This window comes from Schistocerca serialis, chromosome 9 (assembly GCF_023864345.2).
Source record: "Schistocerca serialis cubense isolate TAMUIC-IGC-003099 chromosome 9, iqSchSeri2.2, whole genome shotgun sequence".
NCBI classification, from domain to species: Eukaryota; Metazoa; Arthropoda; class Insecta; order Orthoptera; family Acrididae; genus Schistocerca; species Schistocerca serialis.
The window spans coordinates 98,101,475-98,368,391 of NC_064646.1; the positions used below are offsets into that span (position 1 = coordinate 98,101,475).

Sequence of the window (266,917 nt, forward strand, 5' to 3'; positions counted from 1 at the left end):
TACTCTTTGAAAATCGGCGAAATCATTTTTAAGGACAAAATATTGGCCTTACATGTTGGCAAAACAATCGAGCTACTTGTCAGCACTGTCAATATTTTTTCGTCAGTCAAACGAGTCTTTTTCTGATTACGTCTCGTACTGACACAGGTGCAACGTAGTTGCGGCTTTCCAGACGTGATCGGGAGGGCGAGAGGGAGGGGGAGGAGCAGTAACCACAGTTTTGAGCGAACGAGGACAGGAAGGTTAGCTATTGTTGCAGCTAAGCGTGGGCTAATAACTTTCAATGTTCACTGATAATATCGTCTAAGAGCTCAACAGTTTAGTGCGAACCTTCAACCGGACGCCGCTGCAGCTGCTTGATTGTCCCTGAGCCATTTGCAGCCGGTGTACCGAGTCCGTCACCCACCTAACTACTAACCGGGCCCCACGCTGCTTAGCCTCGGTGACCGGGCGAAAATCGGTTTATCCAAAGTGCCAAAGCCGTTGGCCTGATCGTTCATTCAGCTCATGCTTTTATGATGTCAAGTAGTGTTGCTTGCAAGATTTTTTTTCTTAAATGCCAAAAATTATACTTCAATTTACGGAAGAATACATTTTACAAGCGTAAATATAAATACTTACGTACATTAAGGAAATCAGTTTACCCCACTTACTGTTTTTCAGCTGCTTGTGCCTGTCAGTTCTCGAATAATTTTGCTCTTTCCATTTCTTACTTTAAAAGATAATTCTTATGAATGATAAACAGTTTCGATACACGGTCTGTGTTAACGATAAAGATGATGACGAAATGATACGGCAGTGTGGGAAAGTCGTATTTGCTGACCAACTATGTCAGCGGGTCGCTGATGCTCCGTTTTTCATATACGTTTTTACGAAACGCATTACAAAAGTACAGGACAATTCCGTTAAACATTGAAGGAGCAGTATGGGTCAGTTTATACCTCGGTTATTACGGAAACAACCAAAACATATCATGAAAACCCGTTAGTGGTGTGTAGACAAAACAAAATTGTGGAATATGTAACTTTGATTATTTCTGTGCTTATTAATTAATAAATATGACATTAGATGTATTTATATGATGCTTTTTACGCCAATCTATAAAGTCATCGTTTAGCATCGACATTAAAAACATAAACGTTTTGCAGTCAGTTACTATCGTCTATCAATGCTCCGACGTCGATGACATCCCAACATCGCGCATCTCTAAGTTGCTGTCTAAGCTGCAGATAATTAAGATAGCCCTTATCGTAGGAATATTGATACCAAGCTAGTCAGGAAAATTACTAATTGTGTGGCACACAGTATCCTCTTTTATGTTATTCTGTCAAAAAATTATTTTTGTCGAGGTTCGTTGTCTATGAAGTTTGCATGGCTAATATACACCGCCGGAAAGAAAATGCAACCCTCCAAGGTCTGTGCTGAATGGCATCTGGATATAATATGTACATAAGGAGGGCTTCTAGTGTTAGTGAGTGATTTGTCCCGATCATCGGCGATCAGATGACGCTCTTGACACCTGCCTGTGTACACTTTGTTTTGATTCTGCAGGCAGTAACTGTGATGAGTTTAGAGACGAACAGTGCAACATTAATTGTAGGGTACAACCGTGACCCACCGACGAGTCTGGACTCATGTTGAACGGTTTCAGATGTCTGAAGGGGCTCACATTATGGGCCTGAGGGAAGCTGGATGAACGTACCGACGGACTGCTGCTGCACATATCGGGCGCAAACTAGCGGTAGGGTGTCGCTACTTTCGCCAATGCTCTGTGGAGCATTGGCACACCCATAGAAAAAATATCTGGAGATTTCTGCTTGGTACAGCGATCACTTAAAACATCATCCATGATCACTGTATCAAGCAGAGATATACAGATATCAGTTGTAAGAGGTCCATCATTAAGGAATTTGTTGCTAGCTCACTCGAGGAGATGTAATTTCGATGGATTGATCACGCGCTGCCTGCAATATGTAAGCTATATTAGAATCTCAGACCAGAGAGCAGTGTTGCATGTAGTGTCGCTAGCAGTAGGAGTAAGTTGTAGCTAGCAGTCTGGTGTGTCGACTTGGCTAGGCCGGTCGTGCGGAGCGATGGCGGTGCCTGAGCGATGTAGTATAAGGTAAAAGCAGCCTCGCGCATATTTACAATTGTTATATCAAGTCCCATGTGAATCTTTTTAAAAAAAATATCTTAATAATAATCTTTCTTATAAAAAATTAACTTTTGACATTCATTTATAGCAATTTAAAGAATTTACTAATTTCTCAAATCCATGGTCATCCCGATTATTGTAAAGAAAAATCGGTTGTTTCTTTTTATGCATGACAGATCTATCGGCCAGCATTGCACTGGGCTGTGCCAGAAAAATTTGTTATAGGAGCAGATATATATGCGTTATCCGGCGACCTTATTGAGGTAAGAATTTCAATATATTCAGAATGTTCTTTCAGGGCCATGACGCAGCACTGCTGACGTCCAAATTTATCAGTTTAAATTCACAGTCAATTATTGAAAGGTTATAAGTGAGCCACAATTTTTTATTGAGAGATAAGTCACATTTTATTATCGATAGGTTACGGAACTTAACTGTTGGGAGGTTACGCTGAATGTGAATGATATACTTATATTTTTTACTGTTGGGAGGTTATTATACATATTATTTATCTGTGGGGAGGTTACACAGTCTTTGAAAGCTGGTCCCTATTTCGACCGGAACCGAGATTGGAATCTTCCTGCAGGTCGGTCAGGGGACCTGAAGATGGCGTAATACATCGCCGAAACTGGTAGCTCAATAGACATTAGACAGCTGAAAGATGCAGAATGAGATTCTCGTTCTGCAGCGGAGTGTGCGCTGATATGAAACTTCCTGGCAGATTAAAACTGTGTGCCGGACCGAGACTCGAACTCGGGACCTTTGCCTTTCGCGAGCAAGTGCTCTACCATCTGAGCTACCCAAGCACGACTCACGCCCCGTCCTAACAGCTTTACTTCTGCCAGCATCTGCAAAGTTTGGAAGGTAGGAGACGAGGTACTGGCAGAAGTAAAGCTGTGAGGACGGGGCGTGAGTCGTGCTTCAGTAGCTCAGATGGTAGTGCACTTGCCCGCGAAACGCAAACGTCTTGAGTTCGAGTCTCGGTCCGGCACACAGTTTTAATCTGCCAGGAAGTTTCACAGCTGAAAGATGATTTGACATTCCATTATGCAAGCAGCGGTGGCCGGTTGTACAGCATCCAGGGACGGAATCCGGACACGTTTTCCATCTGCTGTGTTACCAGGGGCCATCGGGTACCGACTGTTTCCAACAGGACTGTGATCACGTGTGGCTCTGGCCAGGCTGCCATTGACAACACGATGCCACCAAGCAAGGCTACTCTGATCTCAAGAAGAGTCGACCGGACAATGCAATGGTGCTCTATTTCCGTCAGTGATGAGAATAGGTTCTGTCTGTAAGCGAGTGATGGACGTTCAAGAGTATAGCGTAGTTACGGTAAGTGGCCGACTCAGGGGTGCATTCGCCCACGACACACAGGTCCCAGCCCACGTTTCATTGTGAGGAGGTTACAACTCGAGGTCACATTAGGTGTTTCCGCAATGTAAACCATCCAGTGTACCCTACACTGCGCAGGCTGTTAACCTGCTGCTATTTCTTCGACAGGAAGGTGATGCGCTTTTCCAGCACATACAAAGCACGTCCACGAACGGCTGCTGCAGCGCAACGTGCTTGCCTTGGTGTAAAAAAACTGCCCTCACCCGTAAGACTACCAGACGTCTTGCCAGCTGAACACTTGTGGGAGGTGACGAAGAGGGAAAGGGACTTATTTTTCCTCCACAACCCGCAACATCCGTTGTCGATCTGCAACAAAAGGCGTTAGAGGCTTGGGATAGTCCATGGAAGGATGCTGTTTACATTTGAACTGCGAACGACTACTTCCACCTCATTATGTTGCCATGTCAACTGCGGACCGAGCCGGCTTGTTGGCTTACCGACTAATTCGATAATTGCCCCACGACTCTCGCTGTCGTAACTGGTGAACTGTGAACAGTCATTTGATGCCATTATACACTACTGGCCATTAAAATTGCTACACCAAGAAGAAATGCAGATGATAAACGGGTATTCATTAGACAAATATATTACACTAGAACTGATATGTCATTACATTTTCAAGCAGTTTGGGTGTATAGATCCTGAGAAATCAGCACCCAGAACAACCACCTCTGACCGTAATAACGGCCTTGATACGGCTGGGCATTGAGTCAAACAGAGCTTGGATGGCGTGTACAGGTACAGCTACCCATGCAACTTCAACACGATACCACAATTCATCAACAGTAGTGACTGGCATATTGTGACGAGCCAGTTGCTCGGCCACCATTGACCAGACGTTTTCAATTGGTGAGAGATCTGGAGAATGTGCTGGCCAGGGCAGCAGTCGAACATTTTCTGTATCCAGAAAGGCCCGTACAGGACCTGCAACATGAGGTCCTACATTATCCTGCTGAAATGTAGGGTTTCGCAGGGATCGAATGAAGGGTAGAGCCACGGATCGTAACACATCTGAAATGTAGCGTCCACTGTTCAAAGTGCTGTCAATGCGAATAAGAGGTGACCGAGATGTGTAACCAATGGCACCCCATACCATCACGCCGGGCGGTACCCCAGTATGGCGATGACGATATACAATCTTCCAATGTGTGATCATCGCGATGTCGCCAAACACGGATGCGAACATCATGATGGTGTAAACAGAACCTGGATTAATCCGAAAAAAATGACGTTTTGCCATTCGTGCACCCAGGTTCGTCGTTGAGTACACCATCGCAGGCCCTCCTGTCTGTGATGCAGCGTCAAGGGTACCCCCTGCGATGGTCTGCGAGCTGATAGTCCATGCTGTTGGTCGTCGAACTGTTCGTGCAGATGGTTGTTGTCTTGCAAACGTCCCCATCTGTTGACTCAGGGGTCGACACGTGGCTGCACGATCCGTTACAGCCATGCGGATAAGATGCCCGTCATCTCGACTGCTAGTGATACGAGGCGCCCGCATCTCGTGGTCGTGCGGTAGCGTTCTCGCTTCCCACGCCCGGGTTCCCGGGTTCGATTCCCGGCGGGGTCAGGGATTTTCTCTGCCTCGTGATGGCTGGGTGTTGTGCGCTGTCTTTAGGTTAGTTAGGTTTAAGTAGTTCTAAGTTCTAGGGGACTGATGACCATAGATGTTAAGTCCCATAGTGCTCAGAGCCATTTGAACCATTTTGATACGAGGCAGTTGGTATCCAGCACGGCGTATTACCCTCCTGAACCCACCGATTCCATAATCTGCTAACAGTCATTGGATCTCGACCAACGCGAGCAGCAATGTCGCGATACGATAAACCGCAATAACGATAGGCTACAATCCGACCTTTATCGAAGTCGGAAACGTGATGGTACGCATTTCTCCTCCTTACACGAGGCATCACAACAACTTTTCACCGGGCAACGCCGGTCAACTGCTGTTTGTGTATGAGAAATCGGTTGGAACCTTTCCTCATGTCAGCACGTTGTAGGTGTCGCCAACCTTGAGTGAATTCTCTGAAAAGCCAATCATTTGCATATCAAAGCATCTTCTTCCTGTCGGTTAAATTTCGATTTGTAGCACGTCATCTTCGTGGTGTAGCAGTTTTAATGGCCAGTAGTGTACAAACACTTCGTTCTACTAGTCCACTCAGTTTTAGTCACTTTTATTGACTCACTACAACGCGGCCGTCAGAGGAACGTCAGTCGCTGGACACGGACGTAACACTCGTCATGAATCCGCGGTCAGCGCCACAACAGAACCACGATCCAAGTGTATAAGAGGCCGCAGACTGTGCTCTGAGAGACATTTATCGGGAGCACCGTTATCGTGCGCACAGCAGGTAAGCGAAATTACGAGTACTAACATTAACATTGATACCCACATCTAACTAATACTATCTGAATAACTTAAGACAAAGAAACTGGTTCACCTGCCTAATATCGTGTAGGGCACACTCGAGCACGCATAAGTGCCGCAACACGACATGTCATGGACTCGACTAATGTCTGATGTAGTGCTGGAGGGAGAAGACACAATGGAGGGCTCTCCATGAATCCGTAAGAGTACGAGGGGGTGGAGATCTCTCCTGAACAGCACGTTGCAAGGCATCCCAGACATTCTCAATAATGTTCATGTATGGGGAGTTTGGTGGCCGGCAGATGTGTTTAAACTCACAAGAGTGTTGCTGGGGCTACTCTGCAGCAATTATGGACGTGTGGGTTGTCGCATTGTCTTGCTAGAATTGCCCAAGTCCTTCGGAATGCACTATGGACATGAATGGATGCAGGTGATCAGAAAGGATGCTTACGTGTCACCCGTTGTATCTAGACGTATCAGTGGTCTCATATCACTCCAACTTCACACGCCCCACACCATTATAGAGCCTCCACCACTCTGAATAGTGTCCTGCTGACATGCAGGGTCCACGGATTCATGAGTTTGTCTCCAAACCCGTACACGTCCATCCGCTCGATACAATTTCAAACGAGACTCATGCGAACAGGCAACATGTTTCCAGTCATCAATCGTCCAATGTCGGTGTTGACGGTCCCAAGCGAGGTGTAAAGGTTTGTGTGGTGCAGTCATCGAGGGTAGAAGAGTGGATCTTCGCCTCCGAAAGCCCATATCGATGATGTTTCGGGAAAGTTTCCCTCGCTGACACTTGTTGGCGGCCCAGCACTGAAATTTGCGGGAGGGTTCCATTTCTGTCAGGTTGAACGATTCTCTGCAGCCGTCGTTGGTCCCGTTCTTGCAGTATCTTTTTCCAGCCGCAGCGATGTCAGAGATTTGACGTTTTACTGGATTCCACACATTCACCGTACACTCATGAAATGGTCGTACTGGAAAATCCCCACTTCAGCACTATCTCGAAGATGCTGTATCACATTGCTCAAGCGCCGACTATAATAGCACATCTAACCATACTTAAATCCTGATAACGTGCCATTGTAGCAGCAGTAACCGATCTAACAACTGCGTAAGACACTTTTTTTTATATAGGCGTCGCCGAATGCAACCTGTTTACATATGTAACATGTCTTTGAATACGCATGCCTATACCAGTTTCTTTGGCGCTTCAGTGTATTATAAAAGTAACTTTTAATAACTTATAAATAATCAGAACCCTAAAACAGTGAAATTTATAATCAGAGCCCTAAAGCAGTAAAATTTATAGACTATGTTTTCGACAGGATTATATACCCCGATGCCTTGTTTCCGCCAACTGTCTGGGCCGAAAACTCGCCCACATTCGACCGTAGCACTAACGGTTGTGAAGCTTTCCATTCTAAACTGAACGGTTGGTTCTATTCTGCCCATCCTTCTGTCTACTATCTGAAGGAGATTCTGCTTGAGGTGCAAAGCAGAGACATACGTGAAAATAAGGAGTGTGAACAGTGCCAAGCGACAAAGATAAAGGGTAACTGTAAAGAAGGAAGTATTTTTACGGGTGCGGATGGAAGACTTGGGGAAAGAATCATCGATCGGTTTAGTTTTGTTAAACGCGTTAGCTTCAAGTATCTGCGCCAAGAACTGAAGAGGCCGACTTATTTTTGACGATTTGATATTTGTCAATGATGTGTCTGAATGACTGATGATTTAGTTGTAATTTAGGGGGCGAGTATGGAAGACAGTGAGCCAACCTCCTCATGGTGTGTGCCGAGCACTGCCAACTGGCTGACTAATCCTCTGTTCGAAGCTCACATGTTCCCAGTTTATCCCTGCCCGCAGCACACGTGTTTAACAGAGGGCAGTCTGCAATTCACAAGTCGTGAGGCTGCCGACAGCACCTTTTGGTCATTTCCTTATGGGAATACACGCATGCCTTGCGCCCAGAGATGAGAAAACTATGTGCTGATGTGAGTTTCTGTGCACCCTTCACTGTGGAACGTCTTTCATTAGGTCTGCATTTGTTATCGTACAGTGACGAACAGCGTGACACATTACTCTTCCACAAAATAACCTTATCCTTGAAGGTGTTCCATTTTTTTCCGACAGTGTAAACTGGTATTCTTCATTGACGAAGAAATATTTAATTCACACCATACAAGTTTTTAAGCTTTAATCGACATGGGTAAGAACGTACACGAAATTCCTCAGTAGTAGTGATGTGGTCACAAAAAAGATTTCAGCTATTTGAAAGGGTATGTTGGAAAATATACACTGGCGTACAAAATCGGAAATTTTTCAAGCTTGCCTTTATTTTGCCGCGAAACAATACAAACAGGCGACAGTGAAGTAGAAACAATGTAAATAATAGATAACATAAGCAACTGCTACATAAAAACGGTAGACTAATAAGTTCTTCGTTTTTTCCAACTTAACGGATTTGCACACACATTCCGACAACTCGTTAACTAGCTCAGTATGGGGTGTGACTACCTCTGGAAGCAATACAAATGCTTCTAATGGCTCTGAGCACTATGGGACTTAACATCTGAGGTCATCAGTCCCCTAGAACTTAGAACTACTTAAACGTAACTAATCCAAGGACAACACACACATCCATGCCCGAGGCAGGATTCGAACCTGCGACCGTAGCGGTCGCGCGATTCCGGACTGAAGCGCCTAGAACCGCTCGGGCACAACGGGCGGCGGAAGCAATGCAGGTCTGACAACGATGGTGCATGCTGTGAATGATGTCATCAATCTCGTGCTGAGGCAGTAACACCCATTCTTCCTGCAGAGCTGCTCGCAAGTCTTGGAGAGTGGTTGGTGGATGCTGACGGGTTGCAACCTGTCACCATAACGCATCCCTGAAATCCTCTATGGCCGGCTGAGGAGGCCGAGTGGTTGTAGACGCTACATACTGGAACCGTGCGAGCGCTACGATCGCAGGTTCTAATCCTGCCTTGGCCATGGACGTGTGTGATGTTCTTAGGTTGGTTAGGTTTAAGTTGTTCTAAGTTCTAGGGGACTGATGACCTCAGAAGTTAAGTCCCATAGTGCTCAGAGCCATTTGAATCATTTGAAATCCTCTATGTTATTCAAATCGGAGGAGCGAGCAGGTCACGCTATCCGTACAGTCTCCAAGAAAACATCAATCACTTGTGCCCTATGAGGTCGAGCATCATCGCCTATCAAAACGAAGTCTGGGCCCTCGGCACCTCGCAACAACCGCACACGAGGTCCCAAGATCTCGTCACGATACCTGAAAACACTTAAACCTTGACCATTCACCCATACAGTTTCAATAAGATCTCTTCGAGTGCTCAACATAATCTCTCCTCACACCGTCAGCGATCGTCCACTATACTGGTTTCTCTCCACAATGTTTGGATCCCGAAATCGTGTTCCACGTTCCCACCAGATGTGAATCCGGCGAGAATCGACGAAATCGGAATTCATTTGCGAAAAGAACATTGGCCCGTTGTCCGACCGTCCAGATGGCATGTTGACGACTCCACTCTAGCGTTTCCTTCTGTGAAGGCGCGTCAGCAGGTCTCCGACAGTAAAGGCAACTCTGCCGAAGCGTCCAGTGGATGCCGCGACGCCAGATGCCAGCTGCCGTGCAGTAGTAAGGGGAGTACAACCAGATAGCGGGTATCTCTTTCTGATGCCACATGTGGTCGAATCTGCCCTGGTTTCCTGGAAACAGTCTCGGTCTCTACAAACTGTCCCCACTCCTGAGAAATAACAGGACGACTCACAACAAGCCAGCGAGCCGGATCGGTTTGTGACTGTTCTGCTTTCATTCTTCCCAGGCCCTCCACCGCAGAGAGTCTGGTAGGCGTCTTCGCTGTGCCACGCTACACCGTCTGGACTGCGTACGCAACGATTGCCGGTATGGGGCTAACCGGCAAGAACTACCCCGTTTGATAGGTGTCGTGACGTCGTAGCTGGCGTGGTTGTCCGTTGCCAGGAACGACCTCTTCCGTCCAGAACATGATCGTACGGACATCTGCTGACAGTTTATGTGATTATATGGTGATGCAGTAAATGAAGCAGGCAAAAAGGAATACAAATGTCTCAAAAATGTGATTGACAGGAAGTGTAAAATGGCTAAGCAGGGATGGCTGGAGGACAAATGTAAGGATCTAGAGGCTTATCTCACTAGGGGTAAGATAGATACTGCCTACAGGAAAATTAAAGACACCTTTGGAGAAAAGATAACCACTTGTATGAATATCAAGAGCTCAGACGGAAACCCAGTTCTAAGCAAAGAAGGGAAAGCAGAAAGGTGGAAGGGGTATATAGAGGTTCTATACAAGGACGATGTACTTGAGGACAATATTATGGAAATGGAAGAGGATGTAGAAAAAGATGAAATGGGAGATATGATACTGCGTGAAGAGTTTGACAGAGCACTGAAAGACCTGAGTCGAAACAAGGCCCCGGGAGTAGACAACACTCCATTAGAACTACTGACAGCCTTGGGAGAGCCAGTCCTGACAAAACTCTACCATGTGGTGAGCAAGATGTATGAGACAGGTAAAATACCCTCAGGCTTCAAGAAGAATATAATAATTCCAATCCCAAAGAAAGCAGGTGTTGACACATGTGAAAACTACCGAACTATCAGTTTAATAAGTCACAGCTGCAAAATACTAACGCGAATTCTTTACAGACGAATGGAAAAAAATGGTAGGAAGCCGACCTCGGGGAAGATGAGCTTGGATTCCGTAGAAATATTGGAACACGTGAGGCAATACTGACCCTACGACCTATCTTAGAAGAAAGATTAAGGAAAGGCAAACCTACGTTTCTAGCATTTGTAGACTTAGAGAAAGCTTTTGACAATGTTGACTGGAATCCTCTCTTTCAAATTCTAAACGTGGCAGGGGTAAAACACATGGAGCGAAAGGCTATTTACAATTTGCACAGAAACCAGATGCCAGTTATAAGAGTCGAGGGGCACGAAAGTGAAGCATTTGTTGGGAAGGGAGCAAGACAGAGTTGTATCCTTTCCCCGATGTTGTTCAATTTGTATGTTGAGCAAGCAGTAAAGGAAACAAAAGAAAAATTCGGAGTAGGTATTAAAATCCATGGAGGTTCGCCGATGACATTGTAATTCTGTCAGAGACAGCAAAGCACTTGGAAGAGCAGTTGAACTGAATGGATAGTGTCTTGAAAGGAGGATTCAAGATGAACATCAAGAAAAGCAAAACGAGAATAATGGAATGTAATCGAATTAAGTCGGGTGATGCTGAGGGAATTAGATTAGGAAATGAGACACTTAAAGTAGTAAAGGAGTTTAGCTATTTGGGGAGCAAAATAACTGATGATGGTCGAAGTAGAGAGGATATAAAATGTAGACTAGTAATGGCAAGGAAAGCGTTTCTGAAGAATAGAAATTTGTTAACATCGATTATAGATTTAAGTGCTAGGAAGTCGTTTCTGAAATTATTTGTATGGAATGTAGCCATGTATGGAAGTGGAACATGGACGATAAATAGTTTGGACATGAGGAGAATAGAAGCTTTCGAAATGTGGTGCTACAGAAGAATGCTGAAGATTAGATGGGTAGACCATATAACTAATGAGGAGGTATTGAATAGGATTGGGGAAAAGAGAACTTTGTGGCATAACTTGACTAGAAGAAGGGATTGGTTGGTAGGACATGTTCTGAGGCATCAAGGGATCACCAATTTAGTACTGGAGGCCAGCGTGGAGGGTAAAAATTGTAGAGGGAGACCAAGAGATGAATACACTAAGCAGATTCAGAATGATGTAGGCTGCAGTAGGTACTGGGAGATGAAGAAGCTTGCACAGGATAGAGTAGCATGGAGAGCTGCATCAAACTAGTCTCAGGACTGAAGACCACAACAACAACAACATGGTGAATGAGACACAGGATGGCGAAATAACAGTTTGTTGCTTTAATTTTGGATACCAGATACATCCAGGTACTTGAAATGACACTAATGGCCTACATAGCTACGCACTAGTGTTCTTCCTTTGTGGATTTCAATGCATGGCGCACATTTTTGAAACTTGTTGTCAGGCTGAACCCTTGCCGCACAGTTGATGAGAGCACTGCTTGCGAATGGCAAGGTTGTAGGTCGAGTCCACTTGTGGCACACGATTTTAATCTGCCACGAAGTTTTCCAATGACTATTTACCATGTCGCATCAGAGTGTCCACAGTGCAGTGCCTTGCGGGCGATATTCAGGTTGCGCGCTTGCTGTAGGACTTGCAGCTACAAAATGATATCACATTTTCAGCCTTCCTAACAAATAAAAGAGCAATGTGATAACGTGAAATGTCGCGACTACGTTATAACGAACGAGTGAACTTAGCCACCAGTTTCCCGACGCAGTGTGCATTCTCAGTCTTGTCGGTCACAACAGAGTGGCAGAAACTTCGCTACTGGGCACAGTGCGGCAGAGGAATGGAGCTTTTATGGCGGCTTTATATGGTCGGCTGCCCGGCAGAAGGGCAGAAGTCCGCAGCGTACGACGTCGCAGTAAACGCAGCTCTCCGGAAATGAAAATATAGGACGCAGTCGTGGAGACGACACGCATAAATATTCATCTTCGGCTATAAAACGACGTATATGTGCGCCTTAGATATCTCGACGGAGGGAACAGCAGAGATCCAGCGAGAGATACATTCGACGTGCTTGCTCAATGAACGGTTTGTTCCCTTGCAAAAGTGACACTTGATCTCCTTGCAAAGGACTGTTAACACTGGTGGCATTTCAGAACTACTAGCTTCGTATATCGGCCTAAAAATCGACACTCTGCAGTTACACTTGTCAGGCGGGGCAAGTTCAAATTTCCAAGCGGCCACCCCTTTTTACGTTTGGCGTTTGTTGTTCTGTTACAATTCGCACGAATTTCAGGATTAAGATCCCATATAGCGAGTAGGATGTGCCCTTATAATGGCATTAGATTTGTTGATCGAATTCATGTGTATATTTTTCGCCAAAGCTTCAGTCAGGCATCTGGCCGGAGAGAATTTCGGAACTGTAGTAGAAGTAATGGAATGAGAATCTGTATCACTACGTCTATTTCCTGCAGCCCTAGAGGAGGTTCTCAGATAACTAATCTGGAAAAATCAAAAGGGAATGCGAGTTAATGAAGCGCACGTAAACAACGACCGTTCTGGTGATCTACATTTCTAAAAGGCGCGAGTCGCAGGGCTTGTTTGTCTAACTCCTTCCAGAGACAACAAAACTTGATTTTCAGTGTTTCATATAATGACTGACGAAAATTACAAATTTAAATTTCTGTCGTAATATGATCATTAAAAGGTATAACCTTACGTTGAAGATTTAACACGATGAAACAAGTCGAAAGCTGGAGACCGTGTACACGTCTCGAGAAAGCGTCCGTCACGGCGCGCAATTCATCCAGACACTGTTCATCCAGTATTCGTGACTGAGAGCACTTACCCACTTCCAACGAAATTTACACATAATTTCAAAGCTTTTCGAACATTTTTCTCGCTTTACAATCCCCACAAAATAGTGAAAGGAAAAAGTTTATCGCTGACTACATTTTCACTGACCGTGCATCACGCAGGGCGCTTCACTTTATTACCTCTTTACTAACAACTATTCCCACGAAATTTTGCAGACTGTATCAACTTATAACACGAAATGTAACTACAAGATTAGATGATTGTTCGGCACGTAGTTCAGGAGATGTGGCATCGTAAACGATGAGATGCGTAGTTTTTCTTAAAAGTGAGCGCAAACTTCCGAGACAGTACTCTTCCGGTGTTTGATGACGATAGCACTTAGCGATATCCACCAAACTTTAAACATCGTTTCAGATCTTTCGTAAACTTCTTCTAGTTTACAAATTGGTAAAAATCGACATAATTAGGGTTTTGTATCTTCAACCGTAAAAGTTTTATCTTCGTACATCCATATTTAATGATGGTGGGACTTCAGTTGGTATAATTTTTATTAAAAATGAAACTCCTCCAGCTGTACTAAAGATTTCATATTTATTTGGCTGCTAGTTTCGACGTTGCTTCAACGCCATCTTCAGGCCCGTATTGGTCTCACCGCGGACTTCTACCGCACCTCGTGGTCGTGCGGTAGCGTTCTCGCTTCCCACGCCCGGGTTCCCGGGTTCGATTCCCGGCGGGGTCAGGGATTTTCTCTGCCTCGTGATGACTGGGTGTTGTGTGATGTCCTTAGGTTAGTTAGGTTTAAGTAGTTCTACGTTCTAGGCGACTGATGACCATAGATGTTAAGTCGCATAGTGCTTAGAGCCATTTGAACGGCGGACCCCTAGTACTCAGCCACACACAATTGATATCATCAAAGTGTACTGGCCTGAAGATGGCGTTGACGCAACGTCGAAACTAGTAGCCAAATAAATTTGAAATCTTAAGTACAGTTGAAGGAGTTTCATTTTTAATAAAAATAAGGATTTTACATGCTTAACGTGAAATATGTAACACATTAACTGACCTCTAAAGTAATGATACGTCTGAAGCTTATAAAATACACGTACCGAAAAAGAATAGAAAATAACAATGAAGATTGCTAATGCCATCCTCTCACAATCCATTAAGCCAACCAGACGAGGAAACATAGCACCAGGAGCCAAGAAGGACAGCAAATATCGAAATTTTACTTATTGCGTTTATATAGCGTAGTAGGGAGAATACATTAGTGAATTTGTAGGTACGCCCTAAGTAAAGTCGTGTGGTTGTTGGCTGAGAGACTCTAAGGGGTAGGCTGAACCGCCTGTCTGAAAGGGTTTTCTTCCGTCTCCCACAGTCGCACTTTCCTTGAGGATAGGTGAAAGCTGTGTGCTGCTTCATTGCCTGCAGCACATTCACTCCCTTCCACTTCTTCTCGTGGAATGAGAGCTGCGATTCCGAGCCGAGTTCGCAAAATGATGCTGAGGTGAATGTAAGGGATGTAATTAGAGTGTGATGCTACGTGTGTGTTTTATGATGATGGCAGATGGGACAGGGTGAAATCCTTTGGCGGCACGTAGCCTACTGTAATCTAACGGAACCAAAGTGGCCCATATCACCGGCGCCTAGAATCGGTGAATGGGCCCCTCTGTACAGGTACTTGTTCAATGGACCCAAGTAAGCTGTGCGGGTGGCAAATTCGGTGGTCTTAGAGGGGCTCTTTGCCACTTTATTGACCTAGCAGAGTTGTGGCCTGGAATTCGTACATACATGCATTAATGCATGTCCCATTAATCATGAATACTACATTTCGTAATGATATGGAACTTGTGACTTTAACATAAGTTTCCTTTACACAAAATAATTATTTTTTTATTTATTCTTTTTTTTTACAGTAACTACTTCATATCTAAACATTCATCTATTCAATAGGAGTTGTCATTCGGAAATTCTTTTCATTTGTTTCTAACTGTTGGTTGGCTATCTGTCAGACTCTGCTATTTGGCAAATGACAAAAAATTTTTGTGGCAGCGTAATTCACCTCTCTCTCTGCCAAAATCAGATTTAACCCAGAATAGTGAAGACCATCCTTTCTCCTAATGTTGTAGCTATGCACTTCGCTGTTATTTTTGATTTGGGGTGCGTTATTAATAACAAATTTCATAAGTGAATATATGTCCTGCGAAGGTACTGTGAATATTCCGAGTTCCTTAAATATCTGCAAGGTGATCTTGGTAGACTCCAGCTATTACTCTGATTACACACTTTTGTGAAATGAATACTTTTTCTCTTAATGGTGAATTACCCCAAAATATGATGCCATTTGAGAGCAGTGGATGGAAATAGGCATAGTAGGCTAATTTACTGATATGTTTATCACCAAATTTTGCAGTAACCCTAATAGCATAAGTAGCTGGACCTAACTATTTCATCAGATAATCGATGTGTTTCTTCCAGTTCAGTTTCTCATCAATGAAAATGGCTCTGAGCACTATGGGATTTAACATCTGAGGTCATGAGTCCCCTAGAACTTAGAACTACTTAAACCTAACTAACCTAAGGACATCACAAACATCCATGCCCGAAGCAGGATTTGAACCTGTGACCGTAGCGGTCGCGCGGTTCCGGACTGATGTGCCTAGACTCATCAATGCACACACCCAGAGTTTTTGAAAATTCTGCCTATATTTATCAATGGAGTTATGCCATTTACTGTACAGAATTGTATACACTACGTTTCCTCCAAATTTAGTGAGAGTCCATTTGCAGAGAACCACTTAATAATTTTCGGACAGGCATTATTTACAATTTCTTCAGCTGATTTTTGTCTGTTGGGTGTGATTGCTATACTCGTATCATCAGCAAAAAGAACTAGCTTTGCATCTTCATGAATACAAAGCGGCAAGTCATTAATATATATTAAGAACAAAAAGGGATCCAAGACAGAATCCTGTGGGCCACCATTCTTGATACCTCTCAAGTTAGAGGAATCTGCTGATTTTTGTAGACTGTCTGTACTGTTAATTTCATCCTTCTTCATTCTTCCAGTTAAATATGAATTAAACCATTTGTGCACTGTCCCACTCATACCACAATACTTAAGCTTATATAGAAGAATTTTATGATTAATACAGTCAAAAGCCTTTGAGAGATCACAAAATTTCCCAAAGGGTGATGTTCTTTTATTCAATGCATTTAATATTTCATCAGTGAAAGCATATATAGCATTTTCTTTTGGAATTTTTTTTCTCAAAACCAAACTGACATTTTGTTAGCACTTCATTTTTACAAATATGTGATGCTACTCTTGAATACATTACTTTTTCAAGAATTTTGGATAAAGCTGTCAGAAGAGAGATTGGCTGGTAGTTGTTAGCATCAGACCTATCCCTTTTTTATGCAATGGTTTAACAACAGCATATTTCAGTTTATCTGGAAAGATGCCCTATTTCAGTGAGATACTACATATATGGCTGAGAATCCTACTTATCTGTTGGTACTTTGTTGGAAATGCCATCAATTCCTATTGAGCTTTTACTTTTGAGTGAACTTATTATGTTCTTAATTTCAGGAGGAGATGTGGGTAGAATTTCAATTATGCTAGTGGTGTGTGAGGTGGAGTATACCCCACGTAGTTTTTTATATACTTTGGATATTTTAACACTGAAAGCAGTAATTCAATCAACAGTAAGTTATTACCACAAAAAAGATCAACATAATGTAGGAAAACATAAAAGCTCTAAATTATGTGACGTATATTTACTTAAATTAAACTTTCCCTGAGACATTTAAGTCTCTAATTTATCTAAGATAACTTTGGAAGCTGAAGAAGTGAATTAGAAGTTGTGCTGCGGCCAGGACTCGAACCCAGGTCTTTTTGGTTCCTAGGCAGATATGCTGACCTTTACACCACCACAGCAGTATGGTCAACATAGATAGATGCGTGAACTACCCAAGTCAAACACCCTCCCCAACACAAACTCCAATTCACATCTCCCCTTATATTGTCACATGTAGTACAGCACTTCCCCATTACGTCCAATGCTGGGGTGCTATTCCAATGTCGGAGAGCCCTTGTAATAGTGACAATATAAGGGGAGATTTGGAGTTTGTGTTGGGAAGGGTAATTGATTTGGGTAGTTTGTGCTGCTTTGCTGGTCATAATGCTGGGGTGGTGTAGGCCTAATGGGCAGCATATCTGTGTAGTAAGCAAGAAGACTTGGGCTCGAGTCCTAGCTCCAGCAGAAATTTTAATTCACTTCTTCAGCTTCCAGCGTTATCGTATATATTTACTTGTTATACATTATAAGGTTTTCGTCAACAAAATGTTTTAGGCGTAGACAGTACAACAACATACTCATCATGCAAAAAACGTTTTAATGACTCACCACCACACGTTACTACAAAATGCTCCATGCATAAATATCTGTCATATCTCTTGCAAGTATATATTGTTTTGCTATCTTTATTCCTTGGACATTTGACACAACGACTTTGTTATTTTCCGACATTTGTTAGGAGGTCCTTGAGGTTAAGGTTCTGTTGAGCGTCGTAGGACAGTTCAAACGAGTTCTGTATGGAGATTCACATTTTGTCTCTGATTCACTTTGCTCCTAGTGAGCTAAAGGGACAAATTCTTCAAGAACTTCCGACGTATATGTTTCCTTTTTGTATTAAAATCACAAATTATATGGTCAGTAATTCGTGCCACATTTATTACAGCAAAGAACTAGGTCAGTGGCCGCCGTCCACTGTTTCTTGATGTATCATATGAGATAGAAAGTTCATCTAGAACATCAACACCACACTTTGTAACATTGTAGAAAGTACTGATCTGCAGTTTAGCCGTATCGCCTGTGGAACCATCAATGGAGGCTTCAAGGTGCATTGTTGACATCAGTAATACCACTTCACTGTCGTTGGGTACATACGAAACCAAAGTTTTGTCCTCATGGAAGCCGAAAATGCTGGAATGAACTCTCCGACATGGGGCGTTTACAAATGATGGTTAAATCTCTCCCTTGTTTTCCCGCATTGCACCAACTATTGTAATTTTATGTTCCTTTAGAAGTTTGGAGGCAAGGCTGCAACTTGTGAACCAGTTATCTGTCGTAACATTCCTACCAGAACCCGAAATTGGTTGTATAAGTCGTTCCACTAAGTCTTCTGTTTTACTTCTCACTTTGACAGGCCCATCTGGCTGCTGACCTACGATACATAGACTTCTAAATTCACGGTGTAAGACACGCTGACATCAACTATGGCAAAGATTTTCAAACCATACTTTGCTTGCTCTTTGGATATGTCCATTCTGATGGAGCAGTTACTGCGAAGTACTTCTAATTGTTCGTTTAATGTGACATGTTCACTGACAAGGAAATGTTGCTAACAGTTACCCACGAACTGGGTAAGAACAGCCCTAATTGTAGCCGGTTTGTCTCCTCCTTTTCTGGCTGCTCGAGTATCTTGGTCACCAAAATGAAGACACCACAAGCTTCAAAATGGCTCTGAGCACTATGGGACTTAACTTCCCCTAGAACGTAGAACTACTTAAACCTAACTAACCTAAGGACATCACACACATTCATGCCCGAGGCAGGATTCGAACCTGCTACCGTAGCGGTCGCGCGGTTCCAGACTGAAGCGCCTAGAACCGATCGGCCACTCCGGCCGGCACACCACAAGCGTAATCGGAATCTTTGAAAGGATATAGTTGCCCTAAAATCTCTATCCCAGTTCCATCAGGTGCCCAAAGATCATCTAAATTCAACCTAACTGCGTTGTGTGTCTCTGCTAAATACAGAAGTCCTAGTACTGCCTTAATTTCGTGTTTCGTTGTAGGTTTTAGTAGGTGTTTTTGTGAATGCTTTTCTCTCTGACACTCTTTGCGCTTATTTGTACGCAAAAAAATTTTTTCAATAATGTCAAGACGTATGAAGAGATTGAAACATTCTGATGGTGTAACACATTGTTTGACATCATCAACGACGCCTTGAGGGTGGGTGATAATATTGCGCGACTTGCTTCTAACGTTAGGTCGTGGGAATTCTTCACACCATTCAGTCGTCAGTCTTTTCCAAGATAATAACCATCACTGACCTCATTTTCATCTCCTTGCTCCTCTGATGATGTGTCGTGATCACTTACAATAAGAGCATCTTCTTCATCGGAAGATGAAGATTACCAAGTACACCATCAATCAATGCTCGTAACTGGTCCGCTTCTGGCCCCTTAAGCATCCATCTGTAACAATATTTGCTGTTAATTATACAATTAAACGTTATATCTTAAGGAAAATACATCCAAAAATGCAATGAAATTGTTACCTTGACTTTTATTCTTGCAGGACAAGAGGGTGGTGTGTTGAGGTTTCCAAACCGCAGCGTGCTCCAATTTTTTTCAACAGCGCCTCACTAAGAACTGTTCAAAACTAAAGTTATGAAAACTCACGTGTACCACTCTACGGACATCTCATAGCAGCTACCGTGAGCTATAAAGCAGTGCGACGTGCCATCTAGCGATTATGCAAACACACACGAGGACTCGAGAAAAAGCTTTAACACCCCTTTCCACTTCGGATCACGTTGAATTACGTCGAATTGTTCTGGTCGGTCCCTAATGGTTGTGTCCTGTATACCAGAGCAAAAATTGCGGTCATACTACGTTGCAAAGGTCTCAGGTCAGTTTCCTTAGATAAGGGTGTACAGGCGACTGTCAACTGTGTCAAATGTGTGAAAATGAATGCCTCAGTATAGGAGTTGGTTTCATTCACACCTTTTATGACACCTCTAGGGACTTTCCCTGTTCATAATGAGCAGTGGTGTGTTCGAAATATTTTCTTCGGCCACCCTATGAACATCGCGTGATTCCGACGTCGGGCGTCCCGATTCTGACATCCCCCGCAGGGGCTTCAGGAGGCGGGGCTGCGACACTGGCACGAGCGCCAATAAAATGGCAAAAGACCACTGAGTTTGGCGACGCCTTCGGTGCCACGCGTACATCTTACTTCGGCGCTTTGGAAAAGTCCCTGTACGGGGACACCAGTACACCGCTTCTCAGGCGCCGATGTGATAGGCAACCCTTTGCGACACCCCGTCAGTTTTCACATGCGGCCAGCAAGTGATAGTGTGGTGCAGTGGCGTAGCTGGGTTTCAAACAAGAGACGCTTGGATTTTGTTGCGCAGATGCGTCAAGAGGATGTGTGTAAATGATGGTGAGAAGTCATGTGACGACGTTCCAGTGGTATGACACGTCCAGGATGGCACTGCGTAGAATAGTGGCGCATTTTTTTTCACATGTTGACACCTTGCTGTTTGAAGAGTCAACAAACCCTATGGTGACGTAGGAGGGTGACACTCTTTTACACCATTACGGAGGAAGTTTGCAGGCACGTACGTGAGCCGTGTTGGCCCCGGATTACGACTTGTTTTAAACTTTGACTGTTACTCCGCACTCGGTTTCCCGCGATTATTGCGGTTATGCCGTGGTTCTTCCTCTTTCTACGTGTGGCAGCAGCGGCGTGTATGGATATTCGAACCTTGTACTATCTTTGGTCTGGTGCTTATTCTTCCGGCTAGCCGGTATGCGGCAGTCGGTCGGTTGGTGTGGATCAGCCAGGAAATCTCCGTGCGGCACAGTGAGCCGGGCCCGCTGGCAGTCTCTACGCAGTGTCGGAGTGTGTGGGAGCTGTTCCGATTGCTACGAGGTTCGTGGCTCACCGACCCAGGACATCAAAGTTGAGTGGCGATTTAATTACTGAAGCCAAACCGTTCACATTGTGCCGTAGGATTTCATGGTTGGCTGTTGGAGGTATTCCAGTGAGCAATAGCGAGTGTTAGAGTTGGTGAAAGTTTGACCACCATCCTGTGGAGTTTAACTGTATTTTGGTTATTTGAAGTTCAAGTACACCAGCAGAAGTATCTGCCTTGTGACTGATAGCGTTCCGGTTACCTGCCCTGGCCGTTGACGTAAAATTTCCTCACCATGTTGTCACTGTCCAACACGTGTGTCTAGTTTTGACAGCTTATACATACTTGGTTGTGGGCGGCTACGCCTTTTACGTTTTGGCTTCGAGTTCCTTGTGCACTGGTCGGGTGGAAATCAAATCGTCTTGTCGGTGAGTCCGTTGACTGTCTCTTGGTTGGGTATGTAGTTGGGCTGACTATCTGTCTCCCCTAAGCGAATGTTAATATTTCAAGTGCAGACCGACCCCCAGAAACTTCTGAGCGCCGCTGGCTGTACTGCCTTTTCTTATTGGTGTTTTATTGTGTATTTTAATGGCTTATAGCCGATGGTTTGAATTTGTAAGCTTTTAGTTGGGTTTTAAATAAGGGGCTTTAAAATTGAAAGTTCCTTAACTGTCAAGTCTTGCATTGTTTGGGCCTTCAGCCTCATTTAAAATATTTTTTTGGATAGAGCTTTAGGCCTTCTGCCTTTTGAAAACTTATTGAAGTTGTGTTTCTTAATAATGCGCCTTCAGCCGCTTAAATATTTAAATTCCTTACTTGTTAAATCTTAGATGGTTTGGGCCTTCATTCTGTGTAAAATATTGTTTAAAGATCAAGCTTTGGGCCATCTGCCTACTAAAAATTATTATAGTTGTTTTAAGTAATCGGCCTTCAGCCGTTTTTAAATTAAAGTTCTTGTCTGTGTGGGGCCTTCAGCCTAATTGGAGATAAGGCCTTCTGCCTTGTGTTTTTTTTTAATTAATTTTGCCGGCAGTCTTATATCATGGGCCTTTAAATTAAACTGGTTTGCTTTTCAAGTGTTAGATTTGTTGGGCCTACAGCCAAGTTATAGAACTTACTTACGTGAGGCCTTCTGCCTTCTGAATATTCGGTTTGAATCTGAATTTTAAGTTAATGGCTTTCAGCCGTTTTTAAATTTAAGTGGTTGTGTCCTTAAGGTAGAAGACAGTGTGGTCTATTCAGCCGATAACTAAGTTCAAAAATTTTTGCTGTGTTGTTTGGACAACTAAATAAAGTTATATGTGTTTGAGTGTAACTGAAAGCCCCCTTTTCGCCCCTTTCCACAATTCCAACTACCTGTTCTGTCCTGCGGACTTAAGCAGGGCGTCTCAGTACGCGCCACACACGAACTTCTACTTCGCAATGGGAACAAATAACGCAATTTCTAAAATTCATGTCTGTTTTGTTGTAGACATATTGTTTCAGGGTTAAACTGGCCGCGCCGAGTTGTGACATGTGAAGCGGTTTGCGATTTATATTTATTATGAAAAAGAGTGATTAGTCTCAGGCTGCTTCATCGTGTGTGAGTCCTTCACCTCCTTCCACTGATGCTCGTGGAAAGGGAGCTGTGATTCGGAGCCGAACTCGCAAGATGATGCTAAATGTCGTAAACTTCTGCGGCACTAAAAAAAAAGCAGCGGAACAAAGTGCTACACAGGTTTGCTCAGTCTGGAAGGCGAGATGCTGTCTACACATGAAAAAGCGTGGATCAAATGAGGGTAGAGCCACGGGTCGTAACACATCTGAAATGTAACGTCCACTGTTCAAAGTGCCGTCAATGCGAACAAGAGGTGACCGAGACGTGTAACCAATGGCACCCCATACCATCTCGCTGGTTGATACGCCAATATGGCGATGACGAGTACACGCTTCCAATGTGCGTTCACCGCGATGTCGCCAAACACGGATGTGACCAACATGATGCCGTAAACAGAGCCTGGATTCATCCGAAAAAATTACGTTTTGCCATTCGTGCAATCAGGTTCGTCATTGAGTACACCATCGCAGGCGCTCCTGTCTGTGATGCAGTGTCAATGGTAACCGCAGCCATGGTCTCCGAGCTGATAGTCCATGCTGCTGCAAACGTCGTCGAACTGTTCGTGCAGATCGTTGTTGTCTTGCAAACGTCCCATCTGTTGACTCAGGGAGCGCGACGTGGCTGCACGATCCGTTACAGTCATGCGGATAAGATGCCTGTCATCTCGACTGCTAGTGATACGAGGTCGTTGGGGTCCAGCACGGCGTTCCGTATTGCCCTCCTGAACCCACCGATTCCATATTCTGCTAACAGTCATGGGATCTCGACCGACACGAGCAGCAATGTCGCGATACGATAAACTGCAATCGACCTTTATCAAAGTGGGAAACGTGATGGTACGCATTTCTCCTCCTTACACTAGGCATCACAACAACGTTTCACCAGGCAACGCCGGTCAACTGCTGTTTGCGTATGAGAAATCGGTTGGAAACTTTCCTCATGTCAGCACGTTGTAGGTGTGAATACTCTGGAAAGCTAATCATTTACATATCATATCATCTTCTTCCTGTCGGTTAAATGTCGTGTCTGTAGCACGTCATCTTCGTGGTGTAGCAATTTTAATGGCCAGAAGTGTAACTTCCATCTGGTCAAATTGTTTGTGTTCGAAATGGTGGGTGCTTCTGTAACCGGACAAAGTGTCGGAGATTTACTCCACATACAGGTAACGCGGAAAAACATCATCCCATAAGCTACAGCGTGGACTAAAATGTTTGCTGAGTGATTGTGGGAGATGATCACTGAAGAGGATTGTGACAAGAAATAAGAGGACAAGAGCTGCAAAAGTCACTGAAGAGCTGAATGTCGCACTCGCGAACTCTGTCAGCACTAAAACTACACGGAGGCGACTCCATGAGCAGGGAATTCCAAGGCGAACTGGAGTTCCAGAACCACTCATCAGTGATACAAATGGCCGCAACAGGAAAACGTGGCGCCGAGGCCATAAAATCTGGACTATGGAGCCATGGTAGAAAGACATTTGGTCGGATGAGTCTGGTTTCACACTGTTTCCAACTTCTGGCCCAATTTACTTTACAACAGTGAAACTTGGTGGGCATTCGGTGATGGTATAGGCAGCCACACCGCGGTATTACATGGGCGCCTTGATTACCCTGCAAGATCGCATTGCTGTCAAGCATTGTGCGACCATTTCGGCTGATCAGGTCCACCCTTAGTACGATGTCTGTCCCCGGGTGGTGATGCTGTGTACCAAGACGCAGGCACCCTGGTCACAAGGCTAGCTTTGTGAAAGCGAGGATGAATTATTACATCTTTCCTGGCCACCACGTTCACCAGATCTCAATATTTTTGAGCCTTTGTAATCCACTTTAGAATGGAAGTTGCGTGATCGCTAACCATCTTCATTACCGTTTAATGAAGTTGCCACTATTTTGAAGGAACAATGGTACAATATTCCCTTATAAACATTATAGGGCGTGTATTTATCCATTCCGAGACGACTGGAAGGTTTTGAATGCCAGGGGGTTTCTACACTCTATTAGGAGTGGTAGTGAGTTGTCTTTTTGGTGTTTCCGTGTTTTTCTCCACTCCCTGTGTATCAAAACAGAGATTCCCATCTGTGTCCAGTCCTTCGCCCTTTAGAATGTCAACAAGCTGCGGCGGCGCGGTTCTTTCCGTCCCTTCATGACGGACCTGCACCTACCTGTGAATATTGTCTCAGCAGATCATCAGTAGGGAAGCCGAGTGAAACCTACTGTACTTCAACGTGAACCAGGCTGCAATTAAAGTCACTAATCTATGTTTCGGGAGAAAGTTTTCATATGAAATGAAAAGCTTGGAAATTTTGTCCTCAATTAATATATTCTGAAACTTAGATGAACAAGTATCACTGCCTAGCCCGTGCTAGTCTTAACACAGTCACTCACAATCCCTTTCACTCACGTTAGCAAGTTTATGGTGTTGCATTTCCCGGAAACGTAATAGCTACAAAAATACTGATTGTTTTAGATCGATAATGCTCGTAAAATATTAAGTTTGTCGGTACCAAATGCAGTCACAGTTTTTAGCCACCGACCTGCTCAATACGCCACGCGGAATTTATGTCTTTTCTCGTCACAAAATTCATTTAAAAATTCCGAAATTTCTACACGCCCATCGGAATAATTATGCCGTCACTTCACCACACTTTTAATGTATGAAACACTGCTAGATCCGGCAACTTATCATTTCCATCGGAACTACTACTACACACATCCGAACTGTTTCATGGCTAGGCTTCCACACCTCCATAGAACGCTCTAAGTCTTCTCTACCAGCAGAGAAAGGCGCGCGAAGAATATTGCTTTACCATTGGTCAATTTACTCAACAGCCAATAGCAAAACAGCACTTTCCCGCGTCAGTCCGCGCTTTCCATCAATAACCAATCGCAAAATAGTAAACCTAACGACTGCACTTTTTACCGACGTAATTATCTAATATGCTGAAGTTTTGTTTATGCATAAATTTATTTACTATTGTTATTTATATCTGAATTAACTTTCCCTTTTTCCATAAACTTATTTTACAAATCTATTCAACAAAAATCCCCTTTGTCCATATCCATACTACTTCGAAATGTTCCCACACTAAATCCTACTACATAACTCGTTAAACACTTATCTTCATATTAACCTTAAACCACACTCGCGCATCATTCATGCTGCTAAAACACATTTACAACATTTTACATACATAAAAAGACATATAACACTTTATGAAAATAATAGAACAGTTCATCAAAAACATTCAATTACTTTGGTGCACTCAAGTGGGCACAATCCAAACTAAAATCACAGTCCCCCTATCCAATACTGTCCTCTATCGGCTGATACATAAACTACGTGCGCGTCCAGTCTCGCGTCACCATCTCCCACTTAACCGCCTCGAAGACAGGATTGTTATACGGCTCTACGCCTCAAAGCGGTAGTGTGAGGAGCATAGCTTTTAAATAGTGCGGAGCCATTTCAAGTAGAGGAATATAAAGACGCAGTACACAGATTTTTGCCACACGTATCAGTTTCACGCTTTCGCAACCTGCATTGTGTACACATTGAAAGATTACCGCCAAACCCCCTTGCCTAGGGACGCCAGGTGAAAGTTGATGTCGTCAAGCCCTGAATGAAAGTTGCGCAACGGATAACTGGGGAGGGGAGCTTGAGAGCGCTACCTAGAGAGTGTGCCCTTTCTGTACGATACTAGACAAGGAGCTGGAGGGCTCACACGCTGATGTGTGGGTCCCTGCATTCTATATCTTTTATTTTAAATGAATTCCTTTAACTTGACTCCTTTGTGATTTTTAGGATATGTTAAAGATTGATGACAATTGATTACCTATCTATTTTAAACATTATCACTCGACTTTACAGCGATTGCAGCAATTGTTCCCGTTTACAGATATTACAATTTTACAACTTATAGCTCGGGTATATTACATACTAGTCTGCACGCACATTTCTAGAGGCAAGACGGAATGGCGTTGGCCAAATGTATACCACCAAAGTCTCCCAATAATTTACATAGAACGTCCACTATGTAAGGAGGATAATGGGCAAACTGGGGACCAGATACATTAACACAGGGGGTCAAATTTCCGAAATTAAACGAGAACATTCATTTCTTTACACAATCCGAAGCTGGAATAAAAGAATTAGCGCAAATATTCAAATACCTCTCTTCCACGCGTGAACATGGAGACAGACGCACTGAGGGCATTTCTGCTCACTTACCCGTTCTCTGTAACACTCCGAGAATATCGCGGGCACCCAGAGGTCTTCCTGGGCCCCGGTGGAGGGGATGGTCGAACCACCTGGCCGTGACCAACCTCTCCACCCCAAATGTTGTGACAATGGAACGTCTTTGACTTTTACCTGCCTGTGCTGTCTCTCTGATCCTCCACCGAGGAGTAAGGTTGGCACTACTATACTACAGAACTACTTCCCAACTAAGATTTGGCCACGCTTTACGGGAAGGTGCTAGGAGGATTAGGAAAGTTCAAGTGCAGATTCACATTCACGTACAAGAGATCCATAATACACAACCCATATAAATACGTATAATGAAGCCTGACACATTTCTTTCCACCCGTCCACATGGGTTCTGTTGCACCCGCAGCCGGCCGCGTCGTGCAATAAAATTAGCGGCGAAGCCGCCTCTGTTCTATTTCCCGTTGCGAGCGAGCAGCGAAACCTGCTGCTTATGGAGCGGAAACGACTGTACCGTTTCAACGTGTTTTTAACTATCTTTATAAACGCTTTCACTCTCTTAACACAGCCCAAACCACTTTAACTTGCTAACGAAAATTATAAAAATTACCAGTTTCAGCCACTCACGTCACACCATCGAATTCAGTCCAGCTAAGCAACGGCCAAGGCTTTCCGACGTGTGCGTTGTCAGTATAGCCTATAGCATTTCTCGAGGCTAATTCTGTCTGAACCAGTCTCATACTTCTTCGCATAAAGTTGATGGCGACTCAAAGTCCATACCGCATTAGGGAGTTCTTGGCACACTTTGCATTCTGACATGACAGAAAACGCTACCATCTCTGCGTCCACGAACAGGATCTCTTGGACTCTTCAGCTATCGATTTATTACTCACTTTCTCGCTCTCGCAGATCACATCATAATACTCATTACATTTAGTAAAGTAACCACAAAGATTTACACGAAATTAATATATTGCATGATAAAAATAAATACGTAGCATAACAATAAATGCGATGCACAGTTATATGCACTAAAGAACGAAAGAAACTGGTACACCTTGCCTAATTACGTTTAGTGCCGTCGCGAGCACGCACAAGTGTAGCAAGGCGACGTGGCATGGATTCGACCAATGTCTGAAGTTGTGTCAGAGGTAATTGACACTGTGAATCCTGCACGGCTGTCCATAGATCTGTAAGAGTACGGCGGTGGGGGGGGGGGGGGGGGGGTGGAGATCACTTCTCAACGGCGTGTTGCAAGGCATCTCAGAAATGTTCAATAATGTTCATGTATGGGGAGTTTGGGGGCCATCGGAAGTGTTTAAACTCAGAAGAGGGTTTCCTGGAGCCACTCTCCAGCAATTCTGGACGTGTGGGGTGTCGCATTGTCCTGCTGGAATTGCCCAAGTCCGTCGGAATGCACAATGAACATGAATGGATGCAGATGATCAGAAGGGGTGCTTACATACCTGTCACCTGTCAGAGTCGTATCTAGATGTATCAGGGGTCCCATATCACTAGAACTGCACACGCCCCACACCATCAGAGAGCCTCCACCATCTTGAGCAGTTCCCTGCTGACATGCAGGGTCCATGGATTCATGAGGTTGTCTCCATACCCGTACACGTCCATCCGCTCGATACAATTTCAAACGAGACTCGTTCGACCAGGCAACATGTTTCCAGTCACCAACTGTCCAATGTCGATGTTAACGGGCCCAGGCGAGGCGTTAAGGCTTTGTGTCGTGCAGTCATCAAGGGTGCACGAGTGGGCCTTCGGCTCCGAAAGCTCGTATCAATGAAGTTTCGTTGAATGGTTCGCACTCTGACACTTGATGGCCCAGCACTGAAATCTGCAACAATTCGCGGAATGTTTGCACTTCTGCCACGTTGAGCGATTCTCTTCACTCGTCATTGGTCCCGTTCTTGCAAGATCTTTTTCCGGCTGCAGCGATGTCGCAGATTTGATGTTTTACCGAATTCCTGATATTCACGGCACACTCGTGGAATGGTCGTACGGGAATATCCCCACCTCATAGCTACCTCGGAGCTGCTGTGTCCCATCGCTCGTGCGCCGACTGTAACACCACGTTCAGACCCCCTTAAATCTTGATAACCTGCCATTGTAGCAACAGTAACCGATCTAACAATTGCGTCAGCCCCTTGTTGTCTTATATAGCCTTTGCCGACGCAGCGCCGTGTTCTGTCTGTTTACGTATCCCTGTATTTGAATACACATGCCTATACCAGTTTCTCTGGCGTTTCAGTGTATTTTACTGTAGTACAAACACGTGACGCTCTAAAGACGTATATAATGTTCTGGGGGACATAGTGCCGTTGCTTTCCTCCACCGGTGCTAGGTAGGCCCAGAGGTGCAAGCTGAGAGCAAGGTCGTCACGCATTAAAGGTGACATACTGTCTGTTCCAGCTTATCAGCATAATACGTATCCAAGTCTTGCCAGAGACCAGTAAGCGGAGGGAACTTTGCAAATTGAGTAACTTAGGGTGTCGGTGCTTCACTTGCTCATCACTGTAAATAATAAGCGTCAACTGTCCCCGCCGCGCGGAGTGGCCACGCGGTTTGAGGCGTCATGTCACGGACTGCGCGGCCCCTCTCGCCGGGGGTTCGAGTCCTCCCTCGGGCATGGGAGTGTGTGTTGTTTTTAGTATAAATTAGTTAAAGTAGTGTGTAAGTCTAGGGACCGATGACCTAAGCAGTTTGCCGGCCGGGGTGGCCGAGCGGTTCTAGGCGCTTTAGTCTGGAACCGCGAGACCGCTACGGTCGCAGGTTAGAATCCTGCCTCGGGCATGGATGTGTGTGATGTCCTTAGGTTAGTTAGGTTTAAGTAGTTCTTAGTTCTAGGGGACTGATGACCTCAGAAGTTAAGTCCCATAGTGCTCAGAGCCATTTGAACCATTTTTGAACCTAAGCAGTTTGGTCCCTTAGAAATTAACACACACACACACACACACACACACACACACACACACACACATACACACTCACAACTGTCCCCAATAGGGTCAATATACTGATGAGCCAAAACATTATTAACGAATTCTGTCCGAACAGGCCTTGAAGATGGAACGGTAGCGACCGACCGCTACCTCATCCTCAGCCCATAGGTGTCACTGGATGCGCAAATGGAGGGGTATGTGCTCAACATACCTCTCTCCCGACCGCTGTCTGTTTTCGTTACCGGAGCCGCTACTTTTGAAGCAAATAGCTCCTCAATTTGCCTCACAAGGTCAACTGGCCGCATATGCTCGAGAAGGCCCAGCCAGCTAAGTTACGATCTTAAAATCTTGAGAGCACGGAAGTTCAATTCGGCAGCGGCGGCGGCGATGGTCCAGCCACCAGACCGAGCGTCACCGCGGAACTCCTAACCCAGCGGATGAGTTCAAATGTAATGAGATAAGTCGGGCGCCATGACTTCCTCCGTGCTAGCCACCGTGGATTCCAAATACATCGATCACGTTGCGGCGTAAAAGAATTTCGCTTTGTGAAAGACTGTCTGTCTTTCACCAAGCTGCAGTCTTCTACTGAAGTCCTATGCGCCTAATATCCCTGATGTCTATTTGTTGTAGAATCTTTGAACGTATGCGCAGAAAATAGGATGTAGGTCGTAGGTCCGTTGTCTTGAGCTGTAATTAACTGTTAGCGAGGAACTAACACTGCCTAAATGGCTGATTCCGTCACTTTTCGGGATGTCATTCGTATTTATTCTACCAACACAAATGTAACATGGATGTCCGGCACATAGCTCGCGTGCGGTTGAAGCGGGATTGAATAGCATATTTCATGACAGGTGGATTCGTCGAAGCACCATACCATGGCAAATTTCCAACCTTTTTCTCAGGCCAATCTCGCCACTTTCATGAATGATGATGAAATGATGAGGACAACACAAACACCCAGTCATTTCGAGGCAGGTGAAAATCCCTGACCCCACCGGGAATCGAACCGGGGACCCCGTAGCCGCTGGAGGCTTCACTCCTTGCCATCCTGAGAGTCAAAACGTTTCATTCAGTATCTCCCTAACAATAGCCGTATACTTTGTTTTACACCTATGACGCAGTAGTTTCTGTTTCTTTAGAACTTTCTTTACAGAGACCGTATCCCAAGGAACGTCCCACCCATCACGAACTGTTCTACTGGGTACAGACACTGATGAACCAAGACTTTATGACCACCACCCATCGCGAATTTGAATGCGGCCTCGTGACTTTGTGGGCACGTTCAGCGGTAACAAAATTACGCGAGGTGATTATTACTAACGTTTAAAAACATCCGAAGCGACACAGATGATGCCGAGACAAGTAATTTAGTATAGTACATCATGAGGCCGCAGATGTCAGGAAATACACCAAAAGTGGATGGCAGATGTTGAACATGTGACGTCGTTACATGACGTACGAGGTGCATTCAAGTTCTAAGGCCTCCGATTTTTTTTCTCCGGACTGGAAAGAGATAGAAACATGCGCATTGTTTTAAAACGAGGCGGCGTTCATTGTCAATACGTCCCAGAGATGGCAGCACCGTACGGCGGATGGAATTTTACCGCCAGCGGCGAGAATGAGAACTGATTTAAATACTTAAAATGGCGACGTTTTCCTTACTTGAACAGCGTGCAATCATTCGTTTTCTGAATTTTCGTGGTGTGAAACCAATTGAAATTCATTGACTGTTGAAGGAGACATGTGGTGATTGAGTTATGGATATGTCGAAAGTGCGTTCGTGGGTGCGACAGTTTAATGAAGGCAGAACATAGTGTGACAACAAACCAAAACAACCTCGGGCTCGCACAAGCCGTTCTGACGACATGATCGAGAAAGTGGAGAGAATTGTTTTTGGGGATCGCCGAATGACTGTTGAGCAGATCGCCTCCAGAGTTGGCATTTCTGTGGGTTCTGTGCACACAATCCTGCATGACGACCTGAAAATGCGAAAAGTGTCATCCAGGTGAGTGCCACGAATGCTGACGGATGACCACATGGCTGCCCGTGTGGTATGTTGCCAAGCAATGTTGACGCACAACAACAGCATGAATGGGACTTTCTTTTCGTCGGTTGTGACAATGGATGAGACGTGGATGACATTTTTCAATCCAGAAACAAAGCGCCAGTCAGCTCAATGGAAGCACACAGATTCACCGCCACCAACAAAATTTCGGGTAACCGCCAGTGCTGAAAAAATGATGGTGTCCATGTTCTGGGACAGCGAGGGCGTAATCCTTACCCATTGCGTTCCAAAGGGCACTACGGTAACAGGTGCATCCTACGACAATGTTTTGAAGAACAAATTCCTACCTGCACTGCAACAAAAACGTCCGGGAAGGGCTGCACGTGTGCTGTTTCACCAAGACAACGCACCCGCACATCGAGCTAACGTTACGCAACAGTTTCTTCGTGATAGCAACTTTGAAGTGATTCCTCATGCTCCCTACTCACCTGACCTGGCTCCTACTTACTTTTGGCTTTTTCCAACAATGAAAGACACCTTCCGTGGCCGCACATTCACCAGCGGTGTTGCTATTGCCTCAGCGATTTTCCGCTGTCATGGAATCATGGCGTCAGAATTCTGAAAAGTGTGTACGTCTGCAGGGCGATTACGTCGAGAAGTAACGCCAGTTTCATCGATTTCGGGTGAGTAGTTAATTAGAAAAAAAATCGGAGGCCTTAGAACTTGAATGCACCTCGTACATCTACGCACGTGCAGCGGTGGAGTCTCGGTGTGTCACACCTCATATTCCCAACCCAAGTGAAGTATTCGCGACAGTGTGGCTCTGGGCTTACGTGCGCGACTTTAGTGTAAGGGGCTCAAGTGTTCGAATCATGCGTCTTGCATGCAGCAATTTTATTAACTGCGTGAGACAATTATATGTTTACACTGTGGTATTAATTTATTAATTTGTTTACAGGTGTCCCGGTCTACGCTGGTTTATTTCAAAATACAGTACAACAAAAATTTACGGTACTGCATGACCAGTAAGTGGGCATTTATTTAATCATCAGTCTTCTGACTGGTTTGATGTGGCTCGCCACGAATTCCTCTCCTGTGTTAACCTCTTCATCTCAGAGTACCACTTGCAATCAATGTCCTCAATTATTTGCTGGATGTATCCCAATCTCTGTCTTCCTCTACAGGTTTTGCCCTCTACAGCTCCCTCTAGTACCATGGAGGTCATTCCCTGATGTCTTAACAGATGTCCTGTCATCCTGTCCCTTCTCCTTGCCAATGTTGTCCACATATTCAAATGGTTCAAATGGCTCTGAGCACTATGGAACTTAACTGCTGAGGTCATCAGTCCCCTAGAACACTTAAACCTAACTAACCTAAGGACATCACACACATCCATGCGATCGTAGTGGTCGCGCGGTTCCAGACTGTAGCGCCTAGAACCGCTCGGCCACACCGGCCGGCTGTCCACATATTCCTTTCCTCTTCGATTCACCTTATGAGTCCACCAACAGATTACATTTACAAGAAGTATTCGAAATTTGCACCGTTTGTTTGAATGCTCAATTATACCTTCACGCACGGGCTTGAAAACACCCTCCAAATTTTGGATGTGCCATCACGTGCCCAACATTTGTTATCCACTTTTGGGGTACTTCGCGGCGTTTGCGACCCCATGTGTCGTACATTAAATTAAATGTCTCAGCGTCATTAATGTCGCTGCGGGGTTCTCTAAACGTTAATAAGAATTACCCCGTGTAAGCAATGCAGAGGCGACTGGGGAATCAGTCTGGCAGAATACGGTATGTAAATGAGGAAATCCACAGACACTTGCGACTCTGAAGGAAGACAGATTGTTGTGGTCCGGCGCCTGAGAACGGTCATCTCGCAAACGGCGATGTTAGTCAGCTGTCTTCGCGCTGCTATGGCGAGCATCTTTCGAAAGTTGTTGAGGGACGGTGAGACCGAAACCAGGAGTGGGCGACGAGGTTGTGGACGTACGCACCTCACCACAGAACGTGGAGGCCGGTGGCTCGCACGCACTTGTGAAGTAGGTCACGCGGCGGTCTGTGGAGGATCTGACGACCGAGGAATACCGCTCGTGCGAGCGTTCAAATATTTCGAAGCGTACCGCTCAGCTCACTATGTTAAAAATGGGGTCTGGAAACAGACGACCGAACATGTTCCATGTTGACCGAATGGTGTCTTCAGGTGAACCGCGGTTCTTCTTACCCCAGGTCGATGGTCTTGTCAGAATACGCTACATCCAGAAGAACGGCAGCATGAAATATGTACCGCGGTCCGGACACAAGTTGCAGGGTTCAGTATTACGCCGTTTTTTTTAACTCATCAGTCTTTTGACAGGTTTGATGACGTCCACCACGAATTACCCTCCCGCGTCTACATCTACATCTACAGCTACGTGATTACTCTGCTATTCACAATAAAGTTCCTGGCAAAGGGTTCAATGAACCACCTTCATGCTGTTTCTCTACCGTTCCACTCTCGAACGGCACGCAGGAAAAACGAGCACTTAAATTTTTCCGTGAGAGCCCTGATTTCTCTTATTTTATCGTGATGATCATTTCTCCCTATGTAGGTGGGTGCCAACAGAATGTGTTCGCAAACGGAGGAGAAAACTGGTGATTGAAATTTCACGAGAAGATCCCGCCACAGCGAAAAACGCCTTTGTTTTAATGATCGCCACTCCAATTCACGTATCATTTCTGTGACACTATCTCCCCTATTTCGCGGTAATACAAAACGAGCTGCCCTTCTTTGTACTTTATCGATGTCATCCGTCAGTCCCACTTGATGCGGATCCCACACCACACACCAAAACTCCAGAATAGGGCGCACAAGTGTAGTGTAAGCAGTCTCTTTGGTAGACCTGTTGCACCTTCTAAGTGTTCTGCCAATGAATCGCAGTCTTTGGTTTGTTCTACCCACAATATTACCTATGTGATCGTTCCAATATAGGTTATTTGTAATCGTAATCCCTAAGTATTTAGTTAATTTACAGCCCTCAGATTTGTGTGACTTATCACGTAATCGAAATTTAGCTGATTTGTTTTAGTACTCATGTGAGTAACTTCGCACTTTTCTTTATTCAGGGTCAATTACCACTTTTCGCAACATACAGATATCTTATCTAAATCATTTTGTAAGTCGTTTCGATCATCTGATGACTTTAGAAGACGGTAAGTGACAGCATCATCTGCAAACAATCTAAGACCACTACTCAGATTGTCTCCTATGTCGTTAATATAGATCAGGAACAATAGAGGGCCTATAAAACTTCCTTGAGGAACGCCAGATATTACTTCTGTTTCACTCGATGACTTTCCGTCTATTACTACGAACTGTGACCTTTCTGACAGGAAATCACGAATCCAGTCGCACAACTGAGGCTATACTCCGTAGGCACCCAGTTTGATTAGAAGACGCTTGTGAGGAACGGTGTCGAAAGCCTTATGGAAATCTAAAAATATGGAATCAATTTGACATCCCCTGTCGATAGCACTTATTACTTCATGAGTATAAAGAGCTAGCTGTGTTTCACAAGAACGATATTTTCTGAATCCGTGCTGTCAATAAATCGCTTCCTTCGAGGTACTTCATAATGTTCGAATACAGTATATGTTCTAAAACCCTACTGCAAATCGACGTTAGTGATATAGGCCTGTAATTCAGCGGATTACTCCTACTTCCCTTTTTGGGTATTGGTGTGACATGAGCAGTCTTCCAGTCTTTAGGTACGTATCCTTCTGTGAGCGAGTGGTTGTATATAATTGCTAAATATGGAGCTATTTCATCAGCATACCTGACTGATATACAACCTCATCATCTCAGAGTACCACTTACAGAATACGTCCTCAATTATTTGCTGGATGTATTCCAGTCTCTGTCTTCCTCTACAGTTTTTACCCTCTACAGCTGCCTATAGTACCGTGGAAGTTTTTCCTGATGCCTTATCAGATGTCCTATCATTATGTTCCTTCATTTCGTCAGTGTTTTCTATAAATTCCCTTCCTCGCCGATCCTGCGGTGAACCTTCTCACTCCTTGCTTTATCAGGTCACCCAGTTTTCAATATTCGTCTGTGGCACCAGATCTCAAATGTCATTTTTTCGCTACCATATAATGTTGTACTGCAAACGTACGTTCTCAGAAATGTCTTCGTCGGATTAAGGCCTATGTTTGATACTAGTAGGCTTCTCTTGGCCAGAACGCCCTTTTTGCCAGTGCTAGTCCGCTTTTTAGCCGCGAGGGGTGGCGCCTTGCCACGATCCACGCGGCTCGCCCCCCCCCCTCCCCCCCTCCCGCCCCCCTCGTCAGAGGTTCGACACCTTCCTCGGGCATGGGTGTGTGTGTTGTCCTTGCCTAAGTTAGTTTAGGTTAGATTAAGTAGTGTGTAAGCCTAGCGACCGATGACCTTAGCAGTTTCGTCCCATAGGAACTTACCACAAATTTCCAAATTTTCCGATTTTATGTCCCATTTGCTCCGTCCCGCATGGGTTATTTTGCTGGCTAAGCACAACAATTTCTTAACTTCATCTACTTCCTGATCCCCAATTCCAGTGTTAAGTTTCTCACTATTCTCATTTCTTTTACGTCTCATTACTTACATCTCTCTTCGATTTACTCTCAGTTCATATTCTGTTCATTCCATTCAACACATTCTGTAATTCTTCTTCACTGTCACTGACGATAGTAATGAAAGCAGTAAGTCTTATCATTGATATCCTTTCACCTCAGATTTTAATTCAAGTTTTGAACGTTTCTTGTATTTCCGTCATTGCTTCTTCGATGTATAGATTGAACAGCAGCGGCGAAAGACTGCATCCCTTTTTAATCAGAGGCTATTATACAGGGTGTTACAAAAAGGTACGGCCAAAATTTCAGGAAACATTCCTCACACACAAAGAAAGAAAATATGTTATGTGGACATGTGTCCGGAAACGCTTACTGTCCGTGTCATAGCTCATTTTATTACTTCTCTTCAAATCACATTAATCATAGAATGGAAACACACAGCAACATAACGTACCAGTGTGACTTCAAACACTTTGTTACAGGAAATGTTCAAAATGTTCTCCGTTAGCGAGGATACATGCATCCACCCTCCGTCGCATGGAATTTCTAATGCGCTGATGCAGCCCTGGAGAATGGCGTATTGCATCACAGCCGTCCACAATACGAGCACGAAGAGTCCCTACATTTGGTACCGGAGTTGCGTAGACAAGAGCTTTCAAATACCCTCATAAATGAAAGTCAAGAGGGTTGAGGTCAGGAGAGCGTGGAGGCCATGGAATTGGTCCGCCTCTACCAATCCATCGGTCACCGAATCTGTTGTTGAGAAGCGTACGAACACTTCGACTGAAACGTGCAGGAGCTCCATCGTACATGAACCACATGTTGTGTCGCACTTGTAAAGGCACCTATTCTAGCAGCACAGGTGAATCGAGGTGAATCGAGGAAGTACAGTACATATTGACGAAACTAAAATGAGCTCTAACGTGGAAATTAAGCGTTTCCGGACACATGTCCACATAACATATTTTCTTTCTTTGTGTGTGAGGAATGTTTCCTGAAAGTTTGGCCGTACCTTTTTGTAACACCCTGTATATTCTATAAACCATCGTGAGCAGTTCTTTTGTTGCTATTCGCCCTATGATTTTAGAAATTCTGATGGAATGTTACCACACCTTCCACTTTATTTGATCCCAAGTCTTCCAGAGCGCTTTTAAATTGTGACTCTAATCTACATCGTCTCCAGCTTTTTCTTCTATCACGTCATCAGAGGCTTTCTTCCCACTTACCCCCTATCTCCCATGCATTTAACGGTGTAATTCCCATTGCACTCTTATTGTGTTATGGGGGACATTAGACTGGGCTCCCTTTGTACCTGAGATTGTAAGCGAAGGCCCTATGACTGCATCCATTGATGTTTGTTGTCTTGCCCTCTGGTGATGGCATCTTCTAGAAGGATAACTGTGAGTGTCACAAGGGCAGAAGCATGCTGTAGTGGTTTGAGGAGCACGACAGTGAATTCACATTGATGTTTTCGCCACTGAATTCGCCTGTCGTGACCCCCGATGAAACATTTTTGGGATCCTGTCGCCTAATAGCGGAAAGCGAAAAGTGGAAACTGGAAAGACGGGAAAAATATATGTACAACAGATGTACTTCCACTGGAACTGATAACAGAAAAAAATGCATATAGGTGTACTTCCACTTAATTTAGAGATGTTTTAAATTTTCTCCTTCATTTCGTTTGTTTTGGGATTTCACTGTAACAGTTATTACCCTGTAATTATACATAGCAAAGAATATAATGAAATCTATTACATAAAATGGTGTGAGTTACATCTCTGCTTCGTTGACAGCTTGTATCAACTTCTTTGGTGTGTTCTGACAGTCAGAACACGATTTTCTGTCATAAAGTACTTATTACCTTTCTCTATATGCACAACTGTTGAGATGTTTTATACGAGTATATATCGTATAATAAGTGGTCAGTAATTGTTATGACATCTAAGTAGCATTAATCTTCTTCGTAAGTATCACTTTCTACCTTTTGCTTTGTTTTTGTTATCAAGCATTCCGAGAACGTGATGCGTTACCGAAGCCATTCATTTTATAAAGTAATGTCGAAGATTAATAACACTGGGATGCAAGTACTGAACAACACCACCAGCGATCCCAGAAGACACAGTTGGCCTGGAGCGAAACAGTAAACCGACAGTCTAGTTGCAGACAATCTGCTGGTCACTTCTGAGTGACAAAAATCTACTTTTCCACCACACGACTGTACTGAACAACATACGCTGTGCTGCGTTCATTATCACACGATTTCTGTTACTCTTAAACTGTGTGACAGAATAGCAAAGCACACAATTTAATGTTATTTCATTTCTGTAAATTTTTTATTGTACGCAATGCGCAAGAGGACCATATGCGCATTATTGAGCCCTGTGACACTCTTAGGCTTCGAGAAGACAGAGCCGCTTATTCTGTTATTCGCAAAATATCTGTAACATCAACTTTACAGCGTCGATCAGTGCCGTAATTATTGGTTCAAATGGCTCTGAGCACTATGGGACTTAACTTTTAAGGTCATAAGTCCCCTAGAACTTAGAACTACTTAAACCTAACTAACCTAAGGACATCACACACTTCCATGCCCGAGGCAGGATTCGAACCTGCGACCGTAGCGGTCGCGTGGTTCCAGACTGTAGCGCCTAGAACCGCTCGGCCGCCGGAATTATTGACTAAGAGCCAATTAATGCTAGTTGTGACGACTTTTCCTGTAGTGCCGGGCTGCCATTTCAAAATGTCTCTCCCTTTTCCATTTATTTTCATGTATCTCGAATTCCCGGTATTTCTCCTTACTTTTCTTCGTCCCAGAAACCTCGTTTACCGCTGCCCTCTCACCTCGAGTTCCCGCGGGAGCAGTGAAGGTTAGCAGCCATTGGTTGCCTCCCATATCCGCGCTGCCAATGAGGAGCCGAGCAGCACGCGACATCTGTGGGACATCCGCACAACTATCTCTACTGGTCACTCAATCGGTGGCCGTGAGAGTCCGCCACGCTACATGCACACACTTCCCTGTTGGCGTGAGACGCATTTCTGTAGGCGTCATTAACACAAGATATCTGCAACGCGTGGAACAGATTCTCGACATCGGACTGGAGGCATATTGTGTAACTTCACACTATACGTCCAACGGTAAACGACTCCCAGCAGTGATGTATCGATTTCATAAACGTGCTTTCCTTCAGATTCAGGGACACGTGATTGTAGGGTCCATTGATAATGGCTTCAATTCGACGAGTAAAATAGTACACAGGTTTTTTGTAGGTATGCCACATGAACCTAAGGCCACTCATTTATCATTTTATCCCTCAGAGGTGCCAAATTGCAGGGACTTTAATTGATACGTTTCATCCACTTCCACTGTTCCAAATAGTCCCAGACATTTTCTATGAGATTCAGACCGGGTGATTTAGCGAGTCAGTCGATAGGGTATCTTAGCGTTTGTCGAACCAAGAACGTATGTATGCAGTCCTGGGAATACGCTTGTTGTCATCTTGGGAGACGGTCTGGAGTGTCGAAAGTGTAATCGTGATGAAGAAGGGGCACACACATCCCCTGTAATGTTGAAATAAACATTCTGTTTCTTGTTGTGAGACACCCGAATCAAAATACCCAGTGCGTGTAGTTTCTTTCTCAACGTTCACTCTGAAAAACACTGAGACGGACCGGTATTCACGGACAGCAAACCAAGGCGACACTCGTCATCCGTGCCTATTGGTCACGATGTTTTTACAACCGTTATTTCCACGCTGTGTTACGTGGCTGTCAGCGGTACACCAGTCATTGTAGACACACTCGCGAACCTGGGAATGCTTCGTAATTGCTGGATAGGTTGGGGAATTGGATGTACAGGGTGTCCATAAATGTTTACCCTGATTTCAAGATAATTGTATTTATGACGGTAACGTATCTTTTTTGTTATAGGTATTTTACGGAACCCATGAAGTTTCCGTACATCTGTGTCTCATTCAATACTTTCGTCACAAGGAGCGCTGTGTGAGCCATACAGTAGTAACGGCTTTCCCCCAGTAGAAAGCTCAATGCGTTGTGTGACTAGCAGAAACCAAATCACCGATTACTGTGCAATGAAAGTTTGTGTCCCGTTATGGAGGTCAAGTTAATCAGAACATTGATGGACATTTTTTTAGCAATGGGGTGGGTTCAGTAATGAACAAGTAGCGACAGACCGTTTGTTTCAGAGAAGACTGTGCGGGCAGTTCAAACTGCATTCACGAGGTCGCCACGGAAATCGATCAGACAAGCGTCGTGGGAGCTTCATGTGCCAAAAAGTGCAGTGCATAAAGTGGTTCACAAACGTCCTAAACTGTTATGTCCAAATTGTTCAGGAATTACAATCATACGAGCGCTCGAAATGTGAACAATTTGCAGTGGACATGCTGAAACATTTGGATGAAGACAATGATTTCTTGAAGAGCGTGTGTTCTTCAGATTACGGTAAATTTTATGTTTGTGGCTCATTTAAACCCCATAATGATCACATCAGGGGATCAGAAAAACCTCATGTCATAGGAGAACACATCTGGGACACCAAAGGTTAATGTGTGGTGTGGGTCAATGTGTGGTCAAGTGATCGGTCCATTTTCTTCCCTGAAAACAATGTAAGTTAACATGTTTACCTAGACATATTGGTGAAATATGCTGTTACCCAGCTACAGGATATGCAAGACACCACCATCTTTCAGTAAGATGGCGCCCTGCTTCATTGGGCTCTAGAAGTTCGCTATTTTCTTAATGAAAGCTTTCCCAACAGATGGATACGCAGAGACAACCCAATCCATGGCCACCGTGATCACCTGACAGAAAGATATTGTGTACAAAAGAAGTGTCCTGATATTGCCACATTTCAACAATGCAACAGAGATCAATCGACACAATCACACCAGACATTTTGCAAAATATGTGGCAAGAGACTGAATACTGGCTTGATATTCTGCAAGTTACTAGGCTCACACATGACAAAGTGATTTAAATGTTGAAGTGTAATTACCTGTATTAAATTTTTATGTAAAGTTCAAAGTTTAATGAGTACAGGCATATGTGGTATATTGCATGTTTCATTTACTGTGTCCAATAAACAGTTACAGTATTTTGTTAACAGGGTAAACATTCATGGATACACTCTACACTATAAATAATCCCTCCCCCCCAATCTGTCTCTCTCTGCCCATCTCCTCCTACCCTCTTAGCTTTGTGCATCTCCTCCTCGCACCCCCCCCCCACCCCCTCCCTCCGTCCCCCTTTCTATGTGCCTCAGCTTCTCCTCTCTCTCTTCTCTCTCTCTCTCTCTCTCTCTCTCTCTCTCTCTCTCTGTCCACCTCCTCATCGCCTCTCTCCCTATAATCATTGCTTCCCCTCCCCCCCTAGTCTGCCCTCTTATGCCTCTCTCTGACCTTGGGCCTTGTTTCTTGTTATTGCAAACGACACCTTGATTGGGGATTGACATCGCTTACAATGAGTGGGCAGATGTGTTGGGGTCACTAGTACATTGGGTATAAGAGACACCTCTCCAGCTGCTGAATCTGTGAGGATAGTAGATTCAGTGACAACATTTCTCATAGCTTTATTCTGCGAGTGGGCAGTATCAGAAACCTCTGGATGTGTTTATTAGTATTATAAGCCGATAAGCCATAAATACAGCATTCCCGTTGAAGAAAATACGCTACAAAAATGTATACACACGTTAAGGAACGAAAACTATTATTTATGTGTTTATTTTACATTTAATATTTCAATACACATGTTGTACAACCTTCTGTTTAGCACATTGTTACTTTAAATGTTCAAAATGTTTACCATTGGCGGCTATACATATAACAGAACGACGAGCAGTCGCCGCAACTACGTCAGTCAATGTTACAATGGATATCGCTACCCACATCGCTCTTATCTCCTGGCGAAGTTCCTCCAGCGTGCGTGGCTTACGTCGATAGGCGTTATCTTTCACAATTCCCCACAAGTAAAAGTCCATAGGCGTTAGATCTGGCGACCGTGGAGGAAACTCAATGGGGACTCTTCGTCCGATCCACTGCCCTGGAAAATTGTCATCCAGGAAAGCTCATCCGCCTAGGTGGAAGTGTGGTGGCGCCCCGTCTTGTTGCTAGAAGACCTCTTCATCAGCTGCATAAAGCGCACGTATACCTGGCAAAACTGTTGTGCATGACATTTTCAAGTACACTTCTCCAGTGACAGTAGCGTCAAAGAAAAAGGGTCATACTAACACCCTAGATGATAGTCCACATCACACATGAACCCCTGTAGATTGGCCACTTTATCCACATAAACATGCGGATTTTCCGGTGCCCAGTACACACTGTTATGCCGATTCACGGTTCCAATAAGTTTAAATTGTGCCTCATCACTCCACACTACCTTCGTCACAAATTGTCATCAGTTACCTTTTGCTGATACCATTTGCAAAATCTCATTCGGTGATCAGGATCGACATCATTAATCACATGCAGTAATAGTGGAATGTAAACTTTCCACTTTGCAGCTTTCAGGATTTTTCGTACACTTGTACTACTAACCACCACTTCACGTGCACATTGCATAGCAGACTTCCGTGGAGAATTAACAAACGCTTCCAACACGAGAGCCGACGAAGCAGGACTTGTAGCTGTTCGCTGTCTTCCTGATAATCCTTTGTGCATATCGCAAATCGTTCCACGCAATTCAAACTTTTCAATGATGCGTTTAGTTGCTAGGCGGGTTGGCGGTTCTGTTTCAAACTCCCATCCCACTGATATTGCACTTCAGCGGCATTATCAAACTTGAAAAACCACTTCACAATACATTTTCGTTGCTCGAATGTCAATCGTGCTCCAGCTATCTTGTTTTCCCAATACCGAGATCAAAGTACTAGGCACTAGCATGTGTTGAGCCGAAGACCATACTACAACACACTCGTAACTCATATCGAACGGCAGTATCGATATCTCGATAGAGCCTGGAAAGAAATGTATAAATTTTTCTGGTGGACTCTGTACATTGTATGTCCATCTGAATGTTTATTAGTGTATTATGTAAAAATATGAAGTAAATCGTTCAAAAACTTTTCCAGATTTTTCGTAATACCGTTCCACCTTTATATCTTTGTGAGTCATCAGCCTTCTGATGTTTTATGCGGCTTGCCACGAATTCTTCTCCTGTGCCAACCTCTCCTCCTCAGAGTAGCACTTGCAACCCAAGTGCTCAATTATTTGCTGGATGTATTCCAGTTTTAGTCTTCCTCTACCGTTTTTACCCTCTACAGCTTCCTCTAGTACCATGGAAGTCATTCCCTGATGTCTTAACATATGTCCTATCATCCCGTCTCTTATCTTTGTCAGTGTTTTCCACATATTCCTTTTCTTTCCGATTCGGCGCAGAGCCTCCTCATATTTTATCTTATCAGTCCACCTAATTTTCAACATTCGTCTGTAGCACCACATCTCAAATGCTTCGATTCTCTTCTGTTCTGGTTTTCCCACAGTCCGTGTTTCACTAGTGTAAGATGCTGTGCTCCACACTCACATTCCCAAAAATTTCTTCCTCAAATTAAGGCTTATGTTTGATACTAACAGACTTCTCTTGGCCAGGTATGCTCTTTTTGCCAGTGCTAGTCTTGCTTTTGATGTCCTTCTTGCTCCATCCGTCATTGGTTATTTTGCTGCCTAGGTAGGAGGTTTCCTTAACTTCATCTACTTCGTTACCATCAATCCTGATATTAAGTTTCTCACTGTTCTCATTTCTGCCACTTCTCATTACTTTCGTCTTTTTTCGATTTACTCTCAGTATATATTCTGTTCTCATTAGACCGTTCGTTCCATTCAGCACATCACAAAATTCTTCTTCACTTTCACTCAGGATAGCAATGTCATCAGAACAAACCTGTCACTGAACTCTTTACAGTAGCCCTATCTTCCTATTCATAACGAATCCTACTCCCGTTATAGCATCTTTTGCTGCCGTTGATATTTTATATGCAACGAGTATAAAAGGCAATGGCTTGACTGACTGACCCAGACCTAACGTCTAAGGATAGAAATTTGAAATATGGAGAGGGTTTCGATCTTACATTGTAAGCGTAGCTTGATAAGGGGTTTTCAGAATTCCACCTTTATGGAGATGAACTAGGAGATGAAACATTTCTTCAACGTATGTTGCTATTAAGGCAATTTTGAAGATAGACTTATGAGAATTGGTATTTGGTTTCTTGAAAAGAAATAAAGAAATATGTGTCTCTGCAATTTTTAAAAATTAGCCGCTATAAGGGTGCAAAGTGCGTTTCAGAGTCTTTGGAAATTCAACCCCTAAGGAAATGGAATAGGGGATGAAATGTTTTATGAAAATGTTTCATTATGAAATGATTTTTAAAGTTAAATCTATGAAAATCTGAATTTGGCTTCTCGTTTGGAAATAAAGAAATACGTGTTTAACTGCTTTTGGTAATTGAGCTCCTAAGGGGCTGAAATACGAGATGAAAATTTTTAAGAAAATATTTCGTTATATTAAAAAAATTTATAGGTAAATCTGGGAAATCTGAAATTTCATTTCTCGGTTAAATATAAAGAAATATTTGTTAGGGGATGAAAGTTTCTATGGAAACACCACCATAGGAACGCAAAAGGCACAATTTAACGAAAACCTTGGATTCCAGCTATCAGAAGTACATTCGCAAAAGACCATGCTTCTACGGCGTGAAAATGTAGATGTTGTGGTTTCTGAACAACATAAAAGTTCGATTTAAGAAGAACAAAACACATAAACCTGTGCAGACCATACAGCCTACGTGAGCAAAGCAGTAGGCGCTAGCTAGTATTTCATATATATTTATATACCAGAATAGGGGTGCATTAAAACATATAGCCCACAGTATAGAGGATAGATTAGACGGTTCTCACTGTTATACCAACAAATCAGGCAACTTCATTCGCGGTGTGGGCAGGGGCACGCCCAAACACAATAGCTGTTTCCTGCCACCCGACCGTGTCTCCACTTCCATCCATTTTTACTGTGCTGACTCTATACAGTTTGGGACATACACGCCACATTACTGTTACGACTTATGTCAGCGACGGAGTGTCACATGATAAGTTAGTATCATTTCCACACCATCTACTCGTACTACGTTAAAAAGCTAACACTGTGCTCTTTTAAGGCGGTGACTAACATTTTACCTCGTGAGCTTAGAAGACTAGCAATGTAACAAACAAATGAGCTCTATGTTGTTGTTGTGGTCTTCAGTCCAGGGACTGGCTTGATGCAGCTCTCCATGCTACTCTATCCTGTGCAAGCTTCTTCATCTCCCAGTATCTACTGCAACCTACATCCTTCCGAATCTGCTTAGTATATTCATCTCTTGGTTTCCCTCTACGATTTTTACCCTCCACGCTTCCTTCCAATACTAAATTGGTGATCCTTTGATGTCTCAGAATATGCCCTACCAACCGATCCCTTCTTCTAGTCAAGTTGTGCCACAAACTCCTCTTCTCCCCAATTCTATTCAATACCTCCTCATTAGTTATATGATCTACCCATCTAATCTTCAGCATTCTTCTGTAACACCACATTTCGAAAGCTTCTATTCTCTTCTTGTCTAAACTATTTATCGTCCACGTTTCACTTCCATACAAGGCTACACTCCATACAAATACTTTCCGGAACGACTTCCTGACACTTAAATCTATTCTCGATGTTAACAAATTTCTCTTCTTCAGAAACGCTTTCCTTGGCATTGCCAGTCTACATTTTATATCCTCTCTACTTCGACCACCATCAGTTATTTTGCTCCCCAAATAGCAAACCTCCTTTACTACTTTAGGTGTCTCATTTCCTAATCTAATTCCCGCAGCATCACACGACTTATTTCGACTACATTCCATTATCCTCGTTTTGCTTTTGTTGATGTTCATCTCATATCCTCCTTTCAAGAAACTGTCCATTCCATTCAGCTGCTCTGACAGAATTACAATGTCATCGGCGAACCTCAAAGTTTTTATTTCTTCTCCATGGATTTTAATTCCTACTCCGAAATTTTCTTTTGTTTCCTTCACTGCTTGCTCATTATACAGATTGAATAACATCGTGGATAGGCTACAACCTTGTCTCACTCCCTTCCCAACCACTGCTTCCCTTTCATGCCCCTCGACTATTATAAATGCCATCTGGTTTCTGTACAAATTGTAAATCGCCTTTCGTCCCCTGTATTTTGCCCCTGCCACCTTCAGAATTTGAAGGAGAGTGTTCCAGTCAACGTTGTCAAAAGCTTTCTCTAAGTCTACAAATGCTAGAAACGTAGGTTTGCCTTTCCTTAATCTATTTTCTAAGATAAGTCGCAGGATCAGTATTGCCTCATGTGTTCCAACGTTTCTACGGAACCCAAATTGATCCTCCCCGAGGTCGGCTTCTACCAGTTTTTCCATTCGTCTGTAAATAATTCGTGTTAGTATTTTGCAGCCGTGCCTTATTAAACTGATAGTTCGGTAATTTTCACATCTGTCAACACCTGCTTTCTTTGGGATTGGAATTATTATTCTTGAAGTCTGATGGTATTTCGCCTGTCTCATACATCTTTCTCACTAGATGGTAGAGTTTTGTGAGGCCTGGCTCTCCCAAGGCTGTCAGTAGTTCCAATGGAATGTTGTCTACTCCCGGGCCTTGTTTCGACTCAGGTCTTTCAGTGCTCTGTCAAAATCTTCATGCAGTATCATATCTCCTATTTCATCTTCATCTACATTGTCTTCCATTTATATAATATTGTCCTCAAGTACATCGCCCTTGTATAGACCCTCTATATACTCCTTCCACCTTTCTGCTTTCCCTTCTTTGCTTAGAACTGGGTTTCCATCTGAGCACATGATATTCATGCAAGTGCTTCTCTTTTCTCCAAAGGCCTCTTTAATTTTCCTGTAGGCAGTATCTATCTTAAGTCTAGTGATATGCGCCTCTACATGCTTACATTTGTCAACTACCCGTCCCTGCTTAGCCTTTTTGCACTTCCTGTCGATCCCATTTTTGAGACGTTTGTATTCCTTTTTGCCGGCTTCATTTACTGCATATTTATATTTTCTCATTTCATCAATTAAATTCAATGTCTCTTCTGCTACCCAAGGATTTCTATTAGCCCTCGTCTTTTTACCTACTTGATCCTCTGCTACCTTCACTATTTCATCTACTTGGCCTTACCGCATGGTCAAAAAGGAAAGCCCCACGAAGCTCGATTCCTCTACCTAGTAGGCAATGGTGTGTTGAAGGAGGCATTGAAAATGTGTGCTCCGACCTTCGCTGGCCTCATGCAGTTAACTGGAACAATGACGCAGGTGGCAGTATCACCGCCACAAGTCGCTTGCTGTTGCGTCTGTAGTTTCTAGGGCTCTGTGATTATGACAGAATAACGACATATTTTACTGTTGCTGTTGTTACATTCGATGCTTGTGCAGTTGTTCGTCCATCATGCGCATCTGATATTGTCGGTCGAGCAACTTACGATTTCCGTCTCAAAAATTTTGAGAAATCTTGCTCACACCCAATGACGTTTGCCTTGTGCCCAAGTTCCTAGTTGCCATGCCAGTACAGTTGTCGACAGACCTTCGGTGCGTTAATTGTAAGTTGGCGGTTTGCCTGAAGGAGTTGTTTGGAGCAGAGGAAGCGAGCCTGGCTCCCAGATAAAACACCTCGCGGTGATGGGCTGTGGGGGAGGTAGGGGACAAGCCCCGCCTACCTCTTTCTGGCTTACTGCTTCCGTGGAAGCTAAAGTCACACACAAAGGTAAAAGTTGTTACAATATTGTTCTAAATCGTCTTGTGCAGTGACATGTTTAATAAACACCGTAGCTGCAACATTTATGTACACTTACAGCAAGACAAGGAAACAGTAGGAAATAGAATATTACAACACAGCAGACAACAATAGCTACTCCGCATAGTATTGTCAACTCTAGTCGAGAAGAAGTAAGAAAATTAGTGACAGCTGGCAGCGCTGTTACCAACTGTCAACTGCGAAGAGCAAACGGCTGCAGGAGAAGACAATAGCCGTCCACAGAGATGTGACAACACTCAGGCGTTTCCATAGAGACGTTTACAAAACCACGTTATGATATCGGTAGAGGAAGGAATGTGAAGCTGCCACTCCCAGCCCTATGCACCTGTCAGGGACCGACAAATGCTGAGTCAACTGCAGGTAACGCTGACAGCAGTGAAAAACAGATGACTACCGGCAGATGTGTTCCGTTTTCTGCGTATTAAGGACTATGAAGCTGATTGACCTACTGCAATAGTATTCGAGTCCAGTGCGCTAAAGGTCTTGAAAGGCAAAATACGGAACTGTTGGAACGGTAAGCCACATAGAAAGTAGTGAAAATGTAGAATCCCTCAGCCCCACAAGGCGTAAGGAAGTCCAAAAACAGTAAAGCCCAACCCATATGGAGTAAGATTCGCTGTGAGCTTGCTTACTGGCTCGCACAACAGCTTCCAAACAGATTCTGTTGACTGTTACACTACTTGTCTGGACGGACCTTTGAATGTTTTCTTGTGAAGGTTTGTGTGGTATTTCCCTTGTCGTGCTCGCTGAATGTTACCCGCACTGGCCGATCAGAAGTTGTGTTGGCGTCTTGACGTCACCCCCTCAAAGGTGGCGCCTCAGCGCAAGTGTGGCCGTGTTAGGTACCTGATAGACTGCAAAATAACGTCAAAAAACGGAGTAAAGGAACCATTATTGTTTTAATCGATGCACAGAGGGAATAGCCGTTCCGATGTTCTGAGAAAGCATCCCGTTATTCCATCATATGGAATGGCATGATACAACATGCAGCAAACTTTATACTGTGGGGCTGCTTTGCAAGATACGCAAGCCAGGCATTCACACTCCCACCTAGCCGACGATCAAGTACTCCTCCTAGCAAATTAATGCCGAAACTTACTATGTTTGAAATGGGCTTAATGGTACACAGTTCGACGAGTGATACATCTTTTTAAGACATCAGTCTTTCGACTGAATTTGATATTGTCCTCTGTCTTTTACCACCTTTTCATCTCTAGCCACTACACCTATTATGCACTCTAATTTGTTTCAAATATTCTAATCTTTTGCTTCTTGTACTCTTTCCACTCAAGTACTTTTAGTACCACGTTCACTATTCCCAAAGCCGACGGGTTCCTAATCTGTCACGTCCTCTGAGTAAGCTCTATAAATGTTTCTCGACATCCACTCCTCTTAGTACTTCCTCATTTCGTACATTGTCTATCCTTTCAGTTTCTAACATCCTTTGATAGCACCGTATTTGAAACACTTGTAGTATCATCTTCACATTCCAGACAACCCACATTTTATTTCCAAATAATATAGTGGGTAAACTGAATAACTAAGGAGGAGATATGCAGAAAAAAGATAAGCATGGCACAGCTTGACCAAAGGAAGGAATAAGTTACAGAGTACATTCTAAGGCAGGGGTTCCCAACAAAATTTTCTCGAGGACCCCTCATCGAGCATGATTGGTACCTTGTCATATCACAGTATCAAGTACCTAAAAAGCCAAATTAAGAGTCTTTTTATACGGTCTCTATTTTTGGTACTTAGAAAAAACATTGACATGTTCATTATTGAAAAAGTATTGAGTTTAAAACTCTATTGTTTTTGTGTGGGCGTCACTGTTGTTGTTGTTGTTGTGGTCTTCAGTCCTGAGACTGGTTTGATGCAGCTCTCCATGCTACTCTATCCTGTGCAAGCTTCTTCATCTCCCAGTACCTACTGCAACCTACATCCTTCTGAATCTGCTTAGTGTATTCATCTCTTGGTTTCCTTCTACGATTTTTACCCTCCACGCTGCCCTCCAATGCTAAATTTGTGACCCCATGATGCCTCAAAACATGTCCTACCAACCGATCCCTTCTTCTAGTCAAGTTGTGCCACAAACTTCTCTTCTCCCCAATCCTATTCAATACCTCCTCATTAGTTACGTGATCTACCCACCTTATCTTCAGCATTCTTCTGTAGCACCACATTTCGAAAGCTTCTATTCTCTTCTTGTCCAAACTGGTTATCGTCCATGTTTCACTTCCATACATGGCTACACTCCATACAAATACTTTCAGAAACGACTTTCTGACACTTAAATCTATACTCGATGTTAACAAATTTCTCTTCTTCAGAAACGATTTCCTTGCCATTGCCAGTCTACATTTTATATCCTCTCTACTTCGACCATCATCAGTTATTTTACTCCCTAAATAGCAAAACTCCTTTACTACTTTAAGTGTCTCATTTCCTAATCTAATCCCCTCAGCATCACCCGATTTAATATGACTAAATTCCATTATCCTCGTTTTGCTTTTGTTGATGTTCATCTTATATCCCTGTCATCAGGGTCAGGTTCAGGGAAATACTCTCTAAAAGTGGTGGCTATGCTGCATAGATACTCATCTACATTGATCTTGATCTGGTCAGGCAAACTCTCCTCTGATGACTCCAAGAATTGTTTTAAAGTAGAAAAGTTAGTTAGTGACTCGTTTTCTATCTTTGACGCCCAGATCTGACACTTTTTCACCATAGCACTAATCTTATCCTCAACTTTGAACATGTCTATATTTTTCCCTTGTAAACTGAAGTTTAACACATTCAAGTGTTCAAACAAATCAGCTAAGTACGCAACTGTGCAAAGCCAAAAATCTGCGTACTTTGTGTTAAGAAGGAAGACACGAACCTCGTTTCTAAGTTCAAAAAGTCTTGACAAGATCCTACCTCGAGAAAGCCATATTACTTCCGTATGAATAAGAAGTTGCTCATGCTCACTGCTGATCTCTTTACACAACAAAGAAAATAATCTGGTTTGCAGATGTCGTGTTTTAATGTAGTTCATGATTTGAACTACTTCGTTAAGTATCTTTTGCAAAGGTTCAGGCAATCTTTTGGCTACTAAGGCTTCACGATGGATACAACATTGAATCCATTTCACCTCAGGGGTTACTGCTTTGATACGAGCTAGAAGTCCTGTTTTTTTGCCAGCCATTGACTTTGCTCCATCCGTCGACAAACCTACACATTTTTTTCCAGGTGACATCGTCTTCATTGAGATATTTACTTAAAGCAGTAAAAATCTCGTCTGCTGTCGTATGCAGTAGTTCGCATGAAAAAAGAAAATCTTAGAACACTTGGTCCTCCCATAATAATCGTGCAAAAACCAACATTATAGCTTTATTTGATATGTCTGCGCTTTCATCCAATTGTAGAGCGTACATGTCACTCATGCAAAGTCTAGCCATCAATATTTCTTCGACGTCAACTGCCATACCAGTAATTCGTCTTCGAACAGAATTATTTGAGAATGGGACAGTTCCTATTAGCTTAGCGGCCGCATCACCTAACATTCTCTTGAAAAGTATTATTGCTGATGGCAGTATAAGTTCCTCAGCAATTGTGTGGTTTTTCCCACATTTAGCAAGCTGAGCCACCTCGTAAGACGCTAGGGCTGCATTTTCATTTACATTTGCACCACAGTGCTTTGTAATTGTTTTACGAGATGTTTTCAACTCTCCTAATTTATTTTTGAAAAAATCTAATGACTTACTTTTGTACTCTGGGTGCTTTGTTTCAAGATGGCGCCGGAGTTTTGTTGGTTTCATAGATTCATTCGAAAGGCTTTCATAGCAAATTACACATTGAGGCATAGGCTGTTGCTCAGGTCTAGTGAACGTAAAACCGATTTCCAAGTAATCAGAGTCATATTTTCTAATTTTTCCAGTAAGCTTAACACTGATCTTGGAAAGGGTTAGGTTCAAGGGACGCCGACGATTTAGGTTCAATGGACACTGACAACTTCGGTCCGAGAGTCACTGGCTTACTTGCTTGAACATCAAATGCATTATCTTCCTCTTCATCTGCAGGCCCTTCTCGTTTTAGCGAACCACTTTTTAACCAACGGTCCATTTTTAACTACACGAATGTAGCATCCGCGAAAAACAACACTTTTCAAACACTACTGTCTTAATACAGAATATTGAGTACGTAAACAACACGGTCTGTGAAAGGATTGGCAATAAATTAACAATGGCCGATTGTCGTCTGAAATGTGAGTTTCTGTGTAAAGTGACTGTCAGTTGTCAGCTGCAAAGAGACAGCGAGTGCAGCCTAACGGCATACTGCAGAACTACTTGCCTCTAATTCTAGTTTTGCGCTAGAGTGTGCTAGTGTCAGTTGGCTCTAGGAAGACGCTGGACTCAGAAGTTAGCGTTCGCTAAGCTCTGCTCATGCAGGAAGCGGCCAAAACAAAAAAATCTGTTATCATACGAAATATATTTAATATATTTTTTATTCTAATAGCATCTTGCTGACGCCTCTGGCATAGCTCGCGGAGCCCTGGGGTTCGCGGACCATTTTGTGGGAACCACTGTTCTAACAAGGGAACCTCCCCATATCCACTGTACCAACTTATAACTAAATCTGAGGGGGGTGCGATGGGGAGGTTCCCTTGTAAGGTATGTCTGATTGGTAACTGAGGGAAGTGTAGGAGAGGGAGCAAAAATTGTAGATTAAGACTTAAATACGCCTCTTCAATGCTGCATTTCCAACCACTTGTCTCCAAAGCAGACCTTAGTCATTATTTTGAAACGAGTTGCAGCGAAGGACACATTCACATGTGGATAGAGGAAATTTTACTTAGCTGATTATCTTGACAATGGCTTCGTTGTCTTCTTTGGAGGTATGATGCTGTCCACTAGTCCTCTTCTAGTATGTAGAATATTAACTGATTGAAGGGATTGTGAAAAATCGGATAATTCTCGAAATACTAAATGAAGTAAAGTAGCTGTACATTTATACGTTTGGTATTCCGAAACTTTAGATTCAGTATGGTGGCATAGTTCGAACAAACAATACATGTAATTATTCTGCCTTCTGCAGGAACACAAAATGACTTGATTTCCATATACAGCGACTTCCCTCCATGTCTGTACACAACTAATAAGAAGAGAGATAATGTACAAAGCAAAGAGTTTGCATCTCTGTCAAAGACAGTTACTGGCACAAATTTAACAAAACTAATACAAATGAATTTTTAAAAAAGGTTGAAATGGCTCTGAGCATTATGGGACTTAACTTCTGAGATCATCAGAACTTAGAACTACTTAAACCTGACTAACCTAAGGACATCACACACATCCATGCCCGAGGCAGGATTCGAACTTGCGACCGTAGCGCTCGCCGGTTCCAGACAGTAGCGCCAAGAAGCGCTCGGCCATCCAGGCCGGCTAAATGAATTTATAAAATTTTATGTGAATACTTCAGCATTGCTTTAAATATATGGAGTATAAATATTTTAGCGCGAAATAATTAATTTTTATGAACACGGATTTACACGAATTTACTTTTATGTAAACGAAGATACCAACATCCACTGGTATCGTAGGATTCCTAATGTACCATTGGTTTAATTACATTACAAGACCTAGGCACGAATGAATTAAGAAAGTTCAGATTGTGAGACTACAGTGAAGATCGCTAGCTCTTTAAATGTCTGCAGGATGATTTTGGATGAGCTCCAGCAATTATACTGATTACACGCTTTTGTGCAATGAACACTCTTTGATGAGTTACCCCAGAATATGATGCCACACGTAAGCAGAGAATGAAAATAGGCGTGGTAAGCTAATTTACTGAGATGCATATCGCCAAAATTTGCAGTGACCCTAATAGCATAAATAGCTGAACTCAAACGTTTCAGCAGATCCTCAGTGTATGTTTTTTTTTTTCTGTTTTTTTTTTTCAGTTCAACCCATCATCAATGCATACACCCAGAAATTTCGAATATTCTACTTTAGCTACCGATTTCTGATCGAAGTCTATATTTATTAATGGTGTCATATTTATTAATACTGTGCATATAGTCACCAAAACTGGTCACAGAAGTCGAAATGTTACTGGGAAAGTGCTTATAAAGGTAAGATGTTAGGAAGATACGTTGAAGAGACTGTGTTGATTATTGATTCTTTAACTGTGGATTGAGCAAGAAAAGATGTAGGATTGATTTTGGAGGAAGACTTTTAAGCATTTGCGTTAAGAATGAAGAATTGGAGGTTAATTTCGTTTGTTTCGTGTGAGAGAAAGAAGAAGAGTCTGCAGGATTAGTAGTTAGGTTTGTCAAGAAGGAGATAGACCATGGAATCGAAGCATCAGTATATCAGTAAATGAAGCATAATGTATCCACATTAAAAGAGCGAGAAATTCGTAAAAGTCTAGTAAAAAATTCAGGAAAAAATTGATGATTTGGGTAGTATCCTCACGTCGTACAGGGAAAAACTGTGAGAACTTATACTTATGCACGTCGAAGTATTTTCAAGTAAACCTAGGCTGATTAGGGGATGTCAGTGTCAAACTAAGGTGCGACCACACGAACCATTCAGAATGAAATTGTATTCGGTACCGTTAGCTTGAAGAGGAGCTGTAAAGAAAGAGATCAAATGTATGGTAGAAAATTAACTGAGAGATCACATAGTGAATACTGCAATCTGCTACATTCAGCAATTAAAAAGTATGACTCAATCAGGCTTGTTTTGGACACTTTTAAAGGTGGCTACACTGAGTCACAGCGCCAGAGACTGCGCCAAAGATTATTATTCCGCCACCTCCACTGGTGCAGTAGTAGTAGTTGAGAGGATGTCGACGGCAGTTGTTGCTATGTTGGGCGAGAGAGTAGATGCTGTTCGGCTGGTGTAACGTATAGATGGAAGAAGTTGCAATTGTCACAGTGTATTTGAGAAAGGAGATGGGCTTTTGATTTATGATGCTGGTGCAATGGAAAATTTTCGTCAATATGTAATGAGGTAAAAAGGTATTACAGTTTTCATAAATGACAATGCCTCTTACTCACAGGTGCAGTCAACAAAGCATCTGGCTCGTGTTCATTTATTAGACTTGTAATTCTGGTTTCTATGTGCAATTATAGTATTTCTGGTTTTTCGATTAGTTCATTGTAAATGGTGTTTAAAATATTTTGTCGTATTGAGAAAGATCCGAGCCAGATACATGTACGTTGAGTCACACTACCACACACAGAACAATGACAATTGTGCTTTGTTGCTTCGTAGCTTTTATAGTTGCAGGGGACTTAATTAATCAATTGTGTTAAAGTAAATTCCTTGTCATTCTTTATTTTTATTTTATGCAGTCAGATTGCGTGCTAATACTAGTCAGGGCCAACCGCTTACGAGAGCCAGAAAATACAGAAGAAATTCTGCAAAAGTTCGTTGGAAACTGTTACAACAATATATAAATATGACAATTAGTTATAGGCAGCTTAAGCTGGAGAAGGGAAGCCACAAGTTCAGCACATTGTTACATAACAGATGTTATTACCACGTTAAATGGATGCCGTTCAGTTTAAATATTTCCTCAGCAGCATTTGTTCAAGCTTTGAATGATATTACTGGGGACGGAAGTTTGCAGAACGTAACAATGTGCGTCGATGACGTCGTGTGCAGAGAGCAAAGACAAACTAGATAAGGTTTTAATACATTTAAATCGGCCGGAGACACACTCAGTGTGAAAAAATCGTAATTCGTGAGGAAGAAGATAACTAGTACCACCTCGCCAACAGGAATTGAGCCAGATATGAAGAAATTAGATACAGTCAAAAATTTTTACAACTCGGGTTTCGTGAATACTACCAGCGTTCTATTAAAGGAAATTGCCTGTCGTCACTTGGTTTGCTGTAATTAAATAAATTAAGAAGAACTCAATTTTAGGATGTGGGACCGATCAACAGGAACCATTTGATGCGATCAAGAAGAAACTCTTAGAAGCTCCAATACTGCACACATAAGTTCTTAATAAACCATTTCATCTTGGAACTGAAACCAGTGAATCCGAGTTTGCAGCTCATTTATATCTAACAGATAGAAGCAGAAGCTGAAGAAAGACAGCAAATGACCTTCTCGAAGATGGGAAATATGGCACTAGCGATAAAATTGAAACATGACCATTTAGTGAAATCTTTTGTGTGTAAAGTTGAAAATTATGTACTTATGCGATCACATTTCAAATCTTCAGCAGCAAAGGGTGAAATCAAGAAATTTCTGCATTTTTGCTTGGCACCATTTAGAATTCGAAAAATAGTGCAACCATATTCTGTCGAGTTGGAGAAACTTAAAGAGGAAAATATTTTAGACTTCATAATGTACAGAACGTCAAATTCTACCATCGACGTGTGGGAGAGAATGTAAATGAATAGTGTCGCAGAAACAATATGTTAATACTGTGCCTGTATCAAGATGTGACAGATTGGTTCAGTGTGTTTCCCAGTGATGTAGTATAAGAAATTGGTTGAACATGCCCTCTGTCCTTAATTTAAAAAATTATCAGCAATTGTGAACTAGTGTATAAACAAATATAGTGTGTACAAAGAAAGTTTCTTTACAATGGCAATATGCAGGGTGATGGTGTATTTCAAGCCACACCTTGATAGTGGATTAAAAATAAGTTCTGTAGGACTTTTGTTTACGTGTTTTATGATCCAGTTTTGTTTTGGCGTGATACTGTCGGCTGTTCTCTCTCTGTGTCTGCAAGGTGCTGGTGAGTGACTCTACATCGCCGTGATGTCTTGAGTGGGAGCAGTACTACACCAGTCCATACAAGACCACCAGTTGGTATACATTCCACTGAGCAGCTCTCCAATCTGTGTTGCGTGAAGCAGGCGGCGCACTTGCCTAACCTGCGTGGATTGGCTGCACGTTCGTCTCCTCACGGTAGGCAGCACGGGAGCTGTCTGTTTATCAATAAGGCCAAATGGAGTTTAGTGATGATACGAGTCTTCAGTTTTGTGTGACTTATTTACAGTGTCGATTAGATTCTTTACAAAGCAGAGTTCGCCCGAATGCAGCGAATGATTAAGATGAAATAGTGCAACGTAAAATATGGTACAGCTGTTTTGTAAAGAATCTAATCGATGTTTCAAATTCATGGATGTTTCAAATTCTAAGGTATTTGTGAAATTAAATCTGCAAATTGTATGCCTCAAACATAACTCTGCCCCTTCTATATTTTCTTCCATCTCTGAATCTATTAATATTTAGCAGATGTCTATACTTGGAACGTTTATATGTTTTTTGTATACATTTTTCTGATGTGTGAATACTTTTGTTCTGTTACATTGCAAGAAGTTGAATTTGTCTATCATAATAACACAAATGAGAAAAATTTATTCTCCTAGATATTCATTTTGCTAATCACAATGAAGCTCTCATGATGAGTGAGGATAATACAGATTAAGATTGCAGTATGTACTGATTTAATTCTTTCTGTAAAAATAAATAAAATTAAAAAAATATTTAATTGTGGTTATTGAATAGTTAATGTTCACATTTTATTATTATGCTTCCTTCCCTAAAAGCAAATTATACCCTTGTCTTTTTGTGCAGAAACAGTGTTTTTGTACAAAAATAGAGATTGTGCACTAAAATGTTTGTGCATGCGCAGACTTGGCAGAGATGCTGCGCCACACAGAGATGAGTCAGAGATGATCTTTGCTCTGCAAAGATGCACATCAGATTTATCTATGATCAAGAGGAAAGGAGAAGAGGCAGTCAGCTGAGCTTTCGTATTAGATGCGAACAGTCGAGTTTTGGTTTAGTAGTAGCAATGGAGATTTTAGGAATTATATTATGTTTCAGTAAAAGACTCATTTTTGAGAGAAAAAGAATTCATTTTTACATTCTTTTATCAAAGTTCATAGTCAGACTTTGTGATTACAATAAATTTCGGACAGGGCATGATTTTCTTAAGATACTTGCGATTAGATCCATCTATGTATTCTCACAGCTGAATTTTATCACCAATAGTTAGCCTTAAGCTACCTACAGATTCAGATTTACTTTCACACATGAAAACAAATCGAAACTGGTAACTCTCAATGGGAGTGCAGTTAAGATGGTGTGCATGCTAACATGTCTCAGAGGTTTTTGTTAAGTTGTCTTCTGTATAATTATTGTGCTGTGTTCTGGTTACTTTTAAGGCTACAGTGTGAAATGATCAAAGTCGTATGGTGGCATGTGAAACATTGCTAACACTACATGTTTGAAATGAGTAATGATATCGATAATAAACCACGCTTTTTGTGACCCACCAACAATCATCATTTTTAATCTAACCTGTCATTATCTGTGTCCTCAAAGTATCACTAAATGAAATAAACACATCCTTAACTTCTTGGAGTGCAGAGAGGCAGCATCATCATGAGATGGCGGTGGAGTTATAGCTTGACTAGCTATGTAATGTTACCCCATACATCGCCTCAGTACTAGTTGGCTATTCATTGTTTCCCTTGTTGTTGGACTCATGTGGCACCTACACATCCTCTTCTGACAAAGATATCAATACATTAAACATAAATGTGTCACAATGTTACAGATATTCTGTAGAATAACCGCAACAAGAAAGGATGTAGTCTTTCCTCCATAACATAACAGCCAAGTCATACTTGGTGCACCTTTTATAACAAATATAGGAAGAATATGAAATTACACATGATTGTTTTAAAGTAAAGCAAAAACTGATGTTTAGTAACTCTCCAACTAATGTGAGAGCATAGCGATCTTTGATGATCTCCATCCTAGGAAAGGAAAATAAACAGAAAATAAACGTCTGCAATATCAAGAGGGACTCACCATAATAACTTTGTCAGTGATGTTACAACGTGCCTTCACAAGTGTGAGCAGTTTTTGCATCTTTGGTAAGTTTTAACAAAATATTACAATCTGTGTCAGCAGGTCCTAGTCCTGTGATTAGTGTTGCTGACTCTTTAGCATGGAACCTGGGGTTCCATTCCTGGCCAAGTCAGGGATTTTCTCGGCTCAGTACTGGGTGAATGTGTTGTACTCAATATCATTTCATCATCATTGATGTCCAGTTCACCAAAGTGGCATCAAATAAGAAGATTTGCCAAACACCCCAGTAGGGAATTCTTGGCTAAATATGCCACTCACATACATTTCATTCTTCATTACAGTCTGTACTGGGTCAGCTGCAGTATCTATTAGAGCTTCATAAGGAGATGCAGGGCTAGATCAATGGAGGAAGTGCCGAACTTGCTATAGCAGATCTTTAGATAGTTTAGAATACAATAAATATCCTCATAAGATTTCTTTCCTTTTATTAATACTGCATGGAGGAATAAACTGATAACAATGACAAAATTGTTTGGTTCATATAAGCAGCTGTTGTAAGCATACATATACAAGACTTATTACCAACATTATCACAGTTTCAGAGAGACAGGTACATTACAAATAGCTATTATGTCATGTTAACAAGGTATGTTTGACAACTGTGAACTGAAAAAAAATCTACAAGTAAAAAAATTAAACATCTTGTGCTGTAACAGTGTAGCTTTTACAAAATGACTTTGCTCTCACAACAAGTTGATAGCAAAGGTACTTTTTGTTAGTTTTTGTACAAGACAGTAGCAACCATAAAAAAACTGCAGGACTACAATACAGAAGAGTGTCCTTCCTTGGCAATATACAGTGCCACAGTCCGCATTACACATAAAATAAACATCCAAATCGAGCTATTCTTCACTCCAGAATAGTCAAAATCTGATACTGACAACACTGAGCATGTTGTTCACTGCACACTGCTCGGTGTCCACACAGCTACCTTCACACAAGTGAATGCAAATACAGTGTTCACCCTTTGATCTTACATCCTGGTGCCCATTTCCGCAGTCTCTGATTCAGGGAAAACTACTCCCCACAGCTGAATGGACAATCCGTCACAACGTTAACTCAGTCCTCCTTCGTGCGCTTCTTCTTTGTTTGGGCCACCGATCCGTTTTTAGTGATTCTTCTGAAGACAGCTGTCGTGATGAGCGCCACAGCGGACAGAGCAAGAAACAACGCCGCCAGCGCGACCGCAGCGACATCCAGCAGCAGGTACTGGTACCACGACAGGTCGAGGGAGGCGGACCGCATGTGCGCCGCGCCGCCATGCCTCAGCACGTACTCCACCCAGTACACGGCCGTGTCCAGCGGCTTCTGGGGGCGGTCGTGAAACACCACAGATTTCTTCTTGGCCATCTCTTGGTACCTGAGACATAACACCAGTCTTACATTAATTTATCTGTGATTATTTTGGTGGCACTGCATGGCTGTATAGTAGAGACTTGAGGAAATACAGCAGCCATCCACTTTTTGTATTAAGACAGTTCTCAGACATTCATTCATCTTCAGTTGATGTAGTATATTCATGTCTTCATCACTACAACATCCTCGTCGACTGTACTTTGAATGCTTCATCTGTTAAGCGCAAATAGCTAACCTCTGCACAAAATATGTGTCATGAAAGTAACAGAAATAATTAAAATAACTTGCTTAGGCACAAAAAAATAACTTTACCAAAATCGTGATTTCGTAGATTTATTGCGACTAATATTATCACAAATGAAGCTGCATTACTTTTAATAACATAATTTGGCAGCAGAAAGTTGGCTTAGCAATGAGTAGCAGCCTTGTCATTCTACTTTCTGATCTTTCCATTAATGACTTAGAATGTAACTTACTCAGAGAGAACCCTCAGGTAGTTAATGAAGTAATACACTGTGAAAGATAGGTTGATGAGATACTAATCTTTGTCGATGATACGAGGAAATGGATGCCCTTGCAATATATATATATATATATATATATATATATATATATATATATATATATATATATATATATCGTAATATTATCTCCTCCGTTGGACCACAGAAAGTACTAACACATAGATGTCACTATCAAGAAAACCTCAAGTAAACCAGATAAGCACACATAGATGTCACTATCAAGAAAACCTCAAGTAAACCAGATAAGCACAAAGTGCCATACAACAAAGCAATGCCCAACAGAATGCATAAAATCTCAACAGAACCAAACTAAAGAATTAGCATTAACGAAGAACGTCATTAAAACATTGCTTACAACAATGGCTATAGTCAAGCATTAACAGACGATTTAAATGTTAAAATCAGTTCCCACATACCCAATGACAAAGACAAAACAACAGCAAATAACTCATCACAGCAAGCAGAAAAAGGCGAACAGGGTATGGTTCAAATGGCTCTGAGCACTATGCGACTCAACAGCTGAGATCATCAGTCCCCTAGAACTTAGAACTACTTAAACCTAACTAACCTAAGGAAATCACACACATCCATGCCCCAGTAGGATTTGAACCTGCGACCGTAGCGGTTCCGCGGTTCCAGACTGAAGCGCGTAGAACCGCTCGACCACAGCGGCCGGCGGAACAGGGTATACGTAGAAAAACTTTCAATAGGGATTGTTTCAAAACTACTGAAGAAACACCGGGTCGGAACTGTGTTTTGTCCTCCAAATAAAACTCGTGCACTGGTGGGGAGCGCCAAAGATGACCTCGGTTTGAGAAAGGCCGGCGTGTACCAGATTCCGTGTCAATGTGGCAAGTCGTATATTGGTCAGACGATGCGTACCGTCGAGGATCGATGCCGTGAACACCAGAGGCACACTCGCCTGATGTATCCAAGCAAGTCGGCGGTCGCTGAACATTGTTTGTCGGAAAATCACGCCATGGAATATGACCGCACGAGGATTCTGGTACAGACGTCGAGATACTGGGACAGCGTTGTTAGAGAGGCCATCGAAATTCGCACCAATGACGACCTCATAAACCGTGACTGTGGCTATAATCTTAGCAAGGCTTGGGAACCAGCGATCGGGTTAATCAAGAGTAAATCGAGCAAACGTATAGTTGTGACGACCACGGCGGACAGAGCCATCACTCCGACGTCATCTCAGACGCCGTCGCAATCAGTTCCACCGCGCGACCGTGGCGCGGGGCGCGGACGGCGGAGGGAGCGCGCCGCGGGCGGAGGGTATTTAAATCGGCCGCCGCCGCGACCGAACCCAGTTCCCTCTGAGCAGCCATAGCGTACGGATCTCCGTGCCGGCGCGTTCACAGGAGCTCAGTCCGTCAGTTCACCTGATGATGGCGACATGTATGATCGCCGAAATATTGTGCCCGTTGGACACTATAGACCGGCAGCACACCCGTGGATATTTTGACTACTTTTACAAAATTTGGGGACAGGTTCTTTACCTCAAAACAAGACAAAAAGTTCATATCGACATATGTCAAAAAATCATTCGTTTTCGAGTTATTAACGAAAATTTACAATGCAGGAAGTAAATAAATGTCGTGTGACTAGGGCCTCCCGTCAGGTAGACCGTTCGCAGGGTGCAAGTCTTTCGATTTGACGCCACTTTGGCGAATTGCGCGTCGAAATGCAGGAGATTAGCGTTCAACATAAAACTCGTAACAAGTGCTCGAAATGTCCTCCTATTGCTTCTAAATGCGCATGAACTCGTCAAATCATGAACTGTCACATTCTTTCAAATCCACCCTCGCAGTTTCGAGGGGTTTCACAGGCTTCCATGACACATCAATGAAGAGTTTTTCAATCCAGGTGGTCTGTTGCATAGACCAATCGTTTAAGCTGCCCCACAGATAATAATCCAAAGCAATGAGGTGGAGGGGACATGCAGGTCACAGAACTAGTGCCCGTCTACCTATCAGTCTGTCGTGGTGGATACCAGCCAGCGCATCTCTAACACTGAGACTGAAATGTGATGGAACTCCGTCATGCATGATTAGTTACGAAGGAAAACGTTTCTAAGACTTTCCCATAAATTATGCATACAACTAAACATCAAGTACAAAAATGAAAAAAAGCATGATTATAATAAATAAAATACCATTCCCTTCCCAAAGTGATAACTTAGTAAGTAGTACAATGCAAGTCATTCTTCTGTTGCTTTTTTCATTCTAGAATATGCTTACAATCTGGCAGTAAGTTAACTGTAAGCAAAGTATTTAATATAACAGCTTACGTATAAAGCAAGAATATCATTTTTGTAATGTTTAACCTGATTTGGTAATCATTCTGTTAAGTCTAGCCAGTCATACTTGCTAGTACAGTCATTTTATATCATTGCCCTGAGAAAGCCACCCGTAAAATAACCCAGCACAACTGATTATAGTACGTTAACAGTACGGGGGGTGTCCAGAAAGTAAGTTCTGATCGGTCGCAAAATGGAAACCACAGTGAAAATCCGATGAAGCTTTGCACAGATGTGTTGGGCACTGTCTCTAGCGTGTTCTTCGATCGCGTCACGTCGCTCCTTAGAGTTCTGACTGCACAATGAGGACGTAAAGATGCCTAGGAAATAGCATCTGTCACCAGTTGTGGGTGCCTGTCAAAAATGGTTCCCCTAATTCTATGCAATCCCACATCACGCAACTGTCGTGCATTTTTCCCCTCATAACAATTCTCGGACAGAGCGAAGTGGAGCAGTGGATAGCACACTGGACTCGCATTCGGAAGGACGACGATTCAAACCCGCGTCCGGCCATCCTGATTTAGGTTTTCCGTGATTTCGCAAAATCGTCAAATGCTGGATTTGGTCTTTTGAAAGGGCCCAGCCGATTTCCTTCCATTTCCTTCTTTATGCCGATGGTACCGATGACCTCACTGTTCGCTCCCCTCCCCCAAACCAACCAACAATTCTCGGCCCTATGGTCGCAGGTTCGAATCCTGCCTCGAGCATGAATGTGTGTGGTGTCCTTGGGTTAGTTAGGTTTAAGTAGTTCTAAGTTCTATGGGACTGATGACCTCAGATGTTAAGTCCCATAGTGCTCAGAGCCATTTGAAGCAATTCTCGGCCCCACACTGCAAGTGCGATGAAGACGCTCCTGCAGAGTTTTCGATGGGAAGTGATTGATCACACACCATACAGCCGGGACTTGTCTCCTGATTTTCATTTCTGCTCATATGAATTGCTGACTATGGAGACAACATTTTGAGACAGACAACAAACTACAGACCAGCGTAGAGAAGTGGCGGAAAGCAGAGGCGGCCGCCTTCTATGACGAGGGTATTGAAACGTTGGTACAACGCTACGACAAATATCTAATTCGGGGCGGTGACTTTATACAAGTATCTGGAAGATGTAGTTAATTGACTTTGACTATGGTTTCCATTTCGCGACCTACCGGCACTTACTTTCTAGATAATCCTCGTATATTAAGCAAGAAATGAAGGAAGGAAGATTGCAGTTTGATTTGACATCCCATTGACAGCTCTGCCATTAAAGTCGGATAATAATCTCAGATTACTGAAGGATGGGGGAAGGAAAACGCTGTGCCTTTTTCAGAGGAAGCATCCTAGCATGGAAAACCTGAATCTGGATGGCTGGATGTGAACCGTGGACCTCCCGAACGCGAGTCCAGCGTGCTGGCCACTGCGACGCCTCATACGGTATTACGCAAGGAATACGATACCATCTTTTTTTTTTCTTTTTGTTTATCTTACAGAGGCAGGCGTCAAGTTTTAAGTACGACAATATTAAATATATAAACACAAATTGTTTGGGAAGTAATTTCAAAATATAAAAGAAAATTATACCTTGACTACAGACATAATTTACATTACGATCAAACGCGTAAGACAGCCACATGGTGAACGCTGCACTGCGTGAATGCAGCTAAAAGTATATGTGCAGCATATATAAGTCCGACCAAGGATCTCCAGGTTACAAAATGAAAGTAAGTGCACCTAATTATTAAGTAACATAAATATACAACTCGGGAGACGTGGAAGATAAACAGGTCGTTCTTTTGCACAAGCCAGCAGCAGCGTTTAAAATGCAATCGATGAAACTTTGTACGCATGAAGATGTAAATATACGTAGTGTTACGACAAGTGTGGATGGGTGAAAGACCAAAACGCGAACTGGTACAAACAAAGCTAAATAAAAATCGGCTGGCTGCTGTATTTATTCAGGTAAATCTTAATTTAATTACGTTACGCTAGTCGAATTCCGTGGATCATGCAGAAGGGGATCTGTTGGGTGTAAACAGAAGTCAAGTGCAAAAAGAAATTACTTAAAATTTTGAATAATTTTGTTTTACAGTGCTAATATTAATTATATTATTACCTGCAAAAAATTAATTTTATGAATTTTGGTGATGGTATGTGTATATGAAGTAGAAGGAATTGTCCAACTAAAGTTCTTTGATACAGTTTTATATGTGACCATTTCGTGGCACAGGGATCTAGGAAGTGGCCATCCTTAAGTATCACTACAGTTGTAAAACTACCACTGGCTACTGCAGACTACCACAAGCAAGTGTAAACTACGTTAGTTTTCCTAGCAGTTTAAGGTTGTACCCGCGTTATTTGCATGTTGGGCGTGTTGCCACAATACGATCGCTTTCTTTATGTGTGCGATCAGTCTCTTACTAGATTCTCCTAAAAACAGGAAGTGACGAAACATCTATAAACTTAATGAAGATGTACAAAAGGCTGGATAACCCGCACAACATTATCTTTCTATATAGTTATCCTCCTGTCTATTACTTAAGAATAAACATTATTTATAGCATAACTAAAACTGTCAATGTTTAATTCAGGTATTATTCGAAAATTGTTGATTTTTAACATGAGACAGAGTGACGTCATTGTAAAACTAAAGAAAATTCAATTTCGTCCATAAAAATGTAAAATAAGAAAACTAAAAATACTTCGTCGAACGATTATAAAGCATGTTTCTGTTATTCATAAAGAACTTCAGCAGTTATCAGTAATAACAGGAAACTCTTGCCTTTGATCATGATGAAGAACGTTCCATGGAGTAAAAAATAACAACAACAATTACGTGTATTTTTTGTGCATGTAAACTGTACTTGCACCGAAAATATTTGCTCTGGTGACAAAAGCACAGAAGTGATGAGATCAAACAATTTTTATCACTTATAAAATGTAATTTATATCCTGTAAGAGTATAAAATATTCAATCGATTAACACTGAATGATGTGCAGTTGTAATTATTTGCAAAACAACAAGTAAACAAACAAAAAAACCAAAGAGAAATTGTCGATTCCCATTTTCTCTCTCTCCCCCACCGATTCTACCAATGCTATCGGTAATCCTACCATTTACTACGTCATTAATGCAGTGTAACGAAACAGTCGAATCATAGTTTTGGAAAAGCGCAACTCTAAGTAGCACACATTGGTATCGTATGTGATTAGTGAGGAGTGGCTCTGGAAAGTTGCATCAACAGTTTGATGGCCTTACGCATACCTGCAGCAGCTGGAGCAGTGATGTTACTTAACATTACAATCGTACATTTAGGGTTATTTATCTTACTGTGACCATGTGTTAAGCTTCCAGTACTAATCGGGCACTTGGGTCGTCATAATGAACCGTCTGTTGCCAGAATGCATTTCCGTTATAACTGTAGGTTCAGTCCCAACCTTGTTCATTTTGATTGACAGGGTTATCAGATACAATCTGGTGGCGTTCCGCTAGTGTTGCCGAATGCCAATACGTTTGGCTTTTCAGGTTGTATTAATGTAGAACCGATGATGCACAAAAGAGAGAAAGGCACTGTGATCAGTTATGTATGATACGGTGTGCCTGGATTCCATGACAGCCCACGTACAGACAACGACCAGATCATTACTACAGCGTTTGCACTAGAAGATGTGGCACGTTGGTTACGGATCTAGAATATGGTGTCCATTCGTCTCGTTTTTCCCGAGACAATCCCGTTTCTTCCAAATTTGCGTTCTGTCCTGAAAGTCGTTTTTTTGAGGGGACGCTCAAATGTCCCCTTCTTGTGATGCGCTTGACTAAAGTTTTTTACGCTACTGGATGTTTCATTCGTAACTTGCTACGCTAGGGCAACCTACTCTACAATCCTTGTTTATTTACTCTTAATGTTTTGGACTGATCTTAGTACCGACTCATGTTAAGTTGTTATTACAGTTGGTTTAGTTAGAAAGAATTTCTCTTTCCTTTGTGCTAAGCAGTCTGAGGACTTTATAGCTGATACGTGACAATTTTAAGTCTGTGCAACCACTGCTTCATCATGCCCAAAACGAAAGTGTAATTTTAACAGCAATATAAAAAGTTAATTTCCTTTTGTCACTGGCAGTGGAGAAACTGTAGAATGTGCGTTGTTCATACCAAGCTATGCTACTGTACATAGTGGAAGGTTTGACATTGTGAATCACGCGAAGACGAAGAAACAACGCATGCGTATTCAAACGAAAAGTCCAAATAAAAGTATCAGTGGTCACAGCGTAAGCTTAAAAACAATAACTGAAACGGATAGGTAGTTGGCAGCACAAGATGCAACTTTCGCATACCACAGTGCAGTAGCATAAGCGTAACTGACTGTCAATGGATTGTACTTCAGTATCTGTTAAAAAAATTTCAATCCTAAATCACATGTGGACACAAAATATAAGGCAATCATTTCTAGTGTTATTGCAAAGTATGCACATCAGCAGGTTTTAATGAACTGAAAACAGCTCGATTCAATTCTGTAATGGTAGATACATCGAATCATCGTGATCTGAAGCTGGCTCCTCTCTTCGTCATGTATTGTCACCATGAAAATGGCATAACGGAGAAAGTGCTTGAATTGGTTAATGTATCTAGAGAAACTTCAGATTAATTTAGAAATATGTCCTGGCAATTTTACAGAACTATAAACTTGAAGGAAAGGTCACTGCAGTTTCTGCAGGTGACATTAACTGCCATTTTTGTGGTAAGCAGTGCAAAGGAAAAAAAGTTCGTTCTATACATTCCAAGAGAAGACAGTGAATAAACTTATAGGTTTTGGCTGCCCAGCATGCGTGGTGGACAGCTCTTTGCAAACTGGCTCTGATTGCGTAACCACCGACTGCCAATACCACCAATTGCCAATTAGTTGTAAACAAAATCTACCAGAATTTCCACATATATACGGTTAGGATTAAATCTCTTAAGTCATCAACTAAGTTTATTGAAAATAAATGCAAAACCGTCCTCGGATACAGCAAGACAAAATGGCTATTCCTGCTACCAGCATTGAAAACCATTCAAGAGGTATTTCCTGCTTTGAATTTCTGTTTCATTTCCGCTGATACGTGTCCTGTTATCCTTGAGCAATTCTTTCAAAACCTTCTGTCTAGGTACTGTTCTTCAGTGTTTTCTTGTTAGCTTCCTAGAATCTTTCTCCAAAACAATAAAATGTGTTGAGGAAAAAGAATCATAGTGTTGCAAGTGTATCAAGAAATAAACAAATTACTGGGCAAATTGCAATGTAAAAAATTTGAAAAATTTCTCATATCTGTTGTACTTGATCAACTGTGAAAGCTGCAAAATGTATGGGAAATTACGGTAGAAGAACTTCATAGTTTGTGCAGACAGGTTTTATGACGCTTGCAGTGAGTATATTAAAGTATTTGATTGGAAAATCTTTGAAAACGAGCAGCTACAGTGGGAAGATATTCAGGAGTGTTGTGCTTTTGTTGAAAGTATTGTACCAATTTTTTCTGTTGACGAAAAACGAACTGTTTCTTGAATTTTCATGTGTACAGAATTTCAGGAAAACTAAAGTACGAGAGAATGAAAGTCTATGTGAAAAGTTATACAAAATATTTACCTACACTACTGGCCATTAAAATTGCTACACCACGAAGATGACGTGCTACAGACGCGAAATTTAACCGACAGGAAAAAGATGCTGTGATATGCAAATGTTAGCTTTTCAGAGCATTCGCACAATGTTGGCGCCGGTGGCGACACCTACAACGTGATGACATGAGGAAGGTTTCCAACCGATTTCTCATACACAAACAGCAGTTGTCCGGCGTTGCCTGGTGAAACGTTGTTGTGATGCCACGTGTAAGGAGTAGAAATGCGTACCATCGCGTTTCCGACTTTGATAGAGGTCGGATTGTAGCCTATCGCGATTACGGTTTATCGTATCGCGACATTCTGCTCGCGTTGGTCGATATCTAATGACTTTTAGCAGAATATGGAATCGGTTGGTTCAGGAGATTAAGATGGAACGGCCTCGTGTCACTAGCAGTCGAGATGACAGCCATCTTATCCGCATGGCTGTAACGGATCGTCCAGCCATGTCTCGATCCCTGAGTCAACAGATGGCGACTTTTGCAAGACAACAACCATCTGCTCGAACAGTTCGATGACGTTTGCAGCAGCGTGGACTATCAGCTCGGAGACCATGGCTGCGGTTACCCTTGACGCTGCATCACAGGCAGGAGCGCCTGTAATGGTGTACTCAATGACGAACCTGGGTGCACGAATGGCAAAACGTCATTTTCTCGGATGACTCCAGGTTCTGTTTACAGCATCATGATGGTCGCATCCGTGTTTGGCGACATCGCGGTGAACGCACATTGGAAGCGTGTATTCGTATTCGCCATACTGGAGTATCACCCAGCGTGATGGTGTGGGGTGCCATTGGTTACACGTCTCGGTCACCTCTTGTTCGCATTAACGGCATTTTGAACAGTGGACGTTACATTTCACATGTGTTACCACCCGTGGCTCTACCCTTTATTCGATCCCCGCGAAACCCTACATTTCAGCAGGATAATGCACGACCACATGTTGCAAGTTCTGTAGAGGCCTTTCTGGATACGTGCTCTGGCCAGCACGTTCTCCAGATCTCTCACCAATTGAAAACGTCTTGTCAATGGTGCCCGAGCAACTGCCTCGTCACAATACGCCAGTCAGTACTCTTGATGAACTGTGGTATCGTGTTAAAGCTGCATGGGTAGCTGTACCTGTACACGCCATCCAAGCTCTGTTTGACTAAATGCCCAGGCGTATCAAGGCCGTTATTACGGCCAGAGGTTGTTGTTCTGGGTACTGATTTCTCAGGACCTATGCACCCAAATTGCGTGAACATGTCAGTTGTAGTATAATATATTTGTACAATGAATACCCGTTTATCATCTGCATTTCTTCTTGGTGTAACAATTTTAATGGCCAGTAGTGTATTTCAATAGCAATATCACTAACACGAAAAACATGTATTATGTCTGTCAATTCCTAGGTCAAACGCTGCTGTGGAATTTTTGCTTTCCTTAATGAAATGTTTGTGGCCAGATGACAAAAAGGCACTATAATGTGCTGACTTCTACGATAAAATGCACTTGTTGATGAAATACATAAAAGTGAAAAATATGGTAAGAGTGTGGCAGAATAACTGTAAAAAGTCATTTGGGTCATCTGAGTGTATGACGCAAAGGTAAACATCTATGTCCATTTGATTTTGTTATTACAATTTGTGTCCCCTTCTTTCCTTACTTGTCCCAGATCTTTGTCCAAACGTTTGAAATGTTTTCCTATTTTTATTTAAAAGAAATAAGAACAAGGGAATTATAGTCATTGACTGCGAGTGGGCACTGATTTAAATCAATGGGATATGTTGAAAATTTGTACAAGACTGAGATTCGAACGCAGGTCTTCTGCTTACTAGGCAGATGCTCTGACCACTTTTTTTATTTATTTTTTTATTAAACCACACCACTTTTTTTCTTTTTATCGTTTTATGTAAGAAGTAACAAAAACAAGGGAGCTATACGACAAAAATTATGCCGAAAATGTGAACTAAAAGGGCCATCTCGTCCGTTGGGATGACCTTATCGAATCGGGTGGCCAGTAACAGGCGATCGTCATTGCAATGGACATCACCAGTCATCAACCGTCGGAGCGTTCGGGGCCGCTGCACACAGTCAGAGACTGTTCCTGTTACCGTAGGGGAATCATGGAAACTTCACGTCTGCAAGTCAATTTCTTCTCACACCCGACACACCCCAGCTGGGCTGTGGGTCCATGAATGACGATCCCAAATAGTTGGCAAAAAGGTTCCGGTATTCCGTTCTGTCCGTTAAGACCAGGAACTCATCGATCATGTACTGCCACAAATCGAGGACTTCCTTTTCGCCGTCGCGATACGTGTAAAGTATCGCTATTCCTCGCACCCAGTTGACCACATTCATCCGGGTCATCAGGAAGTAGACGGCGTGGGGATGAAAGAGGTCCAGGGGCACAATTAAAACATAGGGGCGGAATAGTAGGAAAGCCAGTATCTGGCGGATCAGTTTCCAGCACTCACGTGTAGGGCCACAGTTCAGTCTGTGTTCGTCCGCGTCTACCGTCGCTCAGCAGGGGCACATGGGGTCGTCAGTTAGGTGGATGGCATGTAGCCTTCGTCGGGTCGTAAATTTCTCGTTAGTGACCACATACCACGTCGACCGCACTGAAGTGGACAGGAAGGGCGCGTGGGTGGCTCGTCAAACCCACGTCCAGGCGACTGTGGGGTTGCGTCGTACAATGCTGTTAGCCCGATTCCAGCGTTGGACGACACTATAATAAATCTTTGCTGTCGGATTCCGTGTCTCCAGTATAGCCCCCAACATGTAGCTGTGCTCCACGAAAAGCGTCCTAACATGTGATAGCGAGGGCGATAAATGACCAACAGGTAGCGGTGGGCAGAGCGTGTGTGGGGCCACTTCTGCTATCAGGATTCCAGGAAGACTGTCTGTTGGTGAAAGCCAGAGTCGCCACTTCGAGTGAAAGTACAGTGCCAATGTTCTACGCTTGACGTGAGTGAGTCCAACACTCCTTTGTGGAAGGGTAAAGTAAGAGTTGTAAGATGGCAAGAACTATGCCCATTACATGAAGTCATTAAAGATCACCTAACTCATGTTGAGCGAACAGTAGGGCTGAACAAAAATGACTGACAAAGCACAATGTATCTTGTAGAGGGTACAGTATGGACGTATTGGAATAATTAATGTTGGGTGATGGTTTTAAAGTAATTCACATGACATGAAAACTTTGTGGAAACGCGTCGATTTGCTGGATGCTAGTTTATCCCAGGGAAGTATTCGAGTAGACCTTGGCCGGCTGGGGAGCACTGATGGGAAGTGACAATAGGCAGCTAAGGGCGGCTCAAGCTCTAAGAAAGTGGTAACGGGGTGTGGCCTCCAGCTGCCTTAAGATGAGTGACAGTGAGTGGGTGGTTGACCCCATGCTGGTGTACCAGGACGCAGATGGAGAACTTGAATGCCTGTTGATAAATTTCCGTCATCCCATTTTCAGTGAAACATGCGAGTAAGCCACACAAAGCTATGGTGGAGCGGTCAACAGAGGCCAAAATATGCGTGTTCGTGACTATAGCAACTTCATGGTGAATTCATGGTCCGCAGAGTCTGAAGTAAATCAGGTGAACAGCAACAGAATGAAATACGCCGGCCTCTGATGGGAACATAGGATCAAGGAATTTGAAGTACTCTCCTGGGAGTCAGAATTCCGCAAAAATTGGTGTTTTGTGCAGAGCTTCTGTAAAGTTTGGAAGGTAGGAGACGAGGTACTGGCAGAAGTAAAGCTGTGAGGATGGGGCGTGAGTCGTGCTTGGGTAGTTCAGTCGGTAGAGCACTTGTCCGCGAAAGGCAAAGGTCCCGAGTTCGAGTCTCAGTCTGGCACACAGTTTTAACCTGCCAGGAAGTTTCAGAAGTAACGCCATTGACATTGATCATGGCGGGGTGGTATGCCTGTTCCATCAAGTCACGGAGGGTGTCCTTGGTATTACGGATGGGCAGTGGTCATGGTGTGAAGCATCATTAGGGCGTAGAGATAGGAAGCAACGGGTGTGGGTCGTTTCGGCCTAGGCGTCTGTCGCTGGCAACGTAGATGCTGCCAGCAGTATCGGTGCATCGTCAGGGTCCTGAGACGCATCCTGCATCTCCATCTCCTGCGCCCAGTCTCCCAGGGACGGCGATACCACTGGGTCTCGAGAGGCAGACGTAGTCTTGGTTGCATCCTCGAAGTCGGGGCTTCGGTGAGCTTCCGCATCCCCACAGTGCGGTGACCCATAGGTAGCGGGAGAAGACATGCAACCGTGTGGTACGTTAGTATCGCCCGTGTCAGATCGGTTTATCGGCTGACGCACCTGATCATCCATCGTTGCCGTCTCGGGCTGTTTTATTGCATTGGTTGGTATGCGCCGTTTCTTATGGCGCTTTGGAGATTTCTGTTTACGCTGCCTCGCCTCTGTTTCCGGCGTAGGGCAGGGGGAGGACGCTGCATCCTGTTCTTCAACTTCCACCGCACCGTCGGCTTGTCACGATGCGCCAGGGTACGACGAGAGGACAACAGAAGCATCGGCGCTGGAAGGTGCAGGGAGCTCCTGAGAAACCATTGCAGGGGCCTCCGAGGCTTGCGCCAACACAGAAGGGTCCTCATAAACAGCTGGCGTATCCCGTCTCGCCGCCACAACATACGTAATCGGCACAGAGGTAGCTATCGACGGTTGACTGTGATTGGCTGAGGGCGTCTGCACGAGACGGCATTGCAGGCATTCGGTACGCACGTGTCCTACCTGTCCACATCCGGAGTAGGTCCTCTGCTGACAGTTGTAAATAATTATCGCCCTGCAACCAGCGATCATGAGATACGAAGGTATATGGCGGTGCAATTCATTACGGATCTGTCGCACCCTGTTAAGAACGGCGTAAGTTTCGAAGGTCTTTCATTCTTTGTTCTTATGGCTGAGAAGTGTGCCATAGGGTCGAAGAGCAAGGGTGACCAAATCCTCTGCAACTTCAAATGGTAGCTCAAACACGCGCAATCCAGCACGATCGAGCGTCTGAGAAGTTTGTCACAGGCCTCATTGTCAGTGAACTTAAGATATACAACGCTGGAAAAAAGGTAAGTGGATACCAGCATGTACAGGTCAACATGTATCACGTCGCTTAAAAATCTCTCTACTTCGTGGGCCTTGGGTATAGAGTACGTAGTGTTGAACTGCAGCTTGATCGTGGTTTTCCGATATGAAAGACCGATCGGATGTCAGGAACGTAACTACAGCCGGCCGCTGTGGCCGAGAGGTTCTAGGCGCTTCCGTCCGGAACCGTGCTACTGCTGTGGTCGCAAGTTCGAATCCTACCTCAGGCATGGATGTGTGTGATGTCCTTAGGTTAGTTAGGTTTAAGTAGTTCTAAATCTAGGAGACTGATAACTTCAGATGGCCAGCAGGAGTGGCCGAGCGGTTCTAGGAGCCACAGTCTGGAACTGCGCGACCGCTACGGTCGCAGGTTCGAATCCTGCCTTGGGCATGGATGTGTGTGATAGGTTAGTCAGGTTTAAGTAGTTCTAAGTTCTTGGGGACTGATGACCTCAGAAGTTAAGTCCCATAGTGCTCAGATCCATTTGAACCATTTTGAACCTCAGATGCTAAGTCCCATAGTGCTTAGAGCCATTTGAACTTTTTGAACGTAACTACAACACTTAACACTAGCGCGGTGGCGCGGTAAACAACAACACACCCGGAAACGCGACACGGAGCGGCCAGCACGTACCGCACCGCTCCACAGCCTAAAGCCGTCGGCACACCGACCGTGCATCCGAACGTTGAGCGTTGAGCGTGCCGAGTTTCTGACGTCATAGCGTGGAATAGCACGTTCGGGAGTCTTTGCGAACGTGCAGAGCAATATCTGGCATGTCAGATATTCTGAGCGTGCCTCTGAGCGTTGACCAATGAGATGGCACAACGCCACCTACGTCACACGCACGCCGTCTCCCTTCAGTACACAGTTGTGAGGCGCCATATTGGCATTCATTTCAAGCCTATATGTATATATCGGTTTCTGAGCAGCATAAAATTGAGAATCCCTGGAAAAACCGTTGTTAGCTGTGTGATTCGTTCCAATAAATAATGAGAAACATCACATTCGTGGCAAAATAATTATTGTAACTTGCGTATTATGAGGGTAGGCTATTTGAAGGCAGCGACAGACCGAAGATCCATCCAAAACACATTGTTCTTGGTACAACGTGTTATAATTAAATTTCATGCCAGCACGGTAGCTCAGCGTGTTCGGTCAGAGGGTTAGCTGCCCTCTGTAATAAAAAAACTGAGTTATTAGATCAACAACTAACTCAAAAGGGTATCTTACGACGTCCGCCCCAATCAGATTCAACGAACAAAAAAGGAAAAATGATATTTTTAAGTCGGAGTGTTATTGCGCAACGACGGAGACGTATCAACCCTCAAGACCGCGGTACACGAGTACTGTCGTGCTTCCGGTACTAAAATCAACGCCGGTAAATGCACCTTTGTCAACATTCGAGGATTCGACGCAGTTATTATACCTTGGGCGAAGCGTGTCGAAGCCCACACCACTCTGGGGATGATTATCGACAAATGCCCGCTAAAAATGAATGCAAAAAATTGGAAGCAGGTCACCAATAAAATGCAAGGTGCCATCAGTGAAAACAATTGGCGGTCCATTAAAATTCTCCAACGCATACGACTCCTCAGCAGTTATATATTCAGTAAAGCGTACTATATGGCCCAACTATTTCCAGTCCCCAAGATGCAGGCCAAACAAGTGATGAAACTCTCTAATAGATTTATCTGGCATGGGCATCTGTTCAAAGTGAAATACACCACGCTGACGTCTTCCAGACAGGTCGGCGAACTCAACATGTCTGACATTAACCGAAAGTGTACTGCGTTATATGTTAAACGAACCATCCATTTGTTGGACAAGGAACCTCTCAGCGTAACCAGTTGGCTCTTCCGAACCTTACAACCCACCGATATGCACCCACCCATTGATTTAGGTAAAATACGTTACAAACTACGACATGTCAAGCAGTTTTTTCTTGAAGTAAGCTATATTGATGGACATTATTTCACGCAGGATTTACCGACGACGCACCTGTTATTAAAAAGATGGACATCTCCAATAGTCCTGAATCCCATTGAACTTAAATACCCGAGTGTTCATTGGAAGGCAGTTTGGGACAACATAAGTTTAACTGTCCACACTGCTGAAGTGAGGTCCACATGGTATAAAGTGGTAAACGATGTTATACCCACTAATGAAAGGTTGCGTAGAATCGGTTTAAGTGACAGTGATAAATGCGTCCGCTGTGGTCTGGTCGACACCTTACGCCATCGCTTCACTTGTGGCGGTCACCTCATTAACTGGAAATGGGTGCAGCAGAGGCTGGACCTGATTACCCGCAGCAGCCCAGCCAGCCACTGCACCGACATCCTGCTCTGGCCGGACACGAAACATTTTCCCGCCACCAAGAACAACACTGTGATGTGGATGTTAGGACAGTTTGTGACATATATCATCATCCACAATAGTGAAGATAATCTCATTAGTTTCGTGGATTATATGAAAACGGCACGCTGGGAGACGAAACGTTACCCAAATTTCAGGAAGATGTTTGCTAACATGTTAGACATAATTTTTGAAAAACAAGGCGTAGGGTAATTCTCGATGCCGGTAAGGACACAAATCACATGCAAGACTATGTAGCGAACAAAATACACAACGAATAAGGGGTTACACCTGTTCCTAGGACTGCTCCCGACTTCTCAATGGTGTTATTAACTTCATTATGACGTTTTCATTAATTTATGTTCCTGTGCATCTCTTGTTATCCGTTTTTATGCTCCAAATGACTTTGAGTTTGGACGGTTATGAATCAAATGACAGAACTGTCATTCTAGTTAAGACAGTAAATTATATATATGTTTGGGTTTTGGTTCTATGTCTCTGTCTGCACTGAAGAGGCTATTGTCAGTTTACTATTTTTGTTCTATTTTGTAAGCTTACAAATGGCACTATATTTAAATGTGTTCTTCAGTCTATTGTAGGATACAATTCGTGTTGAAACAGTTCCAGCACTTCATTACTTTGTTTTTGTGCTTATGTACATATATGGTTGTTTTAAGAAAGTAAAAAAAAGTAACGTCTCTGTTCGATAAGGAGTATTTGTTGGGGCGGTGGTTCGCGTCTGAACACTTATTAATTTTTTTCCTAACATTCGCGCTTTTATTAGGTTCTGACACTTTATTATTAGTTTAATATAAGTATATGTTATACTATTTGATGTTATATAAATATAAGTTCACCTTTTTTTGAGGGGTGACTTTGTTCGATTGGCTTAATCTACAGGACTGCCTGCGCTACTCGTATAATCATATTTTGCTCCTTTATCTTTTACGCTTCGTAATTCACACGTTGCAAAGATTCTGCTACTAGGTAGGAACAGTGATCAAGTAAGACTGACCTTGGGGTTTTACTAAAATATGGGAATGATGAAATAATGTTTATCTTATGCGGAGAAGTGTTCCAAATTTGTACCGCAATTTTTGTAGTGGAACTTTTGTAGGCCTGGGTCCTTATTGATTGGACATGGTACTTTCCTTTTCGTGGACGATGAAGGAAATGTGCATTTTAATAGGGCTAACGTGGGAATTTTACGCGCGCCCATTGCGTAAACAGTGCGATTTACGAACTAGAAACATCCTTCAACTGCCGCAGGAGTGCATTGCGATCGCGTATACTACGTTGGGGCCGACGTACTGTATGCAGAAGTCGCATCGTTCCTGAGCGTTCAGCAGCACGTTGAACTTGGCACGCTCAACGTTGACGTTCGACAGCACGGTCCGTGTGCCGACGGCTTTAGGCCGACTAGACCACTGAGCCATCCGGACACTGTGCCTAGAAAGTAAGAGATCGGATCCCAGTCGCGCAAAAATTTTCGACTTACTGCATTGGTTTAAATCAGTGCTCACTGGGAGCTAATGTCTTTAATTCATTTGTGTCTTGATTCATAGTGGATGGAGGATCAAATTTGTGTCGGTTCTTTCAGACATGTCCGGAAGGACAGACACCCCATACTCGTATATGAGTAATGGATACCCTACTCATGCCCTTCAACGGCAGGAGAGTGGTTCAGACCCCCGTGCTGCGATCCAGATGAATCAGTCTCTCAGAGGAAACTTGAGACGTGACATTCCGCAAGGCGCCTACCTTGGGTTCGTCAGTAGTTCGGACAACGCCCAGCCGAAGGAGGTCTCGGTGATGTTGTCCATGGTGAGCATGATGCCGAAGCCGTCGCTCTCCACTCTGCCCAGATTCACCTGCTGGTCTCCGAACACCGGGATTCCGAGCAGCGGCACTCCCGCTGAAACGGCCTCCTGTATGCTCATCAGGCCTCCGTGGGTTATGAAGAGTTTCGTGTTCTTATGTTCTGGATAGAGGAAATAAGTAAAAGTCAGCTTAAGTATGAATTTCAAGATAACGTCATTAACTCAAACCATCCGATGGGCGATATACCGGCCCTGGCATTACAAAGCATCTCATGTTATGTACGAGTTTACCTACCTAAACGGTACAGAAGCTTTACTCTTAAATTTGACAGTACGATTATACATTATTCCTTTTCAATTAAACTTGTAAATAGTGTATATACACTGAAACGCCAAAGAAACTGGTATAGGCATGTGTATTCAAATACAGAGACAGGTAAACCAGCAGAAAACGGTCCTGCGGTCTGCAACGCCTACATAAGACAACAATTGTCTGGCTCCTAGATCGGTTACCGCTGCTACAATGGCAGGTTATCAAGCTTTAAGTGACTTTGAACGTGGAGTTATTGTCCGCGCACGAGCAGTGGGACCCAGCATCTCCGAGGTAGCGATGAAGTGAGGACTTTTCAGCGGTTCTAGGCGCTACAGTCTGGAACCGCGTGACCGCTACGGTCGCAGGTTCGAATCCTGCCTCGGGCATGGATGTGTGTGAAGTCCTTAGGTTAGTTAGGTTTAAGTAGTTCTAGGGGACTGATGGCCACGGGAAAAAGGTGAGGGTGACATATATGATGATTTGCCAAAGTCTTTATTTGCATTTTCAGTCACATGATATGTTCGATAGGCTATGACGTCACGATCGACGAAGCTTTCCAGCCCTGATACATTTGGGACGCCTGTACCACCTCGTACTATAGCGACGACTAACCATCCGTTGCCATGGGTGAAGGAATCATTGATGCCAATGCTGAAGTTTAGTCTGCAACCACAGAAGACTGCGGGTCCGTCCAGTAGAGAGTGTGCAGCGACAGATTTTATACTGTTCTTTTTCTTGTCGGCAGCCGATGTTGTCATTTCGACGTCTTCAATAGTTTTATATATTGTCTGTCTTGCAGCAGTTAAGCAGCAGTTAAGTCCCATAGTGCTCAGAGCCATTTGAACCTTTTTTTTTTTTTTTTTTTTTTGAGGACTTTTCCTAACGACTGTTTCATGAGTGTACCGTGAATATTAGAAATCCGGTAAAATATCAAATCTCCGATATCGCTGCGGCCGGAAAAAAGATCCTAGAAGAACGGGACCAATGACGAGTGAAGAGAATCATTCAGCGTGACAGAAGTGCAACCCTTCCGCACTTTCCTGCAGATTTCAATGCTGGACCAGCAACAAGTGTCAGCGTGCGAACCATTCAGCGGGACATTATCGATATGGGCTTTCGGAACCGAAGGTCCATTCGTGTACCTTGACTGCACGACACAAAGCTTTACGCCTCGCCTGGGACCGTCAACACGACATTGGACAGTTGATGACTGCAAACATGTTGCCTGGTCGGACGCCTCTCGCTTCAAATCGTATCGAGCGGATGGGCGTGTACGGGTATGGAGACAATGTCATGAATCCATGGACCCTGCATGTCAACAGGGGACTGTTCAAGCTGGTGGAGGCTCTGTAATGGTGTGGCGCGTGTGCAGGTAGAGTGATATGGGACCCCTGGTACGTCTAGATACGACTGCGACAGATGACAAGTACGTAAGCATCCTGTCTGATAACCTGAGTCCACATTGTGCATTCCGGCTGATTTGGGGAATTCTAGCAGAACAATGCGACACGCCACACGTCCAGAATTGCTACAGAGTGTCTCCAGGAACACTCTTCTGAGTGGCTATCAAACTCCCCAGACATGAACATTATTGAGCATATTTGGGATGCCTTCTAACGTGCTATTCAGAAGAGATCTCCATCCTCTCGTACTCTTACGGATTTATGGACAGCCCTGCAGGATTCATGGTGTCAGTTCCCTCCAGCACTACTTCAGACATTAGTCGAGTCCTTGCCACGTCATGTTGTGACACTTCTGCGTGTTCGCGGGTGCCCTACACGATATTAAGCAGGTGTACCAGTTTCTTTGGCTCCTCGGCGCATGTTCTGCCTCTGATTTGTGGAAGAACTTACACCACTACACTTAATCGTTCATCTGCTCTACATTTGTCTCTCTTCAGATAAATCTCAAAACTATGAAACTATATCAGCAGATACTTACCCGTTATACACAGCACCGTATGTGGTTTGAAACAATAATAACAAGAAGAAGAAGAAAAACTATGAATGACAACACCAGAGAGAAAAATTTGATGCGGAGCAGCTTTTTGTAATAACTCGACCTACGCACGAAGTTAATTAAAGTGAAAGAGCAGTGTGGAGCACCAGCTATCAAAATGATTCCGGGTGGGGACGCCCGGCCAAACACATGGGACTTCAACAATTAGACAGGTGTTAGTCTCCAACATAAAAACAACTGGCATTTGTTGAATTGCATAAAGGAAGGGATCACCAATGTCTTAGGAAACCACCAAATTACATGCAAATAACTTAAATGTTGGTGCGTCTTTGAGCAAGCGAGGATCAATGTTCATCCAAAATATTATTGTCGGCAGAGGTGGCTTCCAGGGCATTGTTTGTGTTGCTCGTACACCACGGCAGCATATTCACTTCCTTGATGGCGGGAAGCCACGATGTCGGAAGCCTGTAGCCGTCATCCCTATGAAGTTACGCGCGTTCTTAGAAATTTGAATCGCTTCTCGGACTTTTATTCTCAAAATTTGGGTTTACTTAGTCAGCACATGTACGTTATTGAAATTGATGTCAAAGCCATTGTTCACGAGAACTGTGACCTTGACATCGATTTCAATTACTTACGTGTGCTGGTTAAAGAAGCCAACATTTAGAGAATAAAAGTCCGAGAACTGTGGCCTTTGACATCGCAAGATGAATTTTAACCAATAACTCTTCTCCAGTATAAGTGCGAGAAAAATCCCTTTCCAGCCAATTACGTTGGCCCACCAGTGGTAGCCGCAGGCGTTTTAGCCAATAGCCCTCTTCTTCAGCATTAGCGCTGGAAAACGTCTTCTATTATCCACTGACGATGGACCACCAATGGTAGCCCAAGATTTTTACCCAATAATCCTACTACTCCAGCAGAAGCGCGGGGAAACTCTCCATTATAAGAGAAGGCGACACTGGTCTCTGACAGTGTTTAATCTATAGTAAACACGACAATCTTCCGAAGAAGATCGCAGCAGAGGGGTAGAAACGTCAATTTTCTGAAGAAATATGACAGGGCCTAACAACCCAGAAGATTTTAATTTCAATATTTGCGATTTTTGTTCTGCTGTTAGTTGGGCTTGATGCCTTCCGCAAAATTGAGAGTAGTCTATCAGAGTTGCTGAAAGAGCTGTGTTCAGTGCCCGGGTTAATTTCGGGTGGCGATATGGATACAAGAAGCTTCATTCTCTGACGAACCAGCACTACCCGCACCACTTTCGTTGGGCCGGTACACACCGGTACTGTATATCGCTATAAAATGATTTTCCTCTTTCCGAACTGGGAAAAATAAGTGCTTCAGTACGCCCTGCTGCCAGTGCGGAAAATTATATTATCACGAAATATTACATTTCCAATGCAATTTGAGGATATATTTGTTAGTAAAGACAAAGCATTATTAATCTGGCCGTAGATACGTATCCCAATCTTCATTTTTTTTTTCATACACTTCACGTTGGCTACCATGACCCAGTCTTCGGTTATGAGCATCTGCTTCGTTTTTCGTTTTTGCTTTTTCGGAAGTTTCGGCATGTTCGGATGCAAACATTATTCCCGCAAGCGGCTGCCTTTCTCTTCTGTTCTTATTTTGTGCTATTTTGCTTCCCTTTATAGCCATCTGGCTAACAGGTTGAAACAGTGTAACATTTGTAGAGCAACACCAGTGTTATAAGTGTTGAAGCGGTTGAGGATTGATGTTGGAGAAGAGGTCATCGGTCTCATCGGATTATGGAAGGATGGGGAAGGAAGTCGGCCGTGCACTATCAGCGGATCCCTCCCGTCATTTGCCTGAAGCGATTTAGGGAAATCACAGAAAACCAAATCAGAATGGCCGAACGTGCGAGAAGTGGTTGAAAATTACATCTAAACGATCAGTGGAGGATACCAGTGATTGTGATGGAGGTAAGAGAATGTGTTATGTGTGGACAAGCAATGTTGTTAATAAGGAAACTGTTGAAACCCGCTTGACCAATGAGGCTGTACCTTTGTTGCCGGCAGACTCGACTTCTAAACAGTACAGATATTTTACTAAAGAAAATGCCTGGCTTGATGTGAAAAAAACACACATCAAAAAAAGTTTTGAATCGCCCCAGTTCTCAGAACTCCTGAAGATAAACGTTGACTGTACATACTGTATCACAGACACAGTCCCTTTGACTGTTCAGACATGTCACTAAAGCCGCCCAAAGATGTAAACGACCATGCATGAGCAGCGCCTATTAGGTGGAGGGGCCCCACAGCCGATCAGTACCAGTCATTCCACCAGGAAGGAGGAATACCACTCATGTTGTCTGTAGTTCAACCATGCCTAGACGGTCAATACCGCGGTTCTATCGCGTCCGCGTTGTTACTTTGTGTCAGGAAGGGCTCTCAACAAGGGAAGTGTCTAAGCGTCTCGGAGTGAACCAAAGCGATGTTGTTCGGACATGGAGGACATACAGAGGACATGCCTCGCTCAGGCACCCCAAGGGCTACTACCGCAGTGGATGACCGCCACCTACTGATTATGGCTCGGAGGAACCCTGACAGCAACGTCACAGGACGTCGTGTTACAACTCAAACTGTGCACAATGGGCTGCATGATGCGCAACTTCACTCCCGACATCCAAAGGCGAGGTCCATCTTTGCAACAACAACACCATGCGGCGCGCTACAGATCGTCCCAACGACATGACGAATGGACCGCACAGAATTGGCATCACGTTCTCTTCACCGATGAGTGTAGCATATGCCTCCAACCAGACAATAGTCGGTGACTTGTTTGGAGGCAACCAGGTCAGGCTGAAAGCCTTAGACACACTGTCCAGCGAGTGCACCAAGGTGGAGGTCCCCTGCTGTTTTGTGGTGGCATTATGTGGGGACGACGTACGCCGCTGGTGGTCATGGAAGGCGCCGTAATGGCTGTACGATACGTGGATGCCACCCTCCGACCGGTAGTTCAATCACATCGGCAGCATATTGGTGAGGCATTCGTCTTCATGGACGACAATTCGCGCCCCCATCGTGCACATCTTGTGAATGACTACCTTCAGGATAACTACATTGCTCGATTATGGTGGACAGCATGTTCTCCAGACATGAACCCTATCGAACATGCCTGGCATAGATTGAAAAGGGCTGTTTATGGACGACGTGACCCACCAACCACTCTGAGGGATCTACACCGAATCGTCATTGAGGAGTGGAACAATCTGGACCAACAGTGAATTGATGAACCGTGGATAATATGCCACAACAAATACAGGAATACAGGAATGTATCAAGGCAAGAGGACGTGCTACTGGGTATTAGAGGTACCTGTGTGTACAGCAATCTGGACCACCACCTCTGACGGTCTCGCTGTATGGTGGTACAACATGCAATGTGCGGTTTTCATGAGCAATAAAAAGGGCGGAAATGATGTTTATGTTGGTCTCTATTCCAATTTTCTGTACAGGTTCCGCAACTCTCGGAACTGAGGTGATGCAAAACTTTTTTGATGTGTGTAGTAAGTTGGACTGCCGAATATGTGCAGCAGTAAATAAACTAGGGATGGGGCCCCAATCTGGAATCGGAGTAAACGCAGCAAAAAAATGGCGACCCTGCGAGGTTTGTTTCTTTGGTGACACTAAGAAGATACTACAGTTAAGTCTGCGAAAAAAATTGCTTATCGTAAGAAAATTGTAACTTACTTGAAACGTAAGTCAATATTGGACAGCTCATAGAAAAATCAAATGGAATTTAGTGTTGAAAAAATGAACACACAAGCTGGAAACGACTAACACAGCTTTTAGGAATGTCTATAAAAACGCCAGAATGAATAGATGTTATTCAGATTTTTCTGAGAACATTCAGCTTCAAGAAACTAGCGAGTTGAAAATGTAAAGAGTTCTACTGTCTAATTTTAGTTGTGCGAGCATTGCTGATCACATATTAGAAGAAATGAGAAAGAAAATAGCTGAACATTTTGTGGAAGAATCATTAAAATTGTTATACAGATTGATGAGTTTGCTACTATTAGTAATAAATCTGTCCTAGTAGTTTGTTTGAGGTGCGTCTTGATTATTAATGATCCTATGCAAACACTTTCTTGGGATTATGTAGTACTGACTGACACGAGAATATTATTAATAAAAGAAGCTCTGCTAAGATTTTAGATTCACATAAACAAATGCAACATACCTTAAGGCAAACCTAAAAATATTTTGCAACTAACACACTGACTATTGGCAACACCCAAACGACAAGACCGGAAGGACTCAGTAGTGAGTGAAAGTTGCAATCACAACTTGACGTATTCGAGTCCCTACATCGCTTTTCTTTATTTCCGTATGACCGGTTTCCGGCCAGCTGCCTATCTTCAGATAAATTGTTACAGTTACTGGGAAGCCTGTCAAATGTGACATGAGAGCTCACTGTCCAAGCTCGACATGAGTTCCACATTCGACGGATTACTCTGTAACTGTAACGAATGACCTGAAGAGAGACAGCCGGCCCGAAGCCTGTCATATGGAAAATTTGAACACTTTTTTAGTGAAATCTGTACCACGCAGTCCTCTGGTCGTGGCTGGAAGGACACAGCGGTGGAACAGTTTCGGTACTCACTCAACACGTCGTACTGGGGCAGCCACTTCCCCAGCCTCACGTTCGCCGGCTGGTTGGGCAAGCGCTCCGTGCCAAATTTCCACAGAATCTTCTGCTTCAGTCTTGAGAACACTCTGAGAATGGCTTCCTTCTGCTTCTCCGGAATATCTTCACTCTTGATGTTGGTCCCCATGCTGAAGAAGATGACGCCGTCCGTCGCTTCGTCCATGAAAGTTCGCAGGTCCTGAACATCGAACACATTTCACCCTGTGAGGTTCCAGTAAACTGAGGTGGCAACACCGGCCGAAAACCGGTTGGCGTGAACATTCACACTTTGTGTTTTAATCAGTTGGTTCAAATGGCGCTGAGCACTATGGGACGCAACTGCTGAGGTCATTAGTCCCCTAGAACTTAGAACTAGTTAAACCTAACTAACCTAAGGACATCACAAACAACCATGCCCGAGGCAGGATGCGAACCTGCGACCGTAGCGGTCTTGCGGGTCCAGACTGCAGCGCCTTTAACCGCACGGCCACTTCGGCCGGCTTTTAATCAGTAAATAAGAATTTTTTCTATGAAATGACGAGGCAGAATGAGGCTTAAAAACTTTTGGTAAACTTTAGGAAAATATTTAATATAAAAGTTTTTAAATGAAAACAGTCTAGGGCCGCATGTAAGTTGATAAAATTTAAAATTTATTAATTAGGTGACAGGTTTCGGTCTTGGTGCTGTCATCTTCAGAAAATTAACACTTTGACGGCTAGAAAGTGTAGATGGCAGGAGCCCTCTATTTAGCGCCGGTAAACACTGTTCCTAGCCACACTCACTGAAGCCGTCATCATGGAGCTCTGAAGATGATAGCACCACAATCGAAACCGGTCACCTAATTGATAAATTTTAATTATTTAGTACGATCTTAGACTGTTTTTATTTAAAAACTTTTATTTTAATTTTGAAGGCCGTTTTACCAGGAACAATTATAAAAGAAATAAATAAAAAATAAAATAAAATATTAATTATTGTATATGTATGATAGTGATTGGTAGTAATTAATATTTGCTTATCTAGAGCGTGGACGTTTAATTATTTGGTATCAGACGCTTGACAATTGCTATTTCGTAAATGCAACGTTATTCGTAGTTGATCGTGAAATGTAACTCAAATAATCGGACTTCGTATTTAAATCGTTTCCAAAGACAGCTGCGGTAGGTGCGGACTCAAAATCTCAATATTATAATAATTTGCCAGCCATGTCAATACGTCGTACAGAGGTGACTGTCTACTAAACATAAAAAAGTTTACACAGTTAGTTAAATCAGATATATTCAACGAATAAGCCTATAGTTAAATAATTCAACTTACTTTCATAAATATAGAATCTTTACAGAGTCGAATGCCTAGTGAGATTGCAACTCGCGGTGTTCTTATATGACATCAAATATGGCGGTGTGCCAGTTAATAAAATATACGTGCTTCCCGCACCAGCTATTGTACAAGACCTACTTCTTAATGAAACGAAAGAGTGTCGTAATTGTATTATGTTTTATCAGCGGCATAGCGCTGCCGTTCTGTGCCATAGGCTTTATTTATTTGTCAGAGATTAATTATTTAATTAAGATTTCGCGTTTCCGAGGAAACTCACGCACGGCATGCAAATGTGCCTTTATACAATGTCGCAAAAGATGCTTTTTTAGTCTTTAGAAAACATGGGGTCAATAAATGAGTCTTCGTTTTCTCGGCAGTCACGGTCAAAGCTAGCACGTGTTACATAAAGAGTGGATCCAATAGGAGGGGAAGGGGCAAGGGAGGGAGCAGTATGGAGAGGGTATTGGAGTCTTAACCCCCTCCAAGAAAGCAAAACCATTGTCCAAATTGCCGGAGTAATGGACTTACTATGATTGTAATAAAACTTTTAATATTTTATTGTTTTTATTATTAAAATTGAACATACCTGTGGAACATTAAATTTGGTGGTAACAGCAAATTATATTCTGGGAAGAGGGAGGGGACCATGGAGGGGAGGGGGAGGGGAGGGGGAGGAGAGGAACTGTGAATCCCCGCTCGTCGCAGAACCGTCCCCTGTACCCGCGGACAGACGCCTTTTTTTTTCTCAGTCATGTTCAATGCATCAAAGTGGATGCCTTTTTTTTTCAAAATAACTAATTTGTGTTTCTGCGTGGCAGTCTGGTGGTAGTAGATAGACAGAATACAATTTTTAAGTGCTCACTCTGATGTACCATGAGGGGATCTTAGTTTTTGTTGGTACGCTCAAGAGTCCGTATGAGTTTCGTATGACTTGTAAAACAAAAAAAAAGGAAGTTTTCGTATAACTTTATGTGAGTCTACCTAAGCGGCAAAGTGGTACGGCAGCCTTTCGATAGTTATCGTCTATCCGTGCATCGACGTACATCATTGATTCGATGTAGATATGATTGGCTTCCCAGATCCAGGGCCGCCCGCAGTGGCCGAGCGGTTCTAGGCGCTACAGTCTGGAACCGCGCGACCGCTACGGTCGCAGGTTCGAATCCTGCCTCGGGCATGGATGTGTGAGATATCCTTAGGTTAGTTAGGTTTAAGTAGTTCTAAGTTCTAGGGACTGATGACCTCAGAAGTTAAGTCCCATAGTGCTCAGAGCCATTTGAACCCAAATCCAGCTCCTCATTTCTGCACATCTGGGTTTTGCTAAAAGAAAATTTATTTTCGTCCTCTGAAAAAAAGCTATCTAAAATACCGTAATTTTCAAGAGGAACAGAATTCTGTTTAATAAACGTTAAGTGGCCACAGTAAGTTTTCGGACCAAAGATTACACTGATAGTCACGAGGAAGAGTACTGAGATAGACTCTCTGGATGGCGTCAGGCGTGAGCAGAGGTAGCCATCTTACTTATGCGAAGGCAGATTGTGTGAGAGATGACTATTATGCAAGAGCCTATTGTAACTGACTGAGTTGTTGAAGATGATTTGGCAATAAATGGGCAGAGGTTTCTGGGACCAGTCTGATGCCAGATTTGGAAGAGGAAGACGCGACAACGGAACACAGAAGGTAAATCGCAGGCTGCCTTAATAATTGTATAAAATGGCCTCCCTTTTTGAGACACACAATACTTCAGTACATTCACTTCTTTGTGAAATGAACTTAGACGGAGTATATTCATATTCGTGAATGTTGCTGCTTGTAATTTTTTTCTTATTAATTGCTTGACACTTAAAAAGTAACATGAATTAAAAGTATTATTGTACAAAATAAGTGTTTGAGATGCATGAACATCTATGTTTACTGCATAATATTTTTGTATGTAACCTATTGCCCCACAACGTGGTTGCTTTTCATGTGAAAATGAGCTACACGAAACTGATTATCAGTAATCTTCGTATACGATTTTTTGTGTTATTGTGACACTGATTTAAAATTGAATGTCATTACTGGTGCTAACTGATTTGTTGTGCCCGTAGTCAGCCTTTCGATCCTTATGTGGATGACTCGATACCTGTAAAATGTGTGGTATTTTACAAACCCTGCATATTAGATAAGTCCGGTGATTAAATTTCTTTCACGTAGTAAACATTTACTAGGACGCAATAGAAATGTCTATTTTTGTTTTTTCATGGCAGTTCAGACATGTCACAAAACTAAATCAGTTATAATCTGACCCCGTCGGAGGTTCGTGTCCTCCCTCGGGCATAATTGTGTGTGTTGTCCTTAGCGTAAGTTAAAGACAGATTAAGTAGTGTGTAAGCCTAGGGACCGATGACCTCAGCAGTTTGGTGCCATAGGAACTTACCACCAGTTTCCTAAAATTATAATTTGATGGTGGACTGTGTATTCCGAAATCGACCGTTTATGTTGCATTAGTAATCAGCACCAACAAAAGGGCATCTTTAGAATGACTATAATCTTACACATAGTTGCAGCTGCTGTGCCTCTGAAATGCCACCGCCAACAACGACAAAGAAATTTAAAAAAATATTATAGTTATTATAGCACGCTTAGAGGCATTTAAGCAGTCATCCGTTCCATGCTCCATATACGAATGAAACGGGAAGAAACTCTGGTACGTCGCATAACAGGGAGTGTGGCCACGGTGGTCTGCCGGGTAGAGTACTAGGCTCTCGTTCTGGAGATCCTGGATTAAATCCTGGAATATCATCATCACCAGTCTTATGCCCTAGGGCACGTCTTCACATGTAGTCCTGTCATTTGATACCCTATTCGTTTTCTCATAGTTGTTTTATATCCTTATACTATCCACCGTCTGGTATCTTCTGTATCTTTTCTTTTTATTTCTTTCACCGTTACTTCCATAGCACCCATCAATAAAAAATCTCTCCTCATCCAATGCCTAAGCTAATCACATTTCCTTATAGCCGTTCTTACCTTTCTTTCACTTATCACCACACATTTTGTCTTTTTCTTATTAATTCTCACTCCGAATTCCACACAGGTTTCATTTAATTCTTTTAACATTCCAATCATAATTCTTCCGTTCTCTGCCAGTAACGCAACATCATCCCCAAGTCGAATACATTCTGTCCTCCTGTCTGGGTAGAGGTGGGGATCTTTTCCCAATCCAGTTCCTCCAGGTCCAACCGGCCTGCTATCAAACAAGTATTGGCGATCTCTTTCTGTGGTCAAATGCGATCGAGGCAACGGCAACTCCTAGTCTCACTGTGAAAAAACGCTCTATTGTACATACAGTACCCCAGTCTCGGACTTGCGCCACGGACATAACAGGAAGTACTTCGACCATAAACTTCACAGCTGTTGGAAAAATATAGATTTACACTACTGGCCATTAATATTGCAAAACCAAGAATAAATGCAGATGATAAACGGGTATTCATTGGACAAATATATTATACTAGAACTGACATGTGATTACATTTTCACGCAATTTGGGTGCATAGATCCTAAGAAATCAGTACCAAGAACAACCATCTCTGGCCGTAATGACGGCCTTGATACGCCTGGGCATCGAGTCAAACAGAGCTTGGATGGCGTGTACAGGTACAGCTGTCCATGCAGCTTTAACACGATACCGCAGTTCATGAAGAGTAGTGACTGGCGCATTGTGACGAGCCAGTTGCTCGGCCACCATTGACCAGACGTTTTCAATTGGTGAGAGATCTGGAGATTGTGCTGGCCACGGCAGCAGTCGTACATTTTCTGTATGCAGAAAGGCCCGCACAGGACCTGCAACATGCGGTCATGCATTATCCTGCTGAAATGTAGGGTTCCGCAGGGATCGAATGAAGGGTAGAGCCACGGGTCGTAACACATCTGAAATGTAACGTCCACTATTTAAAGTGCCGTCAATGCGAACAAGAGGCGACCCAGACGTGTAACCAATGGCACCCCATACCATCACGCTGGGTGATGCGCCAGTATGGCGATGACGAATACACGCTTCCAATGTGCGTTCACCGCGACGTCGCCAAACACGGATGCGACCATCATGATGCTGTACACAGAACCTGGATTCATCCGAAAAAATGACGTTTTGCCATTCGTGCACCCAGGTTCGTCGTTGAGTACACCATCGCAGGCGCTCCTGTCTGTGATGCAGCGTCAAGGGTAACCGCAGCCATGGTCTCCGAGCTGATAGTCCATGCTGCTGCAAACGTCGTCGAACTGTTCGTGCAGATGGTTGTTGTCTTGCAAACGTCCCCATCTGTTGACTCAGAGATCGAGACGTGGCTGCACGATCCGTTACAGCCATGCGGATAAGATGCCTGTCATCTCGACTGCTAGTGATACGTGGCCGTTGGGATCCAGCACGGCGTTCCGTATTACCCTCCTGAACCCACCGATTCCATATTCTGCTAACAGTCTTTGGATCTCGACCAACGCGAGCAGCAATGTCGCGATACGATAAACCGCAATCGCGATAGGCTACAATACGACCTTTATTAAAGTCGAAAACGTGATGGTACGCATTTCTCCTCCTGGCACGGGGTATCACAACAATGTTTCACCAGGCAACGCCGGTCAACTGCTGTTTGTGTATGAGAAATCAGTTGGAAACTTTCCTCATGTCAGCACGTTGTAGGTGTCGTCACCGGCGCCAACCTTGTGTGAATGCTCTGAAAAGCATATCACAGCATCTTTTTGCTGTCGGATAAATTTCGCGTCTGTAGCACGTCATCTTCGTGGTGTAGCATTTTTAATGGCCAGTAGTGTAGAAGTAGATTAAATCAGCAAACTTTGCCAGAGGTCGCATACTTACATCCGGGAGCTTTTTCGGCGGCTTGATGTGCATCCCCCCGACTTCTATCAAGTTGGGAACGAGTGGGCGCGGGTAGTAGAAGCTGACGTGGCTGTTGACCAGCAGCAGAGACATGTTGCGCATGATGTGCGACAAGGGCGGCATGCTGGCGTCGCCGAAGCGCTCCCGGACGATGGCGTCCAGCTGCGGCAGGTAGCTGAGCTCGCGGACCAGTCTGAAGTACGTCCCGAAGAAGGCGTTGTAGAGGCGCTCGGGCAGGCTCATGCGGCTGGTGAACTTGAGGAAGGGCTCGGGCAGGTAGCTGTGCGGGTAGGGGTTGCCCACCGCGTCGCCCATCCAGCTGGCGCCGCCGCCCAGGGCGCACGCCCCCACCGTCGGCACCCGGAACTTGTGCGCCAGCGCGAACAGGCAGTCGTTGAAGAACACCTCGATCAGCAGCAGGTCGTACCTGCGGTCCTTCGACGTGACCAGCTTCCGCATGTGCTCCTCCTCCAGGGCCCTCCTACACCAACCCCTCCCGTGCGCCATCAGGAACTTCACCTCCTGCATTGCTCCCGACGTTCCGAGGTCAAATAAGTTTGGACCTGAGAAAAGAAAACTCAGTAAGAACTGCATGTCGATATTATACAGGGCGATTCAAAAACAAAGAATCTATTTTAATTCTTTATTGAAGACGAGCTATGAAAGGTAGTAACTGTAGTGTTGGCAGATGTGCCAACACCGTGTTACTAGAAGAGGCCGAAATGCACGCGTTTTAGCTCACGCAGGCTGGCGTGAGGAGGGAAGAACTATACTGACGTGAGGTCTGGAACATGACAAGGAGCCCGCATCTCGTGGTCGTGCGGTAGCGTTCTCGCTTCCCAAGCCCGGGTTCCCGGGTTCGATTCCCGGCGGGGTCAGGGATTTTCTCTGCCTCGTGATGGCTGGGTGTTGTGTGATGTCCTTAGGTTAGTTAGGTTTAAGTAGTTCTAAGTTCTAGGGGACTGATGACCATATATGTTAAGTCCCATAGTGCTCAGAGCCAATTGAACCATTTGAACATGACAAGGAATTAGAATTCAGAAAGTGGACATAATTAGTTTGATACTTTACTTTAATCCATTAATGATGAACGTCGCTCTTGATGGTACATGATTCACGATATTATCTGTTCAGATGACATATAGTAACTGAATATGGCGCCTTGCTAGGTGTAGCAAATGACGTAGCCGAAGGCTATGCTAAACTGTCGTCTCCGCCAATGAGAGCGTATGTAGACAGTGAACCATCGCTAGCAAAGTCGGCTGTACAAATGGGGCGAGTGCTAGGAAGTCTCTCTGGACCTGCCGGGGGGCGGCGCTCGGTCTGCAATCACTGATAGTGGCGACACGCGGGTCCGACGTATGCTAATGGACCGCGGCCGATTTAAAGGTTACCACCTAGCAAGTGTGGTGTCTGGCGGTGACACCACAGTAACAATAGACAATCTGAGTAGCTGTCTTAGATTGTTTGCAGATGACGCTGTCATTTACCGTCTTGTAAAGTCATCAGACGATCAAAACGACTTGCAAAATGATTTAGATAAGATATCTGTATGGTGCGAAAAGAAGCAATGGCCGCCGCGACTGAACCCAGTTCCCTCTGAGCAGCCATAGCGTACTGATCTCCGTGCCGGCACGTTCACAGGAGCTCAGTCCGTCAGTTCACCTGATGATGGCGACATGTATGATCGCCGAAATATTGTGCCCGTTGGGTACTGTAGACCGGCAGTACACCCGTGGATATTTTGATTATCAAATACGCCGGGAGAAACTCAAGAATCACACAAATAACCTAAATTGGAATGATCACATAGATAACATTGTGGGTAGAGCAAACCAAAGACTGCGATTCATTGGCAGAACATTTAGAAGGCGCAACAGGTCTACCAAAGAGACTGCTTACACTACGCTTGTCCGCCCTATTCTGGAGTACTGCTGTGAGGTGTGGGATCCGCATCAGGTGGGACTGACGGATGACATCGAAAAAGTACAAAGACGGGCAGCTTGTTTTGTATTATCGCGAAATAGGGGAGGTAGTGTCACAGACATGATACATGAATTGGTGTGGCAATCATTAAAACAACGGCGTTTTTCGTTGCGACGGAATCCATGAAATTTCAATCACCAGATTTCTCCTCCGATTGCGAAAACATTCTGTTGGCACTCACCTATAAAGGGAGAAATGATCATCACGATAAAATAAGAGAAATCAGGGCTCGCACGGAAAAAATTAAGTGCTCGTTTTTCCCGCGTCCCGTTCGAGAGTGGAACGGTAGAGAGACAACATGAAGGTCTTTCATTGAACCTTCTGCCAGGCACTTTATTGCGAATAGCAGAGTAATCACGTAGATGCAGAAACGCATTGCGCATGTCACTGAGGTTCAGAGTTTTACGTTGGCAGACACACTATAACATACGCTCAATGTGAGAGAACCATGATCTCGAAACGTATCGAAACGGTAGCCCATTTCATTCCACGCACCAATCGGCAGGTCTGTCTTTATTGAATCGACAGCTCCAACAAATCGATTTCTCAGCTCTTGAAGAGTAGCTGCCATATATGTGACAAAGGTTCCATTTTTTAGGTAATCCCACAAAAGAATATCGCAAGGTGTGAAATCTGGTGACCTGGGAGGCCAATAGTAGTGAACAAGATCTTGTTATCTACCTCTTCCAGTCCATTGTTGTGGGATGGTGTTGTTAAGATTTAAGGTGACTTCATTGACTCCCTTTATGCTATCCCCTGAGACCTTTTCGTGCCGATTCTGAGCCGCAGTGTGTCCGAAATGTTATCCCAGCCGCCCACAAGAAAACCGCGTGATTTCAGTGCTAGGCGTTCCGGCTCTGACCCCTATCACAGAGGCGTCAAAAGAAAGGGCGACATCTCGGGACTGTGAGCAACATCCCAGAGTATGACGCGCCCACGATGGCGTTGGGCAGAATTGTGATGAAATTTGGTGGCGATGTGACACCATTAACCCACCTTAAACGACACACGAACTTCTTGAGTTCTAGCCTTTCTTTTGCATGTGTCGGCACCTTGTCGTTTGATACGTCGTCGAGCCCAAGTGACGTCACAAAGTGCCACGCTTTTGTTCCGTGAGGGAGGAAGGCTGTAGGCACCTTGGAGCCAAATTTCAAACTTCTGCGTCGCAGTAGGAGACAGTTACGGGATCTCGAAAAGTGATCATATAATTCTGTTGTGCAGTGGAGACTAGTTATTACTACACTAATATGTACAGAGCGGCCATAGAAATTCAGTAACACAAAAACAACTGTAACTGAGAAGAGGGAGGATTGGAATTAGGTTGTGCGCTTTAGCGTTAACTAAAGTAAACAGCGCAAAGTCTTCTCTACTACAACCTCCACCACCTTAGACGGTGGTCAGATGACGTGACGTCGATGTCTATATGTATAAACATTTCGGCTTGCTGAGCTTCTTTAAGTGTGAAACTGCTATTTCACTACGGTTTTAATGGTGCAGGAAGGTGATTTAAGCCGTGAGTGAACATAACTTCTAACTTTTTTTTATCAACGTGCACAAATTTTCAGTTTACTATAAAATCAGAATCTTCTTTAAAAAAGACTGTGAATCAACCAACAGAGTGGTAGAATAAAGACTAATATTTCGTAGCAGAATAATTCTTGCTCAATTGAGGATGAATGCTAGAGCCATTAGAAGAATAATTAAAATCCACCGTGAGAGAACAAGCCCCATCAGACAAAAGTGATAACAAAACAACATTAACAATAAGAGAATTAATTTACTCTAGACGAAGCCAGAAAATAAAAATTCTGGAAGGAATATACAAAATTCATAACAACGTCAATGAATAAAACCAGTGAGCTAAATAAACTCACGCTATACAAGAGGCAAAAAAATTCACGGGAAATTTGCTCTACTTCATCGTGCCCTCAAGCCCTATCGTATACAGAACTACAAAAAACTAGACTTGTCACTCATCACAATTTATTCAAAAACAGTTTTATTATCCAGATGCATAAGCATCAGTGATGGCAAATGCGAATTGGTACACTGAATACTGCTGTATAACCCGCCTGAAGTAATTTAATCCTTTGTACGAGGGCGGTTCAGAAAGTAACCTCCGATTGGCCACAGTGCGGGTTGTGGGGGGAGTAGCGACGCCATCTGTGCGTTCACGCACTCAACAGGTCAGTCGGCATCAAGCCGTGGTCGAGTGAACGTCGTACCTGCGCTAGTTTAGTTTTTGTGGCAGTTTGAAATGTGTGCTACAATAGAAAACCCTGCCAAATGTGAAGTGCGTGCTGTCATAAGGTTTTTCACAGCCAAACGATATTCTGCAGCAGCTATTCATCGTGAGCTTTGTGCCGTGTACGGACCAAGAGTTATGAGTGAAGGAGTTGTCCGTGAATGGGTACGTTTATTTAAAAGTGGACGAGAAAACGTTCATGATGAAGAGAGGAGTGGTAGACCATCATTGGTGACTGACGAACTCGTTCAGACAGTTGATGCAAAAGTTCGTGAAAATCGACGTTTCTCAATGTCGGAGTTGTCTACTGGTTTTCCACAGATTTCTAAGACTCTCTTGTACGAGATAGTGACAGCAAGATTGGGTTACCGTAAGTTCTGTGCACAATGGGTGCCCAAAATTCTTACCGACCACCACAAAACTCAAAGAATGGCCTCTGCATTAGACTTTCTGTCACGTTATGAGGACGAAGGAGAACCATTGTTAAACAGAATCGTGACTGGTGACGAAACCTGGATTAAGTACGTGAACCCTGAGACAAAAGAACAATCAAAGATGGGGGCACATTCAAATTCGCCTACCAAACCAAGAAAAGCCTCGCAAGATTTTTCTGCCAGAAAACTGATGGCAACGGTGTTTTGGGATGCCAAAGGGGTGTTGTTGGTTGAATTCATGGAACGTGGTACGACCATTAATCAAGACGTGTACTGTGAAACAATAAAAAAGTTACGACGGGCTATACAGAGCAAACGCCGTGGTATGCTGACTTCCGGTATCGTTTTTTTGCACGATAACGCCTGTCCTCACTCTGCTCGCAGAACAACGGCCCTTCTTGAGTCCTTCAAGTGGGACGTTATCAACCATCCACCTTACAGCCCAGACCTGGCGCCAAGTGATTATCACCTCTTCATGCATTTGAAGAAATGGCTCGGGTCACAGCGGTTTGATGACGACGAAGAGCTCAAAGATGCGGTCACAGGCTGGCTCCAGGCACAAGCGGGTGATTTTTATGCAGAAGGAATTTCAAAGCTTGTGAAGAGATACGATAAGTGCCTCAATCGCTATGGAGACTATGTAGAAATATAGTGCAAAGATGTAGTTGTAAGATGTATATATTAAAATATTTTTATTTAACTTGGTGTATTTTTTTAAATCAACCGGAGGTTACTTTCTGAACGGCCCTCGTACTAAGAACCAGGCATGATGAGTATCTCACAAAATCACTTGACACAGTAATAACATGGTCAGCCATGCATACAGTAATAGCCCACGTAGTACTACTGTCTGCTGTTCTCATGTAAATACACTCTAAGGCAGAAAAACAACGCACCACGAAAGAACTGTCCAAATACGACGGAAATCGGTAGATGTGATGTGCATGCAGAGCCAAACAGATGAATACAATTTGATAAAAATTAGATGAGTTATGCAAGAGAAAGAGCTTCGCAAACTGAGCAAGTCAATAACGCGTGGGTTCACCTCTCACATTTATGCGAGCAGTTATTCGGCTTGACATTGTGTGGTAGAGCTGTTGGATGTCCTCCCGAGGGATGCCATTGGGGAAATTCTGTCCAATTGGCGCTTTCAGTCGGTAAATCCTAGACGGTTGGACGGCCCTGTCCGTAATCCTCCAAACGTTTTCAATTGGACAGAGATCCAGTGACCTTGCTGGCCAAGGTAGGATTTGGCAAGCCGGTCATAGACACTCAGTTCGAAACAGGTCCGTTCAAAGAAGACAGTTATATTCCAGTCAATAATCTCCCAGGCCAAAGATGTGTCTGGAGACGTCTCAGGCAGCGCTGGAATCCCAACCTGATCATCGCAAGCCATATGGCTGGAGAACCAGGAGTGATGATTTGGGGTGCCATTTCTTTTGATAGTAGCATCCCTTTGGTTGCCATCTGCAGCAGTTCTATAGCACATCGGTATGTCAACAATATCCAACGTCCCATTTTGTTGTTCTTCATGGAAATCCAACCTGGGCTTACATCTCAGGAAGACAGGTGCACTGGGAGTTTTTGCACTACATTATTTTCGGGTGTTCAAGCGATGTGAGCGTGTTTGAACAGTGTTGTGCATGCATTATTTTTTGAAAATTTACGAGTTGTTTGCGTGTCTGTTGCATTATTTTGTGAACAGATCTGTAGGCTGTGCATTGCATGATTTAGACAGTTGACGATAAGCAAGCATGTCTTCAAAGCGTTTTACGTGCATTATTTTGACAATTAAGGAGTTGTTTGCGTCTCTGCACATTAGTGTACTGCATTAGTTCGGTAATTTACGAGTTGTTTACGTGTCTGTATGCTGTGTATTGTGACTCCAAGCACATCAGGATGAGTGTTTTGTATCGGTGTTATAAATATACTATGTCAAATCCATCCCTAAATAAAGTGCTCGAAGACAAATAAAGTGCATTCCCCCCTCGCTCCAGTATCCCGGCAGAGGCTGAGTCATTTTCTCACCAGTTTTCCCCTCCAGAACGCCATGAGATGAATGTGCATGCTGGTGGCAGTACTGTGTACTAGGTCAGTTGGACTCCAGACCTCATGGTGAATAAGGAAGGAGCTACTGCCTCAAATCATTTAAATAAAGACTGCCTGCAAAACAGAAACTTAAGTCCATCCTATCCAGCAGCCCAGCACAGGAGAGTCCTTTTACGCCATTTTCCCCCTCAAGACCGCCATCTTGGATTACGTCATCAGAGGGGCGACGGCGCCCTCTGGTGGCAGTACTGTGAACTAGGTCAGCTCGACTCTGGACCTCAGAGTGAACACACTTGATGGCGATACTGTCTCTAATTTTTTCAATAAAGACTGAAAATGAAGACTTATGTGCATCCTATCCAGTATAGGCTGAGTCATTTTACCGCCAATTCCTAGGAAGAGGTGGCGGCTGGATGACAGATTGGTGGAGGTAGCTCAAGTAAGCTATTTTCCAGCCATTTTCTTAGGTTAGTGGAGGTAGTCGTGGTGTGTTGCATTGTCCTGATGGAATTTATGGAATTTGGACTTCCACCATTTTCTGGGGCAGGGGAGGGTGGGGGGGTTGGGGAGGGAGAGGTGGATAGGGGAGGGGGGGAGGGGAGAGGGTTAAGTTAGTGGAGGTAGCCCAATTAACCTATCCCCAACAAAATTTTAACTTCCCACCATGACGTCATTGAGACATTGCCATATCTATCGCCGCCATCTTGGACCCGCCATCTTGAATAAACTTGGTAACAATGGAGATTGAGGTGACGTCCTTGTTGCTCTACTACAAACTTGATCTACGTGATTTGTCTGCTATTCACACTAAAGTGCCTAGCAGAGGGTTTAATGAACCGTCTTCAAGCTGTGTCTCTACCATTCCACTCCCGATCGGCACGCAACAAAAACGACCTCTTAAATTTTTCTGTGCGTGCCGGGATTTCTCTTATTTTATCGTGATGATCATTTCCTCCTATGTAGGTGGGTGCCAACAGAATGTTTTCGCAGTCGGAGGACAAAACTGTTGACTGAAGTTTAACGTGAAGATCCTGTAGCAACGAAAAACGCCTGTGTTTGCCACTCCAATTCACGTATCATGTCGGTGGCACTATCTCCCCTATTTCGCGATAATGCAAGACGAGATGCCCTTCTTTGAACTTTTTCGATGTCATTCATCAGTCCCACCTGTTGCAGATCACACACTGCACAGCAACACTCCAGAATATGGCGGACACCACCTAAGCAGTCTCTTTAGTAGAGCTGATGCACCTTCTAAGTGTTCTCCTAACGAATCGCGGTCTTTGGTTTGCTCTATCCCAACGTTTCGTATCTGATCATTCCAGTTTAGTTTAATTGTAATCCCTAAGTATGTAGTTGGATTTACAGCCTTCATATTTGTGTGACTTATAGTATAAAGCAAAGTTAGCGGATTTCTTTCAGTACTCATGTGAATAACTTCACACGTTTCTTTACTCAGGGTCAACTGCGACTTTTCACAACATAAAGATATCTTATCTAAATCATTTTGCAATTCGTTTTGATCATTGGATGACTTTACGAGACGGTAAATGACAGCATTATCTGCAAACAATCTAAGAGGGTTACTCAGATTGTCTCCTACATCGTTAATATAGATCAGAAACAAAAGAGGGCCTATAACACTTCCTTGGGGAACGCCGATTGTTACCTTTGTTTTACTCGATGACTTTCCGTCTATTACTACGAACTGTGACCTTTCTGACAGGAAATGACGAATCCAGTTACACAACTTAGGCGATATTCCGTAGACAAAGAGTTTGGTTAGAAGACGCTTGTGAGGAAAAGTGTCGAAAACCTAATGCAAATCTAAAAATGTGGACTCAATTTGACACCCGCTGTCGATAGCACTCATTTGTTCACGAGTATGAAGAGCTAGTTGTGTTTCACAAGAACTATATTTTCTGAATCCGTGCTGACTATATAGCAATAAATCGTTTACTTCGAGATAATCCGTTATGTTCGAACACAGAATACGTTCCAAAACCCTACGGCAAATCGACGTTAGTGGTATGGGGTTGTAATTCAGCAGATTACTCCTGTTTCCCTTTCTGGGTAACGGTGTGACTTTAGCAATTTTCCAGTCTTTAGGTAAGGATCTTTCTACGGTCGAGCCGTTGTATCAGCGTACTCTGAAAGGAACCTGACTGGTATACAATATGGACTGGAGGCCTTGCCTTTATTAAGTGATTTAAGCTGCTTTGCTATACCGAGGATATCTACTTCTACGTTTATCATCTTGACAGTTGTTCTTGATTGGAATTTAGGAATAAATCGCCAATTTTTTTCTGGAATTGTAATCATTTGTTTGTCTGGACATGTACATCACATTTACCGATTTCTAGCTCATTCACAGCTCAAGACACTTTTCCACTTCGTGTTCTCAAGGAACTGCAAGGACCAGAGCCCTCTACAACAAAACGACACCCGACATGGCACTTTCACCAGCTGCCAACCAGCCAAAGGCTGCTCAGGTGCCTCCTGAAGTCCGTCCTGTTCGGCTGGTCCACAACATTCCATCGCAGCGGGGCTTCCCCGACACCTGCAGACGGCGCTGGAGCTCCGCCACTCGCGACAGCAGTGCCCTCTCGTACAGGGCGGGGAAACTTCAGTAGCCTTGCCGCCACCAGTCGAGCCTGGTGGAACTCGCTCTCATGTAATGACGCGGAATTTCAAATCGGCGTGGACGTGTGACATCTCGTGACGCCACAGTAGCCTCTGAGGACGTCTCCAGCATTAGGAGATGAAACGTTAGGCAGAGAATTATATCTCGGTCCACGGCTTAATCTCCATAAAACAGAAACTGGCAAGTGCTAGAAACACTAGCGCTCTGGGCGATCCCCAGAACTTCAGTTATGGATACGGACAGTGAACCCATCTCGGGAATCGAGAATCTAGACGACTTTTCCTGTTATCAGCACTGATACTGGCAAGTTATCGGTCACGGTATTTCCAAGACTTTCGAGTGCGTTTTAATTTTAAGTTTGAAGTTGAATAAAAGAAATCACAAAAGAAATATTTTTTTTCGTGCGACATAAGTACAAAATAACAATATTCCTTTTTTTTGTTACTCGTATTGTGACTCTTTCTTCTTGCCAAATGACATGATACTTGGCCCTTGGCCAATGGGATGTACACTTTGATCACTGAGTTTGTGAGTATAAGAATATGTGACATAGATGTTCGTATCTTTTGATTGCATCGGTTTAGAAGCTTACATTTATTACACCGCCAAGTAACTGTAGACCTTAATATGCGACATACATTTCAAGGCGATAAGTCGTGTATGTGTGTGGTTTGGGGATTTTATGGGCGCCCAACGGCGATGTTATCAGCGTCCTAACAATGGTTAAAATAAACGAATGTGGATAAGAACGAAAACTGTCGTACACGTATGCTCACGAAATGACCACATTTTCTCTATCGAACAGGCAGTCCCACATGCACTAAAACCAATGAGGAGGCAATATAGCTAATCAAGAAATTAAAACAGAGGGAAAACAAAACACAGAAGAGCTTAAAGAACAGTACAGGGAAATGTGACTGGCTCACCACTTACAAAAAACTTGGGTGAGCCAGCCACCCGTTTGACACATTAAAAACATCTCCCCAAAATCTTGTTAAAACATGGGACAATTCAGAAAACTTTGAAACGCGAACCACATTCGTTTGATCATTGCATAACATAGACTGCAGATCCGCCGGCAAATCCGCTGCAGTCCGCTGGTCAGCAAATAAAATGCAGTTCAATAAAATGTGGTGCACCGTGATCTGCGCGCCACAAGCACCACATCGGAGGGTCCTCTCGTCGGAGTAAAAATCCATGCGTCATAGGGCTGTGGGCGATGCGAACACGAGTAAGGAGGACCTCGTCCCGTCGACCTGGCTGGAAGGAAGTACGCCACGGCCGAGTTGTGGGCTTGACGACAAGGAGCTTGTTGTCGGTCACTTCTAGCCATTCATGTTCCTAGCAACACAGGACTTTATAGGACATGAGGCCATGCAGGGGGATAGCACACTGAAAGACCTGTCAGTCACGACACGCCTCCTTGGCTGCTCTATCAGCCCTTTCATTCGCCATAATTTCCATGTGCCCTGGTACCCAGCAGAAAGACACCTCCTTCCCCAGTCGCTGTAGTTGGAGGAGGGAGCAACTGTACCCATTCGTGAGAAAAAGGGGTATTAAGAGACGGACAGATAGACAGTCGGACAACAAATGACAAAAAAATTTCCCTGTGATATAATTAAAATTTAACAATTTTTAGGTATTTTTCCTTTAGCTTTACTGTTAAATTTCAAGATTCTAGTCCAATGGGAAGTACCTTATAGATTTTGATGAGTGAATTTGCTAGTGTAAAAATATGTGACATAAATGGCTGGCCTACAAACTTACGTTTATTATACCACCAACAGATCGTAGACCTTAGTATGTAACATAAATATCAACTTGGTACGTCTGCCCCTTCCTGAGAAAAAGGCAGTCGGACAGACAGGTGGACAACAAAGTGTTAAAATAAGGGTTCCGTTTTTACCGTTCGATGTACAGAAAACCAAAAAATCAGCAAGGATCCAAATACCAGTCGTGAAAGCGTACACCGCGTGATAGTACGTCGTGCCTGCCAGTTTTGTGAAGTTGCAAGTGCAGATCGGTTGATGAAGGAGATGGAGTCTTAACATCATCTGGAAGAAGATGATAAGTATCGAGTTATGCTTTTCACTAATAAAACTTTTTTGTTGTGACCTTTCCGCCATCAATAACGTCTTATCAGTCTTCCTGCGAGAATCCACATGCCACTGAAGGACACCTTTTCGATATCCCTTATCCGTAGCTGAACGCTGTGATCTGACCGACTAGCAACTGAGAACGTTATCTTATTAGACGGCCTCGAGAGCATTGCGACCGTTCACCTAATGCGAAATAAGCTTACGTTGGCGTCGGAACTGAACCAGGATCTTCAGTAAGATGCAAAATCTGCTCACTATAAGTTGCTGGTGAAATGTCACTCAAACAGCATTCCACATCCAGCTACTGCGCTCCAGCCAACACATGGTGTTCTGCGTCAGGTGTGTGGCAATAGTCCCTGGGGGACAGAACAGCGAGCAGGAAGTAAAAGCGAGCAAACCTCCTGAGCAGCGGCATCATCAAGATCATTTCCTCATGGACCTACGTGCCCTGGAAACCGGTAGAAAATCGTTTCCGTTTGCAGCCTTTGCAAGAGAAGAAGAGCGTCCTGTACTTTTTGCACCATCCTATCTGCTGGATACATCTGACCAACAGCAAAAAAAGCACTTGGACACCTGAGCAGATGAGGGATTTTTTGTCACAGTGGCATCTCATCTGCTCCCGCGCCCTCATCATAGCACACAATTTTGGATAATGAACTGAAAACTGCTGTGGGAGGCCTATCCTAATGACAATGTCAGGGAACACGATGATAAAATTCTCCAGCTTAGACGGATCAGTGCAAGCACTAATAAAATCTGGGTGGCAATTTCAAATCTCTTTAACTTTAGTTTTAAAAATAAATTCTGGGGCACAATTCTTCCGGTATTCAGTGAATTCAGAATGTAAAATGGGCCTCTCTAGTAGACAGTGGGACCTCTATTCCATATCTAGTTTTTGACCTTCACCTGCAACCACTCACTGCTCTCCTTCACCTGGATCACAAATTAGGTTTGTCACTACTCACAACAGGGCATCTCCTCATGCTAGGCCCCATGGTGATCTGCTCCCCAGTGTATAAGTTGGGGCTACTCGCCAGAGAGCAGCTCCTCATGATAGCACCCCACGGTTATCTGCTAGCAGTTCTATAATTTTTAGCTATTCACCAGAGGGCAGCTCCTCGTGTAAGGCCTGCATGGTGATCTGCATGCAGTTGTGTAACTTGGTGCTACTGTCCACGGGGCAGCTCATTGTGGTAGGCCCCCATGGTGATCTGCTTCCAGTTGTATAGCTTGGTGCTACTCACAAGAGGGCAGCTCATTGTGGTAGACCCCCATACTGATGTGCTTCCAGTTGTATAACTTGAGGCTACTCACCAGGGAGCAGTTCCTTGTGGTAGGTCGCCGTGGTGATCTGCTCCCAGTTGCATAACTTGCTGCTACTTACCAGAGGACAGCTCCTCGTGGTAGGATTGCATGATGATCTGCTTTCAGTTGCATAGCTTGATGCTACTCACCAGAGGGCAGTTCCCTGTCGTATGCCACCACAGTGATCTGCTCCAAGATGCATATGCAACTTGGTGCTACCCACCAGATGGCAGCTCCTCTTTGTAGGATTGCATGATGATTTGCTTTCAGTTGTATAGCTTGATGCTACTCACCAGAGGGCAGTTCCCTTTGGTAGGTGGCTATGTTGATCTACTCCCAGTTACATAACTTGGTGCTACTCACGAGGAGGCAGCTCCTCGTGGTAGGCTTGCCTGGTGATCTGCTCCCAGCTGTATAACTTGCTACTACTCACCAGAGGGCAGCTCCTCATGGTAGGCTCCCACAGTGATCTGCTCTCAGTTATATAAATTGGTGCTACTCACCAGATGGCAGCTTATCACGGTAGGCTGCCACAGTGATCTGCCTCCAGTTGAACGACATGGTGCTAGTCACCAGAGGGCAGCTTCTCGTGGTATTCGTGGTATGCCACTACAGTAATCTGCTTCCCAGTGTATAACTTGGTGCTACACAGTAGAGAGCAGCTCCTTGAGTTAGGTCCCCATGGTCCCAGTTGTACAATATGTTGCTACACACCAGAGGGCAGCTCCTCATGGTAGGCTGCTACAGTGATCTGCTCCCAGTTATATAAATTGGTGCTACTCACCACATGGCAGCTTATCATGGTAGGCTGCCACAGTGATCTGCTCCTAGTTGAACAACATGGTGCTATTCACCAGAGGGCAGCTTCTCGTGGTAGGCCACTACAGTGATCTGCTCCCCAGTGTATAACTTGGTGCTTCACAGCAGAGAGCAGTTCCTTGAGTTAGGTCCCCATGGTCCCAGTTATATAATATGTTGCTACTCACCAAGGGCAGGTCCTTGTGGTAGGCTGCTACAGTGATCTGCTCCTAGTTATATAAATTGGTGCTACTCACCAGATGGCAGCTTATCACGGTAGGCTGCCACAGTGATCTGCTCCCAGTTGAACAACATGGTGCTAGTCACCAGGGGACAGCTTCTCGTGGTACACCACTACAGTGACCTGCTTCCCAGTGTATAACTTGGTGCTACACAGCAGAGAGCAGCCCTTTGAGTTAGGTCCCCATGGTGATCTTCTCCCAGTTGTATAATTTGTTGCTACTCACCAGAGGGCAGCTCCTCGCGGTAGGCCTGCACGGTGATCTCCTCCCAGTTATGTATCTTGGTGTTACTCACCAGAGGGCAACTCCTCGTGGTAGGCCCCTACAACGATCTGCTCCCAGTTGGGCGGCGGCGGCTGGTCCAGCACGAAATGCGAGATGACGGTGAGATTGTGGCCGCGGCGCGACAGCTCGAGCAGCAACTCGCGGAACACGATCCAGTGGCTCTTGCCGGGCACGGGGAACACGGCCAGGATGTTGGCCGCCTCGCACGCCGGCGCACACAGGCTGAGCACCGCCCCCAGCGCCAGCAGTGCCGCCGCCGCAGCCACGTCGCCCTGCAGCGGGAATCGCACCCAGGACGTTAAGCACAGAGACCAGATTTCAACCTAGCCACACTTGTCGGTATGTTAACGACATGCGAAGCTAATGGTCCAGTAATGTTAAGAAAAAGCATCTGCTCCTAAGAATTTTGTACCAGCAGAGTGAGAATAAGTGTAGTGGAGAGATGGACAAAGTGGGCAGATTAAGTTATTCATATCCCTTAAGCCGAGCAGCAGTAGAGCCAACATGTGCGAGAACTATCGCGCAATCACTTAAACACAATACTTCGAACCTAGGGTATTAACCCGTTGAGGGGCGTAGTGAAATTTTTGGAGGTGTAAAAACTGAGTGATTTGATTCTGTTTCAGTCACGTAACTAAATTTTTTCAAAAGATCATTACTATCTATCTCTTGAGCCTTGTCCCGCAGTTACCCAGGGTCAGCCACTGTTAATCGAAGTTGGCATGTTAATGATTAAGGGGTGGCCGGATGCCCTTCCTGCCGCCACTCCGTACCTCCTGGGACGGAATTAGTGTACCCCAACTGTCTGCATCGAGTGTAATCCATGGAATAGTGTGAATGTGTTCAGATGTCTGCGAGCCATGTAACTGAGGCGGAACATGGGGACCAGCCCGGCATTCACCTAGCAGGATGTGGAAAACCGCCTAAAAACCACATCCTGGCTGGCTGGCACATCAGCCCTCGTCGTTAATCCGCCGGGCGGATTCGAACCGGAGCCGGCGCGCCTGCCTGAGTCCAGGAAGCAGCGCGTTAGCGCTCTCGGCTACCCTGGCGGCTCAAAAGATCATTACTATTATCAGAAATTTATAAGACTAATATTGATTAAATACATTACCAATAATTACTTTTCTCAATTCGTACTGTGCGTGGAGGAGGATAAACGTACCACCACTAGCCATTTCCAATCCTGTTCCACTCGCGAACAGAGCGAGGGAAAAATGACTGTATTTATGCCTCCATATGGGTCCTACTTTTTCGTATCTTATCTTCGTGACCCTTACGCGCAGTGCATGTTGCAGACAGTAGAATCGCTCTGCAGTCAGCTTCAGGTGCCGTTCCCGTAAATTTTCTTAATAGTGTTCCTCGTAAAGGATCTCAGGGAAACTGAAGAAGAATCACAGGGTCTGCTGAATGGAATGAACAGTCTAATGAGTACAGAATATGAATTGAGAGTAAATCGAAGAAAGACGAAGGTAATGACAAGTAGCAGAAATGAGAACGACGGGAAACTTAACACTAGTATTGCGGTAATGACAAGTAGCAGAAATGAGAACGACGGGAAACTTAACACTAGTATTGCTGATCACGAAGTACATGACGTTAACGAATTCTGCTAGCTAGGCAGCAAAGTAACTCAAGAAAGGAGGACACAGAAAGCAGACCAGCACTAGCAGACAGACCATTCCTGGCCAAGAGAAGTCTACCAGAGCCAAACATAGCCCTTAAGATATTCCTGAGAAAATACATTTGTAGCACAGCATTGTATGGTAGTGAAACATGGACTACTGGAGAACCGGACAGGAAGAGGATTGAAGCATTTAAGATTTTTTTATTACTTAAAATTGCACATGCATAGTGACAATCGCAAAAAACTTTTTAACAGCGTTCGTGGACTCTATAGCGCCTGCTCCGTTTACTGCCACCATCTACCATCATGGTGGTAGGTCTGAAGATGATCTAAAACAGACCTAAACAGGTAACCTCCTAAAAAAAAGAAGGTTTCTTGCGGTTGTGACTATACATGTGCAATTTTAAGTAATAAAAAATATAAAAAATTTCGCTGTTCTCCAAGAGAAAAGAAATGTTCTCAAAAGTCACATTTCAGATGTGGTGCTACAGAAGAATGTTGAAACTTAGATGGACTGATGTGGCAAGTGAATGAGGAGGTTCTCCGGAGACTCGCCGAGGAAAAGAATACCTGGAAAACACATCTACATCTACATCTACATGATTACTCTGCAATTTACATTTAAGTGCTTGTTAGAGGGTTCATCGAACCACAATCATACTATCTCTCTACCATTCCACTCCCGAACAGCGTGCGGGAAAAACGAACACCTAAAGCTTTCTGTTCGAGCTCTGATTTCTTTTATTTTATTTTGGTGATCATTCAAATGGTTCAAATGGCTCTGAGCACCATGGGACTCAACTGCTGAGGTCATTAGTCCCCTAGAACTTAGAACTAGTTAAACCTAACTAACCTAAGGACATCACAAACATACATGCCCGAGGCAGGATTCGAACCTGCGACCGTAGCGGTCTTGCGGTTCCAGACTGCAGCGCCTTTAACCGCACGGCCACTTCGGCCGGCCGGTGATCATTCATTCCTACCTATGTAGGTTGGGCTCAACAAAATATTTTCGCATTCGGAAGAGAAAGTTGGTGACTGAAATTTCGTAAATAGATCTCGCCGCGACGAAAAACGTCTTTGCTTTAATGACTTCCATCCCAACTCGCGTATCATGTCTACCACACTCTCTCACCTATTACATGATAATACAAAACGAGCTGCCCTTTTTTGCACCCTTTCGATGTCCTCCGTCAATCCCACCTGGTAAGGATCCCACACCGCGCAGCAATATTCTAAAAGAGGACGAACGAGTGTAGTGAAAGCTGTCTCTTTAGTGGACTTGTTGCATCTTCTAAGTGTCCTGCCAATATTAGCAACCTACATCCTCATTTATTTGATGGTTGTATTCTAATCTCAGTTTTCCTCTACAGTTTCTACCCGTGCAGCTCCCTCTAGTACCATGGAAGTCACTCCCTGATGTCTTAACAGATGTCTTATCATCCTGTCTCTTCTTCCTGCAAATCATCGAGTAAAACTGAAATGATATCAGGTGTTCCCCAGGGAAGCGTCCTGGGACCTCTGCTGTTCCTGATTTACCCTTCCCCACAATATTATCTATGTGGTCTTTCCAACTGAAGTTGTTCGTAATTTTAACTCCCAGGTACTTAATTGAATTGACAGCCTTGAGAATTGCACTATTTATCGAGTAATCGAATTCCAACGGATTTCTTTTGGAACTCATGTGGATCATCTCACACTTTTCGTTATTTAGCGTCAACTGCCACCTGTCACACCATACAGCAATCTTTTCTAAATCGCTTTGCAACTGATACTGGTCTTCGGATGACCTTAATAGACGGTAAATTACAGCATCATCTGCGAACAACCTAAGAGAACTGCTCAGATTCTCACCCAGGTCATTTATATAAATCAGGAACAGCAGAGGTCCCAGGACGCTTCCCTGGGGAACACCTGATATCATTTCAGTTTTACTCGATGATTTGCAAGAAGAAGAGACAGGATGATAAGACATCTGTTAAGACATCAGGGAGTGACTTCCATGGTACTAGAGGGAGCTGCACGGGTAGAAACTGTAGAGGAAAACTGAGATTAGAATACAACCATCAAATAAATGAGGATGTAGGTTGCTAATATTACTCTGAGATGAAAAGGTTGGCACAAGAGAGAAATTCGTGGCGGGTCGCATCAAACCAGCCAGAAGATTGATGACTCAAAAAAAAAAAAAAGCAATTGACAGAAATGCATAGAAATTGTGATTGGTGTATAATATCGAATAGTTTGATTATTTTAGGATTAAATGAAGTACTTTCATGAAATCAATTTTGACAAAGTGGCAAACTAACCACTTTGCCCGACATAAACGAGCAAAGTGGCCACATAGCTTCAAACTAAAAAACAGTGGATAACAAACTATTTAAACAAAGAAATAAATATATTTTCTGTGAAACATGATTCACATTAAATTATTTACACTTTTCGCAAATGAAAGTCAAACTGTATTCCTCCTGTACAGAATTACTGAGCCCAGAGAGAGTGCAAGTAGCACTAAATCCACTGTTCTTTCGGCCTTTAATATGAAAAAATTTTCTTCACAGTACATGCACTCTCTGATTCAAATATTGTCGTCGAAAAGAGCTCTTCAAGGACTGGGTTTACTGCTCTTCAGACTCTTCCTTCTCTTCGGCTGCTTTCCGTTTTTCCTTCATTTCACTGTCTTTTTCTTCTCTTTTTTTATTTGCCGCTATTGTACTACTCTTACAAGTATCGCTACGGAGTCCTGCTTTCGGTTGCAGCTGTGACGTTTTCCCCCACCACAAAGTGGGACCCGAGATGGCTACATTGACTGTAATAACGCCATTGGACAAAAGCTGTATATCCTCTAATAGCGTGACCGAAATTTCAGTAACTAAAGTAGGACAATGAAGTCAACACAATTTCATTAAAAAGACCTAAGTCACATTCCGTCTCCACAATAAATGGGCAAACTGACCACTTACTTTATATCAGGGCAACTAAAATCAACAAAAAGAATTATAACTCTGAGGGCCGGTGAAGCCAATAGGTTAGAGTTCATGGAGTGAGGAGGCCCTCCATGGAGAACACATTGAATCATTTCCTGCGCTATGCCAGCGTCTTGAAGCCCCTAGGTTCCCAACGGACAGTTTGTCTGGCTCATCCCTGCTATTGAAAGTCACAAAGCCAAAGAAAGACGCTGCACTTACAACGATCGAAACAGGCAGTCTAATGAACAGATTTCCAGAGAAAGCCGCTATCAGTTCGTGCTTGGAAAGGCGGAAGGACAGCGTCCTCAATACTCAGCATGCACGTATTTACGTTTGCCATATATCAAGCGCTGCCAGCAACGAGCAGCGTTAATGCGAATTAAAAACTTGGGATGGTGCTCTCTCGACCTATACGTGGATGTTTTTTTTTCATCTCTTGTAGCTTTCGCGCAGTTTTCTCCGGAGTACTTGTAAATAACCCACCCTGTATAAGTCAGTTAGAAATGAGATAAACAGTAAGTACTGGGTAGCCAAGCAACTACTGCTGCGAAAATGCGAAGTAATTGACAAACAAATGTCCTTCGGAAGGACTGATTTAGCATTTTCCAAGAAATTATTAATTCTCTGAAAATGGATTCTTTGTAAATTTTGAAAACAAAAAAACACACTGCATTCGGTTCTGTACAACAGTTAGAGTCATACCAACAGCAGATGTAGCACATGAGCAGGGTTCAGTAAATAGGATAATTTGCTCCAAATTTTTGAGTTACATATTGATGAAAACTTGAACTGGAAGAAGCGTATTATTCAGATCCTCAAACAGTTAAGTTCTTCTGCTCTTTCTCTTCGTATAATTGCTAATCTTGGAAGCAAACGTACCAATCTCCTCACATGGTTTGCATATTTTTACTCAGTAATGTCTTGCAGAATAATTTTCTGGCGTACCTAATCACTTGGAAAAAAATATTGATAGTATAAAATCGAATATAAGAATAATATGTGGTCTTTATCTGTGGACGCATGTGGGCACTTCTTCAAGGAACTAGGCATTTTAACTGCGCTGTTACAATGCAAGTACATATATTCGCTAATGAAATTTGCTGTAAATAATGCATCAGAATTTTAAAAGAATAATGAACTATAAGAATACTTAGTAGTCGAAGTAGTAGTAGTAGTAGTACTGGGATAACAGCGTTACTGAGAAAATTTGTAGTGCAGGTTGCATAACTTCAGGGTCCAATTTGATCGATTGTTGGCCCCCTCCCCTTAACCTTTTGTTTTGCTAAGCGGTTTATGACCCCCTGGGGGTTGATTTATGACCACCTAGGGAAATCTGTTTTTCTGAGACACCTCTACCCTCCCCTCCCCCTCCCCCTCCCCTCTGGAAAACCCCCTAGCTGATAGAAGCACACCTTTGATATCAAACTAATTGGCTAATTAATGAAATCGATAAAGTAGTTACCCTCTCCTCGTCTGAGGAACCCCCAGCCCTCCCCTCACATCCTCCTCTCCCCCTCCCTTCCCCCCATCAGGAAACTGGCAGGAAAATTATCCAGTTTGTGCTAGAGAGGAAGGATCTCATGATATGAAATTGAAGTCGATGTCAGTTACATAGCAGAGGATATACTGTTTATTTACAAAATCCAATTTTGAGGGGTTGAATCTCTTTATTCGGTGGGAAAAGCTCATATGTAGCAACTAAATGTCCTAATAAAGTAATTACACTCCTGCACATTGGAGGTGCTGTCTTGATGGAAAATGTTTGTGTATGTGCTCGCCTTGACATGCAGGTATCGACTGAGATAGTGCGAAATGCCCCCTCTTTCCCCACCCCTCCCAGAAAAAATTAGCAGGAAATTAGACGCACTCTGGGGAGAGAGGAGGGTAAGACTTTAGCCACGGTGGATTGTGCACTCTCTTAGTCGCTCACTGCATGACAAGGTGAGCACACACACGAAAGTTTTCCTGCAAGACAACACCTCCAATCTGCAGCAGTGTAATTACTTAATGAGGACGAGTTGTTGCTGTATGTGAGTTGCTTCTACCAAATAAAAAGAGTCAACCCCTGAAACTTGAATTTTATAAATAAACAGTATATCCTCTTCTCTGCAATTGACATTGTCTTCAATTTCGAATCATGAGATCTTCCTCTCTAGCACAGACTGAGTCCTTTTCCCATCAATTTCCCGATTGGGGGGGGGGGGGGGGGAGACGGGAGGGAGATTGAGGGATGCGAGGGGAAGTTTGTGGGATAAGAGGTAAGTATTCTTATTGTAATACAGAGATCACACTGAAAATTAATGCCTCCGATTCTTTTATTCTGTTCTCAATACCGGTTGAGGTATTTCCTGTCATGCATATTACTCCCTCAACTTTCCCACTTCATTGACGGAAGTGCAACTCTCTGCCGCCAGAAGTCTCCGAACTGCAGTTTGTAACATAGTGGTGTATCATGTAACTATGTCGGTGTATTGCAAGACCCTCAGAAAAGTGAAAGCCCTAATTCGAAGATTTCATCCACAAGTGGAGCACAATCTCCTTCAGCGTGACAGCGACAGACCACATGCGAGTGGTGCGACGTCTGCAACAATCCGATGCCTTGGGTTCACTGTCACCTGTCATCCTCTATACAGTACCGACTTGGCCCTGTTCGATTTTCATCTGTTTCCAAAACTTAAATAACGCCTTCAAGGACTCCACTCAGATAGTGATGAAACGGTGCAGGCAGAGGTGAAGTTGTGGTTTCTCCATTAAAGTCAAACATTCTACAGTGACAGTATCAACAAACTAACCTCTCATTGGCAGAAATGTGTTTGTCACTGTGGTGAGTACATTGACAAATAAATATGTAGATAGAAGAACAAAGATGTTGAATTATTTAAAAAGCTTGAACAGTTTTCAGACAAAAATTTTGGAGGCATTGCTTTTAGTGCGCCCTCATAGGAAAGTCGAAACAAGTTTCAGTGAAATTAAGAGCAGAGGCGTTAACATTAAGATGTAGCGGCACCACCATTTAGGATGGGGAAAGTTAGTTCTGTGCAATATTCTGAGCACAAGTTACAGCCAGGTGCAGGCCAGATTGTAGTGAGTTACAATTCCCAACAGTTACGAGGTAGAATAGAGGCCACAGGGCCATCAGATTGCTGAAAGAGTATACGTAGCAGTTTCGCATGTCTCAAGTCACAGGCAGAAGGGGCCCACTGGCCAACCTAGCGTGTTATGAGTACGTGATGCGAAGTGGAGCGTATGGCAAAACAGAGGCGCACAGCCGTGTATAAATAAGTGGGAGTTTCTAATGAGATTCACTCAAGTGTGGCAGCTCTCCTGGACGGCAGGGCGTGTCATGCCACCAGCTACACGTAGCAGCAGATGGGGCGCCAGCATTCCAGTCCACGGCGGGTCGTTGGTTCGACCCCCTGAGGCTGACGTGGGGCGCAGGCAGTCGTCTTGGTTTCCAACACATGCCGGAGGCATCCCGAGGTGAGGGCAGTAGATTTGGATGCCGGATCGCGGGCTCTTGTTGTCACCGTGATCTCAGCCACGCTGGCAAGAAGGACGCAGCTGGCCACCTGTGGCTCTCACCGAGCGGCAGTGAGCTGGCAGGGACGCAGACCGCCGAGTCAACTGCTGGCATCCTGACGATGCCAAACTCCGCTGGTGTACAAGGCCGGATTTTTCAACTAGTATATACAATAAATAAGGCGCTACACTAAAAGGATCTAGACTAATGCCAGCAAACTCGTGCTAAAAAAAAAAAAAAAAAAAAAAAAAAAAAAAAAAAAAAAAAAAAAAAAAAGCCGATTGTGCCAGAAGCAATCTTTTCAACTTACTTTTGATTTTTTGATTAAAAGAACTCAGGTTATCGATCATGTTTTTCACTTTGGTTTCCAATTCTACTGAAAATGACATCTGAGGAACAGTGTAGCTCTTTCTTTACATCTACATCTACATACATACTCCGCAATCCACCATACGGTGCGTGGCGGAGGGTACCTCTTACCACAACTAGCATCTTCTCTCCCTGATCCACTACCAAACATAACGAGGAAAAAATGACTGCCTATATGCCTCTGTACGAGCCCTAATCTCTCTTATCTTATCTTTGTGGTCTTTCCGCGAAATATAAGTTGGCGGCAGTTAAATTGTACTGCAGTCAGCCTCAAGTGCTGGTTCTCTAAATTTCCTCAGTAGCGATTCACGAAAAGAACGCCTCCTTTCCTCCAGAGACTCCCACCCGAGTTCCTGAAGCATTTCAGTAACACTCGCGTGATGATCAAACCTACCAGTAACAAATCTAGCAGCCCGCCTCTGAATTGCTTCTATGTGCTCCCCGCCAGGAGGTTCTAGGCGCTACAGTCTGGAACCGCGCGACCACTACGGTCGCAGTTTCGAATCCTGCCTCCGGCACAGATGTGTGTGATGTCCTTAGGTTAGTTAGGTTTAAGTAGTTCTAAGTTCTACGGGACTGTTGACCTCAGAAGTTAAGTCCCATAGTGCTCAGAGCCTTTTGAATCATTTTATGTCCTCCCTCAATCGGACCCGATAGGGATCCCAAACGCTCGCGCAGTACTCAAGAATAGGTTGTATTAGTGTTTTATAAGCGGTCTCCTTTACAGATGAACCACATCTTCCGAAAATTCTACCAATGAACCCAAACCAACTATCCGCCTTCCCCACAACTTCCATTACATGCTTGTCCCACTTTATATCGCTCTGCAATGTTACGCCCAAATATTTAATCGACATGACTGTGTCAAGCACTACACTACTAATGGATTATTCGAACATTACGGGATTCTTTTTCCTATTCATCTGCATTAATTTACATTTATCAATATTTAGAGTTAGCTGCCATTCTTTACACCAATCAAAAATCCTGTCCAAGTCATCTTGTATCCTCCTAGAGTCACTCAACGACGGCACCTTCCCGTACACCACAGCATCATCAGCAAACAGTCGCACATTTCTATCCTCCCTATCCAAAAGATCATTTATGTAGATAGAAAACAACAGCGGACCTACCACACTTCCCTGGGGCACTCCAGATGATACCCTCACCTCCGACGAACACTCACCATCGAGGACAACGTACTGGGTTCTATTACTTATGAAGTCTTCGAGCCACTCACATATTTGGGAACCAATCCCATATGCTCGTACCTTAGTTAGGAGTCTGCAGTGGGGCACCGAGTCAAACGCTTTCCGGAAGTCAAGGAATATGGCATCCGTCTGATACCCTTCCTCCATAGTTCGCAAGATATCATGTGAAAAAAGGGCGAGTTGCGTTCTGCAGGAGCGATGCTTTCTAAAGCATGGACAGCAATTTCTCTGTCACTGCCACTGCTAACATCAGTTAGAGGGGTATTAGCTAAGTGCAAATCGTTTTCCGTCTAGTATTCAGTGAGTGAATATGGTGGTTTTTTTACTGTGAATCGGTGTCATGAATCACAAATGCCACTAGGGAATACAAGTAGAGGAGTAGTACAGTCCTAATTCCGAGTGCTCGAATAACAGTTCGCACCAAGTTCTCAGACTGGCGTCGGATGTCGCTCTGACTGCCCTTTACGAACCAGCAGGAAATTACGCCATTCATACCACTCCCTGGTACCTCAGTTTGCTTACAAGAAACATGAACGATTGTCAACTACGTCGCTAATATGAACTGCCTCAGAATAAATTCCAAGATAAGATCGCTTTAAATCCCACCGCTTATCTCCGACCTTGTACAAAGCGATACGCAAAATCTTTAAGAGCTTTCTCATTAAGGAAACTCTTACACTGAAATACGCACTCATTTTTAAGTGTGTGGAAAGGGGGAGGGGGCAGGTTGGAGCGGTGGTGATACCGCCAGCAATGAAGTGTGGGTCAGCAGATAGTATCGTAGTATTGCTAATGTGTGCTACTGCACTGTGTATGTAACCCTGCAAATGACAAAACGTCGCAGTCGCCTGGTGCACCTTTTGAATTGCAATACAAGAGTGGTTTTTCGTGAGATGCATTCACCACAAGTATTATGGCACCAGTTGTCTACGTGTATGTCAATTCCCACAAAATAAGGGTCGATGGTTTACGGATGCAGAGCTGTCATTCTGTAGCGTGTCAGATGTGTTCCGTGTGGTTCGGCTACGTGGGGCTCAGTGCAGGTGTTGTCACCGTTTCTCAGACAGTGTCATCAATAGCTTTCATTCCGTGCGTTTTCCTATACGACTTCTATTCTATGCCGTGTACACTCCAGTGCCCCACTCTCTCACAACACTTCCTCCTCTTCTCCTTCTCCATCCATCTTCCCATCTCTGTCCACCTCCTCCTCCACCGCTTTTTCTAATAGTACATCAAATTCACAATAACACCCCTAATTTATGTATTTATTACAGTGTTCCGTTTGTTCAAAAATGGTTCAAATGGCTCTGAGCACTATGGGACTTAACTTTTAAGGTCATCAGTTCCCTAGAACTTAGAACTACTTAAACCTAACTAACCTAAGGACATCACATACATCCATGCCCGAGGCAGGATTCGAACCTGCGACCGTAGCGGTCGCGCGGTTCCAGACTGTAGCGTCTAGAACCGCTCGGCCACTCCGGCCGGCGTTCCATTAGTCATTCGCCACCTTCCCCCTCTCTCTGTTTACCTGCTGCTCCCTCTCTCTTTTAATCTGCTTCTCTCACTTCTCTGGATGCACCTCCTCCCCCCTCCCCGCCCCCATCACGTTCTCCTACCTCCGTATATCTCCTCCTCCGCCTCCGTCATGCCATCTCCTCTTTCCCCGTCTATGAAAAAATACGTATATCTGCGAACTTTCGTGCTGATTGACGAAACGATGTTGAATTTATTTAAAGGTATGCCAGCCCTCCGCCATCCAGCATACGTTGGCTTGTATAAATACCTTCACCACGTAAACATACACACATGAGTCAACTCCCAAGCTGATCAGTCAAACGGTGTGTAATTCTGTTGTAAGGTACCCTCCGCTATACACCCTATGAAATTTCACGTAGACGGAGAGGTTCCCCTTGGTTTGTAGATCAAATGTACAAAATTTCATCAAGATTGGAGGAACAGTGTGGCTTATGTTGAAATCCGTAAGTAAAGTACCCTCTACCATCCACTGAACGAAGTTCTATGTACACAGTGACCTTCCTCTTGGTTTGGGAAATAGGGATTCATTTTTATACACACCGCACGCTCTATGCCGACTTTGTTGCGAAACATAAATAATAGATTCGAACAATCATGTAATGATTACTGTCTTATAAGGGGCAACATGGCTATTAAATAATAGCAACGAGATTACGAGAGCAGTCATTTTCAGTGTTACGTAAAATAACATTATACCTTATAAATTATTACGACACAAAATGAAGATGATAAGCAGTGTGGGACTTCCTTCCGTTTGCTTTTGAAACTCTCGGAGAACTCCGGCGTGGTGAGGAGGGTGGGAGGCGGCAGCAAGGGGAGCCTCGATTTGTTTTGCCGGCCCCGGCCTCTGACAGATTTAGTGCGCCACTGCTAGCAGGAAACCCCACGGTAGGAAACCCCACTACACCTGTGGTTCCCACCAGGCGAATTCGGTGGTCAAGGTATCAACCTGAGGTCGCTACCATGCGACTCAAACCACTGCAGCGCGATTCGGGGTAGACTAGCACGAACAGGCGCAAGTGGTGCGAAATAATGTTCGCGTAGCCTAATCGACAGCTGTCATTGGGCATTTGATTACTACCACAGGCCCCCTGTAAGCCTAGCTGACTGCCCACCATAGCATAATACTGCCCCCATCACCCTGCGTCCGTGATGTAGTGCATGTCCAAAGCAGCTGTTTGCCTGGATACAGGCTTACCTGGAAACGACCATCGCCCTGACGTAACAACAAAGGCGATTCATCCGACCAGGTGAAAAATTTCCGTTGATGCAGGGTCAAATTTTGATTGCTACAAAATGGTGAACACGTTGGGGTGGTTTGCTGCGGAGCCATATTCTGTATTGCGCGGCACATCTTCTTAATGGTCTCGCAGTAACCATGTGCATTGATTGTTTGGCCTCGTGGTAAGAAATCAATCAGCAAAATGCTTTTTCAGTCCCAAAATACGGTGCACATGACTTTTCGAGGTGTCAAAATTTGCTTAGGCTTAACCTTCGTTGGTGATGAAGTGGGCCTCCATTCCATTGATTCCCGTTTTGTTTTGGGGGTGTCGTACGATACCCAAGTTCCATCCCCCGTGACTATCCAAGAAAGAATACCATCGCCTTCTTCATTGTAGCTTGTTAGAAACTGAAGTGCACTGCCCATCCGTTGTTTTTTGTGTTGTTCAGCACGAATTTTCGGTACCCAACGTGAGCAAAGTTTTCGAAATTTCAGTTTTTCAGTAACAATTTCATGAATTAGTGATCGTGAGATTTGCGGAACTTCCATAGCAATGGCACTAAGTATAAACTTACGGTTGGGCTTAATCTTCTCTTCAATTGTGTGAACCAGTTCATCAGTAACCACAGACGGGCGTCCACTTCGTTCCTTATCGTGCACTTGATCCCGTCCTTCATTGAACAATCTGACCCATCTTCTAACCATTGAATCACTCACAGCATTTTGTCCGTAAACCTCGCAGATTTACCGATGAATTTCCTTTGGTTTAACTTTCTCTGCATTTAGAAAACGAATCACAGACCTGATTACACACGTGGCGGCATTTTCAATTACGTCTGACATTATAAACAAGCACTACAAAGCACACGTCAGCAGTAGCGATCTGAAAATGGCATACATGTGTTCTCCTTGAGTCAGAGTAACTGCCTCGCATGCTCGGAACTGCGATCGTAGCACTTCCGCGGATAGAAATAGAAACGGAACTTACTTTGTGGACGACCCTCGTATATTGTACTCCTATCAGGGCCGACAGTCCTTCGCCGTTTATTACGCCATGGGTTACGGGTACATCGTCCACTTCTCCGCCTGCCTTTGACGAAAGCTGAACAGTCCTAACTACGCCTCAATACGAAGAAGATCGTTTACCTATCGAAAGATGCAAATAATACAGACAACATCAAGACCGACGGTATGGATCTGCCAAAGAAAAACATCTCGCTGCCGACGGCTCACTTATCCCAGAAATCAAATGGTTCAAATGTCTTTAAGCACTATGGGACTTAACATCTGAGGTCATCAGTCTCCTAGACTTAGAACTACTTAAACCTAACTAACCTAAGGACATCACATACATCCATGCCCAAGGCAGGATTCGAACCTGCGACCGTAGCAGTAGCGCGGTTTCGGACTGAAGCGCCTAGAACCGCTCGGCCACAGTGGCCGGCTATCCCAGAAATCATAAACAGCGTTAGCAATGTGTATTGCGGACAATAAGTGGTGTGCATTGTGGTAAGAACATCACAGACCCTTGCAGTTCGCCCAGTTGCCTTCTACTGTGCGCGATGTTGGTCCGCAACAAAATTGGAAATTTGTGGTAAGGTGTTATGGGACAACCTGCTGAGGTCATCGGTCCCTAAGCTTACACACTACACTTAGTCTAACTTAAATTAACTTACGGTACGGACCACACACACACCCATGCAGGAGGGAGGACTCGAACCTACGACGAGGGGGAGGGGGGGGGGGGGGAGCCACACGGTCCGTGACAAGACGCCTAAGACCGGGCGGCTACCCCGCGGCTCGCAACAAAAGAACCAGAGCAAAGACTTGCTGTAATGGAAACCAAAATGCTTCGGTGAACACCTGGCGTGACACTAGATGATCATGTGACCAACAATGAAATTCGATGCTGTGCTGAGTGTCAGATATCGCCGAGAAGATGAGAACAAGGCTGTCTACGGTGGTACGGATACGTACCTCGAGTAGGTCAATAGATATAAGCAGAAAGGCGAGTTTTCGGCTGAAAGTCGATGGTAAACAACCTATTGGGACATCGAGGCGGGGTTCACTAGATACTCTCCGTATAGACCTCAAGATCGCGGGTTTCCAGCCTTACCAAGCACAAAATCGCGATGTCTCCGAAGCAACATACGTTTCATGCGGTTTCTTCCCATTAAGAGCGTCGTTCTATATACACGTGAGGCAAAAAGATTTTTACAACTTTCGAATGATATAGAACGTATTGAGAAAACTTACAGAAAACTTACCGGAAATTTCTTTTTGACTCGCCCTGTGTAAGGAGCAGTCAAATGGAAACGAGACAGGACGAAAAAATCGAAAGTAAACTCCTCGCAATTTCTAAAGTAATCGACACGGCTGCTAACACACTTATCCCACTGTGAGACATGACGGTCACTACCCTCATGGAAAATGTTTGCTGTTACCAATCGAACCATAATTCTACCTAAGCGTGCACATCTTCGTTCGAAGCAAATCGACTACCACGAATGTCATTCTTCGGGGGTTAAAAGTCATGTAAAAGCGTATGCGGAAAGATCGGTACTAAATGGACGACGTGTAAGAGCTTTCCAGAGAAACTTCTGCAGCGTACTCGAAACAACTTTGGCAACATGTGGGCGGGCATTATCCTGCAACAGAATGCTGCCTTCCGTCGATATTCCTGGGCGTTTCGACTTCATGATGCGCCTCAGTGTTTGCAAAGTGTCCACGTAGCGCTGTGCGTTAACTGTGGCGCCGTGTTCCAGAAAGTCAATAAACAGCGGGCCCTTGCAGTCAATGATAAAGGTTACCGGACGGAGCTGGCACGCACAGCTTTGGATTTTTACAGTGTGAGAGAATCCATTTGCATCCATGGTTGGCTCCGACGCCTCCTCTCCGGCTCAAGATGACGACACCTTGTTTCATCTCCCGCGAAAGTGCGGGACAGGTAACGACATTCTCGATCGTGGTACAGTTCTAGGTGCTGCAGTAAAGTCAGCATTCTGCTCAACTTCTGCTCCTGTGTCGGACTGTATGGAGAACCCACTGCGCACAGATTTTCCGGGACTTGAGATGCTCTGCCATGATGTTGTGCACGGTACCGTTACTGATGCCCAACATTAGCCGAAAGTCTTCCACCGTCCGTTGCCGGTATTTCTGATGGCGGAATCCGCCGCAGCCAGTGGCAAAAGGGGTAGCGACACGATGGGTCAATGACACACGACCTTCTCGAAATCGTTTATTTTACGCAAACACATACTGGGTTTGCCAAACACAGCAGACATTCGGTAATGAATTTCACTTCTTGACTTTCTTCCGCACTCAAAAACCACACTACAAGTCGTCGTTTCTTCTTCTCGGCCACCGTGGTGAAGTCGGACGCACACACGAATCGCTGGTCTCACAATGAACACGTCTAACGTACAAATGGCATAGCTGTGAAAGTTTGCGCTGTTTCTTGCTGATTCACAATTGAGGGAACTTCTATACACTTACTTACTTGCGTTACCAATTTCCGCGCCATTCTTGTTATACGGGGTGAATCACCTAAAACTGTCCGCCCCTGGTAGCTGAGTGGACAGCGCGACAGAATGTCATACTTAACGGGCCGGGTTCGATTCCCGGCTGGGTCGGAGACTTTCTCCGCTCAGCGACTGGGTGCTGTGTTGCCCTTATCATCATCATTTCATCCCCATGGACAAGCAAGTCGCCGAAATGGCGTCCACTCGAAACACTTGCACCAGGTGAACGGTCTACCCGACGGGATGCCCTAGCCACACGGCATTTCCATTTACCTAAAACTTGCAGCGCAAATATTGCTAAAATGGAAAGTGCTATTGATGAGCGGTTTTCTCAGAATGGATTGGTAGCCAGGGGCTCGTACTGTTAGCCAATCAACAGACTGCAACAATTCTTAAAAAGTGTATTATTTGTGCAAACATACACTTTTTAAGTGTCGCAATGTTCATTGACATCAACAGACTAAAAGTAGGGTAAATTAGGATTTCTGTGGTGTTTGTTGCAAGTTCTAGTGCGAGTCGTGTAGAAGATACCGTACTGTGAAACGTTTCCACACAGATACTTGAGTGCGCCTTTGATCCTGCGTAATTGCTGGGTACGACGTTGCTATGTTTGCTGACAGTGTGCTTGTGTGTTCCTTGAGTGCAATGCCACTTACTAGTCAGTTAGTGTGTGACAGACGAAGTAGTAGGTCGTGTGTGGACGATGGGATTTACCAGTGCAGAAGAAGCCGACATGCTCATGCTGTATTATTTACTAACACCTTCAACCTGGTGAAAGTTGTAGTGTAACACCTAGACAACGTAACAGAAGGAAGAAAATAATGTCAGGAGAGGGGAGAATTAATGTTCTGGCTGCTATTGCAGTTGATCCGCACTTTAGCTCCCTCGCAATCGCAGCAGGAAGTGTCATGAGTCAGGCAAGTGTCCTACACATTGTCCATCGACAAAGGTTCCATCCCTACCACATCTCTCTCCAGCAAGAGCTGCATGAAAACAATTATGTCAATCGCCTTAACGTTTGTACGTGGCGACTGAGACAGGTTGCTCCAGACATTTCATGTATCTCGTTTAGTGATGAAGCCACATTTACCAGTCACGAGCAAGTAAACCGCCGAAACATGCGCTATTGGTTTGTTCACAATCCCCCTAGGATTCATCAGCATCCATGGGGTGTAAATGTGTTGCGAGGGTAGTGAACCATCGGTTCACAGGCCCGTTTTTCATAGACGAAAAATTGAACTCGCTCAGGTATCGCAACCTTCTAACAGACCACCTTCCACGGATGCTAGAGGACATTCCTCTGCAGACTAGGAGGAACCCGTGGTACCGAGATGATGGCTGTCCAGCCCATAGTTCACGAGCCTACTAAACCATGTCTTCACCTATTGTTTCCGGTGCACTGGACAGGACACAGGGGACCTATACCTTGGTCTCCCAGTTCGCCGCATTTTTTCGCTTGTAGGCCTCTTTCTCTGGGGAAAGCTGAAAGATGCTATCTACAGGGACATATCCACTACACTCGATGATACGCAACGACGTATTACTGCAGCCTGCTCGCACACCTCCGTTGAAATGATAGGACCCGTGCAGCGGTCATTCTGCACCAGACTGTAAGCTTACACTGTGGCCACCGACGCTCATTCTGAATACAACCTGTGATGGCCAGTTATCCCGTTACTGGTTACAATCCACATAACTATGCACTTGTGTTGTCCTTTAGAGTATGCTAGCACAGGTGTTGTACAAGTGTCGCTTTGAAAACTTTTCAGAATACGACATCTTGTTAACGATTTGCACTAAACTCCTGCAACAAACACCAGTGACGTTCTAACTTACCCTACAATGAGCGAGGTGGCGCAGTGGTTAGCACACTGGAGTTGCGTTCAGGAGGACGGCGATTCAAACCCGCGTCTGGCCATCCTGATTCAGGTTTGCCGTCATTTCCCTAAATCGTTTCAGGAAAATGCCGGGAAGGTTTCTTTGAAAGGGCGCGTCCGATTTCCTTCCGCCTCCTTCACTCATCCGATGGGCCTGATGACCTCGCTGTTTGGTACCCTATCCCAAATCAACCAACCAACCATCTTCCCCTATTTCTAGTCTGTTAATGTCAAAAGGCATTGTTCCATTCAGAAAAGTGTATGTTAGCGCAAAGAGTACACTTTATAAGTGTTACTACAATCTGTTTATTGGCTAACAATACGAGTCCATCACTATCAATCCATTCTGTGAAAACCGCACATCGATAGCACTTTCCATCTTCTCAATATCTGCGCTGCAAATATTAGGTGGTTCACCCTGTATAGTCTGTCTCGTTTTCATTTGACTACCGCTTATACTACGAAGTCTTCAGTCGAATCATCAAGCTGTTACGTTACTCTCTGAAGTCACTTCTTGTTCGCTGGGTGACAGCGCAGGACTGTATAGAATGCCTTCCGAAAGTCAATCAGCAGAGCGTCAACATGGGCGCCGATGTCTATGGTACTCTGTACCTCAAGGACACGCTTCGCAAGTGTGCTTGCGGAATCTGTGAACATTCCCTTAGCTGATATTTGCGCACTCACGAAACCTCGTAGTATCTGATCTTAAAACGTGTTCTATAGTTCCACAAGATAAACGGCTACAAGTAAGTAAACCTGCCCGATGATTCTTCTTGAAAACGAGAATGACCTGCCCGTTTATCCTGTCGGTTAGAATCCTTCCTTGTTCCAGCAACCTACGATAACTATTGCTAGAATTTAGGGTAGGTATTTCGCGTAATCTGTAAAGACTTATCCAGGTTGGTCATCAGGTCCCGTCGTCTTCCTTCTGTTGAGGGATTTCGGTTTAGGCTTTTTTTTTTCTATTTCGCGATCACCCATCTCAGTATCTGCCATTTCGGAGTTAGTGCGAAACATAAAGGTGAAAGCTTAGGACAATACTCCTCAGTGAATACGTTGCCCCGTTTGAGAGTTGTGTTGGCTCTGTATCTTTAAAAGATATAAAGTTGACTGATTCGTTTCAAAATAATGCAAGTAACGCAAATATGGTACAGACTCGCCGTATGCATCTCAGATCTTTTGCAGTGGTGAGCACACTCCTAGATTTGCGTCCACTCTAGTACTGTGGGGCCTGTTACCGTCTAACAATTGAAGGTCCACTAGCATCCCTATCGGCGAGAAAGTCATTCGTCACTGAACGTCATATGGGCCGTAAGATTAATGTTTATTCTAAGTTTTCTACTTACTACATTTGTAATTACAAAACTTGAGTAAAATATCAGGGGAACTAAATAATTGTAAAATAAGGGTAAAAAGAGCGAAGCTGCTTAATGAAATGAGATTTCTTGGTGAAGAAATACTCTTGAAATGCCAACTTATCCTAGTGAAAGCAAGAGAATGAACACACGGGTATTTCATCCCTATGAAGCATATATATTTCTGTTGCTGATTGTTCTTGCAATTGGCACTTTATTTGACAAGGAACAATTTTGCACAAAGTGCAAAGATGTGCTCATTTTTACACTCGACTCGACTTTTCAACTCACGGATATTTCAGTAGTATAATTACATATTCTTCAAAAGACGACTGTGTTGAAAAATTCTGACGCTTGAGGGTCTGATGTAGTAACAAATCCGGAATTCGTATCTTTTACGTCCGGAATCGGTTTTATTGTTATTGCAGTTTTATTATCACGCCTCTGTTGTAGTCTTCTCTTCAGCGGCTTATCTGATGCGTCAGGTATTGCATCCATTGTATTCGATACCATTTCCTATTTTACTCATTCATATACTGGTTTGTTTCGAAGTATAATGAACACAGCTTCACGATCTTGTGCAGATACACGACGTCATTCTGCAATTCTTCATGACTTCTGCTCTTTACTATTTCCTGCTGTTAAAAAGAATTGTTACACCATTTTTGTACAGGCTCTACGAACCACACGACGACGGCATTTCGTGTATGCATGTCACTTTTGACACTCGCAAATGATGCGATAGGTAGAATGTTCTGAAGAAAGGCACTAACTGCCCGAAACCGGTTGTTGTTGTTGTTGTGGTGGTCTTCAGTCCTGAGACTGGTTTGATGCAGCTCTCCATGCTACTCTATCCTGTGCAAGCCTCTTCATCACCCAGTACCTACTGCAACCTACATCCTTCTGAATCTGCTTAGTGTATTCATCTCTCGGTCTCCCTCTACGATTTTTACCCTCCACGCTGCCCTACAATACTAAATTGGTGATCCCTTGATGCCTCACACATGTCCTACCAACCGATCCCTTCTTCTGGTCAAGTTGTGCCACAAACTTCTCTTCTCCCCAATCCTATTCAATACTTCCTCATTAGTTATGTGATCTACCCATCTAATCTTCAGCATTCTTCTGTAGCACCACATTTCGAAAGCTTCTATTCTCTTCTTGTCCAAACTATTTATCGTCCATGTTTCACTTCCATACATGGCTACACTCCATACAAATACTTTCAGAAATGACTTCCTGACACTTAAATCTATACTCGATGTTAACAAATTTCTCTTCTTCAGAAACGCTTTCCTTGCCATTGCCAGTCTACATTTTATATATCTACTTCGACCATCATCAGTTATTTTGCTCCCCAAATAGCAAAACTCCTTTACTACTTTAAGTGTCTCATTTCCTAATCTAATTCCCTCAGCATCACCCAACTTAATTCGACGACATTCCATTATCCTCGTTTTGCTTTTGTTGATGTTCATCTTATATCCTCCTTTCAAGACACTGTCCATTCCATTCAACTGCTCTTCCAAGTCCTTTGCTGTCTCTGACAGAATTACAATGTCATCGGCGAACCTCAAATTTTTTATTTCTTCTCCATGGATTTTAATACCTACTCCGAATTTTTCTTTTGTTTCCTTTACTGCTTGCTCAATATACAGATTGAATAACATCGGGGAGAGGCTACAACCCTGTCTTACTCCCTTCCCAACCACCGCTTCTCTTTCATGTCCCTCGACTCTTATAACTGCCATCTGGTTTCTGTACAAAATGTAAATAGCCTTTCGCTCCCTGTATTTTACCCCTGCCACCTTTAGAATTTGAAAGAGAGTATTCCAGTCAACATTGTCAAAAGCTTTCTCTAAGTCTACAAATGCTAGAAACGTAGGTTTGCCTTTCCTTAATCTTTCTTCTAAGATAAGACGTAGGGTCAGTATTGCCTCACGTGTTCCAGTGTTTCTACGGAATCCAAACTGATCTTCCCCGAGGTCAGCTTCTACTAGTTTTTCCATTCGTCTGTAAAGAATTCGTGTTAGTATTTTGCAGCTGTGGCTTATTAAACTGATTGTTCGGTAATTTTCACATCTGTCAACACCTGCTTTCTTTGGGATTGGAATTATTATATTCTTCTTGAAGTCTGAGGGTATTTCGCCTGTTTCATACATCTTGCTCACCAGATGGTAGAGTTTTGTCAGGACTGGCTCTCCCAAGGCTGTCAGTAGTTCCAATGGAATGTTGTCTACTCCCGGGGCCTTGTTTCGACTCAGGTCTTTTAGTGCTCTGTCAAACTCTTCACGCAGTATCGTATCTCCCATTTCATCTTCATCTACATCCTCTTCCATTTCCATAATACTGACATCAAGTACATCGCCCTTGTATAGACCCTCTATATACTCCTTCCACCTTTCTGCTTTCCCTTCTTTGCTTAGAACTGGGTTTCCATCTGAGCTCTTGATATTCATGCAAGTGGTTCTCTTATCTCCAAAGGACTCTTTAATTTTCCTGTAGGCAGTATCTATCTTACCCCTAGACAGATAAGCCTCTACATCCTTACATTTGTCCTCTAGCCATCCCTGCTTAGCCATTTTGCACTTCCTGTCGATCTTGATTTTGAGACGTTTGTATTCCTTTTTGCCTGCTTCATTTACTGCATTTTTATATTTTCTCCTTTCATGAATTAAATTCAATATTTCTTCTGTTACCCAAGGATTTCTACTAGCCCTCGTCTTTTTACCTACTTGATCCTCTGCTGCCTTCACTACTTCATCCCTCAAAGCTACCCATTCTTCTTCTACTGTATTTCTTTCCCCCATTTCTGTCAATTGTTCCCTTATGCTCTCCCTGAAACTCTGTACAACCTCTGGTTCTTTCAGTTTATCCAGGTCCCATCTCCTTAAATTCCCACCTTTTTGCAGTTTCTTCAGTTTTAATCTACAGGTCATAACCAATAGATTGTGGTCAGAGTCCACATCTGCCCCTGGAAATGTCTTACAATTTAAAATCTGGTTCCTAAATCTCTGTCTTACCATTATATAATCTATCTGATACCTTTTAGTATCTCCAGGGTTCTTCCATGTATACAACCTTCTTTCATGATTCTTAAACCAAGTGTTAGCTATGATTATGTTGTGCTCTGTGCAAAATTCTACCAGGCGGCTTCCTCTTTCATTAAGAAAGAAATTAAATTTATTTTATGCAACTGGTTGCTAATTATTTCAATGTATGGAAACGTTATTCTTTTTTAAATTCATGGAGGTTACGAGAAAACTGCAGCTAAACCAGTAACGCGCTGCTTCATACCTCTTGTGGTCCTTAGGAACGCTATAGAATTACACATTTTGTGCCTTCTTTTTGTTATTGTTAAAATTCATCTCTTTACCTACGCTCCCTTCTATGCACACCATGTTACAATACGGGTAGACGATACTGTTGGCATCAACCGGATATCGTATTCAAGAGCGTGGCTTATCGTTGGCTTGGCGCACTGCTTTTGCAGTTTATAACAAAAGAGCAGAAGATGCGAAACTATGTGTGATCTACAGGGTGGTGCACGAAATGTGTTACCATTTTGTTTTTGAATATAAACTTTATTGTCAATACAATCTGAAAGGAACATATACTACAATGAAGAGCCGTCCATGGAGATTTGTTCTAACTCAGCACATGCTCAATATGTCCACCATTTCGTTTCCTAACTTCCTTCAAACGAACACTGAAGTTAGTGATCACCCTACGGCACATGTCTTCCGTAATTTCACTGCAAGCTTGAAGAATAAGTCTTCTGAGCTCCATTAAATCACGTGGACGTTTCGGGAAAATATTTTCCTTTAGGTAGCCCCAAAGAAAAAAGTCACATGGATTGAGGTCTGGACTATTGGGGGCCAATTTTGCCCATCATTGACGCGACCTGGAAACCTGAGTGAAATGATCCGCATATCGAAATGATCGTGTAAAAACTCCAACACAGCGTTTGCAGTATGTGGCCTTGCTCCATCTTGCATGAACCACTGCGTGTTGAAGCTGTGGAATAAAGGTATTGCGAAGCATGCTCAAATAACGCTCGGTGTTCACAGTTTCTTCAAAGAAAAAGGGTCCAATAATTTCGTGACTGGAAATTGCTGCTGCTGTAATCCTCGGAGCATAATGTTGTCGTTCATGAAGCGCTTGTGGGTTTTCAGTGGCCCAAAAGCGTACATTTTGTTTGTTAACCACACCGTCTAAATGAAAATGCGCCTCGTCTAAAACCAAACGTTGTTGAGAGTTTCTTCCCTACCCTCCGCCCACTGAGCAAACAATAGTCCCTGCTGCTTGTGTTCTTCAGTGAGTGAGCTTCTGTGCACAGTTCATCTTGTATGGGTACATATGGAGGTCACTTTTAAGAATGCGTTGAACGGAGCGTCTGGATATTCCCAGTTGCACCGCTGCTTTTCTACACGATTTCCCGGGACTTCTCTGTACAGCAACTCGTACCGCTTCAATATTCTCCGGCGAACAAACAGGCTTAGGCAGAGGTCACTTCGTTTCCAATACTGTTCCTTCCTGTACAAATTTATCGTACAGCCTGTGGATGGTCATCTTGCAAGGCACCCATCGTGTGTTAAACTGTTGTCGAAAACGCCTCTGAGCCACAACAAGGCTTTTCGTTTCATGAAAAAGTAACACAATTGCCGATCGTTGCTGTGTCGTCAGTCTTCCATTGTCAGTCATTGCTGCTTACCAGTCTCCTAGCGGCAATATCGTGAATTACACGTCATTTCGTATCTCATTTGTGTTTCCAAGCTCTGCTGGTACTGCTGTAGAGATCCCAGCCGGATATCTAATGTGCGTCGTAAATTGTGAAAGAAACAATTGGTAACACATTTCGTGCGCCACCCTGTAGACACTTCATGTCATTTCAGCCTCGGCGGATGACAAGTGAAAATGACTGGGCAAACGAGACATTTGTTCATCAAGTGATTCCTTAACCGACTGCGAAAGATATGAAACTAAATGTAAATGGTCTACATTAAATCATGCGTCATGTCGCAGTCAGGGATAGTGCGTAATATGACACAATTTCGCAAGGCAGATTAGACACTTCAAGTTTCCGTAACAGTGCAAATGTGATGACTGAGCGACTGGACAGATGATTTTAATCTGTTTACTTCCTTTATATGAGGCGAATACTTTTCGTCACATCGGAACATATAATTTTATTTTCGAACTTACTTAACGTTTCTCACATTGGTCCCCTTAGATTTATTTTCCCTTCGTTCTGCTTCTTTTTTTTATCGACAAAGCTTTCCGCTTAAATCTGTCCTGCAGCCGTTTCGCTTTTGTAGGAACTTTTTAACAAGGATACTTATTAATTGCGTGTCTTTCCAACATTCTTCAAAATTTTCCTGGAACGCATCTTTCGAAAGCGTATTGTGCAACACCAGAATTTTTAGGTTTCCCGTGATTTCCCTGAAGCGCTCCAGGCAAATGCCTGGATGACTCCTTTTAAAGGCTAGATTTCCTTCCCCATCCTTGAAACAGCCTGAGCTTGTGATCCGACCCTAATGACCTCGATATCGCCAGAATGTTGACCTAATCTTCCCATCTTCCTATCTCCTTGAATTTTATCCACCCATATTACCCGGAGACGCATGTTTGATGTTGACTGCTCAGGTAGTCTTCTTTCTGAACACGCTTAACGAAAAAGTACCCCATCCTCAATATTTCTAGATAACGTCAGAATTTATTGTTTTTGTAAAACCATGCAAATAAAGACTGCGTCTTCTAGTTGAACTGAATAATTTTACGACTGTAGCCAACATAACTATTGAACTTAAAAGTTTGTAACAGGTCACCTGATTGTATAAATGAGTATGAAGTTTAAGCTGTATTAACTTGTCAAAATCAGATTTACATACCACCTGAAATATTTATTCCAATGCATGTATTCGACACTTCAAAACAAAGATATCCAAAATCTTTTATAGCTTATTCTGTAGTAATGTTGTACAATGTATATTCTTTGTACTTTGTGATAATGTTTACTCTTCTGCTATATGGTCCTTGCACCTAATAGCTTCTAGACGCTATATTTGTTTACAAAATATGACAGTATACATGTGTTACGGTGACTACTGGAGGTACTCCATTTTACTTATATTATTTTTACCGTTAGATATACATTTAGTTTTTGTCAAAAGAAACCCAAATCCATATTCTGAAATGTTTTGTTTCTCCACTAGACAGTGCCAAAAGTTCCTCCAAAAATTCGTAACAAAACATACACACAAACGTCATACTAACAAATGTAAATCTACCTGATGACGGATGTTCCAACCTTTGAAACTCGTCATGTAGGTTAATAAACAGTGACCGGTGACAGTAAACTTGTTGTTTCATTTAACGTCAATAACAGTCACGGTAAAGCCTAACCCAAAATGTTCGCATTTAAAGTGAATCTAAAAGCTGACGCTTGTTTTTCGCGGAGTGATGTACACGGAGGCGACAGAAATCATGGGATAGCGTAATCCACTTATACAGATGGCGGTACTATCGCGTACACAAGGTATTTACACTCACGTGATCCATGTAAAAAGTTTTCAAACATAGGAAATATACAGCCAACCTTTTGCAAATAACTGTTTGGTACACTGATGTAGGTTTCGACACCTCTAAGGGTGCCTTCATCAGAATGAAACTGAGAAACCGCAAAATTAAATAGCAAGAAAGCAATGTGGCAGCAATGTAAGCCACTAGGCCGATCAGTCTCATGTTGTTCCTAGCTAGGGCGTACGTGCCAAAGGCTGGAACGTGCTTTATTTTATTTTTCACTTGGACATATCTGCTCAAAACTCTGACCATTTCTTTCTCGCGATGTAATTTTACGGTTTATCAATTTCGCTCTGATGAAGACACTCTTAGAGGTGTCGAAACCTAGATCACTGTACCAAACAGTTATTTGCAGCCAGGATAATTCCTATGTTTGAAAAATATCTACGGCTGCTGAGAAACAGCCATGTTTAAAAAGTGTATCACGTGGAAAGGTTTCCGACTTGATTATGGACACATGACGGGAATTAAAAGGCTTTGAATTCGAAATGGTAGTTGGAGCTAAAATGTAAATATCGTGTGACTAGCGCCTCCCGTCGGGTAGAGCATTCGCCGGGTGCAATTCTTTCACTTTGACGCCATTTCGGTGACTTGCGCGTCGATGGGCATGAAATGATAATGATTAGGACAGCACAACACTCAGTCCCTGAGAGGTGTGAAACATCTGACCCAGCCGGGAATCGAACCCGGGGCCTTGGGATTGACATTCTGTCGCGCTGACCACTGGTTTTTTTTTTTTTGTTTTTTTTGTTTTTTTCATCTCATTTTTGTTCGTTTTCGTTCGTTGTATCTGCTCGGGGCGGACGCCGAAAGACACCCATTTCAGTTCGTTGTTGATCCATTAACTCAGTTTTTTTTATTACAGAGGGCAGCTAGCCCTCTGATCAAACACGCTGGGTTACCGTGCAAGCACCACTCATCTACTGGGGGCGGACAGTTGGAGCTATACCCATGGGACATTCAATTTCGCAAAATGTCAGAGAATTTAGTTCTCTGAGATCCACAATGTCAATAGTGTGTCGAGAATACCGAATATCAGACATTACATCTCACCACGGACAACAGCCTTCACTTAACGACCGAGAGCAGCGGTGTTTATGTAGCGTTGTCAGTGCTGACAGACAAGCAACACTGTGTGAAATAATCGCAGGAATTAATGTGGGACGAACGTCGAACGTATCCGTTAGGACGGCGTGGTGAAATTTGGCGTAAACGTGCTATGGCAGCAGAGGACCGACGCGAATGCCTTTGCTAGCAGCACGACATAGCCTGCAGCACCTCTCTGGGCTCGTGACCATATCGTCTGGACCCTAGACGAATGGAAAACCGTGGCCTGGTCAGACAAGTCCTGATTTAAGTTGGTAAGAGCTGATGGCAGGGTTCGAGTGTGGTGCAGACCCCACGAAACCGAGGACCCAAGGTGCAAGCTGATGGCTGGAGGCAGCTCCCTAATGGTGTGGGCTGTGTTCATGTGGAATAGACTGGGTTCTCTGATCCCACAGAACGGATCATTGACTCCAAATAGTTATGTTCGGCTACATGGAGATCATTTGCAGCCATTCATGAACTTAATGTTCCCATGACAATGCTCCATGTCACCAGGCCACAGTTGTTCGTGATTGGTTTGAAGAACATTCTGGACAATGCGAGCAAATGATTTGACCATCCAGATAACCCAACATGAATCCCATCTATCATTCATTAAACGCTATCGAATGGTCAGTTCCTGCACAAACTCCTGCACTGGCAACACTTTCGCAGTCACGTGCGGCTATAGAGGCAGCTTGGCTCAATATGTCCGCAGAGGACTTCCAACGACTTGTTTGTTGAGTCCATGACACGTCGGGCTGATACTCTACACCGGGCACAAGGAAATCCTACACGAAATTAGGAGGTATCGCATAACTTTTTTCATCCCATTGTGAGACACTTAAAACTTCGCGCAACACATTAATTCCATTCCTTCCACGTGTTCTAATCACTTAAAACTTCCGGGTCGATAGGCAGTGATCGATGCTTAAAACTTTCCCTAATGTTTCAGCGCCGCTTTATCTCTGAAGATGCCGCCCACAGTCAGAGATGAAACGTTAAAAGACAGATTTGTGCATCGACCACGGCCTGTCAGGTTGGAAGTTTTATGCGAAGTATAATTAATAAATTTAAGCGAAACATGCGAAAAGCTGTCAAATCGAATTTTTTTCACTACAACTCCAGAGGCTGATGGTGTACAAATATATAAGTTCTGAATCCACAAAACCTGTTTTTATAGAGTCGATAAAGTTTTTTTGTGTTACTAGATTGGAATGGGGGAAGACGGTATTCGATCTACGACTTTCATAAGGTTGAAACTGAGATGGGCGAACTGGCGAAGAGTTCTGAACCATAACAGCTTACTCGTTTTATAAACTGAAATGCTTTTTTTTGCTATAGTCTATATTTATTTATGAACCAGGCACGTTTCGCCATTTTATTAAGGCACCGTCTGTCCATTTAATTTGCAATAAGAGTTTTACTGCTATATGCCATGTGCTACATTTGCCGTGTTAACAATGAACTAGATAACGATGAAGTGGAAGATGGACAGACGATATCGGGAAACAAACTTGGACGCTTCAGGTTGAATATCGTATGACGTCAAGACGTTTTTATCGAGAAGCAGGTGAAACTATCCTGTTATTGAAAGTTCGTGTAAACACTGATAAGTAATTCGTTCTTCATCTTTGAGAGCAACTGTTATCTCAAAAGGAAGGGCAAATAACGTCCCAAAACATAAAAATAGGTGACAGAGAACTTATCATTGTCAACAACAGGATGCGCCATGCACTGTCCCCAACGTAAACATATGATTTTTTTCTTAGATAAGACAGTTACAGAAATCAGCACATTCAACATTTGATCTTTCAGATACTCGTATCACCGAAAAGTAAAACCTAAAGGCTAGAGCTTTAGAGTCACCGCAAAGCAAGGAGCTGACCTATTTGTATCGTTAATATTCGGCATTCTTCCTTAGTTGCTAGTTCGATGTTTATCATGTATATAAGAAAAATTTTGTATTTTACAAATGGATGTTTATTTTGTTTTCAACCAAATGTGTTTCACCAATTCATACTAGGCATCATCAGTGGTCTGTAATATAAAGAAAATAATATAAAGAATAATATAAAGAAAAATATAATATAAAGAAAAATATTTTCTTAACAGGTCTGAAGTCTTTCCTGGCAGCACATTTAAATTATCTGTTTATAAATACATGGTTGTGATTTATTACATAGTTTCATTTTTCTATTATTTTCATGTATCCTGTCATAACACAACGTGGATCGCAACTGAAACCTGGTTGTCAAGGAAGGCAGGATTCGGTTACGATTGTGGACGGGGCCGTAATCAATTACTATTGGTTCCTCTTGCAATTAGACACATTTATTTTAAAACGGTGATTCCAGACTCAGCAATAAGTAACGATATCACACGTTATTAATGAAAGAATAAACTTCAGTGCATTACAATTTACCAAAGGAGCATAAAATACAGCCACAGCAAATAATGTTTAAAAAACAAGCCAACGTGATCTTAGTTAGAATTTTAAGTTTAGTAACCACAGGCACGGCTAAAGGCCTTTAACGCCAATAACGGCAATTATAAAAAATTTAACAAACACACTGTAAAACAGTAATGCAATAACAAAGATTAATTTAAAAAGACAGGCAACTGATCACCAAACGGGTGAGACAAAATGATGGTAAACATGGTAGGACAACCATTTAAACCTGCTGTAACACCAAAAATGGCAATTATATAAAATAAAATAAAAACATACAGTAAAACAGCAAATACAACAGCAAAAGTTAATTTAAAAGGACAAGCAACTGATCACCAAACAGGTGAGATAAAATGATGGTAAACTTGATAGCGCAATCATTTAAACCTGCTGTAACGCCAAGAATGGCAATTATATAAAAAAATTTCGAAACATACAATAAAACAGTAAATACAATAATAAAACACAAGGGCCAGTCACAGACGGTGCACCAGTAATCGACCTCTGAGTAGGTCCGGCAAAAAACACTTAACACGAGCGATGAGATAGGCATTCAAAAGTTACATTCACTTCACAAGATGGTAATTCAGACTAGTGGCAGTCTAACGAATGACTAATGATAATCTTGCTGAGGCTACCTGACATCCAATAAACAAAATGCAAAGATGTAAAAATACGCCAAAGCCGGAACCGGACGTCTGGACTCTGTCCACAGAATACTGTGCTTAGAGCACCAGGAACGAGAAATAAATCGCTACCACCAGAGTAGAAGAATCGCCAACCAACCCACAATCAAGAAAGCTGTCAAAACTACACGCCTCACCGGACAGCAGCGGCAAGGCGAGGAAACGTACATTGCTGTTACATACACTAACCCCAAGGGTAGGTAACTTGGGCGTTAGTGGCCACGAGGCAGGAAAAATACCGCTGGTTGAACTTAACAAATAGTAACAAACTGAACGCAATAAATAGTAATTAGAAGTCGAGGAAAGCTAATCAGATCCGCCTTCCCCAAGTGCCCCACTCGCTGCTCTTCACCTCAGCAACACTACGAGCAGCAACAGGAACCCAGATCACTGGAGAATTGCAAGGTCTTACAATAGTGGAGGTTCCTCTACTTGAATCCGGTTTACGAAGAGGTCATGCACCCACGTGACCACAGACCTTCGATCCGGCAGTCCATGCGTGCCGCCAACGGTCCTGACATGATCTCGCAGTGCAAGGACCTGGCTTCTCCTGAGTCCCCAACCGAACTGCCAACTGACTCTACCCGGAAGAACCACGACGTCGCCCCAAAGATAGGGCCAAAGTTACTACATATCGATAACCGCCGCCGCTGTCACTAGCGGACAGGCAACACTTGCGAAACCAAGTGGCGCCAGTCAACACGAGGACAAAACAAACAACCGCAACCTTGTCAACTAAACGATACGGTCTGGCCTCCAACAGAAACCTACAAACAGCACCAGCCCAAGCTGCAGCACGGCTCAGCGACATACTTACTTCAGAAACTCACGCTCATAACAGAGGTTAAGCGGCATTTTTGGTCATCCGTTTCTTGAAATGCGAGCGGCTGCAAATAGCGACAAGGTCAAGTTGAGATTTGTCAGGTGTCTGCGGTGGCAGACAGTACAGCATTACTCAGACGTTGGGGGTAAGGGGGTACATATGAGAAATGAGACTCCTGGATTGGCTTAGTAGTCTGCTTTTTATTGTTTCTTCAAGTGTTAGCAAGGAACACGCAGAACAGCACAGAAACTAGTTTTATAAGAACTTACATGAGGCCTACTACATTCTCCAATTGGTCATCAGAACAAATGGCCACCCCGGCCTATAACATTCACTACTGGTCATTAAAATTGCTACACCAAGAAGAAATGCAGATGGTAAATGGGTATTCATTGGACAAATATGTTATGCTAGAACTGACACGTGATTACATTTTCACGCAGTTTGGGTGCATAGATCCTGAGAAATCAGTACCCAGAACAACCACCTCTGGCCGTAATAACGGCCTTGATACGCCTGGGCATTGAGTCAAACAGAGCTTGCATGGTGTGTACAGCTGCCCATGCAACTTCAACACGATACCACAGTTCATCAAGAGTAGTGACTGGCGTATTGTGACGAGCCAGTTGCTCCGCCACCATTGACCAGACGTTTTCAATTGGTGAGAGATCTGGAGAATGTGCTGGCCAGGGCAGCAGTCGAACATTTTCTGTATGCAGAAAGGCCCATACAGGACCTGCAACATGCGGTCGTGCATTATTCTGCTGAAATGTAGAGTTTCGGAGGGATCGAATGAAGGGTAGAGCGACGGGTCGTAACACATCTGAAATGTAACGTCCACTGTTCAAAGTGCCGTCAATTCGAACAAGAGGTGACCGAGACGTGTAACCAATGGCACCCCATACCATCACGCCGGGTGATACGCCAGTATGGCGATTACGGATACACTCTTCCAATATGCGTTCACGGCGATCTCGCCAAACACGAATGCGACCATCATGATGCTGTAAACAGAACCTGGATTCATCCGAAAAAATGACGTTTTGCCATTCGTGCACCCAGGTTCGTCGTTGAGTACACCATCGCAGGCGCTCCTGTCTGTGATGCAGCGTCAAGGGTAACCGCAGCCATGGTCTCCGAGCTGATAGTCCATGCTGCTGCAAACGTGGTCGAACTGTTCGTGCGGATGGTTGTTGTCTTGCAAACGTCCCCATCTGTTTACTCAGGGATCGAGACGTGGCTGCACGATCCGTTACAGCCATGCGGATAAGATGCCTGTCATCTCGAATCCTAGTGATACGAGGCCGTTGGGATCCAGCACGGCGTTCCGTATTACCCTCCTGAACCCACCGATTTCATATTCTGCTAACAGCCGTTGGATCTCGACCAACGCGAGCAGCAGTGTCGCGATGCGATAAACCGCAATGGCGATAGGCTACAATCCGACCTTTATCAAAGTCGGAAACGTTATGGTACGCATTTCTCTTCCTTACACGGGGCATCACAACAGCGTTTCACCAGGCAACGCCGGTCAACTGATGTTTGTGTATGAGAAATCGGTTGGAAACTTTCCTCATGTCAGCACGGTATAGGTGTCGCCAATCTTGTGTGAATGCTCTGAAAAGCTAATCATTTGCATATCAGAGCATCTTCTTCCTGTCGGTTAAATTTCGCTTCAGTAGCACGTCATCTTCGCGGTGTAGCAATTTTAATGGCCAGTAGTGTAGTTAAGATTGGGGTATACGTAGTCTGTTCAAAAAAAAAAAAATCCGGAACTTTGGCCACTTATCGTACGTGGTCTCCTTCGAAATACTCTCCTCCAGACCTGAAACACCGCTCCCAATGGCGTTCTCACTTCCGGAAACAGTCTTGATAAGCCTCTTGCTTTTCTTTTGTCTCGTCTTCAGTTGCAAATCTTCGTCCTTTCAACGGGGTTTTCAGCTTTGGAAATAAAAAAAGTCCGCAGAGTACGGAGGATGAGGCAGCACAGCGATTTCGTTATTTGTGCAACAGCCACTCACCAGCGGGGATCAATGTGAGGGTGCGTTGTCGTGATGCAAGAGCCATGAATTGTCGCCACATTTCAGGCCGTTTCCTTCTCACATATTCTCGCAGGCGTCGCAACACGTCCCGATAGTACTACCGATTAACAGTTTGCCACTGTAGCACGCATTCGTGATAAACTAATCGTTCAAAGACAAAGAAAACTATTAGCACGGCTTTGACATTTGACCTCTTACCTGACGAGCCTTTTTTGGTCGTAATAGGAAATGACAAATAATAAATGGGATAAACGCGAGCCGTGCACGGCTCAATAAGATTTACTTAGCTTGTATTTATCCAAGCGAACGAAGACTCAGCACAAATAATATAGCAAGAAGTAGAGTCCAGCGAATAGAATAGAAGCTAGGATGAAGCTGTCTGTACTAAAGCACAAACGATGGAGTCGGAGCCACTACAAGGCGGCCTCTGTGTAGTGTGTCGCAGTGAAGAGGCTCCGAGACGGAGTGGGACGTCTGGCTGCCGCTGGCCGACCTGTATCGCGGCAGCAGAGGGCGTTCCTTGTACAGGGCCAGGCGTGCCTCAGCAACACCGACTGAAAGGAAGGCCTCGGCGCTTGTTCGTGACGTCACGTCAGCTAGGCACGGCGAACGCCAGGTCTGTTGCAGGTAGAAACGCCTCGGCGTGCTTATCACTATAAATCTCTTATTTTTGGACAAAATGTTTGGTATTGTTTTGGATTCTGCAGTTTTATTTAAATGAAAGATTTTCTTACTATCGTAAAGCTACAAATGAAGATCATAGTTCTGTATTACAGAATCCTGTCGAAACAAACGTAGATCAATATGAGAAGATGCTTTGCCCCATTGCAAGCTTCGGAAATCTTACATTCAAGCAACTATAATTACTTGATCCATTTTGCTATCGAAACTTACCCCAACCCCCTTACAATTAATTCGTTTCTTTTATTTATTTATTTATTTTCGTTTGACATCGTCTCTGGAAATGTGAACTAATTTACATGTGTAAATGTCCAGGTGTTGCCAGTTATTAGATTACAATCGTTTTCAACGAAAGGAATTCTAAACAGGAAACAAAATAGCTTCATACATCGAAAATACTGCTGAGCTTAAACTTTTTTAAACGTGCACATTAGAAAAAATAAATATTCCCCTCTTCCAACTGAAAGGAGAAACTTTATAAGGTAAAAAAATTTTATTTGATAAGTCAACCAAGATACCTAAAGAAGAGCACCAATATGTTCACAGTTTCTTGTAAAAGCAACCCAGTACAAACGTAACTTCCTCAGATTTACAAATAAGGTAAAGAAGCACGAATTCTATTGCTGCTGGACCGTGAAGTTGTTTTTGTATGTCAATCCTCAAAACAGGTGGAAATTTAAGGTCAGGAGTACACTATTTGTTAAGAAGTGTAATGAATTGCACAATTAATTGATTGCAGACATCTCTCAGGACAATGTGTGTTGGTCAACTACCGCCAATAGTTTCATGTTTTCCTGTGTCAGAGAGGGAGACACCACCATTATGAGTATGCCTGCAACAGATCTGGCGTTCGCCGTGCCTAGCTGACGTGACGTCACGAAGAAGCGCCTAGGCCTTCCTTTGAGTCGGTGTTGGTTCGGGACGGATCAGCAGTGCAGTCGGGACGCAGCAGCAGTGAAGACGGGGGACGCAGCGCCGGTGAGGCGCCGACATTCAGTGCTCGCCGACCGCTCGCGACACATGAACTTTCCGAAGGAGGGAGATTGGAGCGGGACGTACGTTGGTTGGTCGTTCGCTTGGTCGTCTCATCGGCCGACGTATATTTGGTCCTTTCACCTTTTCCGGGTCTGTAGTCGGTCGGTTGGCGTGGAGCAGCGAGGAACTGTCCGTGAGATGTACTTTGGCCGGGGCCTGCGGTCTCTACACGGTCGGAGTGTGTGGTGCTGTTCCCATTGCTACGAGGTCCGTGGCCCACCGATCCTGGACACGAAAGTTGAGTTTTGATTTAATCTACCAGCAAGTCAAGGCTGTTCACTTTGTGTCATTTGGAGTTCATTGTCGGCTGTTGGGGTATTCCCGCGAGCAAAAACTTGCTTTTCAAGTTGGAAAATTGTAGCCACCCTGGGTCGAGCTTCTCTGTATTGGTTATTCGAATTGAAGTGCACCAGCGGAATCTTCTGCCTTGTGACCGTTAACGTTCCGGTTACCTGCCCTGGCCGTTAACGTAAATTTCAGGCAATGTAGTTTCCTCACCGTGTTCTTGCTGTACAGCACGGTGTGTAGTTTGACAGCTCCATGTATGATTGTTTGTGGGCACCAATATCTTCTACGTTGTTCCGTTGGACTCCCTGTTGTGCCCTGAACGGCTAAAGTGGAAGTTATCTTGTCGGTGGGTCCGTTGACTGTCGGTTGGTTGGGTTGTCGTCGGATCGTGAATGGTTGGCCTGACTGCCTGTCTCACCCAAGCGAGCGTTAGTGTTTGAAATTCAGCCCGACCCTCGAACATCTGAGCGCCCTTGGGTGTACTGAACTTTTTTATTTGCTCTTGTTGTTTGTACTTGTATGGCTTCTAGCCGATTTTTTAAAATTTAGGTTGTTTTGCCCTTAAGCCGTAAGATTCTTTAGGCCTTCAGCCTAATTTAAAGAACTGTTTCACGTAAGACCTTTGTTTGGCATTTTAAAGTGTGTGTGAAATCTTATGGAACTCAACTGCTAAGGTCATCAGTCCCTAAGCTTACATACTACTTAACCTAAATTATCCTAATGACAATTACACACACCCATGGCCGAGGGAGGACTCGAACCTCCGCCGGGACCAGCCGTACAGTCCATGATTGCAGCGCCCTAGACCGCTCGGCTAATCCCGCGCGGCGGCATTTTAAAGGTTTTAATGTTGTTGAATTTTAAGTGTTGGGCCTTCAGCCGATTTTTAGTTTGAGTTGTTTTGCTCTTAAGGCCTTCTGCCTGGTTCAAAGAACTGTTTCACGTAAGGCCTTGGGCATTTTAAAAATTTTAATGTTGTTGAATTTTAAGTGTTGGCCTTCAGCCGATTTTGAGTTTGAGTTGTTTTGCTCTTAAGACCTTCAGCCTAAATTAAAGAACTGATTTACGCAAGGCCTTTGGTATTTAAAAAAAATTGATGTTATGGAGTTTTAAGTGGTAAGCCTTCAGCCGGTTTGAATTTTACTTGTCTCCTCTTGAAGTGTCTGATTATTTGGGTCTTCAGCCTAAGTAAAGGACTGTTTTAAGGTAAGGCTTTACCTTTTAAATTTCTGTTTCGGTTGAGTTTTGACTGATTAAGAATTGTTTTACATAAGGCCTTTGTTTTTTTTTTAATTAATGTTGTTTAGCCTTAACTGTTGGGCTTTCAGCCGATTTTTAATTTCAAATTGTGTGCTCTGAAAATCTCAGATTCTTTGGGACTTCAGCCTAAATAAAGAACTGTTATAATATAAGGCTTGCCTTTTACATTTCTGATTATGCTTCCGTTTTAAGTTATCAGCCTTCAGCCGTTTTTAAATTAAGGTGGCTTTTCAGTCCCAAAGATTAAAGCTATGTGTTTTTTAAAAAAATTTTTTGCACTCTTGTAATGTTTGATCAAATAATAAAGTTGTATGTTTGAGTCCGGCTGACAGCCGCTTATTTTGGCCCCTTTCCACAACTTAAACTACCTATCCTGTCCTGCGGGTTTAGCAGGGCGTCTCACTTATGTTTGTTGCGCTGCCTTGCTCGCTAATCATTTCTGCTTTCCTACAACGACACTTGCCACACATCTCTGTAGCCAACCTCTCCTTACCGTTGCATATAAAGTCGTACACTGTACACAGTAATGCCTCGTACTACAGACCAGAAACTATGGAGGTGTGAGAGTCTGCTGCCCTAATTGGACCCTTAGGGTCGAGTAGTCGTCACTACGTAGGTGACAAATACATAGAGGTAAATGTAGACAAATGCTAGATGGAAACCAATAACCCCAGCCCAGAGCTACGTACAAGAAAGCTTTGCAAGTTCTCTTTAGTGCACAGTGTTGACTGAGTCTGACTGGTCATTTACATAGCATCTCCTGGAGGCTCATTCATCCGAGGCTGGAACTCTTCTCATTGCTGGACTTTTAAACTCTCGAACTCTGCCTTGATTGGCGTTTGAAGGCCTGTCGATACGGCACTTGGTGCTATGTGCGTACAGATGGGACGTGACTGCGTTGCCTTTTACTTCCAATTCCATAATGGTGTGGGCTGTGTTCACATGGAATAGACCGGGTTCTCTGATCCAACAGAACCGATCATTGACTGCAAATGGTTATGTTCAGCTACTTGGAGATCATTTGCAGTCATTCATGAACTTCATGTTCCCATGACAATGCGCCATGTCACCAGGCCGCAATTGTTCGTGATTAGTTTGAAGAACATTTTGGACAATGCGAGCAAATGATTTGACTATCCAGATAACCCGACATGAATCCCATCTATCATTAATTAGACATTATCGAATGGTCAGTTTCTGCACAAACTCTTGCAGTGGCAACACTTTCGCAGTTACGTACGGCTATAGAGGCAGCTTGGCTCAATATGTCTGCAGAGGACTTCCAACGACTTGTTTGCTGAGTCCATGGCACGCCGGATTGATGCTCTACACCGGGTACTAGGAAATCCTACACGAAATTAGGAGGTATCGCATAACTTTTTTCACCCCATTGTGAGACCCTCAAGACTTCGCGCAATGTAATTTTCGAAAAAGACATTTTGTACAGTTTCACATTAATTCCATTCCTTCCACGTATTCTAATCACGTGAGTCTCTATGCCTGAGATCTCTCACCTTTTAATATAGCATAACTTCGAATGTGATGATAGAATGTAAGCTTTCACGGCCGATACTTACTTCACTTAGAACTTCCGGGTCGATAGGTAGTGATCGATGCCTAAAACTTTCCCAATGTTTCAGCGCTGCTTTATCTCTGAAGATGTCTCCCGCAGTCGGAGATGAAACGTTAAGTTACAGTTTTGTGCATCGAGCACGGCCTATCAGCCTGGAAGTTTTATGCGAAGTATAATTAAGAAATTTAAGCGAAACATGCGAAAAGCTGTCTAATAGAATTTTTGTCACTACAACTCCAGAGGCTGATGGTGTACAAACATATAAGTTCTGAATCCACAAAACCTGTTTTTATAGAGTCGATAAAGCTTTTTGTGTTACTAGATTGGAATGGAGGAAGACATTCGATCTATGACATTCGTAAAGTTGAAACTGAGATGGGCGAACTGGCGAAGAGTTCTGAACCACAACAGCTTACTCGTTTTATAAACTCATTCATCCGAGGCTGGAACTCTTCTGATTGCTGGACTTTTAAACTCTCGAACTCTGCCTTGAATGGCGTTTGAAGGCCTGTCGATACGGCATTTGGTGCTATGTGCTTACAGGTGAGACGTGACTGCGTCGCCTTTTACTTCCAATTCCTAATCGGTGTGTGTGAATTCAGCGTTTTCGCAATGCCTACGACCTCTTAATGGACTGACGAAAGCGCTTTGCACTGTGCGCCTCTGCCTAAGTCACAAGACTGATATTCATACTTGAATGCTTTTGTTCTTTTTTCTGGCAGCCGCTAATGATTCCGTCAGAACTTCGGAAGGAGCAACTCTGCATATAGAAAAGTCAAAACATCCTTCGGTGACATTAAAAGCAAGGGTGGTAACATTAAGAGTGCAATGGCAATTGCATTCTTAAATGCACAGGAGGTAGCAGATTGGTGGAAAGAGTACACTGAAGGCCTGTATGTAGGAGGAAGACTCGCCTGCTGACGTGATAGAAGAAGAATCAGTAGCCGACATAGAAGAGATAGCGGATCCAGTATTAAAATCAGGATTTAAAAGAGCTTTGGAAGACTTAGCATAGAATAAGGCAATACGGATCGATAACATTCCACTAGAATTTCTAATATCCTTGGGGGAAGTGGCAAGAAAACGACTATTCACGTTGGTGTATAGAATGTATGAGTCTGACGATATATGATCTGACTTTCGTAAAAATGTCATCCACACAATTTAGAAGATTGCAAGAGCCGACAAGTATGAGAATCATCGCACCGTCAGCTTAATAGCTAATGCATCCAAATTGCTGCACGAATAATATACAGAAGAAACGAAAAGAAAATGGAACATGTGTTTGATGACGATCAGTTTGGATATAGGAAAGGTTAAGGCACCAGACAGGTAGTTCTGATGCTGGCTTTGGTTATGGAACCAAGACTAAAGAAAAACCAAGTTACGTTCATAGGATTTGTCGACCTGGAGGGAATAATAAGAGTGGAGGACCAAGAATGAAATGGTCGGATTAAAAGGGTGTAAGACAGGGATGTAGTCTTTCGCCTCTACTGTTCAATATCCACCTGATGAAAATAAAAGAAAGGTTCAGGAGTCGAATTAAAATTCAGGGTGGAAGGATATCAGTGATACGATTCACTGATGATGTTGCTATCCTTAGTGAAAGTGACCAGAATTACATGATCTTCTGAATGGAATGAGCAGTCTAATGAGTATAGAATATGGATTGAGAATAAATCGAAGAAAGATGAAAGTAATGAGAAGTAGCAGAAATGAGAACAGCCAGAAACTTAACATCAGGATTGATGATCACGAAATAGATGAAGTTAAGGAATTATTCTGCCCAGGCAGCAAAATAACGAATGACAGACAGAGCAAGGACGTCAATGGCAGACTAGCATTGGCAAAAATGGCGTCCTGGCCAAGAGCAGTCTACTAGTATCAAACATAGGCCTTAATTTGAGGAAGAAATTTCTAAGAATGTACGTTTGGAGAACTGCGTTGTATGGTTGTGAAACATTGACTGTGGAAAACCAGAACAAAAGAGAATCGAAGCATTTGAGATGTGGTGCTACGGAAGAATGTTGAAAATTAAGTGGGCAGATGAGGTAAGGAATGAGGAGGTTCTCCGCAGGATGGACGAAGAAAAGACTCTACGAAAAACACTAACAAGAGGAAGGGACTGGATAGTAGGGCACCTGTTAAAGACATCACGAAATAACTTCCACGGTACAGGAAGGAGCTGTAGAGGGTAAAATCTGTAGAGGAAGACAGAGATTGGAATATATCCAGCAAATAATTGAGGATGAAGGTTGCAAGTGGTACTTTGAGACGAAAAGGTCGACACAAGAGAGAAATTCGAGGCGGGCGGCATCAAACCAGTGAGAAGACATGAAAAAAAGACTCGCTAAATGGGGAAGATTCGCCTTGAATCTTAGGCATTAATTTTACACTACTCTCTTACACGAGTTGCACCGGTGTGTACATATATGTTCATAAATACTTTGGTTTCTCTTTTGTTTTTGCATATAAATATACAAACATAATTTTTTTTCGTTGATACAATTAATATATCCTTAGAACAAAAGTATGTACGCTAAATAATCACATCATCTCCATTTTTCATCTGCGATCTTGTGTATCTGATGTCTAAGCACTGTGGTTAGAAATAATTTCACTTGGGGAGGAGGGGGGTGGGGGGGGTGCATTGCTTGTGAAACTTTCCCATGAGCTGGATCAAAAGTGACACACACACGGACATAACACTGCACTGGATACTGCGTCCGAGATGTCTAAGCATCACTTCTATTGTTACGAGGTTGGTGGTAATCACTAACGTGTAAACTGAAATTGGTGTTTTCCAATTGGATCTCTCAGTCCCTGCTACTATTCTACACTACCCTAACTTGTTTTCTAATTCACGCATCAGCTGCTCTATTCCTTTTAGGTTCTGCCAGTGAGTATGTTTGTAGGCGCAAGGAAGTGTAATTTTCCGCCTTCACCACTATCTGCCTATACTTCACTTTCGGACGGGACCTCCTTCAAGGGCTGACGATAGCGGGTTGCACTGTGCGCCTCTAAGTTCCAAGACTTACAGCTAATACTCAGATCTGGATGTTTTCTTTCTTTTTTTTCGTGACAGTCTTTCATGATTCGGTCATTACAATCCATTGGTTGTCCCTTAGCCACTAGGTCCACACAATATGGGTTTCCAATTGACAGAAGGCTCTCCGTTGTGGTATGCAAAAGGAAAGACTATTTACATTGAAATGCATACAAATGTGACTTTTAACAGTTGCGAATGTGCACATATTGGCTACATAAGAACCGACGGACGCATGGTGTAACGTTCTCTTATGTTTTCTGCTATTGTAAATAATTCAACTTTACTGTACTGCGACAAAGATTAGTGAGAACTGCACGAGTAGTGAATAAGATCCTTGACTCTGTGTCTAGTTTAGTCTGTGGCTGATTTGCTAGTTAGTCAGTTGTGCCGCACTAGGACATTCCTATCTGGGACAAAGTAGAAGTCAGTCGAATTTTTAGAGAAGGAGTACGTGAAACTGAGATAAATTATACTGAATGTTTTATTATGGAGATGAAAGCTTATTTGTAAACGAATTTTTCATGGTAACCATTGAATGCGCAAGAATGAAATGTTTGTTTGGCAGAACTATTAATTGCAGCAAATCTTTGTCCCTTAGGTAATTAGGAAGATTCAGGTTTAGTGTTAATTTCATCTCTTCGTTTTCATTATGTGACAAATAACGCAATTGGTTGAAATGTTTGTAATTTTTGTAATGAGAGAATTTCGCAAGTGTTAGAGTCTTCTTATGATGTGCAGTCTTTTTGTCAGTAACCAGGGTCTGATTTCTCAAGAACGAATTCCTTGACAGTAAAACCCACCTCCATGATCCATAGTGAAGTTTGGAATATTTTGTCGTGCGTCCATTGCCATTTACGCCACATGAAGTCACAGATTGTTTCTGACAAGCACAAAAGAAAAACGGTAGGGTATTGGGACAACCTATGTGTAGCCCCACTGACTTCATCCAAGATCACGCCCTTGACGTCAGCTGATGACGCGAGTACCGTTATCCAAGATGGCGGCAGTGACGTCAGCTGATGATGCCATCCAAGTTGGCAGCTTTTGGCAGGAAAGTACCAGGCCCCCCTGGCAGGAAGTTTGAATTTTGCAAAGAAATCGAATTTTGTGCTTCTACAGGTCCTCAGCCCCCACTTTCCGACTTTTTGCATGATGATGCGTCATCCTCTTGGAAAATGGGTGGGAAATTCGAAATCTGGAGGGGATCTTGCTCTAAGAGCTTACTCCTGCATTTGAGGAGAGTTATTATGGTGTCACCCCCACTAGAGACCGATCATGATGCCATTTAATTCGAATATAATTTTTTTAAATTTGTATAAATTTGTTGAGATTTGATTAAATTTATTATCTACCTACAGCATTAGTGGCTTAGTATGGTGTTACCGCCACAAGAGGCTGAGATATCAGTGCTTGTTCAGTTGTTGGTGTGAAAGAAATCTGGAGGGGATCTTGCTCTAAGAGCTTACTCCTGCATTTGAGGAGAGTTATTATGGTGTCACCCCCACTAGAGACCGATCATGATGCCATTTAATTCGAATATAATTTTTTTAAATTTGTATAAATTCGTTGAGATTTGATTAAATTTATTATCTACCTACAGCATTAGTGGCTTAGTATGGTGTTACCGCCACAAGAGGCTGAGATATCAGTGCTTGTTCAGTTGTTGGTGTGAAAGAAATCTGGAGGGGATCTTGCTCTAAGAGCTTACTCCTGCATTTGAGAAGAGTTATTATGGTGTCACCCCCACTAGAGACTGATCATGATGCCATTTAATTCGAATATAATTTCTTTAAATTTGTATAAATTTGTTGAGATATGATTAAATTTATTATCTACCTACAGCATTAGTGGCTTAGTGTGGTGTTACCGCCACAAGAGGCTGAGATATCAGTGCTTGTTCAGTTGTTGGTGTGAAAGGAGCATGAGGAAATGTCGATGCCAGACAGGGGGAGTTTTAATAGCTGTATGACATGCATTCATTCAGCCAATGAGTGCACCCATAGACTCGTACACGAAGAATGGATGCAAGCATTAATACTTGAACATATGAAGAGGAAGAGTATGGTCCTGCAAATAAATGCTTTGCATAACACAACGCATGGAAACATCTGTCTCTACTGGAATTGTCTGTCATTTGTAAAATCTACGTATAAGCTCCCACCACACAAGAGATATCTGCCTCTGATCCACTGGAGCAAAGAGCTGAGCTAGTTGGCGAGTTCACCGCTAGATGGCACTGCAATAGGTCACGTGAGTGTGCAGTTCAGTCCATAGGAGCACAGCATCATGATTATGTCATGTGTTTTTCTCAGCTGCACATGTGCCCCAGCCTCCACCCCCTCCCCCCACACCCGGCGATCCGGAGGAGAAAATTGATGGGAAAAGAAATCAGCCTGTTCCGGGCTGCTGGAGAGAGGAAGGAGTGTACTTTTTTTTTGGATCAATTTATTTCGGGACGGATTACACTTAGTTTATTTATTATGCTGATACAAAACACCCACCCTGACGTGCTTGGGATCACAACATACTACTCCTAAATAATCCAGTACACTGATGTGCAGGTATGCAACAACTGATAAATTACCAAAATAATCCAGTACACAGCATAAGATGTGCAAACTACTCATAGATCACCGAAATAATGCATGCAAACACGCTAACAGCGCTTAAACACCCGACATTAAAGCAGTGCCCAAACACTCAGTGCACTTAAAAAACGCAAGGTATCAGCGACTCGAACCCTGATTCTACTGGATAGAAAGCCTAAGTGCACACATTAACACATGGAAACTGTCCAGATGCGGGAGGGGAAGGTTAGCATAGTGTACTTTATTTATTTTCGTCGTAGTTGATTAATATATAGATCATAATTACGTAATTAATGACAAAGATCGGTCCTAACTACACAACTATATGCATAGTGCTGCACAAGGACGGCTTAAAGTCGCAATACAGCCCAAAAACTAACGATACCATACAACTGGTGTTATCCTGCTTGAAAAAAATTTCGCAATACCACTCGAGACTGGATAAAATATCGATCCTAATTATGTAATTAATCACGAAGACCGTGCCTAATTACATAGCTGCATGCATAGCGCTACACAAGGATGACATAAAATACCAATATAGGCCAAAAACTGACCACACCATACTGGTGTTATCTTGCTGAGAAAAAATTTCGTAATACCACTCGAAACCAGCGAAAGAAACATTCAAACTCTACCCTACACCTACAAGCTAGGTGGGAAAAGGCTGGGGTGTAAGGTACTATCTTTATTCTTTTTGGTGGGAAATAAGTTCAACTGACGAGATGCTGGTGTTGGACAGAGAGGAGTTTAAAAAAAGTGTATTGCCTGCAAGCATACAGCATCTATCAATGGTTGATGTAAGTGTTAACTACACACAGCTACTAAAAAACACCCTACAACCCAGCTAACCGACCCCAATACACGCTATCACAGCTGATGGGAAAAAATGCATCACAGTTCTAATTACACTTCGAAATTGTCATGAAAAAACCAGCACTCGTTTTGTATGGGTCATAATGCAGCACATGTACTGGGGAAAATCGTCGTCCTAAAAGACTGCAGTCGAACGTGCGTTCTTCTCGATGTACAATCACAAACTGCCGAAAATCCACGTAGGGGATGGAAAGACTGAGGGAGGGAACTAATCTGGCGACAGCCTTGTGACAAATGCTGGCCGCCATCCACCCTGAAGTGGTGGTCCTTCGCCAACACAAAAGCAGGTAGGAGACAAAAGGGCGGCTTTCCCAAATGCATGTTGGTCATCTAAAGTATAGTGATGCAGCCGCCCCTAATGGTTAGAAGGCGCCGCTGCAGCGACTAGCTGTCACAGACTACACAGGTCCCTAACGCCTCCAATAGGCCTCACGTTCTAGGATGGAATACACTTTTGTTTAATGTCACGTAGGACGCTCCAGCTGGGACTGGTCTCATAGAGAAGTCGCCTGCCGTTCTGCGCTGGATTATTTTAACACCAACTTGACTCCTATAATAAAGCAACTATTAAAAAAAAGGGGGGAAAAATACATTCACGATGATAATAAATGTTCTCTTTCCACGAAAATAGACATAGTCCATTTGCATTTAGTTTTATGAGCAAAATGGGTATAGTTTTTTATGTTCGACTGAGATACTTATCCTGTCTGTGAAGACCTTTACGTGAAAACTCGAAAAAAGTAGACGAAAATGATATTTCCATTCATGAATGCCGATGTTGGTGATATAACAGATTCCAAATCATCCTTATAATTTACAAGGACAAAGTATCGAAAATACACCCTGCTGACGGCTGTGGCTCTGGAAATAGAAAAAATATCTGTACCATTATTACGACTTGACTCTTCTCTTTGCTATCACAGTATTACACATCAAATCCATACCTTCCTTATGACTGTACATACTCATTTCCTTTGCGCTTGTCAGAACACAAACACATACTTCATAAGCCTGATGCTCAAGGTGAACCTTTCAAACATCCACCACTACTAAGTATAATACTTCGTCAATAACTGACTACTGGCGATACGAAATAATACTGACCGAAAATCAACTATGGGTGGACATGTCTCATTATTTTTCTTGCGAGTGATACCACTGTGTCCTAGAAACAGCCAGATGTTAAAAAACACAACCACTATACTACGCCCTCATTAGTCCTATATAAAATAATCGTTAGTAGTGGAGAATACCTCTTACAAGGAAACAGATTAAAGCATAGCAGCAACGTCCGACATGTGAAATTACAAGTCATTCAGCCACTAACTCTGTAAACAGCACTTCTGTCAGTTAGGCAAATGTATACACGGGGATTGCAGTGCCTCAGAAACACCTATCGCTAACTTAGAATCGTCTTAGTTATGAAGCTGAAGTCTCGATTTTACACCCACGATGCGACAGGGGGATGGAGTACATTGCATAAAACATAGTTCGTTTAGAGGAATGTGTCACGTTTCATCACACATGAGATGGAAGTCCTCTGATGACCGACAGGTTTGCCGTTAACGATCGCAAGTAGACAGTGATATAAATCACATACAGAACACATGGTTGTATGCGAGTCGAACACAGGCTGTCACACGACTGATACATCCTGACAGAACAGCGGAAAAATTGACCTGCAGCAACTTCTCCCTCTCTAGAATGCATCATTAGTCTACCATTAAATCGTATCTCGTTACACCTCCATCTGAATCGATCATCCCATCCACTCTCTGTTATCCTTTAACGCAGATGCATGTAAGTTTAGAGGCACATGGTTCTCTGAGTAAAAATTTCTCGGTGTACATGCCGCGTCAAATCAGGATAAATCTCCGAGCTTTCGACCACTACCTCCATGGTCGTCGTCAGGGCTAAAACTGACTGTTGTGAACTTTTTTTTTTTTTTTCCTTTATTGAATTTCAATTCCCCCCAAAGGGGGGCGGGCTGGCAGCAGCTTAGGACGCCGCTCTGCAGCCTACAGATTTTCTGACAAAGAGCAGGAGAATAAATAATAATAAAAAACAGGCGATAAAATCGGGGACTTAGTGAGTAACAAGGTGAAAAGAAAATGGGGAAATTAAACAAGCAACAGAGGGATGATGAAGCGAATAAAAATACATACGGAGCAGACAGGGAAAACAATAGACAGTTAAAAAAACACGGCGACAGTCTGGATTCTGTTCGCAAAGTATATAAAATTCACACCCAGCGACAGCATGGTTTCTGTTCGCAACACAACACTGAATAGGCACTAGAACACAGCACGAAAAAGTCGGCAAAGGTGACACCACAGTCGAGAGCAGGTGGGGGGAAACTGGACAGGAGATGGGAAAACAAAAGGGGGGAAAGGAGAGTAAAAGCGAAGGGGGGGGGGGGGAACCGGGAAAGGAGCTGATGGAGGATGAGGACCCATAAGAGGGGTAGGGGGCAGACGCGACAGGGAGGCGGGTAGGTAGAGGAGGGGAATACAAAAGGACTGGGGGGGAGAAGGGAGGTAGGGAGAGCCGTAGTGGTGAGGAAACAGGACGGAAGGGGGGGGGGAAGAGGGAGCCCAGGGAAAGGACAGAGGAAAGGAGGGGGAGGGAGGATCAGAGTTGATAGGAAGGATAAATGGAGGGAGAGAGGGCATCATCCGGGAGGGGGAGCTGACGGAAGCCACCTTGGGAAAGGAGATGGAGGGTGTAGAGATGGAGGGTAGGGGGGACACAACGGTGAAGACGTGGCAGGGGGCGGGGACGGGAGAGGAGAGGAGCAACCAGGGGGTGAGGGGGTTCAAGACGGCGGGAGGTGTAGAGGATGCGGATATGTTCGAGAAATAGGAGCAGATGGGGGAAAGGAATGAGATCATAGACGATCCGCGTGGGGGACGGGAAGCGGATACGGAAGGCGAGGCGGAGTGCATGACGCTCAAGGATCTGGAGGGACTGATAGAATTTGGGGGGGGCAGATATCCAGGCAGGACTGGCATAACAGAGGATGGGACGGATGAAGGATTTGTAGGTGTGGAGGATGGTAGAGGGGTGCAACCCCCATGTCCGGCCAGAGAGGAGTTTGAGGAGTCAGAGGCGGTTGTGGGCTTTGGATTGGATGGAGCGGAGATGAGGTATCCAGGTGAGGTGACGGTCAATGGTGAGGCCAAGGTAGGTGAGGGTGGGGGTGAGGAGAACAGGACGGGCGCAGACAGGAAGGGAGAAATCCAGGAGGCGGAAGGAGCGAGTGGTACGACCTACGATGATTGCCTGGGTCTTGGAAGGATTGAGTTTCAGAAGCCATTGGTTACACCATGCAGCAAAAAGGTCAGGGTGATTCTGGAGAAGGCGTTGGGACCGTTGGAGGGTAGGAGCGAGGGCGAGGAATGCGGTGTCATCAGCATATTGCAAGAGGTGTACTGGAGGAGGGGGGTTGGGGCATATCTGCCTTGTACAGGAGGTAGAGGAGAGGGGAGAGGACAGAGCCCTGGGGCACACCGGCAGAGGGGTAGAAGGTGTGGGAATTGGCATGATGGACGGTAACATAGGAGGGGCAGTGGGAGAGGAAGGAGGCCACCAGACGGATGTAGTTGATAGGAAGGGCGTAGGTTTGGAGTTTAAACAGGAGACCGGGATGCCAGACACGGTCGTAGGCCTTTTCGAGGTCAAGTGAGACAAAAATGGCGGAGCGACGGGAGTTAAGCTGGAGGGAGAGGAGATGAGTGAGGCGGAGGAGTTGGTCATCAGCAGAGAAGGAGGGTCGAAAGCCACATTGGGTGTTTGGGAGGAGGTGGTTTTGGTGGAGGTGGAGATGGATGCGCCGGGAAAGGATGGATTCCAAGAGCTTGCTGAACACCGATGTGAGACAGATAGGACGATAGGAAGAGGCATCAGATGGAGGCTTATTGGGTTTGGAGAACATCAGGATACGGGAGGTTTTCCACAGGTCGGGATAGAAGCCAGTGGCAAGGATGACATTGTAGAGGGTGGCAAGGAGGGAAAGGAAGGGGGGAGGGCAGTGTTTGAGGTGGCGGTAGGTAACGCAGTCGTGGCTGGGAGCAGTGTTGCGTTTAGTGCGGAGTGTGAGGCTGATGTCCTGTGTAGTGATGGGAGTGTTAAGTGCAGAAGGTGGGGTGTGGCCCAAGTACTGGAAGCTAGGAGCAAGGGGAGGAACAGAGGTATTCGTACGGTCCATGACATCAGGGAAGAGGGAATAATCAAAGTGGGGATCATCTGGGATGGAAAAAACATCAGAGAGGTGGGAGGCAAAGTGGTTGGCCTTACTGAGGTTGTCAGGAAAGGGACGGTCATTAAGGAGGAGAGGGTACTGGGGGGTGGGGCGGTTCCCAGTAAGGCGGTGGAAGGCAGACCAATACTTGGAAGAGTTGATGGGGAGTGTGGTGTTGAGTCGTGTACATGTCTGGCGCCAGGCTCGGCGTTTCTTCGCAACAAGCAGGTTGCGGATGTGTCGCTGTAATTGCCGGTGGCGGGTAAGTGTATCCCGGTCACGAGTGTGGAGAAACGAGCGGTAGAGGCGGCGGGACTCTCGAAGGAGAAGGACGGCCTGTGGAGGCAGGGCAGGGCGGTGAGGGTGGATGGCTTTGGTGGGGATATGGGTGGTGACGGCGTCAGACAATGTCTGGTGCAGGAAGGCAGCAGCGCGAGCGATGTCATCAGGAGACTGGAGGGTAAGGTCGTGGCCGTCAACCTGGGTGTGAATGGTATCCCGGTAGGCATCCCAGTTGGCACGGGAGTAATCATGGACAAGTTTAGGAGGGACGTCAGGGCGAGGAGCGTGGCGGGGATGGCGACCGTTAGAGATAGTGAGGAGGACAGGAGCATGGTCACTGCCAATGAGGTCAAGGACATCCGCGGTGATGCGCCCAAGGAGGTTTGGAGAGGCAAGGACCACATCAGGAGTGGTGTTGGATTCGGGCCGGGTGTGCTGAGGCAGGGGAACCAGGTCTCCCTGGAGAGTGGTGAGAAACTGATGCCACCGCCGGAGGTCGGCAGGATCACAGCTGTGGATATTGAGGTCAGCGGCAATCACGTAGGTGGAGAAGGTGCGGTCAATGTGGGCCAGAAAATCGTACGGGATGGGGGTGCGAGGGCGGACATAAATGGTGGCACAGGTGAGCGGTGGCTGAACATAGCCTGCTTAACAAGCATAAGATTTTATTTGAAGAAACCAGAGTAATAGCCCACACATCGAATTACTGGGACTCTGTGATCCGGGAAGCAGTCGAAATTAGGCTTAGCGATAATAACTTTAATAGAGACAACGGCTATGCACTTAGCAACACTTGGAAGAGTGCACTGGATAAAGAAAAATCGCTGAGAAAAACTTCTCGCACTTTACCTCCTGATTTAAGGGATGGCGCTGCAAGCAACGCGGGATAGCAACTACATCTATGGAAGTAGAGGGCACCACTTCGCTACGCGCCATATCGCTGACGTATTCCAGCCAATGAGAAGCCGTCCTTTGCATATAAAAGTGAGAACCTCGCTAGTTCACGACAGTCAGTTTTAGCCCTGACGACGACCATGGAGGTAGTGGTCGAAAGCTCGGAGATTTATCCTGATTTGACGCGGCATGTACACCGAGAAATTTTTACTCAGGAAATACGTCGCGAAAGACTTCGTAGCCACATGGTTCTCTGTCTTCCTGAAAAGCGTCAAATACAAAAAAAATGGTTCAAATGGCTCTGAGCACTATGGGACTCAACTGCTGAGGTCATTAGTCCCCTAGAACTTAGAACTAGTTAAACCTAACTAACCTAAGGACATCACAAACATCCATGCCCGAGGCAGGATTCGAACCTGCGACCGTAGCGGTCATGCGGTTCCAGACTGCAGCGCCTTTGACCGCAAGGCCACTTCGGCCGGCCGTCAAATATACTAGTCAACTTGTGTGTATCACTGTTAGACACACAGTATAATGCTACCACGATGGAAAAATGTGACTGCTTCCCTGGTTCCCTTGGCTTCTCTGTCGATGTTTTCTCTGATTCCTCTTGCTATCGCATACTTGTTCCCATGTACAATTAGTTTTGCGCCAAGCAGAAGATACGCAAGTACTTCGTCAATATTCTCCCGTCATTTTTGGCAATTCTATCGATTTTATGACAATTCTATCCATGCGATCATGACATAACCTCTTGTTCTGAGTTCTAAAATTGCTTGTAAATGTAGCACAGCTGCCAACACTTAGCCCAAACGCTCTGATCAGGAGACGTAGTATAGCACTGTACTGTATTGTATCCAGTCGCCTCCACCCCACATATTCCACATTTAGAGAGCGTTTCCTCTGTTTTCTGTATGTCTGTGGATATGCATGTGTCGCTGTGATTTTATTATGAGGTAGCACAGTTGGCGACGTGTAACCACACTGTTGGTCTGATACTACACACTCCGGCGATCACCACCTACATTCAGTGTCACGGCATTTGTCTGGAAAAAAACCACTTCATTCAGAGGTAATACCATACATAGATTTATAAAACGAGTATAACTTTTAACATGGATACTTGTATGCGCCTGTAGAACCAAGACCGCTCCTGATAGTAATATGGTTGTATTTTCAACATCTGGCTATTTGTAAGGCGATGAAGCCTCTCTTTCTAGGACACAGTAGTATCACTTGCAAGAGAACTTATGAGACATGTCCACCCATCGTTGTTTATCGGTCAGTATTATTTCGTATCGCCAGTAGTCAGTTATTGATGAAGTATTATACTTAGTAGTGGTGGATGTTTGAAAGGTTTGCGCCGGCCGAAGTGGCCGTGCGGTTAAAGGCGCTGCAGTCTGGAACCGCAAGACCGCTACGGTCGCAGGTTCGAATCCTGCCTCGGGCATGGATGTTTGTGGTGTCCTTAGGTTAGTTAGGTTTACCAAGTTCTAAGTTCTAGGGGACTAATGACCTCAGCAGTTGAGTCCCATAGTGCTCAGAGCCATTTGAACCATTTTGAAAGGTTTGCCTTGAGCATCAGGCTTATAAAATAGTGTTTGTGTTCTGACATGCGCGAAGGAAACAGTCGTAAGGAAGGTATGGATTTGATGTGGAATACTGTGATAGCAAAGAGAAGGGTCAAGTCATAAGAATGGTACAGATATTTTTTTCTATTTCCAGAGCCACAGCCGTCAGCACGGTGTATTTCCGATTCTTCGCTCAGTGTCGAATGTCGTTCATCTGAAAACGCAATATAACATTTAATTGTAAGTATAGCGATCAAATAATATATATATGTGGCCGATTTCGTAGGATGATTCTGTCTATACGTGCTTGGCGCTGCGGCGGGAGTGGCCTGGGACGAGAATGATTCACGTTTCCCGCTTCCAGCAGGAGCTGTCCGAATGGAGAAGCCTGTTGTGATGCAGTAATGTAGTTGATGTAACCATGTCGCCCTCTAGACGGCCGAATAGCGGACTAATACTTAGTATATGTTGGACAGCTATCGCGATCACGTGGAAATTGGAGAAGATTCAATATGGACATGTGCTTGCAACTGGACCTTTATTCCATCCCATGTAAACTGTCTAACTGACTGCTTCTTCACATTTCCCATCTTTTTTGGTTGAGAGAAGATAGATCGTGGAGTGTGTTGAGTGCATCTAGCAGGTGAATGACGGGTGGAGGACACGTTTGCTGGTTCTCTAGACATGGAAAACACCTTAGTTGTCTTTGTAAATTATAAGGATGATAAGGAATCTGTTGTATCACCGACATCGGTATTCGCGAATGGAAATTTCAGTTTCGTCTATTTTTTTCGTGTTTTCACGTAAAGGTCTTCATAGACGGGATAAATATCTCAGTCTAACGTAAAAAACTATACCAATTTTGCTCATGAAACTAAACGCAAATGGACTTTGTCTATTTTCATGGAAAGAGGACATTTATTATCGTCGAGAATGTTTTCTTTTCCCTTTTTTTTTAAACATTTGCTTTACTATAGGAGTCAAGTTGGTGTTAAATAATCCAGTGCAGATCGGCGGGCAACTTCTCTATGAGACCAGTCCTAGCTGGAGCGTCCTATGTGAGATCAAACAAAAGTGTTTCCCATCCCAGAACGAGAGGCCTATTGGGGGCATTGGGGACCTGTCTAGTCTGTGACAGCTAGTCGCTGCATCGGCCCCTCCTAGCCATTAGGAGTGGCTGCGTCACTATACTTTAGACGACCAACATGCATTTGGGAAAGCCGCCCTTTTGCCTCCTACCTGCTTTCGTGTTGACAAAGGACCACCGCTTCAAGGCGGATGGTGGTCAGCATTTGTCACGAGACTGCCGGCTGGATAGCTCCCCCCCTCAGTCCTTCTATCCCGTAGGTGGATTGTCGGCAGTTTTTGATTGTCCATGGAGAAGAAGAACACACATTCAGCTGCAATCTTTTAGGACGACGAGTTTCGTTAGTTCATTTGCTGCATTGTGACCAGTTCAATACTAGTGCTGGTTTTTTATGACAATTTCGAAGTGTAATTAGAACTGTGATGCATTTTTTTCCATCAACTCTGACAGCGTGTATTGGTTTCAGTTAGCTGGGTTGTAGGGTGATTTTTAGTAGGCGTGTATAGATGCTGTATTCTTGCAGGTGATACACTTTTTTAAAACTCCTGTCTGTCCAACACCAGCATCTCGTCAGTTGAACTTATTTCCCACCATAAAGAATAGAGATAGTACCTTACACCCCAGCCTTCACCAACCCCCCCCCCCCCCCCCCCCCCCGCCCCCAGCTTCTAGGTGTAGGGTAGAGTTTGAGTGTTTCTGTCGCTGGTATCGAGTGGTATCGCGAAATTTTTTTCCGAGCAGGATAACACCAGTTGTATGGAATCATCAGTTTTTGTAGTGTATTGCGCTTTTTCTTTCCGTCCTTGTGTAGCGCTATGCATATAGTTGTGTAATTTGGCCCGATCTCTGTGAATAATTACGTAATTAGGATCGGTATTTGGGTCAGTTTCGAGTGGCAATGCGAAATTTTTTCCTAGCAGGATGAGACCAGTTGTATGGTATCATTAGTTTTTGATCTGTATTGCGGCTTTAAGCCGTCCCTGTGCAGCGCTATGCATTTAGTTTTGTAATTAGGACCGATCTTTGTGAATAATTACGTGATTAGTATCGACATTTGGGTATGTTTCGAGGTATTGCGAAATCTATTCCCAGCAGGATAAGACCAGTTGTATGATATCGTCGGTTTTTGAGCTGCATTGCGATTTTAAGCTGTCCTTCTGTCGCTGTGTAACTAGGACCGATCTTTGTGATTAATTACGTAATTAGGATCGATATTTGAGTCAGTTTCCGACCAAAATAAATAAAGTACACTAAGCTAACCTTCCCCTCCCACATCTAGAGGCCGGCCGAAGTGGCCGAGCGGTTCTAGGCGCTTCAGTCTGGAACCGCGAGACCGCTACGGTCACAGGTTCGAATCCTGCCTCGGGCATGGATGTATGTGATGTCCTTAGGTTGGTTAGGTTTAAGTAGTTCTAAGTTCTAGGGGACTGATGACCTCAGATGTTAAGTTCCATAGCGCTCAGAGCCATTTTTTGAACCACATCTGGACAGTTTCCATGTGTCGTGGGATGCACTTAGGCTTTCCATCCAGTAGGATCAGGGTTAGAGTCGCTGATACGTTGTTTCTTAAGTGCACTGAGTGTTTGTGGACTGCTTTATTTTCGGGTGTTTAAGCATTTTTGCATGCATTATTTCGGTGATCTAAGAGTAGTTTGCACGTCTGTATGCTGTGTACTGGATTATTTCGGTAATTTACCAGTTGAAACTTCCTGGCAAGTGCCCGCGAAAGGCAAAGGTCCCGAGTTCGAATCTCGGTCCGGCACACAGTTTTAATCTGCCAAGAAGTTTCATATCAGCGCACACGTCGCTGTAGAGTGAAAATTTCATTCTAGAAATTTACCAGTTGTTTGCATCCCTACACATCAGTGTACTGCATCATTTAGGAGTAGTTTACAGGTCTGTAAACTGTGTATTGTGACCCCAAGCACGTCAGGGTGAGTGTTTTGTATCAGCATAATAAATAAACTAGGTGAAATCCATCGCCAAACATAAATTGTTCCAAAATAAATGTAGTACACTCCTTACTCTCTCCAGCAGCCTACCAATTTACCCCTCCAGACCGCTGGGCGCTTCCAAAATAAATGTAGTACACTCCTTACTCTCTCCAGCAGCCTACCAATTTACCCCTCCAGACCGCTGGGCGGCGAGGAGGCTGGGGCACTTGTGTACCTGAGAAAAACATGTAACGTAATCATGATGCTATGCTCCTATGGAGTGAACTGCGCAACCACGTGACCTATCGCGGTGCCTTCTAGCAGTGAACTTGCCAACTAGCTCAGTTCTTTGCTCTGGTGGATCAGAGGCAGTTGTCTCTTGTATGGTGGGAGCTTATATGTAGGTTTTAGAAATGTCAGACAATTCCAGCAGAGACAGATGATTCCATGCATCGTGTTATGCAATGCATTTATTCGCAGGACCGTACTCCTCCTCTTCATATTTTCAAGCATTAATGCTCACTTCCATTCTTCATGTAAGAGGCTATGGGTGCACTCCACAGCTGAATGAGTGCATGTAATACAGCTATTAAAGCTCCCCCCATCTGGCACCGACATTTCCCCGTACTTCTTCCACACTGACATTTGAACAAGCACTGATATCACAGCCTCTTGTGGTAGTAACACTACACTAAGCCAATAATAAAATTTAGACAAATTTAAAAGAATTTCTACAAATTTATACTAATTTAAACAAATTATATTCGAACTGAATGACATCATGAGCGACATGGGGTGAGACCATACAAACACCCCTCAGCTGCAGGAGTAAGCTCTTAGAGCAAAATTCCGTCCAAAATTCTAAATTCCCGCCCATTTTCAAGAGGATGACCCACCATCATGCAAATTGACGGATAGGGGGCGGGGGACCCGTAGAAGCACATAATTCAATTTCCCACCAAAATTCAAACTTCCCACCAGGGGGAAATGGCAATTTTCCGCCAAAAGCAGTTATTTTGGATAATGGTACCCGTATCACCAGATGACGTCATGGCCGCCATCTTGGATAAAGGCACTTGCGTCATCAGCTAACGTCACGGCCGCCATCTTGGATGACGTCTGTGGGGCCGCACATAGGATGTCCCACTACCGAGTAGTAGATTCCCTTCCTTTAGCTGCTGCATACGCTGATTTGTATTTGCTTTCGAGAGCGTCGTGCTCCAGAGACAAGTAGAGTATACTGTGCAAGAGGAAAGTTACTTTTATTTAGAGTGAGCCTCACCTTGCACTCTTGAGCAATATATGTGTATTCGAGATTGTCAGATGTCGTACTAGCAAGCAGACTAATTTTCAGTGAACAGTGCCGGTAATTTCAAATATTTATTTTCATGCAACTGGAGAAGTAATTTATTTTTGTTGATATTCAAAGTCAAACATTGCACTTCATTCCACACAACCTTCATAATGTACTTCGGTACTGAGACGTAATTATACAGTTTCCACTGAGCCCACAGTTAGTTTCTTTTGGCATTTAATTATATTCATTTTCTTTATTTCTGCATGTCATGAAGTTTAAACTTTTATTTCAGGACACTGTTCACTTTCGCAACCCAGGGCCAACCAACAGTCCATTTTACTCAGAAATCGAATACGATGTCTATATTACCTATTTACACTTTGTGCGTTAACCAGATGGCAATTATAATAGTCGAGGGGCACTAAAGAGAAGCAGTGATTGAGAAGGAACTGACGCAGGGTTGTAGCATAACGCCGATGTTACTCAATCTGCATTTTGAGCATGCAGTAAAGGAAACAAAAGAAAAATTTGGAGTAGGAATTAAAATCCATGGTGAAGAAATGAAAACTTTGTGGTTTGCTGACGACGTTGTAATTCTGTCATAGACAACAATGGACCTGGAAGACCAGCTGAACGGAATGGACAGTGTCTTGAAACGAGAATATAAGATGAACATAAACAAAAGGAAAACGACGATAATGGAATGTAGTCGAATTAAATCAGTTGATGCCGAGGAAGTTAGATTAGGAAATGAGGCACCGAATGTAGTAAATGAGTTTTGCAATTTGGGGAGAAAAATAACTGATGATGGTCGAAGTAGAGAGGATATAAAATGTAGACTGGCTATGGCAAGGAAAGCGTTTCTGAAAAAGAGAAATTTGTTAACATTGAGATTTAAGTGTGAGAACGTCTGTTCTGAAAGTATTTGTATGGAGTGTAGCCATGTATGGATGTGAAACGTGGACGATAAACAGTTTGGACAAGAAGAGAATCAAAGCTTTCGAAATGTGGTGCTACAGAAGAATGTTGAAGATTGGATGGGTAGATCATGTAACTAATGAGGAGGTACTGAAAGTAGGGAGAAGAGGAATCTGTGCACAACTTAACTATACTCCTAGACAACTTGACTAGAAGAAGGGATCGGTTGGTTGGACACTTTCTGAGGCATCAAGGGATCACGGATTTAGCATTGAAGGGAAGTCTGGAGGGTAAAAACAGTAGAGGGAGATCAAGAGATGAACATACCAAGCAGTTACAGAAGGATGTATGTTGCGGTCGTTATTCGGAGATGAAGAGGCTTGTGCAGGTAAGAGTAGCACGGAGAGCTGCATCAAACGAGTCTCTGGAGTGAAGACCACTACAACAACAACATCTAAAATACGTGTTACATGAGGAGATAGTTTCTGAAATCAATAAATTCGGTTTTCTCTGACAAACAGTAATTTTTATAGAAAGCTTGCAAAGAAAACAACAGAAAAATGAAAGTAATGGTGAATCACAGCCACATAATTGTAAGTAATCAGATAATTTAAAATAACAATCGAACGACGTACTACAGATTCCTGTCGTTCCTTTCGATTGCTAGCTGAAGAACGCATAGAGGCCTGTGACCGATCACTCTTACTGCCCTCCACATCTGAATGGATCGGGAAGTGGGCCTAGACGTACAATACTAAGTATCCCTGTCACACAATTCACTGCAGTCTACAGAGTGTGAATGCAGATATATCAGAAGTACAGTTTATACAGTCAAGGAACGCACAGCAAAAACGTCTTTCTTCAGACGTGAATCTGTCCAAACACCTTGAAAGGGTTCGGGTACTGTCAGGATAAGAAACCTGCTATCTGTCGGCCTATAAGTACTTTAACATTAAGAGTTAAAACTACATTCTTGATACTATGATATTAATGTGTGAAGATTAAAAAGAGATCAGGAATTCCATGTAATACGCTATGCTGCGAGGTCATCGTTGAGCTAGTATATCTGTATCAGAGGTCCCGGTAATTCCATGAGTGTACAGAATTCCGAACGTAATTGAAAGAGTGTTGCAGGCGCCTCAATTGATAAGCTTTCGGAATTCCCAGCGGTGCATTAGAGCAATAATTTCACACTCATCGTGTGTCTTCAGTAACTGAATTTGGTACACGCCTCTGCCATATGCGCTGGTGGGCGACGTAAGCACGTAGAAAATGAATTGAGAAACAGTACACTAAATTCTCAGGTATGTTCAATAAATGGACCTCGGACTGATAGTATGACCACTGTGTATTTGAAAACACGTACATCGACATCAAACTAAAAACAACTAAAAGAATATTCTTTTATATGCATACGCGCATACAAACTTACATTAGTAAGTCGTTATCTGCGGTGGGTTGTAAACTGTGGCCGCCACAGTTAGAAAGATCTTTCCTCCTTGAGTGTAGCCGCATCCTACTGCGATCACGTCCCACATGATTTGCAAAAAAATATGTTACAGCTAGAGACAGAGAAAGAGGCATTCCAGAAATAATTGCGTGACGCTTTCCATCTCCCTTTCCTCTTATCATTTCTTGAAAACGGGATATATACTTTGTAGGAAACAATACAAAAAAATGTAGTCTGCACCGATGACCCAACACGTACCACCAGTGTAATTAATCTCGTGTAGTGACCACTTTCCCCCTTGACTATAATAAAATTCTTTCTCAGAATGAGATTTTCACTCTGCAGGGGGCAGTGCGCTGATACGAAACTTCCTGGCAGATTAAAACTGTGTGCTTTGTGCCGACCGAGACTCTAACTCGGGACCTTCGTCTTTCGCGGGCAAGTGCTCTACCGCGTGTGCTACCCAAGCACGACTCACGCCCCGTCCTCACGCCTTCAATTCTGCCAGTACCTGTCTCCTTCATTCCAAACCTCACAGAAAGGTTCGCAGAAGAGCTTCTGTGAGGTTTGGAAAGTGGGAGTAGGAGACGAGGCACTGGCAGAATCGAAGCTGTTTGGGGGGGGGGGGGGGTGCAGAGTCGTCGTGCCTGGGCAGCTCAGTCGAAACCGGCATGGTAGCTCAGAGTGTTCAGCCAGAGAGCTGGTTGGCCTCTGTAAAATAAAAAATTAAAAAGAATACTGAGTGAGCGCAACGACCAAACGCAACGATCAACAACGAACAAAAAAAAAAAAGAAGTCGGTAGAGCATTGCCCGTGAAAGGCAAAGGTCCCGAGTTCGAGTGTCGGTCCGGCACACAGTTTTAACCTGCCAGGAGGTTTCAAAATTTATTCTATTTAACAAGCTGCGACATTGTCGTGAATAAAACAGTGACTTGTATATACAATAAGTTTCCTTTAATTTATGTCTATGGTTACAAACTTTTTGTTTCGGTCTATAATGACCATCAACAGACCGGCGCCAAAACAATGGGAAAAAAACAAATACACCCGCAGATTGTCTACAGCTTAAAAACAATAATAGACCATAATGAAAAGTGCTACTTATATACCGGTATATATGCATTTGTGCGCTTTAAGTATGAAGAGGCATATCTGTTTCATAAAAACGAAGTCCTAATGTACTGCAGCCATAGTGGCATCGTCAAATGTTAACTGCAAAATCAGCACCAGCATCGTCACACATACATAAATAACATCATATGCACGAGTCATGTTTCAGTAGCATTACTGCTCAAAACAAGCTGCCGTACAGTAGCTAACGTAGGCATACACTAGTTTTCCATAATTACACTCCTGGAAATTGAAATAAGAACACCGTGAATTCATTGTCCCAGGAAGGGGAAACTTTATTGGCACATTCCTGGGGTCAGATACATCACATGATCACACTGACAGAACCACAGGCACATAGACACAGGCAACAGAGCATGCACAATGTCGGCACTAGTACAGTGTATATCCACCTTTCGCAGCAATGCAGGCTGCTATTCTCCCATGGAGACGATCGTAGAGATGCTGGATGTAGTCCTGTGGAACGGCTTGCCATGCCATTTCCACCTGGCGCCTCAGTTGGACCAGCGTTCGTGCTGGACGTGCAGACCGCGTGAGACGACGCTTCATCCAGTCCCAAACATGCTCAATGGGGGACAGATCCGGAGATCTTGCTGGCCAGGGTAGTTGACTTACACCTTCTAGAGCACGTTGGGTGGCACGGGATACATGCGGACGTGCATTGTCCTGTTGGAACAGCAAGTTCCCTTGCCGGTCTAGGAATGGTAGAACGATGGGTTCGATGACGGTTTGGATGTACCGTGCACTATTCAGTGTCCCCTCGACGATCACCAGTGGTGTACGGCCAGTGTAGGAGATCGCTCCCCACACCATGATGCCGGGTGTTGGCCCTGTGTGCCTCGGTCGTATGCAGTCCTGATTGTGGCGCTCACCTTCACGGCGCCAAACACGCATACGACCATCATTGGCACCAAGGCAGAAGCGACTCTCATCGCTGAAGACGACACGTCTCCATTCGTCCCTCCATTCACGCCTGTCGCGACACCACTGGAGGCGGGCTGCACGATGTTGGGGCGTGAGCGGAAGACGGCCTAACGGTGTGCGGGACCGTAGCCCAGCTTCATGGAGACGGTTGCGAATGGTCCTCGCCGATACCCCAGGAGCAACAGTGTCCCTAATTTGCTGGGAAGTGGCGGTGCGGTCCCCTACGGCACTGCGTAGGATCCTACGGTCTTGGCGTGCATCCGTGCGTCGCTGCGGTCCGGTCCCAGGTCGACGGGCACGTGCACCTTCCGCCGACCACTGGCGACAACATCGATGTACTGTGGAGACCTCACGCCCCACGTGTTGAGCAATTCGGCGGTACGTCCACCCGGCCTCCCGCATGCCCACTATACGCCCTCGCTCAAAGTCCGTCAACTGCACATACGGTTCACGTCCACGCTGTCGCGGCATGCTACCAGTGTTAAAGACTGCGATGGAGCTCCGTATGCCACGGCAAACTGGTTGACACTAACGGCGGCGGTGCACAAATGCTGCGCAGCTAGCGCCATTCGACGGCCAACACCGCGGTTCCTGGTGTGTCCGCTGTGCCGTGCGTGTGATCATTGCTTGTACAGCCCTCTCGCAGTGTCCGGAGCAAGTATGGTGGGTCTGACACACCGGTGTCAATGTGTTCTTTTTTCCATTTCCAGGAGTGTATTTGAACAGCGTAAAATAAAGTGGGGAAGACTGTAATGAGTGTATAACGTATAAAAGGCATTACAGTAATGAAAAGCGATGAAAGAGAACACGACAAAAGTCAGATTGTTAAAAAGAGGAAGAGTTAATAAGAGACAGAGTAGTTGATGATGCCACTATGGCTGCAGTACATTAGGACTTTGATTTTATAAAACAGGTATGCATCTTCTTATTTAAGCGCACAAATGCATATATACAACAGTAGCACTGTTCATTGTGGTATATTTATTGTTTTTAAACTGTAGACAATCTGCGAGTGTATTTATCTTTTTTTTCCATTTTTTTGCTGCATATCTGATGATTGTCATTATAGACCGAAATCTGTGATCTGTTAACAAAAAGTTTGTGACCGTAGAAGTAAATTAAAGGAAACTTATTCTATTTAACATAACTATGCATGAATTTCGAGACAACTTACATTTTCCGCCACAGGTAAAGTGTATTGCCTGGAGCATGCTTCGAGCCCACGCACACGTAATTTGACTGTGGTCCAACTGCATATGTTACCCCACCTGGCCACTGTCATAGTTGTGAAGATCTTTCCTCCTTGAGTGCACCCGCACTAAATCTCCCATTTTTCGGAAGCTATTAGGTCAAGGGCCTGATACGTACAGATGTCAACATCTACAACAACATTACTTCTCCGCAATTCACACTTCAGGGAGAACTTCATGAAACTCACAAAAAATGTCAATTTTCAATGTATTTTTTATTTCTTAACAGAACTAATGGACAATAAGTTCCCAAAGTTCAATGATGTAATCGCGTCCGAAATGACTGAAAAATAATTACACGTGTGACGCGACCTTCCTGCCACGCCCACTTTTTGACACAAGACTTCAGTACTAGCTCGGTGAACAACTGTCCTGCGGATTACATTCACAAGGAGAGGCTTCAAAATTGTATCCTGGATGTTGTGACGCCCGCTTACAGGTTTCTGGTCGCCCCTGAACTTCTAAAGAAATGAGTTCATGGCAAAACCCAGATTCTACTTTTTTCTGCAAATTCGCTCATACGGGAACGAGGTCCTAAAACCACATTTTCGTTTGCTATAGTTGTCCGAATTGCAACATACGATGCACTTTTTGTATTTAGTAATGGGAGAATGAAAGTATTAGAGAGAATGGGCTTTAATGTAGGAAATTCCATATAATAAATCTTGAGAAAAATATATTTACAGCGCCTCTCTGCAGTTGGAAAGTCTGTTGAAGATCTGGTAAAGGAAAGACGACAGTAAACAAGAAACCACAAGAGAAGCCTTGAAGGGAAATAGGACCTTGAGTGAGAATCTGGGGTCTTCTGAAGAGATGACACAAGAAAAAACGTCTGCTTGAGCTTTAAATTGCATTTCCTGAAAATTATGTTTTTTAAAGTTTATGTACCTTTTTCTCAGAATCCACGAAGACTAGAATTATTAAATTTTGCACACTTATTTCTATAAACCCAATAACTGTTGTCTCAAGAGAAAATTTTGAAACATTGATTATAGGCTGAGATATGGTGCAACGTGCTTGGAACTTGGCATCAATTTTATATACTTACACAATTATAATTTAAAAAACTGAAATTCTCCTATTCGACATATTCAAAAAACCTCATGCGAGAAGCTTAGAATATGTAAAGAGATTAAACAGAGAAAATTTTGTAGGAATCTCTTGAATAGTTTCTGAGAAAAGGTACACATATAATCTCTTGAACACAAAAGTTTTAAATTGCATATAAAAAGTTAAATGTTTATAATCCAAGGAACTTATCATCAAACGTGTTAATTTCGTGTAAAGTATGGTACAAAATTTCATTGCCCTATCTTCAAAATTGTGAACTTGTTGCATCTTGTAAATAGTGGTCCTTTTCATGAAAGACACCCTTAAGTGCCTGTCAGAGGGTTCTTCGAACCACATTCAGACTATTTGTCTACCGTTCCACTATCCAACAGCGTCTGGGGAAAATGAAGACTTAAATCTGTCTGTAAGAGCTCCGATTCCCCTTATTTTACTACTATGATCATTTATCCCGATGTAGGTTGGCGACAATAAATTATGGAATTTTCACATTCAGTGGAGAATGATGGTGACTGAAATTCGATGAAAACGCTTTTGTTTTATCCGTGACACTCTCTCCCCTATTTCGCAATAATACAAAACGACCCGCCTTTCTTTGGACCTTTTCGATTTTCTCCGTCGATTCTATCTGGTAAGGCTACCACATCACACAGCAACACGCTGGTAGAGGACGAACAAGCGTAGTATAGTTTCAGGATACCGTTCATTGATGGTTTCTCTGACACTACAGTACACAGTTGCTATTCTCTCAGATTAGTCACTCAAGTAACATCTATTACAAATTATCAGTTGCCTTTTGCAGTATTGGTAAGTATTGACAGTACGTATAAAGCTGAATTAATATTTATTGTGCTTTCATAAGGCACGCCTGCTAATAGTACCTTTTTTTTCTTGCACTTTCACAGTTACGTGGAGTCCAATTAACGTTCTCAATTTAGCAATGATGAAATATGAAGAACGTGGTTTCCAGCCGAAGTCACCTACTTCTCCTGCCGACACACATACGTGTCATTTGTTAGTTCATTTCCTTGACATTCATTCGAACGATATCTACATTTCGTTTGAAATTGTGGATACGTTGGAAGAAATTGGAAATAACTGTGACGATTCCATGAATTGTGGTTCAGTCGTCAGTTGTGCCAGTAACAGTTCTGAAGAAGAGTACCTTCCAAGCGTGAAAAAAATACGTACTGGAGCAGCTTTCAGCGTCATGAAAAGGCAGTGGAATATTGATTAAATGACGGAGGGAAAAAACGCTTGAAGCTATGCAGTGTGCAGAGGAACTACTAGTACGATTCAACCTCTCGACAAAGAATTTTTTTCGACAGTGGAAAGTATTTTTCAGGAAATTATCAGACAACATAATTTCCGATACCTCTCTTTCATTTCAGGTTTATCAGCGGAACAGTATTCTTAAGCTCCAGTCATTTGTGCATTACCAGTTATCTTCGCCACGCTTTACGAATTTGATCAAGTATGTCTGCTACGCAGCGCAATATGCAGAACAACGGGCGGGACCATTTATGATTCTATCCCAGTTCTGTCCAAATAAGACTAGTTGTTACTGTGAAGTGCCTGACTGCGTCAATTTTTCCTTTGCCCGATGTGCCTGGTGAAAGAAAGATGTTTGTTTTTGTCGTTCAGTAGACACTCCACATTTTTGTGACGACTTCAGGGAATGAACAAAGAACTGTTTCACTGATAGTCAAATATACAACATTCAAACATTATTATAAGGAATGGCTCACAGGAATTGTTATAAAATATAGTACTGCGAGACACATTTCATTTCAACAAAAATGGTTCAAATGGCTCTGAGCACTATGGGACTCAACTGCTGAGATCATTAGTCCCCTAGAACTTAGAACTAGTTAAACCTAACTAACCTAAGGACATCACAAACATCCATGCCCGAGGCAGGATTCGAACCTGCGACCGTAGCGGTCTTTCGGTTCCAGACTGCAGTGCCTTTAACCGCACGGCCACTTCGGCCGGCTCATTTCAACTAATTACAAGTCCTCATTGATGGAAGTCGTCTGTGACATCTGACACTGCCATGATTTTATTTTCTCTCATACCTACTTTTATCAGAATTACATGTGGAAGAATTGAACTGTCGATATGAAGTTATTCAAAAATATGTTTGTTTGGTTTAAGCCAGGTTTTCACCGGAGCAAACAAGCATGAGCAAAAGAGAATTCTGTCTGGTGTACCCGGTAGGCCTCTTGCAGGTGTTTCAACCATCCCCAGTTACCTTATCGGAAAATGGAGACCTGCAGTTTAACGTGGAACCCGAAGCACATGTCTTTCGTGGTCACGCCAACACCTGTAAGAAGTGAATGCTCGGTTAAAAATCATAGTGAAAAAGTTGTGGTGTGAAAGGGATTTGACTCCACGCTCTTTGATCATGAAGCGCGCGCTTTGCCACTAGGCCATTTTTATTTTAGAAAAAAAAAGAATATGACCATTAGACCTTACACGCTTAGTGCCACCTCTCGAGATGGTGGTCGACGTCGGCAATTAGTGTTCTGTTTGTAAATTTCCCCTCAATGGTAATGAGAAGTCAGGAGAAAGTGGCAGCCGACAAACAAGGAAAATTTTGGATCAGTGGCAAGGAGAGATGGAGATGCAATTCCGTGCAAAGAGCACGATCTCCGATCGTGTTGCGCTTCCCTGCGCCATTTTGCATACTCCGTCGAGAACAGTGGGCTCGCCATGCAAAGTAATCCTCACTGAATAGCAAAGTTTCGCATTGTGGCTCCAACAAGATACAGTTGTATCTTGTATGCTGAATATTAGCTTCAAGAACTAAAAACCAATAACACAGCTTTCATAGGCAATGTTCGCTACCTCGTATTCTCTTTATCTCCCTCTAGTATAAACGATTCTGTCAATATACAAGCGAATGGTAGCGAATTTTCTGCAAATGCTCATTCGCACGTGTCCACTTCCATTTGCTCAATTGTAAACAAAGCTATAGGTGCTTAAAATTGGTGTCTGTGAACTCCGCACAATTTCATTACGCGACGCTACGTGAGCGATTCGCCGAGTCGATCGCTAGGCGGGCAGGGCTGTGCAAACCGCCGTTATAAGCTGTTCTTCGCGTGGCAAAAATGTGTGACTTCAACATCTCTTACAAAACACTTGCAGTGCCTCTTAGTAGCTAAAATTTTGAGAGTGCATTTCCTTCGTTGTCTTCCTCCTGTGTACAAAATTTCATGGCAGGTTTCGGCATGTCTTATTGGACCATTCCCTTGTAAGATTTGCATGACCAATTTTTGCATTAATGAAGTACCGCTTGGTACAATAAGAAAGAACAGATTTGAATTGTTTGTAACGGACAAACCATAAAAGATAGAAACACGCACGTTTGTCACTGGATAGAGGAAGGTTCAAAGTTTTAACAGAGCTGCGACGTTGTTTGATTGAAGCGACAAGACCATAAGAGAAATCATTTTGTGTGTTGGTTTGTGCGCGAAGTCAATCCACAATTCAAGTGCAACGTGCGTTCCGGCGTCTATTCAGTAAGCAGCCGCCTCTGCACGAGCTGATTGGACTGGTATACAAAATTCTTGGAAGTTGGTTGCATATGCAAAGGGAAGAGCACTGGTCAGCCTCGCACGTTTGATGAAAATTTCCAGCTGTCGAAAGTCCACAAGACGCGAAGGCCAGAACTTCAACTTCCTCAAACAGTGGTGTGGCGTGTTTTGTAACGAGGCCTGTATTCGAAGCCTTACATTTTACTCTTACCGTACTACACTCCTGGAAATTGAAATAAGAACACCGTGAATTCATTGTCCCAGGAAGGAGAAACTTTATTGACACATTCCTGGGGTCAGATACATCACATGATCACACTGACAGAACCACAGGCACATAGACACAGGCAACAGAGCATGCACAATGTCGGCACTAGTACAGTGTATATCCACCTTTCGCAGCAATGCAGGCTGCTATTCTCCCATGGAGACGATCGTAGAGATGCTGGATGTAGTCCTGTGGAACGGCTTGCCATGCCATTTCCACCTGGCGCCTCAGTTGGACCAGCGTTCGTGCTGGACGTGCAGACCGCGTGAGACGACGCTTCATCCAGTCCCAAACATGCTCAATGGGGGACAGATCCGGAGATCTTGCTGGCCAGGGTAGTTGACTTACACCTTCTAGAGCACGTTGGGTGGCACGGGATACATGCGGACGTGCATTGTCCTGTTGGAACAGCAAGTTCCCTTGCCGGTCTAGAAATGGTAGAACGATGGGTTCGATGACGGTTTGGATGTACCGTGCACTATTCAGTGTCCCCTCGACGATCACCAGTGGTGTACGGCCAGTGTAGGAGATCGCTCCCCACACCATGATGCCGGGTGTTGGCCTTGTGTGCCTCGGTCGTATGCAGTCCTGATTGTGGCGCTCACCTGCACGGCGCCAAACACGCATACGACCATCATTGGCACCAAGGCAGAAGCGACTCTCATCGCTGAAGACGACACGTCTCCACTCGTCCCTCCATTCACGCCTGTCGCGACACCACTGGAGGCGGGCTGCACGATGTTGGGGCGTGAGCGGAAGACGGCCTAACGGTGTGCGGGACCGTAGCCCAGCTTCATGGAGACGGTTGCGAATGGTCCTCGCCGATGCCCCAGGAGCAATAGTGTCCCTAATTTGCTGGGAAGTGGCGGTGCGGTCCCCTACGGCACTGCGTAGGATCCTACGGTCTTGGCGTGCATCCGTGCGTCGCTGCGGTCCGGTCCCAGGTCGACGGGCACGTGCACCTTCCGCCGACCACTGGCGACAACATCAATGTACTGTGGAGACCTCACGCCCCACGTGTTGAGCAATTCGGCGGTACGTCCACCCGGCCTCCCGCGTGCCCACTATACGCCCTCTCTCAAAGTCCGTCAACTGCACATACGGTTCACGTCCACGCTGTCGCGGCATGCTACCAGTGTTAAAGACTGCGATGGAGCTCCGTATGCCACGGCAAACTGGCTGACACTGACGGCGGCGGTGCACAAATGCTGCGCAGCTAGCGCCATTCGACGGCCAACACCGCGGTTCCTGGTGTGTCCGCTGTGCCGTGCGTGTGATCATTGCTTGTACAGCCCTCTCGCAGTGTCCGGAGCAAGTATGGTGGGTCTGACACACCGGTGTCAATGTGTTCTTTTTTCCATTTCCAGGAGTGTATTTGTGTCCCGGCTACCATAATAGAAGGTACGAATTTTGCGTTTCAGTTGTCCAGGATAAGTCAGAGAATCGGCATTTCGTCTATCGGGTAATGTAAACCTCCATAATAAAATAATTCGGAGGTCACAAAATCCTGAAATCGTCATCGAACATCACAGAGACTCACCGGAACTGAACGTATTTTGTGCCGTTTCTGTTCACAGAGTTTGCGGACCCATCTTGTTCTCGGAGGAAACAGTGTTAGGAATGTTATACCTGGACGTATTGCAAAACTGGTTGTTTCTCCAACACAAAAATTCCAATGATTTCATTTGTATGCATTAAGGCGCCCGCCTCGCTTTCACCTAGAAGTGCGATGTTATCTTAACAGCATCATTCCACAACGGTGGACTGGAAAAGGAAGACAACAGGATCCTGTCCATTGCTTTTCGCCTCCTAAATCACCAAACCTCACACCTTGTAACTTTTTTTCTGTGGGAGTACCTAAAAGACAGAAACTTTGAAAACCCTAGGCCGCTACTCTCCAGGAGCTGAGAAATCGAATTGTTGAAGCTCTTGATTCAACAATCAGGTTAGGTACCTGTTGACTCGTGTGTGGAATGAAATGGACTACCGTTTCGACGTTTCTCGAGCAACGCCTGGTGCTCATGTTGAGTGTAAGTTATAGTGTCTGTGCGAACATAAGATTTTTAACCTTTCTCTATACAGTGAGATGCGCGATTTGTTTCTATCATTCATAGCTTGTCTGCAATGAACAATTGAAATCTGCTCTTTCTTTTTGAATCACCCAGTATAACAACTTCAAAAGTGATTAGCGACAACTTTTGAAGCCCATTTGCTTTCAGGAGCGTTTTCAGTATATAGACGTAGTTATCTACGTCATACTCGCCCCTAAAAACATTCTCCTAGCACGAAAGTAGTAGAACAAAGCTGTTACAGCCCCACTGGCGCCATCCAAGACGGCGGCCGTGACCTCAGCTGAAGACCCGAGTACTGTTATCCCAGATGGCGGCCGTGACGTCAGCTGATGACGTGAGTACCATTAAGCAAGATGGCGGCTTTTGAAAGTGTCACGCCCCCCTGGCGGGAAGTTAGAATTTTGGCGGGAAATTGAATTATGTGCTTCTACGGGTCCCCCTTTCCGACTTTTGCGTGATGGTGCGTCTCCTCTTGGAAAATGGGCGGGCATTTCGAATTCTGGAGGGAATTTTTTTTTCTCCACTCACATGACCAGAATTGGTGGCACACGTTCAGTCTTTGCTGAGCTGTCATGGTGGAACCATCGTGATGTGTTCGATCATCGAGATGAATGTGAAGGATAGAGCAGCTTTCAATAGCTGCACTACATGCACACACTTCAGTGAGGAGTGTAGCCACAGTTCACTACATGAGGTGTGGAAGAGTATGACAATGGAAGAGTGTAGGAGTGAGAGGCAGAAGAATTCAGTTCAGCGGATTGTGACAAAGCAGAGGGATTGAGCCAAGATGCATGTCGTAACCAACACATGCTCATGCGCATGTGCAAACTGTCGAGATATTCAAACACGAAGCATTCACTCTCCTAAAACGGAAGATGCGTGCAGTTGATGTCAATTCGCTTCAGTGGAATCATATTCATATATGCGATATATACCATTGAAGACCAACTGCTCATCTCGATCCTCATGGCTGTGCAGAATGTGTTCTATTGAACAGCTGTTGATGTCTGACTGGAAGAAGTTTCACAGCCATGTTGCCTGTAAGCATACAGCTGAGGACTGCACCCATAGTCTCCTACATGTAGAATGCAAGTGAGCATTAATGCTTGAACATATGAAGAGGAAGAATACAGTCCTGCAAATAAATGCTTTGCATCGTGATGCATTAAAGATGCATAACACAACACATGGAAACAGCTGTCTCTGCTGGAACTGTCTGTCATTTCTAAAATCCACATATAAGCTGCCACCCCACAAGAGGCAACTGCCTCCGAACTGAGCTAGTTCGAGAGTTCACCGCTAAAGGGCACTGCGTTAGGTCATGTGATCGTGCAGTTCTGCCTATAGGAGCACAGCATCATGATGATGTAGGCATGGTATACATAAAGCGAGTCCATCAGCTGCTCAAACTCTATCGCTTTCAGTCAGTCAGCCAGGATGGTGAAGTGCCAGTCAACCCAGCAGTACAGAAGGAGGATGCAGCAGAAAAGTAAGTATCTACTTTGCTCTATTATTATTATTATTATTATTATTATTATTATTATTATTTCTGTAGCAGCAACATATGATGCTGATGATTATTCTTCTCTCTCCACCAGATGTATCCATAGAGTCCCCCTCCAGCTTGTCAGGGTCAGTACAAGTGTCAGCAATATCCACCCTGTCAGCATTGGCAAGTTCCACCCTGTCGGGAGCCACACCCATGGCGCCGGCAAGATGCAACCAGCTAGGACCGCCGAGTTCCAACCAATCGGGTTCCGCACATGCAGTGGTGACAAACTCCAGCCTGTCGGGGTGGGCAGGTTCCAACCTGCAGGGACCTGCACCCATGGCATCGGTGGATCCTCTAATGCAGCTTCTCAGCATGCTGGATCAGGATAATGGGGCTCTATTGTCTGTGCTCGCTCGATACTGTCGAGGGTGCAACATTGTACTGGACCCCATCGTACGCAACATCTATTAAAGCCAAGCACAAGAGACATTCCAGCCTCAATGGAACAACAGATGGCTAATCACACAGGTGTGTATATTGTGGATGAGAAGCTACCCACCCCCACTGCACCACCACCTTTACTATTCACCTCATGCTATACCTTAACAACTATTGGTGCAAAACGTATTAATGTAGGAATTGAAGACTCACAAGAAGTGACGTGTCAGCTGTGTAGTGCTCGAAAATGTGCCAAAAAGTATTAAAGTGCGTTTTTCAGACTATGAGTAGGATGAATTATGAATTCTGTTGTGCCAAAGCTTACATCAAGAGGCATATGGCTACGGAATATGTTCCGGCCCAATCCTACCAGGACATCTATTGTCGAGGCCTAACTGTGAGTACATTATCAGTTATGATGATACTACAATAAGAGTTAAAAATGCCGACAGGCAGAGTATTTACATGCAGCACTCAACAGTTGATAACTTGTTAGGTCTGCACTCAGCAATAACTACTATGATGGAAAGACTAAATAGATTGCTCCCTTATGTTCAAGCTGTATACATTGATGTCATGAACTGGCTTTGCACATGTAGCATTCACATAGAAGATATAGGTCACTGTTTTAGTACCTGTATAAGTGCAGTGCTGAAGTCTCGCGCTATTCGTCGAATGGGTGTGGAAAATGCTGAAATTAAATTTACTGATGGAATACCAGACTACTGCAAAGAACCAATAACATTGCAGGATATACGTGCAGCATTTGAGGGATATAAGAAGCAGCTATTTCCCAAATACTGCACTGCTGCTGCATCAGCTAAAAAAAACAAAAGAATCAAGTGATTTTTTGATGGTGATAATGCTATGTATAATTGTCAAGGGTGAATAAACAAAGACATATATTATCCCAAACTTGTGTTTGTGATATTTCTCTAGCTAGCCAAAATGACCCTGCATATAAGTCACATGTGATTATGCCCATTTTATTTTTTATATAAAAGCCTATTGCACGCAAGGACCTAACACAGTAGATACCCTGGCAGGCTGGGTGAAGTACCCTCGCCATAAGGACTTTGTTGTAGGCGACGGGTCCTGCGATGATGAAGATCCAGAGAAGAAGACTAAGAAGGAGTGCTCCTTCCTGTCAGTATACGAGCTATAATTGTAGTTCCCTCCAACTGTGGCGAAACAAATCTTCTCATGGCTCTGCTAACAGACATTGATGGAGCTCGCTTCGAGCATGTCTGCATATTCTCCAAAACACTATTTCAACCCAAGTCTCAGTTACTGCAGATAATATTAGATGGCGTAGATAGTATAATGTACAGGGCATTCAGTGAAAGCAAAGACATCCCTTCACCTGAAGAACTAAAGCCAAACACAGTCTTCATATTTGATGATGTAGCTGTTGAAAAGCAGGACCAGATCTGTACATATTTCTGCTTTGGTCGTGGTATGGGTGTTGACATATTTTATTTCAGTAAAACGTATTCCAGGAACCCAAATCAGCTGGTCCGGGATAACGCCAACCTCATTATAGCATTCAAACAAGGCAATCTCAGTTTAAAACACATTTACCAGGCCCATGCGGGGACTGGCATATCGTACAATGAATTTGTAAAGATATGTGGAGATTGTTGTAATCACTCACAGTACGGGTTTCTCGTTATTGGTAAAACTCGAAAACAGAATGATGGTAGGTACAGTCGGAACTTCCAGGAGTTTCTTCATATATAATCGTACAAAATATGTGACTGCATCAGTATACTCTACACCATGGACAAGTTCACACGCATGTCGGGTGCTCAGTCTGAGAGGTGAGGTTTACATAGACAAAATGCTCACATGTATTCTGATATGAAATTTCAAACTCTTGAGGGAAGACTCAAGATACTCGGTAAGGCTGTAAGGGAATTAAAGGACCCTCTGCCAGGCACTTAATTGTGAACTGCAGAGTAGGCGTGTGCATGTAGATGCTACGCAAATTTGGTCATGAAAGGCATTTTGTGATGTAGGTTGTATACGTTTTTTGTTATAGCGGTTTAAGGGCCTGCTTCATGTGATGGGCACTATACAGATTTCTAATTTGTGAACGTTTATTAGTATGTCTCTGTTGTACAGGTTGGTCCATAGTAATAGTGCCTTTATACGAGTGTCTAGTGAGGTGTAACAGTTTGAGAGTCCCCATGCCTTAGACAGTGCCAGGTATTAATCACTCAAATTTCATTAAAGTATACCTTGGTTACGCCTTATCCACTTGTACACAGTGAAAATGTTACTAGAAGAATAATATTGCACCGTAACAGATTCTGCGCCCTCATGTGCCCAATAACGTCTTGTTCAGCAACCAATTTTTGTTCATTAAAGTATATTACGCTTACCCCCTAAGAGATTGAGTATAGTAAAAGTTTGGTTAAAAGTGCAGTGGTGTATTATAACGGATTTAGGTTCCCCTTAAGCTAGCAGCTGGTTATTAGTCAATTAACGCTCATTAAGGAACGTCATGGCTCCCTAATTTGTTACCTAAAACACGCTAGTTTGATAAAGATCATTGCCTTCCTCATGATTAACAGTAGGTAAGCTCATGGTGATAATAAATGACTGGGACTAGTAGTGTATTCTCGTCTGATTCCATTTTTGGCCTTGCATTCTGGGAATAGACAGAATTAACAGCTTACATTTCATGTTGAGCTTTGATAGTTTTTTAATAGTTGTTTCTAAATTATTTGTGCGTTTTGAATTGACGACCGGTTTTGTTCATCTTGCCTTTCTAGTTACTATTGTCTGCGGAACATTGATTCGACTCCAGTTATTGTTTCAGTTCGCCCCATTATTACGAAGTTATGCAGCAAAAGAAAGTCATAGTCCGACTGCTTAATCTATTAGACACACGATCACGGTCACCTAAATCTTATAAAAGGGGTAACAGTAACTGAATTTATGGAAAATGGACTATAATCTTAAAGTTAGTGTTATAAGATCTGTGCATGCTGGTGCCGTCAATGTGTGTACATTATCTTCAGTTTTGAAATACTTTCTAACTTCTGGTAACAGTACATTAAACACAGGGATACCAACGAATTGTCATAACTATGTATCGTCAGTTTGCAACTAATGCCATTATCAATACAACTCCATCTGATTACCAGCTGATTACTGGGTTCCTATGGAGTATGGCGTTTTCTTGACTCGTGGTTGGCAAAAAATTTAATTCTGAGTCCCCGCTCAGCGAACGCCACAATTCCACCTTTCGGATTTCATCAATAACATGATGAATTAGAATGGTTGCATTCTATTCCAGGAGTTTGCTCTCAGAGTTCACATGTGCTAGTACATATTTATAAATCTGAACCATGTATTCAAACTAACAGGATTATTAAGTATAAACAGTTCGTAATAGCAAAATCCATCGGCCATGTTTCTGCAGTGTTGCCAACCTACTCTTGGAAGGCACTTACAGAGAGTACGGCTATTGTCGGCCTCACCGACATACCCCAACAGCAACTCGCACTGAATTGTCTTGTGGCATCTCTTAAAAACCTATGTATAGACACGCCTGTCCCCCACCAGTTTAAGGAATGTGACGTCACAAAAACAAACTACAAATATGTCCTTCATAGGAGAATTAAGCTGCTTGATGGCTAGCACTATTTTAATTTACATTCTTTTCAACATATAAGAATTTTCTTTGTATACTAAATTATCTGTGATCTCTATTAACGTGGCAGCAACCATATTTGAGTCAACTATTTTTGCACGACTCGTTCTGTCATCTTAGCAAACTAAAATACATTTAATTTTAAGAAATTTAATACGACTGTGAAGTTACGTATAAAATGTCTCGTGTTAAAGGAATTTGTGTGCTCATTCCAAAAACTGATCTTAGATTTTCCGAGTCTGTAATGTTTCCGAAGTTACGGAGGATTTAATGTTATGAATAATATTTTATTAATTCTATTTCACCTGATGCAGTTGGATTACTATAACAAATAATATTTTGTTCTCTATCGTTAACGTTACTTTTCAAAACACTCGTTTAATGAATTTCAGTATTGCATAATAACTCTTCCGTTAATACCTGATGCAGTTTTGGAATTAGCCAAATGAGTAGGCTTCCTATTATGGTGTTTAGTTGTTATAGAACCTCAATTCAACGTAGCAAGATGTAGACTGATGGATTTAACTGGTTTCAATATGGACTTTTTACAGGAATCGTAAAATATAATTTCAGAAGGATTGTATAGTGTCTATGGAATCAGCATGCAATCAAGAATGTTGTGTTGTTGTTCTAAACACGAGTTATGTGTAAAATAATTGTATTTACGTACCGGTAATATCAATTTAGGTTCAACTGAAACAGCCGCGATCGACTGCGCTTCTATAATCGGTAATCGATTAAGAAAATATAACGCAACAGATATTACTATTTCTATATCGTACTTTGATATGGCTACCAAACGAGGTGAACATAATCGAAACCATGGTGGATTGTGCTTAGGAATGCTTCGATGGTGTTTTGTGGAGTCGTGATAATCTTGTAGATCGAAACTGATAGCGCAATGAAGACATGCGCTTTCAAGGGGAAGGCTCAAATTTGGCAGATCGCTTGTATACAACCTGAAATGAAAGTTTATTTGGCAGGTCGCTTGTAATCAACCTGGAATGAAAGACTATAATATATTTGAGATCAAAACCGCCACCCCCCACTCCCGTTTTTGAGAAAACAGCCTCTAAAGTTCGTTTTCATATATGGCTGCCAAAGACGGATATTTTCCAAGAAATCGACTGCCATTTATGTTGTAGGGAAGCAGCCTACTCACTCTGTAGTAAATTCACATCAGTTTCCATTGTGTGCGAGCCAGTCTGCTGTAACTAGCTCTGACGTCATAAATGTTGCGCAATACCTTAAAAATCAAGCAAATGACCTAAAACTTTTCTAGCATGTCAGGAATAATACTAAATTAATGTGTGTTAAATATCAGTTCGATAACTTCAGCCATTTTCGAAATTTGGACGTTTTTGTGAAAAAATCATTGGCGCAACAGAACAGAGATAGAGACTTCAAAATTTATATTTAGATTCATCTTTCATAATGATCTAATAAAAATAGTACTTTGGATTTCACAAATTAAGATTTTAGTGGAAATTCATGATTTTCTGGTTTTCATCTCAAAACTGAAGCAAGCAAGATAGATTAAGTAGGCTAATAAATAAGGCTAGGATGTTTAGATTTAAATAGGTTGGAGGTCCGCTATGACTATGAAGATGTGAAAAGTTTCTTTTTAGTACCTATAAAATTATAGCGATAGCGGATCTCAAAAGGGCCAGTTCAGAGCTCATCTACTGCGTGCAGTGTAATTTAATTAATTCTCTCGCCCAAAATATTTAACTTAGCCACGTCAAAATTTTATTATCAATACTTACCTGCGTGCTGAATGCACGTTTAAATTAAGAGCTTCATCGGCCATCAGCAAAAGAAGCTATAAATTATTATGTAACTTGAAGTGGTGCGTTACTAGCCCAGCGGCTAGGCGAGAGAGCCGATTTGATCAGGCGTTCTCTTAGCCGTCCGCACCGCGGCTTTATATATAAGAACGCTGCGCGAGGAAGCAAGGCCCCAGTTCTCTCCAGACGCTGAATGACACGCCATCTGTGCCGGGAATCGCGTCGCATCAGTGTCTCTGCTACAAACAGCCTCGGGTGCCGTATTAAGTTACTAGAGATACGCGGAACCATGAAAACATTTCATGTGAAGTGTTAATTCTGGGATGATTTTCATTATCTAGCTTCAGTTTGCATATTGCCGTATTTTCACGTGCCGTCGCGGGACAGACATTCTACCAAATATTTTGCGTGGCGTTTGATGAAGTATTTTCATCAAATTATGGCGAGCATTCTTTTTAACATTTAATTCGGACATTTATAGTTGCATCAGCGCATTAGACTCTGAACTGCTCTGTTAGTTAGGTTGTAGGGATACTTGTGTTTTTATCAGTGAATTTCAGAATATACTCAACTATTTTGGAAAACCGTTTTTGATTAGAAATCCCGGACAATCTCCTAATTCCTCAGAGCTATAAGCTGCAGCTATAATGACATTCTCAGCTAAAGTGGGCACTAGGATCTCTAATTACTGGTTCCATGTTTTGTTAAATCACTTTCTGGGTGCTAAAAAGTAAATAGAGAGCCAGTGTTGAGAACGGCGATAGACAGCATTAACAACATTCTAAAAGCCAGAAACTGATTCAACATGCAAGCATTTATCCAGCAATCAGATTTATTAATTGTTTTGACAAACTTATCCGCCGCCCCACATATGGTGCATCGGCCGGGAAATGTTACAACATTCAAACAAGGATACAACAGTAAATTTCTACAAACTCACTCGCCGCCCCACATATGGTGCATCGGCCGGGAAATCAATTAAGTGAAAGTGATTTTTAACTATTCGTATTCACGAGTGAAATGCGACACGCAACTGAGTATAGAACAGTGGATGTGTTACGTGTGCATGTGAACGACGCAATTGGATTAACAACGCATCTGGATTGACGGAGCTGGCACTGAGTCTAGCGGTGCTGCCGGCATCGCGAGAAGCCAGTCTCGCCGCACCACAGTCGTCCGCTGGAGCAGCCGGCGCAGAGCCTGCAATTGCGGGCCACGCAAACACACAACAGCCGTCGGAGAGCCGTCTGCAGTTCAACGTGCCACGTCGCATCAGTAATCCTGGTACGCCGCGCCGGCAACGCCATACGTCGTGCAGAAGGAACTAAGTTAAGTGAAAAGCTGTTAAAATTTTTACTAACCTGCACTAAAAGACTGTCGGCGATGGAACCGTCAAAAGAAACTGAGGTTAAACTTAAATCAGAACCTATGTCTGTTGAGGGAACTGTAAATACAGACAACGGTTCGAGTGTAAATATGCATGAAAGTAGTAAGGTTAAAGTGAAATATGAAGTATTGTCTCCTGACAGTAGTGTGCGAAGGGGCAATGATTCAATAATAGAGACCCCTGTAGTAAAGCGGAAAGTAGAAATTGTAAATTTATTGGATGATAGTTTCTCTGATGAATTAAAAATGAAACAGTCATCAGAGATGGTAGAGTTTAAGAAGGAGAAGTTAGATATGACTAATCAATCAGAAGTTTCATTTAGTTTTGATGATTCTGGTGTTGGAACTAGTTTTTCATCACCTGAGTGTGATAAAAAGCCAGCTAATGAGCAACCCAAAGATGCTGGGGCTGTTGATCTAAATGTTATTTTACAAGCAATAGCTGCCAGTCAAACAAATTTTAATATGCGGTTTGAGGCAATGGACAATAAATTAGAATCCAATAATGCTGAATTAAAGTCTGAAATGGTGGCCAGTCAAACAAATTTTAATAAACGGTTTGAGGCAATGGACAATAAATTAGAATCCAATAATGCTGAATTAAAATCTAATATAATTGAGGTCAAAAACAGTAATGCTGAATTAAAGTCTGAGATTTTGGCCAGCCAAACAAATTTTAATAAACGATTGGAGGTAATGGACGATACCTTCAAGGCTGGTTGCAATAAGTTGAAAGAGGATCTAGACAGTTTGAATTATAAAATTGATTACAACCATGAGGATATTAAGAACAAGGTTGCTCAACAATTTTCTGAAATGTATAAAACAGTAAAATCCGAAGTTGCTGAGGTTCGCAAGGACTTCCAAATGGAAGATGCGAAGCTGGAGCACAAGTTAACAGAAAAGATCGACGCGGAATCTGAACTGTGCTCAGATAGGTTTAAAGATGTTAACATAAAAGTAAACATATGTCAAGCAGAAGTAAATGCAATCAAAACTGATACTACTCATATTGTGCAAAGAGTAGATAATGTTGAAATGAAAGTAGAAAATATTAGTACTAACATTGCTAACATTGAGAGTAAAGTAGCTTCAGTAACTTCTGGTAATGGTAATACACAACAAGTTGTAGCTGCAAACGCCGCTTTTATCGGGTGTCGGCAGATCCAGATAAAAATATCCATCCGCTAGATTTCTGGAACGATTTTGAAGATGTGGTTCCACCAACTTGGTCTGAACGAGAGAAAATCTCGTTTGTTAGAAGCCATTTAGCAGGTGACGCCATGCGTTGGTCAGCTGATGTTATGTTGAAATGTAAAACATTAGCGGAATTTTAAACAGCTTTTATTAATGAGTATTGGTCTAGCAATAAGCAAAATGAAGTGTTGAGAGAATTTTGGAGTGGAAAACGCTTCAATGCAGGCAAGGAATCAATTAAAGAGTTTGCTAGGTCATGGATTTCACGTTTGTCACATTTGGCGGAAAAGCTAAAACCTGAAATGATTATACTAGGTCTTGAAGCCAAACTGCCATGGTATTGGCAAACTAGAATTATATCTGCCCCTAGAGACAATCTGGATCGTTTCATTCAGTATTTGGAACGTGTAGAACGTGTTGCTGCCAATGAGGAGCAAGCACGTAATAACAGAAATGCTAATAACAATAGTAGTAATTTTAGGAACGAGCAAAATGGCAATGTAAACATCAGAACAGTAGGTGTTCGCCATCCTAAGAGAGGTAGGAATTGGGGAAATAATTATCAGAGCCAACAATGGCGGCCAAGGGATAATAATTTTGTTCCGAACAGAAATATGCATGTAAACAACAGTACGGAAGGTAATGCTGTGCCAGTCAACTATAATGAAACTAAAGGAAGCAGCAGTAGGCCGAGGCAGGAAAACTAGTTCCCGTCTATGAGGGCACTGGCGCTCACCAGGCGGTTACTTTTCCTATGCCAGTAGTTAAGGGAATTGGTAAGACAGATCAGAATACTCAAACTGAACATGTGGATAAAGAGTCGGTAGCACCTAAGGATACAACAGAAATATTAGATCACTCACAGTATTTGATAGATACCGTGTTAGAGACGCTTTCTAAGTGGGAAGAGAAAGAGAAGACGCAGCAGTGTAACGATAGGGACGAGCTACAAAATACTGAATTGACAGGTGAAGAAGCAGAAGAAATTCATGCTTATATTTACGATGAAGATGATGTGCTCTTATCTAAAGTGCCTGTGCAGGATGTTGATAATGTACTAATAGATTTAGGACAGGAGATAAGTGAGAATGTAGAGGGTAGGCTGTTGAGGGTCGATGAACCCAGTAGCTGTGACCAGTTGTCACTTGAGAAGGAAACCGACGATAATGGTAAAAGTGGTTTAGCTGTAACTAGTGTTATGCCCGATCTGGAGACGCAGAATCGCTCATACTACAGTAATTTGAGTTACGTTCAGCAAACTAAATGTAATGAAGTCGTGCGTTGTTTCGATTTAAAATTAATAGACCGACTGGAAAAGGCAGCTGAAAATGTAATTCAGGAAACCCCTACACACTGTGACCTAAGTGTAATGAAGACAGATGTCGATCACTTTAGTTGGAGACAAATCCAAAAGGAACTACTAGATGAATGTGAGGAACCACCTGTACAACCTAGAATAAGCCACCCTATAATAATAGTGAGTATGTTGGGTATCAATGTACGTTGTCTCTTAGACAGTGGAAGTGAGGTGAGTGCAATATCTCAGTCCTTCTTTGATGCATTACCTGGTAAGGACAAGCTTACAGTAATGAGGGTATCAGGACTAAGAATAATTGGTGCTACTGGCAAGGTGTCAAAAACAGCAAAGCAAGAAGCTTTGCTACCTTTTAACATAAGTGGTAATTTAATTGATCATCCATGTTTAATTGTAACTAATCTCAGTATTGAGGTTTTAATTGGCATCGATTTCTTGTCAAAATATCAAAGTGTTGTTGACTTTGAAAGAAGCCAGTTGAAAATGGTCTTGCCAATAACCGGAGTAATTATAGTACCTTTTAGTGATAAACATGTAGTAACTGATCATGAAACTTGGGAGCTGCCTATACGAGTTCTGAAAAATAGGAGGTATTGGGACGAGGATGTTAATCTTGGTACAAGTAAGCTAAACACAGAAGAAGAAGAAGAAGCAATTATTTTAGACAAGATAGAAGCTAAGTTGCAGGAAATCGATAAAATTTCCGCCAATCAGAAGGAAGAACTGAGACAGGTTCTAAAAAGGCATCATAAGGTATTTTCGGATCGACCTGGCATAGTCAAAGGTTATGAATGTCAATTAAAGGTGAAACCCGGCCAAGTGTTTTTCAGGAAGCCATACCAAATACATGTAGCTAGGAAGGAGGCGGTTCGAAAGGAAATACAGAGAATGCTGGAGTGGGGTGTGATTGAGAAAGCGGTCAGTGAGTACAATAATCCTCTTGTTGTTGTACCAAAAAGAGACGGGAGTGTCAGATTGGTCTTGGACGCTCGTTGGTTGAATGAAATAGTGGTTAGGGAAAGTGATAGACCGCAGAACATGGACGAGTTATTGCAAAAATTCTGGGGAGTAAAATTCTTAACTTCTATGGACATCACGTGTGGATATTGGAATTTGCCACTGGTGGAAAATTCAAGAAAGTACACAGCTTTCTTGTACGAAGGAGTTTGTTACCAATACTGTGTGGTACCTTTCGGACTTAATATCTCTGTTTGTGCCTTCGTACGTGTGATGTGCCATGTTTTAGGACCAGCTTTAAGTAATAAAATAACAGTCTACGTCGATGATCTGTTAATAGCAACTCCTACCTGGGAAGAACACATAGCTTTATTAGAGGAAGTGTTAGAGGCTATTGAGAGAGGTGGCATGAAACTAAAGATTGAAAAGACAGAGTGCGTTAAAGAGGAAATAGGTTTCTTGGGATATAGGATAAGTGGAAAAGGTATTCTGCCTGATCCAGGCAAGCTAGCAGTCATTGAAAAATTTGAGGCTCCCAGAAACAAGAAGCAGTTGAGATCGATGTTCGGTCTTTTCGGCTTCTATAGGCGTTTTGTTAGTGATCAGGCTTTTAATGCTCCCTGTCTTCACCTCCTGCTGAAAAAGAATACCCCTTGGGTTTGGACAGCAGAATGTCAACAGGCGTTTGAGGTGCTTAAACAATCTTTAATTAATAGTCCAATTTTGCATCATCCTGACTTTGAAAAACCATTCTGTATGTCTGTTGATGCTAGTGGCTATGGTATAGCTGTGGAGATATTCCAAGTAGAAATAGAGAACGAGCAAGAAGTTCACAAGACTATAGCTTTCGCAAGTCGATCTTTACAGGCAGCAGAGAGAAATTATGGCATCTCAGAACTAGAAGCGTTGGCAATTGTATTTGGGGTACAGAAGTTTGAGCAGTATCTATTAGGTCACAAGACAATAGTTTACAGTGACCATAAGGCATTGACCTTTTTAAAGACCTGTAAATTGAGGAATGCTCGTTTGGTAAGATGGTCATTGTATCTCCAGCAGTTTGACCTTGCGGTTAAATATATTCAAGGGAAAGACAATCTGGTAGCTGATGGGTTATCTAGAAGTGCAGAGCTCTGTGATGACGCGGGAATTACAGCAACCGACCTAAATGAAGTTCGAATGTTTGCATTGCACGAAGTAAAGGAAGAAAGTGCGTTAAAGAGAGTGATTAAGAACTTGAGACGTGAGCAGAATGCAGATGACCAACTGAAATTAGTGAAGAGCTATTTAGGAAATGCGAACTATCCTAAGGTTTCGCAATACAATTGTTTGCATAAAGGTATTCTCTTTAGGAGGAAAAAGATAGGTGTTTCTGAGTGGAAGCTGTGCTTTCCCTCACAACATGTAGACTTACTAATCGACTATGTACACCTGAGGTATGGGCACTACGGTGCAAAGAAATGCATTGCAAAATTAAAAGAGAAGGTTGTGATTGACAACATGTACCGCCGTGTGGCCAAGCGTCTAGCATCTTGTGTAGTATGCCAGAAAGTCCGCGCTGCTAACACCAGAATACAAGGGGATATGCATGCAGTAGAGCCAACTGAAACCCTAGAATTACTGGCTTGTGATTTGTTTGGCCCTCTTCCTGTTTAGAGAGGTGGTTGTACCCATGTTTTTGTTGTTGTGGATGGATTCAGTAAATATGTTAAACTATACCCAATTAAAAGAGCAAATGCAAAAACATTGGTTGAAAAGTTGGAAAAAGATTTCGTCGTGAACGTTGGCGTTCCGAAGAATTTGCTGTCAGATAATGGGCCTCAATTTACTTCTGATAGATTTAAGGAATGTCTAGATAAGGCCGGCGTGAAACATCTGAAAATATCTGCGTATTTCCCGCAAGGAAATATGAGTGAACGTATTATGAGGGAATTGAATAGGCTTTGCAGAACTTATTGTGCTCGGAAACACTCAAGTTGGGCAGAGCACATTAAGTATTTTGAGAATGTAATTAACAACTTAAGACATGATGCAACTGGTTTTGCACCTTGCGAATTGATGTTTGGCCAAGAACCGCACAATGTGATTGCAGATATGGTAGAATTCCCTATTCTAACGCAAATATCCACAGACGAGAAGAAACTAAAAGCTAGGGCTAATATGAGAAAAAGAGCGTTGGAAAGGAAGAAGGGTCATGACGCAAAAGCTGTACCTACTAGCTTTGAAATAGGTCAATTAGTCCTTGTCAAAACCAAAGAAAAATCAAAGAAAGTAAATGCAGAAACAAAGAAATTCATGTTCGTATACCATGGACCTTTCAGGATAATAGGAAAACCACATGCCAATGCATATAGGCTGGAGTACCCTAAAAGTAAGAAGCTATTAGGTCTCAGGAACGTGATCGACCTAAAGAAATTCATAGGTAGTGAATGAATGCTGTAGGGAGGAGGTTGTTCTGTAACCTCTACACAGTGTGGCAGCTGTGCAGTCCCAGCTGTGTGAGATCTTCTTTCCCTTTCAGGTCTCACTCACTCTTCATCTTTTCTATCCACCTAAAATTTCTAACTCTTCTTTACAGCATTAAACCAATGAATGCTGTAGGGAGGAGGTTGTTCTGTAACCTCTACACAGTGTGGCAGCTGTGCAGTCCCAGCTGTGTGAGATCTTCTTTCCCTTTCAGGTCTCACTCACTCTTCATCTTTTCTATCCACCTAAAATTTCTAACTCTTCTTTACAGCATTAAACCAATGAATGCTGTAGGGAGGAGGTTGTTCTGTAACCTCTACACAGTGTGGCAGCTGTGCAGTCCCAGCTGTGTGAGATCTTTCCCATTTCAGATCTCACTCATTCTTCCTCTTTCCTGTCCTCAAAAATTTCGACCTCTTCTTTCCAGACATGAAAATTTTCTGTCATGGCTATCAAGCCTTGAGTTATGTAACCATTCTATCTACCGATTAGTGAAGAAAAATACCTAACGTGATAAACCTAATAGTGACAAACAATAGAGAAGTATGACGTAATTAAGATACAAATGTATTTGAGTAACAATTATGTATAGTACACTGGTAATATAGTGAGTACAAAGTGTTTTTTTTTTTTTTTTTTTTTTTTTTGGAAATGGTCCACCAACAGTAACTTAAAAAGATGTATGAATTCATGTACAAGCAGGATCTGAAGTGGTAGTGAAACCTAGTGTATGCTGTAGAGCTAACTAATTAATAATATAAGATTGCTTAGTGTTATGAAAAATATGCAGATAAGTTGTAAGGATAAACTCACCTGGTATAGCAAGGAAAGGCAGTGTAATAGAATTGAGCAGTGTTTGTGGTTGAGACGTGAAGGACACGTCCCTGAAGTATTTATAAGGTTGGAGCTGGCCATTATTTTAGTGTAGTGTGTGACAGGATACACCTACACGTATTGAGGTTATGAGTTGGAGGCGTGAATGCGACCATAGGTACCCTTATGTTAGATGAGACAGAGCAGCTCATGGTGTCCTATAGGTTTAAGGAATTTAGCATTACGCTCGTCCATAATTACTTGATGCACTTTAGTGGTAGGTCTGAGAGAGACTACCTGAGGTTTCAGCGTCCGATCGAGTGGAAATGGATTGCCACGTGAGCAAACTAATCAGCTGCAATACACTATGAATATGAAAGAAATGTGCTATACTATGCTTTAAATATTAATAGAGTGAGTTTTAAATAAGTACATACACTAGCAAAGTAAATAAATAATATACTGACAGAAGTGAAATATTAGTTTAGCTCAGCATAAATACACTTCAAAGTAAGTAAGTACCTAATTGCAGATGTGGAACTGACAACAGCAGAGGACCAATAAGTGGATTTATTAGTCAACTAAACGTAGTGTGTTTTGAACACTCACAACTGTACTATTACCAAAAGTTACTCACATGTACAAAGATGCTGAGAAAACAACCACTAATCATACTCATACTATCTCTAAGAATAAGGTAATCAAAGATGAGTCAGTTAAGTGCTTAAAATACAAATGTATCAGGAATGTACCGAGCATTGGTTCAGTGTTCCGGCCCAGAAATAAGAAATTCAGATTAAATATGATTTATGATTGTATGCCTTAGGAGCATAAATTTTCTCCAGTACGTGACTAACGGCGTTTTGAGCCATTTGTTTACCGATTTTATGACAGTTAAGTAACCGTGAGAGTAAAATTAAAAAGGTTCTGTTAACTTTGTTCCAGCAACATACTGAAGGATAAAATGTATATATCCCCATTTCATTGTGACCCACCCTTAGATATTAAGTGAACAGAGTCTGAGGCACTCTTTTTGTTTGTTCTACAGGACAAACCAGATAATGGCAGCCTGGTAGCTGCGTGAAAGCGTGGAGTGACTTGGACACAACTCACAGTGACCCCTCCCCTTTCCCCCATGTAATTTAGAGAGAACGTGAAGGACGCACACCATAGCAACTTCCCCTCCTCTACCCTTGTGAATGGAAGTGTAGGACGCCAGCCAAAGCGGCTACAACCACGTGTGTAAAAATAATTTGTGAACTTTTCTTTCAGGTTTAGAAAAGACTGCTAAGAGATAATCAGGCGGCTAAACGTACCACAGGATGGTGCTCCACCGCACTTCCATCATGATGTTCGGCATTTCTTAAACATGAGAGTGGAAAACCGATGGATCGGTCGTGGTGGAGATCATGATCAGCAATTCATGTCATGGCCTCCACGCTCTCCCGACTTAACCCCATGCAATTTCTTTCTGTGGGGTTATGTGAAAGATTCAGTGTTTAAACCTCCTCTACCAAGAAACGTGCCAGAACTGCGAGCTCGCATCAACGATGCTTTCGAACTCATTGATGGGGACATGCTGCGCCAAGTGTGGGAGGAACTTGATTATCGGCTTGATGTCTGCCGAATCACTAAAGGGGCACATATCTAACATTTGTGAATGCCTAAAAAAACTTTTTGAGTTTTTGTATGTGTGTGCAAAGCATTGTGAAAATATCTCAAATAATAAAGTTATTGTAGAGCTGTGAAATCGCTTCAATGATTTGTAATAACCCTGTATTATTCATTATTTACATTACTGATTACCTTATCAGCCCTCCTATTCCGACCAATTTTAATACGGAAAAAATACACACGAAAAAAAAATGCAAATCTAATCCGCATTCAATGCCTCGAAGCCAGATGCCTTGGTTGCTACATCAACGGTGCTTTCGTTCAACGGCGTCTACCATATGGGTTCATATGCGGCAATTTTAAGTTTCTTTTTTGATTTGTAGGAAAATATGTGTTTGCGGAGGCCAAAATGACAATGAAAAATGCTCAGTTTTCAATTATCTATCGATCCTGAGAGGGGTGTTGGCGCAAAATACATCTACGTGATTACTCTGAAATTCACAATTAAGTGCCTGGCGGAGGATTCATCGAATCATTTTCAAGCTGGAATGATACTTTCGCTCTACAGCGGAGTGTGCGCTGATATGAAACTTCTTGGCAGATTAAAATTGTGCGCCGGACCAAAACTCGAACTCGAGACTTTTGCCTTTCACGGGCAAGTGCTCTAGCAACTAAACTACACCAGCACGACTCACGACCCATCCTCACAGCTTCACTTCCGCCAGTACCTCGTCTCCTACCTTCCTAACTTCACAGGAGCTCTCCTGCGAACCTCGCAGAACTAGAGATCCTGGAAGAAAGAATGGTAGAGCACTTGTCCGCGAAAGGCAAAGGTATCGAGTTCGAGTCTCGGTCCGGTACACAGTTTTAATCTGCCAGGAAGTTTCACCTTCAAGCTATTTTTATACGGTTCCACGCTCGAAAGGCGCGCGGGAGAAACGAGCACTTAAATCATTTTGTGCGAGCTCTGATTTATCCTACTTTATCATGATGATCATTTCTTCCGATATAGGTGGGTGACAGCAAAATATTTTCGGGACCGGAGGAGAAAATTGGTGACTGAAATTTCACGAAAAGATCCTGCTACAACGAAAAACGTCTTTGTTTTAATGATTGCCACCCCAGTTCTCGTATCATGTCCGTGACACTCTCTCTCCCCTATTTCACAATAATACAAAACGAGCTGCCCTTCTCTAAAATTTTCGATGTAAGCCGTCAGTCCTACCACCGCACAGCAGTACTCCAGACGGGAACAGACAAGCGTGGTGTAAGCAGTCTCTTTAGTAGACTGTCGCGTTTCCGAAGTGTTCTGCCAATAAATGGCACTCTTTGCTTTGCTTTCCTCACAACATTATCCACGTGACTGTTCCAATTTAAGTTGTTCGTAGTGGTAAATCCTAGGCATTTAGTTGAATTGGCAGCCTTTAAACTTGCCTGATTTATCGCGTAACCGAAATATAGCGAATTTCTTATAGTACTGTTGTGGATGAGTTCACACTTTTCGTTGTTTAGAGTCAACTGCCGCTTTTCACATCATAGAGACATCTTGTCCAAATCATTTTGCAATTGGTTTTGACAAGATGGTAAATGACAACATCATCTGCAAACAATCTAAGAGACCTGCTCAGATTGTCTCCTATGTCGTTTATGGAGATCAGGAATAGCAGAGGGCCTATAACACTTCCTTGGCGAACGCCAGATATTACTTCTGTTTTACTCTATGGCTTTCTATCAGTTACTACGAACTGTGACCTTTATGAGTGAAATCATGCAACCAGTAGCACAACTGAGGCGGTACTTTAGGCACGCAATTTGATCAGTAGCCACTTGTGAGGAAGCTTTCTGGAAATTTAAAAATATCAAATCAATTTACGACTCCTGTCGAGGGTACTAATTACTTCGTGAAAATAAAGAACTAGTCATGTTTCACGATAACGATATTTTTTTAACCCATCCTGGCTGTCAATAAATCGTTTTCTTCGAGGTAATTCATAATGTTCGAACACAGTATATGCTCCAAAATCCTACTGCAAAGCGACGTTAGTGACATGGGTCTGTAATACAGTGGATTACTCTTATTTTCTTTTTTGGCTATTGGTGTGACTTGTTCCACTTTCCAGTCCATAGGTACGGATCCTTCGAGGAGCGAGCGGTTGTATATGATTGATAAGTGCAAAGTTACTGCAGAAGCGTACTGCCTAGTATACAATCTGGACCGAGAGCCTTCGCTACACCGACTTCCGAGTCATGCATTTGTGCAGTCGCTCTATATTCGAATTCTGTGAAAGGAACCTGACTAGAATACAATCTGCACCGGAGGTCTTGCCATTGTTAAGTTATTTAAGCTCCTTCGCTGCACAGAGGATATCTACTTTCAAGTTACGCATTTGTGTAGTTGTTCTAGATTCGAATTATGGAATACTTATTTCTCCTTCTCTGGTGAAGGTGTTGCGAAACACCGTATTTAATTAATCTGATTTAGTGCCACTATCATCAGTAATATTACCCTTGTTATTGTGCAGTGAAAGTATCGATTACCTCTTGCCGCTGGTGTACTTTACATATGACCTGAACCTCTTTGGGTTTTCTGTCAGATTTCGAGCTTCAATTCGCGCCAAGTTTCGAGCTTCCGTAAACCTTTAGTGTTCTTTTAAATTTGGTAAGCTTTTTTCGTTTCTTATGCAACAGTGTTATGACCTGTTTTGTGTAGCATGGGGGATCAGTAGTATCTCTTATTAATTTATTTGGTATGTATCTCGCGACTGCGGTCGATACTACTTCTTTGAATTCAAATCATATCTGGTGTACACTTAACATGCGAGTGTCCTTCAATAAGTAATGCCCCACATTTTTTTAAGCCATTAATATACACAGACAAACGTCCATGTTCGTGCTTCACATTTGATGCTTGTTCTGTGCGCCGGTGAAATTTCGAACCGTTCTGGCAGATGGCAGAGCCGTAGTACAGCGTCAAAATGGCGTCTACATACAAGCAACGTGCTGTTATTGAATTCCTGTGTGCAGAAAAAGAAACCGTGGTGAACATCCGTAAACGTTTGTGTGCAGTGTATGGCGATGCTGCATTTGATAGGAGTACAGTTGGGCGATGGGTAAAGAAAGTTACAGCCTCAAGAAATGCAGGAACAGAGATCCATGATCAGCCACGCTCGCGACGTCCTGTCACAGCCACTGCTCCAGACATGCTGAATCGTACGGATGCGATTATTCGTGCCGACCGGCGCATCACAACTCGACAATTGGCTCTACACTTGTCGGTCAGCATTGTAAGTACGTCTGCAATGATCGAGATCCTCGGATATTCAAAGAGGTGCTCACGATGGGTTCCACGAATGCTCACAGCAGACCACAAAATTCAAAGAAAGGTGCTTTCATCTGAATTGTTGGAGCGTTTAGAGACCGACGGAGAGGCCATTGTGTCACGTACCGTATACGAGGGACGAAAGCTGGGTGCACCACTTTGCGCCGGAAACAAAAAGGCAGTCCATGGAGTGCCATCATCCTCATTCAAAAAAAAAATTCAAGACAACCGTCTCTGCCGGAAAAGTCGTGGTGACAGTCTTCTGGGATTGTGATGGCGTCATCTCAAGAACCGTTTCCGACGTGTTAGATCGGACAAGAATCCAGCAGAAATCTTGCTCCAACACCATAATTCACGCCCACACACAAGCCTGAGGCCAGAGACTCCCACCCGAGTTCCTGAAGCATTTCAGTAACACTCGCGTGATGATCAAACCTACCAGTAACAAATCTAGCAGCCCGCCTCTGAATTGCTTCTATGTGCTCCCCGCCAGGAGGTTCTAGGCGCTACAGTCTGGAACCGCGTGACCGCTACGGTCGCAGGTTCGAATCCTGCCTCGGGCATGGATGTGTGTGATTTCCTTAGGTTAGTTAGGTATAAGTAGTTCTAAGTTCTAGGAGACTGATGACCACAGATGTTAAGTCCCATAGTGCTCAGAGCCAATTGAACCAATTTGAACACAAGCCTGAGAACCCGAGAACGCATCGCCAAATGGGGTTGGATGCCATTGCCTCATCCACCCACCCTACAGTCCAGACCTGGCACCCTCGGACTTCATCTCTTTGGGCCGCTTAAAGGTCCACTACGGGGAACACATTTTGAGGAAGACGAGAGAGTCATGCAGTGAAAACAAGAGCTTTTACCAGCAGGGAGTACATGCTCTTCGCAACGTTGGCGTACAGCCGTAGAACGTGATGGAGACTACGTAGAAAAAAGGGACATGGACAAGACATGTTGATGTATATTGTTACCAAATTCTGACTCTTAACAGTAAATATGTTCTGGGAAAAAATGTGGGGCATTACTTATTGAACGACCCACGTAGATCAGAAGGAGTGGAGATTGTCTCTTAGAAAGGCTGCCAGCGAATTTTTATCTACTTTTTTTTTAAATAGATGTACGTTGCGTTTATTTTTGGTGGGTTTGTATGTTGCGGTATCTTAAGGTTTTTCTGCTGAGCTGAATCGGTTGGCCGTGTCTACCGCCTTCCTCTTGTTAACAGTTGTCTACGTGTTTCCCAACACGGCTTATACTGTGGAGCACCGCCAGTCGAAAACGTTTGCATCACAGTCGCAGCACACTAGGCGGCATCTACTCGTATGGCTGTTACCAAACACCAGCGCCAAATAAGGAAGACGAAGAAATGCGCCAGTGCTACGTGGTGTGAGGCGCCCACTGACATACCTTCATGACGATGGTCTGTTTCCCGTTTCTCCGGACACGCCTCCAGCCGCTGTCTCGCGCCTCCAGTCGCAGTCACACGCCCTCGCGACGCGGATCGTACAACTGACTGCTGACTGATTACTTGTCAAGCGTTCGGCTGCTATCAGCCACGAGGAGGCGCTATCTCGCCGAGACCGTCGCACATACTTAGCCTTGAACGGCTAAACACCGGTTTCTAGTTTCCTCTACACTTAGACAAAAGTACAGTGGGTAGGCAAAATAATGTCAACAGTGGTAGTAATGGGATGGTTGTGTTTGATGGACAATAACGCAGGTAAGATGCGTGTCGCGCAAGACTGTGCGTGTTCAGTACGGACTAGACATCAGTGCAGGTTGTTTATGACTAGTGCACACTTCCTATTTGCATTCAGAGGCCAAGGTCGACGAGCAATGCAAGACCTATCAGAGGTCCAAATAGAGGACATTGTGGGGACTCGATTAGCTGGAGCTTCAGTAACCAAGACGGCCAACTTACTGAATGTTTTGTAAGTAGGCTGTTTAGGTTTTTATGTTGGTAACGCCACGTAGCACTCTATATGAAAATCACTGACTGTGCTGTGTGAAGTCTATGGCTGGTTGGCATTGTTGGAATAGTCGCTATTATAGTGTTGGGCAGTTGGATGTGAACAGCGCGTAGCGTTGCGCAGTTGGAGGTGAGCCGCCAGCAGTAGTGGATGTGGGGAGAGAGATGGCAGAGTTTTGAGAGCGGATGATCTGGACGTGTGTCCATCAGAGAGATTAAATTTGTAAGACTGGATGTATATATCATGACTTTTGAACACTATTAAGGTAAATACATTGTTTGTTCTCTATTAAAATCTTTCAGTTGCTAACTATGCCTATCAGTAGTTAGTGCCTTCTGTAGTTTGAATCTTTTACTTAGCTGGCAGTAGTGGCGCTCGCTGTATTGCAGTAGTTCGAGTAACGAAGATTTTTGTGAGGTAAGTGATTCATGAAAGGTATAAGTTATTGTTAGTCAGTGCCATTCTTTTGTAGGGATTTTTGAAAGTCAGATTACGTTGCGCTAAAAATATTGTGTTTCAGTTTAGTGTTGATCAGAATAAGTAAAGAGAGTAATGTCTGAGTACGTTCAGTTTTGCTCAGCTGTTTGAAAATCAAATAACATAGAGGTTTACCAGCACGATAATTCATAATTTTTTGTAAGGGGATGTTTCAGTTTCAAGAGCGTGTAAACGTAATACTGGCGGCAAACCAAAACTAAATGACAGAGAGCGTCGTATGCCAGTACAGATTGTGCAAAAGCAACAAAAAACTACAGCGGCTAAAGAGACTGCAGAGATCAACAACCATCTTCGACATCCTGTATCTATCGACACCGTCCACCGAGAACTCCGTAAAGCGAATATTCATGGACAACCTGCTATACCGAAACAATTAGTAACGACAACCAGCGCAAATAAGCGTAAAACATGGTGTCAGGAGCATATATCCTGGACGGCTGAGAAGCGTAAACACGTCGTACGGTCCGACGGATCTATGTTTTCGTTACTTCCAGCATCGGGCAGGGTTTACGTCTGCAGAACGCCAAAAGAAGCCTACAATCCTGATTGCTTGATTCCGACGGTTAAGCATGGAGGTGGAAGTGTGATGGTGTTGGCAGCCATCTCACGGTATTCTGCTGGTCCCGTCATTACTGTCAAAGGCCGTGTTACAGCCAATGGCTATGTGAACATTTTAGGTGATCTTGTGCACCTCATGATTCAAATGTTGTTCCCCAACAACAACAACGCCATTTTTCAGGACGATAATGCACCCATTCACACAGCCGGGACAATACAATCGCGCTATTGGGAGCATGCAACTAACTGCAGCGCCTTCCATGACCAGCACAGTTCTCGGACTTTAACATTATCGAACCCTTATGAGCGGTATTTGAGTGCAGACTCAGAGCAGATTTCTGCCTCCCTCGTCGCTACAGGAATTAAAAGAGGTTCTGATCGAAGAGTGGCGTAGCATTCCACTGGAGACTACGCAATCATTACATGCCAGTATTCCAAGACGAATCGCAACTGTATTACGGGCAAATGGGAGTCCAACCCCTTATTAATAAACCATTCCCAAGTAAGTACAGGGTGTTTCAAAAATGACCGGTATATTTCAAACGGCAATAAAAACTAAACGAGCAGCGATAGAAATACACCGTTTGTTGCAATATGCTTGGGACAACAGTACATTTTCAGGCGGACAAACTTTCGAAATTACAGTAGTTACAATTTTCAACAACAGATGGCGCTGCAAGTGATGTGAAAGATATAGAAGACAATGCAGTCTGTGGGTGCGCCATTCTGTACGTCGTCTTTCTGCTGTAAGCGTGTGCTATTCACAACGTGCAAGTGTGCTGTAGACAACATGGTTTATTCCTTAGAACAGAGGATTTTTCTGGTATTGGAATTCCACCGCCTAGAACACAGTGTTGTTGCAACAAGACGAAGTTTTCAACGGATGTTTAATGTAACCAAAGGACCGAAAAGCGATACAATAAAGGATCTGTTTGAAAAATTTCAGCGGACTGGGAACGTGACGGATGAACGTGCTGGAAAGGTAGGGCGACCGCGTACGGCAACCACAGAGGGCAATGCGCAGCTAGTGCAGCAGGTGATCCAACAGCGGCCTCGGGTTTCCGTTCGCTGTGTTGCAGCTGCGGTCCAAATGATGTCAACGACCACGTATCGTCTCATGCGCCAGAGTTTATACCTCTATCCATACAAAATTCAAACGCGGCAACCCCTCAGCGCCGCTACCATTGCTGCACGAGAGACATTCGCTAACGATATAGTGCACAGGATTGATGACGGCGATATGCATGTGGGCAGCATTTGGTTTACTGATGAAGCTTATTTTTACCTGGACGGCTTCGTCAATAAACAGAACTGACGCATATGGGGGACCGAAAAGCCCCATGTTGCAGTCCCATCGTCCCTGCATCCTCAAAAATTACTCGTCTGGGCCGCCATTTCTTCCAAAGGAATCATTGGCCCATTTTTCAGATCCGAAACGATTACTGCATCACGCTATCTGGACATTCTTCGTGAATTTGTGGCGGTACAAACTGCCTTAGACGACAATGCGAACACCTCGTGGTTTATGCAAGATGGTGCCCGGCCACATCGCACAGCCGACGTCTTTAATTTCCTGAATGAATATTTCAATGATCGTGTGATTGCTTTGGGCTATCCGAAACATACAGGAGGCGGCGTGGATTGGCCTCCCTATTCGCCAGACATGAACCCCTGTGACATCTTTCTGTGGGGACACTTGAAAGACCAGGTGTACCGCCAGAATCCAGAAACAATTGAACAGCTGAAGCAGTACATCTCATCTGCATGTGAAGCCATTCCGCCAGACACGTTGTCCAAGGTTTCGGGTAATTTCATTCAGAGACTACGCCATATTATTGCTACGCATGGTGGATATGTGGAAAATATCGTACTATAGAGTTTCCCAGACCGCAGCGCCATCTGTTGTTGAAAATTGTAACTACTGTAATTTCGAAAGTTTGTCTGCCTGAAAATGTACTGTTGTCCCAAGCATATTGCAACAAACGGTGTATTTGTATCGCTGCTCGTTTAGTTTTTATTGCCGTTTCAAATATACCGGTCATTTTTGAAACACCCTGTACAAGTGTTCCATTATTTTGCTTATCCCCTGTAACTTTCGCATGATATGTTATTGTCGAGTAAACTGCATAGAGCATAGAAAGAACTGCTACAGTATAGTGCAGAAGGCAACTGAAAGGCGTACGCAACGAGCTGGACAGAAAGGACACTTTCATTCCAAGACAACAATAACACTGAAGTCGCCGGTATTCATGATTGTCCCCTGGACATTTAAAAAGGCGGGAAACGATTCTTAATACGGTGTGTGGTTAGTACTTCCCAGTCCATTTTGTCGATGGTTTCACGGGTCAGTTGAGCAATATGAGGACCTGCGTTGTTTTGCTGGGAAGTCACACCTATCCTCTGAGATCCACGACGTCTCTCTCTCATAAATGGCTTCACCTTGTTTAAAAGCAAATCCGAGTAGTACTGGTTGTTCATTGTACACTGCTCTTCGAGATAATCACAAAAAACTGGACCTTCAGCATCCCGAAACACCGTCAACACGACTTTTCCTGCTGATGCTTGGATTTTGAATTTTTTATTGACAGGTGAGTGGGTGTGCCTCTACTCCATGGTTCTTCGTTTTGATTCCGGCTCATAATAGTGAACCAAAGTTTCATCACAAGTTAAAATTTTGTTGAGGAAGTGCTCACCTTCTCTTTCTTAACGTTCCTTTAGCTCTGTGTATACTCTCAATCTTGTTTCCATGTGTAGCCGCGTCAACTCCTTTGGGACCCATCTTGCGCACGTTTGCAGTACTTCAGGTTGTTACAGACAATGTTATGAAATGAAACAGCACTAACTTGAACCTTACCAACATTCATTTCCACAGTCACACGGCGATTGGCACGAGTAATGTCATCAATTCGACTTTCGAATGAGGGAGTTGAAACTGCAACTGGTCGACCATTTTTGAACTGTTCTACACACTTGTAAAACTTTTCACGATTCATATACCTTCACCATAAACTTTAGACATTCTACAGTATGTATTCATTGGTTTCTCGCCTTCAGCAAGTACATGTGGACGTTTCAAGTGGACTCGACATCTTGAAATGTATTTTTGAGGTCATAAACAAAACAATGTTGATACATAAGCTGATCAAGGCTCATCCTAGTGATGCCAACTTAAAGCCATAAAAGTACCAAACTTGCCCTACTAACAGTTTTTCCCCAGACCAATTTGTCTCTTCAATTATTGAATGACCCTTGTATGTATGTCCAAGTTTCATCGAGCTCTGTCATTTGACAATGATACATCATGCGAAAGTTACTTTAGTCTTAAAGTTTTACGCACCAGTGTAGCTTTACATGCAGGATGAACATAATGTCTGATTACAAAAATTTACTTCTGAGAAACTATGCTAGATACAGCAATGCGGTTTATTGCAAATCGTAGCCTGACTCTTGAAGGATCTTTAAAGATATACTCCTACATGCCTATGTGGTTTATTTTTATAAACGGTAGCTTGTTTTTATGTAGTGAAGAACTCTGTACCCTGAGAACCTAGGAATGAATGGTGTTTCTTGTTTGGTGCTTCAAGCTAACGATAAATTTTAGGATCACATGCAGGAATGCGTAGTAGGGACTGCTATAAGCAGTCTCCAGCATTTTCTACTGTTTTGTTGTTGTGAGACAGGAGGTTGTGGTTCGTGCAGCATTGATATGTATTTTGAGTTCTATACATTTAAGTGCTACACGAGGCGGACCCAAAAAAATGGAATTATTTTTAAAAGCTATATATCTTCAAATTGTTTGCTAAACCACCTTATCCCCTTCGAAATATTCTCCATTACAACTAATACATTTGCCTCATCGGTGTTTCCACTGTTCGAAACATAATTTGTAGTCATCTTTAGAAATCGCCAACAGCTCCTCCCTCGTTTTTTTCTTGACTTCTTCAACGCTGTCAAATCGGTGTCCCCTCATGCCCCTTTTCGATCGAGGAAATAAGAAAAAGTCGCACGGAGACAGGTCAGGTGATCAAAGGGCGCGGAGCAGCGGAACCAGACCATTTTTAGCCATAAACTGTCCAACCGGGATGGCTGTGTATTTGCAGGTGCGTTGTCTTGATGGAAGAAACAGTCTCCTGTCTACCACAAATTGGGTCTTTTTTTTTACGAACACCGAGCTCGGAGGTAACTCATTGATCTCTGACAGTTGATCAGTTGTCTGTCGGCGGTCTGTGACAAGCTCTCCAATTTTTTCAACATTTTCGTCGATTCGATCAGTTGATGGACGTCCAGAACGAGGTTTGTCATCAAACGATATTTCAGCATTTTTAAATCGAGCAGACCACTCGCACACTTGAGTTTTTCCCACAGCGCCATCTTGGTAAGCTGTTTTCAGCTTTAAAACAGTTTCAGCAGCATTTGCACCGAATAGAAAACAAAATTTCAGGGGTTCCATGTTGTTCACTTAAACTTGCCATCAAGAAAAACGAAACAAGAACAAAATAGTGCTAGCAAAAACAATCAGTGCAGATGAGCAGAACAACCCAGGTCGACAGTACAGGCGGCACTGAACTGGCAATGAGTTGCGTTGTACACTCCTAGCTGGAGAAATTCGTACCCCCTCGTATACTACAATTATTTTGACGATATACTCAGTTCTTCGGTTGCAGAGCTTAATGCCACGTGATATTATGTATATTCTAAAAACTACTTATATAACGTTGTGAAACTTGAAATTATCCTAGCATAAAAAGTATTCCACGAACTTTCGTGACTGCAGGCGGATAACGTGATTTCTTGCCACGATATTTCGTCTGACAACCATTCAGTCATCTTCAGGTGAGTGTTTAGTACTGAAGATTGCTAGCCCACATAGCTGACTGTATACCAGAAATCGACGCGGAAATGCATGCACAAAGGCAACCGTTACATGAGTGACCTCTGTCGTTTTTCACGCCCTCTTCGAATACTGCTCCAACTACGACGCGCAGGCGCATATGTAATGGTGATGCTACATGTGCTCGCTGTGTCGGAATGTGGGCTAACGGAATTAAAATTCGGATGTCAAATTAGTAAAATTAACTATCGTTAGACGTGTTATTGGTCGTAAATTGTTTTCTTTCTGAAGGTAGTAAAGAAATCACCCGGTCCCACTCCCTATCTATTTGAAAGCAGCCATTATGATTAATCAGCTCTTCTGCCAAACGTATTTCAACCAATTCCTTAATAACTGAAATCTTGAAGTAGTTCGTCGAGCCCAAGCTTTCTGTTGGGCGGTTAAGTCGGTCTTGTACCTTAAAACCTTGATATTTCCTGGCAAGTGAACTAAGTTTGTTTATTGTCTCAACAATTTTAACTGCCTTGAAAATCAAAATATCTGTTCGTTTCCAATAGCTTCTCTTTCAAAACGTATTTAACTTGTAACTGGTTTTTGATACTGCTGCTGCTTAATTTGGTTTCACTTACCTGTTGTTGGTGTGTAGTACAGTAATAATCAGGGCCCTTGCTTGGCGTTTTGCCGCCCTAGGGGAGAACTGCAAAAAATGATTCCCCCTCTTCTTTACTACTGTTGGCCTCCTCGAGATCTCACCAAACCCTCTACATCTAAATCCACATCTACATCTACATAGGTACTATGCAAGACACAGCACGGTGTGTGGCGGAGGATACCCTATACGACTACTAGTCATTTCCTTTCCTGTTCCACTCGCAAATAGAACGAGGAAAAACCGACTCTATACGCGTCTATATGAGCCCTGATTTTTCGTATCTTATCTTCATGGTCCTCACACTCAATGTATGTTGGCGGCAGTAGAATCGTGTGGCAGTCAGCATCAAATGCCGGCTCTCTAAATGTTCTCAACAATGTTTCTCAAAAAGGACTTCTCCTTCCCTCCAGGGATTCCTATTTGAGTTCCCAAAGCATCTCCGTAACACGTGTTGTTCGAACCTACCGGTAACAAATCTAGCAGCCCGCCTCGGAACTGCTTCAATGTCTTCCTTCAGTCCGACCTTGTACGGATCCCAAACACTCGATCAGTACTCAAGAATAGGTCGCACCAGGTCCTACATGTGGTCTCCTTTACAAGTGAACCACTCTTTCCTAAAATTCTTCCAATAAAACGAAGTTGACTAATCGCCTTCCTTGCCACACTTCTCACATGCTCGTTCCATTTCACATCTCTTTGGAACGTCACGCCCAGATATTTAAACGACTTGACTATGTGAAGCAGGATGCTAGTGGTACTGTGTCCGAACATTACAGGTTTGATCTTCCTACACATCAGAATTAACTCACATGTTCCCACATTTAGACGTAGGTGCCATTCATCACACTAACCAGAAATTTTTTCTAACTCGTGTTGTATCTTCCTACATTCTCTCAACTTCGACACCTTACCGTATACCACAGCATCATCAGCAAACAACCGCAGATTGTTGCCCACCCTGTCCGCCATATCATTTATGTATTTAGAGAGCAACAGCTGTAAGTAGGCTGTTTATGTTTTCTTATTGGTAACGCCACGTAGCGCTCTGTGTGAGAATCACTGGGTGTGCTGTGTGCAGTCTGTGGCTAGTTTGCATTGTTGTCTGCCATTGTAGTGTTGGGCAGCGGCAGCTGGATGTGAACAGCGCGTAGCGTTGCGCAGTTGGAGGTGAGCCGCCAGCAGTGGTGGATGTGGGGAGAGAGATGGCGGAGTTTTGTAATTTGTCATGAACTGCTATATATATTATGACTATTAAGGTAAATACATTGTTTGTTCTCTATTAAAATCTTTCATTTGCTAACTATGCCTATCAGTAGTTAGTGCCTTCCGTAGTTTGAATCTTTTATTTAGCTGGCAGTAGTGGCGCTCGCTGTATTGCAGTAGTTCGAGTAACCAAGATTTTTGTGAGGTAAGCGATTTGTGAAATGCATAGGTTAATGTTAGTCAGGGCCATTCTTTTGTAGGGATTTCTGAAAGTCAGATTGCGTTGCGCTAAAAATATTGTATGTCAGTTTAAGCACAGTCGTGTATAAATTGTTCAAAGGGGACGTTTCATATGTCGACCCTTAGCCGAGGATACCTCACTGGAATCTTCTGATTTTTTCCTTGTAGTTTGTGTAATTAGCATAGATTTTGTTTCTTGCTAGCGCGTAATTGTAGAGAGAATCTCCTTTGTAGTTGCAGTCTTTCATTGTTGTACAGTAAAACAGTTATGACATGCATGTAGATTTGCACCAAGTATTTAAGTAGACATTATTTCCATTTCTATGTTAAAGTGTTATCTTATTTTGCTCTTCAAATTGTGCTTTTCTGTGTTATCGTGTGAAATATTGTGACAATAATGGCGTGTGAAAAACGTAACACTAGGCTCCAAAGTAAACTGAGAAATAATAGTGACGACGAGCGTAGCTTATCAGCGCCGCCGAGTAATTTACTAATGTTCAAAGTAGTAATTTGGTAACTGTGCATAGGGAAATGGAGCGGGCTGCAAACAATGGCGTAGACAGTGAAGCAGGTAGTGAACAGGGAAGCATTATCGATCAATCGATTGGCAACAGCTCGCCTCAGGAATCCGAAATGACAGGACACAATTTTGCAAATACTGTAGATTCAGGTTTTGCGTCCTCACCGTTTTCTCAAATGAGTCAAGACACATTTTCCGCTTGTCAAAATGTGAATGTTGCCGGTGCAAATTCACAGCCGAAAAGCACTGAGGAACATGTTTCAGACACCAGTGCATTGTTATTACAATTAATGCAACAAATGGGACAAAAGCTTGAAAAGTTAGACACAATGGAACAAAATCAGAGACAAACACAGCAACAGTTAGACACAATGGAACAAAATCAGAGACAAACACAGCAAAAGCTTCAAAAGTTAGATACAATGGAACAAAATCAGAGACAAACACAGCAAAAGCTTCAAAAGTTAGACACAGTGGAACAAAATCTTAAAAAGTTAGACACGACGCTTGAACAAACACGTGAAGATTCAACTACTGAGTTACATAACATCGAATCCAAATGTCAAAAAGTCTGTAATGACGTAAAAACACAAATTTGTGAGCATTTCAAACCTATTTTTTCGCGTCATGAAAATGCATTACAGAATCACGAAGCAGCCATAAAAGAACTGCAAACTATTGTTCATGAAAATCATGAGACCTTGCAAGCTAAATTTGACTCAGTTGCATCTACCGATTCGGTTACGCAACTTGCAAAAACTCAGGAAAACTTAAAGGACACAGTAGATACTCTGAAACTTGGTTCAGAAAAACACACCGAGGAAATAAGTACACTATCGGAGAAAGTAGCCGAACTTTCGGATCAATTCACTAATTTATCTACGAAGGTAGATGATAATCTGAATGACACAAAACCGGTAGTCTTTAATGACACAGAAGAGTGCGAACAAATTAGGAAATTCAAACAAAATCAGAATCAAATTAATACGCAACACCAAAGAGAAATCCGCGAAGTACAAGATCAGCTGACACAGGTAATACAAGAATTACGTATTTCAGAGGACACTCGCGCCCCAATACGGGATGAGGGACACAGAAATATGGAACAGCCACAAAATAATAACACTGGACACTTCGGAAATTATGAAAGAAATTGGCAAGGCGCATTGGATTTTGAGATGGAACCGCCGAAGCGAAGTAACAATGAGCGATGTGCGACTCGCCGACATGATGATTTTGACTATAAGCTGTTCATTACTACACGTAAATTTAAAACATTTATGAATTCTGGCAACGACATTCATCCACAAGCATGGCTCCATCAATTCTCTCATTGTTTTCCTCCCAACTGGTCGTTAGAACACAGATTAGAATTTGTGTGTGGCTATTTAGAGAATGAACCAGCTGTAAGAATGCGATCGGTCATTCACGATTGTCACAGTGAAGGAGAATTTTACCATGCCTTCCACTCAGCATATTGGTCTCAAGCTACACAAGACCGAGTAAAACATAGCATCATGGTGATGAAACACTTTGAACAATCTGAATTTTCCAGTCTATTGAAATATTTTGAAGACATGTTGCATAAGAATCAGTACCTGTCAAACCCATACAGCCCCTCAGAACTCGTCCGCATTTGCTTAATCAAATTACCTGAACATTTACGACATATTATTTTGGCAGGACGTTGCAAAGACGACATTGAAGCTTTTCAGGGACTCCTACAAGAATTAGAAATTGACACAGATAGTCGCCAGATGCGAAAACAGGAAAACAATCACTACAGGTCACATCCGCCACAATTCCGTGACGACAGAAACAATAACTGGACACGACAAGTCTATTCTTACAACGCAAATCGTGACCAAAACAGACACCACCCGTATGACAATCGTTGGCAGAGTAGTAATAATTACAGGGAAAGATCACCTCTCCGCAGTAGTGACTATCACAGAGACAATCAGAGAAACAGACAATTTGGGAACCAAAATAATTATTATCAAGGGAGACAGAATAACTTTAGACGCAACGGTCCAGCGCGCAGTTACGATTCAGGGAGAAATTCTCCACCACGTGACCGACAAGAAAGAAACTATGGCATCTACCGACATGACGACAGACGATATGATCGTAACGACAGACCTGAATTGCATCAGAACTGGCGGGATTCAAACAGAGCAGGGCCCTCTCGACAAAGTGAATTTGTAGAAGTTAGTTGCAATTTTAGTTGCAATTTATGCTGCTTGCTTTGCCTTTTGTATTTTTTATCATTGCTGTTTGTGTTAATTGTTTTGTGCTGCTGCATTGCCTCGTCCCTTAGTTTAGCATCTGAGCTCAGTAGATTTAAGTTAGCTTAAGAGGGAGTAGACTATATAAGAGAATGAGTTGCGATGAATTGGAAGAAATGCATTGAGAAGTTATACGAAAAAAGTACAGAAAGCAGGTATAGATAGGACCTTTTGGGAATAATGAAGAACGAAGGGAGATCTCCGAGAAGTAAAGAAAGTGTTTGTGTACCCTGTGTACTTGTTTTCTTCCTGTCTCTGTGTAGTTTCATAGAATTTTTTCTTCTTTCAATACTAAGCTACATTAACTATGATGAGGAATACTGTTATCCTCAAATATAATTGGCATTAATAATATGTTATTTACCTTGTAAATATGCTTAGACATTATTTATTCTGTTTTGTTTTAATGCTCATGTGTAAAGTTGATGTTTCAAAAGTAATTCTGATCTTTTATGTATTTACTTATGTCATAATTCCTGTAATAATGATGTATATGTTTATTTCTATTCTGTTGTAAAGCCTGTATTACGACGAATGTTATCTGTACTATTATGTTCTTTAATGATGTATTTTGTACCTTTGTAATTGTATTTTCATGTTGTAAATTTATAATTGTATAGACACCAGTTCTTCAAATTAAGTTACATTTCACTGCACACGTTTCTGTTGGTCATAGTATATGGACAATATGTGAGAAGTAGGGACTCATAGTGTCTGCACGTGTGTTAATAGTTCAGCAAGGGACTGGATAACAGCATTGCTGGTTCTAAGAACATTTCAAAAAAAATTTTCTGTGCGTGGACAAGTGGTGGTTTATGGACTTGCTATATTCTCCGCAAGAATCTTCGATGGTGATTGTGCACCTGCACAGTCGCAACGGATGGCTGCTGGCTGTCTCTACAAGGACTACAGTGCGTCTGCATCTTTGATGGCCCACCAGTACTATTATTTCTACAACGACTGCAGTGTGTCTGCACCTCTGGTGGCCAACCAATACCATTATTTCTACCAGGACTGCAGTGGGTCTGCACCTCTGGTGGCCCACCAATACCGTAATCTCTACCAGGACTACTGTGGGTCTGCTCTGTGATGACCTAACTACCAATATTCTTCAAAACGTCGACTGACTCTGCTGTGGGTTTGCTCTGTTGTGGCGCATTACCTGTCTGCATGTCAAGAGTCAGCTCTGTCTTTCCATTGGAAGGACAAAACTACTTCTTCAAGACTGCCTGGAAATCCACTACTTCCGTGTGCATTCTCTTTTACTGCTCAGACTATGAGAAAAACTCTGTAATTTTACTGTGATGAATGATCAGGACTGTCTTTATGGACTGTGAGAAAATTTTAGCTTATGACCAACATTGTATCAATAAGTGTGTGCATTTGACATCTTTGTTATTGTAATTATGAAAAATTTTATCAAATCATTATTGGCCACTGCCCAAAACAATTTGTAAAATTTTTTGTGGGGAGCATGGGGGCTATGTAAGTAGGCTGTTTATGTTTTCTTATTGGTAACGCCACGTAGCGCTCTGTGTGAGAATCACTGGGTGTGCTGTGTGCAGTCTGTGGCTAGTTTGGATTGTTGTCTGCCATTGTAGTGTTGGGCAGCGGCAGCTGGATGTGAACAGCGCATAGCGTTGCGCAGTTGGAGGTGAGCCGCCAGCAGTGGTGGATGTGGGGAGAGAGATGGCGGAGTTTTGTAATTTGTCATGAACTGCTATATATATTATGACTATTAAGGTAAATACATTGTTTGTTCTCTATTAAAATCTTTCATTTGCTAACTATGCCTATCAGTAGTTAGTGCCTTCCGTAGTTTGAATCTTTTATTTAGCTGGCAGTAGTGGCGCCGCTGTATTGCAGTAGTTCGAGTAACCAAGATTTTTGTGAGGTAAGCGATTTGTGAAATGCATAGGTTAATGTTAGTCAGGGCCATTCTTTTGTAGGGATTTCTGAAAGTCAGATTGCGTTGCGCTAAAAATATTGTATGTCAGTTTAAGCACAGTCGTGTATAAATTGTTCAAAGGGGACGTTTCACAGCAGTCGTATCACATCTCCTGGGGGCACTCCTGACGATACCCTTGTCTCTGATGCATATTCGTCGTCGAGGACAACACACTGGGTTCTATTACCTAAGAGGTCGTCGAGCCACGCACAAATCTGTGAACTTATTCCATACGCTCGTAACTTCGCCACAGCTTGAGTACCCTGTACTTCAACGTCCTGTCTGCAGCTCGTGGTCTAGTGGTTAGTGTTGCTGCCTCTGGATCACGGGGTCCCGGGTTCGATTCCCGGCCGGGTTGGGAATTTTCTCTGCCGGGGGACTGGGTGTTTGTGTTGTGCTCGTCATTCATGGAAGTGGCTAGATTGGACTGTGTACAGACCGAGAATGTGTACGGGTGCTGATGACCCCGCAGTTGAGCAGCCCACAAACCAAACATCATCAACTCTTCAGCGTCCTCTTCATACATATTTTTGTGGTCCTTACTACTGACTGATTTCTCTTCATTTTTCATTAAACTTCCATGTTTAGAAAGTACGTTCTGTTTGCTTGAAAACAAACTCTTTAACCCTCCTTTCACAGCTTTATAAATTACTTCTATCGAGTCAATAACATCATGTACTTTGCCATCATTCTTCATCACGTTCGTACCATTTGAGAAAGCATTCAGAGACTTCGAAATCCAATTATTTATCCCTTCTTTTACCATTTTGTTAATCACGTTAGTCTGGCTAACTTTAACCCTCATTTTACCGTTTGCTAGTTTTGTTTGACTAAAGTCCACATTATGCGTTTCCCTTTTTGCTCTAACTTCATCTTTGCTGTAATTCACTTATCATCGTCATGTAGCATCGCTTTAGCGGTTCTCTACAACAACTATTAATATTCTCAAATTTCGTCACATGCTTCCTCCAACTTACCTTAATGGTCGTACAGCCCTTCTCAAAATTCACAACGACAACATGATGTGCCAACAGATCCTTTCCAAATTAAAACTAACACTTATTTATGTATTCTTCCGTCGCTTCTTGATAGAACATTTCCATATTGAGGGTAGAATAACGCTTATTCAACCCTCAATAAAATTAACACATTGATCTGTTTCCATCATGTCAGTAATTCTCACTATTTTTTCGTTATATCTCACTTCCACTAATACCCGTTTCTTTATTCCACCGGCATCTACGATCTCAAATCACTGCACTGGTAACACTGTTACACTCTCTCTACCTATTATTTGCTGATAAAATCTTTCTTTTACAATGGCACAGAACTTGCTACCAATCCCAGTGATAGATACTGCTTCAGTACTGCCGCCCGGGGTGGCCGAGCGGTTCTAAGCGCTACAGTCTGGAACCGTGCGACCGCTACGGTCGCAGGTTTGAATCCTGCCTCGGGCATGTATGTGTGTGATGCCCTTAGGTTAGTTAGGTTTAACTAGTTCTAAGTTCCTTGGGGACTGATGACCTTAGAAATTAAGTTCCGTAGTGCTCAGAGCCATTTGAACCATTTTTTTTTTTTGTTTTTTTTTGTTTCAGTACTACCAACTTCAGTCCTCGCACGAAATTGATAATTCGCTTTATATTCCTTTCCTGTTACGCATAGTCTGTTTAACATTATTATTGCATCATTTGTCATTGTGAAATACTGAACTTGCACTGGGTTCTCTCTGTCGAAATCGTCATTTTATCGACAATCATGAAAATGTAAATTCTCGTCTGTATTTTCTCTATCACAGTCTTTATTTTGTTTACTGCCACTAAAAAGTGAGCCTCTTCGTTTCTCACCTATTCGATTTGTGGGAAAACCGTTACCACATCTTTCATTTTAATTTGTGGGAACATTGCTTACCATGATTATGCTGTCGTTCCCAATATTCTTTGGTCTCCACCTGATGCCCTTCCAACCGTTACCTTTCGTTTTCTCTGGCAAATCAACCAGCTAACACGAATTAAAAAGACTCCTAATTTTCTCTCTATGATTTTCGCTGTCGTGTAGTTTTCTTTTAGAGGCAAATTTGCGAAAAGAAGCTACCTATCATCACATAGTGGTATTCTTTGTTAACATTTCCACTGTGATTTCTTACTTTAGCCCTGCTTTTCAATTTTAACCCGTGGCGAAGTCCTAAGCGCTTGCAGGCCTGCAACCCTTTCAACACTTTCCAATTCTGCACGGCCTACTGTCAGGCGCAAGAGCAGCAGTCTGGCGGCGATAGAGCAGCGTCGTAGCTTGCCTGCAGGCGTCTGGAACTTCCGTCACGGCTTCTGTCTCCACAGGTAAAATTATGAAATTCTCAATAAAGGTGGTCGGGCGCCGCGGGGGATTTTCCCGAACTGGAGGGTCTAAAAGGGACACTTTGAAGATTTATTCCAGTATGTGTCAATGTCGCAACCGCCCCTCCCCCCCTCCCTTCCCGCCCCTGTGATCTTGCCCCAGGAGGACACAAAGTAGGAGAGCCTAAAAAGCGTAAGTACCCATTTCTGCTTCTGATCACGGTCCCTAGTGGTTCCAGCATTTGCCCGGAACGACCTAGGGAAATGCATAAAACGTAAATCTGGGAGGCCGGACGCGGATTTGAACTGTCGCACTCGCGAATGAGAATCCAGCGTGCTCGCCACGGCGCCACTTCGCTCGGTATGCGCGGAATAACATTTTACTTCTGACTAATGCAAAAAAAGGAAAAACAGAAACTGGCGTCCTAGACGGTACGAAAGAGGTGCATTGTACAACGAAAAAGATCTGCACACGCAATAAGTGGAGTGTATTATGTGTCTAGCGTTGCTCATTAATTTTCTACACAGTCATCTTAGGGGCTACTCACAAGAGGGCGTCCAAAAAGTAATGCAACACTTCTTTTCCGAAAGCAGGTTGGTTTTATACAGGATTCCAATACACCGTATTATTCCCCACTCATTTGGCTAAGAAACCCTCTTTTTCAACATAATCTCCGTTCATTGAGACGGCCGTACGGCACCTTACTGGGAGGGCCTATATGCCCGTATGGTACCACTCTAGTGGTCGACGTCGAGGCCAACGTCTTGCTGCATCAGTAGCCTTCCAATCATGCACGTACCACCCCTCGCGCAGTCCATCCTTCATTGGGCCAAATAGTTGAAAGTAAGAAGTTGTGAGATCCAGGCTGTAGAGTGGATGAGGAAAACCAATCCAATGACGTTTTGTGAGCTGCTCTCGGGTGCGCAGACTTTTGTGCGACCTTGCCTTGTCATGGAGAAGGAGAAGTTCAATTGCATTTTTGTGGGACGAAGACCAGGAAGTCCCATCTTTAGTCTCTTGAGTGTAGCACAATACACTTCTGAGCTGATCGTTGCGCCAAAAGGGAGGACATCAAACAAAATAACCCCTTCAGAATCCCAGAAGATCGCTACCGTCACTTTACCAGCAGAGGGTGCAGCTCTGATCTTTTTCTTTAGACGAAAGGTGGTGTGGTCGCCACGGCAAGGATTGCCGTATTGTTTCCTGTTCCAAGTGATGAAGCCACGTTTCACCGCCTATGACGATGTTCATCAACACATTGTCTCGATCAGACTAGTAATGCACAGGCAATTTCGCACAGATAGTCCTTCCGTTGCTCTCTATGGTCTTCTGGTAGGTGGCGAGGAACCGAATGGCACACACCTCTGAGTATCCCAACTGGTGGGATTGGGAAGGAGCGCCTGGTCCCCGGTACAAATCCGGCCGGTTGACTTGTGTCGAGGTCCGGTGAGCCGAACAGTCTGCAGATGGTTTTTAGGCGGTTTTCCATCTGCGTCGGCAAATGTGGGCTAGTTCCCCTTATTCCGCCTACACTATGCCGGCGATTGCTACGCAAAAAAGTTCTCAAAGTACGCGTACACCACCATTACTCTACGACACAAACATAGGGGTTACACTCGCCTGGTGTGAGGCGTTCCCTGGGGGGTCCACCGGGTGGCGAACAGCACAATAACCCTAAAAGAGTGGTTCGGTGTAGGGCGATGGAGGGGTGAAGTGGACTGCGGTAGTCGTCGTGGCGTTGAGGCCCATTGCGGCTGCCGCGGGAACGAAGCCTCTCCGTCGTTTCTAGGCCTCCGATTAACACACAATACAATGTGGACAAGTGTATCAGCACTATCAACAGAGGCGTTCAGCTATGCAGCTAGTTGTTTGATTGTGAGTCGTCGAGCACCTCGAATGAGAGTGTCTGCACGTTCCAACAATTCACGTGTCACAGCCGTGTGCGGCCGGCCCGCACGCGGAAGATGGGACAGGTTTGCGCGACCTTGCTGCGCTGATGACAGACGCCTTGCCCAACGACGCACCGTGCTCTTTTTCAATGCCAGGTCTCCGCATACGTTGTGCAGGAGCCCGTGCATATCTGCAAGGCTCTGGTTTCCAGATAAAAGAAACTCAACGACTGTTCCCTGCTTGGAAAGGGGCCTCCGTTCCAAACGCCATTTTTAAGGCTACATGAGCGTTGCCAACTACAGGAACGTCATGAAACCATAGGGGCTCAAGCGGGAATATTCCACGATGTGCCACAACAAATTCCGCATTTTTTTTCAACCAAAAATGGCCGAGACAAAAATGTGTTGCATTACTTATTGAACGCCACTCAAACTCCTTGTATATCAACGTCATTTGCGAGAGGACTTGCTTCTACGAGTACGTCCGAGGACGAGCACCTGAGTAGGGTACCAGATGACCCACTGCCTAACTGCGTTTCGGCATCCTCGCAACTCGAGCAGCGCAACAGAGAAATGGAAGCTATCATAAAGTCGAGATCGAGAAACTCACAATTCTCACTAAATCTTCACTCCGACCAAGTGGCTCTCAGTTGTGCAGCACAGCACAACTTGCAAGGATTTGTAGTTCATAGAACTACAGCACCTGAAATGCACTCATATGAATATTTGAGAAATAGCCTTACATGTGCCATGCAGTTGATTTAAGAACAATTGCGGCAACAAACACTCAACTCTCAAAGGTCATAATTTACACATTTCAAAATCAAATGTGAACATGTAAATGGTGCGAGGGCTGTTTCTTTCGGTTGCTTTTGCCTACCTTCGGGAATTCAGTGTTTCTGGTATTATTATTACTACTACTATTATTACTACTACTATTATTATTATTATTATTATTATTATTATTACGGCAAGATGCCCTAATTACAGGCAAAGTGCCTCTATACTAAAAAGAGATAACATGTACCGGAAATACACTCCTGGAAATGGAAAAAAGAACACATTGACACCGGTGTGTCAGACCCACCATACTTGCTCTGGACACTGCGAGAGGGCTGTACAAGCAATGATCACACGCACGGCACAGCGGACACACCAGGAACCGCGGTGTTGGCCGTCGAATGGCGCTAGCTGCGCAGCATTTGTGCACCGCCGCCGTCAGTGTCAGCCAGTTTGCCGTGGCATACGGAGCTCCATCGCAGTCTTTAACACTGGTAGCATGCCGCGACAGCGTGGACGTGAACCGTATGTGCAGTTGACGGACTTTGAGCGAGGGCGTATAGTGGGCATGCGGGAGGCCGGGTGGACGTACCGCCGAATTGCTCAACACGTGGGGCGTGAGGTCTCCACAGTACATCGATGTTGTCACCAGTGGTCGGCGGAAGGTGCACGTGCCCGTCGACCTGGGACCGGACCGCAGCGACGCACGGATGCACGCCAAGACCGTAGGATCCTACGCAGTGCCGTAGGGGACTGCACCGCCACTTCCCAGCAAATTAGGGACACTGTTGCTCCTGGGGTATCGGCGAGGACCATTCGCAACCGTCTCCATGAAGCTGGGCTACGGTCCCGCACACCGTTAGGCCGTCTTCCGCTCACGCCCCAACATCATGCAGCCCGCCTCCAGTGGTGTCGCGACAGGCGTGAATGGAGGGACGAATGGAGACGTGTCGTCTTCAGCGATGAGAGTCGCTTCTGCCTTGGTGCCAATGATGGTCGTATGCGTGTTTGGCGCCGTGCAGGTGAGCGCCACAATCAGGACTGCATACGACCGAGGCACACAGGGCCAACACCCAGCATCATGGTGTGGGGAGCGATCTCCTACACTGGCCGTACACCACTGGTGATCGTCGAGGGGACACTGAATAGTGCACGGTACATCCAAACCGTCATCGAACCCATCGTTCTACCATTCCTAGACCGGCAAGGGAACTTGCTGTTCCAACAGGACAATGCACGTCCGCATGTATCCCGTGCCACCCAACGTGCTCTAGAAGGTGTAAGTCAACTACCCTGGCCAGCAAGATCTCCGGATCTGTCCCCCATTGAGCATGTTTGGGACTGGATGAAGCGTCGTCTCACGCGGTCTGCACGTCCAGCACGAACGCTGGTCCAACTGAGGCCCCAGGTGGAAATGGCATGGCAAGCCGTTCAACAGGACTACATCCAGCATCTCTACGATCGTCTCCATGGGAGAATAGCAGCCTGCATTGCTGCGAAAGGTGGATATACACTGTACTAGTGCCGACATTGTGCATGCTCTGTTGCCTGTGTCTATGTGCCTGTGGTTCTGTCAGTGTGATCATGTGATGTATCTGACCCCAGGAATGTGTCAATAAAGTTTCCCCTTCCTGGGACAATGAATTCACGGTGTTCTTATTTCAATTTCCAGGAGTGTAGTTTTCAGGAACTATAAAAAAATGCCGTAATTGCTCTATGCATGTAGCATTATCAGGCATAATTTTACACATTTATATCACCACGGGCGTAAGTACAGTCACTGCTGCCCTGGGGCAGATGCGTAAAGGGGGGGGGGGGGGGGGGCTCAGCAACCAAGATGCCTACCCGCAACCCAGCACATTGCTGGCTGAAAAATACGTTCTCCACTTCGTCTCTCACAACCGCCCACTTTCTCCTCATACACACACACACACACACACACACACACACACACACACACACACACACATAGTACATTCCGCCATTAGCCAAGCCTTTCTTCTCCCACCTTAGTCAAAAAATTAAATAAGAAAAAAGTGTCTGTTTTGTATTAAACTAGCTGAATACACAGAGTTGCCTGGGTATGCATCTATTCCATTCTTCTATTAGTCCATCTCCTCCTTCCGTCTTTCTCTGCCCATCTTTTCCTTTCCCCTCTCTTTCTGTTTACTTCTAACACTCTCTCTGTCCACTTCCTCCACCCCCTTCACCCTCTGCCCATCACTTCTGCCCCTATCCATCTCCTCCCCTACCCTCTCTCTGTCAATCTCCTCGTCCCCCTTTCTCCATCCATCTCCTCTTCCTTCCTGTCTCTGTCCGCCCCCTATTCCCTTTCTGTCCATTTCCCTCTCAATCTCCCCCTCTCCTGTCCATGTCCTCCTCCTCATTACCTGTTTCCATCTCCTCTTTTGTCCACATACGCATTTGTCAGGTATATTTTACATGTATTTAATGTTTCAGACATATTTCTGCGCATATTTCACCGGTATTTCCGGTGAATTTCGAACAGCCGTTTCGTTTTCACGCTGATCAAAGTTTATGACGTATTATGTCCGGAAATGGTATAGTTTTGCTGGTGTAGATACTGGCTGCGAAACGCGTTGCCAAAAGAGTTAGTATTAAAAAAGTAATAAATTAAAACCTCATGCATGATTCAGCAGTTTTTCATGCATCTCATAGTTTATGACGTCATATCTCCTGAAATATCTGTCGTACAATGATATATTTTTGCAAGTACATTCAGTGGTATTGTTAATAGTGTCTGCAAAATGTGTTGCAAATAGAATTAGAAGTAAACAAGTAACAAATTAAAAGTTCATGCCTGAAGAGGCACTTTTGCTGGATGAACAGCGAAAATATAGTAAGCGATAAACTTTTTTCCCATTAGTCAGTTTGTGGGTGGTGTCAGCGAGAAAAAGACTCGTAAATGTTTGAAATTATATGTATGAAAATATGTATGAAATTACATGTAAAGTTGGTTGGGAGTCATTAAGTGCTCTCATTCTCAGTTCTCAGAGTCTGTACGAACATAAATCGGCTTGCGAGTCGTGAGCTACGCAGCTTTTCCAACGCCAAACCTGCCCCCCTCCCTTTGAGAGGTAATAGAATATTAGCCCCACAGTGGTTCCTTCCAGACAAATAAAGGTTACGTGTGCCATGATTGGTTGAAGTCCGTCCATTCGTTTAGAAGGCGATATAGAACGTACATACACTTTTATAATATGTATGGATACTTTGGTGAAGCGAAACCTATTCTTAAGTTTTCTCTGGTTTATCCGTACTGAAAGTTCCATTCATCCCTTCATTGTTGCACAGAACAAATACTGCACATTACCCAAGGTAGACTGTAATTAAACACCAAACTAAACTGTTTCTCAGGAGAATCCTTATTTAACTAATAAGACACTCTTCTGACGTTCACAATAAAAACGTAAAAAAATAAGAACCGATTTCACGAAAAGATAAGAACGTCCAATACCATGCAAGACAAAATGCCTATGGCGAGGCATATAGACTACCAGCATGTCAGGGCATCACAGCGGGTAGCCGAAACAGGAGGTCGTAGGGGCGGTAGCAGCGAGAACCGAATTACACTGACGGAAAAAAAGAACACAAAAGAGTTGTGCGACATAAATGGAAAATGGTAGGCGTGTTTATACATCCGTCCTGTCACCTGTTGGCAAATGGATCACTACATATATTCTTCCACCGGCGCTGTATTAAGAAATAGCACGACCAATGTCCGAGAGACAGTGGTGTCAACGCACCACCCTGAATGCCAGCACCTTATGCAGCAACCATCAGCTGCCGGTCGTCCACCGTGAAGAAACACTGCGGCTTTGGTCCCATGAGCTCTGACGCCAGGACTTTGGTGTACTGGTTTGTTACTCTATTGGTGACATTGGACACCATCCAACACAGTGGTCCTTTTCCAGACACACATTTTACCTTGTGTGGTATTCAGTGAGCTTCTTTACTTGTGGACAGCTAATATAAACTTTTCACATACTGCTTGCAAGAATACAGTAGGCAGTTTAACGTGCCAACAAGAATTATTGTGATGTTTCCTGCTGACTGAATTATTTGCAATTCCCAGAGCATTTTGAAGTGTTATTTACTGTTGACAGCGGTGAAGTTTTCTTATTGCTTGTCGACCTGGGACTGAGTTCTTGCTACCAAGCCCTAGTCTGGTCACTTCAAAAACAAGGACGAATAGGTAATTTGAAAGGCGTACATAAATTTGATATTCAAGTAAAAATGTATACAGTGTTAATGAAATGTAACTGCTTGATAACCTAAATTCTAACCGTACTAAAATGAGTTTTTCCTCGATCTTGTTTGTTAAAAATGGTATTATTTTAGAACAAAAATGACCAGCTGCTAGTAGGATTTGCGCAATGAGGGTTCCGTAAAAAGTTAATTATGCATATCGACAATTCATTCATTCTACGAAACGAGAATCTCGCCCATTTTTGCCTATTACCGACCTTCTCCATTTGCCTATGCAGGAGGATGTGTGTAAAATTTCTACTTTGAGCCTGTACTGTAATACAGCGGCACTAAAGCGAACCTTCTGTTGAGTCTACAAATGGTCCCTAGCCCAAGGGCTATTCAAAATACTTGACCCTATTTTTCTGCCACCAACAGAACCCGACGTATGAGCCCCAGTAAAACCCCGTTTTCCTGGTCGGCGTTTTGGAACATATTAGGCAGACCATTCTGTCACATGCGTACCGATTACGAAATAAAGGACGAAGCCGTAAACAGTATTAAAAACAAGATCACGGCATTCAGTCGATCCGGGACATACACAATTAATTGCAATTTATGCCAATAAAGAAGAAATTTCAGTACGCGATTCCACGAACACATTGATGCTCTTCCTTCAGAAAACTTTATCAGACCCTCCTTTACTTTACATGTTCCTGAAGATAGACATCAAATGACAGACGTACAAGCTACAAACATTTCACGAGTTCAACGAAGCCAAGGGAATGAACCTACTTGGAGAAATATAAATTTATTCCCACAACTGCACATCCTCAAACGACATCTTAAATGATTACAGTATCCACGTAATTGCCATAAATTACACATACAGCGAAACATGAAGTACAGAAATGGAAAAAGGAAACAGGGTAATAATAAATAAAAATACATAAGCATGAAATACAAACTTTAGCAGTTCAAAAAAAAAGTTTTGGATGAAAATGTTACAGAAACCAGAAACCATAGAATTTTTAAGGGTAAATGGATGTAAAGATCGTGAGGTAATGAAACTTTATTATAAACTAAAATCAAAAATATGTGACAGGAAGAAGCCAATAGAACCAGAGGGCAAGAAGTTTGTGGTTATGTCATATAACGGTGCGTTTTCAGACAGAATTGCGCAGGCCTTCGGAAAAACGAAAATAAAAATTGGGTTTCAAACAAAAGGTACAGTTGGTTGTAAGCTACGGCACAAAGTTTGCAACGACAGCAATACATATATGGGATCTGGTGTTTATAAGATTAGCTGCCAGGACTGTGATAAATTTTACATCGGTCAGACAGGAAGAAATTTTCCAGACTCGTCTTAGAGAACATACATATAATCAAAATAATAGTGCTTTCGGTACACAAATGGACAGAGAAAGACATTCGGTAGGACGTATAGATAGTAACATGAAAGTGTTGCATAGGGCACCAAAGGGACAGTTAATGAACCTGCTCGAAGAAATGGAGATTTATGTGCACAGGAAACAACAATCGGAATTACTGCTGAATAAACAGAACGAGTTTAACCTGAATGATTACTCTGATATGTTCAGAGACCTACTAGTTTGAGTAGCGTGGAGCACCCCAGCGGATTGGCGTGTGCCGGCCGCCGGCGAAGAGGAGACTTGGCCGTCCTCCGTTGAGCTCAACCACAGGAAAACAAGGAGTCGTCCAGAGAAGCCACGACACATACGCCATCGATACTACACTCCAATATAATATCTATTGCCAATTTTCTATTTTTAATTAAGGGTCACTAATTTTTAATTGTATTATGACTTCGTTCACTGTTAACTTATCTTAGGGTAGAAGATTTTGTGGTTTTTTATTTTTATTTTTTATTTTTATTTTGTACTTTTTATACTGGTATTCATAAATTTGGTATGTTACCTAACCAGGCTAAGGGCTGTATTGTATATTATTTGTACTTCTAATGGATTTCCAATATGAGTCTAATTTCACATATAGTATATCAGTATATGTTTTTAATGACCGACGCTCGTTTAGCCAAGGGGAAAAAAAATTGTAACCAAAGACAATGCATACCGCATTTTAATCGTTATATTGGCGACACTGATTTACTGTGTACTCTGGCTAAGGTGCTCTCTGCTGTCATTAGGTTTTGTATAAATACTGACGCAATCAGAGTATTAGCACGCACATGTTTACCTTGACGATGATTTATATCAGAACCAATATTTTAACGGTATGTATGACTGCCATACATGACTATGAATATTTTATATTTTATATTTCACGCATCACTAAGACTTATATAGATTTAACCTTAAGTAATTGTGTGGTGTCACCGCCAGACACCACACTTGCTAGGTGGTAGCTTTAAATCGGCCGCGGTCCTTTTAGTACATGTCGGACCCGCGTGTCGCCACTGTGTGATCGCAGACCGAGCGCCACCACAAGGCAGGTCTCGAGATACGGAATAGCACTCGCCCCAGTTGTACGGACGACTTTGCTAGCGACTACACTGACGAAGCATCGCTCATTAGCCGAGCAGATAGTTAGAATAGCCTTCAGCTAAGTCCATGGCTACGACCTAGCAAGGCGCCATTAGCCTTACATAGTTTGATAGTTATCGTATGAAATGTCTCATCAAGAACGATGTATACAACAAGGATTAAAAGTTAAGTATTCGAGGAGCTGCAAACTTCTCTTATTAGCATTCACTACTTATCCTGTTCCAGAATTCACGCCCGTCTGCGTTAGATACCGTGCATTTCGGCCTCCTCTATCTACAAGGTGTTGGCACATTTGCCAACACATCATTGACGATGAGAATTAAAAGCGGATTTCGCGTTTGTATTGCTCTACTTTCTGGCAACGTTACAAACCGCCTTCTTTCTCTTTGATTGAATTACTTGTGTCATGGCTTCACCACAATCTCCCGATGTACTGTCCGAATTTTATCGCTTGCAGAATCAGCAGACGCAGGCGTTATTGCATGCCCTTGGACAGCTCGTCCAGGGTCAACGTGCACTGCAACACGATGCGGCAGCCGCCGCTTCACCGCTACCGCAGCCACAACTCGCAGTTGCACCGCCTTTTAGGCACTACGATCCAGCGCAAGAATCATGGACTGAGTGGTCACGCCAATTTGGATTTCATCTCGCCGCCTACAGAATTCAAGGTAACGAGCGGCAGCCTCATTTATTGGCGTGTGTAGGGGTGCAAACGTACCGTGTGATAGTGAAATTGTTTCCCCGACGCGACGTAGCAACTCTGTCCTACGAAGAAATTTTGTCGGCATTGGACGCCTATTTCAAAGAAACAGTCAATGTCGTTGCAAAAAGGTATACGTTCTTTCATACAAAACGTACGGCCGGTCAGACTAATAGGGAGTGGGTTGCAACATTGCAAGTCCTTACAAGGGATTGTGCTTTTGAGTGTGAATGTGGACTCCCTTATTCCGATACAATGGTACGTGATCCAATAGCACAGAACGTGTCTGATGTTCGCATACGGGAGCAAATTTTGAAACTAGTTAATCCCTCCCTTCAGCAAGTGATAGACATATTGGATAGACAGGACACGCTTGACTTTGCTCAGCACTCATTTGCAACTTCGCCAGCCGTGTGTAACATTAACCGGCCCGCCGGGCGCGCTGCGCGGCCCGGTCAACTGCCCTCGCGCACGTCCCGGCAGCTGCCGCCACGCTCTAAACCAGGTGTGCCGCGACAGCATACAACTGCAGTGAAATCATGCCCGCGGTGTGCTACTAGACATTCGCGTGAAAATTGCCCGTCACGCCAAGCTATATGCTTTTTCTGTAGTAAGAAAGGACATGTTCAAAGTGTTTGCCAGAAAAAGCTCAGATCAGACAATCACAACCATTCCAGGCCCTTTGCTTCGCGCCGGAATCGAACCAAGAATACTCAGGCTCATGAACCTTCGCCCATGGACATTCATGTAGTTAATTCCACTTCGTCCAGTGCCACTCTTTCTAACAGTGACTGTGTTCGTCCCACAACAAGTGTGCGTCGACGTCGCCGGAAATCACGTCAATTAGCAAGTAATGCTGTACCTGTATCAGTTCAAATTGCACGAGACAGTCGCTCTTGTCGTCAGCAGGACAATAAACTTTTTGTAGATTTGGACTTTAATGGCAAGGTCATACCATTCCAGCTCGATACCGTAGCTGCAGTTTCATTGCTCAATCACGACACGTACAAACAACTGGGCAAACCTCCGTTGCGTGCCGCACATGTTCAGTTAAATACATATTCCGGACAGCAGATCCCTGTGTTAGGACAGTGCACTCTTCTTGCAACATACAAGGGACGAACAAAACTTGTGCTATTTTACGTTCTTCGTTCTTCTACTGCAGTGAACTTGTTTGGTTTAGATTTATTTCAGTTGTTTAACATGTCTATTGTAAATCAGGCCCTATCAGTGAATCAGACTGTGCCTTCAGACAGTGTTTCTCGTCTGTGTGAAGAATTTGCAGACATTTTTGCACCAGGCCTTGGTTGCGCTAAGAACTATGAAGCACATTTGGAACTGAAAGTCAATGCGCAACCGAAATTTTTCAGAGCGCGCAATGTTCCCCACGCATTGTGTGAGGAGGTCGCAAGAACATTAAACGATTTAGAATCACAAGGTGTAATTGAAAATGTGCAAGCTTCTCTCTGGGCCTCACCCTTAGTAATTTTGCCAAAACCTTCCGGAAAACTGAGACTTTGGGTGGACTTCAAGGCAACAGTGAATCCACAACTCGCGATTGCAACTTTTCCCTTACCCCGCCCGGAAGATCTTTTTGACAAACTGTGCCCGGGTAAATACTTTTCGAAGTTGGACCTAGCAGATGCGTACTTGCAAATCCCAGTGTACGCCGAATCCCAGCGCGTCTTGGTGGTTAACACGCATCTTGGTTTGTACCGCATCAAAAGACTGCCATTCGGGTGTGCATCCGCCCCTGCATTGTTTCAGCAATATTTACAAACTGTTTGTGCGTCGGTCCCTACTGCTGCGAACTATCTGGACGATATTGTGATCTCCAGAAAGACAGCCGACGAGCATTTAGCACACCTACGAACATTATTTCAGGTATTGCGACAAAATGGTCTTCGCTTGCGGAAGGACAAATGTGTGTCTTTTGCTCGTGACTTACCATACCTGGGACATGTCATCAATGCCCAAGGCATACATCCGAGTCCAGAGCGCCTCCGTGCCATACAAGATTTGCCTTCGCCACAAAATGTGAAGCAGCTACAGAGTGTGTTGGGTAAAATTAACTATTATCATCGCTTTCTGCGCAATGCCTCTTCCATTTCGGCTCCGCTTCATAGCTTACGCCGTAAGGTTGTTCTGTTCGTCTGGACGACGGAATGCGAACGCGCCTTTCGCCAGTTGAAATCGGCGTTGCTTTCAAATACTTGCCTTACGCCATTCGATCCCCAGAAACCCCTTTTGTTGATGGTAGATGCATCGGATTTCGGTATCGGTGCTGTGCTTACGCACAAAGATGGGTCGCGTGATCGCCCTATTGCCTTTGCGTCCAAATTGCTCTCATCTGCGCAAAGAAATTACTCGCAGATAGAGAAAGAAGCTTTGGCTCTCGTGTTTGGTGTTACTAAGTTCCATGATTTCTTGTATGGTCGTCATTTTACCATCATCACAGACCACAAACCTTTGACATCGCTTTTTCATCCCAACAAGCCTGTACCTCCGCGTACAGCGCAGAAATTCATTCGCTGGTCTATTTTCCTCTCGCAGTACCATTACGATATCTTGTATCGGTCCACTGCTAAGCACGGAAACGCCGATGCGTTGTCCCGTTTGCCTGTTGCTGAGGATAAAGCATTCGATTCTTCCGAACTTGCTTGCATGTTCATTGATTCGGAAACCGATGACGTGGTCGAATCGTTTCCGATTGATTTTCGTCGTGTAGCTACAGCCACAGCTGCTGACCCTGTCCCTGCTACCGTTTTGCGTTTTGTTGCTACGCAATGGCCTTTGTCAAAGTCTCGGATCGAGGATCCGTTGGTTCGCCGATTTTTTGCTCACAGGGAGAGACTTTTTGTACGACGTGGTGTTTTGTTGTTGCGTTCGGATAATGATCAGTCCAGAGTCGTGGTCCCACGTTCGTTACAGTCCTCTGTTTTACGGCTTCTTCACCAAGGACATTGGGGTATAGTCCGAACGAAACAACTTGCTCGTCAGCACTGTACTTGGTTCGGAATCGATGCTGCGATTACGAATATGTGCTCTTCTTGCATAGCGTGTGCCGAACAACAATCCGCACCGCCGCGGAAAGTCTTTGCATGGCCAAAAGCCACTTCCCCTTGGCAACGCTTGCACATCGATTTTGCTGGTCCATTCTGGAATACTCGATGGTTGGTTCTGGTAGATGCCTTCAGTAATTTTCCTTTTGTTGTCCGGATGTCTTCCACGACGTCCTCTGCCACCATCCAAGCGTTGTCTGCTATCTTTTGCATTGAAGGTCTTCCGCAGACTATTGTTTCCGACAATGGCCCACAATTCACGTCCGCAGAATTTCAGTCATTCTACCAGGCCAATGGTATTCAACATCTGACATCCGCGCCGTTTTCGCCTCAGTCAAACGGTGCCGCTGAACGATTGGTCCGGACTTTCAAGTCACAGATGTTGAAGTTGAAAGAGTCGCATTCTCGGGAGGACGCGTTGTTGCTCTTTTTGTCATCGTATCGCTCTCAGCCCCGAGATGGTCGCTCGCCGGCTGAGTTGCTCCATAGTCGTCCTCATCGAACCTTGATGTCTTTGCTGCATCCGCCGCATCAGGTTCCTGTGCAGCGGCAGACTTCTGCTTTTGCTCCAGGCGACGTTGTATTCTATCGCAACTATCGAGGTTCACGGCGATGTATTTGGTTTTGGGGGCCTCTGGTGAGGTGCGTCGGCATCTCAATCAGCTGCGCCTCTGTCGTCGCACGGGTTCTGCCGCTCCCCGTCTGCTTTCAGCGACGGTGCCGTCCGGTCAGCGCCCTGGGGACCCATCTACTGGCTCGCCCCATCCCCAGGTGTTACCGACGTTGCCTTCCATTTTGCCCCATGGCGACGCGCCGCCGCCGCCGCCGCCTGTTCTCCAGCCGGCGCCGCCCGTATTCGACGCTTCGCTGCAGCCGCCAAGCGCCTCCCTGGGTCACGCGCCGCCGATCGCTTCCCATGGCCAGCTGTCCTCCGCCATGGAACTCTTGCCCGCTCCGGACCACATGGCGTCTTCGCGCGTCGGGTACCCCGACGCAATGGAGGTCGACCCTTCGGCCCCTCCTGTCTCTTTACGGGCGCATACACCGCATGTTGACGTGCACCCTGGACTAGGTTTTCAGGCGTTTCCTAGATCCCCTCGGACCGAATGGCCGGGTGCGGGTGGCACAGCCTCGCCTGTTGTTAGGCTCCCCACCTCATCGCATACGTCAACATGGGGTCCTGCCCACGGCGGGCGGAAGCCTTATAACACGACCGTTCGCCGATTTGCGGGGGAGGAATGTGGTGTCACCGCCAGACACCACACTTGCTAGGTGGTAGCTTTAAATCGGCCGCGGTCCATTTAGTACATGTCGGACCCGCGTGTCGCCACTGTGTGATCGCAGACCGAGCGCCACCACAAGGCAGGTCTCGAGATACGGGCTAGCACTCGCCCCAGTTGTACGGACGACTTTGCTAGCGACTACACTGACGAAGCATCGCTCATTAGCCGAGCAGATAGTTAGAATAGCCTTCAGCTAAGTCCATGGCTACGACCTAGCAAGGCGCCATTAGCCTTACATAGTTTGATAGTTATCGTATGAAATGTCTCATCAAGAACGATGTATACAACAATAATTAAAAGTTAAGTATTCGAGGAGCTGCAAACTTTTCTTATTAGCATTTACTACTTATCCTGTTCCAGAATTCACGCCCGTCTGCGTTAGATAGTGTGCGTTTCGGCCTCCTCTATCTACAAGGTGTTGGCACATTTGCCAACACATAAAATTGAACCTGGTCGCTTACACAATGTTTGTATTTACAACAGATATGAAGAAGGCGATAAGCCGAAAACGGCCATAAAGTGTAAATAAATCTATGTGATCGAGACGGACTGTGAAAATAAAAGTGCTAAAAATAAAATGATCGCGGACTCATATACAGACTTTATGTCTTCAGTTGAAAAGTATTGTATAGTGGTTATGGGCTGATGTTCTCTATATTTTATGAAAACAATGAAGTAAACGACATTAGTTTGTGTGGCCATCTTCCGCAGCAGCGGTTAACACCTGTTATTATAGGTGATATGCCTTGAGCTGACTGCAACGTAATAAAAAAGAATTACACCAGACGCGTTTCGCTTTTATTTCCAAAGAATCTTCTGTGCTATTCTGTAAATTGGATATAAACGTTTGTACATTTATTTGATCCTTTTAGGTTGAAAACAGCGGAGGAAATGGTAGTGGTAAATGGAATCTGTGGTTATATTTGTACTTTTAATGTTATATTAAGTGGTCAATCAGTTTAAATAGTGTGTGGTTCGCCAAGTTGATCTGATCATTTACGAGTTGTTTCTTTTCTGTTGTGTCTTTTTTCTTTTTTTTTTTTTTTGACGTGGTCATTTTCTTGTAACGTAAGGAGGTGTTTTTTATTGTTGTTTATCCTTATGATTTCAATGTGTACCAAATCCAAAAAATTATAACAGAACAGAAACAACTCATAAATGAGCAGATCAACGGCGCAAACCACACACTCTTTAAACATTAACCACTTAATATAACATTAAAAGTACAAATATAACCACAGGCTCCATTTACCACTACCATCTCCTCTCAGATCTAACCAATAATCACTGTCCAGGTCAACCCTGTCGTACCCCCCAAGCCCCCCCCCCCCCCCCCTTGGAAAGAAGAAGAAATAAAAACCACATCTCTATCAATGTAAGTAGTAGGGCAACAAGGACGTCAGTCCATTTTGTTAGTGCAGGTTGCCTATATCTGGGGCAGGTATGCACTCAGGGGCAAACCTGTTGTTCTCCTTTGATTGACAGATACTTAACCTATTGTTCTCCTTTGATTGACAGATCCTTAACCCATTGTTCTGTTAAGTGGTTTTCCATGTCACTGCACTTAACCTATTATTCCCCCCCCCCTCCCACTCCCCTCCCCCCGCCCTGCCTCAGGACTCCCCTCCCTCCCTCACTGCTACAGGTACACTTCCAGACCTGATTTAACCTATTGTTCTGTTAAGTGGTTTCCCATGTGACCGCACTTAACCTATTGTTCCTCCACCCCTTCCCACTCCCCTCCCCTGTCAGGAAACATCCCCCTTGCTGCTAAAGGTACACTTCCAGATCTGAGTTATTGGAATAGCCCCTGTCACTACTATCAGTTTGATTGACTACTTAATTAACCTCTCCACCTCTGGTAAACCCCCTCCCCTCCCACCCTCTTCTCCTCCCAGCAAAATGGCGAAAAAAGTCTCAGTTGATTGGTCGGATGGAAATCGATTTTTGTGTATGGAATATTGTTTAAACAATTTAGATAATGTATGGAATGTATGGAAATGGACATTGTTTATTTATAAAAAAAAAGTTTGTGGATGTTTGATTTCTCTTGCTCATCATTCTCTGCTGTTTGGAAACATGTAGGTCTTGTAAAAAGTAATTAAATGGGGCTAACATGTTGCATAACCTAGCATTTGGCACTGTACTCTGGGTGTCTCAACCTAATGTTTGGCCCTGTACTCTGGGTGTCTCAACCTAATGTTTCGCCCTTTGTCAGCATGCAACCTATTGTTCTGTTAAGTGGTTTTCCATGTCATTCCCATTTCCTTAAACTATTGTACCACCTTTGATACCAAGTTAAGTAATCAGTTAAGTCCTCCCATCAGTTTCTGGTACGCTTTTCGAATTTCACATGCTTTGAACGCCATTTCTCGCACATTCTTCTCTGTCATCCACCCCCTTAAACTATTGTACTGCATTGTACATAAATATTATTCAAAGTGACTTAGTGATCTGCACTTAACCTGCTGTTCTGCTCCATGTCACCCACTCTCACACAGCCTCCCCTTAACAATTGTACCACTAACACCACGTTGATATAAAAAGCTTATGCAAATTAATTAAATCGATGTTCTTCACATGTATGGGATAGTTTTATTTAATTCACTGCATCCTATTGTTCTTAGAGTATTGTTCGTCTATATGGGGGGCCTCAACAATTGGATCTGATTCAAGTCATAGAGACAGTCCAAAGAAGAACCACAAGATTCGTGACAGGTGCATTTAGGAATTGCGAGAGCATTGCAAGTCACATTCAAAGTTTGAAGTGGGACACACTTGCATAAAGATGATGCACTAAACGGAAGGGACTGCTCACTAAATTCCAAAATCCTATCTTCGCTGGGGATGTAGAGCATATATTATTCCCACCAACTTTCTATCGCTCAATGATCACCATTGAAAGATAAGGGAAAGTCGAGCTTGTACTGAGACATTCAGATAGTCGTTTTTCCCTTATGCGAACTGCAAGTGGAACAGGGGGAATATGACTTTGGCGGGAATAGTGCCCTCCACCATACACTGCTTGGTGTCTGGCGGAGTATATATGTAGATACAGATGTAGATGGAATATAGTTTAAACAAAAGACAGCTAATAAAAAACCCAATCCAGAGCCCGATGCAAATGCTGGAGTCTGGGTGCACTGACGGTCCCCGCAAAGCAACGACATGACCGCTTGGGTCCTACAAGGATGAGGTGCCAGCATTCCTTTCATACTTGACACCTCAGAAATTCCTATCGAAATACGTATTCACCTAAGTACTGTTGCCGGTGCAATGACGCGTAGGGTCCAGTGCCGACAGATGTTGCAATACTCCCCAGAATAGCACAGGATAGCAGACTCTGGGATTACAAGAACACATGTATTTTTGGATGGTTTGCCATGATATAATACCATTTTCGCGGTACTTCTCGATATCAAGCGCACAGCAGTAGCCTACCGATCGCTTGCGCAACATAATACCGAGATATAGACTGGAAATTATTTCTCTACAAACCCGAAGCTTTAGTGCTTATCCTGTCTGCAAAGACCTTTACGTGACAAAAACTCGACAAAAGAAAAATAGAGGAATCTGATATTTCCGCTCGAGAATACCGATCTCGGTGATGTAACAAATTCTAAATGGTTCAAATGGCTCTGAGCACTATGGGACTTAACTCTCATGTCATCAGTCCCCTAGAACTATTTAAACCTAACTAACCTAAGGACATCACACACATCCATGCCCGAAGCAGGATTCGAACCTACGACCGTAGCGGTCGCGCGGTTCCAGACTGAAGCGCCTAGAACAGATTCTAAATCATCACTATAATTTACAATGTCAACTAATGTGTTTCTCACGTCTAGAGAACCAGCAAACGTGTCCTCCACCTGCTAGAGGCACACACAACAATCCATGTTCCCTCAACTAAATACAGGGCTATTACAAAGTACAATTATAAGACTTTGCACTGAGACGTGATTGACGTCATTCAAGATGGCTGCTGTGACGTCAGCTGATGATGCGAGTACCGTTACCCAAGATGGCGGGAAAGTGCCACATGCCCATGCCAAGCCCCCCTGCCGGGAAGTTCGAATTTTGGAGGGAAGATAGGTCAACTGGGCTACCTCTACATTTAAACTCATCTGTCACAGTGACGGAATAGCTGATGGCTCTGTGTTCTGTTTCGACTGATTCCTCATATTGCACTCATGTACGTGATCACTGTTTTGGTGCTAGCAACCCCCAGAAGGTGTCAACCATCCACAAACTCTATTCCCCACTCAAACAAGCGTTGTCAGTCAATCATTATGTGGTAACCAACAGCGTGTCAGTGGATGGATGGGATGGAAAAGACACCGCCAATGTACTGTAATGTTGATGGCGCAAACAATTTTAGATATTTTACAGTAATTCCAACACCAGCCAATGATGTGACAGCATGTTTCCCCAATTTCAGTATCATAACTAAACTGCCCCTTCTCCACTTTGCGAGTATCATTGCGAAAGTAGATAGATGACTGTGCACTATGTCCATTCATAGTTAATTCTCGAGCATATACATCATCAGAGTACACCAGACAGTATTCTAATATTTCTATCACCTCGAGCATAGTGCATAATTTACGATCTACCTCTATGCAGATGGGAGTCACAGAGCATTCTCACAGTCTTAGGATAAAATTAGAGACTGAAATGCCACCCCGCACTGTCTTTGACCAGCCTGCCCTGCAGCATCGTTACCGATTTCATCTGCATCTGACCAGAAATAGACCGCCTCATTCCACGTCTCGTGAATGAATGGAGCTTGACGAGTCCTCACGTCTCCAAGTGCACAAGATTTCCCCAGATGCACCTATGCTGAGGGGTTACCACCCCTTATTGCTGTACAGTAACAGATTTGTAAGTGTTGTGATGAAATAGCATAGGGTTAAGAAGAACAAGAAACGGGTGATTTCTATGCATGATGGAGCTCCAGACGGAGTTCAAAGCATTTTACATAAATCAACTACGCTATCAACTCTAAAGTATGGTCCAGGATCAGTACCTGGAAGGTACTGGTAAGAGAGAACATAGACACCTGTGTATGTGCTTGTGATGTGGATGGCTCCCAGGACCCACAGTAGACCCAAGTTAACGTTCGAGAGTGGATCTGCTGCACATTATATCCAGAGTGATCTTGGGAAGTGGATCCACAATATACAGTGCACGGCATAGTGTTTGAAGGTGGACCTGCCTTGCACAGTGTATGGAGTGGTATTGGGATGCAGACCCACAATATACCACATTCAAGTTAGCGTTCGAGTGTGGATCTGCTGCCCACTATATATATCCTGACTGATGTTCAGAGGCGGATACACCATGTTCACATCAGGGATTGGGCTCACAGGTGTACCAATCACACGTTACATTCAGACACGTGCCCTACATTCGAAGTTTGATCCACCAGCCAGAGGACTTGGTCCTGGGAGCCGCCCGAGACACACGCACATACACAGACATACAGAAAACAGAGCAAATGCTCTGAAAATGTTGTGGTGCCTGGATACAATCGAGTACAGTGCTATACTACACCTCCTGATCAGAAAAAATAGTGAATTTGCGCTAGGTATTGGCAGCTGTACTACATTTACAAACAATTTTATAACACCGAGTGAGAGATTGTCATGATCGCGTGGGTAGAAGTGCCATAAAAATCGACAGAATTGCGGAAAATAAGTATATATTGAGGGAAAATACGCTTAGTTGTGGGGAAATTGAGGAAGTACTTGAGTGTCTTCTGCTTGGCGCTGAACAATTTGTACATGGGGGTAAGCATGCGACAGCAAGAGGAATCCGGGAAAACGTCGACACGGAAGCGAACTAAAGCAGGGAAACAGTCACTTTTTCTTCCATTGAGGTGGCATTCAACAGTACGTCTGTTGAGGTAACAGTGATACATGCGAGTTGACTACTGTATTGGACGCTTTTGAGGAAGACAGAGAACCATCTGCTTCTAAACTTACTTGCATCTGTGTTAAAGGATAACAGCGAATGGACGGGGTGGTCGATTGAGATGGCGAACTGATGATGCATTCTAGAGAGAAATGGATATGTTGGCGCAGGTAATTTGACAATTTTTTCCGCTGATCTGTCATGCATCAGTAGCATGACATAGCTGGCGTTTGACTCGTATACAACCGCTGCTTCTGTGTATGTCTCAGAGCACTGTCTACTTGCAATCGTTAACAGTAAACCTCTCAGTCATCAGAGGACTTCCATCTCAGGTGTGATGAACCGTGACGCATTCCTCTAAACGAATGAAGATTTATGCGATGTACTCCATTCCCCTGTCGCATGCTAAATGTAACATTGATACTTCAGTTTCATAACTAAGTTAGCGATAGGTGTTCGTGAGACACTGCAATCCCCATTTATACATCTGCTTGACAGATGTGCTGTTCAGAGTGAGTGGTGGAAAGAAGTGTAATTTCACATGTCAGACACCGCTGTTATGCATTTATCTGTTTCCTTGTAAGAGGTATTCTCAGTTATTAACGATCATTTTATATAGAACTGATGTGGGCATAGTTTAATTTCTGAAACATAATCAGATGTGGACAGTGTACGGTATACATCTCTGGAAAGCTATATTGCCCATGTATCACACAGAGCCAGTGTTTTACAGTTTGTTACCATAGTTTATCGTAGAGAAACCTGCAAGAAGGATGTATGTCATGCACTGGAAATATATTTCTTACGTTGGAATATTAACAGCGCTGCATTCCACATGGCTGATAGGTCGGAAACTCAAGCTATCTAACATTACAGTCTGTTTTAAGTGTGGAGCTTTGTACCCTTAGGAGTGCAGGTGTTTATGTTCCCTCTTACCAATACCTTCCAGGTACTCATCCTGGACTCCAGGACCACACTTTAGAGTTGATAGCGTAGTTCATTTACGTAAAATGCTTCGAACTCCATCCGTGTGGAGCTCCATCATGCATAAAAATCACCCGTTTCTTGGTCTTCTTAACCCTGTGCTATTTCATCACAACACTTTAAAATCTGTTACTATACATCGATAATTGTTCTCATTTCCCCCCCCCCCCCCCCCGTCTGTGCTTAGACAGTGATCTCTTGCCAAACAACAAGAAAGCTTTTATGATTACGCGTGACTTCGCATTAGTGCACAACCTTTTTAGCGGTGTGAATGTTTAACGTTTTTGAGACGTATATTGACAGCAGGACAAACATTTCGCTGCAAAGCGTTAGCCACGCTGGGTACGCGTGCATGCTAGACACAGCTCCCAAGTTCCGTTAGGATCGCGAGGAACAATGTACCCTGTGCTACTCTGGGGAGTATTGCGACATCTCTCGGTGCTGGACCCTATGTGTCATCGCGCCAGCAACGGTACCTAGGTGAACACGTATTTCGATAGGAATTTCTCAGGTGTCAAGTATGAAAGAGATGCCGCCACCGCATCCTTGCAGGACCCGAACAGATGCATAGCAGCTTTGCAGGGACCGTTGGTGCACCCAGACTCTGGCGTTGGATTCGGGCAGCAGGATGTGTTTTTTACTAGCGGTCATTTTTTAAAACTATATTCCATCTACATCTGCGTCTACATATATAATCCGCTAGACACCAAGCGGTGTGTGGTGGAGGGCACTATTCCCAACAAAGTCACATTTCCCCCCCTGTGCTCCAGTCACAGATCGCACAAAGGAGAAACGACTGTCTGAATATCTCAGTACAAGCTCTAATTTCCCCTATATTTCAATGGTGATCATTGCGTGATACGAAACTTGGTGGTAATAATATATGCTCTACATCCTCAGCGAAGATAGGATTGTGGAATTTATGGAGCAGCCCCTTCCGTTTAGCGTGTCATCTATCTGCAAGTGTGTCCCACTTCAAACTTTCAATGAGATTTGTAATGCTCTCGCGATGGCTAAATGCACCAGTCACGAATCTTGCGTTTCTTCTTTGGACCTTCTCAATCACTTGAATCAGACCCAACTGGTAAGCCCCCCCCTCCCCCCATATAGACAAACAATACTCTAAGAACAATAGGATGCAGTGAATTAAATAAAACTACCCCATACGTGTGAAGAACATCGATTTAAATAATTTGCATAAATTTTTTATATAAACGTGGTGCTAGCGGTACAATTGTTAAGGGGAAGCTGTGTAAGAGTGGGTGACATGGAGCAGAACACCAGGTTAAGTGCAGAACACTAAGTCACTTTAAATAATTTTTATGTACAATGCAGTACAATAGTTTAAGGGGGTGGATGACAGAGAAGAATGTGCGAGAAATGGCGTTCAAAAGCATGTGAAATTCGAAAAGTGTACCAGAAAATGGTGGGAGGACTTAACTAATTACTTAATTTGGTATCAAAGGTGGTACAATAGTTTAAGGAAATGGGAATGACATGGAAAACCACTTAACAGGACAATAGGTTACATGCTGACAAAGGGCCAAACATTAGGTTAAGACACCCAGAGTACAGTGCCAAACATTAGGTTATGCAACATGTTTGCCCCATTTAATTACTTTTTACAAGACCTACATGTTTCCAAACAGCAGAGAATGATGAGCAAGAGAAATCCAACGCCCACAAACTAATTTTTTCATAAATAAACAATATCCCTTTCCATATATTCCATACATTATCTAAATTGTTTAAACAATATTCCATACACAAAAATCGATGTCCATCTAAATGACCAATCAACTGACTCTTTTTACCGCCATTTCTTGGGGAGGAGGAGAGGGTGGGAGAGGAGGGAGGCTTTATCAGAGGGGGAGAGGTTATTTAATTGTTCAGTTTAATTAAGTAGTCAATCAACTGACTGTAGTGACAGGGTGTATTCCAATTACTCAGACCTGAAAAGCCTTGAATCCACTAAAATGATGTTCTATACACAGCAATCGATTTCCCTCCAAATGACCAATCAATTGAGTCTTTTTCCCGCCATCTTCAGAGGCTATTCCAATAACTCAGACCTGGAAGTGTACCTGTAGCAGCGAGGGGAGGGGGTAGTTCCTGAGGGGAGAAGGGAGTGGGAGGGGATGAGGGAACAATAGGTCAAGTGCAGTGACATGGAAAACCACTTAACAGAACAATAGGTTAAGGACCTGTCAATCAAAGGAGAACAATAGGTTTGCCCCTGAGTGCATACCTGTCCCTGATGTAGGCAACCTGCACTAACAAAGTGGACTGACTTCCTCGTTGCCCTACTACTTACATAAACCATTAAAAGACCACAAAAGTTGAGTGTAATTTTGCCTATTACTGATCGGCCAAGTAACTTAACTGACCACTGGTTTTTTAATGCAATCCAACATCAAACATCAATGTTTCAATTGAGGAAGATTGAGAAACAGTTAATCTCACAGTCTTTGTAAGTAGTAAGTTCTGCATATGAGTCTGATAGATTGTGTGAAGCACGTTAACATCTCCCTGAGAATTATTTATTTCACGAAAAGTTTGCGGACAGCCTTCAACGTACTGCTCGTTACATAACAGCAGTAGTGGCAACATTTTATGTCCTCACGAAACGACTGTTGATAATTTCAGCGATCTAAGAGTTGAGGCACGATTGTAATGTGGCAAGACCTTGTTTTACGTGTTTCAATTTCTTTCCTGCATGATGCACTGAATGCAGTAAAGTAGGATTACACGGTTATATAGCTCTAGTAGTGAAAGGCAGCTTTAATAAAGTGGGAACTCCCTATAAACTTACAAAACGTTCTCCTGATGGCACAATGAATAAAATACACTGCTAATATATTAAACCAAAAAAAATGCGACAAGAAGATTGATATGGCGGTACAGAATACAAATCGATTGCAGAATTATTAAAGTGACAATTATTTGTCAAATATAGCTAACTGCAATAAAAATGCATTACAAAAATAATTAACCCTCTCGTGCATCGCGTCCTCAAATGAGGAAACTTAAATTTCGGTTCATTTCTGTCATCTTTGACATCTGAGGTGACTGTAAAAGCACGGGTACCTCATATGAGGACTAATAATAGTTGCAAGAATGTCTCCTAGAGGGCAATGTCGGTGGTTGGCGAGCGGGAACCTTAGATTCGTCACTCCACTCTTGGTAGAGCCACAGAGCTGTGTTGTGAAAGTCTGAAATTGTTCTATGAGAAAAGTACTGTTGTCTCTGGAGAAGTATGTGTGATAATAAGTTTGATAACACTTATTACAGATTATTTGACACTTTTGCAGATATCTGAATCGTATAAATGTTTATTTTCATAAAAATTACTTGTGCCCTCATTTGAGGACTTTATTCATCAAGATGACTTTGCACTACTGTCTTCAGTACATACAGAATATTGACTTTATATATACTAGCGTAGATAGTGGCTGTAGCTAAACATCAGAAAATTAGTCTGATATCCATACACAGTTTTATAGTTATTTTCCAAAAAGTGAGGAATCTATATTATTCCTTTAGTATGAGACAGGCCGCATTAATCAGCCAAGATATTCGAGGACAATAGAATTCGTTGAAATAAAAAACGAATTAAGAACTTTCGCCAGATTATAAGTGATGCAGAAATTCTACAAATTTTGGAAGCTGACTCAGAAGATGATTTTGGTTGGCTTGATGACTCTGAAAACGACCCATCATTTGAAGTGGAGCTCATCACTGATACTTGTAATATATCTTCAGAAACAAGTGACAGCGACAATGAAAATATTCCTAACAATGAAACAAGTGCAACAAATCATACTAATGTTGAAAGGTAAATTTGAAGAGATCCTTCTGAACCAGGAATATCAACAAACTGTCCTAAAAGGAATGTGATTTGTTTCATTGAATTGGACAACTCAGATATTGTACCGCCATTTACTGGAAAAGCAAAAGTGTGCATTACTGGAAAAAGTCCCCTTGATTTCTTTATGGAGCTATTTCCAGAGAAACTCACAGCTGAAATAGTTGAGCAGACGAACTTATACGCACATCAGAACAGAAAAGAATATTTCTCTATTTCTGTTTCTGAACTGAAGATATATTTTGGAATAACACTCGTAATGGTTTACTTGAGATATCCGAGAACACGACAGTATTGGTCTGAGGAAACAGGTTTATGCATGAAGTTGATAGCTGATGCTGTGTCGGGCAGGAAATATGAAGAGCTGCGCCGTTTCCTAAATTTGAAAGATGTTTCTACAATTCCTCCAGACAATACTGGCATAGCTGTCAGATTACGACCAATTTTGGAAGGCCTCATGATAACTATCACAAGGCTCTCAAACCTGAATAATTTCACAGTGTTGATTTGATGGTGATTCCATTCAAAGGGAGATCACCATTGAATCAGTACCTTCCCAAAAAGCCCAAGAAATGGGGCTACAAAATGTGGGTGCGTGCAAGTGTGTCTGGTTATGTGTATTGCTTCGAACTGTTTCAAGGCGCGGGAGGAGAACGCAGTAATATCTTTTAATGTGGGGCAGCAGGAGATATTGTGCTCCATCTGTGTCATGACATTCATGGAAAGAGCCACGAAGTCTATGCTGACAATCTCTTCAGTAGCATTCCCTCAGTGCTATAACTGAAAGAGCTCAACATATGGTATGTTAGTATCATTCGCAATAACAGACTGGAGGGAGCAGGTAAAAAACTGAAGTTGGCAAAAGAACTACAGAAGAAGGGACGTGGCAGTTCTTTAGTAGTGATATCAACAGGCGTTACTGTCGCGAGACGGATTGACAAATCACCTGTAACCGTTGTATTATCATCATCTGCTGGAAGAGAACGTGAAGGGGTTGCTACCCGATTTTGTCGAAAGGAAAAGAAGTTTATAGAGATCAAAAGACCCCACTGCACTGGAATTTATAATAAGCACATGGGAGGAGTTTCTAACAACCCTACCACAACAAAGGTCAAAATTTAGTATTGATTGTGGTGTTGCTCACGCTGCTAAACACTGCATTTTCGAGCAACAACAAAGTTATTATGTGACAGGTGTCATTAGAGCAAAGTTAATTAAGTCGTTTCATGTAATAATGAATAAACTAGGCACTCATCTTTTCGAGTTTCCCACGCTGGTCTCGTTGTAAAATCATGGCTCAATCGTCGAAAGTCTAGGTGGTGATGATTCCAAGCTCGGATGCAAAGAGGCCTAGGTTTTATTCTACGATATTCAAAAGTTTTGTAGATGTGCTTCACAAACCATTCTTGACGGTTAAACCTTTCAAAGTTAACACAATGGTGATGTAAAAAAATAATCAGCACTCCGAATTTAACTTACACTTCTTTTTTATTGCTTTTGTTGCAATGGCACGTAACACACAAAACATCACTTCACAATACAAAACATACTGGAAAACATCTTCCTCACAGTCACTGCTGAAGTTCACATTTTATAAGCTGACTACAATATGCGTCTTTCCAACATGACGTCCAAGACTTGACTTTTTCAAGGACCGACTCTATAACAACTAACTCTAACTAATAATCGCTTACGCGCCCAAAAATCAGAGTTACAAGTACGTCAAAGTACATAGTGACAAAAGAAAGAATACACATAAAATAATATCATTGCAATACAAACATATCGATGTATCACAAATGAAATCAAATCTGAATGTTGTCTCAGAAATATGTCAACTACTTTACAGAAACACAGTAGAATATTACTGGTATCGAGAGTTTCAGGTGAGGTACCGTAATGGTTGCGTAATTCAAGTACAATTACAAGTTGACCTAATGGATTCTTTGGTGGCCCTCTATAGAAGGGACACCAGAAACCTTATGTGGTACATGAGGATTTTCTACCACATGCTAAATGTGACTGTAGTGAATGCATGGATACTGTGGAGGATGAGTGAAAAAGAAAATATGGATTTGTTAGCATTCAAACGTAGAGTCACCTCTGGGCTAATATATAAAGCGAAAGCAGAAATTGCAAGAAAGAGTAGAGGAGGGCCTTCAGGTGAGAGCCCATTGCTGTCTGTACAGTCAAAAAAAAAAAAAAAAGTCTGTTATGCGGTACCCAACGAATTACGCTTCGATGGTGGATCACACTGGCTGGCCAAGTCAGGGGGTTCCAGTGCCAGCAGGTGTCATGATCGGGACTGCAGTCGGAAAACCCGTTACATTTGTGAAAAGTGTAAATGTTGGCAGCCCTGCAGCCAAGCGACTAGCGCGAGGTTTGGTGTTCTCGTAAAGATAAGTTATTTTAGATTATAAAACACATAGATTAGTACTGATTACGTGGTAAATAAGTGTATTAGTGTTCCGTTTAAGTGTACCATTAAAGGTTTCATTTCTCATTACGTAATATAGCAGAAAACGCGAAAAGACCGTACAGTCGTATTTTCTGTTTACGTTCTGCTGCAGCAAATCTATAGAATTTCGTTTAGTTGTTCCTTGCTCTCTCCAGCAATTTAACTTAGCGTACCTCTTCATTATTTAACTAGCATTTCCGGAAAGTAGCGTAAAGTTTAACTTGTTGTTTCAGAAACTTTGCACTTTTGTTTTTGTTTACACACAGTTGCGTATAGGCCAAATTTGTGTAACCATATTTTCGTGTTTATCTGTAATTTAACTGACTTATTCTTAATAAATTATTACGTTTATCATGAGTGAAAAGTGCTTGACTTGCCGTAGAATTGTTAGGTCGGGGCTTTGGTGTGATGGGTGCTGTAGTTTTTTCCATGTGGGTGACTGTAGTGGCGTGGGAATAGGGGAAATAAATGAGACTCATCAGTGGTTTTGTAGGATTTGTAGTAGAGATAGGAAGATACTGGAACAGGAGGGGAAAATTGCTGCCCTTCAGGCTGAGTTAGACAAGGCCAGGGGAGATCTTGACAGGTTAAGGAGGGAGAAGGGTAGAGAGAGGTGGGAAGTGGCAACAGGCAACAGGAGGAACAGGCCTAGAACTTTGTCTGACAGCTTTATGGTGAATGTGGAAAATAGATTTGACCTGTTGCTTCAGTTAGAAGCTGGTGAGCCTCAAGCAGTTACAGGTGTAGACAGGGCACAACAAACTTTCAGCAGCAAATTGAAAAGTAAGAATGTAGGGAAATCAGTAAAGAGAAAGAAAGTGTTGTTGTTAGGTAGTTCCCATGGAAGAGGTGTTGGCCAACTCTTGCAGGATGAACTAGGATCAGAATACCAGGTCACCAATTTTTTTAAACCTAGTGCTGGTCTGGAGCAGGTGACAGAGGATTTAGGATCACTTTGCAAAGATTTCACTAAGGAAGACACCGTGGTTATAGTGGGTGGGGCAGGTAACAGTATTGACAGAGATCCTGGGTACAGCATAGAGTGTGACCTGGCGAAGATTGCATCAGCATCGAGGCATACCAGTGTTGAGTTTGTATCTGTTCTTGGGCGCCATGACCGACCTCATTTGAACTCTTCTGTCAAGAGAGTTAATTTGGAGCTGGAACGGCTGCTCATGTCGGGTGCGGGGTCACACATTGGTGTGGTTCATGTTGATTCTGTCAGTAGGTGGGATTATACTAGGCATGGCCTTCACCTCAACAGGAAGGGGAAGGGTAAATTGGCTGGGGAAATAGCAGGAAAGTTAAAGGGGGGAGGCACTGTCATGAGTGGTAAAATACCAGTGGTTATAGGATTCAGAAAAGACCCTTTTTTAGGGTAGGGAGGACAGAAAGAAAACAAATTTTAAGAGAGGTTAGAACTGAGACAAACCTTCAGTTTGAGAAAGAAATCAAAAAACATAATTCCAGCTTATTACATCAACATAAACAGCCATTGGTTAAGAATTTTCAACTGTCAGCAGATATTTTAACTCCATCCAATTTTAAGTCAGTCAATGTGAAATGTCAGCTATCTTTATTGCATCAAAATATTCGAGGACTGAGAAATAAAATTAATGAATTAACTATCTGCATAGATGAATTAGAGTCTTCAAACCCAGCTGACATAATCTGCCTCTCTGAACATCATGTGACCACTGGTATAGAACTTTTAAGTGTTACAGGGTTTAGGTTAGCATCTCACTATTGTAGATCAGAAATGGAGAAAGGAGGAGTTGCCACATTCATCAGGAACTGTCATAAATTTAAGAACATAGACATTCATAAATTTTGCCTAGAACAGCATATGGAAGCATGTGCAACAGAATTAGATTTTCACAAAAAATCTTTCATAATATTAAGTGTATATCGAGCACCTGCAGGTAACTTTAATCTGTTTGTAAACCACCTTGAAGCTGTACTGGCCCATTTAACAACCAAAAACAAAGAAATAGTGGTTGCTGGTGATTTCAATGTAGATTTCCTTAAAGACTCTCCCAATAAGAACCTATTTGAGTTAGTAACACTATCATTCAACTTAATTCCCACAGTAAAGTTCCCCACTAGGATAACCACTTGCTCACAAACAGCTATTGATAATATCTTTATAGAAAAGTCAAATGAACAAAATTATATTACAAAACCAATAGTCAATGGCCTCTCAGACCATGACATGCAGTTCCTTCTGTTAAATGTTAATACTGAACAGGATATAAAATCTGTTAAATCTGAGCTCAAGAGGGTAATCAGTAAGCCAAAAATTGATTATTTTAGGACACTCCTCAGAGACATTCACTGGACTGATGTTTACAGTGCTCATGGCATGAATGAAAAATATAACATTTTTGCTAATAAAGTGCTTACCTTATTTGAACACTGCTTTCCCCCAAAACTTACCAAGGTTAGAGCAAAGTCTACAAAGAAGCCATGGATTACTCGAGGAATAGGGGTATCTTGTAAAACAAAAAGAAAACTGTATCTGTCAATCCGAAACATTTCCAATGTTGATGCTATAGCACATTATAAGAAATACTGCAAAATATTAAAGACTGTAATACGGATGTCAAAGCAAATATATTACAAGGAAAAGATAGTCATATCAGATAACAAAATAAAGACAATATGGGATATAGTGAAGGAGGAGACCGGTAGAACCAGACATGAAGAGGAACAAATAGCATTAAGAGTAAATGATGCATTGGTGACAGATGTGTATAGTGTTGCAGAACTTTTTAACAAACATTTTATAACTGTTACTGAAAAGATGGGGTTGTCAGGTTCGGTAGATGCTGCTATGGATTACCTTAGACCAGACATTTCAAGTAACTTCCATAATATGAATTTGACCCTCACTACCCCAACAGAAATAATGTCCATCATAAAATCTTTAAAATCAAAAACATCTAGTGGGTATGATGAAATATCAACAAAGTTAATTAAAGAATGTGATTCTGAGCTAAGTAACATATTAAGCTATCTGTGTAACCAGTCGTTTATCAGTGGAATATTTCCCGAATGGCTGAAATATGCTGAAGTTAAGCCACTGTTTAAGAAGGGAGATAAAGAAATAGCATCAAATTTCCGTCCAATTTCACTGTTGCCAGCATTCTCAAAAATTTTCGAAAAAGTAATGTACAGTCGTCTTTATAACCATCTTATCTCAAATAACATACTGTCAAAGTCACAGTTTGGATTTCTAAAAGGTTCTGATATTGAGAAGGCTATCTACACTTACAGTGAAAATGTACTTAATTCATTAGACAAAAAATTGCAGGCAACTGGTATATTTTGTGATCTGTCAAAGGCATTTGACTGTGTAAATCACAATATCCTTTTAAGTAAACTAGAATATTATAGTGTAACAGGAAATGCTGCAAAATGGTTCAAATCTTATATCTCTGGCAGGAAACAAAGGGTGTTATTAGGAAAGAGACATGTATCAAGCTATCAGGCATCATCCAACTGGGAACCAATTACATGTGGGGTCCCACAAGGTTCCATTTTGGGGCCCTTACTTTTTCTTGTGTATATCAATGACCTTTCATCAGTAACATTACCAGATGCCAAGTTTGTTTTGTTTGCTGATGATACAAACATTGCAATAAATAGCAAATCAAGTGTAGTCTTAGAAAGATCAGCCAATAAAATATTTGTAGACATTAATCACTGGTTCCTAGCCAATTCTTTGTCACTAAACTTTGAAAAAACACACTACATGCAGTTCAGAACTTGTAAGGGGTGTCCCAAGAGTATATGTCTAACATATGATGACAAGAAGATAGAAGAAGTGGACGGTGTTAAATTCTTGGGATTACAGCTTGATAATAAATTCAACTGGGAGGAGCACACCACAGAACTGCTGAAGCGTCTTAACAAATCTCTGTTTGCAATGCGAATTTTGTCAGACATAGGGGATATAAAAATGAAAAAGCTGGCATACTATGCTTACTTTCATTCCATAATGTCATATGGGATTATTTTCTGGGGTAATTCATCAAGCCAAGCTAAAGTTTTCCGGGCACAAAAACGTGCAGTAAGACTTATATGTGGTGTGAACTCAAGAACATCCTGCAGAAGCCTGTTTAGGGAACTAGGGATACTAACTACAGCTTCCCAATATATTTATTCCTTAATGAAATTTGTCATTAAAAATATATCACTTTTTCAAACCAACAGCTCAATTCATGGAATCAATACTAGAAATAAGAATAATCTTCACAAGGATTTAAAGTCACTTAGTCTTGTACAAAAAGGTGTGCATTATTCAGGAACACACATTTTCAATAACTTGCCAGCAGCCATAAAAAGCTTAACAACCAATGAAATTCAGTTTAAGAGAAGCCTAAAGGATTTATTGGTGGCCAACTCCTTCTACTCCATTGATGAATTTCTGAGGAAAACCAACTGATTTGTATATAAGTACAACATAACTTCTGCACAATTTCAGTGCAGTAATGTGTTCACTGAAAATTTGTGTGTGTGTGTGTGTGTGTGTGTAAGTATAATCTAACTTCTGCACCATTTCAGTGCAGTAATGTGTTCATTGTAAATAAGTATTACAGTAGTTGTATTACATGTTTCTTACCTTATAAATAAATATAAAACTTTTTTATTTTAAATTCAGTGCAATAGTATTTGTAAAATGACTCTTAGTGTTCATTAAAAAATGACGATCATTCCACTTGGGACCTGTGGAATGGTACATTAGCTTATTTGTTTTAGTTTAAATATTTGTCATGTATTGTTGTTTTTCTGACATGTTCCACATCCTGGAGGACCTCCTCACTACGGATCAATTGGAATGAAAGTAAATCTAATCTAATCTAAAGTTGCTGTGTGCCCTCAGTGCATGGAACAATTTCATTGTAGACAAAATACAAAATAGTGCACACTCTTCATGTATTCTTTGATATTACTGATAAATGTTCTAATAGTGTATGCTCTTCATGTATCCTTTGATATTACTAATGAATGTTCTATTTAAAACGTAGTAGTTTTCGTGCTCTTTGTCATCATATGAGGTCTACGAAACTAATTTTTTAGATAAATTATGATGAATTCTGTGTAAGATAGATCTTAAGGAACCAAATAATGTATTAGAAATCTTTTTCATTGTCGGGCTGATAATTCGTGCATGAATGAGTTAAGCAAACTAAATACCATAATTTATCTTTATGCAATGTACTTCTTATCTTTAGCGCCGAAATATACTTTATTTGTTCAAATATATGCTGACAACTCTAGATGTATTTGAGAAAGGCACCATCCCACGTTCGGAAGTTTTTTCGAAGCCTGGTAGCAATGAAGTGCCATGCTCCATTTGTTTCAGAAGATTAAAAACAGGAGGAAGCACAAAACACTTGCGTCATATAAGAAGAAAATATCCGCAATGTTCCACGGAAGGCAAATTTGATATAACTTTATAAATTAAAAACTTGGGATAATAACTGAATCCTTAATTTTGAGGTTGCTTCAGGGTGAAAAAGTGATACTATCCAAAAGTGACGATGCAGGAAAATCAACTTATCACCTTTCGCTTTCGCCTTCGCCACGCCGGTTTCCTGCGGCTTTGCCATCATTGTTGGAGACAATAAAGCCTATTTTACACGACGACAGTGGGTTGTGCCATTCGATGCATGGAATGAGTTGCACGCAAATGGTTTCATATTTGACTATAGAAATGGCAAAACCAGTATACACTTCAGTTTCGTCGTTTGTGGGCGTGTCTGAAATATAGGTTTTGGCAGCTGCAAGTCGCACGAGTTGTGATGGAGTTAAAGCTTGTTGCGTGGAATCGCTGCATAATAAAACATTAAGAAACGTGTTTCGATTCGTGACTGGATGAAGAAAAGTCGTCAGCACGGTTGCTCAGCATACTTGCTGAAATAATTTATAACGGTAGATCCAAGAAGTTCTTTTAATTGTCTTAGAATGTCACCATAACAGTTGTCGTTTCTTCTAAATAGAGTTAATTATGCGATAAGGAATAAAGATATTGTACTGCATGGAGCACTGTCGCCAGAACCGAAATTACATATCACATTGCATGCAATCAAGAACACTCGGCATGCTATAAGATGCGGTTTTAGTTGGTGATGACGCTTTTCAATAACACCAATAATTATTAACATTAACAGCAGTACTTATTCGAAGCAGGCCGCATCAAGAAGAGAATGGTTTGCAAACTATTCTCTTGAAGATAGATCTGTACAGTGGCAATATTTCAAAATTCTAACGTATGTGAATGGGAAGCACAGCGGCGTTTTAAATAGATGAATATCTAATGAAGAATGCAGCCTTCCCTCCTGTCAACATCATTCCTTAACAAAGAGCTGGCCAACTCGAACGATGGGATTTTAGTCTTGTAGACGAGAGCATTGCCACAGCTAGAATTACACTTGTTATTGTTTTTCTTAATTCAGTTGTATATGTGCTCCTAACTCAATAAATTTGACGGTCTCAACGGCAGCGATATGTTGCTTATTTTTGTAATCAGCATCACTGAAATCCCACAAACACCTATGCAAAGCATAGAAGCATAGATATATAAAACGCGAACATTATTCTCCGCTGCCCACTTCATTCTCAATTTATCTACACTCTACGAACACACATAACCTCAAAACTCATGCAAATAGTGTCGCCAAAGTACTTACCAGTTTGCATTTGTTCGTTGGAGGTTAGTTCGCTCCAGACTGGTGTCTAACTTTCGCAAACTTCTGTCCACAATTTATCTTTCACCTGACAGTCACTGTGTATTTTTAATTTTTTATCATACAGCGCCGGACAACTCTCTACTACAGAAATTAATTCTTCCATATTTATCGTAATGTTTACGTCCTCTATTTTTGTCGCTCAACAGATGATCGCAAATCGGCCGACCAGAAACAAGAACATGTGTGCTCAGCAAGCAAAACGGTATGCGTAGCTCCCTCGGCTGATACGGATCGGCCGATAGTTTTGTGTCTCGTCACAGATTTTTCTATCGGCCGATTTTTGGATCGATCATGCGCGTACTTCCATATAACATCACTGAGTAACGATTCTGTGATCGGTCGATCGAAAAATCGTCCTTGCACGCCTAGCCTAAGACCGATTTCTGCCACAGCCTCTACTACATATCGATCGATAGCTCATACTCCTTGGGCTACATTAGAATTATTTAATCTTTGTTCAAATCCCACGTCTATTATTGGAAATTATAACAATAAAAAACCGAAATTGGTTATTTCAGAAATCGGTAATTTTGAGCGGTTTTAACAGGTGCAGCTGGAGACGAAAACAACCAGTATAGCCGTTGTTTGAAAGATAACTGTCATCGCTGCTTCTAATGGCCCCTGTAAACGATCAAACTTTTTGTCAAATATAAGTATGCCTGTCATATATTTGACCATTTACGGTGCTGTCTGACGTGTTTCAAAGAATAGATCGTGTTAGCGGAAGGTTTGACAAGATGGCAAACGTGGTTTGAATCGATGATACGCCGCCTATGTTTAGTGAAAAATTGTTTGATTACAGTCATCACACTGTATCGGGAGTTTCCATAACTACGGAAACTCAGATCGAGAATAAAAACAAAATACCACTGACAATTGCCAAAATGATGGAACTATCACATTTTTCCCAGCCATATATTAAGCAGGAAGAGGTAATGAATAAAATCAATATTTTAAACATAACATACAGGCGCGAGTGCAAAGACATAAAAGAAACCGAAGTTCTCTGCTTCTGCCATGGACGATGTGGATTATATGTTTCCACGTTGCAATATTGTAATGAACTGACATTAGAAGACCAAGTAGAAGAGAATAAATTTTCACATGTAGTACTTGGGTCTTGTTTTTCAATGTTTGGGCTAAGTTATTAAACGTTTCACTGTCCGTCCACACAATGTTGATGTAATCATCAGGTTCTGAGTGTAGCCATTTACAGTGCATATTTATCTTATTTTAAACCATTACCTGGACCAGCGTCTTGTTTCCTTCTTCTTTAAACATAGTGCCACAGCCAATGTTAGAAATACATTATCTGCATTTGCAGCCAATCGCACTAGTGCCAAAATTCAGCATACACGAAAAGCGTTTGTTTCAAAAGAACTTGCCCCCCTTCTAACAGCCGTGTACCGCAAGTCTCTAGAGGAACGGAGGGTTCCAAATGATTGGAAAAGAGCACAGATAGTCCCAGTCTTCAAGAAGGGTCGTCGAGCAGATGCGCAAAACTATAGACCTATATCTCTTACGTCGATCTCTTGTAGAATTTTAGAACATGTTTTTTGCTCGCGTATCATGTCATTTCTGGAAACCCAGAATCTACTATGTAGGAATCAACATGGATTCCGGAAACAGCGATCGTGTGAGACCCAACTTGCCTTATTTGTTCATGAGACCCAGAAAATATTAGATACAGGCTCCCAGGTAGATGCTATTTTTCTTGACTTCCGGAAGGCGTTCGATACAGTTCCGCACTGTCGCCTGATAAACAAAGTAAGAGCCTACGGAATATCAGACCAGCTGTGTGGCTGGATTGAAGAGTTTTTAGCAAACAGAACACAGCATGTTGTTATCAATGGAGAGACGTCTACAGACGTTAAAGTAACCTCTGGCGTGCCACAGGGGAGTGTTATGGGACCATTGCTTTTCACAATATATATAAATGACTTAGTAGATAGTGTCGGAAGTTCCATGCGGCTTTTCGCGGATGATGCTGTAGTATACAGAGAAGTTGCTGCATTAGAAAATTGTAGCGAAATACAGGAAGATCTGCAGCGGATAGGCACTTGGTGCAGGGAGTGGCAACTGACCCTTAACATAGACAAATGTAATGTATTGCGAATACATAGAAAGAAGGATCCTTTATTGTATGATTATATGATAGCGGAACAAACACTGGTAGCAGTTACTTCTGTAAAATATCTGGGAGTATGCGTACGGAACGATTTGAAGTGGAATGATCATATAAAACTAATTGTTGGTAAGGCGGGTACCAGGTTGAGATTCATTGGGAGAGTGCTTAGAAAATGTAGTCCATCAACAAAGGAGGTGGCTTACAAAACACTCGTTCGACCTATACTTGAGTATTGCTCATCAGTGTGGGATCCGTACCAGGTCGGGTTGACGGAGGAGATAGAGAAGATCCAAAGAAGAGCGGCGCGTTTCGTCACTGGGTTATTTGGTAACCGTGATAGCGTTACGGAGATGTTTAATAAACTCAAGTGGCAGACTCTGCAAGAGAGGCGCTCTGCATCGCGGTGTAGCTTGCTCGCCAGGTTTCGAGAGGGTGCGTTTCTGGATGAGGTATCGAATATATTGCTTCCCCCTACTTATACTTCCCGAGGAGATCACGAATGTAAAATTAGAGAGATTAGAGCGTGCACGGAGGCTTTCAGACAGTCGTTCTTCCCGCGAACCATACGCGACTGGAACAGGAAAGGGAGGTAATGACAGTGGCACGTAAAGTGCCCTCCGCCACACACCGTTGGGTGGCTTGCGGAGTATCAATGTAGATGTAGATGTAAAAGTAAGGTTAAGTTGTCAAGCTTTCTTGGTACGTTTATAGGCTTGTTTGACACATCTGTGTCTTATTAAGAGTGAATCTGACAAACAAGTTTCGTCTTTTATGAGATTCTTAATGAGTCTTTGAAAGTTTCATTGTCAACTCAAAGAAAGTTAATGTAATCATCATGTGCTGAGAGTAGTAGGCCTATTTCCTTTAGCAGATATTCATGAGCAAAATCTCTCACTTGGAGCCTTTCCCTACCCAGCATCTTGTTTTCTTCTTCTTCAAACATAGCAAAAAGGTCAGTACCAGGACTGCTTTGTCTGCATTTGTGGCCATGCTCACTATTGACAAAATACAAACACAGTGTATGCTTCTAAAGTGATATTACAGTGACAAATACTGTATGTGTATGGGCTTGCTTGACAAATCCGTGGATAAATATGAGCAACTTTTAAAACACATTTGATCATCTATGGGGGCCTAAGTGTTCTGGCAATAAAACGCAATCACTGGTTTGTGCCATCCCCAAAAGATCATCTGTGTGCTCATTCCAGTTTTTTTGTAATTCTAATTTCTAGGTATTTAGTTGAACCGACAGTCTTTTGATTTATGTGGTTTATCACGTACCCAAAATGTAATAGATTTCTTTTAGTACTCATGTGGATGACCTCACGCGTTTACTTATTCAGAATCAATTGTCACTTTTTGCACCGTACAGACATTGTGTCTATGGGAATGGGGTACGATTATCAGTCAAATGCAATAACTATCCCCATTAAATTCCACATAGAGATATATTTCATAACTAGTCATAAACGTGTACACAGCTTGAGATAGAGAAAAGAACTAAAAACTACCATGAAGGCTCAGCAGACCAATCACAGTCCAAAGATGGTGTTAATCGTGGTCGATACACGCTATCGACGCCACACAGCCCCCCCCCCCCCTCACCACGCCACAGTACGGGTACAGAGTACTACCGGTGAGGCTTGAGTAGAGATCATGTGCGCGCTGGCGTCGGTAGTAGTCGTGCGAGTCAGCAGGGCCACGACCGGGATTTCCATCTCTGTCGAGGCGGTGTGGAGAGGCGGAGTGACTGGCGGCAGTCCGCAGCTCGTGGCCGTGCGGTAGCGCTCTCACTTCCCACGCCCGGGTTCCCGGGTTCGATTCCCGGCGGGGTCAGGGATTTTCTCTGCCTCGTGATGACTGGGTGTTGTGTGATGTCCTTAGGTTAGTTAGGTTTAAGACGTTCTAGGTTCTAGGGGACTGATGACCATGGCTGTTAAGTCCCATAGTGCTCAGAGCCATTTTTTTGACTGGCGGCAGGTCCACCTCATAGTCGGTTAACCAGCGGGGGCAGACAATGCATCGACCGACCCAAGAGCAGGCATGTGGAATGGCCTGCAGCATGGTGCAGGCATGTCCACCCCTTATGCAGATCGAGCCGTCCAACGAGATGAACGTATGGATTTCTGATGGATCGCACTCACGGGGGAGGGACAGGCTATACACCACACTGACATTTAACTGACCGTTGGATGACGAGGCCGCGGTGTCTGTTAGGAGCACAAGCACCTGGTTATCGAAGGTGATGATCGACATCTCATCCACATGGTGTAGTGGCATTTTGCAGCACAGGTTGGATGTGGGAGAGCAAGTCTCCACAGATTGTGAAGTGGTGGCGAAACCCGCACATGGGGTGGATGGCGATGTGCCTGGAAAACCTGCGAATGGTGATGACAAACCATGGGTTGGAGAAAACAGCGCCAAGGGATGTGACAAAGCATTTTCAGGCTCTGCAGCGGGAAAGTCGTCAGGAGGATCCGACTGAGATGGCAGAGGGGCGTCGGAGTCCAAGAAAGCAGGTTTGAGCTTGTGCAATGAAACAGTTTGAGGATGATCTTTAACCATAATGTGAAATGTTCTCTCGCCCCACCAGAGTACTTTAAAGGGGCCGAAGCAGGGTGATTGCAGGGGTTGTCTAACATAATCATCCCTGAGCGTAACATGGGAGCAAGTCTTGAGTGCAGTTGGCACATAAGTGTCCAGTGGGGAATGGCTGATAGGCAGGTGTAACTGTGCATGTTTGAAGTGGGTGCGCATGCAACTAATGAAATCTGGGGTGGGGAATCCCCAAGTGCTTGAGGCAGGATAAGTTCTGCTGATAGGACTGGGTTCTCCTCGAAAACGAATCCAGAGATGGTTCCCTGTAAGTCTGGTTTAAAGGCCAAATGGAGACCGAGTAACATCCATGGAAGCATCTCATATCAGAGGCAGTCATGGCACCTGAGGGCAGTTTTGAGGGTGTGGTGCCACCATTCAACTAAACCATTGCTTTGCTGGTGGTAGGATGTACGAATTTTTTTAATGCTGCAGATGCTACATAAAATGGTGAACAGCGCAGACGAAAATTGCCGACTTTGGTTGGTGGTGACGGTGGTCAGACAACTGAACCTGGCAGTCCATGAGGAGACGAAACCCTGGGCCACAGTTTCAGTGGTGATGTTGGGTAGAGGAACAGCTTCCACCCAGCGAGACATGCGGTCGATTGTGGAGCGAATATATCTGTGGCCCTCCGACAGTGGTAGCGGACCGATACGGTTGATATCTACATGCCGAAATCGTTCTTGTGGAATGTCGAACTTGCCTAGTGGAGGGGTGGTTTGGCGGCCGATTTTATTGCGTTGACAGAGGTTGCAGCTGCGTGCCCAGGTCTGACAGTCCCATTTAATATTTTCCCAAACGAAAGGTTTGGATACGAGCCATGTAGTGGCACGGATGCCAGGGTGAGTGATGTTATGCAAGGCATCGGAGGCTTGCCAGTGCAATGTGGGTGGGAGCAACGGCCGCAGGGTGCCAGTAGAAGAATCGCACCACACCTCTTCCAAAATGCTGGGGAACTTAGTTTGGTAAACACAAAAGATTTTTGAGAATCCGTGAGGAGAGCTTGAGATTCCTCGTTGGAGGCCTGGAGAGTCTCAGGTTGGATAAGTCGATGATGTATGAGACAGTATTGATCTGCAAGAAAAAATCAGCAAGGATGTTTTCTGTGCCTTTGATGCAGCGAACGTCTGTTGTGAATTGAGAGACTAAATCAAAGTGGCAGAAACACCTAGGGGGTTGGGTCCTTGGGAGGGTTCCAGAAAGCATCTGCTAGTAGTTTGTGATCTGTGAGGATGAAGAAAGAGCAGCCCTCGACGTCGGGGCGAAAGTGTTTGATGGCTTGATAGACCGCCAGAAGTTCCCTATCAAAAGCAGAATATTTCTTCTGAGCTGTAGACAGTTTTTTAGAGAAGAAATGAAGGGGAGAAACCATGTCGCCCTCGCATTGCTGTAGTACTGCCCCCACCGCGATGTCGTTGGCATCAATAGTGACGAACAACTTGGCCGACGGGTCAGGATGGGCTAAGGAAGTTTTTAGAGCCTTGAAGGCCTCCAGCATGGGTTCAGTCCAGTGAACTGGTTTAAGGCCTGAAGTCTTGTTTGCCTGACAGCGAGTCTGTCAACGGGGCCTCCACAGCGGCGGCAGAAGGCAGATGCTGACGGTAGTAATTTATTGTACCCAAGAAACGTTGGAGTTCTTTGTAAGTAACCAGAGGCTGTGATGGTCTGCACGCGGGATTTGGGATCTGTGGAGACAGATTAACCCAAAAATGTGACAGAGGACTGGCACAATTGGAATTTGTCCTTGTTGACCTCAACACCATTGGAGTTCAAGGTCTGGAGGACCTTGTATAAATGATTTTCGTGTTCCTCACCTAAGTTGCTGAAAATGAGTATGTTATCCAGATATGCAAAGCAAAACTCGAAATGTCGTAGATCGAGTTTGTTGCCATGTTTGTACTGCGTTTTTCAGGCCGAACGGTATGAAGTTGTATTGGAACAAACTGAGCAGTGTGAAAAAGCTGTCTTTGGAATGTCTTCCAGTGCTATGGGAATCTGGTGATAGGCATATTTACAGTCAATCACACTGAAGATTGTGGCGCCCAACAACATATGAGTGAAATCGTTTATGTCCAGCACGGGGTAATTGTCCATTACGGTACGAGCGTTTAAGTGTCTGTAGTCACTGCACATTCGAAAAGAACCATCGTGTTTGGGGACGAGGTGAAGACCAGTTGCTGTCCTATTGTTGTAGAATACCTGCTTCCAAAAGTTTGTTAATTTTCTGCTGGGCCATGCGCAACTTAATGGGGTTGAGGCGTCTAACCCTGAGCCTAATAGGAGAGCCGGCAGTGGTAATTATCTTTTGTGTCATTCCGTCACAAACTGAGAACTGCACACGAGACTGAGCAACGTCCTGACGTGAAATTTTTGGACGAGTGGGGCGTGACGAGGTGTAACCGTTAGCATGGTTGGAAAAAGGCAGCGTGAAAGTCACATGCTTATTACGTGAGTGCGGCACGTGCTTGTTTGGAGAGGTCGGCTGTGCGCACAGCACGGAGCGGGTCGAGATGCTCAGCAACTCTATTGTCAGCTCTTGCCTCGGGTATGGGCAAGAGAGGCGTTGGCATCCCGCGGGGAACAGTGATGGCCGCCGCGTCATGTGGTTGGCGCGAGAGAGATGGGGAATGTTTATCAACACGCAGGATGACTGCCTGCGTGGAGGGTGTGGTCATATCGCGCGCGCGACTGTCATTAGAAGCACTGTTTGAAACACAAGACACTGAACGTGGTGAGCACGTCGGGGGTGTGGTGTCTACTGGACACGAATCGCCATACGCAATTAAGTTTCTGGACTAACCTGCTGAGTGTCAGAGCTGGTGCCTGCTGGAGACACAAGGTTAGGTGGCGGCACTGTGGACTGCAGTTTCAGCAGCGAGATACAAGCCACGACGAGCTCATTGTAAATGTGTGCTGTTCGTTGTTACAGCTCGTCGTTTTCCCGGAGGAGTTGTGCCGCCAAGTCGTATTCTGACAGTAGGTTAGTGACGTTAGTAACGATGTTGCCCACGAGGGCAGAGCACTCGCGTACTAACTCACATTTCATGAGAGCAACAGAACATGGAACATGAGTGTGGGAGCACAGTATGAGTATTAATGGGATGGTGTAGCACTGAGCCCTGAACCATGTTCAGAGAGAGTTTGTAATGAGACAAAAAATCTATGCCAATAATTGGTTCATTGATGTCAGCAATGTAGAATGTCCATGGAAAACACAGAGAAGAAGATATGTGCACTGTAACTTTGAAAGAGCCTAATATTTGTAACACTGATGCGTTGACAGCTCGCAGAAGTGACCTCGTCGGTGAAAAGGTGGGGGGAGCCACCGATGTAGGTATGATAGACACGTCAGCACCAGTGTCGACTAGGAAAACGAGCCGTGACGAAATGTCAGTCATGTATAAACGACCGCTTGGCTGGGCGGACAAGCAAATGGAGTGCAATGTATAGGGACGCCTGTGAGGTTCCCTGGAGGACTCGGCATCGTTTTGGTCCTGCGGTTGGTTTGGGTGCTGGCAAGGTAACTGGCACTTCTTAGCATTATCGCCGAAATCCTTGTGGTACTAACAGTACAGATGAGCCAGATGTGGTGGTGGTGGTGGTGGTAACTGTGGCAGCAGAGGAGGCTTGTCCTCGTCGATTTGTTCTGGTATGTATACCGGCACATATGGTGCATGGGCAAGCCTGGAATGTTCGGACGGTGGAGAGAGCGAGCAGATACTGCCAGGCAGTGCGGATGTGGAGCAAGCTCTGCCTCTGCCAGTAGACAGCCGGTAAACTGGAGCAGTGGTGCCAACCAGTGGTGAGTGGTGAGCTGGTTGGTGTTGTCGTACCAATGCATACATGCATACAGCTGGTCTGTGATGCGGAGACGAGAGCCAATTGACTTGAAGAAGTGCAGTAGCAGGTGAATCAGTAGCTCGGTAGGTAATTTGGCGAACCATACCGCCCATAGAGTGACGTCCAGCATTGTATGCTCACTCACCAGAAACTGAAGGCGGTGCCAGAGTTTTGATGGAGTTCAGTCCACCAGTTGTTCCTTGTACAAGATCTTGATGATTAATTCTTATGGTGAGCAGGCAAGTCAGTCCATGATCATTTTCTTTCGGAACTCGTACTTTGGTGAAGGTGGTGGCGAGAGGAGTAGATTGCAAATTAAGTCTGAGTGATCATGGAGGTGCATGACGAGACACATGAATTTAGGGTTGTCGTCCGACACATGATGCAACTCGAAAAGATGCTCAACAAGTGCAAACCATGATACAGTGTTGTCCTCATACAAAGGAGGTAGCTTCGACAGACGACCAGGGGGAGGGGATGAAGGTGGCTTCGGTGTCCCTTGGAAAACCGGCTGGTCCGTGGTAGGAGAGGTCGTACAGCAGACTGGCACAGTAGGCGTAGTTGTGTTACTGGCAAGCACATCCGTAGCAATGGCAGGTTGCATTGTCCTTGACTTGTCATGAAAACGTGGCATGGCTGGCAGTCGGTACCATGGGAATGAGCAGTTGTGCAATAAGTGCGGGGGTCCCATAAACTGGACTGGAGATTACAGGTACTGAATTGAATTGACCCACCCTAGACATAACGCAGAAGGCCAGTGCGGCAGACACAGGCAGTGCTGTGGGAGAGAAGAGCGGCTGAGCGACCGAAACCGCAGCTCCCTGCGAATGTGGGTGGGGGGGAAGGGGGGGGTCAGTAACTCATATGACCAAAGTTTAAGTTCTTCTTAAGTGAGCATGGAGAATTGTGCACACTAAAATGTTCTTCATTGGTTTGCAATGTGGCAAAACGGGAACAGATCATGGTTGATAGTGGCCAGGTGCATTTTGCAATAATGGCAGTGCTGCACACGGCGTGACAGTAACTGTTGTTCCAGTCCATTGAGAGTCAAAGTTCGTGTGCGAATGTAGATCACTTTGGGTATTATACAATCGAATGTTATTCACTTCACACTTCACGTGTTGACGAGCACAGTCCGGCAACATGAAACCCAAGTCCATTGGTTGCATTAGCGGCGTAACACTCAACCATTGTAGAACGACAAAGTTTGAAGTTAACGTGGCTGGAGATCACGAATCACTGTGAATTAATGTAGAGCCGGTCGTTGGCGAAGGCATGAAGATGTCCGTCGATCATTGTTGTGCTTCCAAATCTTCGAACAAAGCGTTGGGTGAGGTGGCCATGGCGTCGTGTGCATAACCTGTTGATTTACAACACCCGGCGCGGAGGTCATGGAAGACGTAGAAACTTTGGGGTCACTAGTATGGGAACAGGGTACGATTATCAGTCGAATGCAATAACTATCCCCATTAAATTCCACATAGAGATATATTTCGTAGTTTGTCATAAACATGTCCACAGCTGGAGATACAGAACAGAACTAAAAACTAACATGGAGGCTCAGCAGAGCAATCCGAGTCCAAAGTTAGTGTTAATCGTGGTCGATATGACCTATCGACACAACATGTCTTAACCCTTTGTTGCCTGTTTTGACTCTCATTATTTTCTCGTGGTGCAGTTTCGTGATCTAAGGGCCTGTCGGTACGTAACAGTAACTCTGCTCTACTGTTTCATAGATGTCATTATGCAATACAAAGACCTCTCTGGCTGTCAGAGCTTGAAATTGTTTTTCGCGCGTTGCTGTGAAAACAGAAGATTGTATGTGCTTGTTTCCATGGTGTTGCCTGAATTTGTGCGCAATTTATTGAAACTTCCGCTGAGTTTTCCATTGTAAGTACTTACCTTCTTTGTTTTTTTTATAATAGTTTGAAGCATTACGTTACAACTGAATGAGATAAAGTGGAAAATATAAAGCGGACTTCTTACTACCGTCAGGTTGTGCGAACACTTTATTGTAGCAACAGTGCGTTACCTCTCGCTAGTTGTTCTGTCCACTTTTTCACACACAGATGGACGAAAATCGTAAAACTGATGGCTACTTTCGACCTTTGAGTGATGCAAAGATTGAAGCAATTTTGTATGAGGACATTCCTTCTGATATTACAGAGGATACTGACATCGAAGATGACGAAAATGTTAATAATTTTGACAAGGCTTTTTCGTGCAATTTGCAAGAGGCAGATTGTGAAACGAACTCCACTTGTTAGGATAATGATGCCTCAGAATGTTCGTTGCCGTTTACACCTTCACCTCAATGTGAATACCGGACACACAGAATGTGGAGAGACAAACACATAGTAAGGTAAAATTATGCCGATTTTTAAAAAAATTCAGAAATATCGTATTTTTGTTAATTTCTTTTCTAATGTAAGAATATTTAATATTTATGTGGAATAAAGCACAAGTTATAAAAATTGGAGCATTTTTCTGCGCATGTTGTGGTTCTGTCCATGGAGTCTGACGGTACTTCTGAGTACCAGGAGTGAAAAAAGTTGTAAAAAATAAAATAAAATTTTACAAAAAATCGTACCGTCATTTGAGGCCACAATAGCATAAATTCTGCAAAGAAAATGTTAAAAAGTAAATTTTTTCTTATGTCAGGAAACAAAGGGTTAAGTCATTTTGCTATTATCTTTGATCTACTGATGACTTTACTACACAAACAATTGCATCATCTGCAAACAATCTAAAAGGCTGCTCACATTGTCTCCTAATGTTCATGTTGATCACCAACAGCAGAGGGCCTATAATGCTGCCATGGGGAACACCTGATATCATTTCTGCTGTACTCGATGACTTTCTGTCTACTACTACATACTGTGATGTTTCTGAGACGAAATTACAAATTCAGTTACACAACTCACACAATACTCCATAGGCATGAAATTTTAGAAGTCTCTTGAGAGGAAAAGAAGTCTATAAATATGGAATCAATTTGAGATCCCCTGTCGATAGCTATTATTCTACTTGTGTTTCACAATAATGGATTTTTTGAATCCATGACAACTGTGTATCAGTAGACAGTTACTCTCAAAGTAATTCATACTTTTCGAACAAAGTATATGTTCCAATAGCCTACAGCAAATCGACATAAGAGATATAGGTCTGTAATTTATTGGATTATTCCCATTTTGGGTCAACAGAAACCTCCGATCTTACTCGTCTGCTTTGACCCGTGACGTAAGCGTGTTGTGGTGTGTGACGTCATTACGGCGCGGAGTTTAGTCTTGTTTTTGTTTGTGGTGCTCTCTGGTGGTGTGTTCATGGTTTTCGTTTGTTTTAATTTAATGCTCATTGCTGTATGTCGGGTGAGTTTGTTATTGAGTGTATTTGGTTGTGGTTTTTTGTTTAGGAATGGATATGAAAGACCGCCTTAATAGTGTTCAGTTGAGGGCGATGATGGGCGAGACAGCGTTAGAACTTATCAAGTTCTTACAACTATTCGGTTTAATCGCCGAAGTTGTTAAGTGTTCTCTTTGCCTTGAGGCGATGAAATTTGTTAAAGTTCCAGCCTCTCGGACCAGCGACGGATACATGTGGTGTTGCCGGAAAGAAGCGTATGGCGTTCTATAAGGCGTGGTACCTGGTTCGAGAAGTCTAGATTGGGCATGCGTGAGATTGTGCTTATTACATATTATTTTTGTTATAGATGCCCACAGAGTTTTTGCGCGTTTGAGACTGGTGTGAGTGAGAGGACTGTTTTAGACTGGTATTCCTTTTGTCGTGAAGTGTGTTCGGAATTTATTAAGTACAGGGGTAAGTTGGGTGGGCATGGGGTGCTTGTGGAGGTGGACGAGTCGCAGTTTAGTAAAAGGAAGTATGGGAGGGGGAAGTCTGTGGCTGGTCTTTGGGTGTGGGGGGCTGTTGTTCACGGGGGTGGGGGCACTGAATGTGTTTTTAGGGTTGTGGAGGGGAGGTCGAAGGCTGAATTAGTGGGGTTAATTGAGGAGTATGTAGAGCCCGGGTCCACAATAGTTTCTGATGCTTTTTCTTCTTATAGGGGGTTGGGTGACAGGGGATTTAATCATTTAGTAGTGAACCACAGTCTAGAATTTAAGAATTATGATACTGGGGCTTGCACTAACACAATTGAGGGGATGTGGGGGGCGGTTAAGTCAGTTCTTGGGAGGGGGAAGAGGCGCTCTTCCAACCTTCAGTCTCATTTAGATGAGTACTGTTGGCGGAAGTGTGTCCCAGAGGCCTATTGCATTTTTCGGGTTTTTTTAAGGGCTGTGGGTAAAATGTATAGGCCGAAAGTGGTTAGTTAGGGTGCATTTGTGTGTGATTGTGGTGGCCAATCTAGTTTGTGGGGCTGGAACTTTTTTGAGGTAAGTTCCGTTTTTTTTTTGTTTTTGATGTGTGTTTTGTGTCAACAGAAACATCCGATCTCACGTGTCGGCTTTGACCCGTGACGTTAGGGACCTACACATTGATCTGTAGCGTAGCCCTGAATACGAGGTTAGGTTGGGAGGTTTTTTTTTGGCGGGGGGGGGGGGTCAGGGGGGGGGGCGCAGCCCCCCCCTGCCTGGCCTCGAGTACCACTTGTTTATTATTATCTTTGTTCGATCGTAATTTATGCGATTGGGAGCTGTTGTAGATGTATGTAGGTGTAAGGGAAGTGTTGGTTTTTTAGGTTGGTGTTGGGGGATGTGATCGGTGGGTTCTGTTGAGCTATATAGGTCAACGGAAGTGTTCGATCGTAATTTATGTGATTGGGAGCTGTTGTAGATGTATGTAGGTGTAAGGGAAGTGTTCGTTTTTTTTTTTTTTTTTGTATTGGAGGATGTGATCGGTAGGTTCTGTTGAGCTACATAGGTCAAGGGAAGTGTCCGATTCTGGATAGGAATGTGTTTTTTGGTATTTGGTCAGTTTTGCGATGTTGATTTATTTCGTTGTTTTGCGTGGTTTTGTATGGCGGTCGGTGGCTACATTTGTGTATATTTAGTTTGTCCCCACCCAAAAACCCCCAATTTCCCACGCTTGTCCCGTTAGAGTCATTAGGCTTTTTGTGAAACTTGTGTATTTCAGTGTTTATAATACGTATGCGATGTTTTTATATCCGCCATATTGGATAATATGTATGCGATGTTTTTATATCCGCCATATTGGAATTGTCGTTTATAGTCGTTTCCGCTACATTTGTGACGTCATGGGTCAAAGCCGACGGGTAAGATCGGACGCTTCTGTATTTCCCCCATTTTTGTTCTTGCATATTGATGAGACCAGAGCAACTTTCCAGACTTTAGGTACTGATCTGCCATTGAGCGAGTGGTTGTACACAATTGCTAAGTATACTGTGAAAGGAATGTGATTAGTATACTGTCGTCCGCCCCAGTAGCTGAGTGGTCAGCGTGACGGATTGCCGTCCTCTGGGCCCGGGTTCGATTCCCGGCTGGGTCGGAGATTTTCTCCGCTCAGGGACTGGGTGTTGTGTTGTGTTCATCATCATTTCATCCCCATCCGGCGTGCAGGTCGCCCAATGTGGCGCCGAATGTAATAAGACCTGCGATATGGCGGCCGGACCTGCCCCGCGAGGGGCCTCCCGGCCAATGACGCCAAACGCTCATCATCATCAGTATACTGTCTGGACTGAAAGCTAGTGATTTAAGCTGCTTTGCTTCACCGAAGTTACATACTTCTAAGTTACTCAAGTTGGCAGCTGTTCTTGATTCAAATTCTGGAGTATTTACTACTTCTTTGGTGAAGGAATTTTGGAAAACTTGGTAATATTATCAGTAGTATCACACAGTGAAGGTATTTATTGTGTGTTGCCACTGGTGTACTTTACACATGAGCATAATCTCTGTGAATTTTTGGCAGATTTTGAGAAAGTTTCACTAATCCCTGTATCTGTCATGATGCTTCCTATTTGCTCAGGGTTATTTGTTGCTAAGAGATAAAATAGTTTTCGCAACCTTGTACACTTCGAGTGGGCTCCTTAAGTAATTGCTCAAAGTAGTTTCCATAAAAACCGTTTAGTACCGTTTCCAAGGATGTTTTATACCTACCACCTCATTTGAACATGTATTTTCAGAAACATATGAAGTGTAGATTTGAAGTCACCAACTATAATTGTATGAGTGGGATATCTGTTCGTGGGATCAGTAAATGGAACCAATTATTAACTTATTCCAGTTGTGAAGTATAACCTCTACGCATTAGTAACTCACATGAACTATTTATTTCAATTTTGCTACATGATAAACTACCTCTGACAGCCATGCACACACACCTGGTCTTTTGTAAAAATTTCAAATAAACTTATCTCCAGCTTTTGATACCTATAAATCTCCTCCTCATGCATGGAAGGAAGATTGTGTTTGAAACAGTTAAGTGTGTAGTGCAATATGTGAACTGTCATTGTATTCGAAAACTGCTGTGATAAAAAATACTAGCATTTTATTTTAAACAATGTTAATAAAAGGTGCTGTTTTAGTATCGGAGAATGTGACTGTTTAAAGATGTTAAGTTGTGAATTATTTCTTCTTAGAATGATTGAATGTTTCCTCAGTTCTAGGTAGAATATTTTGTACTTTATGAATAAAACTCACACACCACTGGTGTAATATTATACAATATTTATTATTTGTTAAACAAACCAGATTTTTGGCTGTTACGCCATCATAATGTACAAAGATAAGTATGTGGTGCAGCGATATATTGTTGGATCAAAGATTTTAAACTAGTGCAAGTACAGAGTATCTCCATTTCCAGAGATGAAAATGTTAATGTTAGAAGAGGAATAAAACAAGTGAGGTTATTTCAGCGTAAATGTGATGTACAATTATTTAAATAATGGAAAATCAAGGATGGAATGTAACTACATAATATTGTAAGATTATTTAACTAAGACAAAATGTGTGACACATTAACTAATGAACTATAGACAAATTAAAATAGTTGTACACATATAATTTTGTCTTGAAATTGTTTAATACTTACTGTTCCTTACCCTGCCCCTAACCGACCACCTCAAGAATGGGATAAATGGCACAATTCTATACTTAGGAAAAGTCTCACTGTATGGAGCCAGAAAGCTTAAATTCAGGAATGTAAGAGCATCATTTCATGTGTGCAACACTGCTGGACACTTTTTGCCCAGAGGGATAGACAGTACTCCAGCTTTGGAAAAGAGTGGAATATATAAAATTACTTGTAACTTAGGCAAATTCTATGTATGGCCAATATATGTCCACCTGAAGGAACAACGCATAAGTTGGAAACTTAGAAAAGGAGACCCTACTTTGGCAGACCACCTGCTTAAAGGAGGTCAAAGTTACAAGGTGAAACATGAAGTATTGCATCACATCCACAAAAGAAGGAAGATGAACTGTCTTGAAATTATGGAATTTAATAAACACATATCCATTAACCCAAGCCTAGTACTGAATGACCAGACACAGTTCCCTTAATCACCACTTCCAACTGCAACTACTACTCATAATTGGTGAGCAAGATGTATGAGACAGGCAAAATACCCTCAGACTTCAAGAAGAATATAATAAATCCAATCCCAAAGAAAGCAGGTGTTGACAGATGTGAAAAGTACCGAACTATCAGTTTAATAAGCCACGGCTGCAAAATACTAACACGAATTCTTTACAGACGAATGGAAATACTGGTAGAAGCCAACCTCGGGGAAGATGGATTTTATAGAAATGTTGGAACATGTGAGGCAATACGGACCCTATGACTTATCTTAGAAGATAGATTATGGAAAGGCAAACCTACGTTTCTAGCATTTGTAGACTTAGAGAAAGCTTTTGACAATGTTGAGTGGAATACTCTTTTTCAAATTCTGAAGGTGGCAGGGGTAAAATACAGTGAGCAAAAGACTATTTACAAGTTTTACAGAAACCTGATGGCAGTTATAAGAGTTGAGGGACATGAAAGGGAAGCAGTGATTGGGAAGGGAGTGAGACAGGGTTGTAGCCTCTCCCCGATGTTATTCAATCTGTACATTGAGCAAGCAGTAAATGAAACAAAAGAAAAATTTGGAGTAGGTATTAAAATTCATGGAGAAGAAATAAAAACTTTCATCGATGACATTGAAATTATGTCAGAGACAGCAAAGGACTTGGAAGAGCAGTTGAACAGAAAGGACAGTGTCCTGAAAGGAGGATATAAGATGAACATCAACAAAAGCAAAACTTGGATAATGGAATGTAGTCGAATTAAGTCGGGTGATGCTGAGGGGATTAGATTAGGAAATGAGACACTTAAAGCAGTAAAGAAGTTTTGCTATTTAGGGAGCAAAATAACGGATGACGGTCGAAGTAGAGAGGATATAAAATGAAGACTGGCAATGGCAAGGGAAAGTGTTTCTGAAGAAGAGAAATTTGTTAACATCGAGTATAGATTTAAGTGTCAGGAAGTCGTTTCTGAAAGTATTTGTATCGAGTGTAGCCACGTATGGAAGTGAAACGTGGACGATAAATAGTTTGGACAAGAAGAGAAAAGAAGCTTTTGAAATGTGGTGCTACAGAAGAATGCTGAAGATTAGATGGGTAGATCACATAATTAATGAGGAGATATTGAATAGAATTGGGGAGGAGTTTGTGGCACAACTAGACTACAAGAAGGGATTGGTTGGTAGGACATATTTGGAGGCATCAAAGGATCACCAATTTAGTATTGGAGGGCAGCATGAAGGGTAAAAATCGTGCAGGGAGACCAAGAGATATGTACACTAAGCAGATTCAGAAGGATGTAGGTTGCAGTAGGTACTGGGAGATGAAGAAGCTTGCACAGGTTAGAGTAGCATGGAGAGCTGCATCACACCAGTCTCAGGATTGAAGACCACAACAATTCCAATCCGGGCCATGTTGTAAATTATCCACCTTACTCACATGCTCCATTTCTTTTATTTCAGTTACTATAATTTCCCTTGCCATGTTAAAAAAATTTTACTTGTTAAAAAAATTTTACTGTGTATAAAGACAGTTGCATCACTCAGTTGCTTTATATCACTATTATATCTTATCTGTTTGTAATTTATGATCTCTTAAAGACAAGATTACTTTGTTCAGCTGCATCTTTGAAATATGTCACCAATGCTTATCTTTCAGTTATGTTCTTCTTTGCACAACTGTAGTAATTTGTCTATAGTTCATTAGTTAATTTGTCACATATTTTATCTTAGTTAAATGATCTTACATTGCATATATACTGAAATAACTCCACTTGTTTCATTCCTGTTCTAACATTAACATTTTCATCTCTGGAAATGGATATATTCTGTAAATGCACTACAAAATTTCACTGCACCACATACCTATCTTTGTACTTGACAATCATGTAACAACTGAAGACAGGTTTATGTAACTAATAATAAATATTGCAGAATATTACATCAATTTTTTGCAAGGTTCATTCATAATATTTCTTCTTGGCTATTGAAGGCTATTGGCCATTAAAGGAAATTAAATTGTTCCCATGATCACATATGATAGCAAGAAATTCACTCATTATTGTACTGTACATGCTATAACCAAGTTTAGTTAAGCAATGACTGGGCAAATAAGTGACAGAACCTGTATCATTAAAGGAACTCCAAGAACTGTTTAATAGGAATCATCAATCTTAGAATGAAAAGCGATTTGTAACAAGTTGCGACTAAGTTTGTGAGAAGGAGCAGTGAGCAGCTATTTTCTTATGTTGCAGTGAATAAACTAGAACATAAGAAAGAACTTTTAGTGCACAAAAATGTACAACTTTGGTTAACACAGTATATAGCAAAATTCCATGATGAAGTTACAAACTTTCATGGGTGGTGGAGAAGGGTGCATGTATCAATTTGAGCTAAGAGATCCATGTCCGGAAAGAACTGAGTCAAAAGCTATACCCAAAAATTGTTCCGATACCTCTGACAGTGGAATATATATATTGGTATTGTTGTTGCTATGATTGTGGGGTAGGCAACTTTCAGGGATAGTAGTATGGACGAAAACAGAAAATACCCAGTAAATACAGGCTCTAAAATGTGTAACTTAAGAGCTATGGGCACCTGTGCAGTAGAAGAGATATGGTTCACTGGATCAAAGATGAACAAGTGCTCATAGTTCAAGGTATGCATTTTAGAGATAATATTTACTTGACATTTTTATCTTGTTTGGTCCATACTACCGCCTATGAAAGTTGCCCAACTTGCAATCTTGGCAACAACTGTACAGGTACATGCATGTAAGTTAGGTTAGAAAAATTTTTGATTATATCTTTCGACCCCGTCACTTGAGGATGAGACTCCCTTACATCAAATTGACCCATTTATACTTCTCCATCATCCCTGAAAGCTTGTATAATTATCACAGAATTATCCAATATAAATTAATACTACATGTGCTTTGTGTTAGTAAATCCCTCTAATCTCAGCTTTCCAGTCTCTTCTGCAAATTTAATTCAAAATCTGGGGCAAATATCTTAAAAGTATTCTGGCTACTCCAGTGATACAGCCATGCAATAAGAATGAAGAACACCAGAACGTACACCAAGGCTTCGTTCACAGTGGCACCGACAATGGTCCTCAGAGGCCATCACCAGAGGTTAATTGATAACATTGGCAGACCGCTTGGTCACGGTGTGACCGATCTGCTTCATCAGTTTTTCACAGGATCTAGAAGGTTAAGTTAGGTTAGGTCAGAATCTGCTCTATGATGAAATTTAGCACGGTGGATGCCACTACACTTCATGTTTGGGGATGACTGCTGCTATTAAAAAGACACCAAATCCATGTGAATGAGTTAGACCTGAATCAAATAGAATGTGGTGAGCACTGTACACTCTTTCCTCAATTATTGGACTAAGCAGACAAATTATACAAATATATGAGATGAAGAGAAAAACATGACATACTGGGGGTGATTTCATGGTGACAGTGAAAAGCAATACTACAAATAATCTACATAGCTTCAAATAAATGCAAAAACACATACATATGTCAATTAACCTTCAAACTGTCATTCAGCACGTGTGTGGAAGACATATACAGGCAAGGTGGTCGAAACAGTCTGAAAAGCTTGTAAGCGTATTGCAGAGTAGGCTGTGCTGAGAAGTAACTCTTAAGAAAAAAATTTGATACATTGTACCTTCTCTGAGTTAACTGGCATTGAATTTAATCAATCAGGCTGTTGAACATGCAAATTCAAGTGGTCTGCCAAGAAGAGTGGCCCCAAATGTGTTCTTCATTTGGTTTCCTAAAACTGAACAAGAGAGCAATAAAAAAAAATTGGACGTGTAACGGTCGCAAGGATCAAACCCAAACCAAAGGCTGAGCAGTCTTCGCTATCATCTACACAATGAGAACAACTGACACAAATTGTATTTGGCAAGCTGCTTGAATCTGCACACACAACGGTCTGATTGGCTACTAATTTCAATGCTAATTAACGCAGAAGCAGTGGAACACACCAGTTCTTTACTTAACAATTATTTATCCACACAACCTACCTTTTAGCACCCTTACAGTCTTTTCAGACTGTTTCCGATCACCTGGTACAAATTTTACTATAAGATACAGCAAACACCTAAAGCGATGGGAACTGGAAACACATACACCAAATTTTCAATGCAGAATTTGCCTGCGTAACGTGTTGTATTTTAAGTATAGACGTGAGGCTGAAATCGTTAGACAGTCACAGAACATGTATAATTATCTAAGGTATGACTCAATTAATTATTATTAAACATGGAAGTCAGACGTGCTGACCACTCAGCTAAGAGGCAGACAGCCTTAGAGAGAAATTTAAGGATAAAGGACAAAATAACTACTACTTAGAGCAACGAGAGAAATTGATAAATGAAGGTGGTGAACATTTGCGCACCACATACATGAAAATAGAAGTTGAAAAAGGACGCCTGTTACAACAAAACTTGTTGAAGCACTTCAGAAACTCACAATGAATTATTAATTTTCAAAGCAAAATCTACAGCAAAATTTCAGTTTCTCTGTTACAAGGTAGTAGACAATTAATTGATAAATATGTTAGGCAAGACAATATGGTTCTGTTTACTTCGCTTGCAGAATAAGAACAACAAAGAATGGAAAAATTCAACAGAGTGAAGATGACAGGAGGCGTAATATAATATGCAAGACAAAATTTTTGTACAGTCAGTTTGCTGAGTGAAATCAATAAAGATCAGCAATGATGTTACTGGACAGCTGATAAGTTTATATACTCAAGGCAAACGAAAACAATAAAACACACACACACACACACACACACACACACACACACACACACACCAGCAAAACATCATAGTGAGACAGCACTTTTGCTCTGTTACACATCTATGGTGTCCAGTATAGTTCTGGATACAACATAACAATAAGCCAACCACAGCAGATGTTCACAGTAAAGTTCTTCCTACAATCCCTCACAATTATAAACTCTTTACATACTAACCCTTTTGCTACTATGACGTGCTGAGTGCTGCTTTGCTGAGGCTGAGTGCTTGACAAACTCTGCTACCTGTGCTTGAAATACTTATCAACCGATTTTAATAGAACTATTTAGTGAAAAGAAATCTGATTTGCGCATATCTCACAAGTTATCTTCACTCAATAAAGGACTAAATTTCTTTTCGTTATCCATAATAGTGACAGCGCTGTATCAGATTTAGTAAAACAAACTTTTTATAGAGTTTGCAGAGGTAAAACTGCATTGCTTAAAGTTTGGGTATGGTTGATTTTAGCTCAGCATTGCTGTGGATTAAATGTAGATACGATATCAAAATTTTATTTAAAGCCAAGAGCACAAAAATATCTTATTTTGTTCTCAAGTTACTGATTTTTACACCCAATGAACAGCCTTGCGAGATACGCCCTTTTGCATCCCTGCGCAC

At 43.2% G+C, this 266,917-nt stretch overlaps 1 protein-coding gene across 1 annotated transcript; it reads right to left on the minus strand.

The window, feature by feature from the left end:
• Positions 1–59,749: 59,749 nt before the first annotated feature.
• On the minus strand, positions 59,750–195,488 carry LOC126418829 (UDP-glycosyltransferase UGT5-like). The gene is made up of 6 exons (XM_050085808.1): positions 195,394–195,488; positions 105,405–105,666; positions 91,287–91,870; positions 85,085–85,307; positions 78,129–78,348; positions 59,750–60,487 (listed from the first exon to the last, which is right to left on the minus strand). The coding sequence occupies exons 1-6, from the start codon at positions 195,397–195,399 to the stop codon at positions 60,187–60,189; spliced, it is 1,596 nt and encodes a 531-aa protein (XP_049941765.1). The 5' UTR covers positions 195,400–195,488; the 3' UTR covers positions 59,750–60,186.
• Between the last annotated feature and the right edge of the window lie 71,429 nt (positions 195,489–266,917).

Bases quoted from the DNA above. Each gene is read 5' to 3' on its own strand.
- LOC126418829 (XM_050085808.1), bottom strand. The intron at 91,871-105,404 runs GTGAGTAACACC...TTCTTTTCTCAG, and splicing joins CCACGAGGAGTTGCCCTCTG to GTCCAAACTTATTTGACCTC. The intron at 85,308-91,286 runs GTAAGTATGCGA...TTCGATGTTCAG, and splicing joins CGCCGAAAAAGCTCCCGGAT to GACCTGCGAACTTTCATGGA.